This window comes from Apodemus sylvaticus, chromosome 6, assembly GCF_947179515.1.
Source record: "Apodemus sylvaticus chromosome 6, mApoSyl1.1, whole genome shotgun sequence".
NCBI classification, from domain to species: domain Eukaryota; kingdom Metazoa; phylum Chordata; class Mammalia; order Rodentia; family Muridae; genus Apodemus; species Apodemus sylvaticus.
Window position 1 is genome coordinate 125,263,309 of NC_067477.1, and position 273,933 is coordinate 125,537,241.

Sequence of the window (273,933 nt, forward strand, 5' to 3'; positions counted from 1 at the left end):
CTAGTGGAGACACTTCTGGTCCATGATGAAGAAAGCAGAGAATATGGACATTTAAAACGTGGTAGCTGTGTCGTGCCACTAATTAGCTCCATGGCAGGCATGACTCTATCTTTGCCCTCATGATTATTGAATGAAAGGGATTCTTTTACATTGTATCAGTAGTTACTATGCTAAGTAGTTTCTTTACTCCTATTACCAGCTTTAGAATTGGAAGAATCCAAGAAGTATGCCACAGCAAGTGATCTGGCATGGTAAGCAGAGTCTGTCTTCAGACTGTCCTAAGATTGTTTCACATCAACTTGATACAAGCTAGCCTCATTTTAGAAGAGGAAGCCTCAACTGCTCCTTCCAGATTGCCCTGTGGGCAAGCCTGTGGTGCATTTCCTTAATTGATGATCAATGATTGTGGGAAAGTCCAGCTCACTGTGGGTGGTGCCACTCCAGGCTGGTGGTCATAGGTGACATAAGTAGTCAGGGTGAGAAAACCATGAAAACAAGGCAGTAAGCAGAGACTCTGCATCAGCTCCTGCCTCACGGATCCTGCCCTGAGTTCTTACTCTAACTTCCCTCCACAATGGAGTATGACTTGAAAGTTGGTCGGTGAAACTAACCCTTTACCTGCAAGAATTTTCTAGTCATGTGGTTTCATCACAACACTAGAACCCCCAACTAAGACATAGCCTTAATTGTAAGTGCTAGAAGTATAAAATACCTGATACTTTTACATCATTTACTATGAGAGTAATTGTCTCATTCCTAAATCAGTTTTCTATTCATATTAGTTAACTTACTGATACTTTGATATCACTTCAGTTCCACTGACCTAACCTGCTGTGTTCAGTATTCCAGGACGTCGTCGTCGTAAGGACCAAACCCAGGACTGTATATTATGCTCAATCGATAGAAGCTTTAAAAACATCTTTCAACACCTGGAAAATGCAAGGTCAGGAAACAGAGTTTCTGGGTAGGGGGGTAGGGAAATATTTCAAATAAAAGGAAGGAAAAAGAGTAAAGGGGAAATTTCAGTCAGAAAGAACCATTTTTTAAAATTTATTTATATTTTACATGTATGCCTGTTTTGCATGTATGACTATCTGTGCCCCACATGCATGCCTGGTGCCCTCAGATGCAGAATGGGGTATATGATCTCTTGGTACTAGAGATACTGATGTTTGTGAACCACCATGTGGGTGCTGAGAATCAAACTTGCATCTTCTGGAAGAGAAGTCACTGCTCTTAAGTACTGAACCATCTAACCCCCAAAACGGTGAAGTTTTTTTTTAATTAAAAATACATTTATTCATTTTTAGCATTTCTCTTTTTTATGCATGTGTGCACAAGTATGCCACATGTATGTGGAGGTCAGAGGGCAGGCCACAGGTGTCAGTTCTCTTCTAACATGCAGATCTTAAGGACTGAACTGAACTGAGGTCATCCAGCTTAATGGGTATTGAAATTTGGATGTCATTTTTTGGAACCATCCATCTTGTTCTTTGAAATAAAGTCTCTCAGTGGGACAGTGAGCGCCAGGTACATGCCTGTCTCCTCTTCTCCAGCACTGGGACACCATGCACTCTGTTATCGTGTGTGATCTGGGGATAGGGTGCAGCTTCTCTACTTGTATGGCATTCACTTCACTGACTCATCTCCCTTGCTCCTGGTGGAGGGATTCTTTACAATAACTGATGCCCATGGAAGCAACCCCTTTTCCACCCTCTCCTTTCTTACACCAGAACTATGTTAGACTTGAAATGATCACTTTCTTTCTTTGTCCTAATTTTCTCACTACTGATTCCAAAGACAATGAAAAAAATATTCTCTCTGCTTTTCAGCTCAGCACTTAAAGACATGAATTCATCAGAATCAAAGTATACGTCTTCTTCCTCCATCTCTGACACTGCGACTCTGGAGTTTGGGAAACATTCCACTAGCTACAGCATCTCTTCTGAATCAGACGCTGTAGAACTGACACCACAGGTACCATGTTCAGCCACAGACAACAGAAAGGTCACTCCAATGGCATTGCTTCAGGTCATGGATTCAATGGCCATAAACCCAGATTCCCATTCAGAGGTAACAGACTCTGTAGAGCTGACACCCGAGGTACCATGTTCAGCCACAGACAGCACAAAGGACACTCCGATGGAATTGCTTCAGGTCATGGATTCAATGGGAATTATCCCAGATTTACATTCGGAGGATACAGACTCCGTAGAGCTGACACCCAAGGTACCATGTTCAGCCACAAACAGCCGAAAGATCACTCTGATGGCATTGCCTCAGGTCATGGATTCAATGGGAATTATCCCAGATTTACATTCAGAGGATACAGACTCTGTAGAACTGACACCCAAGGTACCATATTCAGCCACAAACAGCACAAAGATCACTCAGATGGCATTGCTTCAGGTCATGGAATCAATGGGAATTATCCCAGATTCACTTTCAGAGCATACAGACTCTATGGGGAAAGCACAAGATAAGACTAACTTATCACAGCCATCAAACCAAGCTGAAACAGTGAGTATACCTCCCAAGTCATCAAACCCAATAGCAAGTCCTCAACATCAAGCAAGGGCATCAAAGAGTATGTCCTCAAGACTAAATCAAATCACAAATACCTCAAACATAAAGATATTGTTTAACATTGTGGATTCTAGGGAGATAATTAATGAATTATGTTCTTATGTCACAGAATCCACAGAAATAGCCCCAAAGCCACAACACCAAGTCATTGGTGTAGATACATTGGGGGTAGAAACATTGCATAAACAACAAGTTGTAGAACCATCAAAGATGAGTCAAGACCCACACCATCCAGTCTTCAAATCTGGGGAAAGGCTTCTGCTGCATCAGCATAACGTCCCAAAAACATTAAACATGAACTCGGGGTCACAGAATCAAGCCACAAAAGAGGTCAGGTTTACTCCTAGCTCTCTTCAACCTTCACAGCCATCATCTAAGTCCTTGACTCATCAAGGATGATTCCAGAACCACCAGTGCAATCCATAAAGGTAAACTCAAGGGTTCAGCGGTCCCCCACGGGAGTGATCCCACCTTTACAAACTGGTTTGATTGCACCGTCAGTGGCTCTCGCCAAAGACTCTCTAGAGTTGCCTTCTGCATCCGAGGTTCAAGTCAGAGACTCCATTGGGATGACACGACATCCAGGCACAGAGAATCTGTCATTGACTCCAAAACCACCTCATCAGGTCATGGACCCTTCGGAGTTCACTCCATGGCACCGAGACATAGACTGCTCAGAGGTGAGTCCAACACAAAGTCACAAGATGACAGAGCCTCTAGAGTTAACCTCTGATATGTGGCCACAATGGAAGAATCCTACAGCGATGACTCCATCACATCATCAAATGACAGAATCTGTGACAACAGCCTCAGGGGCCCCAGATCAAGGGACAGTACCTACAGGGATGAGCCAATGGCATCAATTTGCAAATTCTGAAGTCATGCCAGCTACTCCAAAACTTCAAGAAGTGGAGTGTTTGGAGAAAAACACAACACTACAATCTAAGGTTATGGAGTCAGTAAACTTAACAACAGAATTACAGAATGTATATTCAAGACTGCAAGTTATAAAACCTGTGGACATATACAAGGTTTTAGCTCCACAAATGGTAGAAAATGGACTACTGACCCCAACGGTGGTATCTACAGATTTGGCCCCAGAACAACAAGAGCAGGGCATACAGTCTGAGGAATTAACCCCAATACCAAAAATGCAAACTGAGAAACCTGTCCCATTAGTCCCAGAGTCTCAGCTTCCAGATGAAAAGTCTGCCCAAGGTACAGTTGAACCACAACTCCAAGATGTACAATCTCCTGGGTTGGCCCCAAATCAACCGGTGCAAAATAATAAATCTGAAAATTTGACTATTGTTTCACAGTCTCAAGGTATGGAAGGTGTTCATTCGGCCCTACCACAGGAGGTACTAGAAGATATAAAAATGGTTGCATTGGCCTCAAGACTACCACTTGAAGATATAAAATCTTCAAACTTGGTACCAAAAAACATCTCTGAGAATATTGCCAGTGTGCCACTGCTTGAAGATACAAAGATTTCACTGCTAGACTGTAGGAGTTTAATTCCCGAGTCCCTGGTGGAAAGTATGAAAGTTGATGAGTTGACCACACACATTAATGCAGTAAAATCTTCAGATGTGAACCTCATCTTAAGTTCTTTGTCCCCAGATTTTGAAGGGCTGACTGAAAACCAACAAGCCTCAGAAGCACGGGTGACCTCTGACACTTGTCATCAGATAGAAGAATCTGCTGAGTTGACACACTCATCAGTAGGAATGACTCCAGCACCACCGAGCCAAACCTCAGAATCTATAGAGATGGACTTACCACCACTCCAAGATATTCTTGAAACTAGGATCCACCTTGTAAAAGAGGTAAAGGAGACTCCAGAAGATATTCTGAATTTGCTAGCAGAAATTAGAAGTGCCAACCATAGGCCTGGAAGTGATGACCCCAGAACCACAGCCCCGGATGTGGACTTTGCTCATATGACACAAGAACCATGTTCAGAAATTACTAACCCATCAGAAAGAAGTCTATATGAATACACGGAAAGTACCAAATTGGCATTACTTGAAGTTGATGATTTCCAGGGGACCACTGTAGAAACCTATTCAGAAATGGGATCTCAGGGGTTGAATCTAGAACCAAGAGTGCAAAGTGAGGAATCAGAGTCATTGGTAGAAAATTTGAAAATTGAAGAATTAACCTCTGAACCATCTGTACAAGTTGTAGAACCTATAGATTTGACTGCAGGACCCATATCACATATTATAGATGTGATTCCAGGGCCACAGGTCCACAACATAAAGTCTACCCAATTAGATACAGGATTAGGGTTACAAAGTGAGTTATCAGTGGATTTAGTAAAACAGCCATCTCTAGGAGTGATAGATTCTGAAAACAGAAATCAGAGCCAGGACTACAAAGTTTATCACCAAAGGAGTCATTTGAGGGAACAAAGATTCCAAATGTGAAATCTGTGGATTTGAATCTGGGCCAAGAGCAGCCAATTGCCAAATCAGGACTAACTCCATGGCCACAACTGCAAAGTGTCAGATTTCCAAAGTTATATCAAGGGCTACTTATTCAAGGGGAAAATCCAGCAAATTCTACCTCAGGCCCCCCACATTATGGTTTGAAATCTAATGAAGCAATATCATATTCCCCAATGCCAGAAATCATATCTAGTTTTATTCCGGGGCCAAAGGTTTCAGAACCACAACCACAACATGTGAAATCTATGAAAGTAAATCTGGGACCATGTTTGCAAGATGGGAGATTTTCTGATCCTATCCCCAAAGATACACAGCTCAAACAGGGCTTTCCACTTCAAGAGAAGTCTCAAGGATGTATGCGAGAATTATTACTGCCATTAAGCCAAGAGCCAAAGGTGGAAGAGCGGAAGCTTGCTCTGCCTATACAAGGATCAGAGTTTCACTGGATGAAATTTGCAACACAAGCTTCTGAAATACAGCATCCAAGCATGATATCTGAGGAGGTCAACATAAGATCTTGGGAACAAGATGCCAAATTTTCTGAGCTGGCTTCAAGACCAAAACTTCAAGGGGACAAATTTGGGGAGCTAAACTCAGAATCAATGTTCGTTAGTGACAGTTATATGACTCCAGAATTTGGGATACAGAATCCCAATTTAGCCAAGATGACTCCAGGGCTACAGGATACAAGCCAAGTGAGTTTTAGCATAGGACCACAGCTGGAAGATGTCAAATTTTGGGATGGAATACCAGGAACTCAACTTCAAGGTGTGAAAATATCAGACCTAAAGTCAGGGCCACACTTAGAATGTGTAAAAATTTCTGAGTTGACCACACCACCAGAGAGGGAAGGGATGAAGTCCAAATTGATAGTACACCAGTCCCCGATTCAAGATGTAACATATATCACATGGAATCAAGTGCCAAGTGTTGAAGAGAAAGTGTCTTATGAAACATTATCTGAGCAACAGGTAGCAACATGGGAAACAACGAAATTTAACCCTGGGAAACACTTATCAAATGTAGATCATTTTGAGTTGATCAGAAGATCACAGACCCAAGGCATAGCATCTTCTGAATTGGTTGAAGCACAGCTTTTAGGACATATAAAACCCATGGAGGACAATATAGTCTCAAAGCAAGAAGCTCTGACATCTGTGGAATTAACACCAGGGCTACATTTGGGAGACATTACATCTACAAAATTAAAGTCAAAGTCAGAGCTGGAGCATGTCAAATTTATGCTGTCAACCTCAGGGATGCAAACAGGAGATAGGACCCTTAAAGGACTGCCTCCAGTCTCCAGCTTGAAGGGTTTAAAACCAAAGTTACTACCTTCAAAGCCAACAATGGAAGATAGGAAATCTGTGATCTTAACTGTAGAAGAATGTCTCAAGAGGATAAAATCTGCTGTGATATCCCCAAGTGGTTCCCTGAGAGGAGATATGAAGCCTGTGAAGTTGATTCCTGGTTCAAGAATTCAAGATATAAAAAATAAGGGGTTGGACCGTGATACACATGTTCAAGATGTAAATGCCATGGACTTGAAAATTGAGCCAAAGAAGCAACGGGAGAGTTCTGTGACTTTTGTACCAAGCATGCTGTTTCAAGATAAATCAATAGAGATGTTTGAAAGGCTTCGACTGCAAGGCATAAAGCACAAGGAACTGATGTCACAGACACAAATGCAAGATAGGAAACCTGTGATCACCCCTTGTTTGAAACAACAAAGTTTAATACCTACAACTGTAGCCCCAACCCAAGGAATCCGAGAGGTAAAATGTGTAGATTTCACCTCAATACAACAGTGTCAAGGAAAGGCACACATGGACTCAACTCCTAAGTCTAGAGAGGATGACCAGAGAACTGTAAATCCACTAGAGTGGAAAGGTGGGATTTTTGATCAACAGAAAAAGCAGCTTGGATCAGAAAATACATTACCCATGGAGTCAGCTCAAGAACCCAAACCTGCACATATGAAACCCATAGAGCTCAACCCTAAGTTAAAATTCAAAGATACAACCTCATTTGAATTGGGTCCTCAGCCAATTGTTCAAAGTGTAAAATCTGAAGGGTTCCAAAATGAACTACAGGTGCCAAGTATGAAACCTTGCCATTTGACTCCAGGGTCCCAGATATACCAAGAAAAAGCCTTGGAGTCAACGTTGGACCTACAACTTCAAGGTGTGGAAACTCTGGCACAACCTTCAATTGAAAGCACAAAGACTATTCAATGGATACCAATATCTGAGTTTCAAAGTGAGAAAGGTGTAGCTTCAAACTCAAGGTCACAGTCTGGAGATGCCAGAGCTACAGAACTGAAGCCTCCCATGCTATGGAGAAGTGTGAAGTCATCCAAAGTGACTGCCAGGTCAAAGACTCAAGGAGAAAAAAGGTGGCATTTTATCTTGAACCACAGTTACAGGAAGTAAAAACCTCTCCATTAGCAGTACGGTTGCAGGAACTAAATCCACTTCACTTGACTTCAGAGCCACAGGCTCAAGGCATGACATCCGGGGAGCTAAACAAAGAGCCAAAGGCTGCAAGTGTTAGATCTGTTCAGTGGACACCTCGAAAGGAGTTCCGAGGTGTAAAGATGTCAGGATTCAATAGGGGGTCACCGTTTCAAGGTGTCACATACACAGAACAGAAACCCTTCATAAAATTGGGAGGTGGGAAGCCATTGGAAATGACTCATGGGGCAAAACTTAAGGGAAAAAAATCTGGGGATTTTAACCTCAGGCCACAAGAACAGTGTGTGAAGACCCTCCAGTTGTTACCAGGACCAGAGGTACAAAAAGGGGGAAACTTCACATCGTGTTCAGAACTACAGTCTCATTGTGTGGAAATTGTGTCATTTCACCATGGAGCAGGGCTTGAAAACACAAAATCTCTCTTGGGTTTACAGCCTAAAGGCAACACAGCCACAGAGTTACAACCCTCAGTACAAGAAAGGGATGTGAAGACATCTGAGGACTTGATGACAAGGCTCAAGACAGAAGGTAAAGAACCTTCCGGGTCAACCCAGGCATGCTTGTCTCACAGGTTCAAAACTATTGACAAATCTATGCTGCCATGGAAAAATCCCAAATGTGATCCTACCTTAAGGTCATTGATCACTAATAAAAAATTAGTGACATTCAAATCCAGGTTCCATATAGAAGACAGGAGATTTCCTAAACTGGCCCCTGGAATACAGTCACGAGAATTGAAACCATTCAAGTCATCTCCAGGAACTCAACAGCCTCAAGATGTAACATTTTCAGTGTTTAAAGAAGAGCCAAGGTCTTTAGAAGCAAAATCTGGGGTATTAGGCCAAGGGTCTGAGTTGAAGTCTGAGCCCCAGGGCCTAAGTACAAAATGGTCTGACTTCACACCTGAAACAACATGCCAAAATATGAAATTAAAGCTAACTCCCAGGTCACCGATGAAAAGTAAACCAATTTCGACCAAAATTCAAAGGGTCAAGCTAGATGATAAATCAGGGCCTCAGTCCCAAAGTATAAAATCAGATTCAATTCTGAAGACAAAGCCTCAAGAAATGGAGATGGAAGACTGTGAATCAGGCCCACAGTTACAAGATCTTAAATCTTTGAGGACGATCATGGGTGTAAAAGTCCAAGATGTCAAATCTATGAGCTTCAGTCCTAGAACACACGTGGAAAGTATGCCATCTGAAGTCATCACAGAGAAGAATGTCCTTGGTATGAAACCAGCAGAAATGAGCCTACAAGGTGAGACACCTGTGGTCACCCCAAGGAAGTTGTTTTTAAGCACACAATCTATAGGGCTGGATTCAGGCTTTAATTTGCAAGATTTGAAATATCCTGAGCTGATCATGGGCATGAAACTTCAAGGTGTAGACTCTATGGAAGGACACGTGAGAAGTATAAAACCTTCTGAGGTGATTACTGGGATACAAGATGTAGAATCATCTGAGTTGAGCCCTAGTCCAGACCTTCAGGGTATAAAATTTAAGGTATTCTATCCTGGGTCACACTTGGAAGATGTGAATTCTGCATGTACTCCCAATATACATTCTCAATACGTAGATTCCAGTGGGTATATACCTGGGCCATATCTACAAGATATGAATTCTTCTGTGTGGATTCCACAGTCAAACACTCAGTGTATAAACTCTGAGTGCAATCCTGGAATACATTCAGATGGGATGAATTCTTCCTCTTGCTTTTCGGGATCAAAATTGCAATGCCTATGTTCTACTGGGAGCACCCCTGAGTCACATTTGCAAGACATAAATTCTACTGAATTTATCCCAGAGCCAAGTCCTCAGTATGCAAATTCTTCTGCATGCACCCCAGGATCAAAATATCAGTGTGCAGATTCTTCTGCATGCATACCAGGGTCAAGTCCTCAGTGTGCAGATTCTTCTGCATGCACCCCAAGATCAAATGCTCAGTGTGCAGATTCTTCTGCATTCACCCCAGAGAATCCTGAATTACATTCGCAAGCTGGGAATTCTTCTGTATACACTCTAGGGCAAAACCATCTGTGTGAAAATTCTAATAGGTATAATCTTGGACCACTTTTTCAAGGTATGAACTTTTCTTCATTTCCACCACCACAAATTCTGTGTGTAAATCCTGTTTGGTGCAATACTAGAATACATTTGAAAGATATAAATTCTTCTGCATGTACTCTAAGTCAACAATCTCAGTCTGTAAATTCTATTGGCTACAACCCTGGGGCACATTTACAAGCTCTAAAATCTCAAGAACCCCACTTGAAAGATTTGGTGTCTGAACTAAATCCAGGGTCAAGCAATTTGGGTGTATCACCTTCTCAAGATATGAATTCATCTAACTTAATGCTAGGGGCAAAGTTTCAAAAGATCCCAGTTTGGAAGAACCAGCTTGGGTCATGGCAGCAAAGTACAAAACCTATATTTAATTTGAGACCTCAGTCAAATGGTGTGAATTCTGTGGTTTTACCAACGTCATCTCCTGAAGATAAAAAGTTTCCAGAGAGGAGTACACACACACACCTTTTTGTACAAATGCTGTAAAACTGACTCCTGGCAGTGATCTGAATGCCTTGAGAAGTAAGGTGTTTTTGAAAGAACCTCTTTCTCAAAATGTTCAAGCCATACATTTGAAGCCAGCATCACAGTCTCAAAGTGGGCGGTCTTCAAAAGAACCAATGATAGTATTGCCACAGCAGTCCACCAGGAAGCTCTTAGCAGGACCATCACTAACCAGTGTCAAATTCTCAGATTTGCCACTATAATCAGAGCAGAAATATAGAAAATCTTTGGCATTTCCTTCAGAGCCAAAGTGGCAAGGTGTAAAACAGGTGAAATTGTCATCAGTGTGTCTGCAGGAAATTGGAAAATCTGTGGAGTTACCACCAAAATCAATTTTTCAAAATGTGAAACCTGGGAACCTTATGCCCCAGACAATTCATCCCCTCACAGAATCCATGAGACCAGAGCGACAGGTGAAGGACTTTGCAGAGATGTGCATGAAGCCTAGGTGTCAAGCCCCTAAATCGGTGCATTTTACTTCAACATCAGTTTCCCAAGATGTGGGATCTTTAGAATTTACAAATGGGGTGGGACATAAAAGCAGAGAAATGACAGGGAAATCTATGAGGTTGAGCTCCAAACCAACAGATAACATCCTAGAATCGTTAGAGATGCCCCCGAAGCTAGATCTTCAAGTACCAAAATTGTTTGATCTGACTCCAACACTAAGTAATCATGATTTAAAATCCTCAGAGCCAAATCTACAGAAAAGCTACCAGTTCCCAGAACCTCCTGAGTTACATTCTTTGGTCATGGCCTCAATTTCAAGATTTCAAGAAGTTACAGACAAAAGAGGGTACAAAATCTGATAGAATGACCCTCAGCTTCAAGAACCATGTTGCAGACACCATAGAGTTGACTTGTGAAGCAAGACAGCAAGGGGAAGAATTTAGAATGACTCCAAAGGCGATAAATAGAGAGATTGGATTTATAGAAAACTCTCCAAGGCCATGTCCTCAACATGTAGGACCTCTGGGGGTGGGCTCTAAGGAAAGATCTCAAAGGGAACAATCTGTAATAACAACAAGGCAATTCTGTCCCATCCCAGATTCCACTTCAGGAATAACACCAGGGCCAGGACCTCAGATTCCCAAATCTAAAAATTTGGCCTCTATGGTGTGGCTGCACAAAGAATCCATTGAGTTGGCAGGCGTGCAAAAGAGTCAAGTTGTGGGAAAGAGAGACTCTGTAGAGCTCACCTTTGGTACACAGCAGTCAGGAGGGGTAGTGGCTAAGCTAACAAAACCTCAGAATCTGAGCCTGGAAAATGTAAGCATCACTCCAACAGAATCACTGGATGAAATGATAAACGTTGTAGGGATTAGTGTAAAGCCACGAGATCAAGTAACAGAATCTGTGAAGACACAGCTTTCAGTTCCTCACTCAGTGGCCCTCCCAAAAGTGTGTGAATTTGTGGAAATGATCTCCAGACCACCACTTCAAGTTGCAAAGTCTGTGATGATTCCAGAAAGTATCCCTCAAATGTCAAAATACAATGATTTGACTTCCAGAACACATGATGTGATAAGTTCAGAATTTCCTCCAAGCCTTCAGCTACAAAATGTGCAATCCAAAAAAGTAGTCATAGAGCCAAAACATCAGGCTTTAGAAACAAAACAACGGCCAGGCTTTCCACTAATAAAGACTTTAGTAACTGCCAAACCATTGATTCAGATCGTAAAAATCTGAAGAAGTGGCACCAGGACCATGTCCCCAGGCTGTAGAACCAATAGGACTGGGCATGAGACCAAGCCTTAGAGTAAAGGAGTGTTTGAATTTACACCCAAGACCACATCTTCAAGACCTGGTAAAACCGATGGAGTTAACTCAAAGGGCAGATATTCAAGTGACTTCTGCAGAATTAATATCTCAGCAAACATCTCCCCTTAAGGATCCTACAGTGTCAACTCATGAGCAAAGGCTTCAGGCTGTAAAATCTCTAGGTCTCAAAACAAAATCTCCTAAACTAAAGAAAATCAAGGATTCGAATCAAGGATCAATGTGTGAGAATAAAGACACTGAGATGATCGCACCAGCAAAGTTAGATGCAGAGAATTCCTTATCTAGATCCATACACAGCCCTTCAATCCCATGTCCTTCTATCATTGACAGAACAACTGAATTAGGGCACAGCCAGGGTTCTGGGGTGCCTGAAGTTTCCATAGCTTTTGGTATGGAAAACATTGGTGTTGGTAGTTTGCAGTCTTCAAAGTCCTATACAGACAATACTATGAAAAAAATCATCAGTTCTTCCTTTGGTCCTTCAAAATCTACCCTCTGATAAGACAGGGGACAGCAAGGGAACCAGGTATCCTGATATCTGGAGCATGAATGTCTTATCTAAGGAAGAAAGTGGAAAGAAGAAAATGGAGGAATTCCAGAGGTATTCTTCATACCCATTCAGATTACTATCCCAGGAGTTTCAGGCAGGATTAGTGGCTCGAAGAAGCGCTATCGCTATCCATTCTTTCCTGGGCATACAGCAGAATGTCTGGGAAAGCCATGTCTGTAGGCAGAGACTACCTAGGAAATACCTCTCCAGTATGCTAATGCTGGGGAATGTCCTGGGAACCACTATGGAAAGGAAGCCTTGTTCTCAACCCTTTTCAATAGAAAGATTCACTATGGACAGCTGTCAGTCCATCGAAAATTTATTTGGGGTTCCAGCTGAACTGATGGCATTTTCCTAAAGCCTGCTAGACAGGGTTCCAAGGACCATGTCTCAGACGTCAGTGGATAAAAAGTACATACAGAGACATATTTTATTTCACAGTAATGAGAAGAAAATGCCACTGAAGATGTGGACCCGCGGCTCCACATCTTCCATAATACAGAGATTCTCTGGCACAAGATTGGGAGTAAGGAAACCAAGCTCAAAATCCCACAATATTATCCAGGAAGCCACTGAGCATGTGTCCGTCTCATGTACCGGGACCTGGTTTCCTGACTTGATGAGATCAGAGATGCTTTACACTAGGGAAGATTCTGTTTCCAGGGAGCAGAGTAAAATCTCACCATGTGCACCGAGTAGGACTTTTGAGTCTCAGCATTCCCTCAAAACTAGTTCTCTCTCCCAGTCAAACACCGATAACTCAGAACATCTTCTAAGAGAACTCAAGTTAAAAATAGCAGGAAAACTCATAAGAAGTCAAATACCCCACAATGTCCCTCTAGATTCAGGTCTTGTCCTAAAGTATCCAATATGCTTAAAATGTGGCCGATGTTCAGGCCTTAATTGCTCTCATAAGTTACAGTCTACTTGGGGGCCGTACCTTCTCATCTACCCCAAAGCTCCACCTTTTAAACAGCCCTGAAGGCCATGGTGATGTTCAATTGCATCTTGGATTTAAATTAGGGTATCCACAGAAGGGTAGTGCATCACCATCACATAGAGAAGCTAAATTCTCTAAGCTGGCTTCCAACCATCCTGACTATGGAAGCAATCAGGATGAAACATGGATTAAATCAAGCCTCAGAAAGACCTCTGTCTTGACAGATCCTTTGAAGAAATTTGTCAAGGGACCTAAAACACAAAACACAGGGCTATACAAAATCAGTCCTAGAACACTGAGGGGTCTGTCAAGAAACAGAATTGAAACCCCCCAAACAAGCACTGTTTCTTCCAAGACACAACCTGAGAAATCCTCTCAGCCCAAAATCATCCAACCGCTTGTTCAAGGCCTAAGGCAGGCATTCCAAGCAGCACATAGAATTGTGACTTTTATGAGCCAGAAATTGAAGAAGATGAGGCCAGACAAGTTGTGCTCGGTCAACAACTTGCACCACAACAAAAGTGCCAATTGTTATTACTTCATGGGAGATAGCGAAGGAGCGAGGACACCAGCTGTCAGGCTCAGGTCAACAGGCTCAAGCGCTAAGCAAAAGGACACGTGGCAGGGAGGAAGAGAGCGTGGTAGACAAGCTCCAGAGCCCAAACCAGCGAGCTCTCTCCCACCCAGACCCTTGCAAACGCAGAAGACCATGGTTTGTGGAAGAGATGACTTAAGTCCCCAAAATAAATGACAATGTCTACGGTGATAAAGCACCAAAAAATCAACCACAGCAACTCGGCTTCTTCAGGGAGAGAACCCCATGTAATCAGCCGTCTGAAAGAAGCCATTGCCTGCTTCCTCAGGGAATTCATTGGCAAAATCTCTCTAAGAGGAGACATCACAGTCCTTCTCGGAGAAGGTGTAGCAGTCCCTCTGACAGAACCCTTCGAAGTATTTTGGAGAGGATATATTGCAATCCCTCCCAGAGAAACAGTCTCAGCCCCTCCTTAAGAAGGGTATCTGAGAGAAACCAAAACAGTGTATTTAAGTGGAGAAGCCACAGCCCCTCCAGGAGGAGCCTTCGAAATCCCTCAAGGAGGAGCCCTCAATTTCACTCAAGGAGCCCTCAGATTGGCTCAAGGAGCCCTCGAATTCACTCAAGGAGGAGCTCTCACAATCCATTGAGAAGTCCTCATAGTCCCTCAGGGAGGAGCCCTCACAGGCAGTCAGTCAGAAGTCCCTGCAGTCCTTCAGGAAGAAACAGTCACAGTCCCTCAAGGAGGAGCCCACATAGGCGCCCTTGTAGACCTCTAGACAGGAGACATAGCAGTCCCTCTGACAGAACCCTTAGGCGTCTTTTGGAGCGGATTTATCACACTCCCTCCCAGATCAACAGTCTTAGCTCCTCCATAAGAAGTCTCTCTAACAGAAGCCATAACAGTCTATTTAAGGGGAGAGGCCACAGTCCCTCCAGGAGGAGGCCTCAAAGTCCTTCAGGGGAAAGCCCTAGCAGTCCCTTAAGAAGTCCTCGCATTCCCTCAAGGAGAATCCCTCACAGTCCCTCAAGGAGGAGCCCTTGCAGACCTCTAGAGAGAAGAGGATGCAGTCCCTCTGTGAAGAAGAGTCTACACAGTCATTTTGGGAGGAGCCAACAGAGTCCCTCTTCTCTGAGATGCCTCAGTCCCTCAAAAAAGAGCCATCTCATTCTCATGCGAAGGTCACGGGGCAGTCCTTCAGAAAGGAGCCATGGTGATTTCTCTGAAAGAGCTTTTTCCATTCCCTCTCGCTGGAAGAGATGTAGTTCCGGTGATGGACTCTACCCCAACATTACCTGGCAACAGCCAGGTATGCCTGGCCAACTATAAAAGGGGCTGCTTTTCCCTTCTTCTTTCTCTTACTGCTGCTCTCTTGCCCCTTTTCTCCCATCTTTCCCCATTCCCTGGCTGGCCTCAACTTCTTTGCTCTCTCCTTCTCTCTGCCTTCCTCTGTCGCTACTACTCTCTTAACCCTTCTCCCCACACCCTAAATAAACCCTATCCTATACTATAGCATCATGTGTGTGGTCGCTCAGGGAGAAGGGATGCCTTGGCATGGGCCTGCGGAGCTATTCCCTTGCCCCACACCTCACCACAGTCCTGCAGAACATATTATATTTCTTTATCTTTTTATAATCACAACATCTGGAATAAGCTGAGGACAGTTCCTCTAACCCAGGCTACACAGGCATTCTTACAGACTCATCCTGTCATTCTGAGAGAACACAGTATAGTCCCTCTGAAAGCAGACACAGTCATTCTGAGAAGATGCACAGAAGTCTCTCTGAGAGGAACCAGCACTGTCACTATGAGAGACCCTGTCACAGTCCCAGGGAGAGGCTCAAGCATCGTTCCCCTAATGCTTCCCCTATCGATCTTGGCTAAAGAGGTCATGTCTTCCAGGGACCATACCGAAAATCCAGACGTGTGGAGGCATGATGTTAGTGGATAAGGAGAGATCTGCCCCTGTTAAGTGTATTCCTGCTCAGCCACTGCCTGCACCCTCAGCTATCTGGGAGGGAAGGGGAAGAGAATGGGTCTGTAATTTAAGATCAATAAAGAAAAGTGCGATTTGAACCCCATTAGCATCTGTAAGACCACTTTTGGGATGGGTGGGACCTGCTGTGCAAATGCAGGTTCAGAGGACCTTCAGACTCCTCCCATTTGCTCCAACCCTCTCTTCCAGTCAGCCTCCCTTCTCTCCTGTAGCGATGGGGGCGGGGTCTCAATGGAAGCTGAAGATGAGTCCTCATGTGACTCCTTTTCCACTGCAGGTCCTCAGAGGTCACTAGGCAGAAGTAGATGTTCAGAGCAGGGCGAGCAGAGCAGAAGTGGCTTTGCTCTGGCTGGAGCCCTTGGGTGAAATTGTTAGGCGTGGAGGGGGAGTGATGTCTTCCAGACTTGGTGTAGTCACCGCAGGGATTTTCTTGGTGTGACCATTATACTTTGGAGATAGAACTGTGGAGCAGAGAACACAAGGTCAGGTCCATTGCTTTTGTCTTGAATTCATAGTTGGTTTTATTCAGAGCCCAGTAGGCCCCACCCTTTTATATCAGATCCACTTACTTACTTCCCCCCCCCGTTTTATTTTTATTGCCTATTCCTCGTATCCTCGGACTCAGTTCCTCAACATATTGTAATTATTCATAATCCTTCAGCATCCCTAGTGCCTCCCGTTGCTGTATAATATATTACATATATTTTTCCATCTTTTCTTTTCAAGCTTCCATCTAGGATAGGGTTTTGAGAATGGGTAATGATGAAAACTCTGATATTGTTAACCCGTCTGTATAATGTAGACAGCTTCACATCTAGGGACAGGGGGATTCATCTCTTTGGGGATGAGGTACAAAGGTCCCTGGCACTCACTTGTGTGCTTGCAATTTGCTAGACCCGGGACCCACATCCAGTAAGCAGCAGAGGAGCACCAGGATCCTGGGAGCTAAGAAGTAAGTCAGGCTTTCTGAGGACATCTATGTAATTGTGTAGACAGTGCTGCTAACGATGTCTGTGTCTGTACTGTGCAGTGTCACAGCCACCAGACATGTATCGCTTTGGGGCACTTGAGATGTGACTACAGAAGAACAGAATGACAAATTCTATTTCATTTTAATGGACTGAAACTTCAATAGCCATCTATAGGTAGCGCCTACTGGATTGGACAGTGCAGATATCAGCCTAGTGTGGGGGAAAGAAAACCTACCTTGCAATAAAACTACAGTCTAATAAAAATGAGTGTGTTTCAGTTAGTGGTATCCCTGCATGTCCTCTGCCCCCACATCACATATGTGCTCATAATTAATTTGATGGACTCTGGGAGGGAAATAAAAACTCCTATGAGCAGTCTTTATATTTCCAAGCTACTTAGTTGCAGCACTGATTCAATATTTTTTGTAATGAATGTGCTAAGTTTCTCCATGGCTGATACAAGAGAAATGATTTTATTAACTTGGACTTCCCTGGTGAGTTCACTTAGATAACACTTAGGAAATGTCTTCTCTGTACTGGCTGTGTTGGGCTCCCAGGCATGAAAACAGCTGTTGGCTTCAACAGATGAGGTGGGAAAACATGGCAACACAATCCAGGGTAACAGGAATTAAACTATTTTTTAAAGTAGGGCTTCACTATCTGGAAATGTCCTCTGACACTTAGGTTGGCCTGTAACTTTTTTTCTTTTTAATATTTTTATTTTCTATATTCTTTGTTTACATTCCAAATGATTTCCCCTTTCCCGGATCCCCCCTCCCCATATGTCCTATAAACCTTCTTCTCTCCATCCATTCTCTGATCACCTCCCTCCTTTTTCTCTGTCCTTATATTCCCCTCCAATGCTAGATCAATCCTTTCCAGGATCAGGACCCTCTTCATACTTCTTCATGGGAGTCATGTGTCATGCTATTAGTGCCTTGGGTATTCATAGCTCACAGAAGAGTTTTTAACTTCTGAGAATAGTTTTAGCTATCGTGGGTATTCTGTTATTCCATGAATTTGAGAGTTGCTCTTTCTAACTCTATGAAGAATTGAGTTGGGATTTTGATAGGGATTGCTTTCAATCTGTACATTGCTTTTGGCAAGATGGCCATATTTACTATATTAATTCTGTCAATCCAAGAGCATGGAAGATTTTTCCATTTTCTGAAGTCTTCTTCGATGTCTTTCTTTACAGACCTGAAGTTCTTGTCATACAGACCTTTCCTTTGTTTGGTAGAGTCACACCAAGATACTTTATAATGTTTTTGGCTATTGTGAAGGGTGTCATTTCCCTAATTTCTTTCTCACCCTGCTTGTCCTTTGAATACAGGCAGTCTACTGACTTGCTTAAGTTGATTTTATAACCAGCCAGTATGATGAAGTTGTTTATCAACTATAAGAGTTCTCTGGTGGAGTTTTTTGTGTCACTTAAGTATACTATCATATCATCTGCAAATAGTGATAGTTTGACTTCTTCCTTTACAATTTGTATCCCTTTGACCTCCTTATGTTGTCTAATTGCTCTAGCTATAACTTCTAATCCTATATTGAAAAGATATGTGGAGAGGGGGCAGCCTTGTCTAGTCCCTGATTTTAGTGGGATTGTTTCAAGTTTCTCTCCATTTAGTTTGATGTTGGCTACTGGTTTGCTGTATATTGCTTTTACTGCATGTTTACTGGTATTGTTACATATGGGCCTTGAATTCCTCTTCTTTCCAAGACTTTTAGAATGAAAGGATGCTGAATTTTGTCAAATGCTTTTTCAGCATCTAATGAAATGGCCATGTGGTTTTTTTTCTTTGAGTTTGTTTATGTAGTGGATTGCATTGATGGATTTCCATATATTAAATCATCCCTGCATCCCTGGGATGAAGCCTACTTGATCATGGTGGATGATCTTTTTTTTTTATGTGTTCTTGGATTCAGTTGGCAAGAGTTTTACTGAGTATTTTTGCATCGATATTCATAATGGAAATTGGTCTGAAGTTCTCTTTCTTTGTTGGTTCTTTGTGTGGTTTTGGTATCAGCTGAATTGTGGCTTCATAGAACGAGTTGGGTAGTGTTCTTTCTGTTTCTATTTTGTGGAATAGTTTAAAGAGTTTTGGTGTTAGGTCTTCTTTGAAGGTCTGATAAAATTCTGCATTAAAACCATCTGGTCCTGTGCTTTTTTTTTTTTTTTTTTTTTTGACGACTGTCAATGTCCATTTCTATTCCTTTACCAGTTATGGGACTGTTTAGATGATCTATCTGATCCTGATTTAGTTTTGTTATTTGGTATCTTTTTAGGAAATTGTCCATTTTCTACAGATTTTCCAGTTGTGTTGAGTATAGGCTTTTGCAGGAGGATCTGATGATTTTTTAAATTTCTTCAGTTTCTATTGTTATATCTCCCTTCTAACTTTGTTAATTTGGATAATATCTCTATGCCCTCTGGTTAGTCTGGCTAAGGGTTTATCTATCTTTTGATTTTCTCAAAGAACCAGCTCCTGGGTTTGTTGATTCTTTGTATGGTTCTCTGTTTCTACTTGATTGATTTCAGCCCTGAGTTTGATGATTTTCTGTCTTCTACTCCTCTTGGGTGAATTAGCTTCTTTTTCTTTCAGGGCTTTCAGGTATGCCATTAAGCTGCTAGTGTATGCTCTGTCCAGTTTCTTTTTGGAGGCACTCAGAGTTATGAGTTGTCCTCTTGTTTATGTGCCCATAAATGTGCGTATATTGTACCTTCATTTTCAGTAAAGTCTAAAAAGTCTTTGACTTCTTTATTTCTTCCTTGACCAAGGTATCGTTGAGTAGAGTATTGTTCAGCTTCCATGTGTATGTGGCCTTTCTGTTGTTTTTGTTGCTATTGAAGACCATCCTTACTCCATAGTGATCTGATCGGAGGCACGGGATTAGTTTGATCTTATATCTGTTGAGGTCTGCCTTGTGTCAAATTATACGGTCAATTTTGGAGAAGGTACCATGAAGTGCTAAGAAACAGGTATATTCTTTTGCTTTAGGATGAAATGTTTTATATATATTTAAAATATATATATATGTTAAATCCAACTGGTCCAAAACTTCTAATAGTTTCACTGTATCCCTGTTTAGTTTCTGTTTTCCTGATTGGTCCACTGAGGAGAGTGGAGTGTTAAAGTCACCCACAATTATTGTGTTAGGTACAATGTGTGCTTTGAGCTATAGTAAAGTTTCTTTTCTGTTTGGTTGGGTTTGGGTTTTTTTATTTTTATTTTCTAAATTCTTTGTTTACATTCCAAATCCTTTCCCCTTTCCTGGTTCCTCCTTCCCCATATGTCCCATAAGCTCTCTTCTCTCCACCCGTTCTCCAATCACTCCCCTCCTTTTTCTCTGTCCTGGTACTCCCATAAGATGTTGGATCAAGCCTTTTCAGGATCAGGGCCCTCTCCTTACTTCTTCATGGGAGTCATTTGATATGCTATTTGTATCTTGGGTATTACGAGCTTCTGGACTAGTTAATATCCACTTATCAATGATTGCATTCCATGTGTATTCTTTTGTGATTGGGTTACCTCACTTAGGATGATATTTTCCAGATCCAACCATTTGCCTAAAAATTTCATGAATTCATTGTTTTTAATTGCTGAGTAGTATTCCATTGTGTGAATATACCACATTTTCTGTATCCATTCCTCCATTGAAGGACATCTGGATTCTTTCCAGCTCCTGGTTATTATAAATAAGGCTGCTATGAACATAGTGGAGCATGTGTCCTTATTGCATGCTGGGGAATCCTCTGGATATATGCCCAGGAGAGGTATAGCAGGGTCCTCTGGAAGTGTCATGTCCAGTTTTCTGAGGAAACACCAGACTGATTTCCAGAGTGGTTGGACCATCTTGCAATCCCACGAGCACTGGGGGAGTTTTCCTCTTTCTCCACATCCTGGCCAACACCTGCTGTCTCCTGAGTTTTTAACTTTAGACATTCTGACTGGTGTGAGGTGAAATCTCAGGATTGTTTTGATTTGCATTTCCCTAATGACTAATGATGTTGAGCATTTCTTAAGGTGCTTCTCGGCCATCCAAATTTTTTCAGGTGGAAATTGTTTGTTTAGGACTGTACCCCATATTTTAATAGGGTTATTTGGTTCCCTGGGGTCTAACTTCTTGAGTTTTTTCTATATATTGGATATTGGTCCTCTATCAGATGTAGAGTTGGTGAAGATCTTTTCCCACTTTGTTGGAAGAACTTCAGGTCTCTGAAGAAGGAAATCGAAGAAGACCTCAGAAAATGGAAAAATCTGCCATGCTCGTGGATTGGCAGGATTAATATAGTTAAAATGGCCATCTTGCCAAAAGCAATCTACAGATTCAATGCAATCCCCATCAAAATCCCACCTCAGTTCTTCATAAGGTTAGAAAAAGCAATTCTCAAATTCATCTAGAATAACAAAAAACCCAGGATAGCTAAAACTATTCTCAACAGTAAAAGAACTTCTGGGGGGAATCAGTATCCCAGACCTCAAGCAATACTACAGAGCAATAGTGTTAAAAACTGCATGGTATTGGCACAGTGAAAGGCAAGTGGACCAATGGAATAGAATTGAAGACCCAGAAATGAATCCACACACCTATGGTCACTTGATCTTCGACAAAGGAGCTGAAAGTGGGAAAAAGATAGCCTTTTCAACAAATGATGCTGGTTCAACTGGAGGTCAGCATGCAGAAGAATGCGAATTGATCCATTCTTATCTCCTTGTACTAAGTTCAACTTCAAATGGATCAAGGACCTCCACGTAAAACCAGACACACTGAAACTAATAGAAAAGAAAGTGGGGAAACCCCTTGAGGACATGGGCACAAGGGAAAAGTTCCTGAACTGAACACCAATAGCTTATGCCCTAAGATCAAGAATTGGCAAATGGGACCTCATAAAATTACAAAGTTTCTTTAAGGCAAAGGACACTGTAAAGTTTCTTTTATGAATGAGATTTCCCTTAAATTTGGAGAATAGATGTTCAGAATTGAGAGTTCTTCTTGGTGGAATTTTCCTTTGACCAGTAAGAAGTGTCCTTCCATGTCTCTTTTGATGACTTCAGGTTGAAACTCAATTTTATCCTATATTAGAGTGGCTACTCCGGCTTGTTTCATGAGACCATTTGCTTGTAAACTTGTTTTCCAGCCTTTTACTCTGAGGTAGTGTTGTGTTCGACACTGAGGTGTGCTTCCTGTATGCAGCAAAATGGAGGGTCCTGTTTACATATCCAGTTTGTTAGCCTTTGTCTTTTTATTTGGGAATGAGTCCATTGATGTTAAGAGATATTAAGGAAAAGTGATTATTATTCCCTGTTATTTTTGATGTTATTTTTATATTTGAGTGGTTATCTTCTATTGGGTTTGATGAAAGAAGATTACTATCTTGCTCTATCCAGGGTGTAGTTTCCCTCCTTGTATTGGTGTTTTCCACCTGTTATCCTTTGTAGGGCTGGGTTTGTGGAAAGATATTGTGTAAATTTGGTTTTATCATGGAATATCTTGGTTTCTCCATCTATGGTGATTGAGAGTTTTCTGGGTATAGTAGTCTTGCCTGGCATTTGTGTTCTCTTAGAGTCTGCATGAGATCAGCCCAGGATCTTCAAGCTTTCATAGTCTCTGGTGAGAAGTCCGGTGTAATTCTGACAGTTCTTCCTTTATATGCTACGTGGCCTTTTTCTCTTACTGCTTTTAATATTCTTTATTTAGTACATTTTGGGTTTTGACTAGTATGTGTATTTCTGTTCTGGTCCAGTCTATTTGGAGTTCTGTAGGCTTCTTGTATATTCATGGGCTTCTCTCCCTTTAGGTTAGGGAAGTTCATGGAGCAGGAGAAATTTTAGCCATTAAAAATAAGCAGAATAGCACAGCACACTGGAAATGCCTTAGCAGATCTTTAGATGAGGATTTCAATTCAGTTAGCAAGACAGATATATGCAGCATAATTTAGGCATTTAATGTAAAAGTCAAAAGCCCATCAGAAAGACAAGGATATTTGATGGAATGGCTAGAAAATGTGCTTTTATTCATAGGATATTTACCATAAACAAAGGTTTTTCTGTTATTTGAGCCATTTCCAATTTTATTCTCTGTTTGCTTTTCAATTAGTTTTTTATGACAAATGCTAAAATTTGACCCATTTTCTTTTCCTAGTACTATCCAATGACTGACTAACTACATGATGAAATTATATTCGAAGAAAGTTAAAGGACTGTGGCTTAGAGTTAAGAACATTAAATTAATTAGGGACCAGGGGCATCCATCAGTACAGTGCATGCTTACAGTACTGAGCAAGGCTCTGGTCCAGTAACCTGTACCAAAAACCAGAAACAAAACCCCACAGGAACAACAAACAAGAATCAACAAAAGAGAAATATACTGAGAAAAAACTGAAAATATTTTACCACTTGATTTTTAAAACTCAGTAAGAGGTATAAACACTATTTCACTTAATCAACTTCAAAGCATTATAATTCCAATATACAAATAAAACAATCCATAATGTGGAATGGTGCAAGGGTAGTCACTAACTACAAGAAATATAAATACAAATGAGAATGTGCGCCTTTGCTGTCCCAGCGTCTGATGGCATAAAGCACAAGAAAAGAGAACTGCCCCCAGCCACCCCACTTCCGTTTCAGGACAAACTGACAACCACACAGGAATAAACCAGATCCCCCTGTGCTATGCTTTGACCTGACCAGCAGCATCTCGCCAGAGAACGCTGTGAGGAACGAGAAAAACATCTAGCTGCACAGGAAAACATCTGGCTAGAGAGGGAAGAGCGAGCCAGGCAGCGCTATGAGAGGCACCTGGACATGCAGAAGAAGCTAGAGGAGCAGCAGCTGGAGGAGGAGCGGGAGGAGGGCTGTGGTGGAGGAGGAGAGGAGGCAGACTGGAGGAGGATTAGGGGCTCCATGAAGCTGTTGTCCGACGGACAATGGAAAGGAGCCAGAAGCCAAAGCAGAAGTATAACCGCGGCCATCGCGAAGCCATCTCCATGGGAGCTCGAGCATCCATGGCGGAGATCCAGACAGGTGGTCAGTATCTTTCCAAACAAGCCGATCCTGTCGTCCTTGTCTGCAACTGTGCTAAACTGTTCAGATAGAGGAAGAGGTGGCTGCTTGGTGCATGGAGCAGACAGTGCTTCCCTCACCTGGCTAGCAGACCGAGTCAGCCCTTATCCACCAGAACGCACATATTCTTGCTCTCAGTCATCCGGGTGCTGGGAGTTCTGGGTGCCAGCCTTCCAAAGAAAACCTTAAATGACTCGTAATGGCAGTTTTGTTTTGCCAACTTGTTTCTCATTCGGTCAGACTTCTCTCATGCCTTTGCAATGCGCTTGGTGTCCATTCATCTCAGTCTTGAGGGCTCCGTCTCATTTTAAGACTCTCATCACTGTGTCCTCCAGCAAAGGTCTTAACGGAATTTGGAGTTTATGCATCCTATGGGTTTACTGTACATAAATATGTAGTTATTCATAAAATGGAAGTTTTGTCTTCTATCATGAATGAAACAATCAAGCTTTGCAGAAAAGCTACTTCTTTTAGTAAGTACAAAGATTTTAAATAAAACCAAAGAATTACCATGTAATGCAAAGCACTCAGTTTTTAAAAATGATAAATTATGATGATCTTGACTATGTTTTTACAAGATCAGAAAGTGTCATGTCTTAATCTGTAATAAGAATGCAATGTACACATGTTCTGTGTGTCAGTTTATTTATCTTGAATTTTATATTGTGTGACCATTGTAATATATTATGTGCATGTTAGTGTTAATCTATAACATGGTAAATGTTTGAGAAAAAAATAGATACAGATGAATGGAAAGGCACACTACAAAAAGCTTGTTTTCAGCTTGATTGTTGGTGCAGAATGTGTGGTGGGGGCAGGCTGCCTGGCGGCTGCCTTAGCTCTGCTTGCCTGGCTGGCTCGGACAGCAGTCTCTAGGCGAGCTTTCAGTTCAGGAGCAGCACCCATCACTGTCTTGAAAGCATGTGGGTACAGAGGTCCAATATGCATTAAGTTCTGGAGTGCAAACTCATGAAGATCTTTGGAGATCGGACTTGCTGAGGCAAAAGAACTTTCATCCAGCAGGTAAGAAATCAGAGTGGGCACTAGAAGAGCGAGTAACTGGACTCCTGGAACAGAGAGCAGAAAGGACTGGCATGACTGGAGAGAGTGCAGATGGACTGGGTTTTGGGGTTTTGTTTTTTGTTTGTTTGTTTGTTTTTCAGGACAGGGTTTCTCTGTATAGCCCTGACTGTCCTGGAACTCACTCTGTAGACCAGGCTGGCCTCAAACTCAGAAGATTGACTGTTTGTTTTGTTTTTTTTTTTTTTAACAGACACTTGTGAGCTGTCGTGTGGATGCTGGGAATTGAACCCAGGTCATCCAGTGCTCTTAACCACTGACCATCACTCAGTTCTGCAGCTCATCATCTGGAATAATAACGATATTTTATGTAATATATGACATTTATTTGTGCAACTACAGTTTAATAGCAAACAAGGCTGCAGCCGTATCTATGAACTAAATAAATCTCAAAAAGTAAAGTTTAAAATATCAGTACAACTAAAGCATTACAATTTCCATCTTCTAATAGGATCAATTTGCACTATTAGTAAGATGTGCCAATAATACTTGGTTTTACTTGTATTATAAATGTTTTATACTACAGCAAGAGTTTTAAGAGAAAAAATAAGTATATAGTTAGTAAATACATATAAAAAGTAACTGGAATTTTTTTATTTGATATTTGCTTTATTTACATTTCAAATGGTATCCCCTTTCCTCGTTACCCCTCCCCAAACCCCCTATCCTATTCCCCCACCCCCTGCTTACCAATCTCCTCCCCTCCTCATTCTCCTGACCTGGCATTCCCCTAAACTGTGGCACTGATCCTTCACAGGACCAATGGCCATCCTCTGCTACATGTGTAGCTGCAGCCATGGGTCCCTCCATGTGTACTGTTTGGTTGGTGGTTTAGTCCCTGGGAGCCCTGGGATTACTAGTTGGTACATATTATTGTTCCTATGGGGCTGCAAACCTCTTCAGGTCCTTGAGTCCCTTCTCTAGCTCCACCATTGGTTAAAATTCAAGACTAAATGCTATGCGAAATAAAGGTTAAGTGTGGAGGTATAGCTTGGTGAGAAAATGGATGTGCCTGGGTTTAATATCAATTCACAGGGATAAAAATGGTAAAAAAAAAACACTTAATAGGATTAGATAGACTAGGAGGATAGTAATAATTAAATGAATAAGGACTTGAATGAATGATGTTACTTTGATAACATTTTTTAGATTTTTAAAAGTCTTATATAGTCATATGACTTTAAGAGGACCTTTACGTTTTGAATTATCATTTAACTTTTTTAACCTCTTTGCAAATGTGATCTCTTTTCATGAAAAACTTTCCCAGAAACTTGTGAAGAAAGTTGAGAATTTTGACAAGCTATTGTGTGACTGGAGACACAGCTCAGCAGTTGATCACACGCATGAAGCCCTGGACTCATGTTTGCAGCAGGCACAAAATGAAGTCATGTCAGAACTGAGGCAGTAAGGAAGAGAGGACTGTTCACAAGAATTTATTACAGGAAGCAATAAATTAATGTGTAGGTTACTTGGATACAAAGTAGGATTAACTGTATTTCTATTTTTATTTTGCTAACTATAAACTTTATAGACAGGACTTAATCTTATTCACTTTGTAATGGTAACACTGATCTTACTGTCCTTCAATATTTAAAGTACTTTGGAACTGACTTGCCTTTCAGTTCCTTAACAGATGCTCAGTTTAGATTTAAGCTTCACATGGAGACCAACAGAGATGACACCCCGCCCCTGCTTAGCATGGAGGCCAGGATTCCATGTGAAGGGGAAGTCTTTCCCCGCTCAGGAAGAGGGTCTTGAAAATTAGGAGCAGCTTAATGTTTAATCATAAGGCATTTGTTGGGAATTTAGCCTTCCCACAACAATTAAAAATCCAATTTGAGTGTGCATCTGCATACATTTCTGGTTCAATAAAGGCATTTTACAGTTTTCATGAAGCAAAAGTTAAGTATCAAATCCTGAGGTATCTTATGATACTTGGTGCTTCTACTTCATGGTTATAACAGAAGGTTTATGTAATTTTTATTTTATTTTAAAAATTATATTAAATCTATACTGTTTCTAGTTCTTAAAAACACATTGCTAGAAAATTAAAACCGGAATCCATGTGTTAAAATGCCCTCGGTAATTCACTGAGTAATTCACTGAAAAATAAATATACAGAAACCCAATATGTTGTACTAGTAACATGAGCGAAAACATCATGTACTCAGACCATAACTGCTTCTCAGAAAGCTCACTGCTACAAAGCCCATATTTAATGTTAAGATTCATAAATAACACAGGTCTTCATTTTGGACTAGTGGCATTTAATCAGAAAATACTTACTGTTCTGTTCTTCCCCAAGAGCAACCAATGTTTCAAGAACTTTAATTCCTTCTTGGACAGCCAGAAGTTCCGTGGTACTGGCTGGTCTGTTTTTCTCCACAGCTTTCAGCTTCGCGACCACTAGCGGGGCTAATGAGTGGATGTAGGGAGTAGAAAGCGCGCAATTGGAATGCTGGAAGACCGAGAGGAGAAGCTGGTAGCATTTGGCTTGAACCTATGTAAAAGAGAGATTTTAATTAATGCAGCAGGTCTGAGTCACACTGCACCTAACAGCTCCTGAAAAGGACAACAATGGAACTTCATGCTAACAAAATGAAACTGGAGATTAGAGAAATTCCTTATACATGAGTTACCAAAATCATCAGGCTTATATAACCAATATTTCTACTGTGTGGGAAAGCCAGAACTAGAAAGCCTGATTTCTTTTCAATTCTTCCTTTAATGTATAATTGTCTAATTTTAATGCAATAGAGTAAGAGAGGCTAACAAAAGACTGAATAAAGCTATAAAAACACTATTTAGATGCATCAACCCCTTATGATTCTTGGAAACAACTGTTTATATCAATTTCTAGGACTAGAAAGGAGAGTCCCATTGGATATACCTAGATTAGATAAGCCTCATACTAGCTTTTGCTTTTCTTGTCTCTTGAGGCAAGTTCTCATTATATAGTTCCAGTGAGCATGGAACTCACTATGTAGACCAGGCTAGCTTCAAATTTGTAGAGATGGGGTAGCCTCTGCTCCTGAGTGCTAGCATTTGTCATCATTCTCATTGTGTACATTTGTTTCAATACTTTGTCAGAAAGTAAACCACCATTAATTCCTCTGCAAATAGAAAAGTGTGAGGGACAGTTTAAGAATGCAGGTCCCTGAGCTACAAATCTGAAGATTTTTAAGGAAACTTAAATAATTGCCAGATGCTGGAAAGAACCCAGATATCCCTCAACAGAAGAGTGGATGCAAAAAATGTGGTATATCTACACAATGGAGTACTATTCAGCCATTAGAAACAATGAATTCATGAAATTCTTAGGCAAATGGATGGAGCTAGAGAACATCATACTAAGTGAGGTAACCCAGACTCAAAAGGTGAATCATGGTATGCACTCACTAATAAGTGGATATTAACCTAGAAAACTGGAATACCCAAAACATAATCCACACATCAAATGAGGTACAAGAAGAAAGGAGGAGTGGCCCCTGGTTCTGGAAAGACTCAGTGAAACAGTATTCGGCAAAACCAGAACGGGGAAGTGGGAAGGGGTGGGTGGGAGGACAGGGGAAGAGAAGGGGTCTTACGGGACTTTCGGGTAGTGGGGGGGGCTAGAAAAGGGGAAATCATTTGAAATGTAAATAAATTATATCGAATAAAAAAATTAAAAAAGAAGAATATAGACATGCAAAAAAAAAAAAAAAAAAAGAATGCAGGTCCCTGAGCTACAAATCTGAAGATTTTTAAGGAAACTCAGCGTGGAGGCAGGAATGTTCTATACTGATTTTCTTTTCCTGGTGTGCAGCATGTTTGAGAAGCCTTAACTTGGACTTTGACAAAATAAACCATAAAACATGTTCATTGAAAGATGCAATAGTGACAGTGACGCAGGCCTTTTAATCTCAGCACTCAGGAGGCAGAGGCTGGCGGATCTCTGTGAGTTCAAAGCCAGCCTGGTTCACAGATTCCACAGATCCCTCAGATTCCACAGATCCAGTTCTGGGACAGCTAAGCTACACAGAGAAACCCAGTCTGGGGGATAGGGTAACAGAAAAGATGCAACAATGTTATCCTTTAACATCCTTGGTATCACTGAATTAAATGGTATGAAACAAAACCCAGGTAAAGTCTCTAATAATTATGGCTAGGTTAATAAAATATTTCATTCATTAGATAATTTCGGCATATGTGAGTATCCATATATGTCACTTGGAGCACATAAACACAGAGCTCTTAAACAGCTTTTCCATTTAAAAGTCACTCTACAGGCTGACCATACAGTTATGCAGGTAAGAATGGGTGTGGTGGCACACAAGTACGTGCACACACACAGACATCACACATATGCACACAGTACAAATAAGGAGATGCAAAAGATGAAGCCGTAATGCAGGCATGGAAGTTCTTGTCACACGCATCATCAGCTCTTAGTGGGCTCATCTGAAGACCCCTGAGAAAGTAGGCTTTGGCGGGGTAACTCACCCATGGGTCACATGAGTTCAGGGCACTTTTAAATCTGTTCACGCAGCCATTCTGCAGGGACTGCACTCCTATTATTTCACTGCTGGCAGACCACAGGAAGAGCACAATGGCTGTAAGCATGCTCGCTTCATCAGGCGCGGGCATACAGTCATCTACGAAACAAAAGGCAAGTAACGTGGGGAGATTTGGGGGTTACAGACGTGGACAACACTCTTCCAAGGTTTACCAGAGTATGTCTCAACCTGAAAAATACAGATTACAAAATTCTCATTGTGGAACTATGGTAGGAATAAATGCTTCAGGCACACTTTTTAAATTGGTGTGTTAAAGTTTGACAGGAAGCAGACAGTTAAGACAGACTCTGCAGAGCACTTACTATAGAAACGAGAAATGCAGCATTATAATGTAGAATTGTGGCAGACGCCATCTTGACAAAATAATGAAAGTTAGATTTGCCATGGTGCTGCATAACCATAAACCCGGCAGAGGGAGTTGGAGGCAGGATTATCAGCACAAATTTGAAGGCAGCCTGGTGACAGAGTGACATCAGGCCAGTGTAGACTACAAAGTACAACTTTGTCTTAAAAAGGAAAACCCAAAGGTCTAAAGAGATGCCTCAGCAGTTGAGGGCACTGGCTGTTCTTCCAGAGGATCTGGGATCAATTCCCAGCATCCACACGGTAGCTCATGGTTGTCTGGTGCTCTATTTCTAGGGGATCCAATGCTCTTGTACAAGCACACATGCATATGGAAATTAAATAAATAAATAAATGAAGTAGATTTTGTTTGTTTATTTGCTTCCTTATTTGAGACAAGGTCTCTCTCTATAGATTTGGCTGACTGTCCTAAAACTCACTATATAGACCAGGCTGGCCTCAAACTCAGAGATGCACTTGCCTCTGCCTCCTGAGTGCTGGGACAAAAGGTGTGTGCCACCAACCCTGGCCTAGACATTCTGGTGGCCAAGACATTCTGGATGTTGGACAAAGCAATATTATATGTTGTCTTACATGACTGTCTGAGAAAGATATACATTACTTATGTGATATTCCTGCTCAAAAGGTATAAACTGAATGTATATTAAAACAAGGGGAGAATTGAACAACTATAAATTAAGGAACATTCTACACAATAGGTGTCCTGTCATCTTCAAATCCAGGAATATGCATTGACTGCATGCTCATGATCCTAGCACTGAGGGGTAAGGGGGGCAGAGAGAGGAGTATCCCTGAGTTCCAGGCTAACCTAGTCTATGTGACTTCCAGAACAGCCAGGGCTACACAGAAAACAACAAAACAGAATAAAACCAAACTCGGAATACTATAAAAGATAAAGGCTAGGGAAATGTCCCAACGAAACATGAGAATAACGCAGAGAAAAAGGCATTCTTAGGACAACTTCTGAAATTTACATTTGAACAGCAATAACACTGCATCAATGCTAAATTCCTAAGTTTGGCCATTCTTTTGTGGGTATTTAAGGAATTTCTCTGTTCTTAGGATACCTATGAAGTATTCAGGAGTAAAACCTCACAAAGATGTCGGCATATTCTCAAATGGCTCAGTAGAGTTAATTAAGATGAGGAACAGTAATGATACATGAATTTCACTAGGGCCCAATGGAGTGGGAGGCAGTATCTAGGACAATACTGGACAATACTGAAGTCCACAAATCTATTCTCCACCATCTTATTAAAGTTTGAAATTCTTTCAAAATCAAACGTTCTAAAAATGAAGAAAAGTATTGCAACAGTTTTAAAGGACTCATTGCTCCCAGGAGGATTTCTGAGTGAACGTACACACAACTTTTAAGTGCAGATCCTCAATTCTTTAAATAAGAAACATTCCAGGCTGGAAATGCTCTCCATAGCGAGCCTGCCCTCACTGTCTAAGGACTGGGATTAGATATGAGCCTTGATGCCTGGCTGTGAAAAGGTTTCAAAAACAAGGTGGCAGACTTTTCCTTCTTACTCTGTTTTCACAGCAATGATATTTTATTTAAAAAGAAAATACAATTTAAGTGGGAAAAGATAAAAACTATGAAAGTGTACTTTCCCTGGATTAAAAATGAATATAAAAATGTTTATATTCACCAAGACAAGGACAAGTCAAATTGATGTACAGAGATTAGATTAGCAGATGTTGCTGATGGAATCATAAATTCATAAAGACACAGTGGACATCAATTTGGCATTATCTGATGAAAGTGGTATTGAAATATGTATTCTCAGTCCTCATATGTGCCATTAAAAAACATGAGGCATCTTTAAGGATGTTTATCACAACTATCTTTGTAATTGTGGAAAATTAGAAATTAAAAAACATACTCATTGACAGATAACAAGTAACTGGCAAATTGATTAAAAAGATAAAATAATGAAATTTTACTAATATAATAAATTTACTTAATTAAAAAACATAAACAAATACCATATATTTCATAATTACTTATGTTACTCAATATAAGCATGAACATATACATATATATTTGCTAACTAATACATATGTTTTTAATATTTTTATTTTCTATATTTTTGTTTGCATTCCAAATGATTTCCCCTTTCCCAGATCCCCGCTCCCCATATGTCCCATAAAACTTCTTCTCTCCATCCATTCTCCAATCACCTGCCTCCTTTTTCTCTGTCCTTATATTCCCCTCCAATGCTACATCAGTCCTTTCCAGGATCAGGACCCTCTCTGTACTTCATGGGAGTCATTTGTTATGCAATTTGTGCCTTGGGAATTCAGAGCTTCTGGGCTAATTAATATTAACATATTAATATATAATATGTAATTAACATATAATATGTAATTAACATATACTAATGTAATTAACATATAATATAATTGACATATTAATATTACATATTAACATAAGAAATCCCTCACTTCTATATACAAGCATAGGATAACATATTTCAATATCAAGACTGTAGTTTTATTTGGGGATATGTTAGAATACTGTCATAAATATTTAGTCTCCTCTTTTATTACTTTTCTCTGGAGATAGGGCCTCATTATATTGGCTCTGGCTGGCCTGGAACTCACTATGTAGACTTGGGAGGCTTTGAGCTCACAGAGAAACACCTGCCCTGCCTCTTATAGGGTAGCAGGATGTGCTATCCTGCCCTGCTATGATTTTGTTATTTTCATTGCAACACATGCCAGACATTGTGGTATATTTCTGTAATCTTAGGAATCAAGAGACTAACATGGGATGATCATGACTTTGAAGGTATCCTAGGCTTCATAACAAGGCCCTGATTCAAAAAATAAATGAAACAATATCAAAAGGAGGAAGAAGAAAGAAGGAGAGAGGGAGGAAAGGACAGAGGGAGGGAGGAACAGGATTCCAAAGGGAGAGAATAAGAAGAAAACCTGTAAGTAAGCATACATGTACCAGTACATGTCAGTTCTGGGTCTATACTGTCTCTCCTTTTAACCTGGGAACATGCATATAAGCACTTAGAAAAAGGTTTTTTAGAGCCCATGCTCTTGGAAGATGCATTTATACTTCAAGTCTGAGATGTGACAAAACATCTCTTGGGCTGATGGAGTGTTGTACAGCAGTCTCCTGACAAGGTTCTTCAAGTAATAATTTATTACCAAACAAACATCTTTTTTTATTTTTAAAGATCTGTTTATTTATTTTATATACATAATATATATATAAATATGAGTATACTATCACTGTCTTCAGAAACACATGAAGAGGGTCTTAGATATAATTACAGATGTTATGAGCCATTATGTGGTTGCTGGGAATTGAACTCAGGACCTTCAGAAGAGCAGCCAGTGCTCTTAACCACTAAACCATCTCTCCAGCCCCAGGAACAAACATCTTTAGAAATTAAAACTTTGAAAACTCAGACAGGCTACCTGGTTGAGAATATTCCAGGATGCAGGCAAGAGTGCTCCGAATTAGAGCTGTCCACTGTCTCTGAGTTTCCTCAGTTTTGGCCATGGACAGAGTCATGATACTTTTTATTCCCTGAAGAGCTGCACTGACTGGGGCAGGAACCTGGTTGTCCGCAGACTTTATTGCTGTGTCTTTCAATATTCTTGCAATTAAGAACAGAATTGTGGGCAGGATTGTAATATATCCTGAAATAAAAATAAATAAAATAAAATATTTTGTAACTCCTTCAATTCTCCCATGATAACTGTTTCCATCACACAGACACACAGACACACACACACACACAGACACACACACGCAGATATATACACAGACACACACAGATACACGCACAGATACACACACAGACACACACAGACACAAGCAGAGATACATACACAGACACATATACACACCACATACACACACACACACACACACACATACACACACACACACACACACACACACACACTGTTTTTAAACAGTTAACTGTGTTCTTCTCCCCCTCAGATAAGGGCTCATGACTGTGTTCACCTGGCTTCACACTCCTGCACTCAAACAATCCTGCCTCAGCATCACTGTGCCTGGCTGACAGTGATTTAATATTAATTCTATCCTTGATTTTATTCAAAATTTACTGTATTACTATCATAAATCAATATCTAAAAATGACAAAGAGCCACATCGTTTTTAAAACAGAAGTGGCATTTTCATTTTTGTTCCAACTGAATCTCGGTTTTCTTACGTCCAATAGTGGCTATATAACACTGCCCTTCATAAGGGAAGAGAGGAGAGCCATGAACAGTCCAAAACTAGCCACGCACTCTGAGTAGCCTGGGGAATCTAAGATATGTAATCACCTTTCAGTAGGCAAGAGTCAACTCAGGTCAGGGAAATAAACTCCTGAGCAGAGAGTGCAGACAAAAGCATCCTAGAGCCTGAGCCTGCCCTCACTGAGGCTCCTTCCAAGAGACCGAGATGGAGAAGTCACCAGTTCATGCTTGCCAGGTAGGCGTCTGAAAGGTCTGCTTGGGCTGAATGGGCCCACACACTTCCTGGGACTGTTTTGGCTTTAACACTGAGGGAAGTCTATTCCGTGCCATAGTTGTTCAATCTACTGACAACTATCACCTTTATTCACCAGTTCTTTTCAGTGCTCCTTACAGTTGACTGTCACTGTCTTCAGGCATGCATTAGTTAGCAATGACACTCATGAATGGGAACCAGATTATAAAACAGGAGCTGTCATTCTTTCCATGTTTGTCTGCTGACTTCATGTCTTCCCTCAACCTTCAGGTGTTCGTTTGTTTTATGATATTGGGAATCAAAACCAAGATGAGGATTTTGCACATGTGGGCAAGGCTACCTTAGGTTGTAAGCTTTAGAAATTTTAGTTTTTCCAGGCTGTTAAAGGCAAACTAACCCTTTAAAAAACTTCTCATTTAGCAGCTGAGATTTAAGAAAGGAAACAGAAACTGTAAAAATCAAAGGACACTCATCTTTGTCTACTTCCACATAGCACACTCTCAAATACTGATCAATACACACCAGCCGGTGAACAAAGCGATGGTAGATCTGAGAGAATGGCCACCGTGGCTGCCACCAAGCGAGTACTTTCCTCTAACAGCTGAGTTTTCGTGACCATGTGACTTGGAGAGTCCAACATCTTGGTACTCAGGTGTGGCATATGCCGTACTAAAATGAACATCATCAGCTCCATGGTTGCAAACACAAGGGACTTTCCAGGAATGAGGCCACCGGTGTCACCCCCTTCTCCTAATGTAGGACAGGACTCTTTTTCCACATCCTCTTCATCTTAGGAAAAGATATAATTTGACATTTCCAGCAAAAACATACACAAAATAATAAGTATATTTAAAGCCATTTATAAAGGATTTATAAGTCAATATGTAATGGGTGCCATCTGCCCTGGTACAGTGCTCAGGCTGGAAGAAACATCCTTGAAAGCCATGAGCAGGCCATTTCACCTGGAAAATCATTGCTAGGCATTTTATTAAGTTTGTACTTCACAACAGGAATAACAAATATGCTAGGTGAACCACATAACATTGATACTTTGGAATGGAAGAAGTAAAATAAACTATTTTCATTTTCATTTTAATTTTGTTTTGAGACCGGTCTCTAGTCCAAATTGACTTTGAATCTGCTATATGGTGCTGAACAAACATTGTACTTTTTCATCTTTTCGTTTCTACCTCCCAAATGCTGAGATTACAGGTATGTCCATCATGCCTGGTTATAAAACTCAGAGTGTAGAGCTAGAGAGATGGCTCAAGTTAAGATAGCAACCAGTTAAGAGCACTGGTTGCTCTTCCAGAAGCCCTGGGTTTGATTCCTGGCACCCACATGGCAGCTCACAACCATCTGAAAGTCCACTTCTAGGGAACCGATGCCCTCTTCCGGTCTCTGTGGGCCCCAGGCATGCATGTGGCAAAACAGCCATACACATAAAAGAACCAATTCCAAACCCTGGGGAACAAACAAGGTTTCTTCCAGTGCTTACTTAGAGCGCTTCTCTTTTCCTGTCCATAGTCCTGAGCAGCCCTGACAATCTGCTGCACAACTCCAGTGACCAGCAGCTGGATAGCGGGTGGGTTCCAGGTCAGTAACAGGTGGTGCAGGACACTTAGCAGCTCAACACCAATCAGCTTTTATAGTTAATACAAATGCAGTTAGTTAATTTCAGTTTCAAATGACAGATGTGTACTATTAAAATCTGAGAAAATACAAATGCAATAATGATTTTATAACTAAAATTTAATATATGAAATAAGAAGAGTGAGAGATCACATTTTCTCCTATAAGATATTCAAGCAACATATAGTATTTAAATATTTAAATGTTTTATATGCAGAGATTATTATTCTCCTACTGGAATAAAACACCTAAGCTATTGGTGTTGCTAGAATTCAATGTCACTGAAGTTCCTAATTGCCCACCTAAGCTGAGGAATTGGTGTGTTTTCAGTTTAACAACTATTACAAACTGTAATCATTTTTTTAAAGATTTATTTATTTATTTATTTTATGTGCGTACATTGTAGCTGTCTTCAGACACACCAGAAGAGGGCATCAGATCCTAGTGCAGATTGTTGTGAGCCACCATGTGGTTGTTGGGAAAAGAACTCAAGACCTCTGGAAGAGCAGTCAGTGCTCTTAACCACAGACTGTAATTTTAGGTCTCTAAATTTTTCTTCATCTAACTGATACAATGAGCTTGCCATAAATTAAGAAACAGAAAAGAAAGTTAATTCAGTCAGAACTCTCCTCTCTTCTCTTAACACAGGAACGCCCCTACACAGCTTGGGGCACTGCTCAGTCAGAAAGTGCTGGCTCAGCATACATGAGGCTCTGGAGCCAATTCCCTCAATTGCAAAGAAATTCACAATCAAAATACATCCCAGTCTGTTCCTTGTTCTACATGTTCTTCACAGATCCTAGCAGGCTTCCAGGGACTGAGAGACCAGTGCCTCTCCTGTCAAGCTACTCTCCTCGGTAACTGAATGTTCTAGACTTTCTTACTTAAAGCCCCTGCAGGCCTCCTCTGCCCTTGCTGTAGTCCTGAATCTGTCTGTACTTTCTTCCCTTCCATGTCCCTGCCTCTCCCAGAGCATCCCTTGCCCCTGAGAGCTGCTGGCTTTTGCCCTACTCCCTCTTTTGCCCTCTCTGGTCCCCACTGCCCATCTAGTCCTCGATTTTTGACCCATAACTGCTGTTTATCCTCAGGTTCCCAATATGATCCCCTATTCACCTTAGTTCAAGTTTTCTAGACTACTGTTCTCTGGAGGATTAGATAGAGAGCCTCATAGCTGGTCTCCGTGCTCCCTTCTCATACCTCATAAACCAACCTCTTCAAGGCTAACTGTATAATCCTTCTGTGTCTGTCACTCTCAGTCATCTATCTACTTTTCTATCTATATGTGCTGATGCTCTTTAACTGAGTTACATCCAAACAAAATTAATCATCCTTCTATTTAAACATTGTTAATCATTTCCTTTAGCTTTCAGTATGAAGTCCAAATTCCTTTGTAAAGAAAGCTTCACGTTTGGTCTTCCCAGCCTTGCCCAGCCCCACCCATGATGTCTATCTGCCTTACATCAGTGACAGTAAATGACTGTACACCCTTGAACTTGCCATGCGCTCCTGGATCTGGTTTTTGTATTTGTGTTGCTCTTTCTCAGAAGGAAACTTGTCCCTTGGCAGTTCCTCTCTAAGATCCCATTCAACTACCTCTCTGTGAGAAGGTGTCCTTTGCCTGTGCATCACAGTGCTGTGGCCCTGGGGCCTGACTGCCATACTCACTACTCCCGATCTAAGATGGTAAAGCCATGGTGTGTAGCTGCAGTCTAACTCTGTGTAGTCATCTAAGAGTAAGGAGACACAAAATCCCTTTTGTTGGTATTAGTTACACAATCTTGTTAGCAATATACAATGTTTAATTCCAATGTGAGAAATTTATTCCAAGATAGATGCAATTAAAACGCAGCATACAATTATCCATTATAGACATACACTGTACCTGATCTTCCGCAATGTGGATTCGTGCATAAGGAGAACCCAGTAAGGTATGTAAGGCCTGCAGGCATGCTGTAACATGTTCAATGGGCTCCTCTGGTCGAGGGGAACAAAGAAACTGTATACTCACACCTGGAATGCACAAAGTAAAACCATGAGTCTTCAACACAAAACACTTGTGTTGCTTTGATACAATATTTTTCTCTATTTTTCCCAGATTACTATATACTTATTAATACCAGGAAGTTAAAAAATGTTTTCTAGGCTACACAGACAAACACAATATGGAGTTGTAGTGAGTGCTTCAATTCATTTAATATTTAAATTAGGTGTGTTATGAAGATAATCACTTTTCAATTTCTAGAATTAAAAGATATACAGTACATTAGCCAGACAGTGGTGATGTTCACCTTTAATCCCAGCACTTAGGAGGCAGAGATAAGTCTTATCTCTGAGTTTGAGGCCAGCCTGGTCTACAAAATGAGGACATCCAAAGCTACACATTGAGACTTTATCTCAAAAAAATATACTACATTAAGAATAAATTTATGACTATTTTACTACTTTCACTAAAGAGTTGTCCAACAATATCGTATACATATATTTTTTAAGATTTAATGATGTGTGTGTGTGTTTGTATGTGTGTGTGTGTGTGGTTTGTTCCTGTGAGTGTGCATGCCTGCAGAGTCCAGAGGACAGTGTCAGAGCCACTGGAGCTAGAGTTAGAGCAGTTGGGAACCCACCTGAGGGGTGCTAGAATTGAACTTAGGTCCTCTCTAAAAGCAGTAAGTACTCTTAACCACTGAGCCATCCATCTCCCATACAAGGTTTATAAATGCCCAGCTACATACAAGGCTTGTCCAAACAAGTGCTCACAGTGTACAAGGCCAAGACTCTGGTGTTTTACATATTTTCAACTGTGAGATCTACTTAAAATTTCACTAATTACACCTACTAGTTGTCTTACTTTGCACTTCCAGAAAAATATGAGATGACAAATTCCCTGCAGAATATTAAATACATAACTAAGAACACTTATAAATTAAAAATTATTGAAAACCAAATCATAAATTCTTTTTTCTCCATTGGACAATAAATACCAATTCAAAAAAGCAAGTTGAATAAAAAACCGTACATTTTTTTCCTTGAAATACCAATACTGTTCTGTGAGTGAACATAATGGCTGAGCTTTTACAGTAGTTCTAGATAATTTGTAGACAGAAATTCATCTATTTCATAAGTGGAGCTGAAGGTCCTTGTACTACTCTTTCTCTGAAGTGTGCTACACAAGGCTTTACACAGCATTGCAATGAGAGCTCCAAGCTCTGCAGCGGCAGGGCCTGGAGTGCATCACAGTGAGCCCACCTAGGGTCAGGTGCATTCTGTCCTTGTTAACTTCTGGCAAGGCTTCCGCACTAGTCATTGCTCCTGGAACCTGCTTTAAACTGACCGCTGGGGAGCGTTTCTGTACACCAGACTCAGTTGTTGCTTCTGTGCACTCTTGACATATAAATCCTGTGCTGTTTAACCAGAGTGCCACTGCATGGAGAATTGGGGCCCAGGAGTTCCGGTAGTGAAGTCTTGCTGTATCGATGGTTTCGGGAGTATAAAATGCTCCCCCTGTGGGAAAAAAAAAAACCAAATCAAGTAAAAACATAATTTCTATCTTAGTCAGGGTTTCTATGCCTGCACAAACATCACGAACAAGAAGTAAGTTGTGGAGGAAAGGGTTTATTGAGCTTACACTTTCACACTGCTGTTCATCACTAAAGGAAGTCAGGAGTGGAACTCAAGCAGGTTAGGAAGCAGGAGCTCAGGCATAGGCCATGGAAGGATGCTCCTTTCTGGCTTGCTCAGCTTGCTTTCTTACAGAACCCAAGGCTACCACGCCAGGGACGGAACCACCTACAGTGGGCCCTCCCCCGTTATCACTGAGAAAATGACCCACAGCTGGATCTCATGGAGGCATCTCCTCAACTGAAGGTCCTCTCTCTGTGATAACTCCAGCCTGGTCACGGTGACACACAAAACCATCCAGTACACTTTCTGTTACAAAGGTTCACACATTTAAGAATAACATAGGCTAGCTGAGATGCCTCCTACAAGAGTGCTCTGGCAACAAGCTCCTCTCTGAGCCTCCCGACCCCCGCCTTCCAGCCTCTCCTCTCTGCAGCCAGGGACAGCATGTAACCTATACTGTGCACCCCTGGTGGGACTAGCCGCACTTCTTAAGGCACCGGCTCCTGATTTCTGCTCTCCCCCCCCCACACCTCCCATTTCTACTGCCAACACTGAGCTGCTACTATCTCCTCGTTGTCACCTGATGGTGCCTGATGAGAAGTGAATAAAGGAGAACTCAATGATTATCATTAAAATATTTGAGAAGAAGGCTCAGTTTTGAGGAGGAATTTTTCCTAAACAAAAAACATGTTCATAATGGTGTCTCTATTGATTCAACAGGAGAACTAGTTATATGATATAAGCAAAGGCCTTAGGAACAGGTTTTGGCTTGACTATAGTTTACATGAAAACACAATCACTGGGCAGCACAGTACGATACTCGATCAGGGTTAAAGGTCACTAGTTGTTTCCTATAGCTACTTAGAATGCTCTATTTGTACCGCTATCACTACAACATCGCTAATGGTTTTGCTTCAGTTAATAATAGACTCCTTGCTGTCATACCCTGAATTCACAAAACCAGTACAAAGGACATATACCCTGAAGGAAATAGTTCCAGATTTACGTCCACAAATTTCAAGATGTTATTATGTTACTGTTGGTTCTAGACCCTGCCAAGTCCATTTTATTACTAGTTTGAACTCCATAAAAGCAAACTACCACACATAATACTTACCACCTGGGGGAAGCTGACTGGAAAACTCAGCTGGTAAAGTCAAAAGTGCATAGTCTCTCAATGCTGCCAGCCACAGGCTGCTGAGTGTTGGCAGTTCAGGCTGCACCAGGGTTATTAAACTGTCTGGAGGCAGTTCGTCTATGACACCATAATCGTCGTCATCATCATCAGTATTTTTCATTGCTCTCTTTGGTTTTGACTCAGCTTCTTTCTTAATATTCATAGCAACCACATATACCTAATAAGACATTCATGAGTTGAAAATATGGTTTAAATAAAAATTGGAATATTTTAGATTGTTATAATCATGCAGTTACATGATCAACAGAAAGTGGTATAAATATTAGGGCATATATAACTTTATGATTCTTTTATTTGATGTTTTGTTTTCTTTTTTCAAGACAAGATTTTCTGTGCAGCCCTGGCTGTTGTAAAGCTCACTCTGAGGATCAGGCTAGCTTTGAATTAACAGAGATCACTTGCCTCTGACTCCTGAGTGCTGAGATAAAAGGTGTGCGCTACCACTGCCAGGCACTTTCTGAATTCTTGATAACTACTACAGAGAGACTTTGCCTCCTGCTTCCCAAGCATTTTTTTTAAATGTATCTGATTTCTAACTATTCATCTCAAGTAGGCTTCCCTGAGTTAGTCTGGCATCCTGGGTCCATTTTGAAAGTCTCTCGCAGCACAGAGTATAACTTCCTATCTGACGCCTTACTAGACACAATCAAACAGCATTCAAAGAAAAGGACTGAGAGAAGGGAGGTGGCCAGAGAAAGGATCACCATAAATATCCCCCAAATCTGCCTCCTACACAGGCCTTAAATGATACTTAAGAATCTCACAATTACAGCAGATAGCCGATCTAAGAATACAATGTACTTGCCACATGTATTTTCTGTGTCCTTTGTAGTTTGTGACCTTTTAAAAAAGACATGTAATAGCAAGTTTCCTAAAGCATATTCAGCGTAATTTCTACTTGAGTTTCTTTTTTAACATTTATATTTAGAATCTGTACAAGCGATAACACAGTGCTGGAAAATATTAATTAAAACAGGAAAAGGGCCAGGCAGTGGGGGCCTTTAATCCCAGCACCTGGGAGGCAGAGGCAGGCAGATTTCTGAGTTCGAGGCGAGCCTGGTCTACAGAGTGAGTTCCAGGACGGCCAGGGCTACACAGAGAAACCCTGTCTTGAAAAAAACAAAACAAAAAACTAGGGAAAAGGAGTAAAACAAGCAAGTGAGAAAAGCAGCTGCAGTACACAAAGTCGTGAGGCTCCTCTCACGCTCCAGCACTGCTCCTTGTGTCTACTGAGGAAACTAATGCACGTGCCTAACATGGAAAGCTTCTGACAGATAGAGGAATGCTTACAGGAAACGTCAGGGAATGAGAAAATTTCAGGGAAAAAAGGAGACTACAAAGACAAAGAGCATGAAGGTGATGTGAGGATGGGGGGGGAGAGTACCTGACCAGAGCTTTGAACTCTTCATATGAGCGCCTGCCTGCTATCTACTCTTGTCCTCCAAATTTCCAGCAAACATCACTTGCTCCAAAATTTTAGCCCTGAGACTACAGCGCAGCTCAGTGCCCTGCCCTGTTTCAGAACTCTGGGTTCTCCTGTGGTAGCTCGCTTTACTTTCTGTCCCATCTCCTCGTTCTGACTTGGTCTTGCTCAGTAAATACAGCACAGCTGCCTTGTTCTTTACTATCCTGCCAGAGCGCTGACAGTCCTTAACACACTGGTGGATAAATCAGAGTGTCAAGAAGAGAAATATTAGCCCTGGATTGAAGCAAAACTTTAATAACTGTAAAACTAATTACAGAAGGTAATGTTCATTATGAATAAAATAGCAGGTGTTGCACACAGTCCTTTACATAAATTATATGTAATTTAATTCACATTATAATCCTATGAAATATTCAGTCATTTCCAAACTTTTAAATTAAAAAACAGAACAGAGCTAAAGAGATGGCTCTGTGATTAAGAGCACTTGTGCAGAACATCAGACATGCAAGTGGTATACATACATACATGCATATATACATACATACATGCACGCATGCAAACAAAATTAAAGATAAAAGTGAATGTGAAGAAAATAAGTTTTGAATAAGCAAGTAAGTAATATCCAATGTCACACAGTTCACTTAAACCTAAAGAATTGGAGGAGTTGTCAAACAAACTCTCTAAGTGAAGTAAACAGAGGTAAAATAGGTCTCAGTGGACAGACCTAGGACATGCTGGCACCTAAGAAAGCGATAAAAGAAATGAAGTGGTGTAACAATTCCCAGTCAGCAGAAAAAACTAAGCCTGAGGTACAAATTGCTAAACTATTAGCCCCGACTACAAAATTACTCCAAATGAATGCACACTACTAATTCTGTTAAGTGGCATTCTGACCAAATTTTGAAGGCATTTATTTATCTCAGTTAGGTGCCAGGCACAAATATTTGCACTGTTATACCGCATAGCCTACAAAAGATATTTCCACTTTTTAATGATAAAACTGAGGCAGCGAGCCAGTTGTCTCTTGCAGGAGTCACACAGATGATAAATCTTAAGATAGAACTTGTTCCAGGGATTGACTCCATTTTAATGTTCTTTACCCTCAGAATTGCCAAACTTCGCAGCAGGCCCATCAGTCACAGAAGCAAATGTGCAGAGGACCTGCTACCATAAAAAGGATCTTCGTGGTCATCAGAACACACACTGCTACACATACCTGGGAAGATTAGTTAAGGAAGAGCTGAGATTGAAGAACAATTGTTAGGGGCTTATTCTTAAAAAATAAATAAAATCCACTAAATGGTATCTTTTCCATATTTGCATTCATTTTAAGAAACTAAATTTAATAAATAAAAGCAAACATTTTACTAAAATAAACAAAAATCATTATTTTGCCAAAATACCAGAGTGAAGTGCAGGATCCCAGGGATATTTTATTTGCAAGACAGCTGGATCTGTAGTCTAAAACCTGGAGAGAAAATTAATTCTTATGGTACTTCATCGATATACCATAATTTCTTTCTCTGGAGGAATGTATCTAAGTCCCTAGCCTGAAGCCCAGTATCCTTTATCTCAACTGACTATTACACATGCTGAGGCAGCATTGCTGTTCAGTGGTCCTAACCACCAGAACCACAGGAACAGAGAGGTATGGCTGAGGGGCTGCAGAGATGCTCAGAAGCTAAAGGACCTGAGTTTGGGTCCCAGCACCACATGATGCCTCACAACCACCCAAAAATACAGTTCCAGAAGATCCCTTTTCTGGTCTCTGAAAGTAATAATAATTCTTCTACAATACAGAGAATTTGTGTTCTGTTTTTCAGGCAGGTCTTGGTTTGTAACTCTGACTGTCTTAGAACTTGCTGTGAAGTGCAAGAGTGGGCCTGACACGGCAATCTCCTGCTCCAGGCCCCACCCCCAGCATTGTGATTACAGGTGGATGTCACCATACAAAATGAGATAAAAGTTTGCCAAAGACTGACTGACAAAGGTTGGAAAGGCTTTCCACACACAGGGTCCTCCAGTGGGCTCAAATGGAGGAATGGTGAGCCGTGGGAGGCCATGTTTACCTCTGCCCATGCCTTAAGAACAGCCAGCTTCTCCATGGTGGTGGCACTCTCTCGGTATAGTTGACTAGAAGATCCCTTGCCAGCCTGAACTTTGTCCAGAGAGGAAACAAGTAGATTATGCACCCGATGGAGATCATTGAGATCGCTGACAACACCGCTTCCAATCCATGTGCTGCACACCTGGGTAGGAACAGCGGAAGTTACAGTGTACGGAGTAACTGAACAGAGGAGAGTGGGATGGATTTCCTCATATCCCTGCACAGAGAATAAAAGGGCTCATTCCATCCCCCTGCAGAAAACAGAGCAGCACTGAGTTTCCACTCTGTTTGTCTGAGACAGGGCTTTGCCATGCACTACAGGGTGGCTCTGAACTCATCTCCTAAGTACAGGAATTACAAGTTTGTGCCACCATGTCCAGATTCTATGTTTCCACTATTTAATGAAAAATTTAAAATAAGTGGTTTTCTACTTGAAAACTTCTTCAACAATTACCTATTTACTATCAAACTATCAAATTACTTATCATGAAAGACTTTTGTAACAGGGAAAAGAAAAAGTCAAAGTTATAAGTACAGAATTTATAAACGCACTTATACCTAGGAAGGAGAGAAGAGTCTCAGACATCAGGAGAGCTTGATTATAAAGACACCAGGGTGTGAGGTGAGGAAGAAGTGAAGACCGGGAAAGCTGAGGTCAGACAGGATGAAACTGCCGAATCCCATGACTAAATTAGATGATGGTACTGAGTTGCCAAGGATCCTTGCCGTTAGATTTATGCTTTAAAAAAAGTATACAGACAATAAATAGCACATTCAGTTCCATGTCTCTACAGCACTGCAAGAGACATGCATGACGTGAATGGACCTGGGAATAATAGCCAAGGTAACCTTGGAGACAGGACTCCAAGAATGCAAAGTGAGAAACCATGTATGGCGGGTGTGGGCACTGAGACTCGGGTTGGGGAGTCAGAGCTCCAACCTTGAAGAACAGAAGGAAGGTGGCACCACCATCAGGAGTACAGCTAAAACCTAGGAAAAGTTCAGCAGAGACAAGTCAGCATAAGTTTGATTCCTAACACTTTCACATGTGAGTTGTACGTAACACTAAAAGATCCACAAGACAGCTGGAAACTCTGTTCTAGACGCAAGTGGAAGGTAACCACATAAGACCAGAAACTTCCACATAAGACCAGAAACTTCCACACGAAGGCAATAACTAAAGTAAGATTAGGAGGCAGATTTGTTCAGGAAGAGAATATCTTAAAGGCCTCTACCAAGACAACAGAGGAAGTAGGTATACTGAAGGGGTAAGTAGAGCAAGAAAAATAAATGGAAACCCAGGGAAATAAAGGAAACGCACTGAGGACAGACACCGAAGTCAACAGAAGGATGCCAACCAGGAAGAGGCCTGGGCAGCGCCAGCTTTGGCAACTCTGCTCACGCCCACGACTTCTGGGTAAAATGGACAAAGGAACCACTTGAGGAACACAGTGGGAAGGGTCGGGGGTGAAACACACTGTGGACACATGGACATTGTAATACAGAACACATTAGAAATCACTCAGAGACAAATGAAGACTAAAACCTCATCCAGCTTCAGGGGCAAATAAGTGTTGTAAGCTCAGGTTTTGCTGCCAAAAAGATTATAAAACCATTCTAGGTTTCTGGAGTATTTGGGTTTCAAATCATAGCTGATGGACTTTTAAGGTTTAAAACCTTAAAAACTGACCAAATACTTACATCAACAACTTTATTTGCTTAAAATCTTATTGGGACTTCATAAAATTACAAAGTTTCTGTAAGGCAAAGGACACTGTCAAAAGGACAAAATGGCAACCAACAAATTGGGAAAAGATGTTCACCAACTCTACATCCAATAGAAGGCTAATATCCAATATATACAAAGAACTCAAGAAGTTAGACCCCAGGGAACTAAATAAGCCTATTAAAAAATGGGCTAGAGATCTAAACAAAGAATTTTCTCCTGAAGAAGTTCAAATGGCCGAGAAGCACCTTAAAAAAAATGCTCAACATCATTAGTCATTAGGGAAATGCAAATCAAAACAACCCTGAGATTTCACCTCACACCAGTCAGAATGGCTAAGGTTAAAAACTCAGGAGACAGCACGTGTTGGCGAGGATGTGCAGAAAGAGGAACACTCCTCCACTGCTGGTGGGATTGCAAGATGGTACAACTACTATGGAAATCAGTCTGGCGTTTCTTCAGAAAACTGGACATGACACTTCCGGAGTACCCTGCTATACCTCTCCTGGGCATATACCCAGTGGATTCCCCGGCATGCAATAAGGACACGTGCTCCACTATGTTCATAGCAGCCTTATTTATAATAGCCAGAAGTTGGAAAGAACTCAGATATCCCTCAATGGAGGAATGGATACAGAAAATGTGGTATATATAAACAATGGAATACTATTCAGCAATTAAAAACAATGAATTCATAAAATTCTTAGGCAAATGGTTGGAACTGGAAAATATCATCCTAAGTGAGGTAACCCAATCAAAAAAGAATATACATGGAATTCAATCAGTGATAAGTGGATATTAACTAGCCCAGAAGCTCTGAATACCCAAGACACAATCAGCATATCAAATGACTCCCATGAAGAAGTAAGGAGAGGGCCCTGATCCTGGAAAGTCTTGATCCAGCATTGTAGGGGAGTACCAGGACAGAGAAATGGGAGGGGGATGACTGGGGAATGGGTGGAGAGAAGAGAGCTTATGGGACATATGGGGAGAGGGGAGCCTGGAAAGGGAAAAACATTTGAAATACAAACAAAGAATTTAGAAAATAATAATAATAATAAAAACGAAAAACTTATTTTCAAAAACTGAAAACTATGTTTAATAAAAATAAGAGCACTTAAAAACATTGCTATTAAAGGCATACTTCTGGCAAGATAAATTCCTCCACCAAAATAGTTCTGCAAATACCAAGTTCAAAATGACATGCAATATAATAAGAGTGTCAGAAGAAATAAAGGAGTTGATTCCTACAGAACTAAACATCCTGGAGATACAGGACGTTTGTGCAATTTGGTTGAAATGTAACTAAAAGTCAGGGAATTTCGTGAACACCAGAAATGTGGCTCTAAACTTTCTTTGCAAAACACCTTCCTACTTCCTCTTCTTTAAGGAGTCTAGGGCAGCTGTTCTCAACCTGTGGGTCACATCCACTTTGACAGTCCTCTATCTCCAAAAATATTTTCCATTATGACTCATACCAGCAAAATTAGTTAGGAAGTAGCTCTGAAAATAATGTTATGGTTGGGGTCACCACAACATGAGGAACTGTATTAAAGGGCCACAGCGTTAGGAAGGCTGAGAACCACTCATCTAGGGGCTGAAGGGATGGCTCAGTGCTTAGGAGCCCTTGCTCTCTTGATGAAGCCCAGAGTTTGGTTCTCAGCAGCACTGTCAGGCAGCTCTCAACTGCCCAGAACTCTAGTATAGCTCCAGGAGACATGATACCCTCTTTTAGCATCTGTGGCCACCCACATGCATGTGAGCATATACACACAAACACACATACAGAAATAAAAATGTAAGTGGGTTTTTAAGAGTATTTATATCTGGAAAATGCAAGTAATGCTTTATGGATTTGTGTGTAAAGAAAGACAATGAAGAGTCAACAAAACCATATTCAGAGAAAAGACCTTGGCCCCACACCAAGCAAGCAAGTGTACATTTTTTGCATTTTAGGCTCAAGTGAAATATTTAAGGTACACTGTGTCTGTGACTCTGCTCTGGCTTTAACTGTCTGTTTTTCGGCCTCACAGAAAACAGCTGGGTTTCCTACAGGTGAAGCTTTCTCAGGTCTGCCTACAGATAGATTACCCTGATTAGAAGCCTCTGAAAATGAATTTATTTCCAACAAACAAGAACCTTCTAAGCTGCTCCTTCCTTTATAAAGAAAACGAATGTGCAACTCACTGTCTCATCAGTTCCACACTAAGTTTCCTTGTGCAAGTGGAAAGGAGGCCAGACATTTGAACCTGCTACCAGGAAACAATAACCATTATAGAAAAAGCAACTTGTGCCACCAACAAGCAAGTTCCAGGGAACTCAACACTAGGAGCCTTCACACTGCTCCCTGAGAGATGAAATTCTAGGGGCTTTCACTATTCCAGCACTCAGCAGCTTTGTGGGAGGACCGAGTGCTGTGCTGTGCTGTGCTCACAACACCATCATCAAACGGAAAATTGCACATGACTACTTTAAATACTTGTTTGTTAGTGTCCCAAAGGATTTACTTTCACCCCAACACTTCAACCACAAAGCAAAGATCTACCCCTTACAGCAAAGATCCTCTTCTCTCTGTGCCGTACTGTCTGTGGAAGGACTTAATTCCCCTAAAGAGCAAGAAGTACCAGAGACACCAACTCAATGACATGGAGTTAACCATTCAACCACAAGAATAAAGAACTTCATGCTGGGCACTGCTGAGGGCAGTCGCAGGCAGTGTGCCTATGGATCCCAAGCAAAGATGAGGGCCATGGCTCTGCTCTCCAGCAGACTGCGGAGGAGACAGCTCTGTTCAATGCTGTGCACACAAAGAATGCCATTTTTGAAAAGATTGGAACTCAGTGCAGGAATCCTTCCTCGGGGAGACATGGGAGAGGAAGGCCCTTAGCACAGGGGTAGGACACGTGTGCTTGGGTGGCTCTCTCCCTGCAGATGGGACAATTCGAGACCACCTCTCATGGACTGCTGGTACAATGCCACTTCCATAATGTGCAGCTCTTTCCAGGAATCCAGGAATTCTCATAACCTATGGTCAATAATGTCTAGTGCCCTAACTGTTGCTACACTCCTTTGTTATCACAAATTTTATATTTTATGTTTATTTTGGCTCCCCTTAGGATGTTTACAGGTCTGTTCACTTGGACATAATATAGTAGCTGAGGATCCAAAGTCGAATCCTGAGCTATGACAAAAAAGGAGTGTGATTAACGCCTACTATTTTACATTTCCTATAGAATAAAATAGGAGACAAGATGAGGAGGGGCAGCGAGATGGCTCAGCTGGCAGGTGCCCGCCCTCGGTCAGAATGGTGACCTGTGTGGGAATCACACAGTGGAGGAGACGGCTGACACCTAGGAGTTGTCCTGCCCTCCATATGAGCGCAGTGCCTCACACAGATCAGACAACTGAATGAATGAACAGATGGATGAATGAATGAATGATTTTATTTGAAAATTTATAAAAAAGGAATGAACACTATTGTATTTCAATAGTGTTTGCCACTATTTGATTTTTCTCCCTTTAAGTAAAATCTAAGACTTCTAGGAATTTACAGAAGGCGGCTATAGAAAGCCTGCTTTCTTCTTACCTGACAAGCTTTTGCTATTATGTCTGATGGCGTATCTTGTGAAAAGGCTGGTCTTAGGGCAGCTCCCACCTAGAAAAATGAGCAAATTTTTGTTTTAGAGACAACTAGTAAACAGAAAGCCTGTTGAGTCATTGGAGGTTAAAACACCAAATACACAAGGACTAGTGAGATGGCTCAGTGGTTAAGAGCACTGACCACTCTTCCAAAGGTCCTGAGTTCAAATCCTCATGATAGCTAAACTGTAATGAGATCTGATATACTTTCTGGGGTATCTGAAGACAGCTACAGAGTATTTACATATAACAAATAAATAAATCTTTAAAAATAAACACCAAATACACATCTATGTCCCTTTCTTCTTTATCACCTCCTCCTTATCCCCTATATTTATAGTGAGATTAAACATAACTTTGCTTCTTAGGAAGTTATCAATATCAAATCTATATGGAAAGAATGCCCAAAGGACAAGCTTGTTTCCTTTTTTTTTCTGTTTAACCGTAAATGGGATTTTCTGATACAGTCATATGTAATCAAAGATATGTGCAGACTGTTGCTTTTTGTTTTTCTTCCACACCCCTATATTTAATTTCTAAACATATTTCTAATAGCATTTATTTATTTATTGGGTAAATTTCATGTAAGTGGATCAAGTTCTTTAGCTAACTAAGGAATAATAAAAATTAAGAGGCATGAAAACACCTCAAAACCATCTCACCTCAAAAGTATTGCTTTTTAGGGATGGGTAAAAAGCAGTGGGTAAAAGCAGCTGCCAATCAATCTAGACACTCTGAGTTCGATTGCTGAGAACCATGGGGAGGGGGGCAGAACTGACTCTCGAAGACTGTCTTCTGACACCATTCAATAATTTATGTGTGTATACAACTCCCTCTCTCTGACACATGTATTCATTCTCACTGTACACACAATAAAAGGTAAGATTATGATGTTAGTAAGCTTTCCTATTATCACTGTATCAATAAGTAAAGGAATACAAACAAGCTTTAGTTTTAAGGAAGCCAGCATCAGCTATGAAGGCCAGCATCATGTCAGAGATGATGAGGTGTAACGTATGTAGGCTGAATAAAGACGTTGTAAGAAGTCTACTGCTATGTTGAGATTTCAACCAACAGTCACTCCATTGTTTACACAGTAGTGTCTGGAGACAATCAAAAGTTCTGTTCAATGACTAAAGGTGTGACAGACTTAATAAAAGCAAGGAGTCAATACTGAACAACTGCAAATAATAACTGTTCTGTGGTTACATAAGACGTTCTTATCCTTTGGAAATACAGTTCAAATGGCTCCAGGGTAACATTTTACAGACTAAAATAGTTTGAAATGACTTAGGAAAAAACAGTATGTGCATATGTGTGTCTGTGGAAAGAGGAAAAGGCACAGCAGGAAAGACGGAGGAAGAGAGTCTCTTTCAAACAGATAAATACCCCCCCACGAAAAAAACCAAACAAACAAACAAAAAAGCCGGTTGGTGGTGGCTTATGCCGGTAATCCCAGCACTCTGGGAGGCAGAGGCAAAGGCAGGTGGATTTCTGAGTTCAAGGCCAGCCTGGTATACAGAGTGAGTTCCAGGACAGCCAGGGCTATACAGAGAAACCCTGTCTCAAAAAAAACTAGAATCCAAGAAAAAAAAAAAACAGATAAATCAAAATGAGCAACAGACAAACATGGGGAAAGGATACAAACGGTTTTAGATTTAGAATGTAGAATTTTTCCTAAATATTTGAAATTATTTCTAAATAGAAAGATTTGAGAGGCTGGAGAGATAGTTCAGTGGTTAAAACACTGGTTGCCCTTCCAGAGGTCCTGAGTTCAATTCCCAGCAACTGCATGGTGGCTTAGAACCATCTATAAGGAGGATGTGATGCCCTCTTCTGTCATGCAAACATACAGGAAGACAGACCACTCATAAACAGATGTAAATAATAATCATCATTTCTAAAATCAGATAGGAGTATTGTTACTTGCTTTGGTTTCTTTTTTTTTTTTTCTTTTTTTCTTTTTTTTTTTTTTTTTTTTTTGAGGCACGGTCTCATAGCCTGCAAATCTGCAGCACTTGTGTGAATAAAGGGACTTTTATCATTTAAATGGCAGGGCATGACATGGATGAACATCTAAGCACAGACTGGAAAGCAAGGCTGGAATTTCTATTCTAGCTTTACCATGAATACGCTCTCACAGATTAAATAGTTACAACAGTTTGACCCTTCTCCAGTTGTAGGTTGACTGAAGCTTTGAAACAGACCACAAAGCTTTGAGGAGTTCCATATGAGAAGAGCCGGCAATCCCTCCTTTACTGACCCTGGCAAACTTCACTTAGTCGATAATAAGCCACAAAACTTACATTAGCTTGATACTGCTCCAGGATCACATGACCTGGAAATTCTGGCTCAGGCACAGATGCAAATTTCTTGATAATGTCTTCCAGCGCCTGAGGCCGGCCATTTGCAGTTGGTTGCTATGATCAGTTGTAGCCATGAATGTCATTCGAATCAGGTCAGAGAGATGCAATACTAAGAGGTCATCTGCAAAGGAAAACAGACTGTAGAAGGGAAAGTTCACCCAGACTAGTGCAATGCATAAAAATATGAAACAATTCGATAAAGCACTTATGATCCACAATGTCTAAAACATCAAACTCAAGTGTCCCAGAGCAGCAGCAGACCTTTAATAGCACTCGAACACAGACAACTACAGGATATACATTTGACAGCTGAAGCAAAATACACGATTAACATGGCTTTCCCAAATGGGCTTGTAATTCTCTCAGAATAGACACTGGCAGAACTTTTCTGTAAAGGGTCACATACTATTTTTGGCTTGGCAGGCCATATTATCTCTAAGGCAATTAGTCAACTCTGCTGCTACACTATGAAAGCAGCCAGAAAGAACTTACAGAATACAATAGACAATGCTATAGAAACGAGTGTGATGAATTCCAGTAAACTATTTACAAAACACAGCTCTGGGTGCATTATGATCACAGGCCCGACAATCCCTATTGTAGAAAAACAGTGTGTAGTCAGGAAATTTAGTTACAAAATTATTTTTAAAGACTTTTTATGAGAACAGAATGGGTGCTAAAGTCTTGAACTTTTAGTGCCAGGCCAAAGGTAACCCTAGAGCTTGCTTAAAAGCAAATCTCAAAAGAATTCAAACGATGCAAAGTGCAATGATTTTACTACATCTCAGGACAAAGCTCAGCACAATTTAAAGGAAAAGCAAAACCTAGCACAAGCTTCACAGCATTTACAATGCCCAGCATCTGAGGACAAAGTGCCAAGAACATAAAGACGTAGAGAAGCCAGCTCCTAGCAGAAAGAAAGGACCAGAAACTGGTTTAGATATGACAGAGATCACAGACTTGGCAGGCAAGTAATTACAGGCACTGTACACTGACACACATAAAGGGGAGCATGACTGTGATGGGGCGGGAGAGAGTGCGAGGCCAGCAGGCATACAGTATAACAAGAAAGATGCTGGGTGACATGAGGACAAGCTAGGTATAAAGATCAGTGAACTTAAAATACAGGGAACAGACACTAGAAGAAATGATCACACTCACGTGCTCTAGGCCAGAGGACTGAAGGCAGTCTTCTGAAGTCCTGGCAACTCAGTGACTCACCCCACACCCAAAGAGTTATTTAAATTGGATTTTGTTGTTACTATTGAAAGGTTAACAAGACAGGTTTCCTCAAGTTCCTATCTTTAAAAACGAAATTTAACATTTAAAGTTTAAAGAGTGTATGTTGGTGTTAGGCACTGAAAATAAAGAGAGAAGAAGAGAATGTGGCTAGAGGTCTCCAAAGCTCCCTTCTAAAGGAGGTTAAAACAAGCAACCAGCCTTGTGAGGTGTAATAAGCCCCTGACAGAGTTTGGGGGAGAGTCCCAGACAGGAGGATCTGAATTAAAATGGGTCTACTCATGCTATATAAATGCAAATAAACAAAATATAAATAACAAGACAATAATTCATAAAGAAATAAATGGAAGAATAAAAGACAATAATTCTCCTTGTATCCTCTGCCACCTAATTCACAAAATCTAGGAATCTGTCAAACTCCAGATCAAGCAATTATACCTGAAATGAGAGCTGCCTTCCTAACAGTCTCCGCCCATAAACCCTTCTACCTTTCTCCTAAAATCTAAGATGAGTATGTAAAGGGTGGAAATGTAAAGGGGAATTAAGGGCTGGGAGGTTTCTTGCAGTCTAGGAGTGATCAATCCTATAGCTAAAGTGCAGTGTGCAGGAAGACCAGGAGATGAGGATGCTACCAGAAGGACCTGGAAAGCACAAGTACCAGGTTTGCAATTTTTCAGTCAGAGTTGGCTCATGTTTCATATTGGAACCTAAGCTGAGTCCTGTGAGACCATCTTACCATCCAGTCATAGCTGTGAAGTACCATGAAGCAAAGAGTACATGCAGAGTACATGGAGGAATCACAGTACCATACTGTGAACAGTCTCTGCATATAAGAACATTCTCCTCTTAGATGGAATAGGTAATGCATCCCCATGGAGGGCCACAGAGGCTACAAGAGGGCATCAGAGTCTCTGGCACTAGAGTGACAAGCATTCGTCAGTCATTTGATAGTCTAAGCATTGAATCTGGGTCCTCTACAAGAGCAGCAAGTGCCTTTAACCATCAAGCCACCACTCTAGCCCACGAACAACCTTTCTATTAAGAATCTTCCCGGAGGTCGCCAGCCACCATCCTGGTACCAGCTGCTCAGCCAGGGAAGAGCCCACGGTCTGAGGTCTCCAGCCACCATCTTGGCTCCAGCTGCTCAGCCAAGGAGTCTGACCTGCAGAGGGTCTCCTGGTTAGACGGAGCCCAGTGGTCCAAGGTCGCCACCATCTTGGCTCCTGGGACCAAGTAGCCAGCTCAGGCAGAGACCTGTGCCACATCTGACACAGGGAAGATCCCACTACCTAATACTCTCTAGAGAACCAGCAGGAGCAGGTTAATTGCCATTGCCCCTTTCCATCGGATGTGGTAGACCTGTGACACATCTGACACGGGGAAGATCCTACTCCCTGAAACTCACTCAAGAACAGACAGGAGCAGGGTATTCGGTGGTGGTGGTGGGGGGGCATTCGAGAACCACCATCAGCAAAGCATTTGAAACCCAGCAACAAGCCCTATCCGGGACTGTTGGCCCTACAGAGTGATCAGCTCTTGGAGGGGGTCCACGCAGCGCCTACCATCTTTACTACAGGGCAGACCAGAAAGGCAACACCAGGTACACAGAGACAACCCGAGTATAGCATTTCTTTGGCAGGACACACTAGGGCTTCAACAAAACCAAACAGTAGAGCAGCACATCAGCAATCTGTGCCAGGGGAAACCCAGTCATCCAGCAGTGTGGAAATAGCCTTACAGGCCCACAGGAGGTTCAAGCAACAGCCAGTGACTGCTGTCACTAACTAACCTCAGAGATAACCAGATGGCAAAAAGCAAACACAGGAACAGAAATCAAGGCAATATGGCAGCATCTGAACCCAATTCCACAACAACAGCAAGTCCTGGATACCCCAACACACCAGAAAAACAAGATTTGGATTTAAAATCACTGGTCATGATACTGTTAGAGGAGCACAAAAAGGACATAAATAAATCTCTTGAAGAAATACAGGGAAACATGAATAAGTTAGGGGCCCTTACAATGGAAACACAAAAATCACTTAAAGAAATTCAGGAGAATAGGGGTCAACAGATAGAAACCAATAAAGAGGAAACACAAAAATTACTTAAAGAAATGCAGGAGAAATTGAGTCAACAGACAAAAGTCGTGAAAGAGGAAACACAAAAATATATTAAACAAATACAAGAAAAATACAAAAAAACAAGTGAAGGAACTGAGCAAAGCCATCCAGGATCTAAAAACAGAAGTACATACAACTAAGAAATCACAAGGGGAGACAACGTTGGAGATAGAAAACCTTAGGAAGAAATCAGGGGCCATAAACCCAAGTATCAACAACAGAATACAAGAGATAGAAGAAAGAATCTCAGATGTTGAAGATACCATAGAAACCATGGACTCAACAGTGAAAGAAAATGCAAAAAGCAAAAAGCTTGTAACCCAAAACATCCAGGAAATCCAGGACACAATGAAAAGGCCAAACCTAAGGATTATAGGCATAGAGGAGAGTGAAGATTTACAACTTAAAGGGCCAGCAAATATCTTCAACAAAATTATGGAAGAAAACTTCCCTAACCTAAAGAGAGAGTTGCCCATGAATATACAAGAAGCCTACAGAACTTCAAACAGTCTGGACCAGAACAGAAATTCCTCCCGTCACTTACTAGTCAAAACCCCAAATGTACTAAATAAAGAAAGAATATTAAAAGCAATGAGAGAAAAAGGCCAAGTAGCATATTAAGGAAGAACTATCAGAATTACACCAGATTTCTCACCAGAGACCATGAAAGTTAGAAGATCCTGAGCAGATCTCATGCAGACTCTATGAGAACACACACCCTCATTCGTAAAGGAAACTTTACTAAACCTCAAAGCACACATAGCACCTAACACAATAATTGTGGGCGACTTCAACACTCCACTCTCCTCAGTGGACAGATAAAGAAAACAGAAACTAAACAGGGACACAGTGAAACTAATTGAAGTATTGGATCAATCGGCTTTAACAGATATATATAGAGAGAACATTTCATCCTAAAGCAAAAGAATTCACCTTTTTCTCAGCACCTCATGGTACCTTCTCCAAAATCAACCATATAATTGGTCACAAGACAGACCTCAGAAAATACAAGAAGATAGAAATAATCCCATGCCTCCTATCAAATCACTATGAAGTACGAGTGGTCTTCAATAGCAACAAAAACAACAGAAAGCCCAGATACACATGGAGGCTGAACAATGCTCTACTCAATGACACCTTGGCCAAAGAAGAAATAAAGAAAGAAATCAGAGACTTTTTAGAATTTAATGAAAATGAAGGCACAGCATACCGAATTTTATGGGACACAATGAAAGCAGTGCTAAGCGGAAAACTCATAGCCCTGAGTGCCTCCAAAAAGAAACTGGAGAGAGCATACACTAGCAGCTTAACCACACATCTGAAAGCCCTGGAACAAAAAGAAGCTAATTCACCCAGGAGGAGTAGAAGGAAATCATCAAACTCAGGGCTGAAATCAATCAAATAGAAACAAAGAGAACCATACAAAGAATAAAAAAAACTAGGAGCTGGTTCTTTGAGAAAATCAACAAGATAAACCCTTAGCCAGACTGAATAAAAGGGCACAGAGACAGTATCCAAATTAACAAAATTAGAAATGAAAAGGGAGATATAACAACAGAAATGGAGAAAATTCAAAAAATCATCAGATCCTACTACAAAAGTCTATACGAAAGACAACTGGAAAATCTGGAGGAAATGAAAAATTTCCTACACAGATACCAAATACCAAAATTAAATCAGGATCAAATAGATCAACTAAACAGTCCCATAACTCCTAAAGAAATAAAAGGGGTCATAGAAAGTCTGTCAACCAAAAAAAAAAAAAGCACAGGAACAGATGGTTTTAGTGCGGAATTCTGTCAGACCTTCAAAAAAGACCTTATACTAATACTCCTCAAATTATTCCACAAAATAGAAACGGAAGGAACACTACCCAACTTGTTCTACAAAGCCACAATAACGCTAATACCAAAACCACACAAAGATCCAACAAAGAAGTAGAACTACAGGCCAATATCCCTTATGAATATCGACGCAAAAATACTCAATAAAATTCTTGCCAATCGAATCCAAAAACACATCAAAACGATTATTCACCATGATCAAGTAGGCTTCATCACAGGATGCAGGGATGGTTCAATATACAGAAATCTATCAATGTGATCCACTTCATAAAAAAAACTCAAAGAAAAAAACACATGGTCATTTCATTAGATGCTGAAAAAGCATTTGACAAAATTCAACATCCTTTCATGCTAAAAGTCTTGGAAAGAACAGGAATTCAAGGCCCATACCTAAACATGCAGTAAAAGCAATATACAGCAAACCAGTAGCCAACATCAAACTAAATGGAGAGAAGCTTGAAGAAATCCCACTAAAATCAGGGACTAGACAAGACTGCCCCCTCTCTCCATATCTTTTTAACATAGTACTTGAAGTTCTAGCTAGAGCAATTAGACAACATAAGGAGGTCAAAGGGATACAAATTGGAAAGGAAGAAGTCAAACTATCACTATTTGCAGATGATATGATCGTATACTTAAGTGACCCTAAAAACTCTACTAGACAACTCCTACAGCTGATAAACAACTTCAGCAAAGTGGCTGGCTACAAAATCAACGCAAGCAAATCAGTAGCCTTTATATATTCAAAGGATAAGTAGACTGAGAAAGAAATTAGGGAAATGACCCCCTTCACAATAGCTACAAACAGCATAAAGTATCTTGGGGTGACTCTAACCAAACAAGTGAAAGACCTATATGACAAGAACTTCAGATCTCTGAAGAAGGAAATTGAAGAAGATCTCAGAAAATGGAGAAACCTTCCATGCTCATGGATTGGCAGGATTAATATAGTTAAAATGGCCATCTTGCCAAAGGCAATCTACAGATTCAATGCTATTCCCATAAAAATCCCAACCCAGTTCTTCATAAAGCTAGAAAGAGCAATTCTCAAATTCATCTGGAATAGCAAAAAACCCAGGATAGCTAAAACTATTCTCAACAGTAAAAGAACTTCAGGGGGAATCAGAATCCCATACCCCAAGCAGTACTACAGAGCAGTAGTGTTAAAATATGCATGGTATTGATACAGTGACAGGCAGGTAGATCAATGGAATAGAACTGAAGAGCCAGAAATGAACCCACACAGCTATGGTCACTTGATTTTTAACAAAGGAGCTAAAACCATCCAGTGGAATAAAGATAGCCTTTTCAACAAATGGTGCTAGTTCAACTGGAGGTCAGCATGCAGAAGAATGCAAATCGATCCACTCTTATCTCCTTATACTAAGCTCAAGTCCAAGTGGATCAAGGACCTCCACATAAAACCAGACTCACTGAAACTAATAGAACAGAAACTGGGGAAGACCCTTGAGGACATGGGCCAAGGATAAAATATCCTAAACAGAACACCAATAGCTTATGCTCTAAGATCAAGAATTGACCAATGGGGCCTCATAAAATTGCAAAGTTTGTGTAAGGCAAAGGACACTGTCAATTGGACAAAACGGCAACCAAAAAATTGGGAAATATCTTCACAAACCTTACATTCGACAGGGGCTAATATCCAATATATACAAAGAAGTCAAGAAGTTAAGCTCCAGAGAGCCAAATAACCCTATTAAAATATTGGGTACAGAGCTAAACAAAGAATTTTCAGCTGAAGGATTTAGAATGGCAGAGAAGTACCTTAAGAAATTTTCAACATCATTAGTCATTAGGGAAATGCAAATCAAAGCAACCCTGAGATTTCAACTCACACCAGTCAGAATGGCTAAGATTAAAAACTCAGTAGACAGCAGGTGTTGGCGAGGATGTGGAGAAAGAGGAACACTCCTCCACTGCTGGTGGGATTGCAAGCAGATCCAACCACTCTGGAAATCAAATAAGTGTTAAACTGAGGATTATGTCCTGAGGAAACGTAAGCTGCAAGCCTTGTTATTCTAACATGGTTGAAAGAATATACACAGATATCTAAATATACACAAATATTCTAAATACAAACAAGTAGTATACAGGGACAGACACTTACGGTCCAGGTGAGGCAACTTGCAATAAATAAAATGCACCGCCTAAAGCATGACTCAGACAGGTGAACTATCTCAAACCTATCAAAGACTTCCAGGAAAAGAAGAATGATTTTACACTTACTTTTTGGGTTTCGTAGTTTAGCAGACCGTGCCAAGGCAAGATCAAAGTGAGCCTGGTCTGCGTTCTCACACAGGTTGATGATTCGGCACAGGCAGTCTGCGGCAAACACCCAAGTGGCCCAGCGAGGAGCCACGAAAGGCTTTGATTTGTCCTCCTCGCCTAGTGTGGTGAACATGGCGTCGTCATCCATCTCATCTTTCTTCTCAGATTCTTCGTCTTTCCCACTGCTTAAGAGTGTTGCTGCACTCAGATCTACAACAGGAAAGAAGAGCACCATGACCCGACCTGAGATGATGCTTTGGAAAGACGGTTAACTCTCATTCTCTGAAAGAGCAAACCTGACAAGCTTCTTCTCTATCCGAAACCAAGAAAGACACAGCAGTTATTAGTACTTACACTTCACTTGAATATTTAAAATGAATTATATGCAAAGTTGTACAACAGAATAGCATGAGATTTTTAAGATGTAGAAATTTAAGCTAAACTTTCGAAAGAGTTTAAAATATTTCAAAATCATCTCAATTTATACCATGATTTAACCTTCAACATTTTATAGAAATCTGTGAATGAAAGACATCAATATTTTTTAAAGTAGGCTCAATAGAAGTATATCTATGCTTATATATCAGAAGCAAACTATCTTCATTGCTTTCAGAACATCATTTAAGTACGTACCACTAGAAGCTGCTAAGACATCTTTGCAGAGCATTAGCCAGTGGGAAAGCTTTTCGACTGCCAGTGAAGAGAGCATGTGCCCCAGCGTGTCGTGGACATCAGAGCAGAGTTTCTCATCTGTCTCTCGATCTAGCATTCCAAAAAGAAGTCCCTCAAGCCCGTGTCTGTTATATTAACACCCTGGTGCCGGCAATGGATATCACTGCAAGAACTAACTCCAGGTGCAAAAGGGTTGACATCTGAAAAGGGATTTCCACAAGTAAAGTTGTGTGCGATGTTATATGCTATAGGTAGCAATATTAAAGACCAAGCCTTACACATGACTCATAACAGTATGAAATACCTATTGACTATGATCTCCACTTGCTTACTGTAGTATTAAAATTTAATCTGAGATTAATGGTTAATCTCTGGTTTCCCAAACTGATTATTCTGACCTCTTAGAGATATGTACAATTTTTCCCATAATGTATGTTTTTATTCACATTATATCCCAATCACAGCCTCCCCTCCAAGAAAGTTTTTAAAAAGGAGAATTATCCAATCAGAGAACTCACTACCACCGCTGATCTCTTTGTCCCCTGCATTCTTCGCCAGGCTCATGGCGTATTCACACACTTCTGGTGCTTCTCTTTGTGCGAGCTGACGGAGACAGGCTACAGCCGCTCGTCTCAGCAACAGATGGGAGCTGCATAGGTGAACCTGTCAGCATCACAGGTCAGGACAGTCCTTACAGCTGTGACCCTTTAAGTTCATTCACCTGGTAAACTCATCCTTGGGAAGCCTTACTTCTAAGAGGCTTCTAATGAAAGACCTTGGTTTTTTTAAATGACCATCAGGGACTGGGAGATGACCCGGTAGTTAACAGCACTTGATGCTCATCCAGAAGACCTGGGTTCAACTCCCAGCACCCATGTCAGGCAGCTTACAAATACCTGTTAACTCCATCTCCAGACGGAACTGACACCTCTGGTCTCCTTTGACACCTGCACACATCATGTGCCCACACACACACTCAGACACACAGACATACATAATTAAAAAATAATAACATGTAGTCTTTACACAAATACGACACAATCATGCAATGGCATTTTTTTTCAGGATGATCGCATCAGTAATACATACAGAAAATGCAGCATTACCAAAATACCTATGCTGAGATCTGTTCTCTAGAGCTCGTATGATACAGTAAATGGAAATTCAGTGGAGTTTCTGCACATCATAAGTTTATGTATGGTCGCGCTGAAATATTGTCATTTACAAGTCTATAGAAATCAAATGTAGTAAATAGAAAGTAAGGGAAGCAAAGCATATAGTAAGAACTACACATGAAAAAGAATATTAATTAAAAGAAAAGAAAATCAAGCAAATGTAAATACAATAAAAAAGAACTAAAAATGGAAGCTTGATTATGAACTTATCCCATTGCAAAGTACTGACAAAATTAAATATAGTACAAAAAACTATATGTACACATGCTAATCAAGGAAATCATATAATCATGTAGCCCCTCTCTACTTTCCCATTCTGTCTGAAAAAGGTAGGCAATACTTATCACAGAACCATTTCGTCATTAAATGATATAAATATAAACAGAAAGTTGACCTCCTCAAAACATAAAATAAACAGAAAGGGAAGCAGGAATTCTGAGTATATGCACTCAGGGTCCAGTCATGACTCACTGAATTCAGGTTGAAGTCACCATCAGGAAGATCCAGTTCCAAGTACAGCAGCAGTAAACCTTCTATGAACCTTTCCTCTGAACTAGCTGCCTCAGTGACAGGTAACACACCATTAGGGGTGGTAAAATCAAAGAGTAAGCTCATGGAGGCAGTATTTGGCATCCCAGACTAAAAGAACTTACTTTCCATTTTTGGGTGGGGGAGGGGTAGGGGAGATGTCCAAGTAGACTTTCATTTAAAATGTTTTCTCTGTTCAAGACTTTTAAAAATGCTTTAGCTAGGAGTGGTGATGCACACCTTTAATCCCAGCACTCCAGAGACTGCAAATTCAAGGACAGCCTGCTCTACATAGAGATGTCTAAGCCTGCTACAACTGCCAGTAAAACCCTGACACCTGCTGTGGTTTGCCTGCTGTCTTAATTAGGGTTTTACTGCTGTGAACAGACACCATGACCGAGGCAAGTCTTATAAGCGACAACATTTAATTGGGTCTGACTTACAAGTTCAGTATCATCAAGGTGGGAAAATGGTAGCATCCAGGCAGGCATGATACAGGAGGAGTTGAGAGTTCTACATTTTTATCTGAAGGCTGCTAGCAGAAGACTCACTCCCAGGCAGCTAGGTTGAGGGAATTTAAGCCCATCGGACTATGACAGACTCCCTCCCTCCAACAATGCTACACCTACTAATAGTGCCACTCCCTGGGGCAAGCATATACAAACCATCACATCCATATTATTTTAAAAATGGCACATATAAAACATTGAGTGCCACGTTTTGGAAAACAAAATGTATGGTAGATGATAATTATTAAAATGCTTTGCAAGCAACACAATAGTGATATTGAGGGAACCAGAGGGACAGTACTTACCCAGGCACTTTCTTTAACTGAAGATGAATTTGCTTACAGTAGTTATGGTGGCCCCCAAGCATCTGCCCAAACACTGGTGAACTTCTGTGTGTGAAGGTGGAACTGTCAGCAGCAAGGTGAGAACCAGGGACAGCGTGGGTTCCAAGTACCCACGGTACATTGGGCCACTAGAACCCACAATCAGGGCAAGTGAATGAAGAGACCAAGTCTACGACAAAACATCATTGCATTTTAGTTGGAGAAAACAATTCACTATACTGAATCAAGAATCCTAAATTGTTATATTCATGGAAATATCTTCAATATGTTTTCCGTTAGAGTCTTATTGCATCCTGGGATGGCCTTGAACTTGTGATCCTCATTAGCTTTCTAAATGCTTAGCCTTCTAATTGCTGTCATGTGCCTACGTGAATGGTTTCCATGTGTATACTATTAAAGTTTCACTGCAGCTACATTTGTTTAAATGTAAAATGTTCGAGAAACAAAAAAGGTTAAAAAAAGTACTCCAGGAATACCTGGATACATATCTATATCTATATCTATATCTATATCTATATCTATATCTATATCTATTTCTATCTAACTATGTATCTATCTCTATATATATGCACAAACACATGCAGAGCATTAAAATGCAGTTACTCTAACAGGGCAACAATGCTCCTCCTAGAGGCTAAGAAGAGCCCAATGCCAGGTATGAGTTACTTCTAAAGTCACTGGCCACTGAGGTCCCATAGACACTCCTTCCCTGAACATTACAGGCTTTTGCCAGTGTTCCAGGTTGCCCTCCAGAAATTGTCAGATCCTACTGCTGAAGACACAATACGCTGGCGTGATAGAGCAGGGTAACACAGCACGCTGGTATGGACCTAGAAGCTGCATCACTACTGGCCAGCTTTCAGTCCTTGAAGGTTCTACCAGAGAAGAAAAATAATCACCAGTCATACAGTTATGAATGCTGCAAGTGAGAAAAATGACTGGTCTGGTAAGACCTCCCCACTAGTAGAATAGGGGCCTAAACATCATGGGAGTATACAAGCATTCCTAACTGGATTTAAATTCCATTCTATAAGATGAAATCTATGCCTGCCACCGTTATCAGGCTAAGAACCTATGGCCTGATAGGTCAGATGTTGTAGGGATATCTACTATCATTGTGGGGCTCCATGAGCATAGCATAAAATGGATTCTTAGTCATTTATCATCCTATCTACAAATCAATTCATATCTCAACCTGCATCTGAGAAACTCCTATTTGCCGTGGTTGGCGATTTACAGTAATCAAAGTGGAGGGAAGAAAACTGCATAATTTCCATCCCTAAGGGAACATATAAACTTCATCCCAACCTCCAAAGTGCAGGGTCAGTGTGGAAGAGACAGTAGAAAGAGTAAGAACCTAAGGGAACATCTCTCCTGAACACAGACGGGAAGCTGCAGGTATGAACTCACGGCAGTTTCAACAGCATGTACAAAACCTATGCAAGCCTAAGTCAGATAAATAACAAAAAGGAGAGCAGAGCTGGGCATGCTATCCAACCGTAAGCCATGGAGCTGTTGACAGCTGTGAGCTGCAGAGAAAGGGAGAGACAGTTATCGCTAAGAGTGTAGCCTTGGGTAAGCTGACTACCTTCTAGTAGAAGGCAACACAGCAAGAGTATATGGGGTTGTAGAGGAGATTTTCGGGCAGCAGCATAAAACGGATTCTTAGTCAGCAGCGGCAACAGCAGCAGCATCTCGTCCAGAGGAAGGGCCATCAGCATTGGAACCAAGGTGACAGGGAACAGGAAGGCCCTGTGCCCACTACCACTGACCATCGCTGGCCAGCTGGGCTGCAAGTGGCAGTGGATTTACAGTGCCTTTCACCACACAAAAGCCACATCAGAAATCTGCCTCCCGCCAGTCAGTTACAAGAGACTCGCTTCCATCTTGGTTCTCGGATGCCAGAGAGATCAGACAGTCTGAGGTATGCAAACATAACCCGAGGCCAACATCACGGGGGTCTAAGCCCTACAGGCGTTGGCCAGCACACAGGCCTTGGGCTGTTGGGGGGTAGGCATAGGTGTGCCAACCCGGCCAGGAGGTTGTTTGCCCAGCTAGGCGCGCACCCCACCATTTTGGCTAGGGGATGCCAGAGAATTCTAGCAGGCAAAGTCAGCAAACAGTCATAGCCCGAGGTTAACATAGCAGGGGTCTAGGACCTACAGGTCCTGGACTGCCCCCAGGACCTGGGCTGCTCAGTGGGTCATCTGTGTGCCAACCCGGCCAGGAGGTTGTTATCCCAGCAGACTCTCCCGGCACTTTCAGGGAGTAAGTGCACACTGCCATCTTGACCACCAGACAGAACCAGTTGACACTCATAGCCTGAGGGGAACTTTGGAAGGACATTGGCCTGCCAGGCTTTTGCCTAGACTCCGGGCCTGAGCAGCTAGGCTAGCCTTTGTGTGCACCAAGCCAGTTGGGAGATCGGCTGCCCAGCAGAGTGATCATCACTCGGAAAAGGTCCCGCAGCATATACCATCAGCACTCCCTGAAGGAGCAAACGGGTGCCATCTGGTTCACAGAGACAATCTGGGGCAAGGCACTCTAGGGCTCCAAGGGCACCCAAGAGGAGGACAGCACATCAGCAATCTGTGACAGGGGAAACCCAGCCATCCAGTGTTGTGGAAATAGCCCTAGAGCCTCACAGGAGGCTCAAACAACAGCCAGAGACAAGACCAACTAACGCCAGAGAACAAGATGGCAAAGGGCAGACACAGGAACGCTACTAACAGAAATCTAGGTAATATGGCAGCGTCTGAGCCAAACTCTCCAACATCAGCAAGTCCTGGTTACGCCAACACACCAGAAAAACAAGATTTGGATTTAAAATCACTGGTCATAATGCTGCTAGAAGAACACAAATAGGACATCTCTTAAAGAAAATAGAGATAAAGAACGGGGAACATGAATAAGCTAGAAACCCATATAATAGAAACACAAAAATCACTAAAGGAAATTCAGGAGAATAAGGCTCAAGAGATAGAAACCAATAAAAAAGAAACACACACACACACACACACAAACACAAACACACACACAAACTTAAAGAAATGCAAGAGAACTTGAGTCAACAGGCAGAAGTCATGAAAGAGGAAACACAAAAATCTCTTAAAGAATTAAAGGAAAACACAAACGAACAAATGAAGGAACTGAGCAAAACCATCCTAGATCTAAAAACAGAAGTAGAAACAAGTAAGAAATCACAAAGGGGGACAACTTTGGAGATAGAAAACCTTGAGAAGAAATCATGGGCCATAGATGTAAATATCAACACCAGAATATAAGAGATGGAAGAAAGAATCTCAGATGCCGAAGATACCATAGAAACCATTGACTAAACAGTCAAAGAAAATGCAAAATGCAAAAGGCTTATATCCCAGAACATCCAGGAAATCCAGGACACAATGAGAAGACCAAACCTAAGGATTATAGGTATAGATGAGAGTGAAGATTTATAACCGAAAGGGCCAGCAAATATCTTCAACAAAATTATGGAAGAAAACTTTCCCAACTTAAAGAGAGAGATGCCCATGAATATACAAGAAGCCTACAGAACTCCAAAAAGACTGGACCTGAGCAGAAATACCTCCCGTCACATAATAATCAAAACCCCAAATGCACTAAACAAAGAAAGAATATTAAAGGCAGTAAGAGAAAAAGGCCAAGTAACATATAAAGGAAGACCTATCAGAATCACACCAGACTTCTCACCAGAGACCATGAAAGCTACAAGATCCTGGGCAGATCTCATGTAGACTCTAAGAAAACACAGCCAAGACTACTACACCCAGCAAAACTCTCAATCACCATAGATGGAGAAACCAAGATATTCCATGACAAAACCAAATTTACACAATATCTTTCCACAAACCCAGCCCTACATAGAATATTAGGAGGAAAACTCCAATACAAGGAGGGAAACTACGCCCTGGAAAAAGCAAGATAGTTACCTTCTTTCATCAAACCCAAAAGAAGATAACCGCTCAAATATAAAAATAACATCAAAAATGACAGGAAGTAATAATCACTATTCCTTAATATGTCTTCACATCAATGGACTCAATTCCCCAATAAAAAGACATAGACTAACAGACTGGATAAGGAAACAGGACCCTACATTTTGCTGCATACAGGAGGCACACCTCAGTGTCAAAGACAAAAACTACCTTAGAGTAAAAGGCTAGAAGACAATTTTACAAGCCAATGGTCTCAGGCAACGAGCCGGAGTAGCCATTCTAATATCAGATAAAATTGATTTTCAACCTAAAGTCATCAAAAGAGATACAAAAGGACACATCTTGCTGGTCAAACGAAAAATCCACCAAGAAGAACTTTCAATTCTGAACATCTATGCACCAAATGCAAGGGCACCCTCATTTGTAAAGGAAACTTTACTAAAGCTCAAAGCACACATTGCACCTAACACAATAATTGTGTGTGACTTCAACATTCCACTATCCTCAATGGACCAATCAGGAAAACAGGAACTAAACAGGGACACAGTAAAACTAATTGAAGCTTTGGAGCAATTGGATTTGACTGATATTTATAGAACATTTCACCCTAAAGCAAAAGAATATACCTTTTTCTCAGCACCTCATGGTACCTTCTCAAAAATCGACCATATAATTGGTCACAAGACAGACCTCAACAAATACAAGAAGAACAAACTAATCCCATGCCTCCTATCAGATCACTATGGAGTAAGAGTGGTTTTCAATAGCAACAAAAACAACAGAAAGCCCACATACACATGGAGGCTGAACAATACTCTACTCAATGACACCTTGGCCAAAGAAGAAATAAAGAAAGAAATCAGAGACTTTTTAGAATTTAATGAAAATGAAGGCACAACATACCCAAATCTTTGGGACACAATGAACGCAGTGCTAAGAGGAAAACTCATAGCCCTGAGTGCCTCCAAAAAGAAAATGGAGAGAGCTTACACTAGCAGCTTAACGACACACCTGAAAGTCCTGGAACAAAAAGAAGCCAATTCACCCAGGAGGAAAAGAAGACAGGAAATCATCAAACTCAGGGCTGAAATCAGTCAAGTGGAAACAAAGAGAACCATACAAAGAATCAACGAATCCAGGAGCTGCTTCTTTTAGAAAATCAACAAGATAGATAAACCCTTAGCCAGACTGACCAAAGGGCACAGAGAAAGTATCCAAATTAACAAAATTAGAAATGAAAAGGGGGATATAACAACAGAAACAGAGGAAATTAAAAAAAAATCATCAGATCCTACTACAAAAGTCTATACGAAACACAACTGGAGACTCTGGAGGAAATGGACAATTTCCTAGACAGATATCAAATACCAAAATTAAATCAGGACCAATTTGATCATCTAAACAGTGCCATAACACCTAAAGAAATAGAAGGGGTCATAGAAAAGTATTCTCAAAGTGAGTTGGGTAGAGGGGCATATATGTGAAGGCAGAGGTAGGAGGAGGGGTTGGAGGGTCTTTGGGGAGGGGGAAAATCGGGAAAGGTTTTACCATTGGCAATGTAAATGAAGACGATATTCAATAAAAATAAGTATTCTCAAAATGTAAGCACTCAGAAAATGCTTTTATTCATTAATCCTTACTTTCAATTCTTTCTTTTTACTGATTATGATGTGGATTAATGTTTACTGTTCAAAATATATGACTTAAGAATGGTAATTTATATGACTTGTGTTATTTCTTGGCCTTTTGTTGTTTTTTTAACTTCAAGTAACAATATTAAAAGCCACATTCCTCACCTTAGTCACACTTGTTTGACTCTCTGAGGTCACTCTTCATAACTGACGTGCACAATAATTCTTAAAAGCCTTAAAGTGTAACTTTATTCTTTTCTCCTCTAAAGTGAGGTATTACTCCAAGAAGTGAGTAAGTAAAAGAGTGAACGGAATTAAAGGAGGCAGAGAGGCGGGCACAGCTGCAGGTGCCTGGGCAAAGTCTTGACTAAGGCTTCCATGTCCTCCTTCAAAGCTCTTAACATATTACATCCCAGAATCTAGAGGTCACTAAATTACTGAATTAAAGTTTGATATTATGGAAAGCAACAAGAACAAAAACATGTCACATGCTGTAAGCCATGTGGAAAGTACAGTCTAGGGAACATGGTCTGCTTAAGAGACACCGTAGATTAGTGGAGAAACTGGGCAAGAGACGCACGTACTTGTCAAAGCAATACTGGGCCATCCTGGCAATAAAAGATGCTTCTCCCACCACATGAGCCATTCTTCCCAGGGCTTCCCCTGCCGCACACCGTAAGATGGGGTTTGGGTTGTCAAGAGCTCCCATAACCAGCGTCAGAGAGAACTTGCGAAACTCCTCAGGCCCTAAAGTACTCTTGTTTTCAGCTAAGCCCTATATTGATTAAAAGAAAAAAAGAAGAATGATATCTACATAGCAGAGACCGAAGGAAAGCAGCACATAAGATGCCAGACTCCTATAAACATGATACAAATCATTTCATAAATATGAGAAAAATATGCTCATATTAATGTGTATACCATTATCACAAAAAAATGTATCAGGGAGTGTCATTTAGGTTCTTTTGTTTGGTGAAAAAGGTATGTAATGATTTAGATGCCTTTAAAGTAGTCTCCATAAGTCATAACTAATTTAGAAGAAAGCATTTTCTTTTTTTCTTTTTTTTAAGGTTTATTTATTATTATATCATTATAGATGGTTGTGAGCCACCATGTGGTTGCTGGGATTTGAACTCAGGACCTTCAGAAGAGCAGTCAGTGCTCTTAACCTCTGAGCTTTCTCTCCAGCCCCAGAAGAAGGCATTTTCTAAGCCTTCTAATGCCCACAATAGTCCAATGAAGGGTTATCCGACAACAGTGCCTGTTGCCTATTTCGGCATCAATGCTGTAGCCATGACTATTCCTAGTAGTGTAGATACTGGGACTCCTACCCCTTAATTTGAGTTTTCCAGAGCCTTAAAGCAGAGGGTAGCTTATTTTCTAGTTTAGCAGTCCACATGAACACAGCTTCATTCTGTAGCTCCAGAAGGCACTAGGATCAAAAACAAGGCAGAAAGTAAATTATATGCTGACTCTATTCCACAGATGGAGGAACACAACCAAACTGATGCTCTCCTGCAATACCCAAAGAACTGGACAAAACATATGAATGGTTTTCAAAACTGCCTGCCAGTCAATGCATGGACATTGTTCTTTAAGGAACAACAAATCCTAATATAAATGGTTAAAATTCCAGAACTAATTAATGTAATCCACATTAGCAAAGTAAAAAAGAAAGATATTATGATGATTTCTGTAGATGAGAAGAGAGTAAATACAACTAAAACTGGGAAACTGGATATTTCAACATCAACGTCCATGGTGCCACTGTCCTATATGGTGCAAGGTCCTGCCACTACCTTGAGAAGAAGGGGCTCTTTCTAGCAAAGGACATAAGAATCTCTCCATATTTTCTTATAGTTGCATATGAGACTATCTTGCAATTATCTCAAAGTAATGCATTTAATAGATAGCAACAACAGAAATAACACAAGAAACAGGGTTAGCAACATACACCTGTTGTCATAGCTCTTAGGAGGCTAAGATTGTCCATGTGGAGACAATCTGAGCTACAACACAGTAAAACTTGTCTTAGAAAAAAAGTTTTGATAAAAACCCAGTATATATTCCCAACAAAACGTCTTGGCAAACAAAATACAAAGGTTTGGGCTGAGAATGTCCTCCACATGCTCGGGTATTTGTGTAAGTTTGTCCCTAATTGGTAGCTGTTGGGGGAGGGGGTTAGGAGGTGTGGCCTTGTCTAAGGAAACACATCATCTGAGGTGGGCTAGGAGGGTCTGCAGACTGCACCATTTAGAATTTGTGCTCTCTCCTTCCATTGCTATTTTTCAGATGTGAGCTCTCAGCTTGCTGCTCCAGCCACCATGACTGCTGCTCCCATGCTTCCTGAGGGACTCCGATCCTTCTGGAATGCTAAGTCTCAAACAGGCCCTTCTTTCTGGAAGTTGCCTTAGTCATGGTTCTTTGTCACAGCAACAGAAAAGTAACTGAGACAGGAGGGTATTTTCCAAACATGATGACGGGCATCTAGAATAAACTACGGTCAACATCAGCCAGGAATAACTAATAAGGCGGTCAGACAAAGTCTCCAGTCAAATGATCTTTAATAAACAAATGTCAATAAATGTCATATTCTGTGTACTTCTGACACCTTTGAAGACCATCTATCTACCTAAAGCATTTCTGAACTGTTAAGCCTTGACTGCTCTCAGCCATTTCTAATGGAAATAACCCAGGAACACCCTTTTAATTAACTCACAACCACAAGTTTGCTATCTGGTGGGTTTCTCTGTGTAGCCCTGTTCTGGAACTCACTCTGTAGGCCAGGCTGGCCTCGAACTCAGAAATCCATCTGCCTCTGCCTCACAAGTGCTGGGATTAAAGGCGTGTGCCACCACCGCCCAGCTCCTTTTATTCTTAAATGTGTTATATGGGCACAATGCCTACATGGGGATAATATTAATCTCAGTTTTATATCAATAATATATTTATACCAATGAAAACCTTAAATTTGCATAAGTAAATTCTGAACTAATATAAGAGATTATAACTTCAACTTTGTATCAGTCATAAAGACTTCTACCTGCATGCTGAACTCCAGTTGAACAGCAGCATTTGTTGAAAAGGCTATCTTTTATCCACTGGATGTTTTCAGCTCCTTTGTTGAAGATCAAGTGACCATAGGTGTGTGGATTCATTTCTGGGTCTTCAATTCTATTCCATTAGTCCACTTGCCTGTTCCTGTGCCAGTATCATGCAGTTTTTACCACTATTGCTCTGTAGTATTGTTTGAGGTCTGGGATACTAATTACCCCAGAAGATATTTTACTGTTGAGAAAAGGTTTAGCTCTCCTGGGTTTTTTGTTATTCCAGATAAATTTGAGAATTGCTTTTTCTTTTTTTTTTTTTCTTTTTCTTTTTCTTTTTTCTTTTTTTGAGAATTGCTTTTTCTAACTCTGTGAAGAACTGAGTTGGGATTTTGATGGGGATTGCATTGAATCTGTAGATTGCTTTTGGCAAATTGTCCATGTTAACTATATTAATCCTGCCAATCCACGAGCATGGCAGATTTTTCCATTTTCTGAGGTCTTCTTCGATTTCCTTCTTCAGAGACCTGAAGTTCTTGTCATAAAGATCTTTCACTTGTTTGGTTAGAGTCACACCAAGATACTTTGTATTGTTAGTGGCTATTGTGAAGGGTGTCATTTCCCTAATTTCTTTCTCAGCCTGCTTATCCTTTGAGTATAGGAGGCTACTGATTTACTTGATTTGATTTTATAACCAGCCACTTTGCGTCTTATCCCCTTGTACTAAGCTCGACTCCAAGTGGATCAAGGACCTCCATGTAAAACCAGACACACTGAAACTAATAGAACAGAAACTGGGGAAAACCCTTGAGGACATAGGCACAGAGGAAAAGTTCCTGAACAGAACACCAATAGCTTATGCTCTAAGATCAAGAATTGACAAACGGGATCTCGTAAAATTACAAAGTTTTTGTAAGGCAAAGAACACTGTCAAAAGGACAAAATGGCAACCAACAAATTGGGAAAAGATCTTCACCAACCCTACATCTGATAGAGGGCTAATATCCAATATATATAAAGAACTCAAGAAGTTAGACCCCAGGGAACCAAATAACCCTATTAAAAAAATGGGGTAGAGACCTAAAGAAAGAATTTTCACCTGAAGAAATTCAGATGGCCAAGAAGCACCTTAGGAAATGCTCAAAATCATTAGCCATTAGGGAAATGCAAACAAAACAACCTTGAGATTTCACCTCACACCAGTCAGAATGGCTAAGGTTAAAAACTCAAGAGAGGGCAGGTGTTGGCAAGGATGTGGAGAAAGAGGAACACTCCTTCACTGCTGGTGGGATTGTAAGATGGTACAACCACTATGGAAATCAGTCTGGCAGTTCCTCAGACAACTGGGCATGATACTTCCGGAGGATCCTGCTATACCTCTCCTGGGCATATACCCAGAGGATTCCCCAGCATGCAATGAGGACACATGCTCCACTATGTTCATAGCAGCCTTATTTATAATAACCAGAAGCTGGAAAGAGCCCAGATATCCCTCAATGGAGGAATGGATACAGAAAATGTGGTATATATACACAATGGAGTACTATTCAGCAATTGAAAACAATGAATTCATGAATTTTTTAGGCAAATGGATGGAACTGGAAAATATCATCCTAAGCAAGTAATGCAATCACAAAAGAATACACATGGAATGCAATCATTGATCAGTGAATATTAATTAGCCCTGAAGCTCTGAATACTGAAGATACAATTAGCATATCAAATGATTTTCAAGAAGAAGGAAGAAGAGGGCCCTAATCCTGGAAAGGCTTGATCCAGCATGGTAGGGGAGTACCAGGACAGAGAAAAGGGAGGGGGGAAAGACAGGAGAATGGATGGAGAGAAGAGGACTTATGGGACATATGGGGGGGGGCTGGGAAAGGGAAAAGCTTTTAGAATGTATACAAAGAATATAGAAAATAAATTTTAAAAAATGAAAAATAAGAAGAAAAAAGAGTAAGGAGAAGAAAATGTTGAAAAACAACCTTAAACAACAGGCTGTCTCACACACCTTGCAAATGTCTTGCCAGTAACATGTACAAATTAATTTCTCTCAGGAGATGTTTGGGTAATAAAAATACATATTTAGGGTTTTTTCCCCCAGCTCCTACCCAGCTGCAGGTTCACTGCGGCTGTAGCTGGAAGCAGTGGAATCCAATGAGCAGAGATTGAGAATTAAGGCCAGTTAGTTATTCTTAGGAGAGAAGGCGAAGTGAGTCTAGGCAGCCCGGGCCTGGCAGACATAGCTCTGGTAGGCCTTGACCTCTCCCCAATTCCTTCTGCCTTGCTACAATCCTCTAGACTACATTCCTACAGTTAGCCAGCAAGGTCTACTCCTTTATTCGGCCACTGACTACCAAGGTCCAGGTATCAAAGCATTGAAGTCCAGCAATCAGAAGCCCCATTTGGTTCACCTAATTAGCATGCCAATCAAAATAGAGCACCACATCCTAACCCATTCTAACACAGACCATCCCCTTTTCTCTCCTTATAAATTATACCTGCAAGGTCGATTGCTGCAGTTAGATCTGGCTATGTAATGTTTTGCTTAAAAGTACATTTGCCAACCTATCCCTTTTTGTCTATTTCTATAATTTCTATGAATTATAATTTCTATAATTTCTATATATCCCCCTTTTTCTTTTCTGCCCCTTCCCCTTTACCTAAGAAGGAAGTATAGGAAAGAAGAAAGGCAGAAATACCAGAGTTTAAGTTCTTTAGCTCCCTCCCTGTCCAAATCTACATTTGTAAAGTACCTCTAAAATGACAACATATCTATAATTCCTAAAATAATCAGAAACATCTACCCCAACATAGGGAACTGGGACGATGATTGTCTTCTGTCTGATTCCAGCTGAATTGAGGTGAAGAATTCCCATCTAGGGGCCCAAAGGGAAATAGGAAAGTTGACTCGTCAGAGGAGACATTATTTGCCTTCCAGTCGCTATGTTCATTGGTCAGCTGACATCTTGACCATGACATTCTGAAAGGCTGAATAGGTGAGTAGTTCTGGAAACAAGTCTCTAAAACAATCAGCTTTGATGGAGTTGAAGTAGAGTCAAGTGTGAAGTTGGAATGGAAGGTCCCAGAATCTCAGCATCCCCAGAGTGTGAGTCTTTTTAGGGCTGTCTTTCTCTTCTTTTATCCTGTAGTATACAAAACTATTTTGTTGATTGTGTTAGTCTCCCTTTATTTCTCTGTCGCTAAGGTCTTCAGGAGGTCTCTCTTAGTCATGTCTGATTTTTATCACCTTGAAATGAACCCACAGCTTTTCTTTTATGTGGAAGCAGGCATAGCCCCGCCCCCAGCATAATATATTTCCCACACATGGTCGTGTGTCATGAAGCCATCTTGTCTTATGTTCTTTCTATTTACACAGAAGGTCTTTCTCTGGGTGTAGTTCATCCTTATCTGACATCCTTTAATGAACATTTTTTAAAACTACAATGCTGCTTCCTCTCATCTCAGAAAATATTATAAAGATATGTTTGCAGGTGTCTTCCAAAGAACAGTGTTTTCACAAAAGAGCCATTCTTACATGAAGCCTCCAGGAGTTCACTTCTTACTGTGTTGGAATTTTAGGCTCTAGGCCTCATTGGTAGGGGCATAATGGTTTCTAGAGAGAGGGCTTCCTCTGGTCTCTGTTTCTTACCTTAGTACCAGAGGGGTCAGCCCTGGCCAGAACCTCAGACCTGTTTTCTGCTTCCTGGATGAACATTTCTGTTCCCTCCCAGGTGCTGTGTTAATTGTCCCACACTCTAGGGTCAGTGTATCTCCGTTGCTCACTATACAATATCTCCAGTGTATTTTATGATTTCATTTTCACCTGTGAATTATTTAGGAGAAGGTTATTAAATTCTAAAATATATGAATATTTTCGTGTTTTGTTTTAGAATATCTTTTTGTTTTGTTTTCTCTTTTCTTGTTCTGTTGAGAAGAGTTTCTTTGTGTAACAGCTCTCACTGTCCTGGATTCTCCTTGTAGACCAGGGTAGCCTCACGAGATCCACTTGCCTCTGTCTCTAGTACGACAGGATTAATATGACCAGCTTGTTTTAGAATAGCTTACAGCTGTTGGTTTCTAACTTGATTCTGATATGGTCAAAAATCAAGTAATTTTCCTCCCTTCCATATAAACTTAATACTTGAGACCCAAAGTATTCTCCGTTTTGGTAAATATACATCATGTACTTGAAAAGAATGTGTATCCTTAACACATTAGCAAAAGCTAATGGCCATGAGGTATTCTGTAAATTCTAAAGATAAATGATATTTCTCAGATCATTTATTCTTCACTGAAGTTTTTTCTTGTTGTCCTATTAGTAGCTGAGAGAGATAAGTGTACTCTTTATACTTATGGAGTTGTCTGATATGCCTGCTGCTGTCAGTTTTCAGTATGTGTAGTTCGAAGGAGATAACAAACTTTATACACATACAATTAACTTTCTCCTTTTCATGTAGTCCAGGACCCAGGGAATAATGTCCACTTCTAGGGTGGCTCTTCCTACCTCAATTAATGAAGTCAAGATAGCCACTCCCATGCATGCCCAGAGGCTTACCTAATCTGGATAACCAGTCACACATAGTCCCTTCAGTGATCCTAGATCCTGTCATTTGACAGGATTAATGATCATACCTCTACCCCTTGTCAACTTGACCCAAACACATCAAGCATATTTTTTATCACATCTTTAGTTTGTATATGTATATAACTGTGTCAGTACCAAGGTACATGTGTGGAGGTCAGAAGACCAATATGTGGATCTTGAAAATCAAATTCAGGGAGTCATGTTTGATAATAGACAGCTTTACCTGCTGAGCCATCGTACTGGCCCCCAAACACATTATTCTTAATCCACAGTCCTTTACTGTTTGTCTTCATAGGTTCATACTACCTCCTAACACAAAAATATTCTCATTCCAACTTCAAAAGTGTCTGGAATCTAACAGTTCTAAAACTTCTAGGTCTCTTGTGACATTTCAGGGAATGTCCTAACTCTGATCTTCAACATGATTAAAAACATGTTACATCCTTCAAGCATGAAGATATACAAAGTAAACATTCCCAGTCCAAAGATAAGAGCAGGAACATAGCAATGATAAAACCAAGACAAGACAAATCCAGCAGGGTAACCACCAAATACTGCATCTCCATGTCCAGCATCATCATTCCATGGTGGAATCATCTGGCTTCCAGGGGGCTTGAGTGGCTTCTTCCTCCAGCTTTGCCATCTGTAGTACACATCCTCTAACTCAAGCAAGCCCTCGCTATGCCTCTAGCTTGTTTTCCTGTCTCGAAATCCTGTGGTCTCCATGTCTTCACCTTCATAGCTTCACACTGTGGCATTGTGGGACCTCCTCTCAGGGAGCCTGACCCTAACACACATTGCCAATTTCAGAGTGGATTTTCCCACTTCGATTAACCTAATCAATGTAATCCTTCATAAGCATGTCTAGGCTAATCTAATCTAGATGGTTCCTCACAGGTATGCCCTCCCTTGATTCTCTAGCCTCTTGAGTGGAAACTCACAATTAGCTTACAAAAGACCAGGAGTGGGTACAAAAGATGGCTTGGTGGTTAAAATACTTTCTGTGCAAATATGAGGACCGGAATTTGGATCCCCAGAAACCCATGGAAAGGTTGGATGAGTTTGGTGGCCCACCCGTAATTCCAACATTAGAAGGCAGAGGAGAGAGAAGCTTAAACCTTTCTACCTACAGTAGCCACCTCTGTTTATTCATTCTTCAAACCCAAGTCTCCCTCCCATAGCATTATCTTCTGCTGGAGAGACTTGCTCACACATTCTTACAGATTTACTTGAAAAGTTATCTGTCCTATGTTGAAATGAGTCATGTCAAGCCATATTCAATTATAACAAATGCAGATTTGTTGTCCTCAAGGACAGAGGACAGAGGCCTAGGCAGTCACCAAGGGAAGGGAGTGTGTAGAGAGAGAAAGAAAGCTCTCAAGCAAGAGAGTAGAGACAGAGATGTCTAGATATATGGAGACTGCTTTGACATGTAAAATAGGCACCTAGTCTTTTTGTTCATGGCCATAGCAAAACAATTCTGAATGCAAAAGCTTACTTTTTCCATTAATGAAATATTAACTTAGGAATTTTTACTGGAGCTTGAGTTCTAAATTAACAAATCTTTTCTGTTAAGATACTTAAAATGGGCTAGAGAGATGGCTCTGCTCTTCCAGAGGTCCTGAGTTCAATTTCCAGAAGCCTCATGGTGGATCACAGCCATCTGGAATAGGATCTGATGCCCTGGTCTTGTGTGTCTGAAGACAGCAACAGTGTACTCTTATACATAAATAAAATAAATCTTTAAAAATACTTTTTAAAAACAGTGTTACATGGCTCACTGACTTCTTCTTTTCTCTTGGGCATCCAGGACCCTATGGGGCACTGTTTCCCGCATTATGCTCTTCTGAAGCTAGGCTCTAGTTTAGTTTGTTTTAAGACTGTTTTCATTAATCGTTTCATTAAGATGCATATAGCTATGTTTCTCTGTGAGTAATCTTACAGTTAAGCTTCTTGAATCTTTCAGTTTGTATCTATCACCAAATGCTGGACTTTTTTTTAAAAAGCAACTTGAATTTTTTCAAATGTTTTTTTTGTGGCTATGTGGAATCCATGTGTATACATGTGTGAATATGTCTGTAGGGCAGACACTGATGTGGTTGTCCTCCTAGCTGTTCATCTAATTTATTATTTTTAGTGTTCAGGAGGGCTGCTGCAGAGAGTACTGAACAGTTTAGAGTACTCATTCCACAAAAAGGCTGGAGAGATGGCTCAGAGGTTAAGGGCACTGACTGCTCTTCCTAAGGTCATGAGTTCAAATCCCAGCAACCACATGATGGCTCACAACCAGCTGTAATGAGATGTGATGCCCTCTTCTTAAGTGTCTGAAGATAGCTACAGTAAGCAAGCAGGGCCTGAGCTAGAAGAAAATGTGTCTGAAGACAGCTACAGTGTACTTACATATAATGAATAAATCTTAAACACACACACACACACACACAGAGAGAGAGAGAGAGAGAGAGAGAGAGAGAGAGAGAGAGAGAGAGAGAGAGAGAGAGAGTCCTTGTTGCTCTTGGCAGAGGACCTGGGTCCTAGCACCACATGGATGCTGACTGCCATCTGTAACTCCAATTGTAGGAATCCAAACCCTCATCTGACTATGCACATGCTATGCGTACATTGGTGTATATACACAAACGCCAACAAGGCTTTTAGTCTCAAAATAAAAGTCTAGATAATTTGCTGGCATTTCTATGGGCAGTGGTCATTTACCACCTGGTGAGGATGCTAGAGCCCAACCCTCAGGAGGTGGTTCTTTCCTTTTTCATTATGTGTACTGGGAATCAAGCTCAGGTAACCAGGCCCCACTACTAGAACTCAGGGTACTGAGTAACCTAGATGAATGTATGAGGCGGCTTTGTATTTTCTTAGTAATTTTTTCTTTTTCTTTTCCTTTTTGTTTGTTTCCTTGCTTGGTGTTCCAGAGAGGGTTTCTCTATGTAGCCCTGGAACTTACTCTGTAGACCAGGCTGCCCTGGAACTCAGAGATCCGCCTGTCTCTACTTTTCTTTTATGTGTGAGTGTGTGTGTTAGATATTTGCTTTATTTACATTTCAAATGGTATCCCCTTTCCTCATTACCCCTCTGAAAACCACCATTCTATCCTTCCTCCACCTGCTCACCCCCCAAATTTCCTGACTTGCATTCCCCTATTCTGGAGGATTGAGTCTTCACAGGACCTCTCCTCTTATTGAAGTCTGAAATGGTCATTGTCTGCTACGTAGGTAGCTGGTGCCAAGGGTCCCTCCGTGTGTACTGTTTGCTTGGGAGTTTAGTCCCTGGGAGATCTGGGGGTACTGGTTGGTACAAATATTGTTTCTCCTGCTGGACTGCAAAGCTCTTGAGCTCCTTGGGTCCTTTCTCTAGCTGCTCCATTGGTGGACCCTATGCTCATTCTGTTGGTTGGCTGTGAACCATGGATATTTTGATCCACTTTCCAATAAGGATCAAAAAATACACATTTTGGTCTTCCTTCTTCTTGAGGGTCATGTGGTCTCTGGTTGTTTCTTGGGTATTCCAAGCTTTTGGACTAATAATCACTTATCAGTGAGTGCATACCATATGTATTCTTTTGTGACTGGGTTACTTCACTCAGGATGACATTTTCTAGCTCCATCCATTTGGCTAAGAATTTCATTCATTCATTGATTTTAGTAGCTGAGTAGTACTCCATTGTATAAGTGTGCCACATTTTCTGTATCTTCTACTCTGTTGAGGGACATCTGGGTTCTTTCCAACTTCTGGCTATTTTAAAGAAGGCTGCTATGAACATAGTGAAGCATGTGTCCTTATTACATGTTAGAGAATCTTCTGGGTATACGCCCAGGAGTGGTATAGCTGGGTCCTTACATAGGACTATGTCCAATTTTCTGAGGAACCACCAAACTAATTTCCAGAGTGGTTTTACCAACTTGCAATCTCACCAGCAATTGAGGAGTGTTCCTCTTTCTCCATATCCTCTCCAGCATTTGCTGTCCCCTGAGTTTTTGATCCTGATCATTCTGACTGGTGTGAGGTGGAATCTCTGGGTTGTTTTGATTTGCATTTACCTGATGATTAAGGATGTTGAACATTTCTTTAGGTGTTTCTCACCCATTCAGTATTCCTTAGTTGGGAATTCTTCGTTTAGCTATGAATGCAATTTATAATAGGGATATTTGGTTCTCTGGAGTCTAACTTCTTAAATTCTTTGTATGCCAGGAGCCATCTTCACTTAGATCTCAATGTGATACCAGGAGCTATCTCCACCTAGATCTCGATACCAGGAGATCTCGATACCAGGATTCCTTCTCACTTAGATCTCGATGCCAGGAGTCATTCTTACTTAGATCGCAAAATGTTCTTCTTTTGAAGCTTACCTGTGGATAGGTTACTATAGCAACTCCTTTCCACTTCACCTCCTCATGAACCCCATTTTATCATGCCAAAATTCCAGCAGCAATAACTAGCTTTCCCCAGAAATTCTGATAAACTGTTTCTTAGAAATGATGCCAACCCCCTGAGATTGTTCCCCCTTTACCCCTCCCAAACCTTGTGAGCTTCCCTTTATATTGACTTTTGTAAAAAATAAAATTTGACTGCTTGATCACAATACAGACTTGCTGTCCATCTCTCGTGTCTCTTGTGTCTCGCCTTTCCCTTGGTAGTTCTGGGGACCCTGTTGACTGTCCTGGAGGTCTGGCACTCTGGCACCCAAAATGGATCCATCAATGGGGAAGGAGGCCATAGGGGAAAAAAAGGAAAAGCTCTTCATGTGCAGCTCCTGGAGCAGATTAAGTCAAGGCATGTTTGACCCACCAGCACTCAGCCAGAGGAAAATCTCCATGGCAACAACGTCTCAGAAGCTGAGACCCCATGGGACAAGAATTTATCCAGCCTTTTTTAAGGCTCAAGGGATCTCTCAAGATGCGAGAGGCTGGGTTAATAAAAAGAGATCTTAGGTACTTCTTGAGAAGTACTTAGGGTCTTAAGTATTATGTCAGACAAATTTGTCCCTGGTTCCCAGAGGAAGGAACCATAGATAAGAAAACATGGCTAGAGTAAGTAATTGTTTTAGAGATTACTATGCAACTTTTTATTGGGGGGGATATAGGGGGTGGTAGGGTGGGGGTGGGGGGGAGGGGGCAGGGGAAAGTTCTGGTTACTGCCTTTAACTACTGGTCTCTGATTAATGACATTATTCAGAATTCCTCTGGCTTCCAGGATCTAGTTCTCTGAAAAAGTGCTCATCCATACACTGTCTCTGTGCTCTCTTATCCCTCCCACCTCTGACAGATATGGAGGAGGGACATTTAAAACAGTCTCTGTGTATGTCTGCTCTTTTACCTTATTTCTCAAAAAGACCAATGTCTATCCTTGTCTATAAACTCTGAAATCTAGTCATAATTCAGGTGATAACACTCTATCTCCCAGGGAGGAAGCCAGCTTGGAGGAGAAAGCTGCCAGCAGAAGAGCCACTGAAAAAAATTTCTTCTCTCTGCCAAATGATAGCTGCAAGGAGCAAGTAGCTCTCTTAAAGGACCTAGGAGAGTTAGAAGGACAAAAGGTCACTCTAACTTCAGGATTTATTTCAAAGACAAATACCCAGAAAAAGCCAGAGCCAAAACAAGCCCCTTGACTTTAAAGTTTTAGAAAAATTAAAGTCTGCAGTCACAGCCTATGGGCAGACTGCTCCCTTCACTTTGGCACTGGATCAGTTCTCAAATATCCTGAGGATAGTCATTTATTTAAAGAACTTATCCTTTTTTTTTAACTCAAATTATATTTGCATAAACAAGTATAAAAATTAAGAATTAGCAGTATCAAAATGAAGGAACAATTTTGAGTAATTTTAATCCATGGTGTGTGTGTGTGTGTGTGTCTGTGTGTGTGTCTGATGTGTGTATATGTATTTCTAAAGGCTTCATTTTTAACATTTTAAAACAGCAGCTACAAGCCAGGCAGTAGTGGTGCAAGCCTGTAATCCTAGCACTCTGGGAGGCAGAGGCAGGTGGATTTCTGAGTTCGAGGCCAGCCTGCTCTACAGAGTGAGTTCCAGGACAGCCAGGGCTATACAGAGAAACCCTGTCTCAGAAAAAAAAATCCCAAAAAACAAAGAAAAAATATATAGCAGCTACAACCCCCAATTTAATTATCTGTGCTGTAGTAAGGGGATTCCCACAGTATATGTAGTCCTTATAGGATGTATGTATAGAAATATAAAAGCAAATTGCAACAAATTATCTTTTGTATACCCATTATTGATTTTGCCTAAAAAGGCACTCCTTTCATTGTGTCCCAAAGATTTGGGTATGTTGTGCCTTCATTTTCATTAAATTCTAAAAAGTCTCTGATTTCTTTCTTTATTTCTTCTTTGGCCAAGGTGTCATTGAGTAGAGTTTTGTTCAGCCTCTATATGGTTGATTTTGGAGGAGGTACCATGAGGTGCTGAGAAAAGGGTATATTCTTTTGCTTTCGGGTAAAATGTTCTATAAATATCAGTCAAATCCAATTGGTCCAAAGCATCAATTAGTTTTACTGTGTCCCTGTTAAGTTTCTGTTTTCCTGATTGGTCCATTGAGGATAGTGGAATGTTGAAGTCACACACAATTATTGTGTTAGGTGCAATGTGTGCTTTGAGGTTTAGTAAAGTTTCTTTTACGAATGAATTGCATTTGGCATGTAGATGTTCAGCATTGAGAGTTCTTCTTGGTGGATTTTTCCTTTGACCAGCAAGAAGTGTCCTTCTGTGTCTCTTTTGATGACTTTAGGTTGAAAGTCATTTCTATCTGATATTAGAATGGCTACTCTGGCTTGTTTCCTGAGACCATTGGCTTGTAAAATTGTCTTCTAGCCTTTTACTCTAAGGTAGTTTTTATCTTTGACACTGAGGTGTGTTTCCTTTATGCAGCAAAATGTAGGGTCCTGTTTCCTTATCCACTCTGTTAGTCTGTGTCTTTTTATTGGGGAATCGAGTCCATTGGTGTTAAGAGATATTAAGGAATAGTGATTATTACTTCCTGTCATTTTTGATGTTATTTTTATATTTGAGTGGTTATCTTCTTTTGGGTTTGATGAAAGAAGGTTATTATCTTGCTTTTTCCAGGGTGCAGTTTCCCTCCTTGTATTGGAGTTTTCCTCTTATTATTCTTTGTAGGGCTGGGTTTGGGGAAAGATATTGTGTAAATTTGGGTTTGTCATGGAATATCTTGGTTTCTCCATCTATGGTGATTGAGAGTTTTGCTGGGTATAGTAATCTTGGCTGACATTTGTGTTGTCTTAGAGTCTGCATGAGATCTGCCCTGGATCTTCTAGCTTTCATGGTCTCTGGTGAGATGTCTGGTGTGATTCTGATAGGTCTTCCTTTATATGTTACTTGACCTTTTTCTCTTACTGCCTTTAATATTCTTTCTTTGTTTAGTACATTTAGGGTTTTGATTATTATGTGACGGGAAGTATTTCTGCTCAGGTCCAGTCTGTTTTGAGTTCTGTAGGCTTCTTGTATATTATTCATGGGCATCTCTCTCTTTAGGTTAGGGAAGTTTTCTTCCATAATTTTGTTGAACATATTTGCTGGCCTTTTCAGTTAAAAAAACATTTTTTGATACCTTTATGTTTTTATCTTACAACATTTTACCAACACACCAATATCTTTATTGAAGGAAGTAAAAACTTTATTTGGAGAGGAAAAAAGCTGATTTTACGTTAATGTTCTCCTTGCCAAGGAAGTGCAGTGAACACGTTATAAACCGTTTGACAAATGCTTACAGTAGCTTTCTCTGAGTTATGTCTCTTATCATTTATTTTGAAAACATCAGAGTTTAAATCCTTTTGTGGGAAGCTTAAAGCAATGTCTTAGCCAATTAATTTATCTTACCAACTTTTGAAAATCACTTACTTAAAAAATTTTAAAAGCCCATAGTTAAGAGCAAAGGCCTGTAATTAAATTCTATGAACAATATACTCTGAAAAATCTAAGATCCTAGCTTCTTGTATTGAAGCAGAGACAAAACATTTTTTCTCACCTAAGTTAAGGCTATTTAGCCATTCCTTGAGGAAAAAATCTTAATGAAATTGCTTTGTTGTTTCTTTTAAAGTTAGCTCATGCTCTTTTAAAGTTAGAAACAATTGCTTTTACCACCATACCAATAATCTTGTGAAAAAATCGCAACAGGCCCATTCTGCCAACAGCTGCTTTTAACCTTATCAGTCTTAAAATCATCCCAATTACAAACATGCTAAAAATCGTGAGCCTCCAACCAGACTGCAAACTTCAGCCAATGGCACACTGGCAATCCTTATTGTAACTCTTAATTATCTCTTGTAATATTAGAGCATAACTATAACTTTGGAGAGTAAAACCCGATTTTAATTAATCTATTTTCTTTAAAATCAATGGCAATTGCATTACTTCCACACCACAAAGTCTGTCTCCCAGTTCCTATGTTTGAATGCATGACAGTGTAACTTATTAAAGAGACATTATCTTAAATACTATTCCTTACAAGTCCAATTTCTAGGATAAGATTCATACAAAATACCATGCCTGTTTAGGACCATCTTAGAGGCCTGTGTTTTCCCTGGGTTGTATCATGCCACGTGTTCAAGATGGCTCCAACCCTGAGCTACCAGCTCTAAGCTCACCTCTTGTTACCAACCTTAATCTTTTAAATCATGTACAATAATTTATAAGCCAATACTCTATAGTCAAGACATGCAAAACGTACTTATACTTTTAAGAACAATTATAAACAAGAATAAAGATTGAGTTGCATTATGCCTCGTGTTGCTGTTTAAGATGGCTCCAACCCTGAGTTACCAGTTTATACTAATCTTTTATTACCAACATTATACCTTTTAAATCATAACCAATAACTTTTAACTCTATAGTCAAGATATGTAAAACTTTATACCATTAAGACTAATAGAAGCAAGAATAAAGCGATTAAATGAATCTCATAACTTAAACCAAACAAATTTTCTCTAAATCTTGAGGCTGCTGGCCCTTTAAGAAGCAGCCTTTTTTTTCTCCAGCCTTGTTTGAATCCCGTTTTATTGCTGGGCTGCTTTAAATCAGCCTCTGCTGTACAAACTGTGGCCAGATCGAGAGATAGACTGCCAGCAGATGAAATCTTCACCAGTTTTTCTTGTTTTTTTTTATTCGATATAATTTATTTACATTTCAAATGATTTCCCCTTTTCTAGCCCCCCCACTCCCCGATAGTCCCATAAGCCCCCTTCTCTTCCCCTGTCCTCCCTCCTACGCCTTCCCACTTCCCCGTTCTGGTTTTGCCGAATACTGTTTCACTGAGTCTTTCCAGAACCAGGGGCCACTCCTCCTTTCTTCTTGTATCTCATTTGATGTGTGGATTATGTTTTGGGTATTCCAGTTTTCTAGGTTAATAACCACTTATTAGTGAGTGCATACCATGATTCACCTTTTGAGTCTGGGTTACCTCACTTAGTATGATGTTCTCTAGCTCCATCCATTTGCCTAAGAATTTCATGAATTCATTGTTTCTAATGGCTGAATAGTACTCCATTGTGTAGATATACCACATTTTTTGCATCCACTCTTCTGTTGAGGGATACCTGGGTTCTTTCCAGCATCTGGCAATTATAAATAGGGCTGCTATGAACATAGTAGAGCATGTATCCTTATTACATGGTGGGGATAGACTGCCAGCAGATGATATCTTCACCAGTTTTTCTTATTAACATGAAACAGATCAACAATCATTCAATCAATGAAGCAAAGAGGACACAAATGTACAAGAAGACATGGTGTGCACCAGAGACCAAAAAACTCTACATAGAAAGGGAAGTGTGCTTGTTGGGGAATTCAATCCATGTTCCTTCTCTCTTTCTCTTTCATATTTCTAAAATATGGGGGGGGGTAGTTGTATTTTACTCTTTTTATTTTGTTTTATTTTATTTTTGCACTATTCCTCTTCCCTGATACAGTTCTTAGACTGTGAAACCACGTGCCTAATTGAATTAATTCCCTGTTCCATTTTGCTGTCACACCCTAGCTGATCCAGTCTAGCCTGTATCTCTTTTGCACACCTGCAACAACAGCCTTGAAAAAATGACATTCTTAGCCATAAAATTAATACTCTGTTGCTTACCGTGTCGGATACATAACATTTTTCTTTTTCCTTTTCCATGGAGCACCACCCAAGACAGCTTACCTCATTCAGCCACTGCCTTTCTGGGTTCCATCCATTGGCACCACTCTGTAGCAGCCTGCAGCTACATGGTAACAGCCTGGCTTCTCTGGAAGAAGAGATGGGGATTGAAAATCAGGGTGGCAAGGGAAGCACATGGACACAAAATCATAAATGTTGACATGATTTCTTGCTCAAAGCTCGACCTTTAATGAGTCTCTCCAAAGATAAATAGGCAGGCCAAGACCCTTCCCCAAAAGCTGGAAACTGGTTCTGCTTGTTCTGCAGGAAGCTGGCATCAGGTGATTAGATGAGATTTTGTTTGACACAGGCCTTTCACCATGTGGCTCTGGCTGGCTTCACACTCAGTATCTGGTTCACACAAGCATTGGATGTGTTATGACCCCCTGCATGGGCCTCCAGTGTTTGGGAGCTACACTACGACCAACCTGAATAAGCAGATGTGAAGGAGTCAGGCTATCACGCACTGTTGCCTTCGTGACTCTCCCTTTGTCAGCTCTACCAATCCTACCCAGTGGCAGCCTTCTTCTCCATGGCATTTGACCTTCTTTTTCTTACTCTTATGTTTTCCTCTGATTTTGAGGATGTGAGGACTGGGTAACGGGTTATCGTGGCAATGTATGCCAGAGGGTCACAGTCAGTGATTGATCCACAGGTGTCTTTGTTGAGTTCTGGTTCTGTAGATATAAATCATAGTCAAGAGACGTGTTTAGGCATATGGAAGATCTGATGGTTTCTGAGGGAAGACAATCTACAGGGAAAAGGGAGACTCCATAGGTTAGGATCTGTTCACACCAAGTTTCTCCAAGCTGTTCTGTGAGGGTGCATTTTTTGGTGATTCATGCCTTGTGGTGCTGTGACAAGGTTTGGAAGGCATTTACAGACTGCTTTGTTGTTGTGTGGAATGTCAGGCACAGGTGAAAAGGAAAAGGAGAAGGCCAAAGGAAAGAGGAAAGTCAAGCAGGAAGAAGATGAAGACTATAGTGAGCTTCCGCAAAAGAAGCACAAGATGTACGGTAGGGTCCTGCGCTGTCTGTCCTTCTGTGGGAGACTGAGCTCTCTGTAAGCTGGAGGTAGAAAGCCTTTGCTTTGTAGGCTTGATTGACTTTGAAATCCCTAGAATTCGGTGAGGGGATGACTTTTACCGGCTTTCTTATTCCTTTTCAGTCAGTCCTGTGTGAAAGGAAGGTCAGGAGGTTGAGGGAGTGGGGCCTAGTCTACTAAAGAGAAGGCGAAGGCGATTTGGGAAGTTGATGTGTTTCAGGTTTCTGAGTTTGCATCTTATGCGGGAAGGAAGCAGCGGCCTAAAGCTCAGCCTCACCCCAAAGCCCAGGCTCGTAGGGTTCGGAAGGAGCCGCCAGTCTATGCAGCAGGTACTCTTCTCTTTGAATATGCGTGTTATTTCTGTGAGGGTTGATGTACCAGATGAGGCTGTCACCTATTTCTCCCTCTTTCTTACCTCCCTTCTCTCTCTGTCTCTGTGAGAAATTGAACTGAGCCCTTCATTCCTGATGGGGAGGCATCGACCACCAAGCCTCACCTGCTGTTCATGGAAGCAGCAGCTGCTGCTGGTTTGGAGGTCACACAGGCTTAAATTTTGGCCCTGTGTGCCTTCTGAGCTGCCTAGGGCTGTCCCTTACAATCCTCAATTTCCTTGTATGTAGACAGGAAATATTATATCGATGAAATTTAAATGACAAAAACATTTAGCATCATCTCAGGCACATAGAAAAAAATTTCAGACAGCAATTTTGCATATCTAAGTATGTTTTTCTTACATCATGATCTGAAAAGTTGCCCCCCAGTTCTGACTCACTCCATGGGACTTGAGAGTGAGCCTCAGATGGGTTTTTTTTGGGGGGGGGAGAAATGGACAGAGGTTTCTGAAACTGTGCAGTGAATAGAAACAAGTTATTTTTGAAAGTCTTTTACTGCAAGAATGTATTCAATATTTTCCCTCAATTGTAGACTTAAGTTTTTTGTTTCTGAAGAATTCTACAGATTACAGTGTCCCATTCTTTCCACTGTAGGCAGTGTGGAGGAAAAGTGGTACTTAGATATCTTGGATAAAACAGTGTGTCCTGTCCTACCTGCCAGGCAGTGGGGGAGGAAGCCTACAGAGACTTTAGAGAAACATGTGGAAAACTGCAAGCAGGTTAGCTATTTTGTGGCACTTCCTGACTGTTAGGAATTTTCTCTATTGGTGCAGTGATAGGACTCTTGGTTAGAACTCAGAGGGCTCTGGGTTCGGTCTCCAGCAACATGGTGCTCTAAAATGGATCCTGACACTGGTGGGAGAATATGAGATGCAAATGAAAGTAGGAATCAATGTACCAATGTTTGCATTTTCTTGAGATAGGGTTTATGGAGCTCAAGCTGGCTTTGAATTTGCAATGAAGCCAAGGATGCCCTTTGATTCTGGATGCTCCACCTCCCATTTTAATCTCATGGTCTTGACAAGTGTACTGAAGTCATATAAGATGTGAAGAGTGGGGCTGGAGAGATGGCTCAATGGTTAGTGCACAGGCTGCTCTTGCGAAGGGCTAGTGCTGAGTTACAGCACCCACATAGCCTCTCAAAACTGTCCCTAACTCCAGTTTTTGGGGGATCTGATGCTGTCTTGTGAATCTCTTGGGCACGCATGCGGTATACAAACATACATCCAGGCAAATTATACTTACACATAAAATACATTTTTTAAAAAACGAGTGAGATAACCCAGACTCAAAAGATGAATCATGGTATGCACTCACTAATAAGTGGATATTAACCTAGAAAACTGGAATACCCAAATCATAATCCACACATCAAATGAGGTACAAGAAGAATGGGGGAGTGGCCCCTTGTTCTGGAAAGACTCAGTGAAGCAATATAGGGCAAAACCAGAACAGGGAAGTGGGAAGGGGTAGTTGGGAAAACGGGGAGGGAAGGGGGCTGATGGGACTTTCGGGGAGTGGGGGTCTTGAAAAGGGGAATTCATTTGAAATGTAAATAAAAAATATATCGAAGAAAAAAAAAGAAAAAAAAGCTGTTATGGATAGATGAGAAAGGGTAAGAGGTATTTGCTGAACTATTATTGTAGCTTCTTTGGTAACTCCAAAATATAGTATAGATAAACTTGGCAGTAAGAGAGTAGGTCCTAGGATAAGGTGTTCCTCTAAGGTTACTACTCAATTTGATGCATTCAGGTCAACAGGAACTAGGGAATATGGAGACCCATGAACTTTGAGAACTAAGCACCTCAGAGCATATGAGCATGTCCACTCCAACTGTTCTGTCTCTAATTCTACTTCTAACCAGAAGTTTGAAATGTATGGCATGGGACCTAATCCAAGTATAGGATAGTGGCCAGCTCCAGAGAAGATGTGAATTGGAACAGGCCATTTTGAAAGACTTTGAAACTTTGCCTCATCACTTCTTCCTTAATGTCACTTTATCAAGCTGGACCTCGGAAGATTCATAGCTGGATTCTTCCTTGAGATTTGGGATATAAGGGATCTGAGAGCTAGGGGTAGCCCCAGGGAAGGGCAGTGGCTGAAATGTACAATGACTGGCCTTACCTTGAAGTACCTATTATGATATCATAATGGTGCCATTCTGGAGACAGAGACTCTTTAGTTGAGTTGAGTTTAGTTAGTTAGTTAAAGCAATGTGCTTGAGTAATGGAGCCAAGTTGGGGGATGGATATCCCACTGCTGGGCCATTTCAAGATTAGTCTAATTAGTTTCATGATTGGCGCTATCTGTGTGTTGTTTTCTAGGTCTAGGAGCCAGGCAAAGGCGGCCGCCAAGGCAAAGGTATGTGATAGCCACTTTCTCTCAAAACCCACTTCTCTCTGTGCTGAACCCCTATAGGTTTTTAGAAATGCTGAGCCTCTGGGCCATCTGAGGGAATGAGCAGAGGGTAGGGGGAGTTGAGGTAATACCCATAGATGTCTTTCCATTAATTCAGTTTGAGAAGCTTTAGGCCGGGCATGGTGGTGCACACCTTTGATGTCAGTACTTTGGAGGCAGAGGCAGGAGGAACTCTCTGAGTTCAAAGTCATCCTAGTCCACATAGTAAGTTCCAGGAGAGCAAGGACTACTCTCTCAAAAAAGCCAAGAAAAGAAGAGCAAGAGGGAAGAACAGAAAGAAGAGGAAGAGCAGGTAGAACAAGGAATAGGAAAGAAAGAAAAAGGAGGAAGAGAAGGAGGGAGAGGTCAAGAGGAAGAGGTGGTAATAGTAGTAGTAACTTTAGTATCATATTATCAAAAAGGAAGAACGTACAAGATATTAAAGAAATGCTGCCTAGAAACTTGAGCTAGGGGAGACAGTCAGACTGACATACATAGAACTTTTTGGGGAAAGAATGTGATAAGAGTTGAGAAATGGATATTGTCCATCACATGGGAGGCAGAAGGCCAATGGAGCCCGTTTTGTAAAGAAAGATTTATACTCATAGGACAAGACAATGAAGGTCTTGGGACATTAATTACAACTTTGTGGGTGGGTGGAAATTTTTATTTTCAACAGAAGAAAAATTGTTCGCAGACATGGTGCACATGGTGAATGTTAGTAAGCACTGATGGTCTTCTTGAGGACCTGGTAGGTCATGCCTCCTGTCTGAGTTTCCTGTCCTCTGACACACACACACATACACACACACACACACACACACACACACACACACACACGAAAAGAAACTGAGGCCAAGAAATTGATTCTCACAGCTCTTCTGAAATTCATAGACAAAATCAGGTAAAAGTTAGTGTCATTGTCCTGAGTCCAAAAGATGCAGCAAAGGGCAGGCTAGAGAAATGGGTACACCTTTTGTGCTTCACTCCTGTGGAAGAAGTCTTTTCTCTTCAGGAGTTCTGATCTCTGCCATTAAAGCCTTCAGCTGATTGGGTGATGGCCACTCACAGTATGGAAAGCAATATGCTTTAAAGTGTACTGATTCTAAATGTTAGTCATATGTAAGAATTACTGTCAAAGAAATGTTCTAGGCTAATATATGACCAAACCACTGGGTTCCATAGCCTAGCCAAGTTGACATATGATTAACCATTACAATTCTTTCTCTTCTCTAAGTTCATTTGTAAAATTGTGTGTTTGTGTGGTTGTGTGGGAGAATTGGAACACAAGTGCCTGCAGAAGCCAGAGGTGCTTGGATCACCCTGGAGCTAGAATTCCAGGGTATCATGAACCATCTGACATAGATGCTAAGAACTGAACCCAGCTCCTCTGCAAGTGCAGTATGTGCTGCTGAACCATCCTCCCATGCCCTTCTCCTCTTTCTCCTCCTTCTCTTCCTCTTTCTCTTCCTCTTTTTCTATTTCCCCCTGCTCTTACTCCTTCTCCTTCTTAGTTTGTAGAGTTTCATTACTTTAGTTCTTACATTTATGTTTTTTACTTTATCTCAATTTTGTTTTTAAATATGATATGAAGTAAGGCCCAACTTCACTCATCAACAAGTGGCCTTCCAGTGTCCCAAAACCATTTATTAAAGCTTTTTTTTTGTTTTGTTTTGTTTTGTTTTGTTTGCATTGAATGGTCTCAGTGTCTGTGTAGAGAAGCAGTTGATTTTTAGTGTTAGCTTTCATTGATCCTAAAGGTCTGTTCTTATGCTAGTTTCATGACTATTTTTGATTACTGTAAAACCATTTGTACATGGTTTTAAAAATAGAAACTGAGTCATTTAACTATGCTTTTTCAAGAATAATTTTTGGCTCCTGGGGGACCTTTGTGATTCCTTTAAATGGTCCCTCCGTCCACCATGGCAGGGGAAGAAGCCACAGCATAGGGGCTCAGAGTAGCGATTCAGGTGACATCCACAGTAAAGAAGCAGAGAGAAGGAACAAGTTCAAGCTGCTCTTCTCTTTCCCTAGGGACACAGTCTAGGATCCCAGTCATAGCTTGGCACCACCCAGAGGTGCCTCAGGATGGTTATCCAGACACTTCCCTACAGACATGCTCAGAGGCTCATCTCCAGATGATTCTAGATTTTGTCAAGTTGACATTTGTCATCACAGTACTGGCATTGTTTTCTTGCTGCTATGTGGAGCTCTCCTCAATTAAACTGTCATATTGTCATATGGAAATGAACTTGGTTCAGAGCTGGGTGTTTGTTTTGGGACAGACTCTCTCTTTGTAGCTCTGGGTCTCCTGGAACTAGTATTTAGACCAGGCTGGCCTTCAGTGCACAGAAATCCTCTCCCTCCTGATATTACAGAGCCTTTTAAAAACATTTTAATTCCACCTGCCTGTTTTTGTTATTAAGCATGGTTGTGTAGCTGTTTTTGCTTTTGGTCCTACAAGTCTCTCTCTCTTCTTATTCTCCATTGAGAAAGCTTCAAAGTAGACTTGAACTCGAGGTGGATTGACATTTTTTATATTAAAATCATCCCAGCCAAGAGCCTGAAATATCTTTCCAATTATGCATATTATCATCAATCTCCTGTGTTAAATATTTATGGTTTTATATATGAAGGTCTTCTGTATTATTAATCCAATACTTTGATATTTTATGATCTTTATTAATATAAAAATATATTTTATGACTTTAAGGGTTATGAGTTTTTACTGAGGTAAAATGATGTGTGTGTGTGTGTGTGTGTGTGTGTGTGTGTGTGTTTTGTTTTAGTTTTTGAGATAGGATCTTGCTTTATATCTCCAGCTAAGCTGGTGCTCACTACGAAGATTATCTCAAACCAGTAACAATCCTCTTCCTTACTCCAAGTGTTGGTATTACAAGCATGTGCTACTAGAATCAGTGGCTGTTCATATTCATAAGTTGTTTTAGATTTGTAAATTTAGGGAAGTATAGTATATGCACATATCTATATGTATATAGACAGAGAGAGAGAGAGAGAGGGAGAGGGAGAGAGAGAGAGAGAGAGAGAGAGAGAGAGAGAGAGAGAGAGAGAGAGAGAGAGAGAGAGAATAATATATTATAGCTGCATTCAAAGAAGCCAAGACAAAAGAGAGGTCTTGGTCTGTCCTGGAACTCACTCTGTAGATCAGTCTGGCCTCGAACTCAGAAATCCACTTGCATCTGCCTCCAGAGTGCTGGGATTAAAGGCATGTGCAACCACTGCTCAGCCAATAGAGAGATCTTAAAGGCAAAGAGTGAAAGGGACTGGAGAGCTGTCTCAGAGGTTAAGAGCACTGGCTGCTCTTCTAAAGGACCTGGGTTCCATTCCCAGCACCCACACAACAGTTCACAGTTGCCTGTAACTCCTGTTCCAAGGAATTCAACTCTTTCCTACAGGCATACATGCAAGCATAACATACATTCACTTAAAATAAAAACAAATGAAAACTTTATAAAAGAGTATATATTTTTAAAAAAGGAGAAATTTGTGTAGGCTATTTGGACTCAAAATTCATAGATCTGAAGCATGAGTTTGCATCAGTATATTGGTTGAAGGGCTGTCACTAGGCAGATAACCTGTGGGCTATAAGGTTGCCATTTTAGAGCACACAAAAGATGAACCTGTAGAATGTGTGTATGTACTGAGGCATACAACACACATGCAATTCATGAAGAACAGTGGTTCTCAACTTTGCTAATGCTACAACACTTTAATATAGTTCCTCATGCTGTGGTGACCCCCAACCATAAAATTATTTTCATAGCTACTTCATAACTGTAATCTTGCTACTGTTATGAATAATAATGTAAATAAACTGTTTTTTGATCATCTTAGGTGACCCCTGTAAAATGGTCCTTTGACACCCAACAGAGTAGTGACCTATGGAATCAGAACCACTGATGTAGAAGGACTCTCTAGTGCATGTGTTCTTTGGAAGTGTATTCATCTCCAGCAGTTAGGAGTGACTGCTCTTCTTGCCTCAGATATTGAGTGTAGCAAGACCAATTTTATCTCTGTGTCAGCACAGACACTGTGTGTCCTTTGAGCATGTGGCACTCTAAGATTCTTGATTTTTTAATGAGGTCTTTATATGGGACATTTCTTTGCCACAACACTTTTGCCAACCCATTTTTTTTAAGAGTTGACTTAGGACCTCAAAGTAGCCTGAGTTTTCACTGTTGCTTTTCAGCTTTTTCCCTTTAGGAAGTCTCTCTCTCTTTCTCTCTCTCTCTCTCTCTCTCTCTCTCTCTCTCTCTCTCTCTCTCTCTCTCTCTCTCTCTCTCTCTCTCTCTCCATTTCTCTTTCTCTCTTTCATGCTAATCAAGTTATCCAGAACCTGTAAAATTAAAAGGACTTCTTTGAGATCCTATATGTCATAACTCAGGAAACATTGGTTCAGGAACCTGTGAATCCATGTTCTAAGGAAAGCAGGAGAAAGTGGGGCTTTGCATGAGCAAGCAGTTCTGGCTGTGAAGTGCTGAGAGGAACAGGATCCACATGACCAATGGAAAACAAAAGAAAAGAATCTACATATCTAGTAAAATGCTCATGAAACAGGAGCCAAATACCTATGGATGTGTGCCCCCAGTCTCTAGTCACCTGGTCTATCCACTGTTTATTTCAAATGTCCACAGCACAGGATGGAGGTGACCAAGCTCCCTAAGCAGCAACATGGGCCAAGAAGAGCTTCCATCAGTAGCATCCTGGGCTCAATTGTGAAAAGCATTCAGCTTAGCTTTCTTTGTAACCTTCTTTTCACAGAGGATAAACTACATTCCAGGCACATGCTATGCTCTATCCAGTATCTGTAGGTATTTCACCATGAGGGTGTTTTCAGATTACTTACATGTGTGATATTTGTAGATCGTGTGGAGATACAGATACAGAAGGCACATTGGTAGACATATTAACTGGTATTTCAACACCAGTTTTCTTTTGCTTTGTATCTTAATGGGCTCACCATGAATATAGATTTATACATAATGCATGATTAAGCATAAAATAAGCTCAAAACTATCAAAACTACCACCAGACATACGTAGCTCTGTGGTAAACTGGGTTACTAAATCATAGACATATTCACCAAATGCCCCAGAATTGTTGGCTAGGCTCTTTAGACATTGATGCCCTGAGGAAGGAGTACATATTTGACTCATTTTAATGGTGACAAATGTCATTAATGCCCTTAACCTGACTGTGGGCATCACTGCAAAGTCCTATGAGTTTACTACTTGCTAGGAAGACCTTATGGAATAGAATGGAACTCCTACCACTAAGCTTCCCCTGCTTCTCACCTTCTCAGCACCATCTCCCACAGCTGAGCAAAAGTGCACTTGCAAATGGTTACAGGGCTCCAGACTTTAGCACAGCTGACTCCATGATGGAAGTGCCTTTCAGACTGTAAATCTCAGCACATAGTCAGCACCACCTGCCACAGGTAAAACAATGGCCCAATCCATCAAAGTCTATAGTTCTGGGACCCTCAAAATGGACTAGCCTCACTTTTTGGCTTCTGCTTCTGGTTAACCATTCTTGTTAATTTATGTCAACCCAGAACATGGTTTTTGTGCTTAAGAGGTCACTCTGAAAAAGGCTTGTGGATACACTGGAATCCTGAACATCCATTGTAGTTGCTGAGTGGCTAATAAAGACATGCCGGTGGCTAAAAGCCATGTCCATCCAGTCTTCTCTGGTGAATGCCCCACAATACAAGTTCCATATGCCTTTTTCAGTGGTGTTTTATTTGCTTATAATGCACTTTTTCGCCTAGAAATCAGCTGACTCTCTGATCTGTTGCTCAAATAGAAATTTATGGAGTATTCTTTCATTCTGTTTAAGGAAATTAATCAAGTTCTTCTGAGTTCAGTGATGCATTTCTATTACATTTACCACACTGAAAAAAATTGTGTGTGTGTGTGTGTGTGTGTGTGTGTGTGTAAGTGTGTGCATGTGTGCATGTGTCATGGGGCACAGAGAAGTAGAAGACAACCTATAAGAGTCAGTTCTTTCCATCTACCTTGAAAGCCATAGGAGGTAAATGTCAGTTGGCAAGGCTTGGCACCAGGTACCTGTACCCACTGAGCCATTTCGCTGGCTCCCACATAGTATCTTATCTGTTTAGGTGGCTGTTTTCCTTACTAATGCTTGGCTCTAAAGGGGGCATATTTATCTTTAGTCTCAGTATGCCACATAATAATCTAGAATTTAATTTTTGAAGACACTGAATAACATGTATGCATGTGTGCATGCATGCACAAATGCCATGGCATGCACATGGAGGGAAGTGAGAGGACTGGTGAAAACTGCTTCTCTCCTTTTACTACAAGAGCTCCAGACAACCCAGGTCTTTGGGCATAGTGTGTAGCACCTTTGCCTACAGTGCCATCTTGGGGCTTCCTTATTATATATAATAAGTTATTCATTAATAAATTAGAATCTAATGACATAATTGCACATTTTTCAAGATGATTACATAGGATTAAAGCATATTAATAATCCACAGGGAAGATGAGATGTATTGTCAATAAAATCTCCAATCTATAACATAAACCTAACTTTCTTGTTTCTTTCTTTGTGTGTGTTTCTCTAGGCTTCAAAGCAACAGGTTCTTGAAGATATCAGGAAAATCAAAGGTCAGAATTACTCTATCCCTTATTGTTAGCTCAAGCTGCTGTGTTTCTGCTTTAAGACACTGATCGTTGACAGCATGTGAAAGAAAATTGAAAATGAGGGTGTGACTAGAGTAAAGCCATCTTTCTAACATCTTCACATGCAAAGTCATGCATACAGCCCCATAACTCCTGCATGGTCCCTTTCCCATGTCCCATATATTTTCATGGAAACTCAAAGTCCTGGAAAGAAACTCACTGGGTCAGGAGACTGGACAAAGAATAACTACTAAGAGTTTGTTGCCTTTAGTCCTCTACTATGTATTCTGGGCAAACATCTTTAAAGGAAGAGATGTATCAGGCTCTCTGTGTCTCCCACTGTTATGTTCCCATTCCCATGCTTCTAGTGGAGGCACTTCTGGTCCATGATGAAGAAAGCAGAGAATATGAACATTTAAAACTTGGTAGCTGTGCCTTGCTACTAATTAGCTTCATGGCAGGCATGACTCTATCTTTGCCCTCATGATTATTGAATGAAAGGGATTCTTTTACATTGTATCAGTAGTTACTATGCTAAGTAGTTTCTTTACTCCTATTACCAGCTTTAGAATTGGAAGAATCCAAGAAGTATGCCACAGCAAGTGATCTGGCATGGTAAGCAGAGTCTGTCTTCAGACTGTCCTAAGATTGTTTCACATCAACTTGATACAAGCTAGCCTCATTTTAGAAGAGGAAGCCTCAACTGCTCCTTCCAGATTGCCCTGTGGGCAAGCCTGTGGTGCATTTCCTTAATTGATGATCAGTGGTTGTGGGAAAGTCCAGCTCACTGTGGGTGGTGCCACTCCAGGCTGGTGGTCATAGGTGACATAAGTAGTCAGGGTGAGAAAACCATGAAAACAAGGCAGTAAGCAGAGCCTCTGCATCAGCTCCTGCCTCACGGATCCTGCCCTGAGTTCCTACCCTGACTTCCCTCCACAATGGAGTATGACATGAAAGTTGGTCAGTGAAACTAACCCTTTACCTGTAAGAATTTTCTAGTCATGTGGTTTCATCACAACACTAGAACCCCTCACTAAGACATAGCCTTAATTGTAAGTGCTAGAAGTATAAAATACCTGATACTTTTATATCATTTACTATGAGAGTAATTGTCTCATTCCTAAATCAATTTTCTATTCTTATTAGTTAACTTACTGATACTTTGATATCACTTCAGTGCCACTGACCTAACCTGCTGTGTTCAGTATTCCAGGACGTCGTCGTCGTAAGGACCAAACCCAGGACTGTATATTATGCTCAATCGATAGAAGCTTTAAAAATATCTTTCAACATCTGGAAAATGCAAGGTCAGGAAACAGAGTTTCTGTGTAGGGGGTAGAGAAATATTTCAAATAAAAGGAAGGAAAGAGAGTAAAGGGGAAATTTCAGTCAGAAAGAACCATTTTTTTGAAATTTATTATACCAATACCATGCAGTTTTTAACACTATTGCTCTGTAGTATTGCTTGAGGTCAGGGATACTGATTCCCCCAGAATTTCTTTTGTTGCTGAGAATAGTTTTAGCTATCCTGGGTTTTTTGTTATTCCAGATGAATTTGATAATTGCTCTTTCTGTAGATTACTTTTGGCAAAATGGCCATTTTAACTATATTGATTCTACCGATCCATGAGCATGGGAGGTTTTCCCAATTTTTGAGGTCTTCTTCCATTTCTTTCTTCAGAGTCTTGAAGTTCTTGTCATACAGATCTTTTATATGTTTGGTAAGAGTCACCCCAAGATACTTTATACTATTTGTGGCTATTGTAAAGGGGGTCATTTCCCTAATTTCTTTCTCAGCCTGCTTATCCTTTGAGTATAGGAAGGCCACTGATTTGCTTGAGTTGATTTTATAACGTGCCACTTTGCTGAAGTTGTTTATCAGCTGTAGGAGTTCTCTAGTGGAGTTTTTTGGATCACTTAGGTAGACTATCATGTCATCTGCAAATAATGATAGTTTGACTTCTTCCTTTCCAATTTGTACCCCTTTGACCTCCTTGTGTTGTCGAATTGCCCGAGCTAGTACCTCAAATACAATATTGAAAAGATAAGGAGAAAGGAGGCAGCCCTGTCTATTATATTTTACATGTATGCCTGTTTTGCATGTATGACTATCTGTGCCCCACATGCATGCCTGGTGCCCTCAGATGCAGAATGGGGTATATGATCTCTTGGTACTAGAGATACTGCTGTTTGTGAACCACCATGTGGGTGCTGAGAATCAAACTTGCATCTTCTGGAAGAGAAGTCACTGCTCTTAAGTACTGAACCATCTAACCCCCAAAACAGTGAAGTTTTTTTTAATTAAAAATATATTTATTCATTTTTAGCATTTCTCTTTTTTATGCATGTGTGCACATGTATGCTACATGTATGTAGAGGTCAGAGGGCAAGCCACAAGTGTCAGTTCTCTTCTAACATGCAGATCTTAAGGACTGAACTGAACTGAGGTCACACAGCTTAATGGGTATTGAAAATTGGATGTCATTTTTTTGGAACCATCCATCTTGTTCTTTGAAATAAAGTCTCTCAGTGGGACAGTGAGCCCCAGGGACGTGCTTGTCTCCTCTTCTCCACCACTGGGACACCATGTACTCTGTTATCGTGTGTGATCTGGGGATAGGGCCCAGCTTCTCTACTTGTATGGCATTCACTTCACTGACTCATCTCCCTTGCTCCTGGTGGAGGGATTCTTTACAATAACTGATGCCCATAGAAGCAACCCCTTTTCCACCCTCTCCTTCCTTAGACCAGAACTATGTTAGGCTTGAAATGATCACTTTCTTTCTTTGTCCTAATTTTCTCACTACTGATTCCAAAGACAACGAAAAATATTCTCTCTGCTTTTCAGCTCAGCACTTAAAGACCTGAATTCATCAGAATCAAAGTATATGTCTTCTTCCTCCATCTAAGACACTGCAACTCTGGAGTTTGGGAAACATTCCACTAGTTACAGCATCTCCTCTGAATCAGACTCTGTAGAGCTGACACCACAGGTACCATGTTCAGCCATAGACAACAGAAAGGTCACTCCAATGGCATTGCTTCAGGTCATGGATTCAATGGGCATAAACCCAGATTCCCATTCAGAGGTAACAGACTCTGTAGAGCTGACACCCAAGGTACCATGTTCAGCCACAGACAGCAAAAAGGACACTCCGATGGCATTGCTTCAGATCATGGATTCAATGGGAATTATCCCAGATTTACATTCGGAGGATACAGACTCCGTAGAGCTGACACCCAAGGTACCATGTTCAGCCACAAACAGCCGAAAGATCACTCCGATGGCATTGCCTCAGGTCATGGAGTCAATGGGAATTATCCCAGATTTACATTTGGAGGATACAGACTCTGTAGAGCTGACACCCAAGGTACCACGTTCAGCCAAAAACAGCACAAAGATCACTCAGATGGCATTGCTTCAGGTCATGGAGTCAATGGGAATTATCCCAGATTCACTTTCAGAGGATACAGACTCTATGGGAAAAGCACAAGATAAGACTAACTTATCACAGCCATCAAACCAAGCTGAAACAGTGAGTATACCTCCCGAGTCATCAAACCCAGTAGCAAGTCCTCAACATCAAGCAAGAGCATCAAAGAGTATGTCCTCAAGACTAAATCAAATCACAAATACCTCAAACATAAAAATATTGTTTAACGTTGTGGATTCTAGGGAGATAATTAATGAATTATGTTCTTATGTCACAGAATCCACAGAAATAGCCCCAAAGCCACAACACCAAGTCATTGGTGTAGATACATTGGGGGTAGATACATTGCATAAACATCAAGTTGTAGAACCAGCAAAGATGAGTCAAGACCCACATCATACAGTCTTCAAAGCTGGGGAAAGGCTTCTGCAGCCTCAGCATAAAGTCCCAGAAACATTAAACATGGACTCGGGGTCACAGAATCAAGCCACAAAAGAGGTCAGGTTTACTCCTAGCTCTCTTCAACCTTCACAGCCATCATCTAAAGTCCTTGACTCATCGAGGATGATTCCAGAACCACCAGTTCAATCCATAAAGGTAAACTCAAGGGTTCAGCAGTCCCCCACGGGAGTGATCCCACCTTTACAAACTGGTTTGATTGCACCGTCAGTGGCTCACGCCAAAGACTCTCTAGAGTTGCCATCCACATCCCAGGTTCAGGTCAGAGACTCCATTGGGATGACACGACATCCAGGCACAAAGAATCTGTTATTGATTCCAAAACCACCTCATCAGGTCATGGACCCTTCGGAGTTCACTCCGTGGCACCAAGACATAGACTTCTCAGAGGTGAGTCCAACACAAAGTCACAAGATGACAGAGCCTTTAGAGTTAACCTCTGATACGTGGCCACAATGGAAGAATCCTACAGTGATGACTCCATCACATCATCAAATAACAGAATCTATGACAACAGCCTCAGGGGCCCCAGATCAAGGGACAGTACCTCCAGGGATGAGCCAGTGGCATCAATTTGCAAATTCTGAAGTCATGCCAGCTACTCCAAAACTTCAAGAAGTGGAGTGTTTGGAGAAAAACACAACACCACAATCTAAGGTTATGGAGTCAGTAAACTTAACAACAGAATTACAGAATGGATATTCAAGATTGCAAGTTATAAAACCTGTGGACATATACAAGGATTTAGCTCCACAAATGGTAGAAAATGAACTACTGACCCCAACGGTGGTATCTACAGATTTGGCCGCAGAACAACAAGAGCAGAGCATACAGTCTGAGGAATTAACCCCAATACCAAAAATACAAACTGAGAAACCTGTCCCATTAGTCCCAGAGTCTCAGCTTCCAGATGAAAAGTCTGCCCAAGGTATAGTTGAACCACAACTCCAAGATGTACAATCTGCTGGGTTGGCCCCAAATCAACAAGTGCAAAATAATAAATCACAAAATTTGACTACTGTTTCACAGTCTCAAGGTATGGAAGGTGTTCATTCGGCCCTACCACAGGAGGTACTAGAAGATATAAAAATGGTTGCATTGGCCTCAAGACTACCACTTGAAGATATAAAATCTTCAAACTTGGTACCAAAAAACATCTCTGAGCATATTGCCAGTGTGCCACTGCTTGAAGATACAAAGATTTCATTGCTAGACTGTAGGAGTTTAATTTCCGAGTCCCTGGTGGAAAGTATGAAAGTTGATGAGTTGACCACACACATTAATGCAGTAAAATCTTCAGATGTGAACCTCATCTTAAGTTCTTTGTCTCCAGATTTTGAAGGGCTGACTGAAAACCAGCAAGCCTCAGAAGCACGGGTGACCTCTGACACTTGTCATCAGATAGAAGAATCTGCTGAGTTGACACACTCATCAGTAGGAATGACTCCAGCACCACTGCGCCAAACCTCAGAATCTATAGAGATGGACTTACCACCACTCCAAGATATTCTTGAAACTAGGATCCACCTTGTAAAAGAGGTAAAGGAGACTCCAGAAGATATTCTGAATTTGCTACCAGAATTAGAAGTGCCAACCATAGGCCTGGAAGTGATGACCCCAGAACCACAGCCCCCGGATGTGGACTTTGCTCATATGACACAAGAACCATGTTCAGAAATTACTAACCCATCAGAAAGAAGTCTATATGAATACACGGAAAGCACCAAATTGGCATTACTTGAAGTTGATGATTCCCAGGGGACCAATGTAGAAACCTATTCAGGAATGGGATCTCAGGGGTTGAATCTAGAACCAAGAGTGCAAATTGAGGAATCAGAGTCATTGGTAGAAAATTTGAAAATTGAAGAATTAACCTCTGAACCATCTGTACAAATTGTAGAACCTATAGATTTGACTGCAGGACCCATATCACATATTATAGATGTGATCCCAGGGCCACAGGTTCACAACATAAAGTCTACCCAATTAGATACAGGATTAGGGTTACAAAGTGAGTTATCAGTGGATTTAGTAAAACAGCCATCTCTAGGAGTGATAGAGTCTGAAAACAGAAAACCAGAGCCAGGACTACAAAGTTTATCACCAAAGGAGTCATTTGAGGGAACAAAGATTCCAAATGTGAAATCTGTGGATTTGAATCTGGGCCAAGAGCAGCCAATTGCCAAATCAGGCCCACTGAATCAACTCCATGGCCACAACTAAAAAGTGTCAGATTTCCAAAGTTATATCAAGGGCTACTTATTCAAGGGGAAAATCCAGCAAATTCTACCTCAGGCCCCCCACATTATGGTTTGAAATCTAATGAAGCAATATCATATTCCCCAATGCCAGAAATCATATCTAGTTTTATTCCGGGGCCAAAGGTTTCAGAACCACAACCACAACATGTGAAATCTATGAAAGTAAATCTGGGACCATGTTTGCAAGATGTGAGATTTTCTGATCCTATCCCCAAAGATACACAGCTTGAACAGGGCTTTCCACTTCAAGAGAAGAAGTCTCAAGGATGTATGCCAGAATTATTACTGCCATTAAGCCAAGAGCCAAAGTTGGAAGAGAGGAAGCTTGCTCTGCCTATACAAGGATCAGAGTTTCACAGGATGAAATTTGCAACACAAGCTTCTGAAATACAGCATCCAAGCATGATATCTGAGGAGGTCAACATAGGATCTTGGGAACAAGATGCCAAATTTTCTGAGCTGGCTTCAAGACCAAAACTTCAAGGGGTCAAATTTGGGGAGCTAAACTCAGATTCAATGTTTGTTAGTGACAGTTATATGACTCCAGAGTTAGGGATACAGAATCCCAACTTAGCCAAGATGACTCCAGGGCTACAGGATACAAGGCAAGTTAGATTTAACACAGGACCACAGCTGCAAGATGTCAAATTTTGGGATGGAATACCAGGAACTCAACCTCAAGGTGTGAAAACATCAGAGCTAAAGTCAGGGCCACACTTAGAATGTGTAAAAATTTCTGAGTTGACCACACCACCAGAGAGGGAAGGGATGAAGTCCAAATTGATAGTACACCAGCCCCCGATTCAAGATGTAAAATATATCACAGGGAATCAAGTGCCAAGTGTTGAAGACAAAGTGTCTTATAAAACATTATCTGAGCCACAGGTACCAACAAGGGAAACAATGAAATTGACCCCTGGGAAACACTTAGCAAATGTAGATCATTCTGAGTTGATCAGAAGACCACAGACCCAAGGCATAGCATCTTCTGAATTGGTTGAAGCACAGCTTTTAGGACATATGAAACCTGTGGAGGACAATATAGTCTCAAAGCAAGAAGCTCTGACATCTGTGGAATTAACACCAGGGCTACATTTGGGAGACATTAAATCTACAAAGTCAAAGTCAGAGCTGGAGCATTTCACATTTATGCTGTCAACCTCAGGGATGCAATCAGGAGATAGGACCCTTAAAGGGCTGCCTCCAGTCTCCAGCTTGAAGGGTTTAAAACCAAAGTTACTACCTTCAAAGCCAACAATGGAAGATAGGAAATCTGTGATCTTAACTGTAGAAGAATGTCTCAAGAGGATAAAATCTGCTGTGATATCCCCAAGTGGTTCCCTGAGAGGAGATATGAAGCCTGTGAAGTTGATTCCTGGTTCAAGAATTCAAGATATAAAAAATAAGGGGTTGGACCGTGATACACATGTTCAAGATGTAAATGCCATGGACTTGAAACTTGAACCAAAGAAGCAAGGGGAGAGTCCTGTGACTTTTGTACCAAGCATGCTGTTTCAAGATAAATCAATAGAGATGTTTCAAAGGCTTCGACTGCAAGGCATAAAGCACAAGGAACTGATGTCACAGCCACAAATGCAAGATAGGAAACCTGTGATCACCCCTTGTTTGAAACAGCAAAGTCTAAAACCTACAACTGTAGCCCCAACCCAAGGAATCCGAGAAGTAAAATGTGTAGATTTCACCTCAATACAACAGTGTCAAGGAAAGGCACACATGGACTTGACTCCTAAGTCTAGAGAGGATGACCAGAGAACTGTAAATCCACTAGAGTGGAAAGGTGGGATTTTTGATCAACAGAAAAAGCAGCTTGGATCAGAAAATACATTACCCATGGAGTCAGCTCAAGAACCCAAACCTGCACATATGAAACCCATAGAGCTCATCCCTAAGTTAAAATTCAAAGATACAACCTCATTTGAATTGGGTCCTCAGCCAATTGTTCAAAGTGTAAAATCTGAAGACTTCCAAAATGAACTACAGGTGCCAAGTATGAAACCTTGGCATTTGACTCCAGGGTCCCAGATATACCAAGAAAAAGCCTTGGAGTCAACGTTGGACCTACAACTTCAAGGCGTGGAAACTCTGACACAACCTTCAATTGAAAGCACAAAGACTGTTCAATGGATACCAATATCTGAGTTTCAAAGTGAGAAAGGTGTAGCTTCAAACTCAAGGTCACAGTCTGGAGATGCCAGAGCTACAGAACTGAAGCCTCCCATGCTATGGAGAAGTGTGAAGTCATCCAAAGTGACTGCCAGGTCAAAGACTCAAGGAGAAAAAAGGTGGCATTTTATCTTGAACCACAGTTACAGGAAGTAAAAACCTCTCCATTAGCAGTACGGTTGCAGGAACCAAATCCACTTCACTTGACTTCAGAGCCACAGACTCAAGGCATGACATCCGGGGAGCTAAACAAAGAGCCAAAGGCTGCAAATGTTAGATCTGTTCAGTGGACACCTCGAAAGGAGTTCCGAGGTGTAAAGATGTCAAGATTCAATAGTGGGTCACCGTTTCAAGGTGTCACATACACAGAACAGAAACCCTTCATAAAATTGGGAGGTGGGAAGCCATTGGAAATGACTCAAGGGGAAAAACTTAAGGGAAAAATATCTGGGGATTTTAACCTCAGGCCACAAGAACAGTGTGTGAAGACCCTCCAGTTACCAGGACCAGAGGTACAAAAAGGGGGAAACTTCACATCGTGTTCAGAACCACAGTCTCATTGTGTGGAAACTGTGTCAGTTCACCATGGAGCAGGGCTTGAAAACACAAAATCTCCCTTGGGCTTACAGCCTAAAGGCAACACAGCCACAGAGTTACAACCCTCAGTACAAGAAAGGGATGTGAAGACATCTGAGGACTTGATGACAAGGCTCAAGACAGAAGGTAAAGAACCTTCCGGGTCAACCCAGGCATGCTTGTCTCACAGGTTCAAAACTTTTGACAAATCTATGCTGCCATGGAAAAATCCCAAATGTGATCCTACCTTAAGGTCATTGATCACTAATAAAAAATTAGTGACATTCAAATCCAGGTTCCATATAGAAGACAGGAGATTTCCTAAACTGGCCCCTGGAATACAGTCACGAGAATTGAAACCATTCAAGTCATCTCCAGGAACTCAACAGCCTCAAGATGTAACATTTTCAGTGTTTAAAGAAGAGCCAAGGCCTTTAGAAGCAAAATCTGGGGTATTAGGCCAAGGGTCTGAGATGAAGTCTGAGCCCCAGGGCCAAAGTACAAAATGTTCTGACTTCACACCTGAAACAACATCCCAAAATATGAAATTAAAACTAACTCCCAGGTCACCGATGAAAAGTAAACCAATTTCGACCAAAATTCAAAGGGTCAAGCTAGATGTTAAACCAGGGCCTCAGTCCCAAAATATAAAATCAGATTCAATTCTGAAGACAAAGCCTCAAGAAATGGAGATGGAAGACTGTGAATCAGGCCCACAGTTACAAGATCTTAAATCTTTGAGGACGATCATGGGTGTAAAAGTCCAAGATGTCAAATCTATGAGCTTCAGTCCTAGACCACACGTGGAAAGTATGCCATCTGAATTCATCACAGAGAAGAATGTCCTTGGTATGAAACCAGCAGAAATGAGCCTACAAGGTGAGACACCACTCGTGGTCACCCCAAGGAAGTTGCTTTCAAGCACACAGTCTATAGGGCTGGATTCAGGCTTTAATTCGCAAGATTTGAAATATCCTGAGCTGATCATGGGCATGACTCTTCAAGGTATAGACTCTATGGAAGGACACGTGAGAAGTATAAAACCTTCTGAGGTGATTACTGGGATACAAGATGTAGAATCATCTGAGTTGCACCCTAGTCCAGACCTTCAGGGTATAAAATTTATGGTGTTCTATCCTGGGTCACACTTGGAAGATGTGAATTCTGCATGTACTCCCAATATCCATTCTCAATACGTAGATTCCAGTGGGTATATACCTGGGCCATATCTGCAAGATATGAATTCTTCTGTGTGGATTCCACAGTCAAACACTCAGTGTATAAATTCTGAGTGCAATCCCGGAATACATTCAGATGGGATGAATTCTTCCTCTTGCTTTTCGGGATCAAAATTGCAATGCTTATGTTCTACTGGGAGCACCCCTGAGTCACATTTGCAAGACATAAATTCTACTGAATTCATCCCAGAGCCAAGTCCTCAGTATGCAAATTCTTCTGCATGCACCCCAGGATCAAAATGTCAGTGTGCAGATTCTTCTGCATGCATACCAGGGCCAAGTCCTCAGTGTGCAGATTCTTCTGCATGCACCCCAAGATCAAATGCTCAGTGTGCAGATTCTTCTGCATTCACCCCAGAGAATCCTGAATTACATTCGCAAGCTGGGAATTCTTCTGTATGCACTCTAGGGCAAAACCATCTGTGTGAAAATTCTAATAGGTATAATCTTGGGCCACTTTTTCAAGGTATGAACTTTTCTTCATTTCCACCACCACAAATTCTGTGTGTAAATCCTGTTTGGTGCAATACTAGAATACATTTGAAAGATATAAATTCTTCTGCATGTACTCTAAGTCAACAATCTCAGTCTGTAAATTCTATTGGCTACAACCCTGGGGCACATTTACAAGCTCCAAAACCTCAAGAACAGCACTTGAAAGATTTGGTGTCTGAACTAAATCCAGGGTCAAGCAATTTGGGTGTATCAACTTCTCAAGATATGAATTCATCTAACTTAATGCTAGGGGCAAAGTTTCAAAAGATCCAGATTTGGAAGAACCAGCTTGGGTCGCGGCCTCAGTCAAATGGTGTGAATTCTGTGGTTTTACCGACATCGCCCCCGGAAGATAGAAAGTTTCCAGAGAGGAGCACACACACACCTTTTTGTACAAATGCTGTAAAACTGACTCCTGGCAGTGATCTGAATGACTTGAGAAGTAAGGTGTTTTTGAAAGAACCTCTTTCTCAAAATGTTCAAGCCATACATTTGAAGCCAGCATCACAGTCTCAAAGTGTGCGGTCTTCAAAAGAACCAATGATAGTATTGCCACCACAGTCCACCAGGAAGCTCTTAGCAGGACCATCACTGACCAGTGTCAAATTCTCAGATTTGCCACTGAAATCAGAGCAGAAAAATAGAAAATCTTTGGCATTTCCTTCAGAGCCAAAGTGGCAAGGTGTAAAACAGGCGAAATTGTCATCAGTGTGTCTGCAGGAAATTGGAAAATCTGTGGAGTTACCACCAAAATCAATTTTTCAAAACGTGAAACCTGGGAACCTTATGCCCCAGACAATTCATCCCCTCACAGAATCCATGAGACCAGAGCGAGAGGTGGAGGACTTTGCTGAGATAAACATGAAGCATAGGTGTCAAGTCCCTAAATCGGTGCATTTTACTTCAACACCAGTTTCCCAAGATTTGGGGTCTTTAGAATTTACAAATGGGGTGGTACATAAAAGCAGAGAAATGACAGGGAAATCTATGTGGTTGAGCTCCAAACCAACAGATAACATCCTAGAATCGTTAGAGATGCCCCCGAAGCTAGTTCTTCAAGTACCAGAATTGTTTGATCTGACTCCAACACTAAGTGATCATGATTTAAAATCCTCAGAGCCAAATCTACAGAAAAGCTACCAGCTCCCAGAACCTCCTGAGTTACATTCTTGGACGTGGCCTCAATTTCAAGATTTCAAGAAGTTACAGACAAAAGAGGGTACAGAATCTGATAGAATGACCCTCAGCTTCAAGAACCATGTTGCAGACACCATAGAGTTGACTTGTGAAGCAAGACATCAAGGGGAAGAATTTAGAATGACTCCAAAGGCGATAAGTAGAAAGATTGGATTCATAGAAAACTCTCCAAGGCCATGTCCTCAAGACTTAGGACCTCTGGGGGTGGGCTCTAAGGAAAGATCTCAAAGGGAACAATCTGTAATAACAACAAGGCCATTCTGTCCCATCCCAGATACCACTTCAGGAATAACACCAGGGCCAGGACCTCAGATTCCCAAATCTAAAAATTTGGCCTCTATGGTGTGGCTACACAAAGAATCCTTTGAGTTGGCAGGCAAGGAAAAGAGTCAAGTTGTGGGAAAGAGAGACTCTGTAGAGCTCACCTTTGGTACACAGCAGTCAGGAGGGGTAGCGGCTAAGCTAACAACACCTCAGAATCTGAGCCTGGAAAATGTAAGCATCACTCCGACAGAATCACTGGATGAAATGATAAACGTAGGGATTAGTGTAAAGCCACGAGATCAAGTAACAGAATCTGTGAAGACACAGCTTTCAGTTCCTCACTCAGTGGCCCTCCCAAAAGTGTGTGAATTTGTGGAAGTGATCTCCAGACCACCACTTCAAGTTGCAAAGTCTGTGATGATTCCAGAAAGTATCCCTCAAATGTCAAAATACAATGATTTGACTTCCAGAACACATTATGTGATAAGTTCAGAATTTCCTCCAAGCCTTCAGCTACAATATGTGCAATCCAAAAAAGTAGTCATAGAGCCAAAACATCAGGCTTTAGAAACAAAACAATGGCCAGGCTTTCCACTAATAAAGACTGTAGTAACTGCCAAACCATTGATTCAGATCGTATAATCTGAAGAAGTGGCACCAGGACCATGTCCCCAGGCTGTAGAACCAATAGGACTGGGCATGAGACCAAGCATTAGAGTAAAGGAGTGTTTGAATTTACACCCAAGACCACATCTTCAAGACCTGGTAAAACCTATGGAGTTAATTCAAAGGGCAGATATTCAAGTGACTTCTGCAGAATTAATATCTCAGCAAACATCTCCCCTTAAGGAACCTACAGTGTCAACGCATGAGCAAAGGCTTCAGGCTGTTAAATCTCTAGGTCTCAAAACAAAATCTCCTAAAATAAAGAAAATCAAGGATTCGAATCAAGGACCAGTGTGTCAGAATAAAGAATCTGAGATGATCGCACCAGCAAAGTTAGATGCAGAGAATTCCTTATCTAGATCCATACACAGCCCTTCAATCCCATGTCCTTCTATCGTTGACAGAACAACTGAATTAGGGCACAGCCAGGGTTCTGGGGTGCCCGAAGTTTCCAGAGCTTTTGGTATGGAAAACATTGGTGTTGGTAGTTTGCAGTCTTCAAAGTCCTATACAGACAATACTATGAAAAAATCATCAGTTCTTCCTTTGGTCCTTCAAAATCTACCCTCTGATAAGACAGGGGACAGCAAGGGAACCAGGTATCCTGATATCTGGAGCATGAATGTCTTATCCAAGGAAGAAAGTGGAAAGAAGAAAATGGAGGAATTCCAGAGGTATTCTTCATACACATTCAGATTACTATCCCAGGAGTTTCAGGCAGGATTAGTGGCTCGAAGAAGCACTATCCATTCTTTCCTGGGCATACAGCAGAATGTCTGGGAAAGCCATGTCTGTAGGCAGAGACTACCTAGGAAATACCTCTCCAGTATGCTAATGCTGGGGAATGTCCTGGGAACCACTATGGAAAGGAAGCCTTGTTCTCAACCCTTTTCAATAGAAAGATCCAGTATGGACAGTTGTCAATCCATCGAAAATTTATTTGGGGTTCCAGCTGAACTGATGGAATTTTCCCAAAGCCTGCTAGAGAGGGTTCCAAGGACCATGTCTCAGACGTCAGTGGAGAAAAAGTACATACAGAGACATATTTTATTTCACAGTAATGAGAAGAAAATGCCGCTGAAGATGTGGACACGTGGCTCCACATCTTCCATAATACAGAGATTCTCTGGCACAAGATTGGGAGTAAGGAAACCAAGCTCAAAACCCCACGATATTTTCCAGGAAGCCACTGAGCATGTGTCCGTCTCATGTACCGGGACCTGGTTTCCTGACTTGATGAGATCAGAGATACTTTACACTAGGGAAGATTCTGTTTCCAGGGAGCAGAGTAAAATCTCACCATGTGCACCGAGTAGGACTTTTGAGTCTCAGCATTCCCTCAAGACAAGTTCTCTCTCCCAGTCAAACACCGATAACTCAGAACATCTTCTAAGAGAACTCAAGTTAAAAATAGCAGGAAAACTCATAAGAAGTCAAATACCCCACAATGTCCCTCCGCCTCTAGATTCAGGTCTTGTCCTAAAGTATCCAATATGCTTAGAATGTGGCCGATGTTCAGGCCTTAATTGCTCTCATAAGTTACATTCTGCTTGGGGGCCGTACCTTCTCATCTACCCACAGCTCCACCTTTTAAACAGCCCTGAAGGCCATGGTGATGTTCAATTGCATCTTGGATTTAAATTAGGGTATCCACAGAAAGGTACTGGATCACCATCACATAGAGAAGCTAGATTCTCTAAGCTGGGTTCCAAGCATCCTGGCTATGGAAGCAATCAGGATGAAACATGGATTAAATCAAGCCTCAGAAAGACCTCTGTCTTGACAGATCCTTTGAAGAAAATTGTCAAGGGACCTAAAACACAAAACACAAGGCTATACAAAATCAGTCCTAGAACACTGAGGGGTCTGTCAAGAAACAGAATTGAAACCCCCCAAACAAGCACTGTTTCTTCCAAGACACAACCTGAGAAATCCTCTCAGCCCAAAATCATCCAACCACTTGTTCAAGGCCTAAGGCAGGCATTCCAAGCAGCACATAGAATTGTGACTTTTACGGGCCGGAAATTGAAGAAGATGAGGCCAGACAAGTTGTGTTCAGTCAACAACTTGTGCCCCAAACAAAATGCCAATGATTACTTCATGAGAGATAGCGAAGGAGCGAGGACACCAGCTGTCAGGCTCAGGTCAACAGGCTCAAGCGCTAAGCAAAAGGACACATGTCAGGGAGGAAGTGAGCGTGGTAGACAAGCTCCACAGCCCAAACCAGCGAGCTCTCTCCCACCCAGACCCTTGCAATCGCAGAAGACCATGGTTCGTGGAAGAGATGACTCTAAACAAGCTACTCGAGTCCCCAAAATAATGGACAATGTCTATGGTGATGAAGCACCAAAAAATCAACCACAGCAACTCGGCTTCTTCAGGGAGAGAACCCCATGTAATAAGCCGTCTGAAAGAAGTCATTGCCTGCTTCCTCAGGGAACTCATTGGCAAAATCTCTCTAAGAGGAGACATCACAGTCCTTCTCGGAGAAGGCGTAGCAGTCCCTCTGACAGGACCCTTAGAAGTATTTTGGAGAGGATATATTGCAATCCCTCCCAGAGAAACAGTCTCAGCCCCTCCTTAAGAAGTGTATCTGAGAGAAGCCAAAACAGTGTATTTAAGTGGAGAAGCCACAGCCCCTCAAAGAGCCCTCAAATTGGTTCAAGGAGCCCTGGAATTCGCTCAAGGAGGAGCTCTCGCAATCCATTGAGAAGTCCTCATAGTCCCTCAGGGAGGAGCCCTCACAGGCACTCAGTCAGAAGTCCCTGCAGTCCTTCAGGAAGAAACAGTCACAGTCCTTCAAGGAGGAGCCCCCACAGGCGCCCTTGTAGACCTCTAGAGAGGAGGCATAGCAGTCCCTCTGACAGAACCCTTAGACATCTTTTGGAGCAGATTTATCACACTCCCTCCCAGATCAACAGTCTTAGCTCCTCCATAAGAAGTCTCTCTGACAGAAGCCATAACGGTCTATTTAAGGGGAGAGGCCACAGTCCCTCCAGGAGGAGGCCTCAAAGTCCTTCAGGGGAAAGCCCTAGCAATCCCTTAAGAAGTCCTCGCATTCCCTCAAGGAGAATCCCTCACAGTCCCTCAAGGAGGAGCCCTTGCAGACCTCTAGAGAGAAGAGGATGCAGTCCCTCTGTGAAGAAGAGTCTACACAGTCATTTTGGGAGGAGCCAACAGAGTCCCTCTTCTCTGAGATGCCTCAGTCCCTCAAAAAAGAGCCATCTCATTCTCATGCGAAGGTCACGGGGCAGTCCTTCAGTAAGGAGCCATGGTGATTTCTCTGAAAGAGCTTTTTCCATTCCCTCTCGCTGGAAGAGATGTAGTTCCGGTGATGTACTCTACCCCAACATTACCTGGCAACAGCCAGGTATGCCTGGCCAACTATAAAAGGGGTTGCTTTTCCCTTCTTCTTTCTCTTACTGCTGCTCTCTTGCCCCCTTTCTCGCCTCTTTCCCCATTCCCTGGCTGGCCTCAACTTCTTTGCTCTCTCCTTCACTCTGCCTTCCTCTGTTGCTACTACTCTCTTAACTCTTCTCCCCATACCCTAAATAAACCCTATTCTATAGTATAGCATCATGTGTGTGGTCCCTCAGGGGGAAGGGATGCCTTGGCTTGGGCCTGCGGAGCTATCCCCTTGCCCCACACCTCACCACAGTCCCGTAGAACATATTCTTATATTTCTTTATCTTTTTATAATCACAACATCTAGAATAAGCCTAGGACACTTCCTCTAACCCAGGCTACACAGGCATTCTTACAGACTCCTGTCATTCTGAGAGAACACAGTATAGTCCCTCTGAAAGCAGACACAGTCATTCTGAGAAGATGCACAGAAGTCTCTCTGAGAGGAACCAGCACTGTCACTATGAGAGACCCTGTCACAGTCCCCAGGGAGAGGCTCAAGCATCGTTCCCCTAATGTTTCCCTAACGATCTTGGCTAAAGAGGTCATGTCTTCCAGAGACCATACCGAAAATCCAGACGTGTGGAGGCATGAAGTTAGTGGATAAGGAGAGATCTGCCCCTGTTAAGTGTATTCCTGCTCAGCCACTGCCTGCACCCTTGGCACTGAAAGAGCTATCTGGGAGGGAAGGGGAAGAGGATGGGTCTGTAATTTAAGATCAATAAAGAAAAGTGAGATTTGAACCCCATTAGCATCTGTAAGACCACTTTTGGGATGGGTGTGACCTGCTGTGCAAATGCAGGTTCAGAGGACCTTCAGACTCCTCCCATTTGCTCCAACCCTCTCTTCCAGTCAGCCTCCCTTCTCTCCTGTAGCGATGGGGGCGGGGCCTCAATGGAAGCTGAAGATGAGTCCATGTGACTCCTTTTCCTCTGCAGCCCCCTCTGAAGTCACTAGGCAGAAGTGGATGTTCAGAGCAGGGCTAGTAGTTGCCGAGACCACATCCTGGAGAGGCGAGCAGAGCGGAAGTGGCTTTAATCTGGCCAGAGCCCTTGGGTGAAATTGTTAGGCGTGGAGGGGGAGTGATGTCTTCCAGACTTGGTGCAGTCACCGCCGCGAGTTTCTTGGTGTGACCATTATACTTTGGAGATAGAACTGTGGAGCAGAGACACATGGTTCTTTGCTTTTGTCTTGAATTCATAGTTGGATTTATTCAGAGCCCAGTAGGCCCCACCCTTTTATATCAGATCCACTTACTACCCCCCCATTTTATTTTTATTGCCTATTCCTAGTATCCTCGGTCTCAGTTCCTCAACATATTGTAATTATTCATAATCCTTCAGCATCCCTAGTGCCTCCCGTTGCTGTAAAATATATTACATATATGCATATTTTTCCATCTTTCTTTTCGATCCTCCACCTAGGAATAAGGTTTTGAGAATGGGCGTTGATATTGTCAACCCGTCTCTACAATGTAGACAGCTTCACATCTAGGCACAGGGGGATTCATCTCTTTGGGGATGAGGTACAAAGGTCCCTGGCACTCACTCATGTGCTTGCAATTTGCTAGACCCGGGACCCACATCCAGTAAGCAGCAGAGGAGCACCAGGATCCTGGGAGCTAAGAAGTAAGTCAGGCTTTCTGAGGACATCTTTGTAATTGTGTAGACAGTGCTGCTAACGGTGTTCTGTGTCTGTACTGTGCAGCGTCACAGCCACCAGACAGGTATGGCTTTGGGGCACTTGAGATGTGGCTACAGAAGAATAGAATGACAAATTCTATTTCATTTTAAAGGACTGAAACTTCAATAGCCATCTATAGGTAGCGGCTACTAGATTGGACAGTGCAGATATCAGCCTAGTGTGGGGGAAAGAAAACCTACCTTGCAATAAAACTACAGTCTAATAAAAATGAGTGTTTCAGTTAGTGGTATCCCTGCATGCCCTCTGCCCCCACATCAAATATGTGCTCATAATTAATTTGATGGACTCTGGGAGGGAAATAAAATTCCTATGAGCAGTATTTATATTTCCAAGCTACTTGGTTGCATCACTGATTCATTATTTTGTGTAATGAATGTGCTAAGTTTCTCCATGGCTGATACAAGAGAAAAGATTTTATTAACTTGGACCTCCCTGGTGAGTTCATTCACTTAGATAACACTTAGGAAATGTCTTCTCTGTACTGGCTGTGTTGGGCTCCCAGGCATGAAAACAGCTGTTGGTTTCAACAGATGAGGTGGAAAAACATGGCAAAAGAATTCAGGGTAATAGGAATAAAACTATTTTTTAAAGTAGGGTTTCACTATCTGGGAATTCCCTGTGACACTTAGGTTGGCCTGTAACTTGTAGTCCTCTGTCTCCTGAGTGCTGGGATCACAGGCCTGTGCCATCACACACTTGTTTCTGTTTGAGACAGGGTTTTACTATGTAGCCCAGGCTGACCAGGAGCTGACTATATAGCCCAGGCTGGACTTTAACTTATGCAGTCTCTGCCCAAAGCCTTCCCAGTGCAGAGTTCACAGGCATGCTTTACGCTTTTAATCTGTGCTCTGCTAGTAAACACAGTTATAGTGGAATTTAATACCAATTTTGGTAATACTTTTCAGTGTTACCAGAATAGTCCACTCATAGACAGAAGCTGGAAGGTCTTTGAATAATAGCTAGTAAGGAGTCCCGGCTTCCTGTCCCAAGAGAACAGTATTTGAACTGATGAAAGAAGTTTAAAATAACTAGTTGTGTATCCTTGGCATGGAGGATGATAGCAGGTAGAGGGTATTGCAGGGTGTCTTTGAGAGGAGTTAGCAAGAGCTAGGTCTTTTTTGGCATGCTAACACGTTGCAATTGTAATTGTCCTGGAGGGGAAAGTTCACCTTTGAAGACATGGATTGAAAGAAGTGTGAAGGTATTTTTGTGTTTCTTCTTAGGGGCTTCTACCTGTTGACCCATATTCTCCTATATTTTTTAAGGGACTTATTTATGGCCTTGAAGTCCTCTATCAGCATCATGAGATGTGGTTTTTGCCAGGAGCTATTCTCACAGAGATCTCAAAAACCCCCTCCTCTCAGCCATTTCCAGCTTGCTTTCTCTAGGCTGCTTTTAGCAGGAAATGTACCAGTTTAAAGATTAGCCAAGTAAGCTAGATGGTCAGTAGGTACAGAGCTCACCCAAGTGGGCTCGAACAAAGGAAGTTCACCTGTGGTTGTTACCATAGCAACTCCTTTCCACCTCACCTCCTCATGATCAAAATATGATGCCAAGTTCCTACAGCACCTGCCAAATCTTAGCTGAGACCCTGAGAGACAATTCTGAGAAACTGTTCCTGAGATACGATGCTAGCCTCCTGAGGTTGTTCCTCAAATACAATGACTTTCCCCCTTCACCCCTCCCCACACCTGCTTGCTTGCCTTTATAATGCCTTGTGTGTAAATTAAAGATTGACAGCTTGATCGGATTCAGGCTTGCTCTCCAGTTCTTTTGTGTCTGTCTTCTCTCTTGCCATTCCCCTAGGTGGATCCAGGACTCTGCTGACTGTCCCATGGGCCAGGATAGATTTTAAACCCAGCTCTTGCTTTTCTGATGTGTTGCAGTATTCAGGATTTGCTGTTGTGGGAGAACTGGGTTCTGATGGTGCCATATTGCCTTGGTTTCTGTTGGTAATGATGTTCCATTTGACTTTTGCAATTTAGTTATCTCTGATGTTAGCTGTCAGGGGACAGAAGATGCTGGAGATGATGTGGAGAAAGAGGAACACTCCTCCATTGCTGGTGGAATTGCAAACTGGTAAAAGCACTCTGGAAATCAATTTGGTAGTTCATCAAAAGTTAGACATAGTACTACCTGAGGACCCAGATATACTACCCCTGGCATATACCCAGAACATGTTCCAACATATAATAAGAACACATGCTTCACTCTGTTCATAGCAGCCTATTTATAATAGCCAGAAGCCGGAAAGAACCCAGATGTCCTTCAACAGAGTAATGGATACAGAAAATGTCTACAGAATGGAGTACTATTCAGCTATTAAAAACAAGGAAATCATGAAATTCTTAGGCAAATGGATGTAAATATAAAGTGTCATCCTGAGTGAGGTAACCCAATCACAAAAGTATGTACACATAGTATGCACTCACTGATAAGTTGATGTTAGTCCAAAAATCTCAAAATAAACAAGTTACAATTCACAGACCACAGGAAGCTCAAGAAGGAGAACTGAAGTGGGGGTGCTTTGGTTCGTCTGAGAAAAGGAACCTAATACTCACAGGAGCAATAATGGAGACAAAGTGTAGAGCAGGGACAGAAGGAAAGGCCACCCACAGAGTGTTCTACCTGGTAAACACCAAACTCCAAAAGTACTATGGATGACAAGTGCATACTGAAAGGAGCCTGTTATGGTTGCCTTTGGAGGGGCCCTGCCACAGCCTTACAGATACAGAGGCTAATACTAGCAGCCAACCATTGGACTGAGCATGGGGTTCACAATGGAGGAGTTGAAGGGTAGACTGGAGGAGCTGAAGGGGTTAGCAGCCCCATGGGAAGAACGATGATGTCAGCCATCCAGATGCCTCAGGGCTCCTAGGGCTCCATCAACTAAGGGGTACACATGGTTCCTGCTAAAATAGTGGCAGAGGAATGCCTTGTTGGGTGTCAGTGGGAGGAGAGAGGTCCTTGGTCCTGTGAAGGCTCAATAGAGACCCCAGTGTGGGGAAATCAATTGGGGGTTGTGGGAGTGGGTTGGGTGGAGGAGCATATTCTGGGAGGCAGGGGGTAAGAGCAGGGGTTGGGAGTTTCCAGGAGGGGAGAAATCGGGAAGGGGAAACCTGCAAGGACTATAACAGTTGAAATGTAAATGAAGAATATATTCAATTAAAAAAAAGAAAAAAAAAAGAACTGAAGTAGGGGTGTTTTGGTTCCTCTGAGAAGGAGAACCAAATACGCACAGGAGCAATAACAGAGACAAAGTGTGCAACAGAAACTGAAGGAAAGGCCACTCAGAGAATGCCCTACCTGGGCATTCATCCTATAAACAGGAACCAAACCCCTGCACTATTATGGTCGACAAGAAGTGTATGCGGAATGGAGGCTGCTATGGTTGTCTCCAGAGGGGGTCTGCCAGAGCCTTACAGATACAGAGGCAGATGCTAGCAGCCAACCATTGGTCTGGGCATGGGGTCCTCAATGGAGGACTTGGAGGGCAGACTGGAGGAGATGAAGGGGTTTGTAGCCCTATGGGAAGAACAATGATGTTGGCCACCCAGACACTAAACAATCAAGTGGTACACATGGTTAGAGCCAAAAGTGTAGCAGAGGAATGCCTTGTCCGGCATCAGTGGGAAGAGAGGTCCTGGTCCTGTGAAGGCTCAATAGATGCCCCAATATAGAGAAATCGAGGGGTGTGGTAAGCTAGGAGTAGAGGGTGGAGGGGCATATACTTGGAGGCAGGGGGTGGGAGAAGGGGTTGGGGGTTTTCTGGGACAGGAGAAACCGAGAAAGGTTCTAGCATTTGCAATGTAAATGAAGAATATATTGTTTTATCTTTTTTAATTGAATGTGTTCTTATAACATTTTTTATTTAAAAAATGAAAGAAAGAAGCTTGAAAACTGGTACTAAGAATATTATACTCAAACCTAAGGAGGAAAGTGAAATGTGGCCTATAATCGTAACTGAATCACAGGTGCATATGATGAGAGGAGGTGAGAGTTAAGGGGGAGGGGAAACAGGGTGTCCACAGGTTCCTGTCTTTGGCAACATCTGGATTTTGCATTCATACACCAAAGTGGAAATTTCTAAAACAAAATGTAACATTACAACAAAATGAATGGATTTGCACTTAAAGGAAGAGCTGATCTGAAGTGCAGACTTAAGAATTACCATCTGTGAAAAATAATTGGAAAAATGTTATTTTTTTTTCTCCGTAAGATGAAGGCATTCATAAGGTCTTCCAGGAGTTGTGGTAAAAGGGGTATATGTTGGTGTGTACCTTGAGAAAATTGTTAAGCATTATGAAGGCAAATGGGTTCTTCTTTCAACCAGGATTGGAGTCATTGGGAGAACTCACTTAAAACCCTTTAGATTTATTTCTGTGTTTGTGTTGCTCTCACATGAATGTCTGTGCACCACAGACCCATGGACGTCAGAAGAGAAGTCGAATAGGAAAAGACTCCAACGGTTGCTGAGACCAACCAAAAGGCTTCTTTAAAAAATTAAATCTAGATTTTGCACCAGGGAGCCAGGCAACTCCACAGCCTTCTATGCACAGCCTGCCAAGAGAGAGTGATCTCCCAGCAGTGTTTTCACTTCTGAGCTTCTGGGGTGAGATCTCCAGCTCCTCTCTGGAGGGAACCAGCTAGGAGCTCACAGGGCAGGCGATCAGTGGAGCAGCTGGGAATGGAAGTCTTCTGGGCACCATTGGCACCAGGGAGCCAGGCAGCTCTACCACCTTCTGTGCACAGACCCTGTCAGAAGAGAGTTGGTCTTCAAGGAGTATGGACACAGGCTTACAGGCCCACAGAAGGGACAAGCTCCATCCAGAGACAACAAGACCAACTAGCACCAGAGATAACCAGATGGAGAAAAGCAAGCACAAGAACCCTACCAACACAAACCAAGGCTACCTGGCAATATCAGAACCCAGTTCTCCCACCACAGCAAGTCCCACACTGGAAAAGCAAGAGTTGGATTTAAAATCCTATCTCATGATGTTGATAGAGGGCTTCAAGAAGGACTTAAATAACTCCCTTAAAGAAATGCAGGAGAACAACTGTCCACAAGCAAAAGCCCTTAATGAGGAAACACAAAAATACTTTAAAGAAGCACAGGAGATCCTGGGTCAACAGACAGAAGCCCTTAAAGAGAAAACACAAAAATCCCTTAAAGAATTACAGGAAAACACAAACAATCAAGTGAAGGAATTGAAGAAAATCATCCAGGCTCTAAAAGTTGAGGTAGAAACAATAAAGAAATCACAGAGTGAGACATCTCTGAAGATAGAATAGCTTGGAAAGAATTCAGGAATCATAGCTGTAAGCATAAACAACATAATACAAGAGATAGAAGAAAGAATCTCAAGTGCTAAAGATACGATAAAAAACATTGACTCAACAGTCAAAGAAAATGCAAAATGCATAAAGCCTGCAAGCCAAAACATCCAGGAAATCCAGGACACAATGAGAAGACCAAACCTACGGATTATAGGTTTCGAAGAGAATAAAGATTTCCAACTTAAAGGGCCACTAAATATCTTTAACAAAATTATATAGAAAATTTTCCTAGCCTAATGAAAGAGATGCCCATGAACATACAAGAAGCTTTCTGAAATCCAAAGGACTGGACCAAACCAGAAAGTCTTCAAAGCACATAATAATCAAAAGACCAATGCATTCAAAAAAGAAAGAATATTAAAAGTAGTAAGGGAAAAAGGGTCAAGTAAGTTAAAAAGGCAGACACATCAGAATTATACAAGACTTCTCACCAGAGATGATGAAAGCTAGAAGATCCTGGGCAGACCTCATACAGATCCTAAGAGAACACAAATGCCAGCCCAGACTTCTATACCCAGAAAAACTCTCAATCACGATAGATGAAGAAAACAAGATATTCCATGACAAAACCAAATTTACACAGTATCTGTCCACAAATCCAGCCCTACAATGGATAATAGATGGAAACACAAATGCCAACACACAGAGGGAAACTACACCCTAGAAAAAGCAAGAAAGTAATCTTCTTCCAACAAACCGAAATGAAGGTATGCACACAAACATAAAAATAACATCAAAAATAACAGGAAGCAACAATCACTAATCCTTAGTATCTCTTAACATCAATGGACTCCACCAATTCTAACAGAAATATTTTTCATGTAAACCTTCAATTCTATCAGAAAAGGTTTGCAATTCCTCTTTCAATTTATATAGTAAATATTGGTGTTTTTCAGTGGTCTTATGATATGTAAGTTTAGAACCACTGGGCTATAGGCTCTTGAAAATTCTTAATCTGGGCTGGAGAGATGGCTCAGCGGTTAAAAGTACTAACTGATTTCCAGAGTGGTTGTACCAATTTGCAACTCCACCAGCAGTGGAGGAGTGTTCCTCTTTCTCCACACCCTCTACAACACCTGCTGTCTCTTGAATTTTTAAACTTAGCCATTCTGACTGGTGTAAGATGAAATCTCAGCGTTGTTTTGATTTGCATTTCCCTAATGACTAATGAAGTTGAGCATTTTTTAAGATGCTTCTCCACCTTCCCAAGTTCTTCAGGTGAGAATTCGTTGTTTACCATGCCAGATCACTTGCTGTGGCATACTTCTTGGATTCTTCCAATTCTAAAGCTGGTAATAGGAGTAAAGAAACTACTTAGTATAGTAACTACTGATACAATGTAAAAGAATCCCTTTCATTCAATAATCATGAGGGCAAAGATAGAGTCATGCCTGCCATGAAGCTAATTAGTAGCAAGGCACAGCTACCACGTTTTAAATGTTCATATTCTCTGCTTTCTTCATCATGGAACTGAAGTGCCTCCACTAGAAGCATGGGAATGGGAACATAACAGTGGGAGACACAGAGAGCCTGATACATCTCTTCCTTTAAAGATGTTTGCCCAGAATACATAGTAGAGGAATAAAGGCAACAAACTCTTAGTAGTTATTCTTTGTCCAGTCTCCTGACCCAGTGAGTTTCTTTCCAGGACTTTGAGTTTCCTTGAAAATATATGGGACATGGGAAAGGGACCTTGCAGGAGTTATGGGGCTGTATGCATGACTTTGCAAGTGAAGATGTTAGAAAGATGGCTTTACTCTAGTCACACCCTCATTTTCAATTTTCTTTCACATGCTGTCAACGATCAGTGTCTTAAAGCAGAAACACAGCAGCTTGAGCTAACAATAAGGGATAGAGTAATTCTGACCTTTGATTTTCCTGATATCTTCAAGAACCTGTTGCTTTGAAGCCTAGAGAAACACACACAAAGAAAGAAACAAGAAAGTTAGGTTTATGCTATAGATTGGAGATTTTATTGACAATACATCTCATCTTCCCTGTGGGTTATTGATATGCTTTAATCATATGTAATCATCTTGAAAATGTGTAATTATGTCATTAGATTCTAATTTATTAATGAATAACTTATTATATATAATAAGGAAATACCAAGATGGCACTGTAGGCAAAGGTGCTACACACCATGCCCAAAGACCTGGGTTGTCTGGAGCTCTTGTAGTAAAAGGAGAGAAGCAGTTTTCACCAGTCCTCTCACTTCCCTCCATGTGCATGCCATGGCATTTGTGCATGCATGCACACATGCATACATGTTATTCAGTGTCTTCAAAAATTAAATTCTAGATTATTATGTGGCATACTGAGACTAAAGATAAATATGCCCCCTTTACTCTAGAGCCAAGCATTAGTAAGGAAAACAGCCACCTAAACAGATAAGATACTATGTGGGAGCCAGCAAAATGGCTCAGTGGGTACAGGTACCTGGTGCCAAGCCTTGCCAACTGACATTTACCTCCTATGGTTTTCAAGTTAGATGGAAAGAACTGACACTTGTAGGTTGTCTTCTACTTCTCTGTGCCCCATGACACATGTACACATGCACACACTTACACACACACACAATTTTTTTCAGTGTGGTAAACGTAATAGAAATGCATCACTGAACTCAGAAGAACTTGATTAATTTCCTTAAACAGAATGAAAGAATACTCCATAAATTTCTATTTGAGCAACAGATCAGAGAGTCAGCTGATTTCTAGGTGAAAAAGTGCATTATAAGCAAGTAAAATACCACTGAAAAGGCATATGGAACTTGTGTTGTGGGGCATTCACCAGAGAAGACTGGATGGACATGGCTTTTAGCCACCGGCATGTCTTTATTAGCCACTCAGCAACTACAATGGATGTTCAGGATTCCAGTGTATCCACAAGCCTTTTTCAGAGTGACCTCTTAAGCACAAAAACCATGTTCTGGGTTGACATAAATTAACAAGAATGGTTAACCAGAAGCAGAAGCCAAAAAGTGAGGCTAGTCCATTTTGAGGCTCCCAGAACTATGGACTTTGATGGATTGGGCCATTGTTTTACCTGTGGCAGGTGGTGCTGACTATGTGCTGAGATTTACAGTCTGAAAGGCACTTCCATCATGGAGTCAGCTGTGCTAAAGTCTGGAGCCCTGTAACCATTTGCAAGTGCACTTTTGCTCAGCTGTGGGAGATGGTGCTGAGAAGGTGAGAAGCAGGGGAAGCTTAGTGGTAGGAGTTCCATTCTATTCCATAAGGTCTTCCTAGCAAGTAGTAAACTCATAGGACTTTGCAGTGATGCCCACAGTCAGGTTAAGGGCATTAATGACATTTGTCACCATTAAAATGAGTCAAATATGTACTCCTTCCTTTTGTGTCAGGGCATCAATGTCTAAAGAACCTAGCCAACAATTCTGGGGCATTTGGTGAATATGTCTATGATTTAGTGGCCCAGTTTACCACAGAGCTAAGTATGTCTGGTGGTAGTTTTGATAGTTTTGAGCTTATTTTATGCTTAATCATGCATTATGTATAAATCTATGCTCATAGTGATACCATTAAGATAAGAAGCAAAAGAAAACTGGTGTTGAAATATCAGTTAATATGTCTACCAATGTGCCTTCTGTATCTGTATCTCCACACGATCTACAAATATCACACATGTAAGTAATGTGGAAACACCCTCATGGTGAAATACCTACAGATACTGGATAGAGCATGGCATGTGCCTGGAATGTAGTTTATCCTCTGTGAAAAGAAGGTTACAAAGAAAGCTAAGCTGAATGCTTTTCACAATTGAGCCCAGGATGCTACTGATGGAAGCTCTTCTTGGCCCATGTTGCTGCTTAGGGAGCTTGGTCACCTCCACCCTGTGCTGTGGACGTTTGAAATAAACAGTGGATAGACCAGGTGACTAGAGACTAGGGACACATATCTATAGGTATTTGGCTCCTGTTTCATGAGCATTTTACCAGATATGTAGATTCTTTTCTTTTGTTTTCCATTGGTCATGTGGATCCTGTTCCTCTCAGCACTTCACAGCCAGAACTGCTTGCTCATGCAAAGCCCCACTTTCTCCTGCTTTCCTTAGAACATGGATTCACAGGTTCCTGAACCAATGTTTTCTGAGTTATGACATATAAGATCTCAAAGAATTCCTTTTAATTTTACAGGTTCTGGGTAACTTGATTAGCATTAGAGAGAGAAAGGGAGAGGGGGGTGGGAGAGAGAGAGAGAGAGAGAGAGAGAGAGAGAGAGAGAGAGAGAGAGAGAGTCTTCCTAAAGGGAAAACGCTGAAAAGCAACAGTAAAAACTCAGGCTACTAAAAAAAAAACTCAGGCTACTAAATTGGTCTTGCTACACTCAATATCTGAGGCAAGAAGAGCAGTCACTCCTAACTGCTGGAGATGAATACACTTCCAAAGAACACATGCACCACAAGAGAGTCCTTCTACATCAGTGGTTCTGATTCCATCGGTCACTACTGTGTTGGATGTAAAGGACCATTTTACAGGGGTCACTTAAGATGATCAAAAAACAGTTTATTTACATTATTATTCATAACAGTAGCAAGATTACAGTTATGAAGTAGGTATGAAAATAATTTTATGGTTGGTGGTCACCACAGCATGAGGAACTATATTAAAGGGTTGTAGCATTAGGAAAGTTGAGAACCACTGTTCTTCATGAATTGCATGTGTGTTGTATGCCTCAGTACATACACACATTCTACAGGTTTATCTTTTTGTGCTCTAAAATGGCAACCTTATAGCCCATAGGTTATCTGCCTAGTGACAGCCCTTCAACCAATATACTGATGCAAATTCATGCTTCAGATCTATGAATTTTGAGTCCAAATAGCCTATACAAATTTCTCCTTTTTTAAAAGTACATACTCTTTTTAAAGTTTTCATTTGTTTTTATTTTAAGTGAATGTATGTTATGCTTGCATGTATGCCTGTAGTAAAGAGTTGAATTCCTTGGAACAGGAGTTACAGACAACTGTGAACTGTTGTGTGGGTGCTGGGAATGGAACCCAGGTCCTTTAGAAGAGCAGCCAGTGCTCTTAACCTCTGAGACAGCTCTCCAGTCCCTTTCACTCTTTGCCTTTAAGAGCTCTCTATTGGCTGAGCAGTGATTGCACATGCCTTTAATCCCAGCACTCTGGAGGCAGATGCAAGTGAATTTCTGAGTTCGAGGCCAGACTGATCTACAGAGTGAGTTCCAGGACAGACCAAGACCTCTCTTTTGTCTTGGCTTCTTTGAATGCAGCTATAATATATTATTTTCTCTCTCTCTCTCTCTCTCTCTCTCTCTCTCTCTGTCTCTCTCTGTCTATATACATATAGATATGTGCATATAATATACTTCCCTAAATTTACAAATCCAAAACAACTTATGAATATGAACAGCCACTGATTCTAGTAGCACATGCCTGTAATACCAACACTTGGAGTAAGGAAGAGGATTGTTACTGGTTTGAGATAATCTTCGTAGTGAGCACCAGCTTAGCTGGAGATATAAAGCAAGAACCTATCTCAAAAACTAAAACAAAACACACACACACACACACACACACACACACACACACACATCACTTTTACCTCAGTAAAAACTCTATAACCCTTAAAGTCATAAAATATATTTTTATATTAATAAAGATTATAAAATATCAAAGTATTGGATTAATAATACAGAAGACCTTCATATATAAAACCATAAATATTTAACACAGGAGATTGATGATAATATGCATAATTGGAAAGATATTTCAGGCTCTTGGCTGGGATGATTTTAATATAAAAAATGTCAATCCACCTCGAGTTCAAGTCTACCTTGAAGCTTTCTCAATGGAGAATAAGAAGAGAGAGAGACTTGTAGGACCAAAAGCAAAAACAGCTACACAACCATGGTTAATAACAAAAACAGGCAGGTGGAATTAAAATGTTTTTAAAAGGCTCTGAAATATCAGGAGGGAAAGGATTTCTGTGCACTGAAGGCCAGCCTGGTCTAAATACTAGTTCCAGGAGACCCAGAGCTACAAAGAGAGAATCTGTCCCAAAACAAACACCCAGCTCTGAACCAAGTTCATTTCCATATGACAATATGACAGTTTAATTGAGGATAGCTCCACATAGCAGCAAGAAAACAATGCCAGTACTGTGATGACAAATGTCAACTTGACAAAATCTAGAATCATCTGGAGATGAGCCTCTGAGCATGTCTGTAGGGAAGTGTCTGGATAACCATCCTGAGGCACCTCTGGGTGGCGCTAAGCTATGACTGGGATCCTAGACTGTGTCCCTAGGGAAAGAGAAGAGCAGCTTGAACTTGTTCCTTCTCTCTGCTTCTTTACTGTGGATGTCACCTGAATCGCTACCCTGAGCCCCTATGCTGTGGCTTCTTCCCCTGCCTTGGTGGATGGAGGGACCATTTAAAGGAATCACAAAGGTCCCCCAGGAGCCAAAAAATATTCTTGAAAAAGCATAGTTAAATGACTCAGTTTCTATTTTTAAAACCATGTACAAATGGTTTTACAGTAATCAAAAATAGTCGTGAAACTAGCATAAGAACAGACCTTTAGGATCAATGAAAGCTAACACTAAAAATCAACTGCTTCTCTACACAGACACTGAGACCATTCAATGCAAAACAAAACAAAACAAAACAAAACAAAAACAAAACAAAACAAAACAAAACAAAACAAAAAGCTTTAATAAATGGTTTGGGGACACTGGAAGGCCACTTGTTGATGAGTGAAGTTGGGCCTTACTTCATATCATATTTAAAAACAAATTTGAGATAAAGTAAAAAACATAAATGTAAGAACTAAAGTAATGAAACTCTACAAACTAAGAAGGAGAAGGAGTAAGAGAAGGGGGAAATAGAAAAAGAAGAAGAGAAAGAGGAAGAGAAGGAGGAGAAAGAGAAGAGGAGAAGGGCATGGGAGGATGGTTCAGCAGCACATACTGCACTTGCAGAGGACCTGGGTTCAGTTCTTAGCATCTATGTCAGATGGTTCATGATAGCCTGGAATTCTAGCTCCAGGGTGATCCAAGCACCTCTGGCTTCTGCAGGCACTTGTGTTCCAATTCTCCCACACAACCACACAAACACACAATTTTACAAATGAACTTAGAGAAGAGAAAGAATTGTAATGGTTAATCATATGTCAACTTGGCTAGGCTATGGAACCCAGTGGTTTGGTCATATATTAGCCTAGAACATTTCTTTGACAGTAATTCTTACATATGACTAACATTTAGAATCAGTACACTTTAAAGCATATTGCTTTCCATACTGTGAGTGGGCATCACCCAATCAGCTGAAGGCTTTAATAGCAGAGATCAGAACTCCTGAAGAGAAAAGACTTCTTCCACAGGAGTGAAGCACAAAAGGTGTACCCATTTCTCTAGCCTGCCCTTTGCTGCATGTTTTGGACTCAGGAAATGTCACTAAATTTTACCTGATTTTGTCTATGAATTTCAGAAGAGCTGTGAGAATCAATTTCTTGGCCTCAGTTTCTTTTCGTGTGTGTGTGTGTGTGTGTGTGTGTGTGTGTGTGTGTGTGTGTGTGTGTGTGTGTGTCAGAGGCCAGGAAACTCAGACAGGAGGCATGACCTACCAGGTCCTCAAGAAGACCATCAGTGCTTACTAACATTCACCATGTGCACCATGTCTGCGAACAATTTTTCTTCTGTTGAAAATAAAAATTTCCACCCACCCACAAAGTTGTAATTAATGTCCCAAGACCTTCATTGTCTTGTCCTATGAGTATAAATCTTTCTTTACAAAACGGGCTCCATTGGCCTTCTGCCTCCCATGTGATGGACAATATCCATTTCTCAACTCTTATCACATTCTTTCCCCCAAAAAGTTCTATGTATGTCAGTCTGACTGTCTCCCCTAGCTCAAGTTTCTAGGCAGCACTTCTTTAATATCTTGTACATTCTTCCTTTTTGATAATATGATACTAAAGTTACTACTACTATTACCACCTCCTCCTCTAGACCTATCCCTCCTTCTTCTCTTCCTCCTTTTTCTTTCTTTCCTATTCCTTGTTCTACCTGCTCTTCCTCTTCTTTCTGTTCTTCCCACTTGCTCTTCTTTTCTTGGCTTTTTTGAGAGAGTAGTCCTTGCTCTCCTGGAACTTACTATGTGGACTAGGATGACTTTGAACTCAGAGAGTTCCTCCTGCCTCTGCCTCCAAAGTACTGACATCAAAGGTGTGCACCACCATGCCCGGCCTAAAGCTTCTCAAACTGAATTAATTGAAAGACATCTATGGGTATTACCTCAACTCCCCCTACCCTCTGCTCATTCCCTCAGATGGCCCAGAGGCTCAGCATTTCTAAAAACCTACCGGGGTTCAGCACAGAGAGAAGTGGGTTTTGAGAGAAAGTGGCTATCACATACCTTTGCCTTGGCGGCCGCCTTTGTCTGGCTCCAATACCTAGAAAACAACACACAGATAGCGCCAATCATGAAACTAATTAGACTAATCTTGAAATGGCCCAGCAGTGGGATATCCATCCCCCAACTTGGCTCCATTACTCAAGCACATTGCTTTAACTAACTAACTAAACTCAACTCAACTAAAGAGTCTCTGTCTCCAGAATGGCACCATTATGATATCATAATAGGTACTTCAAGGTAAGGCCAGTCATTGTACATTTCAGCCACTGCCCTTCCCTGGGGCTACCCCTAGCTCTCAGATCCCTTATATCCCAAATCTCAAGGAAGAATCCAGCTATGAATCTTCCGAGGTCCAGCTTGATAAAGTGACATTAAGGAAGAAGTGATGAGGCAAAGTTTCAAAGTCTTTCAAAATGGCCTGTTCCAATTCACATCTTCTCTGGAGCTGGCCACTATCCTATACTTGGATTAGGTCCCCTGCCATACATTTCAAACTTCTGGTTAGAAGTAGAATTAGAGACAGAACAGTTGGAGTGGAAATGCTCACACGCTCTGAGGTGCTTAGTTCTCGAAGTTCATGGGTCTCCATATTCCCTAGTTCCTGTTGACCTGAATGCATGAAATTGAGTAGTAACCTTAGAGGAACACCTTATCCTAGGACCTACTCTCTTACTGCCAAGTTTATCTATACTATATTCTGGAGTTACCAAAGAAGCTACAATAATAGTTCAGTAAATACCTCTTACCCTTTCTCATCTATCCTTAACAGCATTTTTTTCTTTTTTTTATTCGATATATTTTTTATTTGCATTTCAAATGATTTCCCCTTTTCTAGACCCCCACTCCCCGAAAGTCCCATCAGCCCTCTTCTCTCCCGTTTTCCCACCTACCCCTTCCCACTTCCCTGTTCTGGTTTTGCCCTATATTGCTTCACTGAGTCTTTCCAGAACAATGGGCCACTCCTCCATTCTTCTTGTACCTCATTTGATGTGTGGATTATGATTTGGGTATTCCAGTTTTCTAGGTTAATATCCACTTATTAGTGAGTGCCTACCATGATTCATCTTTTGAGTCTGGGTTATCTCACTGTTTTTTTTAAAAAAAATGTATTTTATGTGTAAGTATAATTTGCCTGGATGTATGTTTGTATACCACATGCGTGCCCAAGAGATTCACAAGACAGCATCAGATCCCCCAAAACTGGAGTTAGGGACAGTTGTGAGAGGCTATGTGGGTGCTGGAACTCAGCACAAGCCCTTCCAAGAGCAGCCTGTGCTCTAACCATTGAGCCATCTCTCCAACCCCACTCTTCACATCTTATATGACTTCAGTACACTTGTCAAGACCATGAGATTAAAATGGGAGGTGGAGGATCCAGAGTCAAAGGGCATCCTTGGCTTCATTGCAAATTCAAAGCCAGCTTGATCTCCATAAACCCTATCTCAAAAAAAATGCAAACATTGGTACATTGATTCCTGCTTTCATTTGCATCTCATATTCTCCCACCAGTGCCAGGATCCATTCTAGAGCACCATGTTGCTGGAGCCTGAACCCAGAGCCCTCTGAGTTCTATCCAAGAGTCCTATCACTGCACCAATAGAGAAAAGAAATCCCTACATTTGAGGCTCTGTGATGTTCTCTTTATGTTTAGACTGAGAGTCTATGTTTGGGGAGGGGTAGGAATGCAGACTACACAGCTGTGGCCCATCCTTCTAAGTCCAGCACATCAAGAGGGACAACACTATCAACTTGTAACACTAGTGTCAAGCCATTTGCAGAGTGTGAATGCTGCATGTCTCTTCCTGACGTTACTATTTTCCTTTGTTCATACTTTGCTTCCAGAAGAGTCCTATAAATCTACTCCTATTGGAAATCTGGGGTTAGCATGATTAAGCCCCATCCCCTGGAAGAATAATAAAACATATACTACTTGAAATTCTTGAGTAAGAAAGATTTGCCACCCCTCTCAGCACTTTCTATTTGTTCTTTTACATTTATTGGTAAGGGTGCATGTGTATTCCTTTTGCACTTGGTGCTATGGCTCAATACTATCCTTCGTTTTCTTGATCAATTTTTATAGCTTTATCTTCAGGAAGCTCTTCTTACCTGCTTGCTTCTAATAGACCTCAGGATTGTAGGAATAATTTTTTGCAACCTATTTTAAGAAACATTCAACCTCAACTCTTGCTGACCACCCACCAGAGGGAGTGGAAGAGAAAAGTCATTAGGAGATGGGGGACGTGGGCCTATTTATAAATAGTTCTTTGTGGTTGAGCTCTCTCTTCTTTGTCAGCAGTTCAGCTCCATAGCAAACACCGGATACTAACCAGCAGTCCAGTCTTCTCAGCAGGCAGACGCCATACATGAACCAAGAGCTGTATATTTTTTAAAATTTTTTTTATTCGATATAATTTATTTACATTTCAAATGATTTCCCCTTTTCTAGCCCCCCCCCACTCCCCAAAAGTCCCGTAAGCCCCCTTCTCTTCCCCTGTCCTCCCACCCACCCCTTCCCACTTCCCCGTTCTGGTTTTGCTGAATACTGTTTCACTGAGTCTTTCCAGAACCAGGGGACACTCCTCCTTTCTTCTTGTACCTCATTTGATGTGTGGATTATGTTTTGGGTATTCCAGTTTTCTAGGTTAATATCCACTTATTAGTGAGTGCATACCATGATTCACCTTTTGAGTCTGGGTTACCTCACTTAGTATGATGTTCTCTAGCTCCATCCATTTGCCTAAGAATTTCATGAATTCATTGTTTCTAATGGCTGAATAGTACTCTATTGTGTTGATATACCACATTTTTTGCATCCACTCTTCTGTTGAGGGATACCTAGGTTCTTTCCAGCATCTGGCAATTATAAATAGGGCTGCTATGAACATAGTAGAACATGTATCCTTATTACATGGTGGGGAGTCTTCTGGGTATATGCCCAGGAGTGGTATAGCAGGATCTTCTGGAAGTGAGGTGCCCAGTTTTCGGAGGAACCGCCAGACTGATTTCCAGAGTGGTTGTACCAATTTGCAACCCCACCAGCAGTGGAGGAGTGTTCCTCTTTCTCCACACCCTCTCCAACACCTGCTGTCTCCTGAATTTTTAATCTTAGCCATTCTGACTGGTGTAAGATGAAATCTTAGGGTTGTTTTGATTTGCATTTCCCTAATGACTAATGAAGTTGAGCATTTTTTAAGATGCTTCTCCGCCATCCGAAGTTCTTCAGGTGAGAATTCTTTGTTTAACTCTGTACCCCATTTTTTAATAGGGTTGTTTGGTTTTCTGGAGTCTAACTTCTTGAGTTCTTTATATATATTGGATATTAGCCCTCTATCTGATGTAGGATTGGTGAAGATCTTTTCCCAATTTGTTGGTTGCCGATTTGTCCTCTTGATGGTGTCCTTTGCCTTACAGAAACTCTGTAACCTTATGAGGTCCCATTTGTCAATTCTTGCTCTTAGAGCATACGCTATTGGTGTTCTGTTCAGAAACTTTCTCCCTGTACCGATGTCCTCTAGGGTCTTCCCCAGTTTCTTTTCTATTAGCTTCAGTGTGTCTGGCTTTATGTGGAGGTCCTTGATCCATTTGGATTTGAGCTTAGTACAAGGAGACAAGGATGGATCAATTCGCATTCTTCTGCATGCTGACCTCCAGTTGAACCAGCACCATTTGTTGAAAAGGCTATCTTTTTTCCATTGGATGTTTTCAGCCTCTTTGTCGAGGATCAAGTGGCCATAGGTGTGTGGGTTCATTTCTGGATCTTCAATCCTGTTCCATTGATCCTCCTGCCTGTCACTGTACCAATACCATGCAGTTTTCAACACTATTGCTCTGTAGTATTGCTTGAGGTCAGGGATACTGATTCCCCCAGATTTTCTTTTGTTGCTGAGAATAGTTTTAGCTATCCTGGGTTTTTTGTTGTTCCAGATGAATTTGATAATTGCTCTTTCTAACTCTGTGAAGAATTGAGTTGGGATTTTGATGGGTATTACATTGAATCTGTATAGTGCTTTAGGCAAAATGGCCATTTTAACACACACACACACACACACACACACACACACACCATGGATTACAATTACTCAAAATTGTTCCTTCATTTTGATACTGCTAATTCTTAATTTTTACACTTGTTTATGCAAATATAATTTGAGTTAAAAAAAAAGATAAGTTCTTTAAATAAATGACTATCCTCAGGATATTTGAGAACTGATCCAGTGCCAAAGTGAAGGGAGCAGTCTGCCCATAGGCTGTGACTGCAGACTTTAATTTTTCTAAAACTTTAAAGTCAAGGGGCTTTTTTTGGCTCTGGCTTTTTCTGGGTATTTGTCTTTGAAATAAATCCTGAAGTTAGAGTGACCATTTGTCCTTCTAACTCTCCTAGCTCCTTTAAGAGAGCTACTTGCTCCTTGCAGCTATCATTTGGCAGAGAGAAGAAATTTTTTCAGTGGCTCTTCTGCTGGCAGCTTTCTCCTCCAAGATGGCTTCCTCCCTGGGAGATAGAGTGTCATCACTTGAATTATGACTAGATTTCAGAGTTTATAGACAAGGATAGACGTTGGTCTTTTTGAGAAATAAGGTAAAAGAGCAGACATACACAGAGACTGTTTTAAATGTCCCTCCTCCATATCTGTCAGAGGTGGGAGGGATAAGAGAGCACAGAGACAGTGTATGGATGAGCACTTTTTCAGAGAACTAGATCCTGGAAGCCGGAGGAATTCTGAATAATGTCATTAATCAGAGACCAGTAGTTAAAGGCAGTAACCAGAACTTTCCCCTGCCCCCCTCCCCCCCAACCCGACCCCCACCCTCCCATCCCCGATAAAAAGTTGCATAGTAATCTCTAAAACAATTACTTACTCTAGCCATGTTTTCTTATCTATGGTTCCTTCCTCTGGGAACCAGGGACAAATTTGTCTGACATAATACTTAAGACCCTAAGTAGTTCTCAAGAAGTACCTAAGATCTCTTTTTATTAACCCAGCCCTCCCATCTTGAGAGATCCCTTGAGCCTTAAAAAAGGCTGGATAAATTCTTGTCCCATGGGGTCTCACCTTCTGAGACATTGTTGCCATGGAGATTTTCCTCTGGCCTAGCACTGGCGGGTCAAACATGCCTTGAATTAATCCGCTCCAGGAGCTGCACATGAAGAGCTCTTCCTTTTTTTTCCCTACGGCCTCCTTCCCCGTTGATGGATCCATGGGGGCACTATGTTGGGTGCCAGAGTGCCGGACCTGCAGGCCAGTCAACAGGGTCCCTGGAACTACCAAGGGAAAGGTGAGACACATGAGACACGAGAGATCGACAGCACGTCTGTATTCTGATCAAGCTGTCAAATTTTATTTTTTACAAAAGTTAATATAAAGGGAAGCTCACAAGGTTTGGGAGGGGTAAAGGGGGAACAATCTCAGGGGGTTGGCATCATTTCTAAGAAACAGTTTATCAGAGTTTCTGGGGGAAAGCTAGTTATTGCTGCTGGAATTTTGGCATGATAAAAAGGGGGTCATGAGGAGGTGAAGAGGAAAGGAGTTGCTATAGTAACCAATCCACAGGTAAGCTTCAAAAGAAGAACATTTTGAGACCTAAGTAAGAATGACTCCTGGCATCGAGAACTAAGTGAGAAGGAATCCTGGTATCGAGATCTAGGTGGAGATAGCTCCTGGTATCGCATTGAGATCTAAGTGAAGATGGCTCCTGGCATACAAAGAACTCAAGAAGTTAGACTCCAGAAAACCAAATAACCCTATTATAAATGGCATTCATAGCTAAACGAAGAACTCCCAACTAAGGAATACTGAATGGGTGAGAAACACCTAAAGAAATGTTCAACATCCTTAATCATCAGGGAAATGCAAATCAAAACAACCCAGAGATTCCACCTCACACCAGGCAGAATGGTCAGGATTAAAAACTCAGGGGACAGCAAATGCTGGAGAGGATGTGGAGAAAGAGGAACACTCCTCAATTGCTGGTGAGATTGCAAGTTGGTAAAACCACTCTGGAAATTAGTTTGGTGTTTCCTCAGAAAATTGGACATAGTACTATGTAAGGACCCAGCTATACCACTCCTGGGCGTATACCCAGAAGATGCTCTAACATGTAATAAGGACACATGCTTCACTATGTTCATAGCAGCCTTCTTTATAATAGTCAGAAGTTGGAAAGTACCCAGATGTCCTTCAACAGAGTAGAAGATACAGAAAATGTGGTACACTTATACAATGGAGTACTACTCAGCTACTAAAATCAACGAATAAATGAAATTCTTAGCCAAATGGATGGAGCTAGAAAATGTCATCATGAGTGAAGTAACCCAGTCACAAAAGAATACATATGGTATGCACTCACTGATAAGTGATTATTAGTCGAAAAGCTAGGAATACCCAAGAAACAACCAGAGACCACATGACCCTCAAGAAGAAGGAAGACCAAAATGTGTAATTTTTGATCCTTATTGGAAAGTGGATCAAAATATCCATGGTTCACAGCCAACCAATAGAATGAGCAATGGGTCCACCAATGGAGCAGCTAGAGAAAGGACCCAAGGAGCTCAAGAGCTTTGCAGTCCAGCAGGAGAAACAATATTTGTACCAACCAGTACCCCAAGATCTCCCAGGGACTAAATTCCCAAGCAAAGAGTACACACGGAGGGACCCTTGGCACCAGCTACATACGTAGCAGACAATGACCATTTCAGACTTCAATAAGAGGAGAGGCCATTGGTCCTGTGAAGACTCAATTCTCCAGAATAGGGGAATGCAAGTCAGGAAATTTGGGGGGGTGAGCAGGGGGAGGAGGGATAGAATGGGGGTTTTCAGAGGGGTAATGAGGAAAGGGGATACCATTTGAAATGTAAATAAAGCAAATATCTAACAAAAAAAAAAAAAAGAAAAAAGAAAAGCAGTGACAGGCAGATCTCTGAGTTCCAGGGCAGCCTGGTCTACAGAGTAAGTTCCAGAGCTACATAGAGAAACCCTCTCTGGAACACAAAGCAAGGAAACAAACAAAAAGAAAAAGAAAAAATTACTAAGAAAATACAAAGCCGCCTCACACATTCATCTAGGTTACTCAGTACCCTGAGTTCAGGCAGTGGGGCCTGATTACCTGAGCTTGATTCCCAGTACACATAAAGAAAAAGGAAAGAACCACCTTCTGAGGGTTGGGTTCTAGCATCCTCACCAGGTGGTAAATGACCACTGTCCATAGAAATGCCAGCAAATTATCTAGACTTTTATTTTGAGACTAAATGCCTTGTTCGCATTTGTGTATATACACCAATGTACGCATAGCATGTGCATAGTCAGATGAGGGCTTCGGATTCCTACAACTGGAGTTACAGATGGCAGTCAGCATCCATGTGGTGCTAGGACCCAGGTCCTCTGCCAAGAGCAACAAGGACTCTCTCTCTCTCTCTCTCTCTCTCTCTCTCTCTCTCTCTCTCTCTCTCTCTCGCTGTGTGTGTGTGTTTAAGATTTATTCATTATATGTAAGTACACTGAGGCTGTCTTCAGACACATTTTCTTCTAGCTCGGGCCCTGCTTGCTCACTGTAGCTATCTTCAGACACTTAAGAAGAGGGCATCAGATCTCATTACAGCTGGTTGTGAGCCATCATGTGGTTGCTGGGATTTGAACTCATGACCTTAGGAGGAGCAGTCGGTGCCCTTATCCTCTGAGCCATCTCTCCAGCCTTTTTGTGGAATGAGTCCTCTTAACTGCTCAGTCCTCTCTGCAGCAGCCCTCCTGAACACTAAAAATAATAAATAAGATGAGCAGCTAGGAGGACAACCACATCAGTGTCTGCCCTACAGACATATTCACACATGTATACACATGGATTCCACATAGCCACAAAAAAAAACATTTGAAAAAATTCAAGTTGCTTTTTAAAAAAAAGTCAGCATTTGGTGATAGATACAAACTGAAAGATTCAAGAAGCTTAACTGTAAGATTACTCACAGAGAAACATAGCTATATGCATCTTAATGAAACGATTAATGAAAACAGTCTTAAAACAAACTAAACTAGAGCCTAGCTTCAGAAGAGCATAATGCGGGAAACAGTGCCCCATAGGGTCCTGGATGCCCAAGAGAAAGAAAGAAGTCAGTGAGCCATGTAACACTGTTTTTAAAAAGTATTTTTAAAGATTTATTTTATTTATGTATAAGAGTACACTGTTGCTGTCTTCAGACACACAAGACGAGGGCATCAGATCCAATTCCAGATGGCTGTGATCCACCATGAGGCTTCTGGGAATTGAACTCAGGACCTCTGGAAGAGCAGAGCCATCTCTCTAGCCCATTTTAAGTATCATAACAGAAAAGATTTGTTAATTCAGAACTCAAGCTCCAGTAAAAATTCCTAAGTTAATATTTCATTAATGGAAAAAGTAAGCTTTTGCATTCATAATTGTTTGGCTATGGCCTTGAACAAAGGGACTAGGTGCCTATTTTACATGTCAAAGCAGTCTAGACATCTCTGTCTCTACTCTCTTGCTTGAGAGCTTTCTTTCTCTCTCTACACACTCCCTTCCCTTGGTGACTGCCTAGGCCTCTGTCCTCTGTCCTTGAGGACAACAAATCTGCATTTGATATAATTGAATATGGCTTGACATGACTCATTTCAACATTGGACAGATAACTTATCAAGTAAATCTGTAAGAATGTGTGAGCAAGTCTCTCCAGCAGAAGATAATGCTATGGGAGGGAGACTTGGGTTTGAAGAATGAATAAACAGAGGTGGCTACTGTAGGTAGAAAGGTTTAAGCTTCTCTCTCCTCTGCCTTCTGATGTTGGAATTACGGGTGGGCCACCGAACTCATCCAACCTTTCCATGGATTTCTGGGGATCCAAATTCCAGTCCTCATATTTGCACAGAAAGTATTTTAACCACCAAGCCATTTTTGCACCCACTCCTGGTCTTTTGTAAGCTAATTGTGAGTTTCCACTCAAGAGGCTAGAGAATCAAGGGAGGGCATACCTGTGAGGAACCATCTAGATTAGATTAGCCTAGACATGCTTATGAAGGATTACATTGATTAGGTTAATCGAAGTGGGAAAATCCACCCTGAAATTGGCAATGTGTGTTAGGGTCAGGCTCCCTGAGAGGAGGCCCCACAATGCCACAGTGTGAAGCTATGAAGGTGAAGACATGGAGACCACAGGATTCCGAGACAGGAAAGCAATCTAGAGGCATAGCGAGGGCTTGCTTGATTTAGAGGATGTATACTACAGATGGCAAAGCTGGAGGAAGAAGCCACTCAAGCCCCCTGGAAGTCAGATGATTCCACCAATGGAATGATGATGCTGGACATGGAGATGCAGTATTTGGTGGTTACCCTGCTGGATTTTTCTTGTCTTGGTTTTATCATTGCTATGTTCCCACTCTTATCTTTGGACTGGGAATGTTTACTTTGTATATCTAAATGCTTGAAGGATGTAAAATGTTTTTAATCATGTTGAAGCTCAGAGTTAGGACATTACCTGAAATGTCACAAGAGACCTAGAAATTTTAGAACTGTTAGATTCCAGACACTTTTGAAATTGGAATGAGCATATTTTTGTGTTAGGAGGTTGCATGAACCTATGCAGACAAATAGTAGAGGACTGTGGATTAAGAATGATGTGTTTGGGGGCCAGCAACATGGCTCAGCAGGTAAAGCTGTCTATTATCAAACATGACTCCTTGAATTTGATTTTCAAGATCCACATCTTGGTCTTCTGACCTCCACACATGTACCTTGGTACTGACACAGTTATATACATATACAAAATAAAGATGTGATAAAAAAAATATGCTTGATGTGTTTGGGTCAAGTTGACAAGCGGTAGAGGTATGATCATTAATCCTGTCAAATGACAGGATCTAGGATTACTGAAGGGACTTGTGAACTAAGCTCTAAAGGACCTGAGTTCGGTTCCCAGCACCCACTTCAGGTGGCTCACAACTACCTGTAAGTCCAGCTCCAGAGGGATCTGATGCTTCTGCTCTTGGCAGGCACCTGCACTCCCATGCACAGACTCACATAGCACACATGCACATTTTTAAATTCACTACATTTCAAAATCATGCATCAATGAAACTACAGAATGTAATCACCAAGCACAAGACGACTGTGATGACTATTTTAATTTCAATAAAACCGACTTTAAGACAGAGACTACATCTAGATAGAAAAAGACAGGCTTCCTAATGACAAAAAATGTCAAATTATTCAGAAGACATAATAATCTGTTGCAATATCTAATAACAGAACTTCGAACTACACATACTGAAACTGACAGCAGCGGGCATATCAGACAACTCCATAAGTATAAAGAGTACACTTATCTCTCTCAGCTACTGATAGGACAACAAGAAAAAACTTCAGTGAAGAATAAATGATCTGAGAAATATTATTTATCTTTAGAATTTACAGAACACCTCATGGCCATTAGCTTTTGCAAAATACTGTGTTAAGGATACACATTCTTTTCAAGTACATGATGTGTATTTACCAAAACGGAGAATATTTTGGGTCTCAAATATTAAGTTTATATTGAAGGGAGGAAAATTACCACATGAGTTTTGACCATATCAGAATCAAGTTAGAAACCAACAGCTGTAAGCTATTCTAAAACAAGCTGGTCCTGTTAATTCTGTCGTACTGGAGACAGAGGCAAGTGGATCTCGTGAGGCTAGCCTGGTCTACAAGGAGAATCCAGGACAGTGAGGGCTGTTACATAAAGAAACTCTTCTCAACAGAACAAGAAAAGAGAAAACAAAACAAAAAGATATTCTAAAACAAAACACGAAAATATTCATATATTTAAGGATTTAATAACCTTCTCCTAAATAATTCACAGGTGAAAATGAAATCATAAAGGACAATGGAGATATTGTATAGTGAGCAACGGAGATGCACTGACCCTAGAGTGTGAGAAAATTAACACAGCACCTGGGAGGGAACAGAAATGTTCATCCAGGAAGCAGAAAACAGGTCTGAGGTTCTGGCCAGGGCTGACCCCTCTGGTACTAAGGTAAGAAACAGAGACCAGAGGAAGCCCTCTCTCTAGAAACCATTATGCCCCTACCAATGAGGCCTAGAGCCTAAAATTCCAACACAGTAAGAAGTGAACTCCTGGAGGCTTCATGTAAGAATGGCTCTTTTGTGAAAACACTGTCCTTTGGAAGACACCTGCAAACATATCTTTATAATCTTTTCTGAGATGAGAGGAAGCAGCATTGTAGTTTTAAAAAATGTTCATTAAAGGATGTCAGATAAGGATGAACTACACCCAGAGAAAGACCTTCTGTGTAAATAGAAAGAACATAAGACAAGATGGCTTCATGACACACGACCATGTGTGGGAAATATATTATGCTGGGGGAGTTTTCCACATAAAAGAAAAGCTGTGGGTTCTTTCCAAGGTGATAAAAATCAGACATGACGAAGAGAGACCTCCTGAAGACCTTAGCGACAGAGAAGTAAAGGGAGACTAACACAATCAACAAAATAGTTTTGTATACTACAGGATAAAAGAAGAGAAAGACAGCCCTAAAAAGACTCACACTCTGGGGATGCTGAGATTCTGGGACCTTCCATTCCAGCTTCACACTTGACTCTACTTCAACTCCATCAAAGCTGATTGTTTTAGAGACTTGTTTCCAGAACTACTCACCTATTCAGCCTTTCAGAATGTCATGGTCAAGATGTCAGCTGACCAATGAACATAGCGACTGGAAGGCAAATAATGTCTCCTCTGACGAGTCAACTTTCCTATTTCCCTTTGGGCCCCAAGATGGGAATTCTTCGCCTCAATTCAGCTGGAAGCAGACAGAAGATAATCATTATCCCAGTTCCCTATGTTGGGGTAGATGGTTCTGATTATTTTAGGAATTATAGATATGTTGTCATTTTAGAGGTACTTTACAAATGTAGATTTGGACAGGGAGGGAGCTAAAGAACTTAAACTCAGGTACTTCTACCTTTCTTCTTTCCTATACTTCCTTCTTAGGTAAAGGGGAAGGGGGCAGAAAAGAAAAAGGGGGATATATAGAAATTATAGAAATTATTATTCATAGAAATTAAAGAAAAAGACAAATAGGGATAGGTTGGCAAATGTACTTTTAAGCAAAACATTACATAGCCAGATCTAACATTGTTAGAAGTCTTTATAACTGATACGAAGCTGAGTTGTAATCTCTTATATTGGTTCAGAATTTACTTATGCAAATTTAAGGTTTTCATTGGTATAAATGTATTATTGATATAAAACTGAGATTAATATTATTATTCCCATGTAGGCATTGTGTCCATATAACACATTGAAGAATAAAAGGAGCTGGGCGGTGTATGCTGCTGTGACCTCCCCTGTGTTCTGCTCACTCCGCTGGGCAGCCGATTCCCCAACCGGGCTGTCGCACACAAGGTTAGCCTGGCCGCCCAGTCCCTGAGTCCAGGCAAAAGCCTGGGAGGCCAAGGTCCGAGCAAAGTTCCCCTAGGGCTATGACTGTTAATTGGGTCGCCAGGTGACCCAGATGGCTGGCGTGCGCGTCCGCGTTCCCCGAAAGCACTGGGAGAGTCTGTTTTGCTAACAACCTCCTGGGCGGGTTGACACACAGATGGCCCACCAAGCCGCCCAGTTCTTGGGGTCAGTCCTGTGCCTTTTGGGGCCTAGACCCCCGTTTTGTTAGCCTCAGGCTATGCTTGTTAGCCATCTCTGCCCTCCCGAGCACTCTGGGTCCTGTAGGCAAAATGGCGGTGCGTGCGCCGGCCAGGGCAAAAAAGCCTCCTGGCTGGGTTGGCACCCTGATGGCCACCCGAACAGCCCAGGGCCTGGGTGCAGGCCAACGCCCATTGGGCTCAGACCCCTGTGGTGTTGGCCTCGGATTATGTTTGAGTACCTCAGTCTGTCCGATCTCTGGAGTCTGAAATCAAGATGGAGGTGAGTCTCTCCTGACTGGCCGGAAGCCGAGTTCTGAAGTGGCTTCCGTGCAGCGAAAGGCTCCGCAGAACCGCAGCTGCTTGCCGCCCGGCTGGTCAGGGAAGGTCAGTGGTCGTGGGCGCGGGGCTTAACTGGACCCTGTGTCGCCTTGGTTCCACCGCTGATGGCCCTTCAGCTGGACCAGCCACTGCTGCCGCCGCCGCCGCCCGAGTATCAGCTCCAGAAAACCGAACAACCCTATTAAAAAATGGGGTACAGAGACAGCAGGTGTTGGAGAGGGTGTGGAGAAAGAGGAACACACTCCTCCACTGCTGGTGGGGTTGCAAATTGGTACAACCACTCTGGAAATCAGTCTGGCGGTTCCTCCGAAAACTGGGCACCTCGCTTCCAGAAGATCCTGCTATACCACTCCTGGGCATATACCCAGAGGATTCCCCACCATGTAATAATGATACATGCTCTACTATGTTCATAGCAGCCCTATTTATAATTGCCAGATGCTGGAAAGAACCCAGGTATCCCTCAACAGAAGAGTGGATGCAAAAAATGTGGTATATCTACACAATGGAGTACTATTCAGCCATTAGAAACAATGAATTCATGAAATTCTTAGGCAAATGGATGGAGCTAGAGAACATCATACTAAGTGAGGTAACCCAGACTCAAAAGGTGAGTATGCACTCACTAATAAGTGGTTATTAACCTAGAAAACTGGAATACCCAAAACATAATCCACACATCAAATGAGATACAAGAAGAAAGGAGGAGTGGTCCCTGGTTCTGGAAAGACTCAGTGAAACAGTATTCGGCAAAACCAGAACGGGGAACTGGGAAGGGGTGGGAGGGAGGACAGGGGAAGAGAAGGGGGCTTACGGGACTTTCGGGGAGTGGGGGGGGGCTAGAAAAGGGGAAATCATTTGAAATGTAAATAAATTATATCGAATAAAAAAAATTAAAAAAATAAAGAGAAAAAAAAAAAAAAGAAAAAAAAAAAGGAGCTGGGCGGTGGTGGCATAGGCCTTTAATTCCAGTACCTGTGAGGCAGAAGCAGATGGATTTCTGAGTTCTAGGCCAGCCTGGTCTACAGAATGAGTTCCAGACAGGGCTACACAGAGAAACCCTGTCTCTAAGAACCAAAAAAAAAAAAAAAAAAAAAAAAAAAAAAAAAAAAAAAAAAAAAAAAAAAAAACAACAACAGAAGACCAGATAGCAAAGTTGTGGTGGTTGTGGGTTAATTGGTTGTGGGTTAATTAAAAGTGTGTTCCTGAGTTATTTTGATTAGAAATGGCCAAGAGTAGTCAATGCTTAACAGTTTAGAGATGATTTAGGTAGATAGATGGTTTTCAAATATGTCAGAAGTACACAGAACATGACATTTATTGACATTTCTTTTTTAAAGTTCATTTGACTGGAGACCTGTCTGCTCCTGACAGCACTCCTTTCTTTAATTCAAAAAGGAAATTGAGCATCAATAGAGTTGCTTCAGTTGTGGCAAGACAGTCACCAAGCAAGAATTGCCTCATTTCATCTACAGAAAAATACTGTCCAAAAAAAAGGACACACTATGCAAAATAGTCGACTGATAATCTCTGCCAAGATAGAGTAATTAGCCCTTCAAAATTCTCCATTACCAAGTCTGTCAGATGATCCTGGGCCAGAAGGCTGAAGACTGATGTTCCAACGTTTTGGTGTATAGGCCCTGTTCAGGTGATCAGCAGTCTCTATAAATTGGCTAAGTTTTAGAAGGTATATGTTGTGTTTCTCATACTTTCAGGTAATATTAGTCATTCTTGGATTTCTGGTGGGGTTGAAGACTAGTAGGCTCATAGTCAGTTCAAGCTGTTTAGCATTTAGAAAGATGATACAGATTTGAGAGGATGGTTTTCAGATGGGTTACAATTTAAAGCCAGGACTTGAGTCATGTGTAGAATTTTAAGTCTTTTAAGTTCAGATAGACAACAGAGGTACTATTTAATTGATAAAAATTGATGGACTGGGTGTTAGGTCTATCCTGTATATTATAAATTACAAAATGGTAATAATTACACTCAATTGATGTCTGAGATAAAAGAGCCTTTCAATTGGACAGAAAGGGGGAGGAGTTGTGGATACCTCTGGGCTTGTAATTTGATGCTAATTCTACTCCTCTGATGTGCTGCACAAGAGGAGTTGCCTTGTGAACCTTCTCCCCACCCTAACTTTTCAAATAAAGGCTTGAGCCTATGATTGGGCAGGAAGGAGGAGGAGGGGCTGAGAGTTTGTGGGACTAGCTATGGAGGATGCATGGAGAGGCTGCAGAGAGAAGCTCATGGCCTAGAGAAACTGCAAGTTAGATGGGATAATAGAGATGGGAATAGATTAGTGTAGTGGGAGATCAGCCCGATCTAGGCTTATAGCTTATATTGTTACTGATTGAGTTGAGATTTCTTTTACCCAGTTGGAAAAATATAGCAACACCATTTTGTTTGTTTGTTGGTTGGTTGGTTGTTTTCAGTCAGGGTTTCTCTTTGAAGCCTTGGATGTACAGAAACCCTCTCTATTAACAGGGACTCAAGCTTAATCCCATGATCCACCCACTTTAGACTCCCAAGTTCTGGGACTAAAGATATGTGTCACCATACCTGGCAGTAAAGTTGGTTTTAATGTCATATTTAAAAAACAAAAAACAATATCCTGGAATAGCAAGATGGCACACCAGGTAAACTGGTTAGCCGTTTTAGCATGAGCACCTGACTTTCGTTATTCCATGTTTTATGTATACTTTTCATATACAATCACACTGAAAATTCATAGATGGGTATTGAAGTTTCATTAAATAATATGATTTAAGGAAATTAATTACCAATGGTGAGGAAGTTATGTTGGGAAATGGAATATGGGGGTTGGAAAGATGGTTCAGAGGTTAAGAGAATTGTCTGCTCTTCTAGAGGTAGTGAGTTCAATACCCAGCAGTCATATGGTGGCTCTTAACCATCTATAATGAGATCTGGTGCCCTCTTCTGGCCTGTAGGCACACATGCAGACAGAACCTTGTATAATAAATAAATCTTAAAAAAAAAAAAAAAAAAAAAAAGAAAGAAAAAAGAAAAAAGAATAAGGAATTGAGTCCTAAAATGTGACTGTTCTCCTCCTCCTGCTCCTATGAAGAAAATATACACTACCATTATCCACTTTCTTCAAAAATAAGAATAAACTCCACAAGTAGATGGATTATCCAGGCAGGAATGCTGGTCACCTGAACCACCACTTAAGAGTCACATCGAGGCGGCCAGGATTCTGGGTCTATCTGAGGGAGGAGAAAGCACAGCATTTGTTGATGGTTGGAGGTGGTGGGTGTCCAAGAACTGGAACAAGGTTACGTGACGCTCTTTGCCTGTTCCGGAATAATGGAGTAACCATTTTCTCAACAGGAAGGCTATAGGTGCTGCTAGCTTATTTCAGTATTGGACACCGAGTAAGAAGCGAGGGCTACTAAACACACAGAGAGATGCGCTAAGTCTCCTATGGGTGCCTCCGCATCGCAGGCTCTTCCGTCCTGCACTCCTCCCTCCTGCACCCACCCACCAAAGCACTCACGGATGGGGCTTAGCTGCCGCTGTGCTGGGCAGTCACAGGCAACTAGCAGGGCCCTCTGTCATCCTCCAGGTCGCCCTGATGCCCCAAACCCGAGCTTTACAGCACTGACCCTGTTCTGCTGAGGGTGCGCTGCGCATGCGCTGTGCAATTGGTGCGGGACCCAGGAACCTCCCACTAGGCCCTGAAAGCAGATTCGCTTTGAAACTTGGGGCGGGCAGGGTTAAGAGAGCGTGGGGGAGTGTGGGTGCGCATGACCAGTGTCCTGCGCATGCGTTGTCTCCAGGCTTCCTGTGGGCAGGAGTTTGGGAGGCGGGGCATCCGCGTCCCTTGGCTGTGCGGAGCTGGGCAGGTCGGTCCTGACTAGACTAGGAGGTGAGGAGGTGTCGCGCTCTGCCAGGCTGACACGCACCGCGATCCCTGTGTCCCTGGACATCTTCAGGAAGGAATTCGAGTTTTCAGCCTCGGGGTTGGCAGCTCGAGGACTCCTTCGACGCGAGGCTGACCTCGCAGGGCGGCCCGGGACCCCAGTTTGCGGTTTCCCGCAGACTCCCAGTTGTCGGGGTCCTGGGAGCGGCCCGGGGCACCCGGACCCGGAGCACCGCGTTCCCGGGCGAGGGGTTGTCCCGGGCCCCGTCGGGCTCGCTCCTGCTTGTCAGATCCCTGGGGTCTTTATTCTGTGTCCCGGTGGCGAGGGACAGGTAAAGGTGCCCATGACGCTCAGCAGGTGGAGGAGAAGCCTCGCCCATGCTCAGAAGTTCGGTTCTCAAGGTAGAATGAGTTAATAGCCTATGTTCTAATAGACAAACAACAGCCCGGGGATAATGTCTTTGTGCAGTGTTTACATTTTCCTTTCATTCCATCCTTATTGCCAAACAGTCTCTTTTTGTTTATCATTGTCTTTACGAAGTTAATTCTCTAGTGAGAAGTGAAACCACGCAGTCCTTCCCTATCTTAGCGGTTGCATTTATGAAACTTGGTATTTAATATTTAAATAATCCTTACATGTAAGGGCTGGAGAGATGGCTCAGTGATTAAGTATACTTGTTGCTTTTGATAGGGACCTGGGTTTGGTTTCCAGAGCCCACATGATGGCTCGAAACCATCTTTTTCTCCAGTTTCAGGGGAAACCAACACCCTGTTTTGACCTCTGTGGGCACCAGGCACACATGTAGTCTGTATACATACATGTGGGCAAAACATTCCTACACAAATAAAAAAATTGCTTACATATATATTTTACTTTTTAAAAAACTAATCTGTTCATTTAAGGTTGGCATTAAGAACATCAATAATGGACCTAGCTCACAGTTTATTGCTAAATGAAGAAGCATTGGCTCAGATTACGGAGGCAAAGGGACCTGTGTTCATCTTTGAATGGTTAAGATTTCTTGATAAAGTCCTAGTTGCTGCCAACAAGGTGAGTATTGCCCACTCCCCACCATAAGATTGACATAAAGAAAGATGAAAATATTGTGTTTTTTAAATGTTATGAGTCATTTACCTCAGGAATTGGAGGATGTCATACTATGGGAATTTCTAGCTTATCCGTCTCTTAGTCAGCAGTAAAGCCCAAACCCTGTTTACATCTGCTTGTTGCATGTGTCATATCTGTCTAGGCAGTGCAATGTGACTGGATTTAAACGTCACTGTGCTGGTGTCACTTATAATCCACTTATAATTCCAGTGCCTGGGAAGGCCTCTGCGATAAGAGATTTTTACTTTCCCTTCTACAACCTCTTTGATTCAAACTTGTTTTGTGTATGTTTTTTTTTTTTTATTTTGTTAGTATTAGATGCTTTCCTCTAGTGGGAAAATGTAAGAGTGAATCCTAAAAGGTTTTCTGGAAAAGGTGAATTTTACAAAGTGAATGTCACAATTGGCTAGTCCTGACCTTATCTTAGTATGTTTCTCTAGACTAATTGTTCCCTAGAAGATGCCTTTCTACTCTGTTGTCTGAAGGGAATGTGGATAATTGTCTGGGACTGAGGAATTGGGATAGGGAGACTAAAGACTTTAACATTCATGATGTAAACATTCACTTAATTCCTATTTTAGTACAGCGACCTCAGTCCACAGTTTTGTCTGATCCTTCTTGTTCAAAGATGTCCTATCTCATTTTTTTTCCAGGACGCAAGCCTCTAGCTTTCTTCTGGAATGGAAGAAAGGAGGGTAGAAAATTTTGTTTGTTTGTTGGCTTTGATTTTACTTTGTCTGACCGCTTTATTAGTTATTCCTGGCTGGCCTGGGGCTCATTGCATATTCCAGACTGGCCTCAAACATTCAGCTGTCTTCCTGCATTAGCTGTCTGAGTGGTGAAATGCTGGGCATGATGGGTGTACTCCAGTATAGCCTCTTGGACAGTCAACTAGTAATTCCTTTTATTTCTGGGTGCAGATTTATCCTCGCCTGAAAGACCAAGAATCACTTTTAGGTTCCCTGTTGGCTTTCAAGTTTTGTCCAAGTTCCTTTCCTATTGTTGTGGCCATGGATACCCTAGTAACCTTTAACTAGAATTTTCTTTTTGTCTTTTAAACCCCCTGTAACTGGGCATTTGTTGTTTCCCTTCCAAGGAAAAGTCTTTTTGGAGCTGGCACATGACTCACACTGCCTACAGCAATCATCTGGATGTGTTGTATTTGGCTCCCTTCTATCTTTACATGTGGCTTATCCTCTGCTTTAAATACTTAGCCCTCACTGTGTTTTGTTGTGAGAGTTGTCAGTCTTCCTTTTCAGTGATACTCACTCCTATGACTCCTACCACCACTTTACATAACTGCTTTGAAAAGACATCTGGGCTGGCCTGGAGCTCAGCTGCTAGAGTACTTGCCTCCACCATGCAGAAAGCCCTGGGTTTAATTCCTATCGCCACATAGAACAAGTGTATGTGGTGGCCGTTGTAATAATCCCAGCCCTGGGAAGTGGAGGAGTGAGCAAAAGTTCACAGTCATTCTCAGCTACATGATGGATTCAAGGCTAGCAGAGATTCATTCGTGTTCTCTCTCTCTCTCTCTCTCTCTCTCTCTCTCTCTCTCTCTCTCTCTCTCTCTCTCTCTCTGAGTTAAGACATTTACACCAATTTATTGTTTTCAAACCCATCCTTTGCCAACCCCCTAAAATCATTCCCTTCCCTTATATCATGTGGATTAGCAACTGTTAAGGGAGTTACCCACAAGCATATCTAGAACATATAACCTGGAACACTGGCAAAAGCCTGTAATGTTCAGGGAAGGAGTGTCTATGGGACCTCAGTGGCCAGTGACTTTAGAAGTAACTCATACCTGGCATTGGGCTCTTCTTAGCCTCTAGGAGGAGCATTGTTGCCCTGTTATAGCGTAACTGCATTTTAATGCTCTGCGTGTGTTTGTTCATATATATACATATATATGTATATATATGTATACATATATATGTATCCAGTTATTCCTGGAGTAGTTTTCTAGTTTTCTAACCTTTTTTGTTTCCCGAACATTTTACATTTAAGCAAATGTAGCTGCAGTGAAACTTTAAAAGTATACATATGGAAACCATTCACAGAGGTTTAGCAATTAGCAATTAGAAGGCTAAGCATTTAGAAGGCTAATGAGGATCACAAGTTCAAGGCCATCCCAGGATGCAATAAGACTCTAACTCAAAATATATTGAAGATATTTCCATGAATATAACAATTTAGGATTCTTGATTCAGTATAGTGAATTGTTTTCTCCAACTAAAATGCAATTATGTTTTATCTTAGACTTGGTCTCTTCATTCACTTGCCCTGAGAGTGGATTCTAGTGGCCCAATGTACCGTGGGTACTTGGAACCCACCCTGTCCCTGGTTGTTTCCTTGCTGCTGACAGTTCCACCTTCACACACAGAAGTTCACCAGTGTTTGGGCAGATGCTTGGGGGCCACCATAACTACTGTTGGACCAGAGCTGCAGGGTAAGCAAATTCATCTTCAGTTAAAGGGAGTGCCTGGACAAGTACTGTTCCGCTGGTTTTCTCAGTATCACCATTGTGTTGCTTGCAAAGCATTTTAATAATTATCATCTACCATACATTTTGTTTTCCAAAATGTGGCACTCAATGTTTTATATGTGCCATTTTTAAAATAATATGGATGTGATGGTTTGTATATGCTTGGCCCAGGGAGTGGCACTATTAGTAGGTGTAGCATTGTTGGAGGGAGTCTGTCATAGTCTGATGGGCTTAAATTCCCTCAACCTAGCTGCCTGGGAGTGAGTCTTCTGCTAGCAGCCTTCAGATAAAGATGTAGAACTCTCAACTCCTCCTGTACCATGCCTGCCTGGATGCTGCCATTTTCCCACCTTGATGATACTGAACTTGTAAGTCAGACCCAATTAAATGTTGTGCCTTATAAGACTTGCCACAAGGTCATGGTGTCTGTTCACAGCAGTAAAACCCTAATTAAGACAGCAGGCAAACCAGAGCAGGTGTCAGGGTTTTACTGGCAGTTGTAGAGGGCTTAGACATCTCTATGTAGAGCAGGCTGTCCTTGAATTTGCAGTCTCTGGATTGCTTGGATTAAAGGTATGCATCACCACTCCTGGGTAAAGCATTTTTAAAAGTCTTGAACAGAGAAAACATTTTAAATGAAAGTCTACTTGGACATCTCCTCCACCCCTCCCCCCACAAAAAATGGAAAGGAAGTTCTTTTAGTCTGGGATGCCAAATACTGCCTCCATGAGCTTACTCTTTGATTTTACCACCCCTAACGGTGTGTTACCTGTCACTGAGGCAGCTAGTTCAGAGGAAAGGTTCATAGAAGGTTGACTGCTGCTGTACTTGGAACTGGATCTTCCTGATGGTGACTTCAACCTGAATTCAGTGAATCATGACTGGACCCTGAATGCATACACTCAGAATTCCTGCTTCCCTTTCTGTTTATTTTATGTCTTGAGGAGGTCAACTTCAGGTCTCTGAAGAAGGAAATTGAAGAAGGCCTCAAAAAATGGAAAAATCTTCCATGCTCTTGGATTGCCATGATTAATATAGTAAACATGGCCATCTTTCCAAAAGCAATACACAGAATCAATGCAATCTTCATCAAAACCCTAACTCAGTCCTTTATAGAGTTAGAAAGAGCAATTCTCAAATTTATCTGTAATAACAAAAAACCCAGGATAGCTAAAACTATTCTCAACAGTAAAAGAACTTCTGGGGGAATCAGAATCCCTTACCTCAAGCAGTACTACAGAGCAGTAGTGTTAAAATATGCATGGTATTGATACGGTGACAGTCAGGTAGATCAATGGAATAGAACTGAAGACCCAGAAATGAACCCCCACAGCTATGGTCACTTGATCTTTGACAAAGGAGCTAACGCCATCCAGTGGAATAAAGATAGCCTTTTCATCAAATGGTGCTGGTTCAACTGGAGGTCAGCATGCAGAAGAATGCAAATTGATCCATTCTTATCTCCTTGTACTAAGCTCAAGTCCAAGTGGATCAAGGACCTCCACATAAAACCAGACTCACTGAAACTAATAGAACAGAAACTGGGGAAGACCCTTGAGGACATGGGCCAAGGATAAAATATCCTGAACAGATCACCAATAGCTTATGCTCTAAGATCAAGAATTGACCAAATGGACCTCATAAAATTGCAAAGTTTCTGTAAGGCAAAGGACACTGTCAATCGGACAAAACGGCAACCAAAAAATTGGGAAATATTTTCAGAAACCTTACATACGACAGAGGGCTAATATCCAATATTTAAAAAAAAGTAAAGAAGTTAGGCTTCAGAGAGCCGAATAACCCTATTAAAATATTGGGTACAGAGCTAAACAAAGAGTTTTCACCTGAAGGATTTAGAATGGCTGAGAAGCACTCTGGAAATCAGTCTGGCAGTTCCTCCAAAAACTGGGCACCTCACTTCCAGAAGATCCTGCTATACCACTCCTGGGCATATACCCAGAGGATTCCCCACCACGTAATAAGGATACATGCTCTACTATGTTCATCGCAGCCCTATTTGTAATTGCCAGATGCTGGAAAGAACCCAGGTATCCCTCAACAGAAGAGTGGATGCAAAAAATGTGGTATATCTACACAATGGAGCACTATTCAGCCATTAGAAACAATGAATTCATGAAATTCTTAGGCAAATGGATGGAGCTAGAGAACATCATACTAAGTGAGGTAACCTAGACTCAAAAGGTGAATCATGATATGCACTCACTAATAAGTGGATATTAATCTAGAAACCTGGAATACCCAAAACATAATCTACACATCAAATGAGGTACAAGAAGAAAGGAAGAGTGGCCCCTTGTTTTGGAAAGACTCAGTGAAGCAGTATTCAGCAAAACCAGAACGGGGAAGTGGGAAGGGGTGGGTGGGAGGACAGGAGGAGAGAAGGGGGCTTACGGAACTTTCTGGGAGTGGGGGGGGCTAGGAAAGGGGAAATCATTTGAAATGTAAATAAAAAATATATCGAATAAAAAAAATAATGTAAAAAAAAAGAAATTTTCAACATCATTAGTCATTAGGGGAATGCAAATCAAAACAAGCCTGAGATTTCAACTCACACCAGTCAGAATGGCTTAGATTAAAAACTCAGCAGACAGCAGGCATTGGTGAGGATGTGGAGAAAGAGGAATACTCCTCCACTACTGTTGGGATTGCAAGCAGATTCAACCACTCTGGAAATCAGTCTGGTGGTTTCTCAGAAAACTGGGCATGACCCTTCAAGGGGACCCTGATATACCATTTCTGGGCATATACACAGAGGTTTCCCCAGCGTGTCATAAGGATACATGCTATATGTTCATAGCAGCCCTATTTATAATAGCCAGAAACTTGAAAGTACCCAGATATCTCTCAACAGAGCAATGGATATAGAACATGTGATATATTTACACAATGGAATTATACTCAGCAATTAAAAACAATGAATTCATGAAATTCTTAGGCAAATAGTTGGAACTGGAAAATACGATCCTAAGTGAGGTAACCCAATCACAAAAGAACACACATGGAATAATGTGTCACTAATAAGTGGATATTAGCCCAGAAGCTCTGAATCCCAAGACACAATTTACATATCAAATGATTTCCAAGAAGAAGGAAGGAGAGGGCCCTGGTCCTGGAAAGGCTTGATGCAACAATGTAGGAGATTACCAGGACAGAGAAGTGCGAGGGGGTTGACTGGTGAATGATGGGAGGGAAGAGGGCTTATAAGAGTTATGGGGAGGGAGGAACCGGGAAAGGGGAAATCATTAGGAATGTAAACAAAGAATGTAGAAAAATAAAAAATATGTAATATAATTTCCTTCATTTCCTCTATAAGGTTTTATTATTAGACAAACAGTATTTAAAGTTGTCATAATGAAAGTAGAGTTGTGTTTGTTGAGTAGAGAACCACAGAATGAGAAATCCTATGGTTCTTTAGCCAGAAGACTGGTGGTTATAAAGGATAATATGATTTTTTTTAAAGTAATTCATTTCTAAGACCTAAATTTTTACCTTGCAAATACAGTTGTGTTTCAAAGTCATATTTGTGGACTATATGGGTGGGTTTTTTTTTAAAAAAAAAAACCAATCTGAATAATGATTTGAAGAAGGGTTTAGCTGGAAGATGACTACTTTCTGAGAGTCTTTTTGTGACACTAATAGCATAGTTACATTTAATGTTATCTTTTATTTTCCTGTTAGGAAATGCAGCCACCATTTCCACCATCCGCTCCTCTTGCTTGGTGGGTTGTGCCATCACCCAGGACCACTCTGATTCTCTGCTTCAGGCAGCTGCCATCTCTTGCCTTCAAGAGCTTCACATGTTTGCCCCACGACACGTCAATCTGTCCAGCCTTGTTCCAAGCCTTTGTGTGAGTATACAGTCATTCACCATTTTCTATCGAGAGCTTTAAATTGTCTTTGTCCAAAGACCAAACTGGACTAAAACACAAACATACTGGCTGGATTATATGTTTTAGTGTTTAAGTTTCAATAGTTATCTTCTTTTCTTTTATTTACTTTTGTTTTAAATTTTAAGAAATATTTTGATGAACTGCTTATTTCCTAGCTAAGAACTTGCTGTCTGTGGTCCCATTCTCTTAGAACTGTATTTCTTAGCACTTGATTGATGGCTTCTGAGATCTGCTGATGTCATTGCAATGTTCAATGTGTCCATTCAGCAAATATTTATGGATTGCCTGTTAGATGTAAGGTACAAGGCAGACTACTGCAGACAGTTATATAAATAAGACAAGATTAGCCTTTGTCATGAGGCTTAAGCTAAGGAGACAGTTAACAATAGCTATTTACAAAGAAGGTAAGAGCTAGGGAGGCTGTAGAACATTGGTAAAAGGTTGAGGATATTGCTCGTGATAAAGCACTTGTGTAGCGTTTAGAAGGCCCTGGCTTTGATTCTCAACAAACAGAAAACAGAAAAGAAAAGGCATACACTTCCCATAAGGAGTATATAACACAGGGCCTATCATAAGCCAGACATTGAGAAATTAGTTTCCTGAAAAATAGTACTTAAGATGTGTTATGTAGAATAGGATTTAGTGTGCAGACCAGCACAGTACCAGAGTATTCATTGGGAAAAGTAGGACGGCCTCTATATGAGAAGTATGATGTGCTTAAAGGTGTGGTTAAACCTGGAAGAGGTGAAAGTATGGACAGTGGAAAGCAAGGTGGGAAAGCAAGGATAGCTAGCCAGGGGCCAGATCATGCAGATGTTCATAGATAGTAAAATCTTGGAGTTAATTCTGTAACAAGGAACTTGAAAGGCAGGTGACATGATTTGATCTGTACTTTCTCCATTCTGTCCTCGATGCATAATGGAGACTGGATTCTCCTTTACAGTAAGCTAAGAATCTTGGTATTGTAGGAGAATGATGATAACAGTTGTTTTAGGTTGTTTGCAATTAGAATAAGGGGGAAAAGGATGGTTTCAAATGACATTTAGGAGGAAGAATTGTCAGAATGAGTTGATTAATTGGCCCTGAAGGAAAAGCAAGAAGCTGTTTTAGGTTCTGTCCTGAGCATGGTGATGGAATTTCCTGTGATTGGCATTGTTGGGCAGGGTTGGGAGGAGTGGAATACCATTATTTGGCTATAGGTGTGTGACTGATTACATGAGCCTGGAGCTCAGTTAAAAAATGAGTGGATTAAGTTAGGGGGTGTTAGCTCATGTCTTTGATCCCAGCACTTGGAAGGCAGAGGGCAGGCAGATCTCTGTGAGTTCTAGGCCAGCCTGGTCTACAGTGAGTTCCAGGACAGCTGTAGCTACAGAGAGAAACTTTTTGTCATAAATCAAACCAAGCAAACAAACAAAAGACTGGATTGGAGAAATTGGTTTGGTACTGTAAGTCGTTTAGATGACCAATGGGAGTGGATGAGATCAGAGAGAGTGCTGAGTGAGAAACCCACCATGGTAGATTTATAAAATAAAAGAAGACTCTCAGTGAACTGAGAGGAAGTGGGAAGGGGAACAGGAGGATAGCAGTGATATAAGAAAGACTGAAGGAAAGTAGAGGGTGTATTCACACAAGCCAAACGCAGTAGAGGAGCAGGTAGCTGTATCAAATACTGACAAGGCCTGAGGAGAGCTGCAATATGCCCTTTGACCTTTGTCACATGATTGTTCATAGTAAGAACTTGCTGGAAGAATGATGGCAGTAAGAGTCAAAGTGATTGGTTTAGAGATGGAGCACAAGTAGAAAGTCTGCATAGACATTTTCAATGTTGGAGCTGGAACAATGACTCTTTGGTTAAGAGCATCAGCTGCTCTTCAGAGGACCCAGGTTCAATTTCCAGCACTCATGTGATGGCTAACAATTGTCTGTAACTCCAGGTCCAGGCGACCCAACATCCTTTGTGGACTCCTCAATTACTGGCTGTACATGGTACACAGAACTAAATGTAGTCAGAACACCCCTACACATGAAATAAAAATAACAAATAAAATGTTACCCTTGAGCCATTTGAACTGTATTTCCAAAGGATAAGAACGTTGTTTTATGTAACCATAGAACAGTTATTATTTGCTTTTAGTTCAGTATTGACTCCTTGCTTTGTCTGTCACACCTTTAGTCATTGAACAGAACTTTTGACTGTCTCTAGACACTACTGTGTAAACAATGGAGTGACCATTGGTAGAAATCTCAACATAGCAGTAGACTTCTTGCAACGTCTTTATTCAGCCTACATACATTACACCTCATCATCTCTCTGATATGATTCTGGCCTTCATGGCTTAAAGCTTGTTTGTATTCCTTTACTTATTGATATGGTGATAATAGGAAAGCTTACTAACATCATAATCTTACCTTTATTGTGTGTACAGTGAGAGTGAATACATGTGTCAAAGAGAGAGAGTTGTATACACACATAAATGATTGGATGGGGTCAGAAGACAGTCTTCGAGAGTCAGTTCTCTCTTTCCCCCGTGGTTCTCAGCCATTGAACTCAGAGTGTCCACCTCGATTGTCAGCTGCTTTTACCCATTCCTAAAAGGCAATACTTTTGAGGTGAGATGGTTTTGAGGTGTTTTTGTGCCTCTTAATTTTTATTATTCCTCAGTTAGCTAAAGAAATTGATCCACTTACATGGGATTTACCCAAGAAATACATAAATGCGATTAGAAATATGTTCAGAAATACATATAGGGGTGTGGAAGAAACACAAAACACAACAGTCTGCACATATCTTTGATTACATATGACTGTATCACAAAATCCCATTTACTGTTAAACAGAAGCAAAAACAAAGGAAACAAGCTTGTCCTTTGGGCATTCTTCCCATATAGATTTGATATTGATAACTTCCTAAAAAGCAAAGTTATGTTTAATCTTACTATAAAAGAAGTGGATAAGGAGGAGGTGATAAAGAAGAAAGGGACATAGATGTGTATTTGGTGTTTTTTTTTAAGATTTATTTATTTATTATATGTAAGTACTCTGTAGCTGTCTTCAGATACCCCAGAAAGAACATCATACTCATTACAGATTAGCTACTATGTGGTTGCTGGGATTTGAACTCAGGACCTTTGGAAGAGTGGTCAGTGCTCTTAACCACTGAGCCATCTCACTAGTCCTTGTGTATTTGGTGTTTTTTTTTTTTATTTGATATAATTTATTTACATTTCAAATGATTTCCCCTTTTCTAGCCCCCCCCAACTCCCCGAAAGTCCCATAAGCCCCCCTCTCTTCCCCTGTCCTCCCACCCACCCCTTCCCACTTCCCCATTCTGGTTTTGCCGAATACTGTTTCACTGAGTCTTTCCAGAACCAGGGGCCACTCCTCATTTCTTCTTGTACCTCATTTGATGTGTGGATTATGTTTTGGGTATTCCAGTTTTCTAGGTTAATATCCACTTATTAGTGAGTGCATACCATGATTCACCTTTTGAGTCTGGGTTACCTCACTTAGTATGATGTTCTCTAGATCCATCCATTTGCCTAAAAATTTCATGAATTCATTGTTTCTAATGGCTAAATAGTACTCCATTGTGTAGATATACCACATTTTTTGCATCCACTCTTCTGTTGAGGGATACCTGGGTTCTTTCCAGCATCTGGCAATTATAAATAGGGCTGCTATGAACATAGTTGAGCATATATCCTTATTACATGGTGGAGAGTCTTCTGGGTATATGCCCAGGAGTGGTATAGCAGGATCTTCTGGAAGTGAGGCACCGCCAGACTGATTTCCAGGGTGGTTGTACCAATTTGCAACCCCACCAGCAGTGGAGGAGTGTTCCTCTTTCTCCACACCCTCTCCAACACCTGCTGTCTCCTGAATTTTTAATCTTAGCCATTCTGACTGGGGTAAGATGAAATCTTAGGGTGGTTTTGATTTGCATTTCTCTAATGACTAATGAAGTTGAGCATTTTTTAAGATGCTTCTCTGCCATCCGAAGTTCTTCAGGTGAGAATTCTTTGTTTAACTCTGTACCCCATTTTTTAATAGGGTTGTTTGGTTTTCTGGGGTCTAACTTCTTGAGTTCTTTATATATATTGGATATTAGTCCTCTATCTGATGTAGGATTGGTGAAGATCTTTTCCCAATTTGTTGGTTGCCAATTTGTCCTCTTGATGGTGTCCTTTGCCTTACAGAAACTTTGTAATTTTATGAGGTCCCATTTGTCAATTCTTGCTCTTAGAGAATACGCTATTGGTGTTCTGTTCAGAAACTTTCTCCCTGTACCGATGTCCTCAAGGGTCTTCCCAGGTTTCTTTTCTAGTAGCTTCAGGGTGTCTGGCTTTATGTGGAGGTCCTTGATCCATTTGGATTTGAGCTTAGTACAAGGAGACAAGGATGGATCAATTCGCATTCTTCTGCATGCTGACCTCCAGTTGAACCAGCACCATTTGTTGAAAAGGCTATCTTTTTTCCATTGGATGTTTTCAGCCTCTTTGTCGAGGATCAAGTGGCCATAGGTGTGTGGGTTCATTTCTGGATCTTCAATCCTGTTCCATTGATCCTCCTGCCTGTCACTGTACCAATACCATGCAGTTTTTAACACTATTGCTCTGTAGTATTGCTTGAGGTCAGGGATACTGATTCCCCCAGATTTTCTTTTGTTGCTGAGAATAGGTTTAGCTATCCTAGGTTTTTTGTTGTTCCAGATGAACTTGAAAATTGCTCTTTCTAACTCTGTGAAGAATTGAGTTGGGATTTTGATGGGTATTGCATTGAATCTGTATAGTGCTTTAGGCAAAATGGCCATTTTAACTATATTGATTCTACCGATCCATGAGCATGGGAGGTTTTCCCATTTTTTGAGGTCTTCTTCCATTTCCTTCTTCAGAGTCTTGAAGTTCTTGTCATAAAGGTCTTTCACATGTTTGGTAAGAGTCACCCCAAGATACTGTTTGTGGCTATTGTGAAGGGGGTCATTTCCCTAATTTCTTTCTCAGCCTGCTTATCCTTTGAGTATAGGAAGGCCACTGATTTGCTTGAGTTGATTTTATAACCTGCCACTTTGCTGAAGTTGTTTATCAGCTGTAGGATCTCACTAGTGGAGTTTTTTGGGTCACTTAGGTAGACGATCATGTCGTCTGCAAATAATGATAGTTTGACTTCTTCCTTTCCAATTTGTATCCCTTTGACCTCCTTATGTTGTCGAATTGCCCGAGCTAGTACCTCAAGTACAATATTGAAAAGATAAGGAGAAAGGGGGCAGCCTTGTCTGGTCCCTGATTTCAGTCGGATTGCTTCAAGTTTCTCTCCATTTAGTTTGATGCTGGCTACCGGTTTGCTGTATATTGCTTTTACTATGTTTTGGTATGGGCCTTGAATTCCTGTTCTCTCCAAGACTTTAAGCATGAAAGGATGCTGAATTTTGTCAAATGCTTTTTCAGCATCCAATGAAATGACCATGTGGTTTTGTTCTTTGAGTTTGTTTATGTAGTGGATTGTATTGATGGATTTCCGTATATTGAACCAACCCTGCATTCCCGGGATAAATCCTACTTGATCATGGTGGATGATCGTTTTGATGTATTCTTGGATTCGGTTGGCAAGAATTTTATTGAGTATTTTTGCATCGATGTTCATAAGGGAAATTGGTCTGAAGTTCTCTTTCTTTGTTGGATCTTTGTGTGGCTTTGGTATCAGCATAATTGTGGCTTCATAGAAGGAATTGGGTAGTGTTCCTTCTGTTTCTATTTTGTGGAAGTGTATTTGGTGTTTTAACCTCCAATGACTCATCAGGCTTTCTGTTTACTAGTTGTCTCTAAAATAAAAATTTACTCATTTTTCTAGGTGGGAGCTGCCCTAAGACCAGCCTTTTCAGAAGATACGCCATCAGACATAGTAGCAAAAGCTTGTCAGGTAAGAAGAAAGCAGGCTTTCTATAGCCGCCTTCTGTAAATTCCTAGAAGTCTTAGATTTTACTTAAAGGGAGAAAAATCAAATAGTGGCAAACACTATTGAAATACAATAGTGTTCATTCCTTTTTTATAAATTTTCAAATAAAATCATTCATTCATCCATCTGTTATTCATTCAGTTGTCTGATCTGTGTGAGGCACTGCGCTCATATGGATGGCAGGACAACTTGTAGGTGTCAGCTGTCTCCTCCACTGTGTGATTCCCACACAGGTCACCATTCTGACCGAGGGCGGGCACCTGCCAGCTGAGCCATCTCGCTGCCCCTCCTCATCTTGTCTCCTATTTTATTCTATAGGAAATGTAAAATAGTAGGCGTTAATCACACTCCTTTTTTGTCATAGCTCAGGATTCGACTTTGGATCCTCAGCTACTATATTATGTCCAAGTGAACAGACCTGTAAACATCCTAAAGGGAGCCAAAATAAACATAAAATATAAAATTTGTGATAACAAAGGAGTGTATCAACAGTTAGGGCACTAGACATTATTGACCATAGGTTATGAGAATTCCTGGATTCCTGGAAAGAGCTGCACATTATGGAAGTGGCATTGTACCATCTGTCCATGAGAGGTAGTCTCGAATTGTCCCATCTGCAGGGAGAGAGCCACCCAAGCACACGTGTCCTACCCCTGTGCTAAGGGCCTTCCTCTCCCATGTCTCCCCGAGGAAGGATTCCTGCACTGAGTTCCAATCTTTTCAAAAATGGCATTCTCTGTGTGCACAGCATTGAACAGAGCTGTCTCCTCCGCAGTCTGCTGGAGAGCAGAGCCATGGCCCTCATCTTTGCTTGGGATCCATAGGCACACTGCCTGCGACTGCCCTCAGCAGTGCCCAGCATGAAGTTCTTTATTCTTGTGGTTGAATGGTTAACTCCATGTCATTGAGTTGGTGTCTCTGGTACTTCTTGCTCTTTAGGGGAATTAAGTCCTTCCACACACAGTACGGCACAGAGAGAAGAGGATCATTGCTGTAAGGGGTAGATCTTTGCTTTGTGGTTGAAGTGTTGGGGTGAAGGCAATCCTTTGGGACACTAACAAACAAGTATTGAAAGTAGTCATGTGCAATTTTCCGTTTGATGATGGCGTTGTGAGCACAGCACAGCACAGCACTCGGTCCTCCCACAAAGGTGCTGAGTGCTGGAATAGTGAAAGCCCCTAGAATTTCGTCTCCCAGGGAGCGGTGTGAAGGCTCCTAGTGTTGAGTTCCCTGGAACTTGCTTGTTGGTGGCACAAGCTGCTTTTTCTATAATGGTTATTGTTTCCTGGTAGCAGGTTCAGATGTCTGGCCTCCTTTCCACTTGCACAAGGAAACTTAGTGTGGAACTGGTGAGACAGTGAGTTGCACATTTGTTTTCTTTATAAAGGAAGGAGCAGCTTACAAGGTTCTTGTTTGTTGGTGAGAATAACTTCACTTCAGAAGCTTCCAATCAGGGTTATCTGTAGGCAGACCAGAAAAAGCTTCACCTGTAGGACACTTGCTGTTTCCGTGAGGCCGAAAAATAGACAGTGAAAGCCAGAGCAGAGTCACAGACAGACACAGTGTACCTTAAATATTTCACTTGCGCCTAAAGTGCAAAAAATGTACACTTGCTTGCTTGGTGTAGGGCCAAGGTCTTTTCTCTGAATATGGTTTTGTTGACTCTTCACTGCATTGTCTTTCTTTACACACAAATCCATAAAGCATTACTTGCATTTTCCAGGTATAAAATCCTCTTTAAAACCCACTTACATTTTTATTTCTGTACATGTGTGTGTATATGCTCACATGCATGTGGGTGGCCACAGATGCTAAAAGAGGGTATCATTTCTCCTGGAGCTATACTAGAGTTCTGGGCAGTTGAGAGCTGCCTGACAGTGCTGCTGAGAACCAAACTCTGGGCTTCGTCAAGAGAGCAAGGGCTCCTAAGCACTGAGCCATCCCTTCAGCCCCTAGATGAGTGGTTCTCAGCCTTTTAACGCTGTGGCCCTTTAATACAGTTCCTCATGTTGTGGTGACCCCAACCATAACATTATTTTCAGAGCTACTTCCTAACTAATTTTGCTGGTATGAGTCATAATGGAAAATATTTTTGGAGATAGAGGATTGTCAAAGTGGATGTGACCCACAGGTTGAGAACAGCTGCCCTAGACTCCTTAAAGAAGAGGAAGTAGGAAGGTGTTTTGCAAAGAAAGTTTAGAGCCACATTTCTGGTGTTCACGAAATTCCCTGACTTTTAGTTACATTTCAACCAAATTGCACAAACGTCCTGTATCTCCAGGATGTTTAGTTCTGTAGGAATCAACTCCTTTATTTCTTCTGACACTCTTATTATATTGCATGTCACTTTGAAGTTGGTATTTGCAGAACTATTTTGGTGGAGGAATTTAACTTGCCTGAAGTATGCCTTTAATAGCAATGTTTTTAAGTGCTCTTATTTTTATTAAACATAGTTTTCAGTTTTTGAAAATAAGATTTTAAGCAAATAAAGTTGTTGATGTAAGTATTTGGTCAGTTTTTAAGGTTTTAAACCTTAAAAGACCATTAGCCATCCATGATTTGAAACCCAAATACTCCAGAAACCTAGAATGGTTTTATAATCTTTTGGATAGCAAAACCTGAGTTTACAACACTTATTTGCCCCTGAAGCTGGATGAGGTTTTAGTCTTCATTTGTCTCTGAGTAATTTCTAATGAGTTCTCTATTACAATGTCCATGTGTCCACAGTGTGTTTCACCCCCGACCCTTCCCACTGTGTTCCTCAAGTGGTTCCTTTGTCCATTTTACCCAGAAGTCGTGGGCATGAGCAGAGTTGCCAAAGCTGGCGCTGCCCAGGCCTCTTCCTGGTTGGCATCCTTCTGTTGACTTCAGTGTCTGTCCTCAGTGCGTTTCCTTTATTTCCCTGGGTTTCCAATTATTTTTCTTGCTCTACTTACCCCTTCAGTATACCTACTTCTTCTGTTGTTTTGGTAGAGGACTTTAAGATATTCTCTTCCTGAACAAATCTGCCTCCTAATCTTACTTTAGTTATTGCCTTCATGTGGAAGTTTCTGGTCTTATGTGGATACCTTCCACTTGCTCCTGGTGTCTAGAACAGAGTTTCCAGCTGTCTTGTGGATCTTTTAGTGTTACGTACAACTCACACGTGAAAGTGTTTGGAATCAAACTTATGCTGACTTGTCTCTGCTGAACTTTTCCTAGGTTTTAGCAGTACTCCTGATGGTGGTGCCACCTTCCTTCTGTACTTCAAGGTTGGAACTCTGACTCCCCATCCCAAGTCTCAGTGTCCATGCCCGCCATACATGGTGTTTCACTCTGCAGTCTTGGGGTCCTGTCTCCAAGGTTACCTTGGCTATTATTCCCAGGTCCATCCACGTCATGCCTGTCTCCTGCAGTGCTGTAGAGACATGGAACTGAATGTGCTATTTATTATCCTGTATACTTTTTTTTTTAAGTGTAAATCTAATGGCAAGGATCTTTGGCAACTCAGTACCATCATCTAATTTAGTCATGGGATTCCTCAGTTTCATCCTGTCTGACCTCAGCTTTCCCGGTCTTCACTTCTTCCTCACCTCACACCCTGGTGTCTTTATAATCAAGCTCTCCTGATGTCTGAGACTCTCCTCTCCTTCCTAGGTATAAGTGCGTTTATAAACTCTGTACATATAACTTTGACTTTTCTTTTTCCCTGTTACAAAAGGCTTTCATGATAACTAATTTGATAGTTTGATAGTAAATAGAGAATTGTTGAAGAAGTTTGCAAGTAGAAAACCACTTATTTGAAATTTTTCATTAAATAGTGGAAACATAGAATCTGGACATGGTGGCACAAACTTGTAATTCCTGTACTTAGGAGATGAGTTCAGAGCCACCCTGTAGTGCATGGCAAAACCCTGTCTCAGACAGAGTGGAAACTCAGTGCTGCTCTGTTTTCTGCAGGGGGATGGAATGAACCCTTTTATTCTCTGTGCAGGGATATGAGGAAACTCATCCCATTCTCTTCTGTTCAGTTACTCTGTACACTGTAACTTCTGCTGTTCCTACCCAGGTGTGCAGCACATGGATTGGAAGTGGTGTTGTCAGTGATCTCAATGATTTATGTCAGGTGCATAATCTACTTGTTTCCTCTCTGGACAAAGTTCAGGCTTGCAAGGGATCTTCTAGTCAAGTGTACCGAGAGAGTGCCACCACCATGGAGAAGCTGGCTGTTCTTAAGACATGGGCAGAGGTAAACATGGCCTCCCACAGCTCACCATTCCTCCATCTGAGCCCACTGGAGGACCCTGTGTGTGCTAAAACTGGCCCTGCATGGAAAGCCTTTCCAACCTTTGTCAGTCAGTCTTTGGCAAACTTTTATCTCATTTTGTATGGTGGCATCCACCTGTAATCACAGTGCTAGGGGCGGGGCCTGGAGCAGGAGATTGCCATGTCAGGCCCACTCTTGTGCTTCACAGCAATTTCTAAACCAGTCAAAGCTACAAACCAAGACCTGCCTGAAAATCATAGAACAAAAATTCTCTGTATTGTAGAAGAGTTATTATTACTTTCAAAGGCCAGAAAAGGGATCTTCTGGAACTGTATTTTTGGTTTGTTGTGAGGCATCATGTGGTGCTGGGAACCAAACTCAGGTCCTTTAGCTTCTGAGTATCTCTGCAGCCCCTCAGCCATTCCTCTCTGTTCCTGTGGTTCTGGTGGTTAGGACCACTGAACAGCAATGCTGCCTCAGCATGTGTAATAGTCAGTTGAGATAAAGGATACTGGGCTTCAGGCTAGGGACTTAGACACATTCCTCCAGAGAAAGAAATTATGGTGTATTGATGAAGTACCATAAGAATTAATTTTCTCTCCCAGTTTTAGACTATAGATCCAGCTATCTTGCAAATAAAATATCCCTGGGATCCTGCACTTCACTCTGTTATTTTGGCAAAATAATGATTTTTGCTTATTTTAGTAAAATGTTTGCTTTTATTTATTAAATTTTGTCTTTTAAAATTAATGCAAACATGGAAAAGATACTATTTAGTGGATTTTATTTTTTATTTTTATAAAAATAAGCCCCTAACAATTGTTCTTCAATCTCAGCTCTTCTTTAACTAGTTGTCCCAGGTGTGTGTAGCAGTGTGTGTTCTGATGACCATGAAGATCCTTTTTATAGTGTGCATTCATTCTTTTGTAGTCGGAGGTAATGTGTTTTATTGTTTGCCAATTTGTACCTCAGGCTTAGTTTTTCTTGCTGACTAGGAGTTGTTAAACCACTTCTTTTATCACTTTATCACTGTTTTTTTTTTTTAATATCGCCTTCATTTATATTGCCAATGGTAAAATCTTTTCCCATTCCCCCCTCCCCAAAGACCCCCCAACCCCTCCTTCCCCCCCATATATGCCCCTCCACCCAACCCACTCTTACCTTCTCCCCCTCCCCCCTGCTTGGTTTCCCGTTCTTCGGGCCTCTATTGAGCCTTTAACTGACCAAGAACTACTCCTCCCACTGATGCCCAATTTGGCCTTCCTCTGCCACATTTTTGGCTGGAACCATGTGTATCCCTTGGTTGATGGTTCAGTCCCTGGGAGTCTTGGGGCATCTGGGTGGCTGAAATCATTGTTCTTCACATGGGTCTATAAACCCTTCTGCTCCTCCGGACCACTCTCCAGCTCCTTCTTTGGGGACCCCACGCTCAGTCCAATAGTTGGTTGCTAGTTTCTGCTTCTGTATTTGTAAGGCTCTGGCAAGGCTACTGCCCACCACCTAGAGTCCTGGAGCTGCTCTGCTCTGGGACTCACTACCCAGCAACCTCCAGATCGCCACCCCCCTTCCACCTCTTCTACCCTTCCCCTTTTACCTTCTACCCTTTCCATTGGATGTGGTAGACCTGTGCCACATCTGGCACAGAGAGGGTCCTACTTCCTGATTCTCTCTAGAGAACTGACAGGAGCAGGGCATTCAAGAATTGGCAGGAGCAGGTCATTTGAGATCTGGCAGCAGCAGGGCATTTAAACAGGTAGAAGCAGGGCATTCAAAAACCAGCATCAACAGGGCATTCAAGATCTGTTATCAGCAGATGATTTGAGAGCGAGCAGCCTACAGGGCATTCGACTCTTGCCAAGTCTGCCAGACAGGAGACCCCATCACCTGATACTTCCTGGAGAACCAGGTTTTTGCAGGGCATCGGACATAAAGAGAAGCCCAGGAGTACAGAAACACAGGCCTGCAGGTCAGAGAAAATAGAGACAGCAAGACCAGCTAACACCAGAGATAGCGAGATGGCCAAAGGCGAATGCAAGATCATTATCAACAGAAGCAAAGACAACATGGCACCATCAGAACCCAGTTCTCCCACAACAGCAAATCCTGCATACTCCATCACATCAGAAAAGCAATAACTAGATTTAAAATCATATCTCATATCGCTGATGGAGGACTTCAAGAAGGATATAAATAACTCCCTTAAAGAAATACAAGAGAACTTAAGTCAACAGGTAGAAGCACAAAAATCCCTTAAAGAATATGGATCAAAAGGTAGAAGCCCTTAAAGAAGAAACACAAAAATCTCTTAAAGAAATACAGGAGAACATGGGTCAACAGATTGAAGCCCTTAAAGAGGCAATCCAAAAATCCCATAGGGAATTATGGGAGAACATGGGTCAACATGCAGAAACCCTTAAAGAGGAATCACAAAAATCCCTAAAAGAAACAAAGGAGAACATGGGTCAACAGGTAGAAGGCCTTAAAGAGAAAACACAAAAATTCCTTAAAGAATTTCTGGAAAAAAACAAACAGGTGAAGGAACTGAACAAAACAAAACTATGCAGGATCTAAAACTGTAAATAGAATCAATAAATTGCAAAGTTAGACATCTCTGAAGATAGAAAACCTTAGAAAGAATTCAGGAGTCATAGATGCAAGCATCAACAACAGAATACAAGAGATAGAAGAAAGAATATCGGATGCTGAAGATTCCATAGAAAACATTGACTCAACAGTCAAAGAAAATGCAAAATGCAAAAAGCTTGTAACCCAAAACATCCAGGAAATCCAGGATACAATAAGAAGACCAAACCTAAGGATTACAGGAATACAACAAAGCGAGGATTTACATGTTTTTTTTAATTTATTGATATATTTATTTACATTTCAAATGATTTCCCCTTTTCTGGACCCCCACTCCCCGAAAGTCCCATCAGTCCCCTTCCCTCCCCCTGTTTTCACACCCAACCATTCCCACATCCCTGTTCTGATTTTGCTCTATACTGCTTCACTGAGTCTTTTCAGAACAAGGGGCCACTCCCCTGTTCTTCTTGTACCTCATTTGATGTGTGGATTATGTTTTGGGTATTCCAGTTTTCTAGGTTAATATCCACTTATTGGTGAGTGCATACCATGATTCATCTTTTGAGTCTGGGTTACCTCACTTAGTATGATGTTCTCCAGCTCCATCCATTTGCCTAAGAATTTCATGAATTCATTGTTTCTAATGGCTGAATAGTACTCCATTGTGTAGATATACCACATTTTTTGCATCCACTCTTCTGTTGAGGGATACCTGGGTTCTTTCCAACTTCTGGCAATTATAAATAGGGCTGCTATGAACATAGTGGAACATGTATCCTTATTACATGCTGGGGAATCTTTTTGGTATATGCCCAGGAGTGGTATAGCAGGATCTTCTGGAAGTGAGGTGCCCAGTTTTCGGAGGAACCGCCAGACTGATTTCCAGAGTGGAGGAGTGTTCCTCTTTCTCCACATCCTCGCCAACACCTGCTATCTCCTGAATTTTTAATCTTAGCCATTCTGACTGGTGTAAGGTGAAATCTCAGGGTTGTTTTGATTTGCATTTCCCTAATGACTAATGAAGTTGAGCATTTTTTAAGATGTTTCTCCGCCATCCGAAGTTCTTCAGGTGAGAATTCTTTGTTTAACTCTGTACCCCATTTTTTAATAGGGTGGTTTGGTTTTCTGGAGTCTAACTTCTTGAGTTCTTTATATATATTGGATATTAGCCCTCTATCTGATGTAGGATTGGTGAAGATCTTTTCCCAATTTGTTGGTTGCCGATTTGTCCTATTGATGGTGTCCTTTGACTTACAGAAACTTTGTAATTTTATGAGGTCCCATTTGTCAATTCTTGATCTTAGAACATATGCTATTGGTGTTCTGTTCAGAATCTTTCTCCCTGTACCGATGTCCTCAAGGGTCTTCCCCAGTTTCTTTTCTATTAGCTTCAGAGTATCTGTCTTTATGTGGAGGTCCTTGATCCCATTTGGATTTGAGCTTAGTACAAGGAGACAAGGATGGATCAATTCGCATTCTTCTGCATGCTGACCTCCAGTTGAACCAGCACCATGTGTTGAAAAGGCTATCTTTTTTCCATTGGATGTTTTCAGCCCCTTTGTCGAGGATCAAGTGGTCATAGGTGTGTGGGTTCATTACTGGGTCTTCAATCCTATTCCATTGATCTGCTTGCCTGATATTGTACCAATACCATGCAGTTTTTTAACACTATTGCTCTGTAGTATTGCTTGAGGTCAGGGATACTGATTCCCCCCAGAATTTCTTTTGTTGCTGAGAATAGTTTTAGCTATCCTGGGTTTTTTGTTATTCCAGATGAATTTGATAATTGCTCTTTCTAACTCTGTGAAGAATTGAGTTGGGATTTTGATGGGTATTGCATTGAATCTGTATATTGCTTTTGGCAAAATGGCCATTTTAACTATATTGATTCTGCCGATCCATGAGCATGGGAGGTTTTCCCATTTTTTTTGAGGTCTTCTTCCATTTCCTTCTTCAGGGTCTTGAAGTTCTTGTCATACAGATCTTTCCATGTTTGGTAAGAGTCACCCCAAGATACTTTATACTGTTTGTGGCTATTGTGAAGGGGGTCATTTCCCTAATTTCTTTCTCAGCCTGCTTATCCTTTGAGTATAGGAAGGCCACTGATTTGCTTGAGTTGATTTTATAACCTGCCATTTTGCTGAAGTTGTTTATCAGCTGTAGGAGTTCTCTAGTGGAGTTTTTTGGGTCACTTAGGTAGACTATCATGTCATCTGCAAATAATGATAGTTTGACTTCTTCCTTTCCAATTTGTATCCCTTTGACCTCCTTATGTTGTCGAATTGCCCAAGCTAGTAACTTAAGGATTTACACCTTAAAGAGCCAATAAATATTTTCTTTTTTTTTTGTTTTTTGTTTTGTTTTGTTTTTTGTTGTTGTTGTTTTTTTTGTTTTTTCTAATATTTTTTATTTTCTATATTCTTTATTTACATTCCAAATGATTTCCCCTTTCCCAGATCCCCCTCCCCATATGTCCCATAAGCCTTCTTCTCTCCATCCCTTCTCCAATCACCTCCTTCCTTTTTCTCTGTCCTTATATTCCTCTCCAATGCTAGATCAATCCTTTCCAGGATCAGGACCCTCTCCATACTTCTTCATGGGAGTCATTTGTTATGCGATTTGTGCCTTGGGTTCAGAGCTTCTGGGCTAATTAATATCCACTTATCAGAGATTACATTCCATGTGTATTCTTTTGTGATTGGGTTACCTCACTTAGGATGATATTTTCCAGATCAAACCATTTGTCTAAAAATTTTGTGAATTCATTGTTTCTAATTGCTGAGCAGTATTCCATTGTGTAAATATACCACATTTTCTGTATCCATTCCTCCACTGAGGGACATCTGGGTTCTTTCCAGCTTCTGGCTATTATAAATAAGGCTGCTATAAACATAATGGAGCATGTGTCTTTATTGCATGCCGGGGAATCCTTTGGGTATATGCCAAGGAGAGGTATATCAGGGTCCTCCAGAAGTGTCATGTCCAGTTTCCTGAGGAACCTCCAGACTGATTTCCAAAGTGCTTGTACCATCTTACAGCCCCACCAGCAGTGTAGGAGTGGTCCTCTTTTTCCACATCCTCGCCAACACCTGCTGTCTCCTGAGTTTTTGATCTTAGCCATTCTGACTGCTGTAAGGTGAAATCTCAGGGTCGTTTTGATTTGCATTTCCCTAATGACTAATGATGTTGAGCACTTTTTAAGGTGCTTCCTGGCCATCTGAATTTCTTCAGGTGAAAATTCTTTGTTTATATCTGTACCCCATTTTTTAATAGGGTTATTTGTTTCCCTGGGGTCTAACTTCTTGAGTTCTTTGTATATATTGGATATTAGCCTTCTATCAGATGTAGGGTTGGTGAATATCCTTTCCCAATTTGATGGTTGCCATTCTGTCCTTTTAACAATGTCCTTTGCCTTACAGAAACTTTGTAATTTTATGAGGTCCCATTTGTCAATTCTTGATCTTAGAGCATAAGCTATTGGTGTTCTGTTCAGGAACTTTTCCCCTGTGCCCATGTCCTCAAGGGAGAGATGCTCATGAATATACAAGAAGCCTAAAGAACTCCAAACAGACTGGACCAGAACAGAAATACACATACTAGTCAAAACCCCAAATGTACTAAATAAAGAATATTAAAAGCAGTAAGAGAAAAAGGCCAAGTAGCATATAAAGGAAGAAGTGTTAGAATTACACCAGACTTCTCACCTGAGACTATGAAAGCTAGAAGATTCTGGGCTGATCTCATGCAGGCTCTAAGAGAACACAAATGCCAGACAAGATTACTATACCCAGAAAACTCTCAATCATCATAGATGGAGAAACCAAGATATTCCATGATAAAACCAAATTTACACAATATCTTTCCACAAACCCAGCCCTACAAAGGATACTAGGTGGAAAACACCAATACAAGGAGGGAAACTACACCCTGGATAGAGCAAGATAGTAACCTTCTTTCATCAAACCCAATAGAAGATAACCACTCAAATATAAAAATAACATCAAAAATAACAGGGAGTAATAATCACTATTCCTTAATATCTCTTAACATCAATGGACTCGATTCCCAAATAAAAAGACAAAGGCTAACAGACTGGATATGTAAACAGGACCCTCCATTTTGCTGCATACAGGAAGCACACCTCAGTGTCAAAGACAAACACTACCTCAGAGCAAAAGGCTGGAAAACAATTTTACAAGCAAATGTTCTTATCAAACAAGCCGGAGTAGCCACTCTAATATAGGATAAAATTGAGTTTCAACCTGAAGTCATCAAAAGAGACATGGAAGGACACTTCTTACTGGTCAAAGGAAAATTCTGAACATCTATGCTCCAAATGTAAGGGAAATCTCATTCATAAAAGAAGCTTTACAGTGTCCTTTACCTTAAAGAAACTTTGCAATTTTATGAGGTCCCATTTGCCAATTCTTGATCTTAGGGCATAAGCTATTGGTGTTCAGTTCAGGAAATTTTCCCGTGTCCATGTCCTCAAGGGGTTTCCCCACTTTCTTTTCTATTAGTTTCAGTGTGTCTGGTTTTACATGGAGGTCCTTGATCCACTTGGAGTTAAACTTAGTACAAGGAGATAAGAATTGATCAATTCGCATTCTTCTGCATGCTCACCTCCAGTTGACCCAGCACCATGTGTTGAAAAGGCTATCTTTTTTCCACTGGATGCTTTCGGCTCCTTTGTCGAAGATCAAGTGACCATAGGTGTGTGGATTCATTTCTGTGTCTTCAATTCTATTCCATTGGTCCACTTGTCTGTCACTGTGCCAATACCATGCAGTTTTTAACACTATTGCTCTGTAGTATTGCTTGAAGTCAGGGATACTGATTCCCCCAGAATTTCTTTTGTTGTTGAGAATAGTTTTAGCTATCCTGGGTTTTTTTGTTATTCCAGATGAATTTGAGAATTGCTTTTTCTAACTTTGTGAAGAACTGAGTTGGGATTTTGATGGGGATTGCGTTGAATCTGTAGATCGCTTTTGGCAAGATGGCCATTTTAACTATATTAATCCTGCCAATCCACGAGCATGGCAGATTTTTTCCATTTTCTGAGGTCTTCTTCGATTTCCTTCTTCAGAGACCTGAAGTTCTTGTCGTATAGATCTTTCACTTGTTTGAAGACCAAGATACTTTATATTGTTTGTGGCTATTGTGAAGGGTGTCATTTCCCTAACTTCTTTCTCAGCCTGCTTATGCTTTGAGTATAGGAAGGCAACTGATTTGCTTGAGTTGATTTTATAACCAGCCACTTTGCTGAAGTTGTTTATCAGCTGTAGTTCTCTGGTGGAGGTTTTCGGGTCACTTATGTAGACTATCATGTCATCTGCAAATAGTGATAATTTGACTTCTTCCTTTCCAATTTGTATCCCCTTGACATCTTTATGTTGTCTAATTGCTCTAGCTAGAACTTCAAGTACTATATTGAAAAGATATGGAGAGAGAGGACAGCCTTGTCTAGTCCCTGATTTTAGTGGGATTGCTTCAAGTTTCTCTCCATTTAGTTTGATGTTGGCTACCAGTTTCCTGTATATTGCTTTAGCAATGTTTACGTATGGGCCTTGAATTCCTGTTCTTTCCAAGACTTTTAGCATGAAAGGATGCTGAATTTTGTCAAATGGTTTTTCTGCATCTAATGAGATGATCATGTGGTTTTTTTCTTTGAGTTTGTTTATGTAGTAGAGCACATTGATGGATTTCCTTATATTGAACCATCCCTGCATCCCTGGGATGAAGCCTACTAGATCATGGTGGATGATCGTTTTGATGTGTTCTTGGATTCGGTTGGCAAGAATTTTATTAAGTATTTTTGCATCAATATTCATAAGGGAAATTGGCCTGAAGTTCTCTTTCTTTGTTGGATCTTTGTGTGGTTTTGGTATCAGCGTAATTGTGGCTTCATAGAACGAGTTGGGTAGAGTTCCTTCTATTTCTATTTTGTGGAATAGTTTGAAGAGTATTGGTGTTAGGTCTTCTATGAAGGTCTGATAGAATTCTGCACTGAAGCCATCTGGTCCCGTGATTTTTTTTGGTTATGAGACTTTCTATTGCCCTTTTTATTTCTTCAGGTGTTATGGGACTGTTTAGATGATCTATTTGATCCTGATTTAGTTTTTTTATATTTTATTTTATTTTATTTTATTTTTATTTATATTGCAAATGGTTTCCCCTTTTCTGGGTCCCCACTCCCAGCAAGTCCCATAAGCCCTCTTCCGTCCCCCTATTCTTCCATCCACCCCTTCCCTCTTCCCTGTTCTGGAATTCCCCTATATTCTTGTACTAGTCTTTCCAGAACCAGGGGCCACTCCTCCATTCTTTTTGGACATCATTTAATTTGTGGATTATGTCCTGGGTATTCAAAGTTTCTAGGCTAATATCCACTTATCAGTGAGTGCATACCATGATTGATCTTTTGAGACTGGGTTACCTCACTTAGTATGATATTCTCCAGCTCCATCCATTTGTCTAAGAATTTCATGAATTCGTTGTTTCTAATCACTGAATAGTACTCCATTGTGTAAATATACCACATTTTTTGTATCCATTCCTCCGTTGAAGGACACCTAGGTTCTTTCCAGCTTCTGGCTACTACAAATAGGGCTGCTATGAACATAGTTGAGCATGTGTCCTTATTGCATGCTGAAGAATACTCTGGATATATGTCCAGTAGTGGTATAACAGGGTCCTCAGGGAGTGACATGCCCAGGTTTCTGAGGAACCTCCAGACTGATTTCCAAAGTGGTTGCACCATCTTGCAATCCCACCAGCAGTGGAGGAGTGTTCCTCTTTCTCCACATCCTTGCCAACACCTGCTGTCTCCTGAGTTTTTGACCTTAGCCATTCTGACTGGTGTGAGGTGAAATCTCAGGGTTGTTTTGATTTGCATTTCCCTAATGATTAATGATGTTGAACATTTCTTAAGGTGTTTCTCAGCTCTCCGAAGTTCTTCATGTGAAAATTCTTTGTTTAGCTCCATACCCCATGTTTTAATGGGGTTATTTGGTTCTCTGGGTTCTACTTTCTTGAGTTCTTTGTATATATTAGAAATTAGCCCTCTGTCAGATTTAGGGTTAGTGAAGATCCTTTCCCATTCTGTTGGTTGACGTTTTGTCCTTTTGACGGTGTCCTTTGCCTTACAGAAACTTTGTAGTTTTATGAGGTTCCATTTGTCAATTCTTGATCTTAGATCATAAGCTATTGGTGTTTTATTCAGGAACTTTTCCCCTGTGCCCATGTCCTCCAGGGTCTTTCCCAGTTTCTTTTTTTTTTTAAATTCGATATAATTTATTTACATTTCAAATGATTTCCCCTTTTCTAGCCCCCCCACTCCCCGAAAGTCCCGTAAGCCCCCTTCTCTTCCCCTGTCCTCCCTCCCACCCCTTCCCACTTCCCTGTTCTGGTTTTGCCGAATACTGTTTCACTGAGTCTTTCCAGAACCAGGGGCCACTCCTCCTTTCTTCTTGTATCTCATTTGATGTGTGGATTATGTTTTGGGTATTCCAGTTTTCTAGGTTAATAACCACTTATTAGTGAGTGCATACCATGATTCACCTTTTGAGTCTGGGTTACCTCACTTAGTATGATGTTCTCTAGCTCCATCCATTTGCCTAAGAATTTCATGAATTCATTGTTTCTAACGGCTGAATAGTACTCCATTGTGTAGATATACCACATTTTTTGCATCCACTCTTCTGTTGAGGGATACCTGGGTTCTTTCCAGCATCTGGCAATTATAAATAGGGCTGCTATGAACATAGTAGAGCATGTATCCTTATTACATGGTGGGGAATCCTCTGGATATATGCCCAGGAGTGGTATAGCAGGATCTTCTGGGAGTGAGGTGCCCAGTTTTCGGAGGAACCGCCAGACTGATTTCCAGAGTGGTTGTACCAATTTGAAACCCCACCAGCAGTGGAGGAGTATTCCTCTTTCTCCACATCCTCTCCAACACCTGCTGTCTCCTGAATTTTTAATCTTAGTCATTCTGACTGGTGTAAGATGAAATCTTAGGGTTGTTTTGATTTGCATTTCCCTAATGACTAATGAAGTTGAGCATTTTTTAAGATGCTTCTCTGCCATCCGAAGTTCTTCAGGTGAGAATTCTTTGTTTAACTCTGTACCCCATTTTTTAATAGGGTTGTTCGGTTTTCTGGAGTCTAACTTCTTGAGTTCTTTATATATATTGGATATTAGTCCTCTATCTGATGTAGGATTGGTGAAGATCTTTTCCCAATTTGTTGGTTGCCGATCTGTCCTCTTGATGGTGTCCTTTGCCTTACAGAAACTCTGTAACCTTATGAGGTCCCATTTGTCAATTCTTGCTCTTAGAGCATACGCTATTGGTGTTCGGTTCAGAAACTTTCTCCCTGTACCGATGTCCTCAAGGGTCTTCCCCAGTTTCTTTTCTATTAGCTTCAGCGTGTCTGGCTTTATGTGGAGGTCCTTGATCCATTTGGATTTGAGCTTAGTACAAGGAGACAAGGATGGATCAATTCGCATTCTTCTGCATGCTGACCTCCAGTTGAACCAGCACCATTTGTTGAAAAGGCTATCTTTTTTCCATTGGATGTTTTCAGCCTCTTTGTCGAGGATCAAGTGGCCATAGGTGTGTGGGTTCATTTCTGGATCTTCAATCCTGTTCCATTGATCCTCCTGCCTGTCACTGTACCAATACCATGCAGTTTTTAACACTATTGCTCTGTAGTATTGCTTGAGGTCAGGGATACTGATTCCCCCAGATTTTCTTTTGTTGCTGAGAATAGTTTTAGCTATCCTGGGTTTTTTGTTGTTCCAGATGAATTTGATAATTGCTCTTTCTAACTCTGTGAAGAATTGAGTTGGGATTTTGATGGGTATTGCATTGAATCTGTATAGTGCTTTAGGCAAAATGGCCATTTTAACTATATTGATTCTACCGATCCATGAGCATGGGAGGTTTTCCCATTTTTTGAGGTCTTCTTCCATTTCCTTCTTCAGAGTCTTGAAGTTCTTGTCATACAGATCTTTCACATGTTTGGTAAGAGTCACCCCAAGATACTTTATACTGTTTGTGGCTAATGTGAAGGGGGTCATTTCCCTAATTTCTTTCTCAGCCTGCTTATCCTTTGAGTATAGGAAGGCCACTGATTTGCTGGAGTTGATTTTATAACCTGCCACTTTGCTGAAGTTGTTTATCAGCTGTAGGAGCTCTCTAGTGGAGTTCTTTGGGTCACTTAGGTAGACGATCATGTCGTCTGCAAATAATGATAGTTTGACTTCTTCTTTTCCAATTTGTATCCCTTTGACCTCCTTATGTTGTCGAATTGCCCGAGCTAGTACCTCAAGTACAATATTGAAAAGATAAGGAGAAAGGGGGCAGCCTTGTCTGGTCCCTGATTTCAGTCGGATTGCTTCAAGTTTCTCTCCATTTAGTTTGATGCTGGCTACCGGTTTGCTGTATATTGCTTTTACTATGTTTAGGTATGGGCCTTGAATTCCTGTTCTCTCCAAGACTTTAAGCATGAAGGGATGCTGAATTTTGTCAAATGCTTTTTCAGCATCCAATGAAATGACCATGTGGTTTTGTTCTTTGAGTTTGTTTATGTAGTGGATTGTATTGATGGATTTCTGTATGTTGATCCAACCCTGCATTCCCGGGATAAAGCCTACTTGATCATGGTGGATGATCGTTTTGATGTCTTTTTGGATTCGGTTGGCAAGAATTTTATTGAGTATTTTTGCATCTATGTTCATAAGGGAAATTGGTCTGAAGTTCTCTTTCTTTGTTGGATCTTTTTGTGGCTTTGGTATCAGCATAATTGTGGCTTCGTAGAAGGAATTGGGTAGTGTTCCTTCTGTTTCTATTTTGTGGAATAGTTTGAAGAGTATTGGTGTTAACTCTTCTTTGAAGGTCTGGTAGAATTCTGCACTGAAGCCATCTGGTCCTGTGCTTTTTTTGGTTGGAAGACTTTCTATGACTCCTTCTATAGGCATTATGGGACTGTTTAGATGGTCTAGTTGGTCCTGATTTAATTTTGGTATTTGGTATCTGTCAAGGAAATTGTCCATTTCCTCCAGATTCTCCAGGTGTGTTGAGTACAGGCTCTTGTAGTAGGATCTGATGATTTTTTGGATTTCCTCAGTTTCCGTTGTTATATCTCCCTTTTCATTTCTAAGTTTGTTAATTTGGATACTTTCTCTGTGCCCTTTGGTCAGTCTGACTAAGGGTTTATCTATCTTGTTGATTTTCTCAAAGAACCAGCTTTTGGTCTTGTTGATTCTTTGTATGGTTCTGTTGGTTTCTACTTGATTGATTTCAGCCCTGAGTTTGATGATTTCCTGTCTTCTCCTCCTCCTGGGTGAATTAGCTTCTTCTTGTTCCAGGGTTTTCAGTTGTTCCATTAATCATCTAGTGTAAGCTCTCTCGAATTTCTTTTTGGAGGCACTCAAAGCTATGAGTTTTCCTCTTAGCACTGATTTCATTGTGTCCCATAGATTTGTGTATGTTGTGCCTTCATTTTCATTAAATTCTAAGAAATCTTTGATTTCTTTCTTTATTTCTTCCTTGACTAAGGTATCATTGAGTAGAGTATTGTTCAGTTTCTATGTGTATGTGGGCTTTCTGTTGTTTTTGCTGTTACTAAAGACGACTTTTACTCCATAGTGATCTGATAGGAGGCATGGGATTATTTCAGGCTTCTTATATTTGTTGAGGTCTATATACTCTTCAAACAGATATATATATTGTTGATATATATATCTGTTAACTCCAATTGGTTCAAAGCTTCAATTAGTTTCATTGTCTCCCTGTTTAGTTTCTCTTTTCCTGATCGGTCCATTGATGAAAGTGGAGTGTTGAAGTCACCCACAATTATTGTGTTAGGTGCAATGTGTACTTTGAGCTTTAGTAAAGTTTCTTTTATGAATGAGGGCGCCCTTGTATATGGTGCATAGATGTTCAGGATTGAGAGTTTTTCTTGTTGGATTTTTCCTTTGACCAGCAAGTAGTGACCTTCCATGTCTCTTTTGATGGCATTAGGTTGAAAGTCAATTTTATCTGAAATTAGAATGGCAACTCCCGGCTTGTTTCCTGGGACCATTTGCTTGTAGAATTGTCTTCCAGCCTTTTACTCTAAGGTAGATTTTGTCTTTGACATTGAGGTGTGTTTCCTGTATGCAGCAAAATGTAGGGTCCTGTTTATGAAACCAGTCTGTTAGTCTATGTCTTTTTATTGGGGAATTGAGTCCATTGATGTTAAGAGATATCATAGGGTAGTGGTTATTGCTTCCTAACATTTTTGATTTTAATTTTATACGTGTGTGGTTATCCTCTTTGGGTTTGATGAAAGAAGCTTAATATCCTGCTCTTTCCAGGGTATAGTTTCCCTCGTTGTAATGGTGCTTTCCCCCTATTATCCTTTGTAGGGCTGGGTTTGTAGAAAGATATTGTGTAAATTTGGTTTTGTCATGGAATATCTTGGTTTCTCCATCTATAGTAATTGAGAGTTTCGCTTGGTATAGTAGTCTCGGCTGGCATCTGTGTTCTCTTAGAGTCTGCATGAGCTCCGCCCAGGATCTTCTTGCTTTCATGGTCTCAGGTGAGAAATCTGGTGTAATTCTGATAGGTCTTCCTTTATATGTTACTTGCCCTTTTTCTCTTACTGCCCTAAGTATTCTTTCTTTGTTTAGTACATTTGGGGTTTTGATTATTATGTGACTGGAGGTATTTCTGTTCTGGTCCAGTCTGTTTGGAGTTCTGTAGGCTTCTTGTATATTCATGGGCATCTCTCTCTTTAGGTTAGGGAAGTTTTCTTCCATAATTTTGTTGAAGATATTTGCTGGCCCTTTAATTTGTAAATCTTCACTCTCATCAATACCTATAATCCTTAGATTTGGCTTTCTCATTGTGTCCTGGATTTCCTGGATATTTTGGGTTACAAGCTTTTTGCATTTTGCATTTTCTTTAACTGTTGAGTCCATGGTTTCTATGGTATCTTCGGCATCTGAGATTCTTTCTTCTATCTCTTGTATTCTGTTGTTGATATTTGCGTCTATGGTCCCTGATTTCTTCCCAAGGTTTTCTATCTCCAAAGTTGTCTCCCTTTGTGCTTTCTTAGTTGTTTCTACTTCTGTTTTCAGATCCTGGAAATTTTTGCTCAGTTCTGTCATTTGCTTGTCTGTGTTTTCCTCTAATTCTTTAAGTGATTTTTGTGTTTCCTCTTTCATGACTTCTGCCTGTTGATCAAGGTTCTCCTGTATTTCTTTAAGTGATTTTTTGGTTTCCTCCTTATTGGCTTTTGCATTCTCCTGAATTTCTTTCAATGATTTTTGTGTTTCCCTTGTAAGGGCTTCTAATTTTTGATCCATTTTCTCCTGAATTTCTTTAAGTATGTCCTTCATGTGTTCCTGTACTAGCATCATGACCAGTGATTTTAAATCCAAATCTTGTTTTTCTGGTGTGTTGTGGTATCCAGGACTTGCTAATGTTGGAGAATTGGGTTCAGATGCTGCCATAATGCCTTGGTTTCTGTTAGTAATGTTCCTACGTTTGCCTTTAGCCATCTGATTCTCCCAGGGGTTAGATGGGGTCTTATTGTCACTGGCTGGTGCTTCAACCTACTGTGGATCTTTAAGATTATCTCTGCACCACTGGATGACTGGGTTTCTTCTGGCACAGATTGCTTCCTCTTTTGTGCCTGTGGAACCCTTCTCAGTCTTGCCTCAAGCAATGCTATACTTAGGTTGTCAAGGTCAACCAGGTGTTCTTTCTCTGCTCTATTATGGAGGGAAGAAGTTGTCCTGGGGGTCACTCCCTCTGTTGATTCTCACATAGTACACAGGCCCTGCGATGGACTGGCTTGTAGATGAACAGCCTATGTGCTCAGTTCCTGAGTGCAGGCAGACCCCTGGTGGTTTGCACCACCAGAAATCTAAAGCTCAGGGTGCTACAGTACCTAGTGATCCTTTTGTGTCCCTGCAGGCAGCGAGTATAAGGGGCTTCTCTCCTTCCACGGCTCCCTGGGCAGGATACAGGCCCTGAGCCCAGTGGGCTGGCAGACAAAAGCTGCCTATGTGCTCAGTTCCTGAGTGCAGGCAGATCCCTGGCGATTTGCACCACCAGAAATCTCAAGCTCAGGGTGTTACAGTACCTAGTGATCCTTTTGTGTCCCTCCTGATTTAGTTTTGGTGTCAGATATCTCTCTAGGAAACTGTCCATTTCCCCCAGATTCTCCAGTTGTGTTGAGTATAGGCTTTTGTAGTAGGATCTAATGATTTTTTGAATTTCCTCAGTTTCTGTTGTTATATCTCCCTTTTCATTTCTAAGTTTGTTAATCTGGATACTGTCTCTGTGCCCTTTGGTTAGGCTGGCTAAGGGTTTATCTATCTTGTTGATTTTCTCAAAGAACCAGCTCCTGGTTTTGTTGATTCTTTGTATGGTTCTCTTTGTTTCTCTTTGTTCTACTTGATTGATTTAAGCCCTGAGTTTGATGATTTCCTGCCTTCTACTCCTCCTGGGTGAAATAGCTTCTTTTTGTTTCAGGGCTTTCAGGTGTGACATTAAGCTGTTAGTGTATGCTCTCTCCATTTTCTTTTTCTTTTTATATATATATATATTTTTTCATTTTCTATATTTTTTGTTTACATTCCAAATGATTTCCCCTTTCCCAGATTTCCCCATCCCCATATGTCCCATAAACCTTCTTCTCTCCATCCCTTCTCCAATCACCTCCCTCCTTTTTCTCTGTCCTTATATTCCCTTCCAATGCTAGATCAATCCTTTCCAGGATCAGGACCCTTTCCATACTTCTTCATGGGCGTCATTTGTTATGCAATTTGTGACTTGGGTATTCAGGGCTTCTGAGCTAATTAATATCCACTTATCAGAGATTGCATTCCATGTGTATTCTTTTGTGATTGGGTTACCTCACTTAGGATGATATTTTCCAGATCAAACCATTTGCCTAAAAATTTTGTGAATTCATTGTTTCTAATTGCTGAGTAGTATTCCATTGTGTAAAAATACCACATTTTCTGTATCCATTCCTCCTTTGAGGGGCATCTGGGTTCTTTCCAGTTTCTGGCTATTATAAATAAGGCTGCTATGAACATAATGGAGCATGTGTCTTTATTGCATGCCGGTGAATCCTTTGGGTATATGCCCAGGAGAGGTATATCAGGGTCCTCCGGAAGTGTCATGTCCAGTTTTCTGAGGAACCTCCAGACAGATTTCCAAAGTGGTTGTACCATCTTTCAGCCCCACCAGCAGTGGAGGTCCATTTTCTTTTTGGAGGCACTCAGGGCTATGAGTTTTCCTCCTAGCACTGCTTTCATTGTGTCCCATATATTTGGGTATGTTGTGCCTTCATTTTCATTAAGTTCTAAAAAGTCTTTAATTCTTTCTTTATTTCTTCCTTGACTAAGGTATCATTGAGTGGAATGTTGTTCAGTTTCCACGTATATGTGGGTTTTCTGTTGTTTTTGTTGCTATTGAAGACCACTTTTACTCCATAGAGGTCCGGTACGAGGCATGGGATTAGTTCGATCTTCTTATATTTGTTGAGGTCTGTCTTGTGACCAATTATATGGTTGATTTTGGAGAAGGTACCATGAGGTGCTGAGAAAAAGATAAATTCTTTTGCTTTAGGATAAAATGTTCTATATATATCTGTTAAATATAATTGTTCTAAAGCTTCAATTAGTTTCACAGTGTCCCTGTTCAGTTTCTGTTTTCCTGATCGGTCCATTGACGAAAGTGCAGTGTTGAAGTCACCCACAATTATTGTGTTAGGTGCAATGTGTGCTTTGAGCTTTAGTAAAGTTTCTTTTATGAATGAGGGTGCCCTTGCATTTGGAGCATAGATGTTCAGGATTGAGAGTTCTTCTTGTTGTATTTCTCCTTTGACCAGCAAGAAGTGTCCCTCAGAGTCTCTTTTGATGACTTTGGGTTGAAAATCAATGTTATCTGATATTAGAATGGCTACTCCAGCTTGTTTCCTGAGGCCATTTGCTTGTAAATTGTCTTCCAGCCTTTTGCTCTAAGGTAATGTTTGTTTGTCTTTGACACTGAGGTGTGTTTCCTCTATGCAGCAAAATGTAGGGTCCTGTTTACGTATCCAGTCCGTTAGTCTATGTCTTTTTATTGGGGCATTGTCGCCCATTGATATTAAGAGATATTAAGGAATAGTGATTATTACTTCCTGTCATTTTTTGATGTTATTTTTTAAATTTGATTGGTTATCTTCTTTTGGGTTTGATGAAAGAAGGTTACTATCTTGCTTCTTCCAGGGTGAAGTTTCCCTCCTTGTATTGGTGTTTTCCTCCTATTATCCTTTGTAGGGCTGGGTTTGTGGATAGATATTGGGTAAACTTGGTTTTGTCATGGAATATCTTAGTTTCTCCATCTATGGTGATTGGGAGTTTTGCTGGGTAGAGTAGTTTTGGCTGGCATTTGTGTTCTCTTAGAGTCTGCATGAGATCTGCCCAGGATCTTCTTCTAGCTTTCGTGGTCTCTGGTGAGAAGTCTGGTGTGATTCTGATAGGTCTTCCTTTATATGTTACTTGGCCTTTTTCTCTTACTGCCTTTAATATTCTTTCTTTGTTTAATGCATTTAGGGTTCTAATTATTATGTGGCGAGAGGTATTTCTGCTCAGATCCAGTCTGTTTGGAGTTCTATAGGCTTCTTGTATATTCATAGGCATCTCTCTCTTTAAGTTGGAAAAGTTTTCTTCCATAATTTTGTTGAAGATATTTGCTGGCCCTTTCAATTGTAAATCTTCACTCTCATCTATACCTATAATCCTTAGGTTTGGTCTTCTCATTGTATCCTGGATTTCCTGGATGTTCTGGGATACCAGCTTTTTGCATTTTGCATTTTCTTTGACTGTTGAGACAATGGTTTCTATATTATCTTCGGCATCTGAAATTCTTTCTTCCATCTCTTGTATTCTGTTGTTTATATTTGCATCGATGGCTCCTGATTTCTTCTCAAGGTTTTCTATCTCCAAAGTTGTCTCCCTTTGTGATTTCTTAGTTGTTTCTACTTCTGTTTTTAGATCCAGGATGGTTTTGCTCAGTTCTATCATTTGTTTGTTTGTGTTTTCCTGTAATAAGAGATTTTTGTATTTCCTCTTTCATGACTTCTGCCTTTTGACTCAACTTCTCCTGCATTTCTTTACGTTTTTTTGCATTTCTTCTTTATTGGCTTCTATCTCTTATTCTCCTGCATTTCTTTAAGTGATTTTTGTGTTTCCATTATTCGGGTTTCTAGCTTATTCATGTTCCCCTGTATTTCTTTAAGAGATTCATTTATGTCCTTTTTGTGTTCTTCTAGCAGCATCATGACCAGTGATTTTAAATCCAAATCTTGTTTCTCTGGTGTGTTGGCATAACCAGGACTTGCTGATGTTGGAGAGTTTGGTTCAGATGCTGCCATATTGCCTAGATTTCTATTAGTAATGTTCCTGGGTTTACCTTTTGTCATCTTGTTCTCTGGAGTTAATTGGTCTTGCCTTTGGCTGGTGTTTGGGACTCCTGAGGGGCTCTGGGGCTATTTCTGCAACACTATATGGCTGGGTTTCCCCTGTAGCAGATTGCTGATGTGCTGTCCTCCTCTTGGGTGCCCTTGCAGCCCTAGTGTGCTTTGCCCCAGATTGTGTCTGTGAACCAGATAGTGCCTGTTTGCTCCAGGGAGTGCTGATGGTGTATGCTGCCAGGACCTTTTCCATGTGCTGATCACTCTGCTGGGCAGCTGATCTCCCAACCGGGTTGGTGCACCCAAGGCTAGCTAGCTGCTCAGGCCCTGAGTCTAGGCAAAAGCCTGGGAGGCCAAGGTCGGAGCAAAGTTCCCCTTGGGCTCTGACTGTTAATTGGTTCTGTCTGGTGGCCAGGATGGCAGGCGTGTGTGCGTGCTTCCTGAAAGTGCTGGGAGAGTCTGCTGGGCTAACAACCTCCTGGCTGGGTTGACACACAGATGGCCCACCAAGCAGCCCAGTTCTAGGGGTCAGTCCAGGGCCTGTTGGGGCCTAGACCCCCACTATGTTAGCCTTGGGATATGCCTGTTAGCTTGCTTTGCCTGCTAGAGTTCTCTGGCGTCCTGTAGGCAAAATTGCCAGGCCTGCGCAAAAAACTCCTGGCTGGGTTGGCACCCCGATGCTCCCCCCCTACCCCCGAATGGGTGCAGGCCAATGCCCGTCGGGCTTAGACCCCCGCAATGTTGGCCTCGGGTTATATTTGCATACCTCAGTCTGTCTGATCTCTCTGGAGTCTGAGAACCAAGATGGAGGCAAGTCACTCCTGACTGGCAGAAGGCAGAGTTCTGAAATGGCTTCTGTGCGGTGAAAGGCACCATAAATCCGCTGCTGCTTGCAGCCTGGCTGGCCAGCGAAGGTCAGTGGTCGTGGGCGCAGGGCCTAACTGGACCCTGTGTCACCTTGGTTTCATTGTTGATGGCCCTTCAGCTGGACCAGCCACTGCTGTACGGCCACCCAGTTCCGATCTTCTTATATCTGTTGAGGTCTGTTTTGTGACCAATTATATGGTCAACTTTGGAGAAGGTCCAATGAGGTGCTGAGAAAAAGGTATATTCTTTTGATTTAGGATGAGATGTTCTATAGATATCTATTAAATCCATTTGGTCCAAAACGTCTGTTAGTTTCACTATGCCTCAGTTTAGTTTGTGTTTCCTTGATCTGTCTATTGATGAGAGTGCTGTGTTTAAGTCAGGCACAGTTTTGTGTGGGGAACGATGTGTGCTTTAAGCTTTAGTAAACTTTAGGAATGTGGGTGCCCTTGTATTTGGAGGATAGATGTTCAGAATTGAGAGTTCTTCCTGGTAGATTTTTCCTTTGATGAGTATAAAGTGTCCTTCTGTGTCTTTTTTTTTTTTTTGATGACTTTTGGTTGCAAATCTATTTTATTGGATTTAGAATGTGTACTCCAGCTTTTTTCCTGGGACCATTTGCTTGTAAAACTGTTTTCCAGCCTTTTACTCTGAGCTAGTGTTTGTCTTTGACACTGAGATGTGTTTCCTGTGTGCATCAAAATGTTGGGTCTTGTTTATAGTATCCAGTCTATTAGGGTATGTCTTTTTCTTGGGGTAATGAGTCCATTGATGTTAAGAGATATTAAGGAATAGTGAGTGTTGCTTCCTGCTATTTTTGACTTAATTTGTATGTTTGTGTGGTTATCTTGTTTTGGGTTTGTTGAAACAAGATTAATTTCTTACTTTTTCTAGTGTGTACTTTCTCTCCTTTTATTGGTGTTTTCCATTCATTATCCTTCGAAGGGCTGGATTTGTGGAAAGATACCATGTAAATTTGTTTTGTCATGAAATACCTTGGTTTCTTGATCTATGATAATTGAGAGATTTTCTGGAAATAGCAGCCTGGGTTGTCATTTGTGTTCCCTTAGGGTCTGTATAACATCTGCTCAGGCTCTTCCGAATTATCACAGAGAGAGGAGCTTCAGTTGAGGAGATGCCTCCTTGAGATCTAGCTGTAAGTCATTTTCTCAATTAGTGATCAGAGGGGAGGGCCCACTGTGGGTGTTGCAATCCCTGGGCTGGTAGTCTTGGGTTCTATAAGAAAGCAAACTGAGCAAGCCAGTGGAAGCAAGCCAGTAAGTACCATCCCTCTATGGCCTCTGCATCAGCTTCTCCTTCCTGACCTGCTTGAGTTCCAGTCCTGACTTCCTTTAGTAATGAACAGCAATGTGGAAGTGTAAGCTAAATAAGTCCTTTCCTCCCCACTTGCTTCTTGGTCATGATGTTTGTGCAGGAATAGAAACCCTAAGATAGAAAGTATGTTTTTACTTGATTTGTTGTTTTTTTTTTTTTTCACAGAGGGAGCATTTCATACTCCCAAGACCATTGATATAGCAAGACTTCACTACAGGAACTCCTGGGCCCCAATTCTCCATGCAGTGGCACTCTGATTAAACAGCACAGGATTTATATGTCAAGAGTGCACAGAAGCAACAACTGTGTCTGGTATACAGAATCCTCCCTAGCGGTCAGTTTAAACGAGGATCCAGGAGCAATGGCTAGTGCGGAAGCCTTGCCAGAAGTTAACAAGGACAGAATGCACCTGACCCTAGGTGGGCTCACTGTGATGCACTCCAGGCCCTGCCACTGCAGAGCTTGGAGCTCTCATTGCAATGCTGTGTAAAACCTTGTGTAGCACACTTCAGAGAAAGAGTAGTACAAGGACCTTCAGCTCCACTTATCAAATAGATGAATTTCTGTCTACAAATTATCTAGAACTACTCTAAAAGCTCAGCCATTATGTTCACTCACAGAACAATATTGAATTTCAAGGAAAAAATATACGGTTTTTTATTCAACATGCTTTCTTTGTATTGGCCTTTATTGTCCAATGGAGAAAAAAAACATTTTATTATTTGGTTTTCAATAATTTTTAATTTTTAATTTATAATTGTTCTTAGTTATGTATTTACATATTCTGTAGGGAATTTGTCATCTCATATTTTCTGAAAGTGCAAAGTAAGACAACTAGTAGGTGTAATTAGTGAATTTTGTAAGTAGATCTCACAGTTGAAAATATGAAAAACACCAGAGTCTTGGCCTTGTACACTGTGAGCACTTGTTTGGACAAGCCTTGTATGTAGCTGGGCATTTATAAACCTTGTATGGGAGATGGATGGCTCAGTGGTTAAGAGCACTTACTGCTTTTAGAGAGGACCTAAGTTCAATTCTAGCACCCCTCAGGTGGGTTCCCAACTGCTCTAACTCCAGCTCCAGTGGCTCTGACACTGTCCTCTGGACTCTGCAGGCATGCACACTCACAGGAACAAACCACACACACACATACACACACACACACACGTACACACACACACACACACACACACATCATTATATCTTAAAAAACATATGTATATGATATTGTTAGACAACTCTTTAATGAAACTAAAAACTAGTTATAAATTTATTCTTAATGTAGTATAAATTTTTTTTGAGATAAAGTCTCAATGTGTACCTTTGAATGTCTTTATTTTGTAGACCAGGCTGGCCTCAAACTCAGAGATACACTTGTCTCTGCCTCCTAAGTGCTGGGATTAAAGGTGAACATCACCACTGCCTGGTTAATATACTATATATTTTTTAATTCTAGAAATTGACAAGTGATTATGTTCATAACATGCCTAATTTAAATATTAAATGAATTGAAGCACTCACTACAACCCCATATTGTGTTTGTCTGTGTAGCCTAGAAAACATTTTTTAACTTCGTGGTAATAATAGATATATAGTAATCTGGGAAAAATAGAGAAAAATATTATATCAAAGCAACACAAGTGTTTTGTGTTGAAAAGTCATGGTTTTACTTTGTGCATTCCAGGTGTGAGTATACAGTTTCTTTGTTCCCATCGACCAGAGGAGCCCATTCAACATGCTACAGCATGCCTGCAGGCCTTACACCCCTTATTGGCTTCTCCTTATGCATGATTCCACATTACAGAAGATCAGGTACAGTGTATTTGTATAATGGATAATTGTATGCTGTGTTTTAATTGCATCTATCTCGGAATAAATTTCTCACACTGGAAATAAACATTGTATATTGCTAACAAGATTGTGTAACTAATACCAACAAAAGGGGTTCTGTCTCTCTTATCTCTTGGATGACTACACAGAGCTAGACTGCAGCTACACACCATGGCTTTACCATCTTAGATCGGGAGTAGTGAGTATGGGGGTCAGGCCCCAGGACCACAGCACTGTGATGTATGTACAGGCAAAGGACACCTTCTCACAGAGAGGTAGTCGAATGGGATCTTAGAGAGGAACTGCCAAGGGACAAGTTTCCTTCTGAGAAAGAGCAACACAAATACAAAAACCAGATCCAGGAGTGCATGGCAAGTTCAAGGGTGTATAGTCATTTACTGTCACTGATGTAAGGCAGATAGACATCATGGGTGGGGCTGGGCAAGGCTGGGAAGGCCAAACGTGAAGCTTTCTTTACAAACAAAGGAATTTGGACTCCATACTGAAAGCTAAAGGAAATGATTAACAATGTTTAAATAGAAGGATGATTAATTTTGTTTGGACGTAACTCAAAGAGCATCAGCACATATAGATAGAAAAGTAGATAGATAGATGACTGAGAGTGACAGACACAGAAGGATTATACAGTTAGCCTTGAAGAGGTTGGTTTATGAGGTATGAGAAGGCAGCACGGAGACCAGCTATGAGGCTCTCTATCTAATCCTCCAGAGAATAGTAGTCTAGAAAACTTGAACGAAGGTGAATAGAGGATCATATTGGGAACCTAGGATAAACAGCAGTTAAGGGTCAAAAATCGAGAACTAGATGGGCAGTGGGGACCAGAGAGGGCAAAAGAGGGAGTAGGGCAAAAGCCAGCAGCTCTCAGGGGCAAGGGATACTCTGGGAGAGGCAGGGACATGGAAGGGAAGAAAGTACAGACAGATTCGGGACTGCAGCAAGGGCAGAGGAGGCCTGCAGGGGCTTTAAGTAAGAAAGTCTAGAACATTCAGTTACCGAGGAGAGTAGCTTGACAGGAGAGGCACTGGTCTCTCAGTCCCTGGAAGCCTGCTAGGATCCGTGAAGAACATGAAGAACAAGGAACAGCCAGGGATGTATTTTGATTGTGAATTTCTTTGCAATTGAGGGAATTGGCTCTAGAGCCTCATGTATGCTGAACCAGCACTTTCTGACTGAGCAGTGCCCCAAGCTGTTTAGGGGCGTTCCTGTGTTAAGAGAAGAGAGGACAGTTCTGACTGAATTAATTTTCTCTTCTGTTTCTTAATTTATGGCAAGCTCATTGTATCAGTTACATGAAGAAAATTTTAAAGACTTAAAATTACAGTTTGTGCGAGCTGGAGAGATGGCTCAGTGGTTAAGAGTACTGACTGCTCTTCCAGAGGTCCTGAGTTCTATTCCCAGCAACCACATGGTGGCTCACAACCATCTGCATTAGGATCTGATGCCCTCTCCTGGTGTGTCTGAAGAGAGCAACAATGTACTCACATAAATAAAATAAATAAATAAATCTTAAAAAAAAAGATTACAGTTTGTAATAGTTGTTAAAGTGAAAACACACCAATTCCTCAGCTTAGGTGGGTAATTAGGAACTTCAGTGACATTGAATTCTCGCAACACCAATAGCTTAGGTGTTTTATTCCAGTAGGAGAATAATAATCTCTGCATATAAAACATTTAAAATTTAAATACTGTATGTTGCATGAATATCTTATAGGAGAAAGTATGACCTCTCATTCTTGTAATCTAGCCTATATATTAAATTTTAGTTATAAAATCATTATTGCATGTGTATTTTCTTAGGTTTTAATAATACACATCTCCCATTTGTAATTGAAATTAACTAAGTGTATTTATATTAATTATAACAGCTGATTGGTGTTGAGCTGCTAAGTATCCTGCACCACCTGTTACTGACCTGGAACCCACCTGCTATCCATCTGCTGGTCACTGGAGTTGTGCAGCAGATTATCAGGGCTGCTCAGGACTATGGACAGGAAAAGAGAAGCGCTCTTGAGTAAGTACTGGAAGCAGCAACCTTGTTTGTTCCCCAGGGTTTGGAATTGGTTCTTTTATGTGTATGGCTGTTTTGCCACATGCATGCCTGGGGCCCACAGAGACCAGAAGAGGGCATCCTGCTGCCCTATAAGAAGCAGGGCAGGTGGTTCTTTGTGAGCTCAAAGCCACCCAAATCTACATAGTGAGTTCCAGGCCAGCCAGAGCCAATGTAATGAGGCCCTATCTCCAGAGAAAAAGTAATAAAAGAGGAGACTAAATATTTATGACTGTATTCTGACATATCCCCAAATAAAACTACAGTTTTGATATTGAAATATTTTATCTTATGCTTATATATAGAAATAAGGAATTTCTTATGTTAATATGTATTAGTTAGCAAATATATATGTATATGTTCATGCATATATTGACTGAGAAAAATAATTATGAAATATATGGTATTTGTTTATGTTTTAATTTACTTAAGTAAATTTATATTAGTAAAATCTCATTCTTTTATTTTTTCAATCAATTTTCCAGTTACTTGTTACCTGTCAATGAGTATTTTTTTTTAATTTCTAATTTTCCACAATTATAAAGATAGTTGTGATAAACATCCTTAAAGATTCCTCATGTTTTTAATGGCACATATGAGGACTGAGAATACATATTTCAATACCACTTTCATTAGATAATGCCAAATTGATGTCCACTGTGTCTTTATGAATTTATGATTCCATCAGCAACTTCTGCTAATCTAATCTCCATACATCAATTTGTATTGTCCTTGTACTGGTGAATATAACCATTTTGATATTCATTTTTAATTCAGGGAAAGTACTTTTTCATAGTTTTTATCTTTTCCTACTTAAATTGTATTTTCTTTTTAAAGAAAATATCATTGCTGTGAAAACAGAGTAAGAAGGAAAAGTCTGCCACCTTGTTTTTGAAACCTTTCACAGCCAGGCATCAAGGCTCATATCTAATCCCAGTCCTTAGACAGTGAGGGCAGGCTCGCTATGGAGAGCATTTCCAGCCTGGAATGTTTCTTATTTAAAGAATTGAGGATCTGTACTTAAAAGTTGTGTGTACGTTCACTCAGAAATCCTTCTGGGAGCAATGAGTCCTTTAAAACTGTTGCAATACTTTTCTTCATTTTTAGAACATTTGATTTTAAAAGAATTTCAAACTTTAATGAGAAGGTGGAGAATAGATTTGTGGACTTCAGTATTGTCCAGTATTGTCCTAGATACTGCCTCCCACTCCATTGGACCCTCGTGAAATTAATATATCACTACTATTCCTCATCTTAATTAACTCTACTGAGCCATTTGAGAATATGCCGACATCTTTGTGAGGTTTTACTCCTGAATACTTCATAGGTATCCTAAGAACAGAGAAATTCCTTAAATACCCACAAAAGAATTGCCAAACTTAGGAATTTAGCATTGATGCAGTGTTATTGTTGTTCAAATGTAAATTTCAGAAGTTGTCCTAAGAATGCCTTTTTCTCTGTGTTATTCTCATGTTTCGTTGGGACATTTTCCTAGCCTTTATCTTTTATAGTATTCCGAGTTTGGTTTTATTCTGTTTTGTTGTTTTCTGTGTAGCCCTGGCTGTTCAGGAACTCACATATACTAGGTTAGCCTGGAACTCCTCTCTCTGTCCGCACCCCCTTCCCGCACCCAGCCCCTACCCTCACCCCCACCCCACCCCCTGCAAATGGTAGGAAAAAAAATTGTTTATTTTGAGCTTTTGGACTAGCATCCACTTATTAGTAAGTGCATACCATGAACATTCTTTTTTGACTGGATTACCTCACTCAGGATGACACTTTCTAGTTCCATCCATTTGCCTTAGAATTTCATGAGTTCATTGTTTTTAATAGCTGAATAGTACTCCATTGTGTATATATACCACAGTTTCAGTATCCATTCCTCTGTTGATGGACATCTGTGTTCTTTCCAGCTTCCGGCTATTATAAATAAGGCAGCTATGAACATAGTGGAGCATGTCTCATTATTACATGTAGGAGCATCTTCTGGGTATATGCCCAGGAGTGGTATAGCTGGCTCCACAGGTAGTACTATGTCTAATTTTCTGAGGAATCGCCAAACTGATTTCCAGAGTGGTTTTACCAGCTTGCAATCCCACCAACAATGGACAAGTGTTCCTCTTTCCCCACATCCTCTCCAGCATCTGCTGTCCCCTGAGTTTTTCATCTTAGCCATTCTGACTAGTGTAAGGTGGAATCTCAGTGTTGTTTTGATTTGCATTTCTCTGATAACTAAGGATGCTGAACATTTCTTTAGGTGCTTTAGAGCCATTTGAGTTTCCTCAGTTGAGAATTCCCTGTTTAGCTCTGTACCCCATTTTTTAATAGTGTTATTTGACTCTCTGGAGACTAACTTATTGAGTTCTTTGTATACATTGGATATTAGCCCTCTATCTGATGTAGGGTTAATAAAGATGTTTTCCCAATTTGTTCTTTGCCGTTTTGTCCTATTGACTGTGTCCTTTGCCTTACAGAAGCTTTGCAGTTTTATGAGGTCCTATTTGATTCTTGTTCTTAGAATATAAGCCATGGTGTTCTGTTCAGGAACTTTTGCCCTGTGCCCATGTGTTCAAGATTCTTCCACACTTTCTCCTTTATATGCTTCAGTGTTTCTGTTTTTATGTGTAGATCCTTGATCTACTTGGACTTGGAGTTTTGTACAAGGAGATAAGAATGGGTCGATTTGCATGCAGATTTTTCTGCATGCAAATATCCAGTTGATCCAGCACCATTTGTTAAAAATGCTCTTTTTTCCACTGGATGTTTTTAGTTCCTTTGTCAAAAATCAAGTGACTGTACATGTGTGGGTTCTTTTCTTAGTCTTCAATTCTATTCCATTGATCTTCCTGCCTGTCTGCATACTAATACCAAACAGTTTTTTTTTTTAAATCAATATCACTCTGTAGTAGAGCTTGAGGTCAGGGATGGGGATTCTCCCAAAATATCCTTTGTTGTGGAGAATAGTTTTTGCCATCCTGGGTTTTTTGTAATTCCAGATGAATTTGAGAATTGCTCTTTCTAGATCTATGAAGAATTGATTTGGAATTTTGATGGAGATTGAATCTGTAGATTGCTTTTGGCAAGATGGCCATTTTTACTATATTGATCCTGCCAGTCCATGAACATGGGAGATCTTTCCATCTTCTGAGACTTTCTTCAATTTCTTTATTCAGAGGCTTAAATTTCTTGTCCTATAGACCCTTCACTTGCTTCGTCAGGGTCACACCTAGATATGAAATATTATTTGGGACTATTATGAAGGGTGTCATTTTCTTAATTTCTTTCTCATCTTGTTTATCCTTTGAGTAGAAGAAGGCTACTGATTTGCTTGAGTTAAATTTATATCCAGCCACTTTGCTGAAGTTTTGTTACCAGCTTTAGGAGTTCTCTGGTAGAAGTCTTGGGGTCGCTTAAGTATACTATCATATCATCTGCAAATAGTGATATTTTAACTTCTTCCTTTCAAATTTGTATACCTTTGACCTCTTTTTGCTGCCTGGTTGCTTTGGCTAGGACTTCAAATACTATACTGAATAGATAAGGAGAGAGTGGGCAGCCTTGTCTGGTCCCCGATTTTAGTGGGATTGACTCAAGTTTCTCTCCATTTAGTTTGATGTTGGCTACCGGTTTGCAGTATATTGCTTTCACTATGTTTAGGTATGAGCCTGGATTCCCGATCTCTCCAAGACTTTTATCATGAAGGGATGCCGAATTTTGTCAAAAGCTTTTTCAGCATCTAACAAAATGGCCATGTGTTTTTTTTCCTTAAGTTTGTTTATGTATTGAATTACATTGATGGATTTCTCTCTATTGAACCATCCCTACACACCTTAATCATGGTGATTGTTGCTTCCTGTTATTTTTGATGTTATTTTTATGTTTGTGTGGGTATCTTCTTTTGGGTTTGTTGGAAGAAGATTACTTTCTTGCTTTTTCTAGGGTGTAGTTTCCCTCCTTGTTTTGGCATTTTTCATCAATTATCCTTTGTAGGGCTGAATTTGTGGACAGATATTGTACAAATTTGGTTTTATCATGGAATATTTTGGTTTCTCCATCTATGATGATTGAGAGTTTTGCTGGTATAGTAGCCTGGGCTGGCATTTGTGTTCTCTTAGGGTCTGTATGAGGTTTTCCCAGGATCTTCTAGCTTTCATTGTCTCTGATGAGAAGTCTGGTGTAATTCTGATAGGTCTGTCTTTATATGTTACTTGCCCTTTTTCCCTTACTGCTTTTAATATTCTTTCTTTGTTTAGTGAATTTGGTGTTTTGATTATTATGTAATAGGAGGACTTTCTGTTCTGGTTCAGTCTGTTTGGACTTCTGAAGGCTTCTTCTATGTTCATGGGCATCTCTTTTTCTAGGTTAGGGAAGTTTTCTTCTACAATTTTGTTGAAGATAGTTACTGGGCCTTTAAGATGTAAATCCTTGCTCTCATCTATATCTATAATCCTTCGGTTTGGTCTTGTCATTGTGTCCTGGAGTTCCTGGATGTTTTGAGTTAGCAGCTTTATGCATTTTGCACTTTCTTTGACTGTTGAGTCAATGTTTTTATGGTATCTTCAGCACCTGAGGTTCTTCATTCTATCTCTTGTATTCTGTTTTTGATGCTTGCATCTATGACTCCTGGATTCTTTCCAAGGTTTTCTATCTCCAGAGATGTCTCACTTTGTGATTTCTTTATTGTTTCTACTTCTACTTTTAGATCCTTGAATGGTTTTGTTCAGTTCCTTCACTTGATTGTTTGTGTTTTCCTGTAATTGTTTAAGGGATTTTTGTGTTTCCTCTTTAAGGGCTTTTACTTGTTAACCAATGTTCTCCAGTATTTCTTTAAGGGAGTTTTTTAAGTCTTTCTTGAAGTCCTCCATCAGCATCATGAAATACGATTTTAAATCCAACTCTTGCTTTTCTGGTGTGTTGGGGTATATGGGACTTGCTGTGGTGGAAGAACTGAATTCTGATGTTGCCGTGTGGCCTTGGTTTCTGTTAGTAGGATTCTTGTGCTTGCCTTTCGCCATCTGGTGCTAGTTGGTATTCTTGTCTCTGGCTGGAGTTTGTTACTCCTGTGGGCCTGTAAGCCTGTGTCCTTACTCCTCTGTGCTCAAATGTGAAAGCAATGCTAGGAGACCTTTCTCTCCTGGTGGGCTATGCACAGAAGGCTGTGGAGTCTCCTGGCTCCCTGGTGCAAATGGTGGTAGGAAGACTTCTGTCCCAGCTGGTCCACTGATCACAGAAGTCTGTGGAATCTCCCGGCTCCCTGGTGCAAATGGTGGCGGGAAGACTTCCGCCCCAGATGCTCCACTGATCTTAGGCCCTGTGTGCTCCTAACTGAGCCCCTCCAGAGAGAAGGTGGATATCTCACCTCTGTGCTCAAAAGTGACAGCCTGCTGGAAGATCACTTCCTCCGGGCAGGCTTTGCCAGCTTGATATAAAATTAACTCAAGCAAATTAGTAGCCTTCCTCTACTCAAAGAATAAACAAGCTGAGAAAGAAATTAGGGGAATGACACCCTTCACAATAGTCACAAATAATATTACATACCTTGATCTGACTCTAACCAAGCAAGTAAAAGATCTGTATGACAAGAACTTTAAGCCTCTAAAGAAAGAAATTGAAGATCTCAAAAGATGGAAAGATCTACCATGCTCATGGATTGGCAGGGTTAATATAGTAAAATTGACATCTTGCCAAAAGCAATCTACAGATTCAATTCAATTCCCATCAAATCCCAAATCAATTTTTCATAGATCTAGAAAGATCAATTCTCAAATTTATCCATAATAACAAGAAACCCAGGATAGCAAAAACTATTCTCCACAAGAAAAGATCTCCTGGGAGAATCACCATCCCTGACCTCAAGCTCTTCTATAGAGCAATAGTGATAAAAAAAAAACTGTATGGTATTTGTACAGAGTCAGGAAGGAAGATGAATGGAATAGATCAGAAATGAACTCACATACCTACGGTCATATGATCCTTGACAAAGGAGCTAAAACCATCCAGTGTTAAAAAGACAGCATTTTTAACAAATGGTGCTGGATTGACTGGAAGTCAACATATAGAAAAATGCAAATTGAACTATTCTTATCTCCTTGTACAAAGCTCAAGTCCAAGTGGATTAAGGACCTTCACATAAAACCAGATACCCTGAAGCTTATAGAGGAGAAAATGGGGAAGAGCCTTGAACATGTGGGCACAGGGGAAAATTTCCTGAATAGAACACCAATGACTTATGCCCTAAGAACAAGAATCAACAAATGGGACCTCATAAAACTGCAAAGCCTCTACAAGGCAAAGGCCACTGTCAATAGGACAAAATGGCAACCAACAGACTGGGAAAAGATATTTACCAATCCTGCACCCAATAGAGGGCTAATATCCGAGGTATATACAGAACTCAAGACGTTAGACTCCAGAAAGACAAATAACCCTATTTTAACATTGGATACCAAGCTAAACAGAGAATTCTCAACTGAAGAAACTTGAATGGCTGTGAAGCACCTAAAGAGATGTTCAACATCCTTAGTTATCAGGGAAATGGAAATCAAAACAACCCTGAGATTTCACTTCATTCCAGTCAGAATGGCTAAGATAAAAATCTCAGGGGACAGTGGGTGCTGGCAAGGATATGGAGAAAGAGGAACACTTTTTCCATTGCTGGAGGGATTGCAAGCTGGTAAAACCACGCTGGAAATCACTTTGGCAGTTCTTCAGAAAATTAGACATAGCACTACCTGAGGACCCAGCTATACCACTCCTGGGCATATATCCAGAAGATGCTCCAACATGTAATAAGTACACATGTTCCATTATGTTCATAGCAGCCTTATTTATAATAGCTAGAAGCTGGAAAGAACACAGATATCCTTCAACAGAGGAATGAATACAGAAAATGTTGTATATCTAAACAATGCAGTACTATTCAGCTATTAAAAACAATGGATTCATGAAATTCTTAGGGAAATGAATGGAACTAGATAGTGTCATCCTGAGTGAGGCAACCCAATCACAAAAAAGACACTCATGGTTTGTAATCACTGATAAGTGGAAGTTAGCCCAGGAAGCTCAAAATAAAGAAATTACAAAGACCACAAGAAGCTCAAGAAAAAGAAATGCCAAAGTGGGGGTGCTTTGGTATTTCTGAGAAAGGGAACAAAATACTCACAGGAGCAATTATGGAGACAAAGAGTGCAACAGAGACTGAAGGAAAGACCACCCAGACACTGTTCTACCTGGCGGTTCATCCTATAAAGTCACCAAACCCCAACACTATTATGGATGGCAAGAAGTACTGAAAGGAGGCTGTTATGGTTGTCTCCACAGAGGCCCTTCCAGAGCCTTACAGATACAGGGGCAAATGCTACAGCCAACCACTGGACTGAGTGTGGGGTCCCCAATGTAGGAGTTGGAGTGAGGACTGGAGGAGCTGAAGTGGTTTGCAGCCTCATGAGAAGAATGATAATGTCTACCAACCAGACATCCCGTAACTCCTAGAGATTAAGCCATCAACCAAGGTGTACACATGGTTCCAGCCAAAAATGAGGCAGAGGAACTCCTTGTTGAGCATCAGAGGGAGGAGATGTCCTTGGTCCTATGAGGCTCCATAGATTACCCAGTGTGAGGAAATTGAGGTTGAAGGGGGTAGGTGGCAGTGGGCTGGGTAGAAGGGCATATTCTTGGAGGCAGGGTGTGAGAGGATGGGTTGGGGTTTTCTGGGAACAGGGAAACTGGGAAAGCATATAACATTTGAAATGTAAATGAAGAATATATTCAATAAAAAATGAAAAGAAGACCCCTACTCCACAAAAAAAGTTTGGATGTTTTAAAGGGATTGAACTTTTAATATGTAAAGACTGTCAGACTTTTAACGTTATTTAGGTCTTGGGGATGAATTAAAAAGTAAAGGTTGAGGTTTAATAGTGATGTGTTTGTGTGTCAAGTTGACAAAGGATCAATTGTACTGGCTGGTTTTGTGTTTCAACTTGACACAGTTTGGAGTTATCACAGAGAGAGGAGCTTCAGTTGAAGAAATGCCTGCAGGGGATCCAGCTGTGGGACATTTTCTCAATTAGTGATGAACTGGGGAGGGCCCCTTGTGGGTGGTGTCCTTCCTTGACTGGTAGTCTTGGGTTCTATAAGACAGCAGGCTGAGCAAGCCAGGGGAAGCAAGCCAGTAAGAAACATCCCTCCATGGCCTCTGCATCAGCTCCTGCTTCCTTACCTGCTTGAATTACAGTCCTGACTTCCTTTGGTGATAAACAGCAGCATGGAAGTGTAAGCTGAATAAACCCTTTCTTTCCTAACTTGCTTCTTGTTCATGGTATTTGTGCAGGAATAGAAACCCTGACTAAGACACTATGGAAGGCAAAGCAATATATGCATATCGTTAGCGAAGAACAGTGAGGCAGAGCAAATCTCAATGCCCAGTGCTCAGTGCTCCTCTCCATCGCTCTATGGGTCATATTTATACTCCATCATGGGTCCTTTCACGTGTCTGCTTTTGCAAGACATCCTTGCACCTGTGTGCCTCAGGAAACATCATTTGACAAAACTGGCTTTCTAAATAAACCGGAGGTTTCCACTTCACATCACCATAGAGTCTTGGAACTCTATAAACAGAGCGAATCTTCTGTGTCTCCCATTCTGTAACCTTCAGTCACCAGCTAAACAGAGACTCAATTCTTCCCTCTCCTATGAAGGGAGTGATTTCTAATAGATTCTATATACAAAGTTAGTTCTTGGAACACTAAGATTTAGTCCCTGTGTACAAACCCTGCCTTGAGTTCTGATGGACACTAGGCATTTTGCTGTTTGTTGAGCCCATGTCTGGAGCCATGTTGGTACTTCCGTGCCCTTCCTGGTTTAAACTCCCTTTGACCTTACAGACTCTTTTAACTCTTCTTTGGTAATCCCAGTATTCTGGAGCCTGAGGAGACGGGTTATGAGTTCAAGGCTAGTCTGGGCTTTATAATAGTTCTACTCCAGCCTTGCTATATAGAAACCCTGTCTCAAAAAAAAAAAAGCTAAACATTTAACAACAAAAGAAAATTTGTGTGTCCATAATGATATTAAACAAATACAGTAGCATTGGGGAATCAATCACAAGCTCTTTAGGGGAAAAGATCAGTTAATGAATGTTTAAGAGGAAGAGAGCTACAAGTAGAAAATCACCAGTTAAGAGTCACTGTGGGAAAAACTGAGTCAAGTGGAAATCAGCAGCACACTTGGATACAGTGAGTAAGGATTACTGGATGACAGGATGTGAAGAGACAGCAGCCATCACCACTCCTGAATGCCCCTTTGGCCTCGCCAAGGTGACACACCTGTCAGGTGACTCTTGATGTGACATACTAGGCTATGCTGGGGCAGGGGAACTTTAAACCTGAAAATGAGGAAAAGACAACATAGCACCTTTGTACATTCTGGAAATGTGAGGTACATTCTGGAAAAAGATTTGCCTAGATTTTTTTTAACTGTCTGTATCCTGAGAAACAAGGAAAAAAGAAAAAGAGTGAAGATAAGAAAGAAGGCAGAGACCTAGAGACTACATTTGGTAGGTTCTCCTTGATTGGGTTTTAGATTTGGAAAATAAAAACAACTTCCCCAGGGATAAATCAGGAAATCTGAATTTTGGTAATGGTATAAAATTTATTGTCATTCCCAGAGTGGATAATAGGTATAAAGTTTTGGTATGAGTTGTTATTTTCATTTTTTGGACAAGGTCTCATGTAACCCAGAGTGACCTTGAATTCCTTATGTAGCTATGTACCTTATGTAGATCTTCCTGATCCTGCTTTTGCCCCCAGATGCTGGGATTACAGGATGTGCCACTGTGCCTGTCACTGTGTGAAGTATAAGACAACCTCACTTATCTGTCATGTGCTCTAGGGAACAGAAAGGGATGAAGGAAATGTGACAGAGGGGGGCCAGTGAATAGGACACGGTGTTTCAAATTAAGAGTGAAGACCATTAAAGTATCAAAAATATTTCTACAACTAAAGCCACAAGTCTAGCTGGGTGTGGTCAACTTGACACAAGCTAGAATCCTGTGTGAAGAGGAAACCTTAAATGAGGAAGGGCCTCCATCACTCTGGCTGGTGGGCATGTCAGCAGGACGTGTTTTTTTTTTCTCCTATCAGCTGTAGGAGTTCTCTGGTGGAGTTTTGTATCACCTCATTAGTCATTAGGGAAATGCAAATCAACAGAACCCTGAGATTTCACCTCATACTAGTCAGAATGACTAAGGTTAAAAACTCAGGAGACAGCAGGTGTTGGCGAGGATGTGGAGAAAGAGGAACACTCCTCCACTGCTTGTGGATTGTAAGATGGTACAACAAACTCTGGAAATCAGTTTGGCAGCTCCTCCGAAAACTAGGCATGACACTTCCGGAGGACCTGGTTATACCACTCCTGGGTATATACCCAGAGGATTCCCGAGCATGCAGCAAGGACACATGCTCCACTATGTTCATAGCAGCCTTATAGCCAGAAGCTGGAAAGAACCTAGATGTCCCTTCAGTGGAGGAATGGATACAGAAAATGTGGTGTATTTACACAATCGAATACTACTCAGCAATTAAAAACAACGAATTCATGAAATTCTTGGGCAAATGGTTGGAACTGGAAAATATCATCTTAAGTGAGGTAAGCCAATCACAAAAGAATACACATGGAATGCAATCACTGATAAGTGGATATTAATTAGCCCAAAAGCTGTGAATACTGCAGATATAGCATAACAAACTATTTCCATGAAGAAGTAAGGAGAGGGCCCTGATCCTGGAAAGGCTTGATCCGGAATTTTATGGGAGTACCAGGATAGAGAAAAAGGAAGGGGATGAGTGGAGAATGGGTGGAGAGAAGAGGACTTATGGGACATATGGGGAGGGGGGAAATGGGAAAGGGGAAAGCATTTGGAATGTAAACAAAGAATATAGAATATTAATAAAAAAGTCAATTTACATTAATCTTAAAAAAAGAAGCTAGACTGGCTGATCCCTTTGTGACATGTACAGCAGCATACCCTGAAGGAATAAAGATGTTAAGGCACAATGGAAAAAGAGTAATATGTCAAAGCTTCTCTTGGGGAGCTCATGAGGAGAACCAGCCCATATCGTAGGACCAAGGCACATAGGAACACAATGAGGAAATGGCTCAACATTTATATGATTCCTATCAATACATCTCCTGGATTGTAATTTTATTATTGAGGGAGGACTCCATGGGGGTAACAGTTGGATTATGTTCAGCATAGTGTGCTATGCAAAAGAAAGGTTCTTAAAAGTGTTTGGGTGGTGATAATGACTTCAATGTCAACAATGAACCTGTCCCCAAAAGCCAATGAGTGTGTAACCATAAGTTTAAATACTATAGCTATCTTTCTCAGCAACTGACAGGACAATAAGACAAAAGTTCAATGAAGAATAAATGATCTATATCACATAATTAATCTTTAGCATTTACAGAATACCTCATGGACATTAGCTTTTTCAAAATACTGTGTTAAAGATATACATTCTTCTCAAGTTCACGTTGTGAATTCACAATAGAGAATATTTTGGTTCTCAAATATTAAATGTTCACTGAAGGGAGGAATATCACCATGGGTTTTTTGACCTTATCAGAATCAAGTTAGAAATTAACAGTAATAATTTATTCTAAACAAGACTGGCATGTTAATCCCAGTGCTCTGGAGGCAGAGGCAAGTGCATCTCTTGAGGCCAGCGTGTTCTACAAGTGAATCCAGGACAGTCGGGGCTGTTACACAAAGAAACCATGTCTCAACAGAACAAAGCAAAGCAAAACAAAACAAAACAAAGCAAAACAAAAAGATATTCTAAAACAAAACACAAAAATGTTCAAATAGTTAGTAATTTAATAACCTGCTCCTAAATAATACACATATGAAAATGAATCCATTAAGGACACTGGAGACATTGTACAGTGAGCAACAGAGATGCACTTACCCTAGGGTGTGAGACAATTAAGAAGGCACCTGGAGGGAACAGGAAGCTCTACTTCCCTGCTCCCTTCAGGAGGACTCAAAGTCATGGACATAAGGATTCAGTGAAAGATGTCTTAACAAGAGAAGCAAACTTAACCAAAGAAGGAAAAACAATTCAATGCACAAACTAGGAGGGAAAAGGGTTTTTTTTTTATTTATTTATAATGTATTCAGTGTTCTGATTACATGTATACCTGCAGACCAGAGAAGGCACCAGCTGTCATTCTAGATGGTTATGAACCACCATGTGGTTGTTGGTAATTGAACTTAGGACCCCTGGAAGAGCAGCCAGTGCTATTAACCTCTGAGCAATCTCTCCAGTACTTAGAGACTATTTTTCCCAGAAGTAAAAATACTTTATTATAAACATTTTCAGAATATAAACTGATTTTGCGTGAGTCTCTGAAAATTTTCAAACTGTATGTCAGAAAAAATTATTATGTTATTTCACTTTCCAACCCAGAAAATAAATTGCAAGTTAGATCTAAAAAAGGGAAATCTAAGTTGCTTCATACAGAAAGCCAATGAGCATAAAAATATGTGACTCAAAACTAAAAGAAACCCAACCAAGAAATAGATTCCACAAAAGCCATCAGTCAATCCTCCAATTTTAAATAAATGATCTCCCAAGGGAAAATAATTCCACTACCACAGCAATTTGGTCAATAAAAGCCGAGCCACTCTGTTAAAGGGAAATTCTACCATATGTAAGAAAAATTATTAATCTTTTAGAAAATACAAAAGTAATCTCCATGTGGGAAGCAAGCCCACTAAGTACTTCATTCTTACTCTGTCAGAAGTTGGAACCTATGTCCACGCATGCAAGTGAGATGAATATGAATGCAAATGAAAGCAAACTCTTGACTGGTATTTCACTTGAGCCTGAGGAGATCTAGGGATCTTCAAAATCCAAGGAGAGACTGGTCCCAAAGCATCTCCTCCTCTGTCCTTGGTTTCCTTCCTATGCTTACGGTCCTCTTTCTTAGATGATACATCTCATTTTTATTTCTCTTTTTGATTATTAAGATTTTCTGTACCATCTTGTAAGGTTTCTGCCTTTGCTTTCTTTCTTTGGATGCTCCTATGTTTGATTAAATCTATTTCCTCAGAACTCCATTTTCTCTCATGTTTGGGCAGTTCTTCCTGCCTTTCTCTGCCCTCTTTTACATGTCTTTTCCTCTTCTGGTGCATTTGTCTATGACTGACTTGAGGGTCGATGGTAGTGTGACCTGAGCAGAGATGCTTGTGAACTACAGATTCTACACTATATGAGCCACAATTGTATTCTTGCTAACTAAGGTTCAAGGGGATTGGTTTTTCTGTGAAGCCATCCCTGGTAAACCGACAGTAGCACAGAGAGTTTAGTCTTATCTTGTCATGAGCTGGTAACCACTGAGGTACCCAGTCTTCTGTCTGTGAACTACTGCATGATCTTGGGTGGGAATGTTTGGTTCCAGACGGGAGTCTTTGATCAAACATTTTATATCTGGGCCAGGAATCAAACTCTTCTCTGTACCCACAGCTTTTCAAATACTCCCCTCTCATCCTTCTGAAACAAATCTTTGGTTCTAAGCCTCTGGCTTTCTGTACTTTAATATAATCTTCAAGTTTTATAATCTTCAATCTTTCAGGAACGTTTCTATGAGGCTACATCAGGGCAGAGAGGGTCTGTGATTGGACAAGATAAAAGGGGGCAGAGCAAGGAATATTAGAGGAGAAGAATGGACCTGTGTGGTGAGGCCCTATGTAGGTCGGAGTACCAACATGGAATCACATGTTAGATTATCTAAAGGTTAGAAATTAGGATAAAACTTGTACTATAATTAATTGGCTCTGTTATTACTGGATTGGCATCTTGTAATAGTGTTTCTAATATCTATATATCTTGACAGAGTAATTAATCAAAAGAGTCCTGTTCTACCTGGTAATTTGGGTATTGAGAGCTGGTGACCCGGGGTATGTGTGGGATTTGCATGGAATTGAGAGGAACTCATAGGACCCTACTGGGACAATGATGTTGTAACCACCAGTGCCAATACCAGAGTGGGACTGTAGCCTGCTGGTGCAGGACAGTTGGGGAGAGCACCTCCTCAGAGAGCTTGCAGGGCAAATGTTTTTATTATTTCCAGCAACAACCTTGGTTAAGAATATAGCCCAGGGCTTGATTAGCATGCAGAAGACCCTGAGTTTGACCTCTACAAGTTTGAGGGTAACCTGGTATACATAGCAAGCTCCTGGCCAGATCCCATCTCAAAACAAATGAACAAACAAAAACAATGACAACAGAAAACAAAACAAAATATAAATTAGATGAAAGAGAAATCTCAGCAATCACGGGATGCAGAGCTTTCTTAAATAGGATCCTTAAAATCATGAAGCCTAGATGTAGTCTTAAAGCTGGCTTAGTGGATAAAGTGGTTGCTATGCAAGCATGAGGACCAGAGTTCAACTCCCACATCACACATAAAAGCCAGTGTAGGGTGGGGGCGGTGGAGGGGAGAGAGTGTCGGGTAGAGGGGCATATACATGGAGGCAGAGGGTGGGACGAGGTTTGGGAATCTTTGGGGAGGGGTCTTTTGGGAGGGGGAAAGTGGGAAAGGTTTTACCATTGGCAATGTAAATGAAGAAGATACTCAATAAAAAAAAGTGAAAAAAAATGGTCTATTACTCTAGCACTGGGAAAATGGAAGAAGTCAAGTATATCCCAGGAGCTCACTGATCAGTCTGAACATTAGTGAGCTCCAGGCTCAGGGAGAGACCTCTCAAAAATTAGAGGAGGGCACCTACTTGGGCCTTTAGCTTCCATAGGCACACACACACAATTGCATGCCCCTGCACTTATTCAACACACACACAAAGAAGAAACACAAGTTAATATTTTTACAAAGGCACTGCAACCAGGGGAGGTGGTAGGTTAACTGCAGATCCTCACCTCTCCCTTGGCTCTTCAAAAACCAATCCCTCAGTCTTACCCCCAGCTCTGTAGCAACCATCTGTTGCAGCCTCCCTCTACCCCTCCACTGACTCCATCTCCAGTTGATCATACAGATCTTCTCCTCCTAAGTTCCCTCTCCTCCAGTTCATTGCTTTATTCCAGTCCCCAACTCACAACAGGCATTCCCTGGAACATGTAGGTTACTCTGGCTAATGCAGATCCTTACTTCTGCCTACAAATCTTCAAGTCCATGTCTCCCAGTTTCATCTCCATACTTTAAAAACCCATACTCCAGGTAGGCAGTGATGGCTCACACCATTAATCCCAGTCCTCAAGATCAGAGTTCGAGGCTAGCCTGGTCTAAAGGGTGAGTTCCAGGACAGTCAGGGCTACACAGACAAAAACATAACTCAAAACATATTGAACATATTTCCATGAATATAACAATTTAGGATTCTTGATTCAGTATAGTGAATTGTTTTCTCCAACTAAAATGCAATTATGTTTTATCTTAGACTTGGTCTCGTCATTCCTTGTCCTGAGAGTGGATTCTAGTGGCCCAATGTACCGTGGGTACTTGGAACCCACTCTGTCCCTGGTTGTTTCCTTGCTGCTGACAGTTCCACCTTCACACACAGAAGTTCACCAGTGTTTGGGCAGATGCTTGGGGGCCACCATAACTACTGTTGGACCAGAGCTGCAGGGTAAGCAAATTCATCTTCAGTTAAAGAGAGTGCCTGGGCAAGTACTGTTCCGCTGGTTTCCTCAATATCACCATTGTGTTGCTTGCAACACAAAATGTGGCACTCAATGTTTTATATGTGCCATTTTTAAAATAATATGGATGTGATGGTTTGTATGTGCTTGGCCCAGGGAGTGGCACTATTAGTAGGTGTAGCATTGTTGGAGGGAGTGTGTCATAGTCTGATGGGCTTAAATTCCCTCAACCTAGCTGCCTGGGAGTGAGTCTTCTGCTAGCAGCCTTCAGATAAAGATGTAGAACTCTCAACTCCTCCTGTACCATGCCTGCCTGGATGCTGCCATTTTCCCACTTTGATGATACTGAACTTGTAAGTCAGACCCAATGAAATGTTGTGCCTTATAAGACTTGCCATGGTCATGGTGTCTGTTCACAGCAGTAAAACCCTAATTAAGACAGCAGGCAAACCAGAACAGGTGTCAGGGTTTTACTGGCAGTTGTAGAGGGCTTAGACATCTCTATGTAGAGCAGGCTATCGTTGAATTTGCAGTCTCTGGAGTGCTTGGATTAAAGGTATGCATCACCACTCCTGGGTAAAGCATTTTTAAAAGTCTTGAACAGAGAAAACATTTTAAATGAAACTCTACTTGGACATCTCCTCCACCACAAAAAATGGAAAGGAAGTTCTTTTAGTCTGGGATGCCAAATACTGCCTCCATGAGCTTACTCTTTGATTTTACCACCCCTAACGGTGTGTTACCTGTCACTGAGGCAGCTAGTTCAGAGGAAAGGTTCATAGAAGGTTGACTGCTGCTGTACTTGGAACTGGATCTTCCTGATGGTGACTTCAACCTGAATTCAGTGAGTCATGACTGGACCCTGAATGCATACACTCAGAATTCCTGCTTCTCTTTCTGTTTATTTTATGTTTTGAGGAGGTCAACTTCAGGCCTCTGAAGAAGGAAATTGAAGAAGGCCTCAAAAAATGGAAAAATCTTCCATGCTCTTGGATTGCCATGACTAATATAGTAAACATGGCCATCTTTCCAAAATCAATACACAGAATCAATGCAATCTCCATCAAAACCCCAACTCAGTCCTTTATAGAGTTAGAAAGAGCAATTCTCAAATTTATCTGTAATAACAAAAAAACCCAGGATAGCTAAAACTATTCTCAACAGTAAAAGAACTTCTGGGGGAATCAGAATCCGTTACCTGAAGCAGTACTACAGAGCAGTAGTGTTAAAATATGCATGGTATTGATACGGTGACAGGCAGGTAGATCAATGGAATAGAACTGAAGACCCAGAAATGAACCCCCACAGCTATGGTCACTTGATCTTTGACAAAGGAGCTAACGCCATCCAGTGGAATAAAGATAGCCTTTTAATCAAACGGTGCTGGTTCAACTGGAGGTCAGCATGCAGAAGAATGCAAATCGATCCATTCTTATCTCCTTATACTAAGCTCAAGTCCAAGTGGATCAAGGACCTCCATATAAAACCAGACTCACTGAAACTAATAGAACAGAAACTGGGGAAGACCCTTGAGGACCTGGGCCAAGGATAAAATATCCTGAACAGATCACCAATAGCTTATGCTCTAAGATCAAGAATTGACCAAATGGACCTCATAAAATTGCAAAGTTTCTGTAAGGCAAAGGACACTGTCAATCGGAGAAAACGGCAACCAAAAAATTGGGAAATATTTTCAGAAACCTTACATACGACAGAGGGCTAATATCCAATATTTAAAAAAAAGTAAAGAAGTTAGGCTTCAGAGAGCCAAATAACCCTATTAAAATATTGGGTACAGAGCTAAACAAAGAGTTTTCACGTGAAGGATTTAGAATGGCTGAGAAGCACTCTGGAAATCAGTCTGGCGGTTCCTCTGAAAACTGGGCACCTCACTTCCAGAAGATCCTGCTATACCACTCCTGGGCATATACCCAGAGGATTCCCCACCATGTAATAAGGATACATGCTCTACTATGTTCATCGCAGCCCTATTTATAATTGCCAGATGCTGGAAAGAACCCAGGTATCCCTCAACAGAAGAGTGGATGCAAAAAATGTGGTATATCTACACAATGGAGTACTATTCAGCCATTAGAAATAATGAATTCATGAAATTCTTAGGCAAATGGATGGAGCTAGAGAACATCATACTAAGTGAGGTAACCCAGACTCAAAAGGTGAATCATGATATGTACTCACTAATAAGTGGATATTAACCTAGAAACCTGGAATACCCAAAACATAATCTACACATCAAATGAGGTACAAGAAGAAAGGAAGAGTGGCCCCTTGTTTTGGAAAGACTCAGTGAAGCAGTATTCAGCAAAACCAGAACGGGGAAGTGGGAAGGGGTGGGTGGGAGGACAGGAGGAGAGAAGGGGGCTTACGGGACTTTCTGGGAGTGGGGGGGCCAGGAAAGGGGAAATCATTTGAAATGTAAATAAAAAACATATCGAATAAAAAAAATAATGTAAAAAAAAAGAAATTTTCAACATCATTAGTCATTAGGGATATGCAAATCAAAACAAGCCTGAGATTTCAACTCACACCAGTCAGAATGGCTAAGATTAAAAACTCAGTAGACAGCAGGCATTGGTGAGGATGCGGAGAAAGAGGAATACTCCTCCACTACTGTTGGGATTGCAAGCAGATTCAACCACTCTGGAAATCAGTCTGGTGGTTTCTCAGAAAACTGGGCATGACCCTTCAAGGGGACCCTGATATACCATTTCTGGGCATATACACAGAGGTTTCCCCAGCGTGTCATAAGGATACATGCTATATGTTCATAGCAGCCCTATTTATAATAGCCAGAAACTTGAAAGTACCCAGATATCTCTCAACAGAGCAATGGATATAGAACATGTGATATATTTACACAATGGAATTATACTCAGCAATTAAAAACAATGAATTCATGAAATTCTTAGGCAAATAGTTGGAACTGGAAAATACGATCCTAAGGGAGGTAACCCAATCACAAAAGAACACACATGGAATAATGTGTCACTAATAAGTGGATATTAGCCCAGAAGCTCTGAATCCCAAGACACAATTCACATATCAAATGATTTCCAAGAAGAAGGAAGGAGAGGGCCCTGGTCCTGGAAAGGCTTGATGCAACAATGTAGGAGATTACCAGGACAGAGAAGTGCAAGGGGGTTGACTGGTGAATGGTGGGAGGGAAGAGGGCTTATAAGAGTTATGGGGAGGGAGGAACCGGGAAAGGGGAAATCATTAGGAATGTAAACAAAGAATGTAGAAAAATAAAAAATATGTAATATAATTTCCTTCATTTCCTCTATAAGGTTTTATTATTAGACAAACAGTATTTAAAGTTGTCATAATGAAAGTAGAGTTGTGTTTGTTGAGTAGAGAACCACAGAATGAGAAATCCTATGGTTCTTTAGCCAGAAGACTGGTGGTTATAAAGGATAATATGATTTTTTTTTTAAGTAATTCATTTCTAAGACCTAAATTTTTACCTTGCAAATACAGTTGTGTTTCAAAGTCATATTTGTGGACTATATGGGTTGGGTTTTTTTTAAAAAAAAAACAATCTGAATAATGATTTGAAGAAGGGTTTAGCTGGAAGATGACTACTTTCTGAGAGTCTTTTTGTGACACTAATAGCATAGTTACATTTAATGTTATCTTTTATTTTCCTATTAGGAAATGCAGTCACCATTTCCACCATCCGCTCTTCTTGCTTGGTGGATTGTGCCATCACCCAGGACCACTCTGATTCTCTGCTTCAGGCAGCTGCCATCTCTTGCCTTCAAGAGCTTCACATGTTTGCCCCACGACATGTCAATCTGTCCAGCCTTGTTCCAAGCCTTTGTGTGAGTATACAGTCATTCACCATTTTCTATCGAGAGCTTTAAATTGTCTTTGTCCAAAGACCAAACTGGACTAAAACACAAACATACTGGCTGGATTATATGTTTTAGTGTTTAAGTTTCAATAGTTATCTTCTTTTCTTTTATTTACTTTTGTTTTAAATTTTAAGAAATATTTTGATGAACTGCTTATTTCCTAGCTAAGAACTTGCAGTCTGTGGTCCCATTCTCTTAGAACTGTATTTCTTAGCACTTGATTGATGGCTTCTGAGATCTGCTGATGTCATTGCAATGTTCAATGTGTCCATTCAGCAAATATTATGGATTGCCTGTTAGATGTAAGGTACAAGGCAGACTACTGCAGACAGTTATATAAATAAGACAAGATTAGCCTTTGTCATGAGGCTTAAGCTAAGGAGACCGTTAACAATAGCTATTTACAAAGAAGGTAAGAGCTAGGGAGGCTGTAGAACATTGGTAAAAGGTTGAGGATATTGCTCAGTGTTAAAGCACTTGTGTAGCGTTTAGAAGGCCCTGGTTTTGATTCTCAACAAACAGAAAACAGAAAAGAAAAGGCATACACTTCCCATAAGGAGTATATAACACAGGGCCTATCATAAGCCAGACATTGAGAAATTAGTTTCCTGAAAAATAGTACTAAAGATATGTTATGTAGAATAGGATTTAGTGTGCAGACCAGCACAGTACCAGAGTATTCATTGGGAAAAGTAGGAAGGCCTCTATATGAGAGGTATGATGTGCTTAAAGGTGTGGTTAAACCTGGAAGAGGTGAAAGTATGGACAGTAGAAAGCAAGGTGGGAAAGCAAGGATAGCTAGCCAGGGGCCAGATCATGCAGATGTTCATAGATAGTAAAACCTTGGAGTTAATTCTGTAACAAGGAACTTGAAAGGCAGGTGACATGATCAGATCTGTACTTTCTCCATTCTGTCCTCGATGCATAATGGAGACTGGATTCTCCTTTACAGTAAGCTGAGAATCTTGATATTGTAGGAGAATGATGATAACAGTTGTTTTAGGTTGTTTGCAATTAGAATAAGGGGGAAAAGGATGGTTTCAAATGACATTTAGGAGGAAGAATTGACAGAATGAGTTGATTAATTGGCCCTGAAGGAAAAGCAAGAAGCTGTTTTAGGTTCTGTCCTGAGCATGGTGATGGAATTTCCTGTGATTGGCATTGTTGGGCAGGGTTGGGAGGAGTGGAATACCATTATTTGCTTATAGGTGTGTGACTGATTACATGAGCCTGGAGCTCAGTTAAAAAATGAGTGGATTAAGTTAGGGGGTGGTAGCTCATGTCTTTGATCCCAGCACTTGGAAGGCAGAGGGCAGGCAGATCTCTGTGAGTTCTAGGCCAGCCTGGTCTACAGTGAGTTCCAGGACAGCTGTAGCTACAGAGAGAAACGTTTTGTCATAAATCAAACCAAGCAAACAAACAAAAGACTGGATTGGAGAAATTGGTTTGGTACTGTAAGTCGTTTAGATGACCAATGGGAGTAGATGAGATCAGAGAGAGTGCTGAGTGAGAAACCCACCATGGTAGATTTATAAAATAAAAGAAGACTCTCAGTGAACTGAGAGGAAGTGGGAAGGGGAACAGGAGGATAGCAGTGATATAAGAAAGACTGAAGGAAAGTAGAGGGTGTATTCACACAAGCCAAACGCAGTAGAGGAGCAGATAGCTGTATCAAATACTGATAAGGCCTGAGGAGAGCTGCAATATGCCCTTTGCCCTTTGTCACATGATTGCTCATAGCAAGAACTTGCTGGAAGAATGATGGCAGTAAGAGTCAAAGTGATTGGGTTAGAGATGGAGCACAAGTAGAAAGTCTGCATAGACGTTTTCAATGTTGGAGCTGGAACAATGGCTCAGTGGTTAAGAGCATGAGCTGCTCTTCAGAGGACCCAGGTTCAATTTCCAGCACTCATGTGATGGCTAACAATTGTCTGTAACTCCAGGTCCAGGCGACCCAACATCCTTTTGTGGACTCCTCAATTACTGGCTGCACATGGTACACAGAACTACATGTAATCAAAACACCCCTACACATGAAATAAAAATAACAAATAAAATGTTACCCTTGAGCCATTTGAACTGTATTTCCAAAGGATAAGAACGTTGTCTTATGTAACCATAGAACATCTCTGCAGCCCCTCAGCCATTCCTCTCTACAAGAGTAGATAGCAGGCAGGCGCTCATATGAAGAGTTCAAAGCTCTGGTCAGGTACTCTCCCCCCCCATCCTCACATCACCTTCATGCTCTTTGTCTTTGTAGTCTCCTTTTTTCCCTGAAATTTTCTCATTCCCTGACGTTTCCTGTAAGCATTCCTCTATCTGTCAGAAGCTTTCCATGTTAGGCACGTGCATTAGTTTCCTCAGTAGACACAAGGAGCAGTGCTGGAGCGTGAGAGGAGCCTTCACGACTTTGTGTACTGCAGCTGCTTTTCTCACTTGCTTGTTTTACTCCTTTTCTCTAGTTTTTTGTTTTGTTTTTTTCAAGACAGGGTTTCTCTGTGTAGCCCTGGCCGTCCTGGAACTCACTCTGTAGACCAGGCTCGCCTCGAACTCAGAAATCTGCCTGCCTCTGCCTCCCAGGTGCTGGGATTAAAGGCCCCCACTGCCTGGCCCTTTTCCTGTTTTAATTAATATTTTCCAGCACTGTGTTATCGCTTGTACAGATTCTAAATATAAATGTTAAAAAAGAAACTCAAGTAGAAATTACGCTGAATATGCTTTAGGAAACTTGCTATTACATGTCTTTTTTAAAAGGTCACAAACTACAAAGGACACAGAAAATACATGTGGCAAGTACATTGTATTCTTAGATCGGCTATCTGCTGTAATTGTAAGATTCTTAAGTATCATTTAAGGCCTATGTAGGAGGCAGATTTGGGGGATATTTATGGTGATCCTTTCTCTGGCCACCTCCCTTCTCTCAGTCCTTTTCTTTGAATGCTGTTTGATTGTGTCTAGTAAGCCTGGGAAAGAGGCGTCAGATAGGAAGTTATACTCTGTGCTGCGAGAGACTTTCAAAATGGACCCAGGATGCCAGACTAACTCAGGGAAGCCTACTTGAGATGAATAGTTAGAAATCAGATACATTTAAAAAAATGCTTGGGAAGCAGGAGGCAAAGTCTCTCTGTAGTAGTTATCAAGAATTCAGAAAGTGACTGGCAGTGGTAGCGCACACCTTTTATCTCAGCACTCAGGAGTCAGAGGCAAGTGATCTCTGTTAATTCAAAGCTAGCCTGATCCTCAGAGTGAGCTTTACAACAGCCAGGGCTACACAGAAAATCTTGTCTTGAAAAAAGAAAACAAAACATCAAATAAAAGAATCATAAAGTTATATATGCCCTAATATTTATACCACTTTCTGTTGGTCATGTAACTGCATGATTATAACAATCTAAAATATTCCAATTTTTATTTAAACCATATTGTCAACTCATGAATGTCTTATTAGGTATATGTGGTTGCTATGAATATTAAGAAAGAAGCTGAGTCAAAACCAAAGGGAGCAATGAAAAATACTGATGATGATGACGACGATTATGGTGGCATAGACGAACTGCCTCCAGACAGTTTAATAACCCTGGTGCAGCCTGAACTGCCGACACTCAGCCGCCTGTGGCTGGCAGCATTGAGAGACTATGCACTTTTGACTTCCACCAGCTGAGTTTTCCAGTCAGCTTCCCGCAGATGGTAAGTATTATGTGTGGTAGTTTGCTTTTATGGAGTTCAAACTAATAATAAAATGGACTTGGCAGGGTCTAGAACCAACAGTAACATAATAACATCTTGAAATTTGTGGACGTAAATCTGGAACTATTTCCTTCAGGGTATATGTCCTTTGTACTGGTTTTGTGAATTCAGGGTATGACAGCAAGGAGTCTATTATTAACTGAAGCAAAACCATTAGCGATGTTGTAGTGATAGCGGTACAAATAGAGCATTCTAAGTAGCTATAGGAAACAACTAGTGACCTTTAACCCTGATCGAGTATTGTACTGTGCTGCCCAGTGATTGTGTTTTCATGTAAACTATAGTCAAGCCAAAACCTGTTCCTAAGGCCTTTGCTTATATCATATTACTAGTTCTCCTGTTGAATCAATAGAGACACCATTATGAACATGTTTTTTGTTTAGGAAAAATTCCTCCTCAAAACTGAGCCTTCTTCTCAAATATTTTAATGATAATCATTGAGTTCTCCTTTATTCACTTCTCATCAGGCACCATCAGGTGACAACGAGGAGATAGTAGCAGCTCAGTGTTGGCAGTAGAAATGAGAGGTGGGGGGAGAGGAGAGCAGAAATCAGGAGCCGGTGCCTTGAAGAAGTGCGGCTAGTCCCACCAGGGGTGCACAGTATAGGTTACATGCTGTCCCTGGCTGCAGAGAGGAGAGGCTGGAAGGCGGGGGTCGGGAGGCTCAGAGAGGAGCTTGTTGCCAGAGCACTCTTGTAGGAGGCATCTCAGCTAGCCTATGTTATTCTTAAATGTGTGAACCTTTGTAACAGAAAGTGTACTGGATGGTTTTGTGTGTCACCATGACCAGGCTGGAGTTATCACAGAGAGAGGACCTTCAGTTGAGGAGATGCCCATGAGATCCAGCTGTGGGTCATTTTCTCAGTGATAACGGGGGAGGGCCCACTGTAGGTGGTTCCGTCCCTGGCGTGGTAGCCTTGGGTTCTGTAAGAAAGCAAGCTGAGCAAGCCAGAAAGGAGCATCCTTCCATGGCCTATGCCTGAGCTCCTGCTTCCTAACCTGCTTGAGTTCCACTCCTGACTTCCTTTAGTGATGAACAGCAGTGTGAAAGTGTAAGCTCAATAAACCCTTTCCTCCACAACTTACTTCTTGTTCGTGATGTTTGTGCAGGCATAGAAACCCTGACTAAGATAGAAAGTATGTTTTTACTTGATTTGGTTTTTTTTTTCCCACAGGGGGAGCATTTTATACTCCCGAAACCATTGATACAGCAAGACTTCACTACCGGAACTCCTGGGCCCCAATTCTCCATGCAGTGGCACTCTGGTTAAACAGCACAGGATTTATATGTCAAGAGTGCACAGAAGCAACAACTGAGTCTGGTGTACAGAAACGCTCCCCAGCGGTCAGTTTAAAGCAGGTTCCAGGAGCAATGGCTAGTGCGGAAGCCTTGCCAGAAGTTAACAAGGACAGAATGCACCTGACCCTAGGTGGGCTCACTGTGATGCACTCCAGGCCCTGCCGCTGCAGAGCTTGGAGCTCTCATTGCAATGCTGTGTAAAGCCTTGTGTAGCACACTTCAGAGAAAGAATAGTACAAGGACCTTCAGCTCCACTTATGAAATAGATGAATTTCTATCTACAAATTATCTAGAACTACTGTAAATGCTCAGCCATAATGTTCACTCACAGAACAGTATTGGTATTTCAAGGAAAAAAATGTACGGTTTTTTATTCAACTTGCTGTTTTGAATTGGTATTTATTGTCCAATGGAGAAAAAACATTTTATGATTTGGTTTTCAATAATTTTTAATTTATAAGTGTTCTTAGTTATGTATTTAATATTCTGCAGGGAATTTGTCATCTCATATTTTTCTGGAAGTGCAAAGTAAGACAACTAGTAGGTGAAATTAGTGAAATTTTAAGTAGATCTCACAGTTGAAAATATGTAAAACACCAGAGTCTTGGCCTTGTACACTGTGAGCACTTGTTTGGACAAGCCTTGTATTTAGCTGGGCATTTATAAACCTTGTATGGGAGATGGATGGCTCAGTGGTTAAGAGTACTTACTGCTTTTAGAGAGGACCTAAGTTCAATTCTAGCACCCCTCAGGTGGGTTCCCAACTGCTCTAACTCCAGCTCCAGTGGCTCTGACACTGTCCTCTGGACTCTGCAGGCATGCACACTCACAGGAACAAACCACACACACACACACACACATCATTAAATCTTAAAAAACATATGTATACGATATTGTTGGACAACTCTTTAGTGAAAGTAGTAAAATAGTCATAAATTTATTCTTAATGTAGTATATTTTTTTGAGATAAAGTCTCAATGTGTAGCTTTGGATGTCCTCATTTTGTAGACCAGGCTGGCCTCAAACTCAGAGATAGACTTGTCTCTGCCTCCTAAGTACTGGGATTAAAGGTGAACATCACCACTGTCTGGCTAATGTACTGTATATTTTTTAATTCTAGAAATTGAAAAGTGATTATCTTCATAACACACCTAATTTAAATATTAAATTAATTGAAGCACTCACTACAACCCCATATTGTGTTTGTCTGTGTAGCCTAGAAAACATTTTTTAACTTCCTGGTATAAATAAGTATATAGTAATCTGGGAAAAATAGAGAAAAATATTATATCAAAGCAACACAAGTGTTTTGTGTTGAAGACTCATGGTTTTACTTTGTGCATTCCAGGTGTGAGTATACAGTTTCTTTGTTCCCCTCGACCAGAGGAGCCCATTGAACATGTTACAGCATGCCTGCAGGCCTTACATACCTTACTGGGTTCTCCTTATGCACGAATCCACATTGTGGAAGATCAGGTACAGTGTATTTCTATAATGGATAATTGTATGCTATGTTTTAATTGCATCTATCTTGGAATAAATTTCTCACATTGGAATTAAACATTGTATATTGCTAACAAGATTGTGTAACTAATACCAACAAAAGGGATTTTGTGTCTCCTTACTCTTAGATGACTACACAGAGTTAGACTGCAGCTACACACCATGGCTTTACCATCTTAGATCGGGAGTAGTGAGTATGGGGGTCAGCCCCCAGGGCCACAGCACTGTGATGCACAGGCAAAGGACACCTTCTCACAGAGAGGTAGTCGAATGGGATCTTAGAGAGGAACTGCCAAGGGACAAGTTTCCTTCTGAGAAAGAGCAACACAAATACAAAAACCAGATCCAGGAGTGCATGGCAAGTTCAAGGGTGTACAGTCATTTACTGTCACTGATGTAAGGCAGATAGACATCATGGGTGGGGCTGGGCAAGGCTGGGAAGGCCAAACGTGAAGCTTTCTTTACAAACAAAGGAAATTGGACTCCATACTGAAAGCTAAAGGAAATGCTTAACAATGTTTAAATAGAAGGATGATTAATTTTGTTTGGATGTAACTCAGTTAAAGAGCATCAGCACATATAGATAGAAAAGTAGATAGATGACTGAGAGTGACAGACACAGAAGGATTATACAGTTAGCCTTGAAGAGGTTGGTTTATGAGGTTTGAGAAGGGAGCACGGAGACCAGTTATGAGGCTCTCTATCTAATCCTCCAGAGAACAGTAGTCTAGAAAACTTGAACGAAGGTGAATAGGGGATCATATTGGGAACCTGAGGATAAACAGCAGTTATGGGTCAAAAATCGAGAACTAGATGGGCAGTGGGGACCAGAGAGGGCAAAAGAGGGAGTAGGGCAAAAGCCAGCAGCTCTCAGGGGCAAGGGATACTCTGGGAGAGGCAGGGACATGGAAGGGAAGAAAGTACAGACAGATTCAGGACTACAGCAAGGGCAGAGGAGGCCTGCAGGGGCTTTAAGTAAGAAAGTCTAGAACATTCAGTTACCGAGGAGAGTAGCTTGACAGGAGAGGCACTGGTCTCTCAGTCCCTGGAAGCCTGCTAGGATCTGTGAAGAACATGAAGAATAAGGAACAGACTGGGATGTATTTTGGTTGTGAATTTCTTTGCAATTGAGGGAATGCCTCCAGAGCCTCATGTATGCTGAGCCAGCACTTTCTGACTGAACAGTGCCCCAAGCTGTGTAGGGGCGTTCCTGTGTTAAGAGAAGAGAGGAGAGTTCTGACTGAATTAACTTTCTTTTCTGTTTCTTAATTTATGGCAAGCTCATTGTATCAGTTAGATGAAGAAAAATTTAGAGACCTAAAATTACAGTCTGTGGTTAAGAGCACTGACTGCTCTTCCAGAGGTCTTGAGTTCTTTTCCCAACAACCACATGGTGGCTCACAACAATCTGCATTAGGATCTGATGCCCTCTTCTGGTGTGTCTGAAGACAGCTACAATGTACACACATAAAATAAATAAATAAATAAATCTTTAAAAAAAATGATTACAGTTTGTAATAGTTGTTAAACTGAAAACACACCAATTCCTCAGCTTAGGTGGGCAATTAGGAACTTCAGTGACATTGAATTCTAGCAACACCAATAGCTTAGGTGTTTTATTCCAGTAGGAGAATAATAATCTCTGCATATAAAACATTTAAATATTTAAATACTATATGTTGCTTGAATATCTTATAGGAGAAAATGTGATCTCTCACTCTTCTTATTTCATATATTAAATTTTAGTTATAAAATCATTATTGCATTTGTATTTTCTCAGATTTTAATAGTACACATCTGTCATTTGAAACTGAAATTAACTAACTGCATTTGTATTAACTATAAAAGCTGATTGGTGTTGAGCTGCTAAGTGTCCTGCACCACCTGTTACTGACCTGGAACCCACCCGCTATCCATCTGCTGGTCACTGGAGTTGTGCAGCAGATTGTCAGGGCTGCTCAGGACTATGGACAGGAAAAGAGAAGCGCTCTAAGTAAGCACTGGAAGAAACCTTGTTTGTTCCCCAGGGTTTGGAATTGGTTCTTTTATGTGTATGGCTGTTTTGCCACATGCATGCCTGGGGCCCACAGAGACCGGAAGAGGGCATCGGTTCCCTAGAAGTGGACTTTCAGATGGTTGTGAGCTGCCATGTGGGTGCCAGGAATCAAACCCAGGGCTTCTGGAAGAGCAACCAGTGCTCTTAACTGGTTGCTATCTTAACTTGAGCCATCTCTCTAGCTCTACACTCTGAGTTTTATAACCAGGCATGATGGACATACCTGTAATCTCAGCATTTGGGAGGTAGAAACGAAAAGATGAAAAAGTACAATGTTTGTTCAGCACCATATAGCAGATTCAAAGTCAATTTGGACTAGAGACCGGTCTCAAAACAAAATTAAAATGAAAATGAAAATAGTTTATTTTACTTCTTCCATTCCAAAGTATCAATGTTATGTGGTTCACCTAGCATATTTGTTATTCCTGTTGTGAAGTACAAACTTAATAAAATGCCTAGCAATGATTTTCCAGGTGAAATGGCCTGCTCATGGCTTTCAAGGATGTTTCTTCCAGCCTGAGCACTGTACCAAGGGCAGATGGCACCCGTTACATATTGACTTATAAATCCTTTACAAATGGCTTTAAATATACTTATTATTTTGTGTATGTTTTTGCTGGAAATGTCAAATTATATCTTTTCCTAAGATGAAGAGGATGTGGAAAAAGAGTCCTGTCCTACATTAGGAGAAGGGGGTGACACCGGTGGCCTCATTCCTGGAAAGTCCCTTGTGTTTGCAACCATGGAGCTGATGATGTTCATTTTAGTACGGCATATGCCACACCTGAGTACCAAGATGTTGGACTCTCCAAGTCACATGGTCACGAAAACTCAGCTGTCAGAGGAAAGTACTCGCTTGGTGGCAGCCACGGTGGCCATTCTCTCAGATCTGCCATCGCTTTGTTCACCGGCTGGTGTGTATTGATCAGTATTTGAGAGTGTGCTATGTGGAAGTAGACAAAGATGAGTGTCCTTTGATTTTTACAGTTTCTGTTTCCTTTCTTAAATCTCAGCTGCTAAATGAGAAGTTTTTTAAAGGGTTAGTTTGCCTTTAACAGCCTGGAAAAAACTAAAATTTCTAAAGCTTACAACCTAATGTAGCCTTGCCCACATGTTCAAAATCCTCATCTTGGTTTTGATTCCCAATATCATAAAACAAACGAACACCTGAAGGTTGAGGGAAGACATGAAGTCAGCAGACAAACATGGAAAGAATGACAGCTCCTGTTTTATAATCTGGTTCCCATTCATGAGTGTCATTGCTAACTAATGCATGCCTGAAGACAGTGACAGTCAACTGTAAGGAGCACTGAAAAGAACTGGTGAATAAAGGTGATAGTTGTCAGTAGATTGAACAACTATGGCACGGAATAGACTTCCCTCAGTGTTAAAGCCAAAACAGTCCCAGGAAGTGTGTGGGCCCATTCAGCCCAAGCAGACCTTTCAGACGCCTACCTGGCAAGCATGAACTGGTGACTTCTCCATCTCGGTCTCTTGGAAGGAGCCTCAGTGAGGGCAGGCTCAGGCTCTAGGATGCTTTTGTCTGCACTCTCTGCTCAGGAGTTTATTTCCCTGACCTGAGTTGACTCTTGCCTACTGAAAGGTGATTACATATCTTAGATTCCCCAGGCTACTCAGAGTGTGTGGCTAGTTTTGGACTGTTCGTGGCTCTCCTCTCTTCCCTTATGAAGGGCAGTGTTATATAGCCACCATTGGACGTAAGAAAACCGAGATTCAGTTGGAACAAAAATGAAAATGCCACTTCTGTTTTAAAAACGATGTGGCTCTTTGTCATTTTTAGATATTGATTTATGATAGTAATACAGTAAATTTTGAATAAAATCAAGGATAGAATTAATATTAAATCACTGTCAGCCAGGCACAGTGATGCTGAGGCAGGATTGTTTGAGTGCAGGAGTGTGAAGCCAGGTGAACACAGTCATGAGCCCTTATCTGAGGGGGAGAAGAACACAGTTAACTGTTTAAAAACAGTGTGTGTGTGTGTGTGTGTGTGTGTGTGTGTGTGTGTGTGTGTATGTGTGTATGTGGTGTGTATATGTGTCTGTGTATCTATCTCTGTTTGTGTCTGTGTGTGTATCTGTGTGTGTATCTGTGTGTGTCTGTGTATATATCTGCGTGTGTGTGTCTGTGTGTGTGTGTGTGTCTGTGTGTCTGTGTGATGGAAACAGTTATCATGGGAGAATTGAAGGAGTTACAAAATATTTTATTTTATTTGTTTTTATTTCAGGATGTATGACAATCCTGCCCACAATTCTGTTCTTAATTGCAAGAATATTGAAAGACACAGCAATAAAGTCTGCGGACAACCAGGTTCCTGCCCCAGTCAGTGCAGCTCTTCAGGGAATAAAAAGTATCGTGACTCTGTCCATGGCCAAAACTGAGGAAACTCAGAGACAGTGGACAGCTCTAATTCGGAGCACTCTTGCCTGCATCCTGGAATATTCTCAACCAGGTAGCCTGTCTGAGTTTTCAAAGTTTTAATTTCTGAAGATGTTTGTTCCTGGGGCTGGAGAGATGGTTTAGTGGTTAAGAGCACTGGCTGCTCTTCTGAAGGTCCTGAGTTCAATTCCCAGCAACCACATAATGGCTCATAACATCTGTCATTATATCTAAGGCCCTCTTCATGTGTTTCTGAAGACAGTGATAGTATACTCATATTTATATATATATTATGTATATAAAATAAATAAACAGATCTTTAAAAATAAAAAAGATGTTTGTTTGGTAATAAATTATGACTTGAAGAACCTTGTCAGGAGACTGCTGTACAACACTGCATCAGCCCAAGAGATGTTTTGTCACATCTCAGACTTGAAGTATAAATGCATCTTCCAAGAGCATGGGCTCTAAAAAACCTTTTTCTAAGTGCTTATATGCATGTTCCCAGGTTAAAAGGAGAGACAGTATAGACCCAGAACTGACATGTACTGGTACATGTATGCTTACTTACAGGTTTTCTTCTTATTCTCTCCCTTTGGAATCCTGTTCCTCCCTCCCTCTCTCCTTTCCTCCCTCTCTCCTTCTTTCCTCTTCCTCCTTTTGATATTGTTTCATTTATTTTTTGAATCAGGGCCTTGTTATGAAGCCTAGGATACCTTCAAAGTCATGATCATCCCATGTTAGTCTCTTGATTCCTAAGATTACAGAAATATACCACAATGTCTGGCATGTGTTGCAATGAAAATAACAAAATCATAGCAGGACAGGATAGCACATCCTGCTACCCTATAAGAGGCAGGGCAGGTGTTTCTCTGTGAGCTCAAAGCCTCCCAAGTCTACATAGTGAGTTCCAGGCCAGCCAGAGCCAATATAATGAGGCCCTATCTCCAGAGAAAAAGTAATAAAAGAGGAGACTAAATATTTATGACTGTATCCTAACATATCCCCAAATAAAACTACAGTCTTGATATTGAAATATTTTATCCTATGCTTGTATATAGAAGTGAGGGATTTCTTATGTTAATATGTAATATTAATATGTTAATTATATTTTATGTTAATTATATTAGTATATGTTAATTACATATTATATGTTAATTACATATTATATATTAATATGTTAATATTAATTAGCCCAGAAGCTCTGAATTCCCATGGCACAAATTGCATAGCAAATGACTCCCATGAAGGACAGAGAGGGTCCTGAACCTGGAAAGGACTGATGTAGCATTGGAGGGGAATATAAGGACAGAGAAAAAGGAGGGAGGTGATTGGAGAATGGATGGAGAGAAGAAGTTTTATGGGACATATGGGGAGCGGGGATCTGGAAAAGGGGAAATCATTTGGAATGCAAACAAAAATATAGAAAATAAAAATATTAAAAAAATATGTATTAGTTAGCAAATATATATGTATATGTTCATGCTTATAATGAGTAAGATAAGTAATTATGAAATATATGGTATTTGTTTATGTTTTTAATTAAGTAAATTTATTATATTAGTAAAATTTCATTATTTTATCTTTTTAATCAATTTGCCAGTTACTTGTTATCTGTTAATGAGTATGTTTTTTAATTTCTAATTTTCCACAATTACAAAGATAGTTGTGATAAACATCCTTAAAGATTCCTCATGTTTTTTAATGGCACATATGAGGACTGAGAATACATATTTTTTAACAGCACTTTCATCAGATAATGCCAAATTGATGTCCACTGTGTCTTTATGAATTTATGATTCCATCAGCAACATCTGCTAATCTAATCTCTGTACATCAATTTGTATTGTCCTTGTACTGGTGAATATAACCATTTTGATATTCATTTTTAATTCAGGGAAAGTACTTTTTCATAGTTTTTATCTTTTCCTACTTAAATTGTATTTTCTTTTTAAATAAAATATCATTGCTGTGAAAACAGAGTAAGAAGGAAAAGTCTGCCACCTTGTTTTTGAAACCTTTTCACAGCCAGGCATCAAGGCTCATATCTAATCCCAGTCCTTAGACAGTGAGGGCAGGCTCGCTATGGAGAGCATTTCCAGCCTGGAATGTTTCTTATTTAAAGAATTGAGGATCTGCACTTAAAAGTTGTGTGTACGTTCACTCAGAAATCCTCCAGGGAGCAATGAGTCCTTTAAAACTGTTGCAATACTTTTCGTCATTTTTAGAACGTTTGATTTTGAAAGAATTTCAAACTTTAATCAGATGGTGGAGAATAGATTTGTGGACTTCAGTATTGTCCAGTATTGTCCTAGATACTGCCTCCCACTCCATTGGACCCTGGTGAAATTAATATATCACTACTGTTCCTCATCTTAATTAACTCTACTGAGCCATTTGAGAATATGCCGACATCTTTGTGAGGTTTTACTCCTGAATACTTCATAGGTATCCTAAGAACAGAGAAATTCCTTAAATACCCACAAAAGAATTGCCAAACTTAGGAATTTAGCAATCATGCAGTGTTATTGCTGTTCAAATGTAAATTTCGGAAGTTGTCCTAAGAATGCCTTTTTCTCTGCGTTATTCTCATGTTTCGTTGGGACATTTCCCTAGCCTTTATCTTTTATAGTATTCCGAGTTTGGTTTTATTCTGTTTTGTTGTTTTCTGTGTAGCCCTGGCTGTTCTGGAAGTCACATAGACTAGGTTAGCCTGGAAGTCAGGGATACTCCTCTCTCTGCCCCCCCTTACCCCTCAGTGCTAGGATCACGAGCATGCAGTCAATGCATATTCCTGGATTTGAAGACGACAGGACACCTATTGTGTAGAATGTTCCCTGATTTATAGTTGTTCAATTCTCCCCTTGTTTTAATATACATTCAGTTTATACCTTTTGAGCAGGAATATCACATAAGTAATGTATATCTTTCTCAGACAGTCATGTAAGACAACATATAATATTGCTTTGTCCAACATCCAGAATGTCTTGGCCACCAGAATGTCTAGGCCAGGGTTGGTGGCACACACCTTTAGTCCCAGCACTCAGTAGGCAGAGGCAAGTGCATCTCTGAGTTTGAGGCCAGCCTGGTCTATATAGTGAGTTTTAGGACAGTCAGCCAAATCTATAGAGAGAGACCTTGTCTCAAATAAGGAAGCAAATAAACAAACAAAATCTACTTCATTTATTTATTTATTTAATTTCCATATGCATGTGTGCTTGTACAAGAGCATTGGATCCCCTAGAAATAGAGCACCAGACAACCATGAGCTACCGTGTGGATGCTGGGAATTGATCCCAGATCCTCTGGAAGAACAGCCAGTGCCCTCAACTGCTGAGGCATCTCTTTAGACCTTTGGGTTTTCCTTTTTAAGACAAAGTTGTACTTTGTAGTCTACACTGGCCTGATGTCACTCTGTCACCAGGCTGCCTTCAAATTTGTGCTGATAATCCTGCCTCCAACTCCCTCTGCCGGGTTTATGGTTATGCAGCACCATGGCAAATCTAACTTTCATTATTTTGTCAAGATGGCGTCTGCCACAATTCTACATTATAATGCTGCATTTCTCGTTTCTATAATAAGTGCTCTGCAGAGTCTGTCTTAACTGTCTGCTTCCTGTCAAACTTTAACACACCAATTTAAAAAGTGTGCCTGAAGCATTTATTCCTACCATAGTTCCACAATGAGAATTTTGTAATCTGTATTTTTCAGGTTGAGACATACTCTGGTAAACCTTGGAAGAGTGTTGTCCACGTCTGTAACCCCCAAATCTCCCCACGTTACTTGCCTTTTGTTTCGTAGATGACTGTATGCCCGCGCCTGATGAAGCGAGCATGCTTACAGCCATTGTGCTCTTCCTGTGGTCTGCCAGCAGTGAAATAATAGGAGTGCAGTCCCTGCAGAATGGCTGCGTGAACAGATTTAAAAGTGCCCTGAACTCATGTGACCCATGGGTGAGTTACCCCACCAAAGCCTACTTTCTCAGGGGTCTTCAGGTGAGCCCACTAAGAGCTGATGATGCGTGTGACAAGAACTTCCATGCCTGCAGTACGGCTTCATCTTTTGCATCTCCTTATTTGTACTGTGTGCATATGTGTGATGTCTGTGTGTGTGCACGTACTTGTGTGCCACCACACCTATTCTTACCTGCATAACTGTATGGTCAGCCTGTAGAGTGACTTTTAAATGGAAAAGCTGTTTAAGAGCTCTGTGTTTATGTGCTCCAAGTGACATATATAGATACTCACATATGCCGAAATTATCTAATGAATGAAATATTTTATTAACCTAGCCATAATTATTAGAGACTTTACCTGGGTTTTGTTTCATACTATTTATTTCAGTGATACCAAGGATGTTAAAGGATAACATTGTTGCATCTTTTCTGTTACCCTATCCCCCAGACTGGGTTTCTCTGTGTAGCTTAGCTGTCCCAGAACTGGATCTGTGGAATCTGAGGGATCTGTGGAATCTGTGAACCAGGCTGGCTTTGAACTCACAGAGATACGCCAGCCTCTGCCTCCTGAGTGCTGAGATTAAAAGGCCTGCGTCACTGTCACTATTGCATCTTTCAATGAACATGTTTTATGGTTTATTTTGTCAAAGTCCAAGTTAAGGCTTCTCAAACATGCTGCACACCAGGAAAAGAAAATCAGTATAGAACATTCCTGCCTCCACGCTGAGTTTCCTTAAAAATCTTCAGATTTGTAGCTCAGGGACCTGTATTCTTAAACTCACCCTCACACTTTTCTATTTGCAGAGGAATTAATGGTGGTTTACTTTCTGACAAAGTATTGAAACAAATGTACACAATGAGAATGATGACAAATGCTAGCACTCAGGAGCAGAGGCTACCCCATCTCTACAAATTTGAAGCTAGCCTGGTCTACATAGTGAGTTCCATGCTCACTGGAACTATATAATGAGAACTTGCCTCAAGAGACAAAAAAAGAAAAAGCTAGTATGAGGCTTATCTAATCTAGGTATATCCAATGGGACTCTCCTTTCTAGTCCTAGAAATTGATATAAACAGTTGTTTCCAAGAATCATAAGGGGTTGACACATCTAAATAGTGTTTTTATAGCTTTATTCAGTCTTTTGTTAGCCTCTCTTACTCTATTGCATTAAAATTAGACAATTATACATTAAAGGAAGAATTGAAAAGAAATCAGGCTTTCTAGTTCTGACTTTCCCACACAGTAGAAATATTGGTTATATAAGCCTGATGATTTTGGTAACTCATGTATAAGGAATTTCTCTAATCGCCAGTTTCATTTTGTTAGCATGAAGTTCCATTGTTGTCCTTTTCAGAAGCTGTTAGGTGCAGTGTGACTCAGACCTGCTGCATTAATTAAAATCTCTCTTTTACATAGGTTCAAGCCAAATGCTACCAGCTTCTCCTCTCGGTCTTCCAGCATTCCAATCGCGCGCTTTCTACTCCCTACATCCACTCATTAGCCCCACTAGTGGTCGCGAAGCTGAAAGCTGTGGAGAAAAACAGACCAGCCAGTAGCACGGAACTTCTGGCTGTCCAAGAAGGAATTAAAGTTCTTGAAACATTGGTTGTTCTTGGGGAAGAACAGAACAGTAAGTATTTTCTGATTAAATGCCACTAGTCCAAAATGAAGACCTGTGTTATTTATGAATCTTAACATTAAATATGGGCTTTGTAGCAGTGAGCTTTCTGAGAAGCAGTTATGGTCTGAGTACATGATGTTTTCGCTCATGTTACTAGTACAACATATTGGGTTTCTGTATATTTATTTTTCAGTGAATTACTCAGTGAATTACCGAGGGCATTTTAACACATGGATTCCGGTTTTAATTTTCTAGCAATGTATTCTTAAGAACTAGAAATAGTATAGATTTAATATAATTTTTAAAATAAAATAAAAATTACATAAACCTTCTGTTATAACCATGAAGTAGAAGCACCAAGTATCATAAGATACCTCAGGATTTGATACTTAACTTTTGCTTCATGAAAACTGTAAAATGCCTTTATTGAACCAGAAATGTATGCAGATGCACACTCAAATTGGATTTTTAATTGTTGTGGGAAGGCTAAATTCCCAACAAATGCCTTATGATTAAACATTAAGCTGCTCCTAATTTTCAAGACCCTCTTCCTGAGCGGGGAAAGACTTCCCCTTCACAGGGAATCCTGGCCTCCATGCTAAGCAGGGGCGGGGTCTCATCTCTGTTGGTCTCCATGTGAAGCTTAAATCTAAACTGGGCATCTGTTAAGGAACTGAAAGGCAAGTCAGTTCCAAAGTACTTTAAATATTGAAGGACAGTAAGATCAGTGTTACCATTACAAAGTGAATAAGATTAAGTCCTGTCTATAAAGTTTATAGTTAGCAAAATAAAAATAGAAATACAGTTAATCCTACTTTGTATCCAAGTAACCTACACATTAATTTATTGCTTCCTGTAATAAATTCTTGTGAACAGTCCTCTCTTCCTTACTGCCTCAGTTCTGACATGACTTCATTTTGTGCCTGCTGCAAACTTGAGTCCATGGCTTCATGCCTGTGATCAACTGCTGAGCTGTGTCTCCAGTCACACAATAGCTTGTCAAAATTCTCAACTTTCTTCACAAGTTTCTGGGAAAGTTTTTCATGAAAAGAGATCACATTTGCAAAGAGGTCAAAAAAGTTAAATGATAATTCAAAACGTAAAGGTCCTCTTAAAGTCATATGACTATATAAGACTTTTAAAAATCTGAAAAATGTTATCAAAGTAACATCATTCATTCAAGTCCTTATTCATTTAGTTATTACTATCCTCCTAGTCTATCTAATCCTATTAAGTGATTATTTTACCATTTTTATCCCTGTGAATTGATATTAAACCCAGGCACATCCATTTTCTCACCAAGCTATACCTCCACACTTAACCTTTATTTTGCATAGCATTTAGTCTTGAATTTTAACCAATGGCGGAGCTAGAGAAGGGACTCAAGGACCTGAAGAGGTTTGCAGCCCCATAGGAACAATAATATGTACCAACTAGTAATCCCAGGGCTCCCAGAGACTAAACCACCAACCAAACAGTACACATGGAGGGACCCATGGCTGCAGCTACACATGTAGCAGAGGATGGCCATTGGTCCTGTGAAGGATCAGTGCCACAGTTTAGGGGAATGCCAGGTCAGGAGAATGAGGAGGAGAGGAGATTGGAAAGCAGGGGGTGGGGGAATAGGATAGGGGGTTTTGGGAGGGGTAACGAGGAAAGGGGATACCATTTGAAATGTAAATAAAGCAAATATCAAATAAAAAAAAGTCCAGTTACTTTTTATATGTATTTACTAACTATATACTTATTTTTTCTCTTAAAACTCTTGCTGTAGTATAAAACATTTATAATAAAAGTAAAACCAAGTATTATTGGCACATCTTACTAATAATGCAAATTGATCCTATTAGAAGATGGAAATTGTAATGCTTTAGTTGTACTGATGTTTTAAACTTTACTTTTTGAGATTTATTTAGTTCATAGATACGGCTGCAGCCTTGTTTGCTATTAAACTGTAGTTGCACAAATAAATGTTATATATTACATAAAATATCGTTATTATTCCAGATGATGAGCTGCAGGACTGAGTGATGGTCAGTGGTTAAGAGCACTGGATGACCTGGGTTCAATTTGCAGCATCCACACGACAGCTCACAATTGTCTGTTAAAAAAAAAAAAAAAAACAAAAAAAAAAAACCAGTCAATCTTCTGAGTTTGAGGCCAGCCTGGTCTACAGAGTGAGTTCCAGGACAGTCAGGGCTGTACAGAGAAACCCTGTCCTGAAAAACAAACAAACAAACATAAAACAAAACCCCAAAACCCAGTCCATCTGCACGCTCTCCAGTCATGCCAGTCCTTTCTGCTCTCCGTTCCAGGAGTCCAGTTACTCGCTCTTCTAGTGCCCACTCTGATTTCTTACCTGCTGGATGAAAGTTCTTTTGCCTCAGCAAGTCCGATCTCCAAAGATCTTCATGAGTTTGCACTCCAGAACTTAATGCATATTGGACCTCTGTACCCACATGCTTTCAAGACAGTGATGGGGGCTGCTCCTGAACTGAAAGCTCGCCTAGAGACTGCTGTCCGAGCCAGCCAGGCAAGCAAAGCTAAGGCAGCCGCCAGGCAGCCTGCCCCCATCACACATTCTGCACCAACAATCAAGCTGAAAACAAGCTTTTTGTATTGTGCCTTTCCATTCATCTGTATCTATTTTTTTCTCAAACATTTACCATGTTATAGATTAATACTAACATGCACATAATATATTACAATGGTCACACAATATAAAATTCAAGATAAATAAACTGACACACAGAACATGTGTACATTGCATTCATATTACAGATTAAGACATGACACTTTCTGATCTTGTAAAAACATAGTCAAGATCATGATAACTTATCATTTTTAAAAACTGAGTGCTTTGCATTACATGGTAATTCTTTGGTTTTATTTAAAATCTTTGTACTTACTAAAAGAAGTAGCTTTTCTGCAAAGCTTGATTGTTTCATTCATGATAGAAGACAAAACTTCCATTTTATGAATAACTACATATTTATGTACAGTAAACCCATAGGATGCATAAACTCCAAACTCCGTTAAGACCTTTGCTGGAGGACATGGTGATGAGAGTCTTAAAATGAGACGGAGCCCTCAAGACTGAGATGAATGGACACCAAGCGATCATATGCATTGCAAAGGCATGAGAGAAGTCTGACCGAATGAGAAACAAGTTGGCAAAACAAAACTGCCATTACGAGTCATTTAAGGTTTTCTTTGGAAGGCTGGCACCCAGAACTCCCAGCACCCGGATGACTGAGAGCAAGAATATGTGCGTTCTGGTGGATAAGGGCTGACTAGGTCTGCTAGCCAGCTGAGGGAAGCACTGTCTGCTCCATGCACCAAGCAGCCACCTCTTCCTCTATCTGAACAGTTTAGCACAGTTGCAGACAAGGACGACAGGATCGGCTTGTTTGGAAAGATACTGACCACCTGTCTGGATCTCCGCTGTGGGTGCTCGAGCTCCCATGGAGATGGCTTCGCGATGGCCGCGGTTATACTTCTGCTTTGGCTTCTGGCTCCTTTCCATTGTCCGTCGGACAACAGCTTCATGGAGCCCCTAATCCTCCTCCAGTCTGCCTCCTCTCCTCCTCCACCACAGCCCTCCTCCTGCTCCTCCTCCAGCTGCTGCTCCTCTAGCTTCTTCTGCATGTCCAGGTGCCTCTCATAGCGCTGCCTGGCTCGCTCTTCCCTCTCTAGCCAGATGTTTTCCCGTGCAGCTAGATGTTTTTCTCGTTCCTCACAGCGTTCTCTGGCGAGATGCTGCTGGTCAGGTCAAAGCATAGCACAGGGGGATCTGGTTTATTCCTGTGTGGTTGTCAGTTTGTCCTAAAATGGAAGTGGGGCGGCTGGGGGCAGTTCTCTTTTCTTGTGCTTTATGCCATCAGACGCTAGGACAGCAAAGGCGCACACTCTCATTTGTATTTATATTTCTTGTAGTTAGTGACTACCTTTGAGCCATTCCACATTACGGATTGTTTTATTTGTATATTGGAATTATAATGCTTTGAAGTTGATTAAGTGAAATAGTGTTTATACCTCTTACTGAGTTTTAAAAATCAAGTGGTAAAATATTTTCAGTTTTTTCTCAGTATATTTCTCTTTTGTTGATTCTTGTTTGTTGTTCCTGTGGGGTTTTGTTTCTGGTTTTTGGTACAGGTTACTGTACCAGAGCCTTGCTCAGTACTGTAAGCATGCACTGTACTGATGGATGCCCCTGGTCCCTAATTAATTTAATGTTCTTAACTCTAAGCCACAGTCCTTTAACTTTCTTCGAATATAATTTCATCATGTAGTTAGTCAGTCATTGGATAGTACTAGGAAAAGAAAATGGGTTAAATTTTAGCATTTGTCATAAAAAAACTAATTGAAAAGCAAACAGAGAATAAAATTGGAAATGGCTCAAATAACAGAAAAAACTTTGTTTATGGTAAATATCCTATGAATAAAAGCACATTTTCTAGCCATTCCATCAAATATCCTTGTCTTTCTGATGGGCTTTTGACTTTTACATTAAATGCCTAAATTATGCTGCATATATCTGTCTTGCTTACTTAATTGAAATCCTCATCTAAAGATCTGCGAAGGCATTTCCAGTGTGCTGTGCTATTCTGCTTATTTTTAATGGCTAAAATTTGTCCTGCTCCATGAACTTCCCTAACCTAAAGGGAGAGAAGCCCATGAATATACAAGAAGCCTACAGAACTCCAAATAGACTGGACCAGAACAGAAATACACATACTAGTCAAAACCCCAAATGTACTAAATAAAGAATATTAAAAGCAGTAAGAGAAAAAGGCCACGTAGCATATAAAGGAAGAACTGTCAGAATTACACCGGACTTCTCACCAGAGACTATGAAAGCTTGAAGATCGTGGGCTGATCTCATGCAGACTCTAAGAGAACACAAATGCCAGGCAAGACTACTATACCCAGAAAACTCTCAATCACCATAGATGGAGAAACCAAGATATTCCATGATAAAATCAAATTTACACAATATCTTTCCACAAACCCAGCCCTACAAAGGATAATAGGTGGAAAACACCAATACAAGGAGGGAAACTACACCCTGGATAGAGCAAGATAGTAATCTTCTTTCATCAAACCCAATAGAAGATAACCACTCAAATATAAAAATAACATCAAAAATAACAGGGAATAATAATCACTTTTCCTTAATATCTCTTAACATCAATGGACTCATTCCCAAATAAAAAGACAAAGGCTAACAGACTGGATATGTAAACAGGACCCTCCATTTTGCTGCATACAGGAAGCACACCTCAGTGTCGAAGACAACACTACCTCAGAGTAAAAGGCTGGAAAACAATTTTACAAGCAAATGGTCTCATGAAACAAGCCGGAGTAGCCACTCTAATATAGGATAAAATTTAGTTTCAACCTGAAGTCATCAAAAGAGACATGGAAGGACACTTCTTACTGGTCAAAGGAAAATTCCACCAAGAAGAACTCTCAATTCTGAACATCTATTCTCCAAATTTAAGGGAAATCTCATTCATAAAAGAAACTTTACAGTGTCCTTTGCCTTAAAGAAACTTTGTAATTTTATGCGGTCCCATTTGCCAATTCTTGATCTTAGGGCATAAGCTATTGGTGTTCAGTTCAGGAACTTTTCCCTTGTGCCCATGTCCTCAAGGGGTTTCCCCACTTTCTTTTCTATTAGTTTCAGTGTGTCTGGTTTTACGTGGAGGTCCTTGATCCATTTGGAGTTGAACTTAGTACAAGGAGATAAGAATGGATCAATTCGCATTCTTCTGCATGCTGACCTCCAGTTGAACCAACATTATTTGTTGAAAAGGCTATCTTTTTTCCACTTTCAGCTCCTTTGTAGGGAGCTATTGTAGGGATCAAGTGACCATAGGTGTGTGGATTCATTTCTGGGTCTTCAATTCTATTCCATTGGTCCACTTGCCTGTCACTGTGCCAATACCATGCAGTTTTTAACACTATTGCTCTGTAGTATTGCTTGAGGTCTGGGATACTGATTCCCCCAGAAGTTCTTTTACTGTTGAGAATAGTTTTAGCTATCCTGGGTTTTTTGTTATTCCAGATGAATTTGAGAATTGCTTTTTCTAACCTTATGAAGAACTGAGGTGGGATTTTGATGGGGATTGCATTGAATCTGTAGATTGCTTTTGGCAAGATGGCCATTTTAACTATATTAATCCTGCCAATCCACGAGCATGGCAGATTTTTCCATTTTCTGAGGTCTTCTTCGATTTCCTTCTTCAGAGACCTGAAGTTCTTCCAACAAAGTGGGAAAAGATCTTCACCAACTCTGCATCTGATAGAGGACCAATATCCAATATATAGAAAGAACTCAAGAAGTTAGACCCCAGGGAACCAAATAACCCTATTAAAATATGGGGTACAGTCCTAAACAAACAATTTCCACCTGAAAAAATTTGGATGGCCGAGAAGCACCTTAAGAAATGCTCAACATCATTAGTCATTAGGGAAATGCAAATCAAAACAATCCTGAGATTTCACCTCACACCAGTCAGAATGTCTACAGTTAAAAACTCAGGAGACAGCAGGTGGTGGCCAGGATGTGGAGAAAGAGGAAAACTCCTCCAGTGCTCGTGGGATTGCAAGATGGTCCAACCACTCTGGAAATCAGTCTGGTGTTTCCTCAGAAAACTGGACATGACACTTCCAGAGGACCCTGCTATACCTCTCCTGGGCATATATCCAGAGGATTCCCCAGCATGCAATAAGGACACATGCTCCACTATGTTCATAGCAGCCTTATTTATAATAACCAGGAGCTGGAAAGAACCCAGATGTCCTTCAATGGAGGAATGGATACAGAAAATGTGGTATATTCACACAATGGAATACTACTCAGCAATTAAAAACAATGAATTCATGAAATTTTTAGGCAAATGGTTGGATCTGGAAAATATCATCCTAAGTGAGGTAACCCAATCACAAAAGAATACACATGGAATGCAATCATTGATAAGTGGATATTAACTAGCCCAGAAGCTCGTAATACCCAAGACACAAATAGCATATCAAATGACTCCCATGAAGAAGTAAGGAGAGGACCCTGATCCTGAAAAGGCTTGATCCAGCATCTTATGGGAGTACCAGGACAGAGAAAAAGGAGGGGAGTGATTGGAGAATGGGTGGAGAGAAGAGAACTTATGGGACATATGGGGAAGGAGTAACCAGGAAAGGGGAAAGGATTTGGAATGTAAACAAAGAATTTAGAAAATAAAAATAAAAAAAAAACCCAAAACCAACCAAACAAAAAAGAAACTTTACTATAGCTCAAAGCACACATTGTACCTAACACAATAATTGTGTGTGACTTTGACACTCCACTCTCCTCAGTGGACCAATCAGGAAAACAAACCAAACAGGGATACAGTGAAACTATTAGAAGCTTTGGACCAGGTGGATTTAACATACATATATGTTAAATATATATAAAACATTTCATCCTAAAGCAAAAGAATATACCTGTTTCTTAGCACTTCATGGTACCTTCTCCAAAATTGACTGTATAATTTGACACAAGGCAGACCTCAACAGATATAAGATCAAACTAATCCCATGCCTCCGATCAATCACTATGGAGTAAGGGTGGTCTTCAATAGCAACAAAAACAACAGAAAGCCCACATACACATGGAAGCTGAACAATACTGTACTCAACTATACCTTGGTCAAGGAAGAAATAAAGAAGTCAAAGACTATTTAGACTTTACTGAAAATGAAGGTACAATATACGCACATTTATGGGCACAATGAAAACAGTGCTAAGAGGAAAACTCATAACTCTGAGTGCCTCCAAAAAGAAACTGGACAGAGCATACACTAGCAGCTTAATGGCATACCTGAAAGCCCTGGAAGAAAAAGAAGCTAATTCACCCAAGAGGAGTAGAAGACAGAAAATCATCAAACTCAGGGCTGAAATCACTCAAGTAGAAACAGAACCATACAAAGAATCAACAAACCCAGGAGCTGGTTCTTTGAGAAAATCAAAAGATAGATAAACCCTTAGCCAGACTAACCAGAGGGCATAGAGATATTATCCAAATTAACAAAGTTAGAAGGGAGATATAAGCCGGGCGTGGTGGCTCATGCCTTTAATCCCAGCACTTGGGAGGCAGAGGCAGACAGATTTCTGAGTTCGAGGCCAGCCTGGTCCACAGAGTGAGTTCCAGGACAGCCAGCACTATACAGAGAAACCCTGTCAACAAAAAAACAAAAAACAAACAAAAAAAGAAGGGAGATATAACAATAGAAACTGAAGAAATTAAAAAAATCATCAGATCCTCCTGCAAAAGCCTATACTCAACACAACTGGAAAATCTGTAGAAAATGGACAATTTCCTAGAAAGATACCAAATAACAAAACTAAATCAGGATCAGATAGATCATCTAAACAGTCCCATAACTGGTAAAGGAATAGAAGTGGATATTGAAAGTCGTAAAAAAAAAAAAAAAAAAAAGCACAGGACCAGATGGTTTTAGTGCAGAATTTTATCAGACCTTCAAAGAAGACCTAACACCAAAACTCTTTAAACTATTCCACAAAATAGAAACAGAAAGAACACTACCCAACTCGTTCTATGAATCCACAATTAAGCTGATACGAAAACCACACAAAGAACCAACAAAGAAAGAGAACTTCAGACCAATTTCCATTATGAATATCGATGCAAAAATACTCAGTAAAACTCTTGCCAACTGAATCCAAGAACACATAAAAAAAAAAAAAAGATCATCCACCATGATCAAGTAGGCTTCATCCCAGGGATGCAATATACGGAAATCCGTCAATGCAATCCACTACATAAACTCAAAGAAAAAAAAAAACACATGGCCATTTCATTAGATGCTGAAAAAGCATTTGACAAAATTCAGCATCCTTTCATTCTAAAAGTCTTGGAAAGAAGAGGAATTCAAGGGCCATATGTAACAATACCAGGAAACATGCAGTAAAAGCAATATACAGCAAACCAGTAGCCAACATCAAACTAAATGGAGAGAAACTTGAAACAATCCCACTAAAATCAGAGACTACACAAGGCTGCCCCCTCTCCACATATATTTTCAATATAGGATTAGAAGTTATAGCTAGAGCAATTAGACAACATAAGGAGGTCAAAGGGATACAAATTGTAAAGGAAGAAGTCAAACTATCACTATTTGCAGATGATATGATAGTATACTTAAGTGACACAAAAAACTCCACCAGAGAACTCTTATAGTTGATAAACAACTTCATCATACTGGCTGGTTATAAAATCAACTTAAGCAAGTCAGTAGACTGCCTGTATTCAAAGGACAAGCAGGGTGAGAAAGAAATTAGGGAAATGACACCCTTCACAATAGCCAAAAACATTATAAAGTATCTTGGTGTGACTCTACCAAACAAAGGAAAGGTCTGTATGACAAGAACTTCAGGTCTGTAAAGAAAGACATCGAAGAAGACTTCAGAAAATGGGAAAATCTTCCATGCTCTTGGATTGACAGAATTAATATAGTAAATATGGCCATCTTGCCAAAAGCAATGTACAGATTGAAAGCAATCCCTATCAAAATCCCAACTCAATTCTTCATAGAGTTAGAAAGAGCAACTCTCAAATTCATGGAATAACAAAATACCCACGATAGCTAAAACTATTCTCAAAAGTAAAAAACTCTTCTGTGAGCTATGAATACCCAAGGCACTAATAGCATGACAGATGACTCCCATGAAGAAGTATGGAGAGGGTCCTGATCCTGGAAAGGATTGATCTAGCATTGGAGGGGAATATAAGGACAGAGAAAAAGGAGGGAGGTGATGAGAGAATGGATGGAGAGAAGAAGGTTTATAGGACATATGGGGAGGGGGGATCTGGGAAAGGAGAAATCATTTGGAATGTAAACAAAGAATATAGAAAATAAAAATATTAAAAAGAAAAAAAAGTTACAGGCCAACCTAAGTGTCAGAGGACATTTCCAGATAGTGAAGCCCTACTTTAAAAAATAGTTTATTCCTATTACCCTGGATTGTGTTGCCATGTTTTCCCACCTCATCTGTTGAAACCAACAGCTGTTTTCATGCCTGGGAGCCCAACACAGCCAGTACAGAGAAGACATTTCCTAAGTGTTATCTAAGTGAACTCACCAGGGAAGTCCAAGTTAATAAAATCTTTTCTCTTGTATCAGCCATGGAGAAACTTAGCACATTCATTACAAAAAATATTGAATCAGTGCTGCCACTAAGTAGCTTGGAAATATAAAGACTGCTCATAGGAATTTTTATTTCCCTCCCAGAGTCCATCAAATTAATTATGAGCACATATGTGATGTGGGGGCAGAGGACATGCAGGGATACCACTAACTGAAACACACTCATTTTTATTAGACTGTAGTTTTATTGCAAGGTAGGTTTTCTTTCCCCCACACTAGGCTGATATCTGCACTGTCCAATCCAGTAGGCGCTACCTATAGATGGCTATTGAAGTTTCAGTCCATTAAAATGAAATAGAATTTGTCATTCTGTCCTTCTGTAGCCACATCTCAAGTGCCCCAAAGCCATACCTGTCTGGTGGCTGTGACGCTGCACAGTACAGACACAGACATCGTTAGCAGCACTGTCTACACAATTACAAAGATGTCCTCAGAAAGCCTGACTTACTTCTTAGCTCCCAGGATCCTGGTGCTCCTCTGCTGCTTACTGGATGTGGGTCCCGGGTCTAGCAAATTGCAAGCACACAAGTGAGTGCCAGGGACCTTTGTACCTCATCCCCAAAGAGATGAATCCCCCTGTCCCTAGATGTGAAGCTGTCTACATTATACAGACGGGTTAACAATATCAGAGTTTTCATCATTACCCATTCTCAAAACCCTATCCTAGATGGAAGCTTGAAAAGAAAAGATGGAAAAATATATGTAATATATTTTACAGCAACGGGAGGCACTAGGGATGCTGAAGGATTATGAATAATTACAATATGTTGAGGAACTGAGTCCGAGGATACGAGGAATAGGCAATAAAAATAAAACGGAGGGGGGGGGAAGTAAGTAAGTGGATCTGATATAAAAGGGTGGGGCCTACTGGGCTCTGAATAAAACCAACTATGAATTCAAGACAAAAGCAATGGACCTGACCTTGTGTTCTCTGCTCCACAGTTCTATCTCCAAAGTATAATGGTCACACCAAGAAAATCCCTGCGGTGACTACACCAAGTCTGGAAGACATCACTCCCCCTCCACGCCTAACAATTTCACCCAAGGGCTCCAGCCAGAGCAAAGCCACTTCTGCTCTGCTCGCCCTGCTCTGAACATCTACTTCTGCCTAGTGACCTCTGAGGACCTGCAGTGGAAAAGGAGTCACATGAGGACTCATCTTCAGCTTCCATTGAGACCCCGCCCCCATCGCTACAGGAGAGAAGGGAGGCTGACTGGAAGAGAGGGTTGGAGCAAATGGGAGGAGTCTGAAGGTCCTCTGAACCTGCATTTGCACAGCAGGTCCCACCCATCCCAAAAGTGGTCTTACAGATGCTAATGGGGTTCAAATCGCACTTTTCTTTATTGATCTTAAATTACAGACCCATTCTCTTCCCCTTCCCTCCCAGATAGCTGAGGGTGCAGGCAGTGGCTGAGCAGGAATACACTTAACAGGGGCAGATCTCTCCTTATCCACTAACTTCATGCCTCCACACGTCTGGATTTTCGGTATGGTCCCTGGAAGACATGACCTCTTTAGCCAAGATCGATAGGGGAAGCATTAGGGGAACGATGCTTGAGCCTCTCCCTGGGACTGTGACAGGGTCTCTCATAGTGACAGTGCTGGTTCCTCTCAGAGAGACTTCTGTGCATCTTCTCAGAATGACTGTGTCTGCTTTCAGAGGGACTATACTGTGTTCTCTCAGAATGACAGGATGAGTCTGTAAGAATGCCTGTGTAGCCTGGGTTAGAGGAACTGTCCTCAGCTTATTCCAGATGTTGTGATTATAAAAAGATAAAGAAATATAATATGTTCTGCAGGACTGTGGTGAGGTGTGGGGCAAGGGGATAGCTCCGCAGGCCCATGCCAAGGCATCCCTTCTCCCTGAGCGACCACACACATGATGCTATAGTATAGGATAGGGTTTATTTAGGGTATGGGGAGAAGGGTTAAGAGAGTAGTAGCGACAGAGGAAGGCAGAGAGAAGGAGAGAGCAAAGAAGTTGAGGCCAGCCAGGGAATGGGGAAAGATGGGAGAAAAGGGGCAAGAGAGCAGCAGTAAGAGAAAGAAGAAGGGAAAAGCAGCCCCTTTTATAGTTGGCCAGGCATACCTGGCTGTTGCCAGGTAATGTTGGGGTAGAGTCCATCACCGGAACTACATCTCTTCCAGCGAGAGGGAATGGAAAAAGCTCTTTCAGAGAAATCACCATGGCTCCTTTCTGAAGGACTGCCCCGTGACCTTCGCATGAGAATGAGATGGCTCTTTTTTGAGGGACTGAGGCATCTCAGAGAAGAGGGACTCTGTTGGCTCCTCCCAAAATGACTGTGTAGACTCTTCTTCACAGAGGGACTGCATCCTCTTCTATCTAGAGGTCTGCAAGGGCTCCTCCTTGAGGGACTGTGAGGGATTCTCCTTGAGGGAATGCGAGGACTTCTTAAGGGACTGCTAGGGCTTTCCCCTGAAGGACTTTGAGGCCTCCTCCTGGAGGGACTGTGGCCTCTCCCCTTAAATAGACTGTTATGGCTTCTGTCAGAGAGACTTCTTATGGAGGAGCTAAGACTGTTGATCTGGGAGGGAGTGTGATAAATCCGCTCCAAAAGACGCCTAAGGGTTCTGTCAGAGGGACTGCTATGCCTCCTGTCTAGAGGTCTACAAGGGCGCCTATGTGGGCTCCTCCTTGAGGGACTGTGACTGTTTCTTCCTGAAGGACTGCAGGGACTTCTGACTGAGTGCCTGTGGGGGCTTCTCCCTGAGGGACTATGAGGACTTCTCAATGGATTGTGAGAGCTCCTCCTTGAGTGAATTCGAGGGCTCCTTGAGCCAATTTGAGGGCTCCTTGAGTGAAATTGAGGGCTCCTCCTTGAGGGATTTCGAAGGCTCCTCCTGGAGGGGCTGTGGCTTCTCCACTTAAATACACTGTTTTGGTTTCTCTCAGATACCCTTCTTAAGGAGGGGCTGAGACTGTTTCTCTGGGAGGGATTGCAATATATCCTCTCCAAAATACTTCGAAGGGTTCTGTCAGAGGGACTGCTACACCTTCTCCGAGAAGGACTGTGATGTCTCCTCTTAGAGAGATTTTGCCAATGAATTCCCTGAGGAAGCAGGCAATGGCTTCTTTCAGACGGCTGATTACATGGGGTTCTCTCCCTGAAGAAGCCGAGTTGCTGTGGTTGATTTTTTGGTGCTTTATCACCGTAGACATTGTCATTTATTTTGGGGACTTAAGTCATCTCTTCCACAAACCATGGTCTTCTGCGTTTGCAAGGGTCTGGGTGGGAGAGAGCTCGCTGGTTTGGGCTCTGGAGCTTGTCTACCACGCTCTCTTCCTCCCTGCCACGTGTCCTTTTGCTTAGCGCTTGAGCCTGTTGACCTGAGCCTGACAGCTGGTGTCCTCGCTCCTTCGCTATCTCCCATGAAGTAATAACAATTGGCACTTTTGTTGTGGTGCAAGTTGTTGACTGAGCACAACTTGTCTGGCCTCATCTTCTTCAATTTCTGGCTCATAAAAGTCACAATTCTATGTGCTGCTTGGAATGCCTGCCTTAGGCCTTGAACAAGCGGTTGGATGATTTTGGGCTGAGAGGATTTCTCAGGTTGTGTCTTGGAAGAAACAGTGCTTGTTTGGGGGGTTTCAATTCTGTTTCTTGACAGACCCCTCAGTGTTCTAGGACTGATTTTGTATAGCCCTGTGTTTTGTGTTTTAGGTCCCTTGACAAATTTCTTCAAAGGATCTGTCAAGACAGAGGTCTTTCTGAGGCTTGATTTAATCCATGTTTCATCCTGATTGCTTCCATAGTCAGGATGGTTGGAAGCCAGCTTAGAGAATTTAGCTTCTCTATGTGATGGTGATGCACTACCCTTCTGTGGATACCCTAATTTAAATCCAAGATGCAATTGAACATCACCATGGCCTTCAGGGCTGTTTAAAAGGTGGAGCTTTGGGGTAGATGAGAAGGTACGGCCCCCAAGTAGACTGTAACTTATGAGAGCAATTAAGGCCTGAACATCGGCCACATTCTAAGCATATTGGATACTTTAGGACAAGACCTGAATCTAGAGGGACATTGTGGGGTATTTGACTTCTTATGAGTTTTCCTGCTATTTTTAACTTGAGTTCTCTTAGAAGATGTTCTGAGTTATCGGTGTTTGACTGGGAGAGAGAACTAGTTTTGAGGGAATGCTGAGACTCAAAAGTCCTACTCGGTGCACATGGTGAGATTTTACTCTGCTCCCTGGAAACAGAATCTTCCCTAGTGTAAAGCATCTCTGATCTCATCAAGTCAGGAAACCAGGTCCCGGTACATGAGACGGACACATGCTCAGTGGCTTCCTGGATAATATTGTGGGATTTTGAGCTTGGTTTCCTTACTCCCAATCTTGTGCCAGAGAATCTCTGTATTATGGAAGATGTGGAGCCGCGGGTCCACATCTTCAGTGGCATTTTCTTCTCATTACTGTGAAATAAAATATGTCTCTGTATGTACTTTTTATCCACTGACGTCTGAGACATGGTCCTTGGAACCCTGTCTAGCAGGCTTTGGGAAAATGCCATCAGTTCAGCTGGAACCCCAAATAAATTTTCGATGGACTGACAGCTGTCCATAGTGAATCTTTCTATTGAAAAGGGTTGAGAACAAGGCTTCCTTTCCATAGTGGTTCCCAGGACATTCCCCAGCATTAGCATACTGGAGAGGTATTTCCTAGGTAGTCTCTGCCTACAGACATGGCTTTCCCAGACATTCTGCTGTATGCCCAGGAAAGAATGGATAGCGATAGCGCTTCTTCGAGCCTCTAATCCTGCCTGAAACTCCTGGGATAGTAATCTGAATGGGTATGAAGAATACCTCTGGAATTCCTCCATTTTCTTCTTTCCACTTTCTTCCTTAGATAAGACATTCATGCTCCAGATATCAGGATACCTGGTTCCCTTGCTGTCCCCTGTCTTATCAGAGGGTAGATTTTGAAGGACCAAAGGAAGAACTGATGATTTTTTTCATAGTATTGTCTGTATAGGACTTTGAAGACTGCAAACTACCAACACCAATGTTTTCCATACCAAAAGCTATGTAAACTTCAGGCACCCCAGAACCCTGGCTGTGCCCTAATTCAGTTGTTCTGTCAATGATAGAAGGACATGGGATTGAAGGGCTGTGTATGGATCTAGATAAGGAATTCTCTGCATCTAACTTTGCTGGTGCGATCATCTCAGTGTCTTTATTCTCACACATTGATCCTTGATTCGAATCCTTGATTTTCTTTAGTTTAGGAGATTTTGTTTTGAGACCTAGAGATTTTACAGCCTGAAGCCTTTGCTCATGAGTTGACACTGTAGGTTCCTTAAGGGGAGATGTTTGCTGAGATATTAATTCTGCAGAAGTCACTTGAATATCTGCCCTTTGAGTTAACTCCATCGGTTTTACCAGGTCTTGAAGATGTGGTCTTGGGTGTAAATTCAAACACTCCTTTACTCTAATGCTTGGTCTCATGCCCAGTCCTATTGGTTCTACAGCCTGGGGACATGGTCCTGGTGCCACTTCTTCAGATTTTTACGATCTGAATCAATGGTTTGGCAGTTACTAAAGTCTTTATTAGTGGAAAGCCTGGCCGTTGTTTTGTTTCTAAAGCCTGATGTTTTGGCTCTATGACTACTTTTTTGGATTGCACATTTTGTAGCTGAAGGCTTGGAGGAAATTCTGAACTTATCACATCATGTGTTCTGGAAGTCAAATCATTGTATTTTGACATTTGAGGGATACTTTCTGGAATCATCACAGACTTTGCAACTTGAAGTGGTGGTCTGGAGATCATTTCCACAAATTAACACACTTTTGGGAGGGCCACTGAGTGAGGAACTGAAAGCTGTGTCTTCACAGATTCTGTTACTTGATCTCGTGGCTTTACACTAATCCCTACAACGTTTATCATTTCATCCAGTGATTCTGTTGGAGTGATGCTTACATTTTCCAGGCTCAGATTCTGAGGTTTTGTTAGCTTAGCCACTACCCCTCCTGACTGCTGTGTACCAAAGGTGAGCTCTACAGAGTCTCTCTTTCCCACAACTTGACTCTTTTGCACGCCTGCCAACTCAATGGATTCTTTGTGCAGCCACACCATAGAGGCCAAATTTTTAGATTTGGGAATCTGAGGTCCTGGCCCTGGTGTTATTCCTGAAGTGGAATCTGGGATGGGACAGAATTGCCTTGTTGTTATTACAGATTGTTCCCTTTGAGATCTTTCCTTAGAGCCCACCCCCAGAGGTCCTACATGTTGAGGACATGGCCTTGGAGAGTTTTCTATAAATCCAATCTCTCTATTTATCGCCTTTGGAGTCATTCTAAATTCTTCCCCTTGCTGTCTTGCTTCACAAGTCAACTCTATGGTGTCTGCAACATGGTTCTTGAAGCTGAGGGTCATTCTATCAGATTTTGTACCCTCTTTTGTCTATAACTTCTTGAAATCTTGAAATTGAGGCCATGACCAAAGAATGTAACTCAGGAGGTTCTGGGAACTGGTAGCTTTTCTGTAGATTTGGCTCTGAGGATTTTAAATCATGATTACTTAGTGTTGGAGTCAGATCAAACAATTTTGGTACTTGAAGATCTAGCTTCGGGGGCATCTCTAACGATTCTAGGATGTTATCTGTTGGTTTGGAGCTCAACCTCATAGATTTCCCTGTCATTTCTCTGCTTTTATGTCCCACCCCATTTGTAAATTCTAAAGATCCCACATCTTGGGAAACTGATGTTGAAGTAAAATGCACCGATTTAGGGGCTTGACACCTAGGCTTCATGCACATCTCTGCAAAGTCCTTCACCTGTCGCTCTGGTCTCATGGATTCTGTGAGGGGATGAATTGTCTGGGGCATAAGGTTCCCAGGTTTCACGTTTTGAAAAATTGATTTTGGTGGTAACTCCACAGATTTTCCAATTTCCTGCAGACACACTGATGACAATTTCACCTGTTTTACACCTTGCCACTTTGGCTCTGAAGGAAATGCCAAAGATTTTCTATATTTCTGCTCTGATTATAGTGGCAAATCTGAGAATTTGACACTGGTTAGTGATGATCCTGCTAAGAGCTTCCTGGTGGACTGCTGTGGCAATACTATCATTGGTTCTTTTGAAGACCGCCCACTTTGAGACTGTGATGCTGGCTTCAAATGTATGGCTTGAACATTTTGAGAAAGAGGTTCTTTCAAAAACACCTTACTTCTCAAGGCATTCAGATCACTGCCAGGAGTCAGTTTTACAGCATTTGTACAAAAAGGTGTGTGTGTGTACTCCTCTCTGGAAACTTTTTATCTTCAGGAGATGACGTTGGTAAAACCACAGAATTCACACCATTTGACTGAGGTCTCAAATTAAATATAGGTTTTGTACTTTGCTGCCATGACCCAAGCTGGTTCTTCCAAACTGGGATCTTTTGAAACTTTGCCCCTAGCATTAAGTTAGATGAATTCATATCTTGAGAAGTTGATACACCCAAATTGCTTGACCCTGGATTTAGTTCAGACACCAAATCTTTCAAGTGGGGTTCTTGAGATTTTAGAGCTTGTAAATGTGCCCCAGGGTTGTAGCCAATAGAATTTACAGACTGAGATTGTTGACTTAGAGTACATGCAGAAGAATTTATATCTTTCAAATGTATTCTAGTATTGCACCAAACAGGATTTACACACAGAATTTGTGGTGGTGGAAATGAAGAAAAGTTCATACCTTGAAAAAGTGGCCCAAGATTATACCTATTAGAATTTTCACACAGATGGTTTTGCCCTAGAGTGTATACAGAAGAATTCCCAGCTTGCGAATGTAATTCAGGATTCTCTGGGGTGAATGCAGAAGAATCTGCACACTGAGCATTTGATCTTGGGGTGCATGCAGAAGAATCTGCACACTGAGGACTTGACCCTGGTATGCATGCAGAAGAATCTGCACACTGATATTTTGATCCTGGGGTGCATGCAGAAGAATTTGCATACTGAGGACTTGGCTCTGGGATGGATTCAGTAGAATTTATGTCTTGCAAATGTGACTCAGGGGTGCTCCCAGTAGAACATAGGCATTGCAATTTTGATCCCGAAAAGCAAGAGGAAGAATTCATCCCATCTGAATGTATTCCAGGATTGCACTCAGAGTTTATACACTGAGTGTTTGACTGTGGAATCCACACAGAAGAATTCATATCTTGTAGATATGGCCCAGGTATATACCCACTGGAATCTACGTATTGAGAATGTATATTGGGAGTATATGCAGAATTCACATCTTCCAAGTGTGACCCAGGATAGAATACCTTAAATTTTATACCCTGAAGGTCTGGACTAGGGCTCAACTCAGATGATTCTACATCTTGTATCCCAGTAATCACCTCAGAAGGTTTTATACTTCTCACGTGTCCTTCCATAGAGTCTACACCTTGAAGTTTCATGCCCATGATCAGCTCAGGATATTTCAAATCTTGCAAATTAAAGCCTGAATCCAGCCCTATAGATTGTGTGTTTAAAAACAACTTCCTTGGGGTGACCACAGGTGTCTCACCTTGTAGGCTCATTTCTGCTGGTTTCATACCAAGGACATTCTTCTCTGTGATGACTTCAGATGGCATACTTTCCACGTGTGTTCTAGGACTGAAGCTCATAGATTTGACATCTTGGACTTTTACACCCATGATCGTCCTCAAAGATTTAAGATCTTGTAACTGTGGGCCTGATTCACAGTCTTCCATCTCCATTTCTTGAGGCTTTGTCTTCAGAATTGAATCTGATTTTATACTTTGGGACTGAGGCCCTGATTTATCATCTAGCTTGACCCTTTGAATTTTGGTCGAAATTGGTTTACTTTTCATCGGTGACCTGGGAGTTAGCTTTAATTTCATATTTTGGCATGTTGTTTCAGGTGTGAAGTCAGAACATTGTACTTAGGCCCTGGGGCTCAGACTTCATCTCAGACCCTTGGCCTAATACCCCAGATTTTGCTTCTAAAGACCTTGGCTCTTCTTTAAACACTGAAAATGTTACATCTTGAGGCTGTTGAGTTCCTGGAGATGACTTGAATGGTTTCAATTCTCGTGACTGTATTCCAGGGGCCAGTTTAGGAAATCTCCTGTCTTCTATATGGAACCTGGATTTGAATGTCACTAATTTTTTATTAGTGATCAATGACCTTAAGGTAGGATCACATTTGGGATTTTTCCATGGCAGCATAGATTTGTCAATAGTTTTGAACCTGTGAGACAAGCATGCCTGGGTTGACCCGGAAGGTTCTTTACCTTCTGTCTTGAGCCTTGTCATCAAGTCCTCAGATGTCTTCACATCCCTTTCTTGTACTGAGGGTTGTAACTCTGTGGCTGTGTTGCCTTTAGGCTGTAAACCCAAGAGAGATTTTGTGTTTTCAAGCCCTGCTCCATGGTGAAATGACACAATTTCCACACAATGAGACTGTAGTTCTGAACACGATGTGAAGTTTCCCCCTTTTTGTACCTCTGGTCCTGGTAACAACTGGAGGGTCTTCACACACTGTTCTTGTGGCCTGAGGTTAAAATCCCCAGATTTTTTTCCCTTAAGTTTTGCCCCATGAGTCATTTCCAATGGCTTCCCACCTCCCAATTTTATGAAGGGTTTCTGTTCTGTGTATGTGACACCTTGAAACGGTGACCCACTTGAATCCTGACATCTTTATACCTTGGAACTCCTTTCGAGGTGTCCACTGAACAGATCTAACACTTGCATCCTTTGGCTCTTTGTTTAGCTCCTCGGATGTCATGCCTTGAGTCTGTGGCTCTGAAGTCAAGTGAAGTGGATTTAGTTCCTGCAACCGTACTGCTAATGGAGAGGTTTTTACTTCCTGTAACTGTGGTTCAAGATAAAATGCCACCTTTTTTCTCCTTGAGTCTTTGACCTGGCAGTCACTTTGGATGACTTCACACTTCTCCATAGCATGGGAGGCTTCAGTTCTGTAGCTCTGGCATCTCCAGACTGTGACCTTGAGTTTGAAGCTACACCTTTCTCACTTTGAAACTCAGATATTGGTATCCATTGAATAGTCTTTGTGCTTTCAATTGAAGGTTGTGCCAGAGTTTCCACACCTTGAAGTTGTAGGTCCAACGTTGACTCCAAGGCTTTTTCTTGGTATATCTGGGACCCTGGAGTCAAATGGCAAGGTTTCATACTTGGCACCTGTAGTTCATTTTGGAACCCTTCAGATTTTATACTTTGAACAATTGGCTGAGGACCCAATTCAAATGAGGTTGTATCTTTGAATTTTAACTTAGGGTTGAGCTCTATGGGTTTCATATGTGCAGGTTTGGGTTCTTGAGCTGACTCCATGGGTAATGTATTTTCTGATCCAAGCTGCTTTTTCTGTTGATCAAAAATCCCACCTTTCCACTCTAGTGGATTTACAGTTCTCTGGTCATCCTCTCTAGACTTAGGAGTTGAGTCCATGTGTGCCTTTCCTTGACACTGTTGTATTGAGGTGAAATCTACACATTTTACCTCTCGGATTCCTTGGGTTGGGGCTACAGTTGTAGGTATTAAACTTTGTTGTTTCAAACAAGGGGTGATCACAGGTTTCCTATCTTGCATTTGTGTCTGTGACATCAGTTCCTTGTGCTTTATGCCTTGCAGTCGAAGCCTTTGAAACATCTCTATTGATTTATCTTGAAACAGCATGCTTGGTACAAAAGTCACAGGACTCTCCCGTTGCTTCTTTGGTTCAATTTTCAAGTCCATGGCATTTACATCTTGAACATGTGTATCACGGTCCAACCCCTTATTTTTTATATCTTGAATTCTTGAACCAGGAATCAACTTCACAGGCTTCATATCTCCTCTCAGGGAACCACTTGGGGATACCACAGCAGATTTTATCCTCTTGAGACATTCTTCTACAGTTAAGATCACAGATTTCCTATCTTCCATTGTTGGCTTTGAAGGTAGTAACTTTGGTTTTAAACCCTTCAAGCTGGAGACTGGAGGCAGTCCTTTAAGGGTCCTATCTCCTGTTTGCATCCCTGAGGTTGACAGCATAAATTTGACATGCTCCAGCTCTGACTTTGACTTTAATTTTGTAGATTTAATATCTCCCAAATGTAGCCCTGGTGTTAATTCCACAGATGTCAGAGCTTCTTGCTTTGAGACTATATTGTCCTCCATGGGTTTTATATGTCCTAAAAGCTGTGCTTCAACCAATTCAGAAGATGCTATGCCTTGGGTCTGTGGTCTTCTGATCAACTCAAAATGATCTACATTTGATAAGTGTTTCCCAGGGTTCAATTTCGTTGTTTCCCATGTTGCTACCTGTTGCTCAGATAATGTTTCATAAGACACTTTCTCTTCAACACTTGGCACTTGATTCCATGTGATATATGTTACATCTTGAATCGGGGACTGGTGTACTATCAATTTGGACTTCATCCCTTCCCTCTCTGGTGGTGTGGTCAACTCAGAAATTTTTACACATTCTAAGTTTGGCCCTGACTTTAGGTCTGATATTTTCACACCTTGAAGTTGAGTTCCTGGTATTCCATCCCAAAATTTGACATCTTCCAGCTGTGGTCCTATGCTAAAACTCACTTGGCTTGTATCCTGTAGCCCTGGAGTCATCTTGGCTAAATTGGGATTCTGTATCCCAAATTCTGGAGTCATATAACTGTCACTAACAAACATTGATTCTGAGTTTAGCTCCCCAAATTTGTCCCCTTGAAGTTTTGGTCTTGAAGCCAGCTCAGAAAATTTGGCATCTTGTTCCCAAGATCATATGTTGACCTCCTCAGATATCATGCTTGGATGCTGTATTTCAGAAGCTTGTGTTGCAAATTTCATCCAGTGAAACTCTGATCCTTGTATAGGCAGAGCAAGCTTCCGCTCTTCCACCTTTGGCTCTTGGCTTAATGGCAGTAATAATTCTTGCAGACATCCTTGAGACTTCTCTTGAAGTGGAAAGCCCTGTTCGAGCTGTGTATCTTTGGGGATAGGATCAGAAAATCTCCCATCTTGCAAAAATGGTCCCAGATTTACTTTCATAGATTTCACATGTTGTGGTTGTGGTTCTGAAACCTTTGGCCCCGGAATAAAACTAGATATGATTTCTGGCATTGGGGAATATGATATTGCTTCATTAGATTTCAAACCATAATGTGGGGGGCCTGAGGTAGAATTTGCTGGATTTTCCCCTTGAATAAGTAGCCCTTGATATAACTTTGGAAATCTGACACATTGTAGTTGTGGCCATGGAGTCAGTCCTGATTTGGCAATTGGCTGCTCTTGGCCCAGATTCAAATCCACAGATTTCACATTTGGAATCTTTGTTCCCTCAAATGACTCCTTTGGTGATAAACTTTGTAGTCCTGGCTCTGGTTTTCTGTTTTCAGAATCTATCACTCCTAGAGATGGCTGTTTTACTAAATCCACTGATAACTCACTTTGTAACCCTAATCCTGTATCTAATTGGGTAGACTTTATGTTGTGGACCTGTGGCCCTGGAATCACATCTATAATATGTGATATGGGTCCTGCAGTCAAATCTATAGGTTCTACAACTTGTACAGATGGTTCAGAGGTTAATTCTTCAATTTTCAAATTTTCTACCAATGACTCTGATTCCTCACTTTGCACTCTTGGTTCTAGATTCAACCCCTGAGATCCCATTTCTGAATAGGTTTCTACAGTGGTCCCCTGGAAATCATCAACTTCAAGTAATGCCAATTTGGTACTTTCCGTGTATTCATATAGACTTCTTTCTGATGGGTTAGTAATTTCTGAACATGGTTCTTGTGTCATATGAGCAAAGTCCACATCCGGGGCTGTGGTTCTGGGGTCATCACTTCCAGGCCTATGGTTGGCACTTCTAATTTCTGCTAGCAAATTCAGAATATCTTCTGGAGTCTCCTTTACCTCTTTTACAAGGTGGATCCTAGTTTCAAGAATATCTTGGAGTGGTGGTAAGTCCATCTCTATAGATTCTGAGGTTTGGCTCGGTGGTGCTGGAGTCATTCCTACTGATGAGTGTGTCAACTCAGCAGATTCTTCTATCTGATGACAAGTGTCAGAGGTCACCCGTGCTTCTGAGGCTTGTTGGTTTTCAGTCAGCCCTTCAAAATCTGGGGACAAAGAACTTAAGATGAGGTTCACATCTGAAGATTTTACTGCATTAATGTGTGTGGTCAACGCATCAACTTTCATACTTTCCACCAGGGACTCGGGAATTAAACTCCTACAGTCTAGCAATGAAATCTTTGTATCTTCAAGCAGTGGCACACTGGCAATATTCTCAGAGATGTTTTTTGGTACCAAGTTTGAAGATTTTATATCTTCAAGTGGTAGTCTTGAGGCCAATGCAACCATTTTTATATCTTCTAGTACCTCCTGTGGTAGGGCCGAATGAACACCTTCCATACCTTGAGACTGTGAAACAGTAGTCAAATTTTCAGATTTATTATTTTGCACCTGTTGATTTGGGGCCAACCCAGGAGATTGTACATCTTGGAGTTGTGGTTCAACTGTACCTTGGGCAGACTTTTCATCTGGAAGCTGAGACTCTGGGACTAATGGGACAGGTTTCTCAGTTTGCATTTTTGGTATTGGGGTTAATTCCTCAGACTGTATGCTCTGCTCTTGTTGTTCTGGGGCCAAATCTGTAGATACCACCGTTGGGGTCAGTAGTCCATTTTCTACCATTTGTGGAGCTAAAACCTTGTATATGTCCACAGGTTTTATAACTTGCAGTCTTGAATATACATTCTGTAATTCTGTTGTTAAGTTTACTGACTCCATAACCTTAGATTGTAGTGTTGTGTTTTTCTCCAAACACTCCACTTCTTGAAGTTTTGGAGTAGCTGGCATGACTTCAGAATTTGCAAATTGATGCCATTGGCTCATCCCTGTAGGTACTGTCCCTTGATCTGGGGCCCCTGAGGCTGTTGTCACAGATTCTGTCATTTGATGATGTGATGGAGTCATTGCTGTAGGATTCTTCCATTGTGGCCACATATCAGAGGTTAACTCTAGAGGCTCTGTCATCTTGTGACTTTGTGTTGGACTCACCTCTGAGCAGTCTATGTCTCGGTGCCATGGAGTGAACTCCAAAGGGTCCATGACCTGATGAGGTGGTTTTGGAGTCAATGACAGATTCTCTGTGCCTGGATGTCGTGCCATCCCAATGGAGTCTCTGACTTGAACCTCGGATGCAGAAGGCAACTCTAGAGAGTCTTTGGCGAGAGCCACTGACGGTGCAATCAAACCAGTTTGTAAAGGTGGGATCACTCCCGTGGGGGACCCCTGTACCCTTGAGTTTACCTTTATGGATTGAACTGGTGGTTCTGGAATCATCCTTGATGAGTCAAGGACTTTAGATGATGGCTGTGAAGGTTGAAGAGAGCTAGGAGTAAACCTGACCTCTTTTGTGGCTTGATTCTGTGACCCCGAGTTCATGTTTAATGTTTTTGGGACGTTATGCTGATGCAGCAGAAGCCTTTCCCCAGCTTTGAAGACTGGATGGTGTGGGTCTTGACTCATCTTTGCTGGTTCTACAACTTGTTGTTTATGCAATGTTTCTACCCCCAATGTATCTACACCAATGACTTGGTGTTGTGGCTTTGGGGCTATTTCTGTGGATTCTGTGACATAAGAACATAATTCATTAATTATCTCCCTAGAATCCACAATGTTAAACAATATCTTTATGTTTGAGGTATTTGTGATTTGATTTAGTCTTGAGGACATACTCTTTGATGCCCTTGCTTGATGTTGAGGGCTTGCTATTGGGTTTGATGACTTGGGAGGTATACTCATTGTTTCAGCTTGGTTTGATGGCTGTGATAAGTTAGTCTTATCTTGTGCTTTCCCCATAGAGTCTGTATGCTCTGAAAGTGAATCTGGGATAATTCCCATTGATTCCATGACCTGAAGCAATGCCATCTGAGTGATCTTTGTGCTGTTTGTGGCTGAATATGGTACCTTGGGTGTCAGTTCTACAGAGTCAGTATCCTCTGAATGTAAATCTGGGATAATTCCCATTGAATCCATGACCTGAGGCAATGCCATCAGAGTGATCTTTCGGCTGTTTGTGGCTGAACATGGTACCTTGGGTGTCAGCTCTACGGAGTCTGTATCCTCCGAATGTAAATCTGGGATAATTCCCATTGAATCCATGACCTGAAGCAATTCCATCGGAGTGTCCTTTGTGCTGTCTGTGGCTGAACATGGTACCTCGGGTGTCAGCTCTACAGAGTCTGTTACCTCTGAATGGGAATCTGGGTTTATTCCCATTGAATCCATGACCTGAAGCAATGCCATTGGAGTGACCTTTCTGTTGTCTGTGGCTGAACATGGTACCTGTGGTGTCAGTTCTACAGCGTCTGATTCAGAAGAGATGCTGTAGCTAGTGGAATGTTTCCCAAACTCCAGAGTCGCAGTGTCAGAGATGGAGGAAGAAGACGTATACTTTGATTCTGATGAATTCAGGTCTTTAAGTGCTGAGCTGAAAAGCAGAGAGAATATTTTTTTTCATTGTCTTTGGAATCAGTAGTGAGAAAATTAGGACAAAGAAAGAAAGTGATCATTTCAAGTCTAACATAGTTCTGGTGTAAGGAAGGAGAGGGTGGAAAAGGGGTTGCTTCCATGGGCATCAGTTATTGTAAAGAATCCCTCCACCAGGAGCAAGGGAGATGAGTCAGTGAAGTTAATGCCATACAAGTAGAGAAGCTGCACCCTATCCCCAGATCACACACGATAACAGAGTGCATGGTGTCCCAGTGCTGGAGAAGAGGAGACAGGCATGTACCTGGCGCTCACTGTCCCACTGAGAGACTTTATTTCAAAGAACAAGATGGATGGTTCCAAAAAATGACATCCAAATTTCAATACCCATTAAGCTGGATGACCTCAGTTCAGTTCAGTCCTTAAGATCTGCATGTTAGAAGAGAACTGACACCTGTGGCCTGCCCTCTGACCTCCACATACATGTGGCATACTTGTGCACACATGCATAAAAAAGAGAAATGCTAAAAATGAATAAATGTATTTTTAATTAAAAAAAAACTTCACCGTTTTGGGGTTAGATGGTTCAGTACTTAAGAGCAGTGACTTCTCTTCCAGAAGATGCAAGTTTGATTCTCAGCACCCACATGGTGGTTCACAAACATCAGTATCTCTAGTACCAAGAGATCATATACCCCATTCTGCATCTGAGGGCACCAGGCATGCATGTGGGGCACAGATAGTCATACATGCAAAACAGGCATACATGTAAAATATAAATAAATTTAAAAAAAATGGTTCTTTCTGACTGAAATTTCCCCTTTACTCTTTTTCCTTCCTTTTATTTTAAATATTTCCCTACCCCCCTATCCAGAAACTCTGTTTCCTGACCTTGCATTTTCTAGATGCTGAAAGATGTTTTTAAAGCTTCTATCGATTGAGCATAATATACAGTCCTGGATTTGGTCCTTACGACGACGACGTCCTGGAATACTGAACATAGCAGGTTAGGTCAGTGGAACTGAAGTGATATCAAAGTATCAGTAAGTTAACTAATAAGAATAGAAAACTGATTTAGGAATGAGACAATTACTCTCATAGTAAATGATGTAAGAGTATCAGGTATTTTATACTTCTAGCACTTACAATTAAGGCTATGTCTTAGTTGGGGGTTCTAGTGTTGTGATGAAACCACATGACTAGAAAATTCTTGCAGGTAAAGGGTTAGTTTCACCGACCAACTTTCAAGTCATACTCCATTGTGGAGGGAAGTTAGAGTAGGAACTCAGGGCAGGATCCGTGAGGCAGGAGCTGATGCAGAGTCTCTGCTTACTGCCTTGTTTTCATGGTTTTCTCACCCTGACTACTTATGTCACCTATGACACCAGCCTGGAGTGGCACCACCCACAGTGAGCTGGACTTTCCCACAATCATTGATCATCAATTAAGGAAATGCACCACAGGCTTGCCCACAGGGCAATCTGGAAGGAGCAGTTGAGGCTTCCTCTTCTAAAATGAGGCTAGTTTGTATCAAGTTGATGTGAAACAATCTTAGGACAGTCTGAAGACAGACTCTGCTTACCATGCCAGATCACTTGCTTTGGCATACTTCTTGGATTCTTCCAATTCTAAAGCTGGTAATAGGAGTAAAGAAACTACTTAGCATAGTAACTACTGATATAATGTAAAAGAATCCCTTTCATTCAATAATCATGAGGGCAAAGATAGAGTCATGCCTGCCATGGAGCTAATTAGTGGCACGACACAGCTACCACGTTTTAAATGTCCATATTCTCTGCTTTCTTCATCATGGACCAGAAGTGTCTCCACTAGAAGCATGGGAATGGGAACATAACAGTGGGAGACACAGAGAGCCTGATACATCTCTTCCTTTAGAGATGTTTACCCAGAATACATAGTAGAGGAATAAAGGCAACAAACTCTTAGTAGTTATTCTTTGTCCAGTCTCCTGACCCAGTGAGTTTCTTTCCAGGACTTTGAGTTTCCATGAAAATATATGGGACATGGGAAAGGGACCATGCAGGAGTTATGGGGCTGTTGTATGCATGACTTTGCAAGTGAAGATGTTAGAAAGATGCCTTTACTCTAGTCACACCCTCATTTTCAATTTTCTTTCACATGCTGTCAACGATCAGTGTCTTAAAGCAGAAACACAGCAGCTTGAGCTAACAATAAGGGATAGAGTAATTCTGACCTTTGATTTTCCTGTTATCTTCAAGAACCTGTTGCTTTGAAGCCTAGAGAAACACACAGAAAAAAAGAAACAAGAAAGTTAGGTTTATGTTATAGATTGGAGATTTTATTGACAATATATCTCATCTTCCCTGTGGGTTATTGATATGCTTTAGTCATATGTAATCATCTTGAAAAATGTGTAATTATGTCATTAGATACTAATTTATTAATGAATAACTTATTATATATAATAAGGAAATACCAAGATGGCATTGTAGGCAAAGGTGCTATACACCATGCCCAAAACCTGTGTTGTCTGGAGCTCTTGTAGTAAAAGGAGAGAAGCAGTTTTCACCAGTCCTCTCACTTCCCTCCATGTGCATGCCATGGCATTTGTGCATGCATACACACATGCATACATGTTATTCAGTGTTTTCAAAAATTACATTCTAGATTACTATGTGGCATACTGAGACTAAAGATAAATATGCCCCCTTTACTCTAGAGCCAAGCATTAGTAAGGAAAACAGCCACCTAAACAGATAAGATACTGTGTGGGAGCCAGCAAAATGGCTCAGTGGGTACAGGTACCTGTTGCCAAGCCTTGCCAACTGACATTTACCTCCTATGGCTTTCAAGGTAGATGGAAAGAACTGACTCTTGTAGGTTGTCTTCTACTTCTCTGTGCCCCATGACACATGCACACACTTACACACTTACACACTTACACACACACACACAAACACACACACACACAATTTTTTTCAGTGTGGTAAATGTAATAGAAATGCATCACTGAACTCAGAAGAACTTGATTAATTTCCTTAAACAGAATGAAAGAATACTCCATAAATTTCTATTTGAGCAACAGATCAGAGAGTCAGCTGATTTCTAGGCTAAAAAGTGCATTATAAGCAAGTAAAACACCACTGAAAAGGCATATGGAACTTGTGTTGTGGGGCATTCACCAGAGAAGACTGGATGGACATGGATTTTAGCCACCAGCATGTCTTTATTAGCCACTCAGCAACTACAATGGATGTTCAGGACCCCAGTGTATCCACAAGCCTTTTTCAGAGTGACCTCTTAAGCACAAAAACCATGTTCTGGGTTGACATAAATTAACAAGAATGGTTAACCAGAAGCAGAAGCCAAAAAGTGAGGCTAGTCCATTTTGAGGCTCCCAGAACTATGGACTTTGATGGATTGGGCCATTGTTTTACCTGTGGCAGGTGGTGCTGACTATGTGCTGAGATTTACAGTCTGAAAGGCACTTCCATCATGGAGTCAGCTGTGCTAAAGTCTGGAGCCCTGTAACCATTTGCAAGTGCACTTTTGCTCAGCTGTGGGAGATGGTGCTGAGAGGGTGAGAAGCAGGGAAAGCTTAGGGGTAGGAATTCAATTCTATTCCATAAGGTCTTCCTAGCAAGTAGTAAACTCATAGGACATTGCAGTGATGCCCACAGTCAGGTTAAGGGCATTAATGACATTTGTCACCATTAAAATGAGTCAAATATGTACTCCCTCCTTTTGTGTCAGGGCATCAATGTCTCAAGAGCCTAGCCAACAATTCTGGGGCATTTGGTGAATATGTCTATGATTTAGTAACCCAGTTTACCACAGAGTTAAGTATGTCTGGTGGTAGTATTGATAGTTTTGAGTTTATTTTATGCTTAATCATGCATTATGTATAAATCTATATTCATGGTGAGACCATTAAGATACAAAGCAAAAGAAAACTGGTGTTGAAATACCAGTTAATATGTCTACCAATGTGCCTTCTGTATCTGTATCTCCACACGATCTACAAATATCACACATGTAAGTAATCTGGAAACACCCTCATGGTGAAATACCTACAGATACTGCATAGAGCATGGCATGTGCTTGGAATGTAGTTTATCCTGTGTGAAAAGAAGGTTACAAAGAAAGCTAAGCTGAATGCTTTTCACAATTGAGCCCAGGATGCTACTGATGGAAGCTCTTCTTGGCCCATGTTGCTGCTTAGGAGCTTGGTCACCTCCATCCTGTGCTGTGGACGTTTGAAATAAACAGTGGATAGACCAGGTGACTAGAGACTAGGGACACATATCTATAGGTATTTGGCTCCTGTTTTATGAGCATTTTACCAGATAAGTAGATTCTTTTCTTTTGTCTTCCATTGGTCATGTGGATCCTGTTCCTCTCAGCACTTCACAGCCAGAACTGCTTGCTCATGCAAAGCCCCACTTTCTCCTGCTTTCCTTAGAACATGGATTCACAGGTTCCTGAACCAATGTTTCCTGAGTTATGACATATAGGATCTCAAAGAATTCCTTTTAATTTTACAGGTTCTGGATGACTTGATTAGCATTAGAGAAAGGGAGAGGGGGGTGGGAGAGAGAGAGGGAGAGAGAGAGAGAGAGAGAGAGAGAGAGAGACTTCCTAAAGGGAAAACACTGAAAAGCAACAGTGAAAACTCAGGTTACTTTGAGGTCCTAAGTCAAACTGTTAAAAAAAAAATGGGTTGGCAAAAGTGTTGGGACAAAGAAATGTCCCATATAAAGACCTCATTAAAAAAAAATCAAGAATCTTAGAGTGCCACATGCTCAAAGGACACACAGTGTCTGTGCTGACACAGAGATAAAATTGGTCTTGCTACACTCAATATCTGAGGCAAGAAGAGCAGTCACTCCTAACTGCTGGAGATGAATACACTTCCAAAGAACACATGCACCACAAGAGAGTCCTTCTACATCAGTGGTTCTGATTCCATAGGTTGGGTGTCAAAGGACCATTTTACAGGGGTCACCTAAGATGATCAAAAAACAGAGTTTATTTACATTATTATTCATAACAGTAGCAAGATTACAGTTATGAAGTAGCTATGAAAATAATTTTATGGTTGGGGGTCACCACAGCATGAGGAACTATTAAAGGGTTGTAGCATTAGGAAAGTTGAGAACCACTGTTCTTCATGAATTGCATGTGTGTTGTATGCCTCAGTACATACACACATTCTACAGGTTTATCTTTGTGTCCTCTAAAATGGCAACCTTATAGCCCACAGGTTATCTGCCTAGTGACAGCCCTTCAACCAATATACTGATGCAAACTTGTGCTTCAGATCCATGAAGTTTGAGTCCAAATAGCCTACACAAATTTCTCTTTTTAAAAATATATATACTCTCACTAGGTACTATACCACCCTGAGCTTTAGATTACTGGTGGTGCCAACCGCCAGGGGTCTGCCTGCACTCAGGAACTGAGCACATAGGCGGGTTTGTCTACCAGCCTGCCTGGCCAGGGGCCGTGTCCTGCCTAGGGAGCTGTGGAAGGGGAGAAGCCCCTCCGCCATATTTGCTGACTGCCGGGGACAGAAAAGGATCACTAGGTACTGTGTCACCCTGAGCTTTAGATTTCTGGTGGTGCAAACTGCCAGGGATCTGCCTGCACTCGGGAACTAAGCACATAGGCGGTTCATCTGCAAGCCAATCCATCACAGGACCTGTGTCCTATGTGAGAATCAACAGAGGGAGTGACCCCCACCACAACATCTTTGCTCCATAATAGAGCAGACAGAGAACACCTGGTTAACCTTGACAATCTAAGTATAACATTGCTTGAGGCAAGACAGAGAAGGGCTCCAAAGGCACAAAACAGGAAGGGAGCATATCAGTAATCTATGCCAGAAGAAACCCAGTCATCCAGTGTTGCAGAGATAACCTTAAAGATCCACAGTAGGTTGAAGCACCAGCCAGTGACAATAAGACCATCTAACACCTGGGAGAACTAGATGGCTAAAGGCAAACGTAGGAACGTTACTAACAGAAACCAAGGCACTATGACAGCATCTGAACCCAATTCTCCAACATTAGCAAGTCCTGGATACCCCCAACACACCAGAAAAACAAGATTTGGATTTAAAATCACTGGTCATGATGCTGGTACAGGAACACATGAAGGACATACTTAAAGAAATTCAGGAGAAAATGGATCAAAAATTAGAAGCCCTTACAAGGGAAACACAAAAATCATTGAAAGAAATTCAGGAGAATACAAAAGCCAATAAGGAGGAAATGCAAAAATCACTTAAAGAAATACAGGAGAACCTTGAGCAACAGGCAGAAGTCATGAAAGAGGAAACATGAAAATTTCTTAAAGTATTAGAGGAAAACACAGACAAGCAAATGACGGAACGGAGCAAAAACTTCCAGGATCTGAAAACAGAAGTAGAAACAACTAAGAAAGCACAAAGGGAGACAACTTTGGAGATAGAAAACCTTGGGAAGAAATCAGGGTCCATAGACGCAAATATCAACAACAGAATACAAGAGATAGAAGAAAGAATCTCAGATGCCGAAGATACCATAGAAACCATGGACTCAACAGTTAAAGAAAATGCAAAATGCAAAAAGTTTGTAACCCAAAACATCCAGGAAATCCAGGACACAATGAGAAAGCCAAATCTAAGGATTATAGGCCTTGATGAAAGTGAAGATTTACAACTTAAAGGGCCAGCAAATATCTTCAACAAAATTATGGAAGAAAACTTCCCTAACCTAAAGAGAGAGATGCCTAATGAATATACAAGAAGCCTACAGAACTCCAAACAGACTGGACCAGAACAGAAATACCTCCAGTCACATAATAATCAAAACCCCAAATGTACTAAATAAAGAATACTTAGGGCAGTAAGAGAAAAAGGGCAAGTAACATATAAAGGAAGACCTATCAGAATTACACTAGATTTCTCACCAGAGACCATGAAAGCTAGAAGAACCTGGGAGGAGCTCATGCAGACTCTAAGAGAACACAAATGCCAGCCGAGACTACTATACCCAGCGAAACTCTCAATTACTATAGATGGAGAAACCAAGATACTCCATGACAAAACCAAATTTACACAATATCTTTCTACAAACCCAGCCCTACAAAGGATAATAGGGGGGAAACACCATTACAATGAAGGAAACTACACCCTGGAAAAAGCAGGATATTAAGCTTCTTTCATCAAACCCAAAGAAGATAAACACACAAGTATAAAATTAAAATCAAAAATGATAGGAAGCAATAACCACTACTCCTTGATATCTCTTAACATCAATGGACTCAATTCCCCAACAAAAAGACATAGACTAACAGGCTGGTTACGTAAACAGGACCCTACATTTTGCTGCATACAGGAAGCACACTTCAGTGTCAAAGACAAAAACTACCTTAGAGTAAAAGGCTGGAAGACAATTCTACAAGCAAATGGTCCCAGGAAACAAGCCGGAGTTGACATTCTAATTTCAGATAAAATTGACTTTCAACCTAATGTCATCAAAAGAGACATGGAAGGTCACTACTTGCTGGTCAAAGGAAAAATCCAACAAGAAGAACTCTCAATCCTGAACATCTATGCCCCAAATACAAGGGCACCCTTATTCATAAAAGAAACTTTACTAAAGCTCAAAGTACACATTGCACCTAACACAATAATAGTGGGTGACGTCAACACTCCACTCTCACCAATGGACCGATCAGGAAAACAGAAACTAAACAGGGAGACAGTGAAACTAATTGAAGCTTTGAACCAATTGGAGTTAACAAATATATACAGAACTTTTCATCCCAAAGCAAAAGAATATACCCTTTTCTCAGTACAACATGGTACCTTCTCCAAAATAGACCATATAGTTGGTTACAAGACAGACCTCAAAAAATATAAGAAGATTGAAATAATTCCATGCTTCCTATCAGATCGCTATGGAGTAAAAGTGGTCTTTAATAACAGTAAAAACAACAGAAAGCCCACATACACATGGAAACTGAACAATACTCTACTCAATGATACCTTGGTCAAGGAAGAAATAAAGAAAGAAATCAAAGATTTCTTAGAATTTAATGAAAATGAAGGCACAACATACATAAATCTATGGGACACAATGAAAGCAGTGCTAAGAGGAAAACTCATAGCTTTGAGTGCCTCCAAAAAGAAATTCGAGAGAGCATACACTAGAAGATTAACGGAACAACTGAAAACCCTGGAACAAGAAGAAGCTAATTCACCCAAGAGGAGAAGAAGACAGGAAATCATCAAACTCAGGGCTGAAATCAATCAAGTAGAAACCAAGAGAACCAGACAAAGAATCAACAAAACCAAAAGCTGGTTCTTTGAACAAATCAACAAGATAGATAAACCCTTAGCCAGACTAACCAAAGGGCACAGAGAAAGTATCCAAATTAACAAAATTAGAAATGAAAATGGAGATATTACAACAGAAACCGAGGAAATTCAAAAAAATCATCAGATCCTACTACAAAAACCTGTACTCAACACAACTGGAGAATCTGGAGGAAATGGACATTTTCTTAGACAGATACCAATTACCAAAATTAAACCAGGATCAAATAGACCATCTAAACAGACCCATAACCCCTAAAGAAAAAGAAGGGGTCATAGATAGGCTTCCAACCAAAAAAGCACAGGACCAGATGGTTTCAGTGAAGAATTCTATCAGACCTTCAAAGAAGACTTAACACCAATACTCTTCAAACTTTTCCACCAAATAGAAACAGAAGGAACACTACCCAACTCCTTCTTCGAAGCCACTATTACGCTGATACCAAAACCACACAAAGATCCAACTAAAAAGAGAATTTCAGGCCAATTTCCCTTATGAATATCGATGCAAAAATACTAAATAAAATTCTTGCCCACCGAATCCAAGAACACATCAAAACGATCATCCACCATGATCAAGTAGGCTTCATCCCAGGGATGCAGGGATGGTTCAATATAAGGAAATCCATAAATGCTATCCACTACATAAACAAACTCAAAGAAAAAAACCACATGATCATTTCATTGGATGTTGAAAAAGCATTTGACAAAATTCAGCATCCTTTCATGCTAAAAGTCTTGGAAAGAACAGGAATTCAAGGCCCATATCTAAACATAAAAGCAATATACAGAAAACCGGTAGCCAACATCAAACTAAATGGAGAGAAACTTGAAGCAATCCCACTAAAATCAGGGACTAGACAAGGCTGCCCCCTCTCTCCATATCTTTTCAATATAGTTCTTGAAGTCCTAGCTAGAGCAATTAGACAACATAAGGAAGTCAAAGGGATACAAATTGGAAAGGAAGAAGTCAAACTATCACTATTTGCAGATGATATGATCGTATACTTAAGTGACCCTAAAAACTCTACTAGAGAACTCCTACAGCTGATAAACAACTTCAGCAAAGTGGCTGGCTACAAAATCAATGCAAGCAAATCAGTAGCCTTTATATATTCAAAGGATAAGCAGACTGAGAAAGAAATTAGGGAAATGACCTCCTTCACAATAGCTACAAACAGCATAAAGTATCTTGGGTTGACTCTAACCAAACAAGTGAAAGACCTATATGACAAGAACTTCAGATCTCTGAAGAAGGAAATTGAAGAAGATCTCAGAAAATGGAGAAACCTTCCATGCGCATGGATTGGCAGGATTAATATAGTTAAAATGGCCATCTTGCCAAAGGCGATCTACAGATTCAATGCTATTCCCATAAGAATCCCAACCCAGTTCTTCATAGAGCTAGAAAGAGCAATTCTCAAATTCATCTGGAATAAGAAAAAACCCAGGATAGCTAAAACTATTCTCAACAGTAAAAGAACTCCAGGGGGATTCAATATCCCAGACTTTAAACTACTACAGAGCAATAGTGATAAAAAAAAAAAACTGCATGGTATTGGTACAATATCAGGCAAGCAGATCAATGGAATAGGATTGAAGACCCAGAAATGAATCAGCACACCTATGGTCACTTGGTCTTTGACAAAGGAGCTGAAAGCATCCAGTGGAAAAAAGATACTCTTTTCAAGAAATGGTGCTGGTTCAATTGGAGGTCAGCATGCAGAAGAATGCGCATCGATCCATTCTTATCTCCTTGTACCAAGCTCAACTCCAAATGGATCAAGGACCTCCACATAAAACCTGACACACTGAAACTAATTGAAAAGAAACTGGGGAAGACCCTGGAGGACATGGGCACAGGGGGAAAGTTCCTGAATAGAACACCAATAGCTTAAGCTCTAAGATCAAGAATTGACAAATGGGACCTAATAAAATTACAAAGTTTCAGTAAGGCAAAGGACACTGTCAACAGGACAAAACGTCAACCAACAGACTGGGAAAGGATCTTCACCAACCCTAAATCCGACAGAGGGCTAATATCTAATATATACAAAGAACTCAAGAAAGTAGAACCCAGAGAACCAAATAACTCCATTAAAAAGTGGGGTACGGAGCTAAACAAAGAATTTTCACATGAAGAACTTCGGAGAGCTGAGAAACACCTTAAGAAATGTTCAACATCATTAATCATTAGGGAAATGCAAATCAAAACAACCCTGAGATTTCACCTCACACCAGTCAGAAAGGCTAAGGTCAAAAACTCAGGAGACAGCAGGTGTTGGCGAGGATGTGGAGAAAGAGGAACACTTCTCCACTGCTGGTGGGATTGCGAGATGGCACAACCACTTTGGAAATCAGTCTGGCGGTTCCTCAGAAAACTGGGCATGTCACTTCCTGATGACCCTCTTATACCACTAGGGGGCATATATCCAGAGGATTCTTCAGCATGCAATAAGGACACATGCTCCACTATGTTCATAGCAGCCCTATTTGTAGTAGCCAGAAGCTGGAAAGAACATAGATGTCCTTCAAAGGAGGAATGGATACAAAAAAATGTGGTATATTTACACAATGGAGTACTGTTCAGCCATTAGAAACAATGAATTCATGAAATTCTTAGACAAATGCATGGAGCTGGAGAACATCATGCTAACTGAGGTAACCCAGTCTCAAAAGATCAATCATGGCATGCACTCACTGATAAGTAGATATTAGCCTAGAAACTTTGAATATCCAGGCCATAATCCACAAATTAAATGATGTCCAAAAAGAATGGAGGAGTGGCCCCTGGTTCTGGAAAGACTCAGTGCAAGAGTATAGAGGAATTCCAGAACAGGGAAGTGGGAAGGGGTGGTTGGAAGAATAGGGGGACGGAAGAGGGCTTATGGGACTTGTGGGGAGTGGGGACCCAGAAAAGGGGAAATCATTTGCAATGTATATAAAATAAAGAAAGTCTGAGAAAAAAAAGAAGAAGAAGATTAACGGAACAACTGAAAGCCCTGGAACAAGAAGCTAATGCACCCAGGAGGAGAAGAAGACAGGAAATCATCAAACTCAGGGCTGAAATCAATCAAGTAGAAAGAAACCAAGAGAACCATACAAAGAATCAATAAAACCAAAAACTGGTTCTTTGAAAAAATCAACAAGATAGATAAACCCTTAGCCAGACTAACCAAAGGGCACAGAGAAAGTATCCAAATTAACAAAATTAGAAATGAAAACGGAGACATTACAACAGAAACCGAGGAAATTAAAAAAAATCATCAGATCGTACTACAAAAACCTGTACTCAATACAACTGGAGAATCTGGAGGAAATGGATATTTTCTTAGACAGATACCAATTACCAAAATTAAACCAGGATCAAATAGACCATCTAAACAGACCCATAACCCCTAAAGAAATAGAAGGGGTCATAGATAGGATTCCGACCAAAAAAAGCACAGGACCAGATGGTTTGCACTCACTAATTAGTGGATATTAACCTAGAAAACTGGAATACTCAAAACATAATCCACACATCAAATGAGGTACAAGAAGAAAGGAAGAGTGGCCTCCTGTTCTGGAAAGACTCAGTGAAGCAGTATTCGGCAAAACCAGAATGGGGAAGTGGGAAGGGGTGGGTGGGAGGACAGGGGGAGAGAAGGGGACTTGCGGGACTTTCGGGGAGTGGGGGGTTAGAAAAGGGGAAATCGTTTGAAATGTAAATAAAAATATATCGAATAAAAAAAGAAAAAAAACATATACCCCACATACAAAAAAAAAAGATATTAAGGATTAGTGATTGTTGCTTCCTGTTATTTTTGATGTTATTTTTATGTTTGTGTGCATATCTTCATTTGGGTTTGTTGGAAGAAGATTACTTTCTTGCTTTTTCTAGGGTGTAGTTTCCCTCTGTGTGTTGGCGTTTGTGTTTCCATCTATTATCCATTGTAGGGTTGGATTTGTGGACAGATACTGTGTAAATTTGGTTTTATCATGAAATATCTCATTTTCTTCATCTATCGTGGTTGAGAGTTTTTCTGGGTATAGAAGTCTGGGCTGGCATTTGTGTTCTCTTAGGATCTGTATGAGGTCTGCCCAGGATCTTCTAGCTTTCATCATCTCTGGTGAGAAGTCTGGTATAATTCTGATAGGTCTGCCTTTTTAAGTTACTTGACCCTTATTCCCTTACTAAATTTAATATTCTTTCTTTTTTGAATGCATTTGGTGTTTTGATTATTATGTGCTTAGAAGACTTTCTGGTTTGGTCCAGTCCTTTTGGAGTTCTGAAGGCTTCTTGTATGTTCATGGGCATCTCTTTCATTAGGATAGGAAATTTTTCAATATAATTTTGTTAAAGATATTTAGTGGCCCTTTAAGTTGGAAATCTTTATTCTCTTCTAAACCTATAATCCTTAGGTTTGGTCTTCTCATTGTGTCTTGGATTTCCTGTATGTTTTGGCTTGCAGGCTTTATGCATTTTGCATTTTCTTTGACTGTTGACTCAATGTTTTTTATGGTCTCTTTAGCACCTGAGATTCTTTCTTCGATCTCTTGTATTATGTTGTTTATGCTTATAGCTATGATTCTTGAATTCTTTCCAAGCTATTCTATCTTCAGAGATGTCTCACTTTGTGATTCCTTTATTGTTTCTACTTCAACTTTTAGAGCCTGGATACTTTTGTTCAATTCCTTCACTTGATTGTTTGTGTTTTCCTGTAATTCCTAAAGGGATTTTTTTTTTTCATCTTTAAGGGCTTCTGCCTGTTGACCCAGGATCTCCTGTGCTTCTTTAAAGTATTTTTGTGTTTCCTCTTTAAAGGCTTTTGCCTGTTGACAGTTGTTCTCCTGCATTTCTTTAAGGGAGTTAAATATTTAAGTCCTTCTTGAAGCCCTCTATCAACATCATGAGATAGGATTTTAAATCCAACTCTTGCTTTTCCAGTGTGGGACTTGCTGTGGTGGAAGAACTGGGTTCTGATGTTGCCAGGTAGCCTTGGTTTGTGTTGGTAGGGTTCTTGTGCTTGCCTTTCTCCATCTGGTTATCTCTGGTGCTAGTTGGTCTTGTTGTCTCTGGATGGAGCTTGTCCCTTCTGTGGGCCTGTAAGCCTGTGTCCATACTCCTTGAAGACCAACTCTCTTCTGACAGGGTCTGTGCACAGAAGGTGGTAGAGCTGCCTGGCTCCCTGGTGCCAATGGTGCCCAGAAGACTTCCATTCCCAGCTGCTCCACTGATCGCCTGCCCTGTGAGCTCCTAGCTGGTTCCCTCCAGAGAGGAGCTGGAGATCTCACCTCAGAAGCTCAGAAGTGAAAACACTGCTGGGAGATCACTCTCTCTTGGCAGGCTGTGCATAGAAGGCTGTGGAGTTGACTGGCTCCCTGGTGCAAAATCTAGATTTAATTTTTTAAAGAAGCCTTTTGGTTGGTCTCAGCAACCGTTGGAGTCTTTTCCTATTCGACTTCTCTTCTGACGTCCACGGGTCTGTGGTGCACAGACATTCATGTGAGAGCAACACAAACACAGAAATAAATCTAAAGGGTTTTAAGTGAGTTCTCCCAATGACTCCAATCCTAGTTGAAAGAAGAACCCATTTGCCTTCATAATGCTTAACAATTTTCTCGAGGTACACACCGACACACACCCCTTTTACCACAACTCCTGGAAGACCTTATGAATGCATTCATCTACGGAGAAAAAAATAACATTTTTCCAATTATTTTTCACAGATGGTAATTCTTAAGTCTGCACTTCAGATCAGCTCTTCCTTTCAGTACAAATCCATTCATTTTGTTGTAATGTTACATCTTGTTTCAGAAATTCCCACTTTGGTTTATGAATGCAAAATCCAGATGTTGCCAAAGACAGAAACCTGTGGACACCCTGTTTCCCCTCCCCCCTTAACTCTCACCTCCTCTTATCATATGCACCTGTGATACAGTTATGATTATAGGCCACATTTCACTTTTCTCCTTAGGTTTGAGTATAATATTCTTAGTACCAGTTTTCAAGCTTCTTTCTTTCATTTTTTTAAATAAAAAATGTTATAAGAACACATTCAATTAAAAAAAGATAAAACAATATATTCTTCATTTACATTGCAAATACTAGAACCTTTCTCGGTTTCTCCTCTCCCAGAAAACCCCCAACCCCTTCTCCCACCCCCTGCCTCCAAGTATATGCCCCTCCACCCAATCTGCTCCTAGCCTACCACATCCCTCGATTTCTCTATATTGGGGCATCTATTGAGCCTTCACAGGACCAAGGACCTCTCTTACCACGGATGCCGGACAAGGCATTCCTCTGCTACACTTTTGGCTCTAACCATCTATACCACTTGATTGTTTAGTCCCTGGGAGACCTGGGGTGTCTGGGTGGCCAACATCATTGTTCTTCCCATAGGGCTACAAACCCCTTCATCTCCTCCAGTCTGCCCTCCAAGTCCTCCATTGAGGACCCCATGCCCAGACCAATGGTTGGCTGCTAGCATCTGCCTCTGTATCTGTAAGGCTCTGGCAGACCCCCTCTGGAGACAGCCATAGCAGCCTCCATTCCGCATACACTTCTTGTCGACCATAATAGTGCAGGGGTTTGGTTCCTGTTTATAGGATGAATGCCCAGGTAGGGCATTCTCTGGGTGGCCTTTCCTTCAGTTTCTGTTGCACACTTTGTCTCTGTTATTGCTCCTGTGCGTATTTGGTTCTCCTTCTCAGAGGAACCAAAACACCCCTACTTCAGTTCTTTTTTTTTTCTTTTTTTTTTAATTGAATATATTCTTCATTTACATTTCTTTTTTTTTTGTCTTTTTTTTATTTGATATAATTTATTTACATTTCAAATGATTTCCCCTTTTCTAGCCCCCCCCCTCCCCGAAAGTCCCGTAAGCCCCCTTCTCTTCCCCTGTCCTCCCTCCCACCCCTTCCCAGTTCCCCGTTCTGGTTTTGCCAAATACTGTTTCACTGAGTCTTTCCAGAACCAGGGACCACTCCTGCTTTCTTCTTGTATCTCATTTGATGTGTGGATTATGTTTTGGGTATTCCAGTTTTCTAGGTTAATAACCACTTATTAGTGAGTGCATACCATGATTCACCTTTTGAGTCTGGGTTACCTCACTTAGTATGATGTTCTCTAGCTCCATCCATTTGCCTAAGAATTTCATGAATTCATTGTTTCTAATGGCTGAATAGTACTCCATTGTGTAGATATACCACATTTTTTGTATCCACTCTTCTGTTGAGGGATACCTGGGTTCTTTCCAGCATCTGGCAATTATAAATAGGGCTGCTATGAACATAGTAGAGCATGTATCCTTATTACATGGTGGGGAATCCTCTGGGTATATGCCCAGGAGTGGTATAGCAGGATCTTCTGGAAGTGAGGTGCCCAGTTTTCGGAGGAACCGCCAGACTGCTTTCCAGAGTGGTTGTACCAATTTGCAACCCCACCAGCAGTGGAGGAGTGTTCCTCTTTCTCTGCACCCTCTCCAACACCTGCTGTCTCCTGAATTTTTAATCTTAGCCATTCTGACTGGTGTAAGATGAAATCTTAGGGTTGTTTTGATTTGCATTTCCCTAATGACTAATGAAGTGGAGCATTTTTTAAGATGCTTCTCCGCCATCCGAAGTTCTTCAGGTGAGAATTCTTTGTTTAACTCTGTACCCCATTTTTTAATAGGGTTGTTCGGTTTTCTGGAGTCTAACTTCTTGAGTTCTTTATATATATTGGATATTAGCCCTCTATCTGATGTAGGATTGGTGAAGATCTTTTCCCAATTTGTTGGTTGCCGATCTGTCCTCTTGATGGTGTCCTTTGCCTTACAGAAACTCTGTAACCTTATGAGGTCCCATTTGTCAATTCTTGCTCTTAGAGCATACGCTATTGGTGTTCTGTTCAGAAACTTTCTCCCTGTACCGATGTCCTCAAGGGTCTTCCCCAGTTTCTTTTCTATTAGCTTCAGAGTGTCTGGCTTTATGTGGAGGTCCTTGATCCATTTGGATTTGAGCTTAGTACAAGGAGACAAGGATGGATCAATTCGCATTCTTCTGCATGCTGACCTCCAGTTGAACCAGCACCATTTGTTGAAAAGGCTATCTTTTTTCCATTGGATGTTTTCAGCCTCTTTGTCGAGGATCAAGTGGCCATAGGTGTGTGGGTTCATTTCTGGATCTTCAATCCTGTTCCATTGATCCTCCTGCCTGTCACTGTACCAATACCATGCAGTTTTTAACACTATTGCTCTGTAGTATTGCTTGAGGTCAGGGATACTGATTCCCCCAGATTTTCTTTTGTTGCTGAGAATAGTTTTAGCTATCCTGGGTTTTTTGTTGTTCCAGATGAATTTGATAATTGCTCTTTCTAACTCTGTGAAGAATTGAGTTGGGATTTTGATGGGTATTGCATTGAATCTGTATAGTGCTTTAGGCAAAATGGCCATTTTAACTATATTGATTCTACCGATCCATGAGCATGGGAGGTTTTCCCATTTTTTGAGGTCTTCTTCCATTTCCTTCTTCAGAGTCTTGAAGTTCTTGCCATACAGATCTTTCGCATGTTTGGTAAGAGTCACCCCAAGATACTTTATACTGTTTGTGGCTATTGTGAAGGGGGTCATTTCCCTAATTTCTTTCTCAGCCTGCTTATCTTTTGAGTATAGGAAGGCCACTGATTTGCTTGAGTTGATTTTGTAACCTGCCACTTTGCTGAAGTTGTTTATCAGCTGTAGGAGCTCTCTAGTGGAGTTCTTTGGGTCATTTAGGTAGACGATCATGTCGTCTGCAAATAATGATAGTTTGACTTCCTCCTTTCCAATTTGTATCCCTTTGACCTCCTTATGTTGTCGAATTGCCCGAGCTAGTACCTCAAGTACAATATTGAAAAGATAAGGAGAAAGGGGGCAGCCTTGTCTGGTCCCTGATTTCAGTGGGATTGCTTCAAGTTTCTCTCCGTTTAGTTTGATGCTGGCTACCGGTTTGCTGTATATTGCTTTTACTATGTTTAGGTATGGGCCTTGAATTCCTGTTCTCTCCAAGACTTTAAGCATGAAAGGATGCTGAATTTTGTCAAATGCTTTTTCAGCATCCAATGAAATGACCATGTGGTTTTGTTCTTTGAGTTTGTTTATGTAGTGGATTGTATTGATGGATTTCCGTATATTGAACCAACCCTGCATTCCCGGGATAAAGCCTACTTGATCATGGTGGATGATCGTTTTGATGTGTTCTTGGATTCGGTTGGCAAGAATTTTGTTGAGTATTTTTGCATCGATGTTCATAAGGGAAATTGGTCTGAAGTTCTCTTTCTTTGTTGGATCTTTGTGTGGCTTTGGTATCAGCGTAATTGTGGTTTCGTAGAAGGAATTGGGTAGTGTTCCTTCTGTTTCTATTTTGTGGAATAGTTTAAAGAGTATTGGTGTTAACTCTTCTTTGAAGGTCTGGTAGAATTCTGCACTGAAACCATCTGGTCCTGTGCTTTTTTTGGTTGGAAGACTTTCTATGACTCCTTCTATTTCTTTAGGCTTTATGGGACTGTTTAGATGGTCTAGTTGGTCCTGATTTAATTTTGGTATTTGGTATCTGTCAAGGAAATTGTCCATTTCCTCCAGATTCTCCAGTTGTGTTGAGTACAGGCTCTTGTAGTAGGATCTGATGATTTTTTGGATTTCCTCAGTTTCCGTTGTTATGTCTCCTTTTTCATTTCTAAGTTTGTTAATTTGGATACTTTCTCTGTGCCCTTTGGTCAGTCTGGCTAAGGGTTTATCTATCTTGTTGATTTTCTCAAAGAACCAGCTCCTAGTTTTGTTGATTTTTTGTATGGTTCTCTTTGTTTCTACTTGATTGATTTCGGCCCTGAGTTTGATGATTTCCTGCCTTCTACTCCTCCTGGGTGAAATAGCTTCTTTTTGTTCTAGGGCTTTCAGGTGTGTCATTAAGTTGGTAATGTATGCTCTCTCCATTTTCTTTTTGGAGGCACTCAGGGCTATGAGTTTTCCTCTTAGCACTGCTTTCATTGTGTCCCATAGATTTGGGTATGTTGTGTTTTCATTTTCATTGTGTTCTAAAAAGTCTTTAATTTCTTTCTTTATTTCTTCCTTGACCAAGGTGTCATTGAGTAGAGTATTGTTCAATTTCCACGTGTATGTGGGTTTTCTGTTGTTTCTGTTGCTATTGAAGACCACTTTTATTCCATAGTGATCAGATAGGAGGCATGGGATTAGTTCTATCTTTTTATATTTGTTGAGGTCTGTCTTGTGACCAATTATATGGTCGATTTTGGAGAAGGTACCATGAGGTGCTGAAAAAAAGGTATATTCTTTTGTTTTAGGATAGAATGTTCTATATATATCAGTTAAGTCTAATTGGTCCAAAGCTTCAATTAGTTTCATTGTGTCCTTGTTTAGTTTCTGTTTTCCTGATCAGTCCATTGAGGAAAGTGCAGTGTTGAAGTCACCCACAATTATTGTGTTAGGTGTAATGTGTGCTTTGAGTTTTAATAAAGTTTCTTTTATGAAAGAGGGTGCCCTTGCATTTGGAGCATAGATGTTCAGGATTGAGAGTTCTTCTTGTTGTATTTTTCCTTTGACCAGCAAGAAGTGTCCCTCAGAGTCTCTTTTGATGACTTTGGGTTGAAAGTCAATTTTATCTGATATTAAAATGGCTACTCCAGCTTGTTTCCTGAGACCATTTGCTTGTAAAATTGTCTTCCAGCCTTTTACTCTAAGGTAGTGTTTGTCTTTGACCCTGAGGTGTGTTTCCTGTAAGCATCAAAATGTAGGGTCCTGTTTACGTATCCAGTCAGTTAGTCTGTGTCTTTTTATTGGGGCATTGAGTCCATTGATGTTAAGAGATATTAAGGAATAGTGATTGTTACTTCCTATCATTTTTGACGTTATTTTTTAAATTTGATTGCTTAACTTCTTTTGGGTTTGATGAAAGGTTACTATCTTGCTTTTTTCAGGGTGGAGTTTCCCTCCTTGTATTGGTGTTGTCCTCCTATTATCCTTTTTAGGGCTGGGTTTGTGGATAGATATTGGGTGAACTTGGTTTTGTCGTGAAATATCTTAGTTTCTCCATCTATGGTGATTGAGAGTTTTGCTGGATATAGTAGTTTTGGTTGGCATTTGTGTTCTCTTAGAGTCTGCATGAGATCTGCCCAGGACCTTCTAGCCTTCATAGTCTCAGGTGAAAAGTCTGCTGTGATTCTGATAGGTCTTCCTTTATATGTTACTTGGCCTTTTTCTCTTACTGCCTTTAGTATTCTTTCTTTGTTTAGAACATTTGGTGTTTTGATTATTATGTGACGGGAAGTATTTCTGTTCTGGTCCAGTCTGTTTGGAGTTCTGTAGGCTTCTTGTATATTCATGGGCATCTCTCTCTTTAGGTTAGGGAAGTTTTCTTCCATAATTTTATTGAAGATATTTGCTGGCCCTTTAAGTTGTAAATCTTCACTCTCATCTATGCCTATAATCCTTAGGTTTGGTCTTCTCATTGTGTCCTGGATTTCCTGGATATTTTGGGTTACAAGCTTTTTGCATTTTGCATTTTCTTTAACTGTTGAGTCCATGGTTTCTATGGAATCTTCAGCATCTGAGATTCTTTCTTCTATCTCTTGTATTCTGTTGTTGATATTTGCATCTCTGTCCCCTGATTTCTTCCCAAGGCTTTCTATCTCCAAAGTTGTCTCCCTTTGAGTTTTCTTAGTTGTTTCTACTTCTGATTTTAGATCCTGGATGGTTTTGCTTAGCTCCTTCACTTGCATGTTTGTGTTTTCCTGTAATTCTTTAAGAGATTTTTGTGTTTCCTCTTTCATGACCTCAGCCTGTTGACCAAAGTTCTCCTGTATTTCATTAAGAGATTTTTGTGTTTCGTCTTTCATGACCTCAGCCTGTTGACCAAAGTTCTCCTGTATTTCTTTAAGTGTTTTTTGCATTTCCTCCTTGTTGGCTTTTGTATTCTCCTGGATTTCTTTCAATGATTTTTGTGTTTCCCTTGCAAGGGCTTCTAACTTTTGATCCATTTTCTCCTGAATTTCTTTAAGTATGTCCTTCATGTGTTCCTGTACCAGCATCATGACCAGTGATTTTAAATCCAAATCTTGTTTTACTGGTGTGATGGGGTATCCAGGACTTGCTGGTAGAGGAGAATTTGGTTCAGATGTTGCCATATTGCCTTGATTTCTGTTAGTGACGTTTCTGCGTTTGCCTTTTGCCATCTAGCTCTCACTGGTGTTACTTGGTCTTGTCAGTGCTGGACTCACCAGTGCAAGCTGCCCCTTCCCCGTTGGCCTCTGGTGCACAGCTTACACTCTGCACTGCCTATAGACAGGGTGCTGTTGTCCAGGCTGTTCAGATCCCGAAGCAGGCACCTGAAGGCTCCCGCTGGGGCCCGCAGGATTTATTGGAGCACACCGACTTCTCCCAGCTGGCCGCCCGGAAGCCCCCACTAGCCTCTTGAGGGACCTGGAGATGTGGCGGCCACCCAGGCTGATCTGAAGCGGAGAGAGTTGAGCTGGGGGCTTCTGCCTGAGGCCTTGCCCCAGATTGTGTCTGTGGACCAGGTGGAACCCGTGTGCACCCCCAGGGAGCTCCGAAGGTGAATGTTGCTGTGACCTCCCCTGTGCTCCGCTCACTCCGCTGGGCAGCCGATTTCCCCAACCGGGCTGGCGCACACTAGGTTAGCCTTGTCGCCCAGTCCCTGAGTCCAGGCAAAAGCCTGGGAGGCCAAGGTCCGAGCAAAGTTCCCCTAGGGCTATGTCTGTTATTTGGGTCCGCCAGGTGACCCGGATGGCGGGCGTGCGCGTCCGCGCTCCGCGAAAGCACCGGGAGAGTCTGTTGTGCTAATAACCTCCTGGGCTGGTTGACACACAGATGGCCCACCAAGCCGCCCAGTTCTTGGGGTCAGTCCTGTGCCTTTTGGGGCCTAGACCCCCGTTTTGTTAGCCTCAGGCTACGCTTGTTAGCAGTCTCTGCCCTCCCGAGCACTCTGGCTCCTGTAGGCAAAATGGCGGCGCCGTGCACCGGCCGGGGCAAAAAAAAAAAAAAAACTCCTGGCTGGGTTGGCGCCCCGATGGCCACTCGAACAGCCCAGGGCCTGGGTGCAGGCCAACGCCCGTCTGGCTCAGACCCCTGCGGTGTTGGGCCTAGGATTATGTTTGTGTACCTCAGTCTGACCGATCTCTGGAGCCCGGGATCAAGATGGCGGTGAGTCTCTCCTGACTGGCGGGCAGCCGAGTTCTGAAGTGGCTTCCGTGCAGCGAAAGGCTCCGCAGAACCGCAGTTGCTTGCCGCCCGGCTGGTCAGCGAAGGTCAGTGGTCGTGGGCGCAGGGCCTAACTGGACCCTGTGTCGCCTTGGTTCCACCGCTGATGGCCCTTCAGCTGGAGCAGCCACTGCTACCGCCGCCGCCGCCGCCGCCGCCGATCCTGTGTCTTCATTTACATTTCAAATGTTATAGTCCTTGCAGGTTTTCCCCTTCCCCATTTCTCCCCTCCTGGAAACTCCCAACCCCTGCTCTTACCCCCTGCCTCCCAGAATATGCTCCTCCACCCAACCCACTCCCACAACCCCCAATTGATTTCCCCACACTGGGGTCTCTATTGAGCCTTCACAGGACCAAGGACCTCTCTCCTCCCACTGACACCCAACAAGGCATTCCTCTGCCACTATTTTAGCAGGAACCATGTGTACCCCTTAGTTGATGGCTTAGTCCCTGGGAGCCCTGAGGCATCTGGATGGCTGACATCATCGTTCTTCCCATGGGGTTGCTAACCCCTTCAGCTCCTCCAGTCTACCCTTCAACTCCTCCATTGTGAACCCCATGCTCAGTCCAATGGTTGGCTGCTAGTATTAGCCTCTGTATCTGTAAGGCTCTGGCAGGGCCCCTCCAAAAGGCAACCAGAGCAGGCTCCTTTCAGTATGCACTTGTCATCCATAGTACTTTTGGGGTTTGGTGTTTTCCAGGTAGAACACTCTCTGGGTGGCCTTTCCTTCCGTCCCTGCTCTAAACATTGTCTCCATTATTGCTCCTGAGAGTATTAGGTTCCCTGTCTCAGAGGAACCAAAGCAACCCTACTTCAGTTCTCCTTCTTCTTGAGTTTCCAGTGGTATGTGAATTGTAACTTGTTTATCTTGAGTTTTTTTTGGGCTAACATCCACTTATCAGTGAGTGCATACTATGTGTACATACTTTTGTGATTGGGTTACCTCACTCACGATGACGCTTTCTAGTTCCATCCATTTGCCTAAGAATTTCATAAATTCATTGTTTTTAATAGCTGAATAGTACTCCATTCTGTAGACATTTTCTGTATCCATTACTCTGTTGAAGGACATCTGGGTTCTTTCCAGCTTCTGGCTATTATAAATAAGGCTGCTATGAACAGAGTGAAGCATGTGTTCTTATTATATGTTGGAGCATGTTCTTGGTATATTCCCAGGAGTAGTATAGCTGGGTCCTCAGGTAGTACTATGTCTAACTTTTGATGAACTACCAAATTGATTTCCAGAGTGGTTTTACCAGTTTGCAATTCTACCAGCAATGGAGGAGTGTTCCTCTTTCTCCACATCATCTCCAGCATCTTCTGTCCCCTGACAGCTAACACCAGAGATATCTAATGGCAAAAGGCAAATGGAACATCATTACCAACAGAAACCAAGGCAACATGGCACCATCAGAACCCAGTTCTCCCACAACAGCAAATCTTGAATACTGCAACACATCGGAAAAGCAAGAGCTGGGTTTAAAATCTGTCCCGACCCATGGGACAGTCAGTAGGGTCCTGGAACCACCTAGGGGAATGGCAAGAGAGAAGACAGACACAAAAGAACCGGACAGCAAGTCTGAATCCCGATCAAGCTGTCAATCTTTACTTTTCACACAAGGCATTATAAAGGCAAGCAAGCAGGTGTGGGGAGGGGTTAAGGGGGAAAGTCATTGTATTTGGGGAACAATCTCAGGGGGCTAGCATCGTATCTCAGGAACAGTTTCTCAGAATTGTCTCTCAGGGTCTCAGCTAAGATTTGGCAGGTGCTGTAGGAACTTGGCATCATATTTTGATCATGAGGAGGTGAGGTGGATAGGAGTTGCTATGGTAACTTAACCACAGGTGAGCTTCATTTGTTCGAGCCCACTCGGGTGAGCTCTGTACCTACTGACCATCTAGCTTACTTGGATAATCTTTAAACTGGTACATTTCCTGCTAAAAGCAGCCTAGAGAAAGCAAGCTGGAAATGGCTGAGAGGAGGGGGTTTTTGAGATCTCTGTGAGAATAGCTCCTGGCAAAAATCACATCTCATGATGTTGATAGAGGACTTCAAGGCCATAAATAAGTCCCTTAAAAAATATAGGAGAATATGGGTCAACAGGTAGAAGCCCCTAAGAAGAAACACAAAAATACCTTCACACTTCTTTCTTTCTTTTTTTTTTTTAAGTTGGCTTTCTCCACTTGTTTTTTTTCTTTTTTTTTATTCGATATATCTTTTATTTACATTTCAAATGATTTCTTTTTCTAGCCCCCCCCCCCACTACCTAAAAGTCCCGTAAGCCCCCTTGTCTCCCCCTGACCTCCCACCCACCCCTTCCCACTTCCCCGTTCTGGTTTTGTTGAATACTGCTTCACTGAGTCTTTCCAGAAAAAGGGGCCACTCTTCCTTTCTTCTTGTACCTCATTTGATGTGTAGATTATATTTTGGGTATTCCAGTTTTCTAGGTTAATATCCACTTATTAGTGAGTGCATACCATGGTTCGCCTTTTGAGTCTGGGTTACCTCAC

At 41.1% G+C, this 273,933-nt stretch overlaps 4 protein-coding genes, 1 long non-coding RNA gene and 1 pseudogene across 6 annotated transcripts; 2 read left to right on the top strand and 4 right to left on the bottom strand.

The window, feature by feature from the left end:
* Window positions 1-24,583: 24,583 nt before the first annotated feature.
* LOC127687994 (HEAT repeat-containing protein 5B-like) lies at window positions 24,584-60,859 on the bottom strand. Its single transcript, XM_052186754.1, is given in 16 exon segments — window positions 24,584-24,995; window positions 27,295-27,508; window positions 29,491-29,642; window positions 33,369-33,593; window positions 34,939-35,205; window positions 35,915-36,059; window positions 37,931-38,058; window positions 39,292-39,546; window positions 40,784-41,021; window positions 44,360-44,539; window positions 49,710-49,778; window positions 52,069-52,160; window positions 52,163-52,249; window positions 59,582-59,833; window positions 60,257-60,427; window positions 60,814-60,859. Coding segments are annotated over 16 exon segments (2,826 nt in total). The 3' UTR covers window positions 24,584-24,690.
* A 44,449-nt stretch (window positions 60,860-105,308) lies between these two features.
* On the top strand, window positions 105,309-113,705 carry LOC127687995 (uncharacterized protein C2orf16-like). Its single transcript, XM_052186755.1, has 3 exons — window positions 105,309-106,659; window positions 107,578-109,278; window positions 109,498-113,705. The coding sequence occupies exons 1-3, from the start codon at window positions 105,309-105,311 to the stop codon at window positions 112,902-112,904; spliced, it is 6,459 nt and encodes a 2,152-aa protein (XP_052042715.1). The 3' UTR covers window positions 112,905-113,705.
* A 479-nt stretch (window positions 113,706-114,184) lies between these two features.
* Window positions 114,185-145,060, bottom strand: LOC127687605 (uncharacterized). 2 transcript variants are annotated; one of them, XR_007978419.1, is made up of 7 exons: window positions 144,858-145,060; window positions 141,241-141,518; window positions 140,016-140,160; window positions 133,411-133,619; window positions 128,360-128,396; window positions 121,831-121,873; window positions 114,185-121,252 (listed from the first exon to the last, which is right to left on the bottom strand). It is a non-coding gene; the product is annotated as an uncharacterized LOC127687605 (long non-coding RNA). The 2 variants fall into 2 exon arrangements; XR_007978420.1 differs by lacking the exon at window positions 133,411-133,619.
* A 1,066-nt stretch (window positions 145,061-146,126) lies between these two features.
* Window positions 146,127-226,889, top strand: LOC127687599 (HEAT repeat-containing protein 5B-like). Its single transcript, XM_052186400.1, is given in 13 exon segments — window positions 146,127-146,274; window positions 148,591-148,780; window positions 207,391-207,560; window positions 211,042-211,245; window positions 211,247-211,280; window positions 212,516-212,770; window positions 213,989-214,116; window positions 215,992-216,136; window positions 216,847-217,113; window positions 218,448-218,672; window positions 222,401-222,552; window positions 223,972-224,185; window positions 226,492-226,889. Coding segments are annotated over 13 exon segments (2,493 nt in total). The 5' UTR covers window positions 146,127-146,148; the 3' UTR covers window positions 226,875-226,889.
* LOC127687748 (lysine-rich coiled-coil protein 1-like) lies at window positions 200,969-203,059 on the bottom strand (annotated as a pseudogene).
* Window positions 226,890-237,571: 10,682 nt separating the features above from the next.
* LOC127687996 (uncharacterized protein C2orf16-like) lies at window positions 237,572-243,034 on the bottom strand. Its single transcript, XM_052186756.1, is given in 3 exon segments — window positions 237,572-238,309; window positions 238,311-239,356; window positions 242,905-243,034. Coding segments are annotated over 3 exon segments (1,914 nt in total).
* Window positions 243,035-273,933: the final 30,899 nt, after the last annotated feature.

What these genes read in the sequence shown, in the direction of transcription:
- LOC127687995 (XM_052186755.1), top strand. Translation starts at nt 105,309, where the DNA reads ATGACATCCGGGGAGCTAAACAAAGAGCCAAAGGCTGCAAATGTTAGA. An exon ending in CATGGGCATGACTCTTCAAG is followed by an intron (nt 106,660 to 107,577) that starts GTATAGACTCTA and finishes AACTAAATCCAG; the next exon opens with GGTCAAGCAATTTGGGTGTA. An exon ending in GTCTGTGATGATTCCAGAAA is followed by an intron (nt 109,279 to 109,497) that starts GTATCCCTCAAA and finishes TATAATCTGAAG; the next exon opens with AAGTGGCACCAGGACCATGT.